The 287,564-nt window shown below is 35.9% G+C and overlaps 1 protein-coding gene, 3 long non-coding RNA genes and 1 pseudogene across 8 annotated transcripts; 2 read left to right on the top strand and 3 right to left on the bottom strand.

The window, feature by feature from the left end:
• Window positions 1–94,880: 94,880 nt before the first annotated feature.
• LOC116586748 lies at window positions 94,881–154,573 on the bottom strand. The gene is made up of 6 exons (XR_004284136.1): window positions 151,744–154,573; window positions 129,817–129,898; window positions 127,581–127,719; window positions 122,365–122,436; window positions 107,206–107,389; window positions 94,881–96,422 (listed from the first exon to the last, which is right to left on the bottom strand). It is a non-coding gene; the product is annotated as an uncharacterized LOC116586748 (long non-coding RNA).
• GABRG2 (gamma-aminobutyric acid type A receptor subunit gamma2) lies at window positions 97,054–202,781 on the top strand. 2 transcript variants are annotated; one of them, XM_032337107.1, is made up of 10 exons: window positions 97,054–97,533; window positions 126,926–127,077; window positions 128,487–128,554; window positions 130,643–130,863; window positions 133,925–134,007; window positions 136,941–137,078; window positions 185,573–185,725; window positions 198,100–198,305; window positions 200,355–200,378; window positions 201,716–202,781. In XM_032337107.1, the coding sequence occupies exons 1-10, from the start codon at window positions 97,427–97,429 to the stop codon at window positions 201,989–201,991; spliced, it is 1,428 nt and encodes a 475-aa protein (XP_032192998.1). In that variant the 5' UTR covers window positions 97,054–97,426; the 3' UTR covers window positions 201,992–202,781. The 2 variants fall into 2 exon arrangements, with proteins under 2 accessions (XP_032192998.1, XP_032192999.1); XM_032337108.1 differs by lacking the exon at window positions 200,355–200,378 and having other exon boundaries at window positions 97,059–97,533.
• LOC116586747 lies at window positions 188,073–201,861 on the bottom strand. The gene is made up of 2 exons (XR_004284135.1): window positions 201,776–201,861; window positions 188,073–189,574 (listed from the first exon to the last, which is right to left on the bottom strand). It is a non-coding gene; the product is annotated as an uncharacterized LOC116586747 (long non-coding RNA).
• On the bottom strand, window positions 201,895–230,846 carry LOC116586746. Of its 4 annotated transcripts, none has more exons than XR_004284131.1 (4): window positions 230,514–230,846; window positions 226,086–226,172; window positions 203,482–203,700; window positions 201,895–201,985 (listed from the first exon to the last, which is right to left on the bottom strand). It is a non-coding gene; the product is annotated as an uncharacterized LOC116586746 (long non-coding RNA). The 4 variants fall into 4 exon arrangements; XR_004284133.1 differs by having other exon boundaries at window positions 230,728–230,846; XR_004284132.1 differs by lacking the exon at window positions 226,086–226,172 and having other exon boundaries at window positions 230,514–230,843.
• Window positions 211,660–211,774, top strand: LOC116587384 (annotated as a pseudogene).
• Window positions 230,847–287,564: the final 56,718 nt, after the last annotated feature.

The raw sequence follows: 287,564 nt of genomic DNA, 5'->3' as shown, positions 1-287,564 counted from the left end.
CTGACTAATGATCTCTGTTTTTCAGAAAATCAAGACAGATTCATACATTAATTTGAAAATCATTAATTGAGCAGATATACTATGTTTGGTGCAAGAATTACTTCACAGAGCAAGGAAAGGTGTTCCTCCTTATTAATAGCAAACTTTAAAACTGTATTTGAAACAATGTTGATTACCTACATTTTCTAAAGTCACATTATTTTTCAATAAAACATATGTGGCCTAAAAAGAAGTCGTTTTCTGCATGGGGCTGTGAAATACTAAGGGATTATTTTTTTGTTTGTTTCCTTTGGTAATTTACCTGTATTTCTCTAACTGAAACATGGAACATGTTTTATTATGGAAAGTATGATTTCTTCATTAATAGTCCATCAAGGTATAATTACAGATATTATTTTCTTTGATTCTTCCCACAAGCAGTGTAGTTATAAAAGAAGAAATTTATGTAGGTCTGTTGATTTGCCTAAAACACTGTGTAAGTAATATTGCCTTCACAATAAAGCAGATACTTTCAGAATTCATCTTTTTAAAAAAAAAAATTACACTGAATTTCCTTGACTGATGGTCTATGTTTGTTTGAAAAATTAATAATCTTATAAAATATTACAAACAACACAAACACAAGTCATTTCAAATCAAAAAGAAAGGTCATCTGAAACAAGCTAGAGATGAATAGGGTGGCTCATAATGGACACTTTCGTATTCATCCCCATCGTAGCATAAAACAGGCACTGAAATCAGAGATCTCACTTTAAATATTGACATGGCCCGCTGATCAGTTCCTGCTGAGCCTTATTTATGCAGGAAACAGGAATAGTAATAATAACTAATGCGAACATTGCTAGAATGGCAAATAAAGACCTGAACAAATCTAATTTCCTAAGACAAAATGAAGCTTGATAGGTTTTCTAAAACAATAATTCAGAACTCTAGAAATCAACCAAAGCCACACAATAAAGGAATATTTATTCAACACAAAAACAAAATAGGGCTGAAACTTTTGGAAGAATATTTATATGCCATGTTTGAATCTGGAATTACACTCATGATCTCTTTATTTACATTTTTGCAATAATGCTACCAGTGGAGGACAGGCTGTGTTAACAAACACCTTCCCACCTGAAGAGGTCCTTAATTTAGGGCAAAGCAGGCAGAAGTTCCATACCCATGGATACTGTTAAAAACAGTAGCAATCTTACAAGCAAATGAATAAGAAGACTAATATTGAAGGTAACTACAAGTAACAATCCCAGGTAAAGCAATCAGAAGACCCAAAGAACCAAAAGTAGAAATTTAACAGGAAGATGAGGAAAAGAAGGCATCCAGAGTGGGCTGACTTCAAAGCAGTATAATCAGTGTGTCTGAAGAATCAAAAAGTATTAGGACAATGATACATTAAATAGTGAATACCAATAAAGAGATAGAAATCATTAAAAAAGTAAATCTAAAGGGAAAAAAATCTAGACTTAGAATAGCTGAAGAAAGGAGTGCCTAGTTGGCTCACTCAGTTAAACCCCTACTTTCAACTCAGGTCATGATCCTGGGGTCCTGGTGTCAAGCCCCATGTTGGACTCTCCGTGCTCCCCATGCTTGGTGGGGCATCTGCTTCTTCTTCTCCCTCTGACCCTGCTCCCTGCTCATGTCCTCCCTCTTGTCTCTCTCTCCCAAATGAGTAAAACCTTTAAAAAAAAAAAAAGTAGCAGAGACAATATAGTCACTAGAGGAGCTCAAAAGTAAATGTGGACTCTTATTTTATTATTTGCATATATCCACATTACCCACAGCCTATGTTTATGGGTTCATTAGTCTTATTTCGGAAGCTAAAGTAACAATACCCTGGGGTGAGCAAGGAGGGAAGACTGAAGATTTAAACAACAAAGCATAACTTTAATAGGGAAGGTATGTACATTTTACTATAAATGACAAGGAATTCAAAATTTTATTGAAAGAAATCTTAGAGATTTCATCTCATTCAGTATAAAACTGTTAACTGTAATAAATTGTACCCACAAATGGAAAAGTGAGTACAAATAAAGTGGAGAAATAAAATTCAATGAACCTGTTAAAACGGAGAGGTTTTTTCCGGACATAATAAAATTCGAATATTTTTGAAAATTAAATTGCTTTGTCCCTTTTAGAGAAAATTCAATTTCAGACATTACAAATGAGACTCTATTCTGCTCTCTACATTCTAGTACAGCGGTTTGTAGGACACTCAGTAACATTTGCTCCTGCTGTTTGCAGTTCTGTCCATTTGCTCATGACCTACAGTTTTCAACTGATGTAAGAGCAGGAAAATGTCTGTGGATATTATAATTATTATAAATGCATATGATCTTCAAAGAGGAAATACAATCTATGCTTAGAATCCTCTAGTTTTAGGGGCGCTTGGGTGGTTCAGTTGGTTAAGCCTCTGCTTTCGGCTCAGATCATGATCATGATACCAGGGTCCTAAAATTGAGCCCCGCATCGGGCTCTCTGCCCAGCGGGGAGCCTGCTTTCCCTCTCTCTCTCTCTGCCTCTCTGCCTACTTGTGATCTCTGTCTCTGTCAAATAAATAAATATAATCTTTTTAAAAAAATTCTCTAGATTTAGAGGGTGCCAAATGGACACTCAATAATGAAACACTGCCTAGATCTTCCCCACATTGAAGGTTATGCAAGAGATTGTTGAATAGAATTAGAATTTCCGGCATAACAATTAGCTCAGGGTGAGGGGTTCAATAGAGTCTCTTCAAAATACTGTTGAGCATTTCTCTTTAACAAGGTTATTCAGGTACTAAAAGGTTAAACGTTTAAATTTAGCTTTACAATAATATTGGTGATTCTCTGTTCTTCTGCACTGATTACCATTGGGAACTGATGAGTTGACATGTGGAAACTGAATCCACATATTTGGAGGTCAGCTGTCCACAGTAAGTTCTGCTTCTTCCCTCATGGCCACTATAAAAATAGAAGACATAGGAAGAATATAATAAAACTGCTTTTTAAATTCAAGCCTTAGGTAGTACCCAGTAGAGAAGTACTCTCAGGAACATTTTTCATTCAAAAGAAGTTTTCTTGAGTAAGGAATTATTCAAAGGTAAGAGTAAAGTGCTATGTGGCCCAAAGAAAAGGGATTTTTTTCTCTTCAACCAGTTTTGGCCAGTGCCCCAGGATAAAGTTAAATCTTGATGTTCCATCATATTTGTGTATTCTGTGGATCCTAAACAAAACTCCCATAGGAAAACAAGCCATTGTATGATATAACAAGAATGATAATCACTGGTTAATTGTTCCCAATGACGTATTGCTTTCTTATGTCAGGGATTACACTGTATTATTTCATATGTTCTTTCATTTAATTCTTATATCACTGTGATGCACTGGTGACAATTCTCATTTTACAGATGAGAAAACAAAGGCTTAGAAAGATTACAGAACCCACCAACTGTTTTGTAGCTATAAAATGCCAAACCAGGATTAGGAACAGGATCATATGCAAATAGTGGTCGAAATTATATTTAGCAATCATTGATATCTGGAAATTATTTTGATGGTTTAAAAACAATATGACGTCTCAATAAGCAGTATTTGCTAATGGATGGCATTAGGATATGACTAAATTCTCTTATTGACCCATTGAAAGCAGGTAGAGGGCTGCTAGTTAAAAGATCTTACTTCCTAAAGCCTGCCAGGCTATTATGGGATTATTTATTTGAACTACACTTCTTTATCAAGTCATATAGAGGTTTATGATTCTTTTATACATTCTGTCAAAATTAAGGGTTACAATGATAGCAATACCCTTAGCAAGAAAATAATTACTCAAACTGTACTTGTAAGGATATAAATACTATATTTATACATCATCAGTACAAACCACTATGCAATTTTCCTATTGAAAAGTCAGTTTTCCAGAGCAGAGGGCAGGATAGCCAAGAAAAAAATGATGATTTTTTTTTTTCTTTTAGAAAAGGGAATGATTTGGGTAAGCATTTGAAACAGCCTTGCAAATAGTTAAGTTTTATGTAACTAACACCAACCTTCCTCTCCCTTACAATAAAAACCCTAACTGGACATTTACACACAGAATAGTGAAATTGCTTATGATGCTGAGTGTGATGATGATTTACATACTTACCCCCAAACTCACCAAGTTGAATATATTAAATATGTACAGCTTTTTGTATATCAATCAAACCTCAATAAAGTAGCTTTTAAAAGCTAAATCTGGGGCACCTGGGTGGCTCAGTGGGTTAAAGCCTCTGCCTTCAGCTCGGGTCATGATCCCAGGGTCCAGGGATCGGGCCTCGCATCGGGCTCTCTGCTCAGTGGGGAGCCTGCTTCCCCCTCTTTCTCTCTGCCTGCCTCTCTGCTTACTTGTGATCTCTATCAAATAAATAAATAAAATCTTAAAAAAAAAAAAAAAACAATCTTTGAGGCAACTGCCTGGCACTGGTTGTGTCTGCCTTTGGCTCAGGTTATGATACCAGCGTCCTGGGATGGAACCCCACATCAGGCTTCTTACTCAGCAGAGTCTTCTTCTCCATCTCCCTCTCCCTCTGTTCCTTCCCCTGCACTCATGCTCTCTCTTGCTGTCTTTGCTCTCTCTCTTTCTCAAATAAATAACATTAAAAATTTTTTTTTTAATGAAATCATTAAGATAATAAGTACAATGAAGAACATAAACCAGTATAGATAACACCTATGGTTGATCTTTGTGGGAAGTCAACACATTCTGGGACATAAATGTCAAGGAAAAGCCAGAAATTGATAATATACCCCAACCAGACAGAAGGCTGTATGGCTGGGATAAGCTGGTAAAAACTCTAGCAAATAAATCAAATACACATACTGAAGTATTGTGGGTAGGAGTTGGAGGAGATGGTGGCCAGGTAGCAGGGATCTTAGATCTTAGCAGCTGTTGTAGACTATAAATAAGAGGCTGGAATTAATTTTAAGTTTTTGAGGAGCTGTTGCAGTTAATCAAATGCTAAGGGTGAGGCTTCTTTGTCTGAATTAAAAATTCAGGTCCTTTCAATGCTACCAATATCATATCTCATACCTGTTTTCATAAGAGAGCCGGGGAGTGTTGGGGAACATGTAGAGTTAATTTGAAAATAGATAAGAATTGCTTCAGGAAATAAAAAAAATCATGATCATATACCACATAGATTTTAGGGAAAGAAAAAAAAAGACAAAAAGGAAAGAAGAAAGAAAGAAAGAAAGAAAGAAAGAAAGAAAGAAAGAAAGAAAGAAAGAAAGAAAGAAAGAAAGAAAGAGAAAGAAAGAAAGAAAGAAAGAAAGAAAGAAAGAAAGAAAGAAAGAAAGAAAGAAAGAAAGAAAGAAAGAAAAGAAAGCATATATCTTCCAGAGGGAAGAACAGTTGGAAAAACCCAGCCGAGAGATTATTCGGTCTATACATTAGTTACAGATTTAAACAGTATGCCTTCTGCTTGGGTATCTACTGATATTTGAGTTTTATTCAACCTTTATTGATCAGGTAATAGATGGAAATAAGAAGAATAGTAGGTGTGGATTGGAATGTGTTGTAAACTTGGACATATAAAGAAAGACCGCCAGGAGTAAATGAGAAAGGACCAACTGAATAATGATTAGTAGTAGATGAGCAGCAGATGAGGATGAGGTTGAGATGGGAGAATTAGACATCAAATTATTTTTAAGAATTTAAAAAATTTTACATATACATTTTTTCCAGTTTTATTTAGATATGAAAATCTGCCAACAATAAAGCCGTATCCTCCAAGGCCACAGTAAACTAAAGGTGAGTGTCTGCTGCCCCTTCCAGACCAGGCATGGAACTTCCAGTTCTTCATAATCCCACCGCCCTCTTGTGCTCTCACCACCACCCAGCACACCTGCCTGGCTTCATTCACTGATATTACCATTCTCAACTTTGTTGGCATTTGGAGGCCCTTAGTCCATAACACTGTGCACATCTCAATGGAAACTGAGCCGTCAGACTCTCTGATGCAGTAACTTCTTCATAAATCTAGGTTTTAACTCTTTCTCTCTTTCCTATATTTGGGAAAATAATAACTATGTATGTATGTGAATGTTATGTAATGTGTGTATCTCTTTGCATCTCTCTCTCATACATATATAAACAGAAAAAGAAAAAGATAGAAACAGATACACACATACCCAAATATATATGCATAGTTATTATCTCCTCCCATATTTCCTCCTATTTGCAGAACCTAATAAAGAGAGGGTAAACAGCATAACAAAGATGGTGGCCACATGGTTTTTTGGTCTAGAATTATAACAAGCCCATAGGTGATCTTGATTCTAAATGAACCTTCTCAACAGCTAATGGCTTCTTGCAGTGCCAGTGACACCTGCATTTTTTAAAGTAAAGAAAGGGCAAATTCACTCTTTCGGCATCCCTGGCTTTCAGGTACCTGTTTCCTTTTGTTGTTGCCAAAGGTTATTGGGACAAAACAGAAATGACAGATTGTCTGGAGACTGTAAGCTGGTAGCAGCCCACGGCAGTCCAGACAGCACCAGGGAGCAAAACTTACACAGACTGCCAGGCCCTATGCTCTTTCATCGGGACTGCTAACGGGTGCAGGTGGCCTGGAGTTCAGGACACCCTCGTAGAACACAGGAGAAATACTGACTATTTCCTCCCCACCTGTTCCGTTTGGCTCTTCTTCATTTGATACAAATATCCTCAGGAGCAAAGAGGACCTGCTTTTAAGGAGAGGTCAAATATCCTCTTTTTTAATTCATAAGAATAAAAATAAATGCAAACCTAAAGGGGAAAAAAGCAAAACAAAACTATAACAGCAAATAAAGCTGTTTATCAGAAGCAGGAAAGGGCAGAAATAACCACAAGGTCAAAGATTTCTATAGCTATGACAGATAGCATGGATGATTTTAACCTTTCCCTGCACGTGTTTCGTCAATTCCCTGGACCAAAACGTAACCTCCCTGGGAATATTTGTCTTACAGGGTGTATCTTGACCACTCCAAAGTCCTCTCCAACCTCTGTGGTACAACTTTTGGTTTAGATAGATTTCTAAGTTTTATTTCCTCCCATTGAATGGCAGGTTTTCCCTTCCTTATTCTCCTTATCCTCTTCTCTTGCAGCCCACACTCCATGGGACTTGCCCAGTGTTCACAGCCTCAGGCTCTGTCTGTGCCTGGGTCCTTGGGCCAAGTGAGCCCCCGTGGAGGGTCAGCATTATGCCGAAGGCAAAGCTACCATACTATTGAACTACCTGCAACCTAAGCTCTGATCGACTCCAAACACTGTGCTCCCAACCTCAGCAGAATTTCACTAAAACCACAAGAAAAACAATGAAGGGACAAAATGCACTGTGAGTTCAGAGGCAAGTGTATCAGCTGGGGTTCAGAAAATTAGGGAAGCATGTGACTTCACCCACCCCAAATGGGTAGTGTCTGCATAAACAGACCAAAAGTAGGCCGCATCACGAGAGCTAGAACACAAGACAGAGGTGCCAATTCAAGAACATCTGAGTTGTGTTTGTGAGAATGATGAGAAAACAGGCTGTTTGAGATAGTTTATTTTTAAATAGGGAGCAATGGTGGAAGCTGGCATTGTAAGACCATGTTCTAAAATCACGTGTCTTGATGTTGGATTTATTTCCATTCCCTTACTAGAAGGGGTCTAGTAAAGTGCAGTGCTTATGAGTAGAGATTCTGTTTTACAAAGATCAAATTCAGATTTCCTCTGGTGCTGTCTGTGTGAACAAGGATAAATTCCATATCCTCTCTAGGTCTTGTTTTCCTGATTTCCTGATTTCCTGATTTCCTGAGTGAGAATAATATGATTTAACTGCCAAATTGACTAGAAAAATCAAGTGAAATAATGCAAGGCAAAACTAAGTACAATGCCTAGGACATAGAATTTTTCAGGAATTATAATATATTTTTATGTATTATATTAATAATTAAAATGTATTATATTATTTATTCAATAATCCAAGACTCTTTTTGGAGCATCTATTCGATTCCATTTGCTGCGTTGGACGCTAAGCATGGAATGATGAATGAAACTGATTTCCTGTTCTCATCTCATTATCTGTTTGAAGAAAAGTGGAGATTTAACCAAAAGCTTCAATACCATACCATGCACAACGTGATTACGGTAAGTACAGAAGCCTTGGGTCTGCTGCTATGGAGTGAGGAGCCACTGGGGCTGAGGGGTTGAGGAGCTTACTAGATTCATGCTTGAGAGGTCTGGTAAGGTTTCCAAGATTTAGAGGTGATGAGCTAACAAGATCCAGGAAGGTCTTCCAAGCTGAGGCAATGGTAGCAGGTGCAGAGGCCTCACAGAGTTCAGAGTGAGCCCCGCCAAACAGTTCACTGGGAGGCCACCCATCCAGGACAGATGGGGCTCCATAACTATAACAAACACAGCAATGTTCTTTATGACTTTTTTTTTTTTTTAAGAGAGAATGGGCACACACATTGGATAGGGAGGCTTGGGGAGGGGGTAGAGGGAGAGGGTTGCCCAGCAAAGAGCTCAACACATGGCTAGATCTCACAACCCTGAGATCGTGGCCTGAACAGAAATCAAGAGTTGGATGCTTAACTGTCTGAGCCACCCAGGCACCTCTACCCATTTCTGAGAGAACAGAAATTATTGACTCTGCACATGGAATTTAACAGCAATTAATTGGAAGATACAGATGTTAATGTTTTGTTATAATCTGATATTAATTAATTAAATAATTTTACTTGTCAGGTTAGTAGAATGGCAGCTCAAATTGCAGAAAATTTTATGTTTCTGGAGCACAGAGAGATGAACAAGGTAAAAAGAAAATCACCAAAGGGGCGCCTGGGTGGCTCAGTCGTTAAGTGTCTGCCTTTGGCTCGGGTCATGATCCCAGGGTCCTGGGATGGAGCTCTCTGCTCAGCAGAAAATCTGCCCCCCACCCTGCCTGCCTTTCTGTCCACTTGTGATCTCTGTCTGTCAAATAAATAAATAATCTTAAAAAAAAAGAAAGAAAGAAAATCACCAAAGTCCCAAAACAAAAGAAAAGGAAAACATTCTAGAAAGAAAGTTGCTGTAGCATACTGACTCCGGTAGGGATTTGGGAGTTACTGATGAAAATCTATAGTCATCGCCCTATGCACCACTGTCAGGAAAAGAGGAAAATGAGAAAGCAGAGCCAGGGCTCAAGAGAGTCAGAATTGAAATATAAATTAAATGTAATCGTGCCATGTATTACCACCTCTGCTCCCGTACAACTCAGAAACCCATTTCAGTATAAACACAGTGCCATGCTGTTCCATCTGTAAGAGGTTGACCTCAAAGGGGAAAAAATAATTTATTCTCACAACCAAAGCTTACTCTTGATTAAGAGAATGTGATTGTAAGGGCAGTTTCCGCAAACCCTTGCAATTCAAATGAACTCTGCAAATTTAAAAGAATCTCATTGATCAACCTGGCACTAAACCTCTCCTTTTCTTTCCTTCTTAGTCTCTTCTCTATTTTTTTTTTATTATTGAGCTATATGTTATCATATATATAATGAAAAGCTACCATGCCACTCTCTGCTTTCAGTCTACCAATTATTGAGGCTAACAAAATGATTAAAACCCAAGAAAAAGATAAGACAGATAAGGTACCAGAAGAAATAAATAAAAGAAGACAGAGTACCACTATCACCTTCAAAATGCTGGAGAAAAAACACCAACAAACTAGAATTTAGTGTGCATCCAAATTATCATTTTAAAGTGAGAGGAAAAAAATAAAGACATATTTAGAATTATAGAGAATGTGGGAGTTTAGCACCAAATCAACTTTACTAAAGTAGTTATTAATCAGTGTAATCCAGAATCCAGAAGGAAAGTAAGCAATTTAAATAATGAAAAATAGAAACTCCTAACTCTATATAGTTTAATTAAATTTACATTCATTAGCAAAACTAAGTTCAATTAACTCCTAATTGTTTAAAAATAATATTTTTTAAAATTTATTTTGTAGAAGAACAATAGCTTCTGGGTATAATGGAGTAACTAAGATCAAATATAGCTTCTCATTGCAAACAATTAGAAAACTGGATTCCTGTCTCACATTGAGGTCTTCCATCCATTTTGAGTCTATCTTTGTGTGTGGTGTAAGGAAATGGTCTAGTTTCGTTCTTCTGCAGTTGACTGTCCAATTTTTCCAACACCATTTGTTGAAGAGACTGTCTTTTTTCCATTGGACATTCTTTCCTGCTTTGTTGAAGATCAAAATCCTTGAGAAGAACACAGCAGCAACCTCTTCAACCTCAGCTGCAGCAACTTCTTCCTAGAAACATTGCCAAAGACAAGGGAAGCAAGGACAAAAATGAACTGTTGAGACTTCATCAAGATCAAAAGCATTTGCACAGCAAAAGAAACAGTCAACAAACCCAAAAGACAACTAACAGAATGGGAGAAGATATTTGCAAATGACAGATCAGATAAAAGTATCCACAATCTATAAATAACTTATCAAACTCATCACCCAAAGAACAAAGAATCCAATCAAGAAATGGGCAGAAGACATGAACAGACAATTCTGCAAAGAAGACATCCAAATGGTCAACAGACACATGAAAAAGTGGTCCACATCACTGGCATCAGGGAAATACAAATTAAAACCACAGTGAGTTATCACCTCACACCAGAATGGCTAAAATTAACAAGTCAGGAAATGACAAATGTTGGCAAGGATGCGGAGAAAGGGGAACCCTCCTACACTGTTGGTGGGAATGCAAGCTGGTGCAGCCATTCTGGAAAAACAGTATGGAGTTTCCTCAAGGAGTTAAAAATAGAGCTACCCTATGACCCAGCAATCGCACTACTGGGTATTTACCTTTTGGGTAAATAATAATACCCTTTGGGTAGTTATCCAAAGGAACACATGCACCCAAATGTTTATAGCAGCAATGTCCACAATAGGCAAACTATGGAAAGAACCTAGATGTCCATCAACAGATGAATGGATAAAGAAGAGGTGGTATATATACACAATGGAATACTATGCAGCCATCAAAAGAAATGAAATCTTACCATTTGCAACAATGTGGATGGAACTAGAGGTACCATGCTAAGTGAAATAAGCCCATCAGAAAAAAACAATTATCATATGATCTCTCTGATATGAGGAATTTGAGAGGCAGGGCAGTGGGGGGTCATGGGGGTTAAGGAGGGAAAAAATGAAACGAGATGAGATCAGGAGGGAGACAAACCAAAAGAAACTCTTAATCTCATGAAACAAACTGAGGGTTGCTGGGGGGTGGGGGGGTAGGGATAGGGTGGCTGGGTTATAGACATTGGGGAGGCAGGGTATGTGCTATGGTGAGGGCTGTGAACTGTATAAGCCTGATGATTGACAGACCTGTACCCCTGGAGCAAATAATACATTATATGTTAATTAAAAAAAGAAAGAAAGGGAAAAAAAAAGAAAACTGGAATAACACAAAAATCCACGGTATTCAGACATACAGACAGACAAGAAAGACTGTGATCACAGAGAAAAGGGAAACAACTGAGCTGAGCCCGGTGATCATCCCAGCTTTCAGTCTTGGTACAAATACTCTAATGTTTCAGCGGACTCAAATATTCTAATGTTTCAATATTCTAATGTTTCATGGACTCAAAATGATGCTCAACATCATTACTCACCAGGGAAATGCATATTAAAACCACAACAGGGGCAGCTGTGTGGCTCAGTCAGTTAAATGTGCCACTCAATTTCCACACAGGTCATGATCTCAGGGTTGAGAAATCCAGCCCGACGTGTCAGCTTACACACTCAGCAGAGAGTCTACTTAAGTATCTCTCCCCCTGCCACTCCCCCTACTCGTGTGTGCTATAGACAAACAAGCAAACAAACAAAATCTTTTAAAAAAGAATCAAACCACAACAAATACCAACCCCTATGCACCCACCAAGGCAGCTAAAATAAAATATTGAAGATTGTGACCTCGCCATGTGATCTAGCAATTGCTCTCCCAGGTATTTGCCCAAGAGAAAGGAAAACATGTCCATGTGCAGATCTGTACATGATATTTATAGAAACTTATTTGTAATAATCAAAAGAGAGAAACAACCCAAATGCCCACCAACAAGGGAGTGGATAGTTTGTAATATATTCATTCAATAGAACATTATTTACAAATAAGTGGAACCAAGAACGAACATACATAACATCATGAATAAAAGTCAAAAATATACTGAGTGAAGGAAGACGGACAGAAGAGACTGGGCCCTGCGTGATTTCATTTATGTGACATTCTAGAAAAGAAAAATCTAATTGAGAGAGACAGAAAACTGGTTAGTATTTGCCTGGGTCCAGGAAACTGAGAGATTGGTAGAAAGTGAGCTTCATTGAGATTAAACAGGCAAATTATTTCATAATTTGTTGAAACCACACACTTCCATTATTTTTAAGCTCCTATCTTAATATAGTTCACTAAAATGTGATAATGAAAAATCTCGGGAAACATTATACAGCTGATACATATATGAAAAGATGTTCAACTTTACTAGGATATAGGGAAATGCAATAATACACTATAATCAAATTTGCGAAAATTAAAATGTCTGAAAATACCAGCTGTGGACAAGGATGTGGGGAGTCATGAAATCTCACCCTGGAGATATGGGAGTGTCAACTGATATAATGTCTGATAGATTTGGGGTATGCTGACCCCATCATGCACAATGACACAGAAACCTGTAGTCAGATTGCCTGGGTTCAAATCCTTCTCATCTAATTATCATAAACTTTTGATTCCTTATTTGTAAAGTGAGGATAATGGGTAAAACTACTTCATAAAAAAATGCTAGCATCAGATCAATTAATATATGTAATACATGTAAAGTCTTAGAACAACGCCTGGTTTGATCTGGGAAGGTTACACAGGGAATTTTAATTCTTTCAACATTTATATTTGCTTTTTACTTTGAAAAACATTTGAAGCAAATTGGGTAATGTCACATTTTGTAAACCATGTGTTGAGTCACAGATGTTTATGTTGCTCTATGTGAATGGTTCAAGCTACTGGAGGTTTATGTTAAAATCATAATTCTTCATGTCCTTATAAAAAGTAAGAAAACAAAGGATAGGCATATAAATGTTACAATTTTTCTTCCAATTCATTTACTCATCATATCTGTAAGTCCCAGCAGCAATTATGTTTATAGTCCCACCTCTAAGCTAACAAGACTTATTATCAGCATAGGTTTCGAGTATATTTCACATTTACAGACTTACTTTTCATTCATGTATACATACACTTGTAGTTTTACCAGATATGGATACTAAAACTGAATTTACATTACTAAATACTAATATAAAATGTTTAGTTCTTTCATTGTATTTAATATAATTTATTTTACTAAGATTTTGCCTTCATTATTTTTTGAAAATTTTCTTATTATGCTTAATTCCTCTACACTCTAGTCAGGTTTAAATGTAGAGAGCCTGGATTCAAGCAGCCAGAAGTAAGTTGCTTTTTTTATGACTTTAACTGTTGATTTAATGCATTGCTCAGAGAACCATTAAGTTCTTATCCTAGTGCTCCAGATTCCATTATTGGTTACAATGCTTTTTTGAAAGAGCATTTTATAATTATATCATAAATTATTTCTGAACATTTTCCAGAAATCAGTGGATAAAAGTATGTAATTTCAACATTTTCTTTAGAGGAAAATTGAGTTATCAAACTGAATGATCTGGGAATTAATAAAATTAAATTAAAAATTGTTCTTTGCAAAAGAGAGAGAAAAAGTGAGAGACAGAGACACAGAGACAGAGAGAGACAGAGGGAGAGAGAAGGAGGGAAAGAGAAAGAATGCAATGAAACTAATAAAATATTAGTTTGTAACTAAAGCTTTTCCTCATAGAGACTGTCAAGAAGCTGAGATTAGAACATTTAGTTCCATCACTAAAATAAACAATGGATGCAGCGAGAAACAAGAACAAATATTTGATAGATTTTTTTTGCTAAATAGATATAAAATTTTAAGTTTGTTGATATTTCCTTAAATATAAAGAGATTAAATGCTTTTTAGCTACTAGGATTTCACTTTCTTTATTTTTTTAACACACAATTAATTACAATGGGGTTTTTTATCCCCCTAAGTGGTAGCATTAGAGGTGATATATATCATTTTTGAGATTTATGTTCTAATATAACATATTTTACTTTTGAAAAATTTACCTGGGAATCTCAAAAAAGCAGAAAGCTTGGGGTAAGAATTTAATTTGATTGTCATGCATGCTCAACATCTAGGAAAACTCCAGTCCCTGAAATTAGCCAGTTGTTAAAGAGAATAAAACAGTATATTATATCAACCCTAATGTGAAAGATACAAATTTAGCTTATTTTTCTGAGTAGCTACAACATGTAATCAATCACACCATACAGCACAGTGTGGTTAAGAATGTGAGTTTTGTAATCTGCATTTCTGAGTAGACATTTTCATGGCTGGGTGACCTAAGGTGAATTACTACATGTTTCTGTATTTCGATTTCCTCGTCTTCTAAAAGGAAGTTATTAAAAGTGGTTTTTAGTCTCATTGGTTTGGTATGAGAATTAATAAATCAATAAATCTACAATGTGGAGTGTAATGGACCAAATGTTTGCATCTTCCCAAAATTTATATGTCAAAGCCCTAACCCCCAATATGACGGTATTTTAGGTAAGGCCTTTCAGAGATAATTAGCTTTAGATGACATCATGAAAGCATGGCCATTGTTTCACTCGCTTGCTCGCTCTCTCTCTCCACCACATGAGGACACAGGGAAAAGGCTACCATCTACAAGCCAAGAATAGGGTCTTCATCCAGGACCCCCCCCACACCATGTTGATACCCTGACCCTAGACTTCCCAGCCTCCAGAACTGTGAGAAATAAATACCTGTGGGTTAAACCATCCTATCTATGTCACTTTGTTACACTTCCCCAGACAGACTGAGACATACAAGTACATAACAAGTAGTTAATACATAAATGTTAGTTTATATTATTTCATCTTTCGTTTATTGCTGAGTATGTAATTTGCACTCCAGTTTTTGATTTCCGCACATATACTTAAATGTGAAGAAGGAAGGAGACATAGGAAATTCAAAACTGAAAGTCAATCTCCATTTTCAGGATTTACAACACAACCCTGGTCCAACATTTCACAGCCACACAAGTCGTCAGTGAATATGACCAGGATGGAACTCACGGTTTCTTGCCCCAGAGTCAGCACCTTTTCCACAATACTTCTCTTACCGATCCTGAGGTACCTTTTAAAATGAATCATAGATCAGAACACCCTTCTAAGGGTGTACTTTAGAGTGATAAATATGAAATTAAAACTCAATTCCCACCTCCCGTTCACCTCTGGTAGCATATTGGAAACCTTTTCTCCAGAGAAATTTGATTGTTCCAATAGAAAGTCAAGTATCTAGAGACCCTAAGAATTTTTTCTTACGGAATTTCTGACACATGACCATTTATTTCTTTTGTTTGTTTGTTTGTTTGTTTTTATTTGTTTATTTTTGACATTTGAGAGACAGCTGTAGCTTCAGGCGGAAGCACAGGCCATTTGGACATTTCCTGTTTCTTATTTCTGCTGGGGTAAGTCTTTCGATTGCTCTAGCTGTCCATTAGTCTGCTAACTTTTCATCATCCCCATGCCTGTTCAGTTCAAGAAGGCATCATTCCTCACCTGCAGTATCCTGATAGCCTCCTTAACTGGGCTTGCAGCCCCCAGAATGGTCTACGTTTGGGGACTTTGTGTGCTGTAGCTACTGACTCCTTCAAAATATGAGTCTGCCTCTGCAATTGTGATATATTGACTGCCATTTCTACAACAGCCAGAAAGCTTTTCTAAGCCCATGTATCATTTGTCTCTGCTTGATTGTTTGCTTTTTGCTTTCTTTCTTTTCCTCATTTGAAAAAGTAAAACATGTCTATTACAGAAATACAGACAGCAGATTATGAAAAGAAAAGAAAGATTACATATACCTGCACCATTCAGACCAAGGTGAGTCACTTTGAACACTTTGGCATGCATTTTTCCAGTAAAGCCAGGTTTTGACTTTGCCTTTCTACCTACACTAATTTGGTCACAAGAACATTGTTTACTATGAAGTCGTTTTGATCTCATTGTCCATTTGTTTTTCATTTTGAAAATAGCAATGATGGGGCACCTGGGTGGTTCAGTGGGCTAAGGGTCTGCCTTCTGCTTAGGTCATGATCCCAGTGTCCTGGGATGGAGCCTTGCATCAGGCTCTCTGCTCAGCAGGGAGCTTTCTTCTCCCTCTTCCTCTGCCTTCTACCGTGCCTACTTGTGCGCTCAATCTCTCTCTCTCTCTTTGTCAAATAAATAAATAAATAAATAAATCTTAAAAAAAGAAAAGAAAAGAAAAGAAAACAGTATGGACATGTCAAGTACAGAATTCAACGTGGTCAGCAACATCAAAAAACTATTACTGTGATAATATCTATCCATCTTGAATCACAGTTCAGCACTGAAATAGTGAGATAATTTGCTCATAATTTTGTAAATTAGCTAAGAAATAAAATACAAATCATAAATCTTTTATTCAGTTCATAAGCCATATAACTACATAAGAACATCAATCTACAATAAAATAAAGAATAGGTGCCCTGCAGGCAGTTAAAATTTTACATAGATGAGAAAATTTCAATACCACTTAGAAGTTATACTAACTGACAGTAAAAACTTTGTAGAAACAATCAACAGGGACTAAAACTTACAGTTTCTAAAATTATTTGGTAAAAATTTTATTGCTTAAATTTGGTGTAAGAGTCCATTCTTACTGACAAAGCATGACTTCAACTTGACTTCTCTGTGGTTTGTTTTCTTATCAGACTATTGTCCTATCAGTTTCATTTTTGGAATATGGGATACAAAGAACTTAAAAGAAACAAAACCACAAGAACTACAGTTAGCAAGATTCAAAATAAATAAAAATTCATTAACTTAAGTAAATCTTCATTGTAAAATGTATCAGAAAATAACTGTTCCTTTGACAATTATGCTTAAATGGCCCTATTCATAATATTGATCATAGAATTACATTTGTTTAATTGCAAGAATATCAGAAAACATCTTTTGGTAAAAATCCACGACTGTTGGTGTAATTTGGTTAAAATATTCCCTAACGAACTGAGAATTAATAAGGTTCTGGGTTGGGTACCTGAGTGGCTCAGTCAGTTAAATGGCTGCCTTCAACTCAGGTTCATCTCAGGGTCCTGGGATTGAGCCCTATTTCAGGCTACCTGCTCAGCGGGGCATCTGCTTCTCCCTCTCCCTCTGTTGCTCCCCCTACTTGTGCTCTCTCACTCGCTCTGTCTTTCTCAAATAAATGAATAAAATCTTTAAAAAAAATAAAAAGGTTTCTGGGTCAACAGAATGGAAACAAAATGGTGGGATTACATTTCATACACCTCTTATCCCCCACACATGCTAGATGGAAAACATCACGCGATGCATTTTACTGATCTCTAATTTTCTATAACGAAGAATTTGAAATAGTTAAAAATCATTAAATATAATTACAAATCTAATTTATTTTGTATCCAAACTTACTTATTCTCAACTGAGGAATTTTTATTCAAAATACTGTCATATTTTTCATCTTAAAAAACAAGAACCCCTTGCAGCTTGAGAATGAAACAATGACTAATGCTGGTGAAACGCTCTGTGTCCTTGTGGGCTCACATTCTCATAATTTGTTATAAACAAAAGCTCTATCATACTCCTGAGACATTTCTTCTATTTATAACCATTCAAGTCTCTAGACAGACCTGAGCTTAAGCCTAGCTCTGCCAATTATTAATGGCAGGATCTTTTTTAAGTTACTTAGTCCTGATAGTTCAAAGTCCCCTCAGTGCAAAATTGGGGAAATAATCTTACCATATCTTTTGTGTTGTTGTGTTGGACCAACGGTCATTCATAAAACCACTTAGCATTGTTCTTGGTGCATGGTGCATATGTAATAAATATCGAGTGATTATTATGGCCATTGTCTTTAATAAAATTAAGATTAATTCCTAAAGCCACATGATGTGCTCGTTTTGCGGTGGCTTTCAACTAGAAGCTTAAGAACAAAGTGGTTGAAAGGTTAGGAATAAATACAAAACTTAAAGTAAAAGTCAAGCATCACAAAAGACACATAAAATTGCCATGCAAATATCAAATTTTTTGTGTAATAGTATAATAATATTTGTAGTGTATTTCATATTTTTTTCAAAATGTGTAGGTAAATAATTAACTGCATTTAAGGCAGTACAGAAAAGTGTCTTCCAAAAGACAATGGCAAAAATAAAATACAACCTTCAATATCGACATGGTCTCTATATCACTTTAAGACAGCTGATGGAGATTCTTTATGCATGTTACTATAACCTGTGTGCATGAAGAAGAGGTGACGTACTGCCAGCATTTGCAGGATATCCATTTCATATTTGAAGTGTTAGGTATATTTCTGTTCATTTATTTGTTTGTTTTTACACATTCTCCTTGGTAGCTAAATCTAATTACACTTAACCATGCCTGTGTTTACTCAGATTCACACTAAAGAATAACCTTAATCAAAAAAGGATCATTCACACTTTTGAGCCTTGATTAGGAACATTGAAAAATAACATTTTAAAGATTCCCAAATGCAGAATATGTAAACCATTCAGTAATTGTTATCACATAATCTAAAATAAACTATGCTCAGTGTCAAGTGAAAAAAAAAGGCACATGGGAGAATACTGTGTTTAATCAATATGGCAGGAAACATATTATTTTCTGCAGTAATTGCACTTCCCATGCAAAGACATAATATTAAAAAATATTCTATCAACAAATTATGTTAAACCCCATGTATTTTTTATAAAAATTTAATGAAGTAGAAATTGCTGTTTAACTTCCAATTGGCTTGTCTTTTGAATTGTTCAAAGGAAAAAATAGCAGAGAATAATTTAAGTATCATCAGTCTTCAGGGTTATCTTCCATTCAACCACTAAAATTGGGTACCTGTAAAAGATATCAATGATATGTACATATCTCATCAAACATATCTTTTAAGGTATAAATGTAATCAATGCTTATCTCTTACTTGGTGAAAGATCAAAGACATGGAAAAATAAACCAGAAGTAGAATACTTTTTCTTTTTTCCCAGCTGTCTTACAAATAGCTAATGGACATAGTACACTTAGGCCCAAATATATGTAATTTTGCAATATTTTTATTTTTTTATTCTTAACTTGAATTTCATGGAATAACAACACATATATTAGCCAAAATAAATGTTTACAGTACAACATTCTCAACCTCTTCATTTTGCAGGTGTATTGATTCTAAGAGTTTCAGTTTAAAAATCACTCAATGTTTTAAAATGTTATTTATATATATAATATATCTTTGCAGCATAGTTTCCTTTTTTGAAATTTTTTTTTATTAACATATAATGTATTATTAGCCCCAGAGGTACAGGTCTGTACATTGTCCGGTTTACACACTTCACAGCACTCACCAAGCAGCATAGTTTCTAATCACAAAATATTTTAAAACTCTGAAAGTTCACCAATATGGACTTGAGGAAATAAATTATGATATATTATTACAAGTGAAGAATATATCATCATTAAGAAAATAAAGTATATCTACATGATCTAAATGTGAGACAATCTCAGATATATATATATATATTTTAAAGATTTTATTTATTTATTTGAAAGAGAGAGAGAGTGAGAAAGCATGAGAGGGGAGGTCAGAGGGAGAAGCAGACTCCCCATGGAGCTGGGAGCCTGATGTGGGACTTGATCCCAGGAGTCCGGGATCATGACTCGAGCCAAAGGCAGTCACTCAACCGACGGAGCCACTCAGGAGCCCCCAGATATATTTTTAAATGATAATAAGTTGTGTAAAAACAGGTGGAGTTGAATACCAATGTGATTAATAAAGAAATGTACACACACACACTTATAGAGATACTGTAGATTAATTGATGGCAAAAATTTCTCTAGAAGAATTAATGGCAGTGGGGTGGGAAACAGTTTACTCTATACACTTTTATACATTTAAAATTTTTTATCTACACAAAAAGTAAATAGCCTCTTCTTTTTAGGAAAAGAATATCTAGCTAAAATATTGGTGCTTAAGTATTTTGAGCAACTATAATATCTGAAAAACAAGTTACTGGTGCAATCATGTTCAGAACTAAATTCCAAACTGATCATCCCAAATAACTTCTACCAAAGACGATAAAAGATATATAGCTTACATAACATATATTGTGTAATTGGAATTTACTAAGAGAGTAGAACTAAATGTTTTCACTAAAAAAAATGAAAAGTGTAAATATGTGAAATGATGGATGTATTAAATATAACTCAGTAGGGGAACCCCTCCCAAAGAGTGTGTGTGTGTGTGTGTGTGTGTGTGTGTGTGTATACACATATATAGATCAGATCATCACACTGTATTCTACAATCCTACAATATTATTTATCATTTATACCAAAATACAGAAAAACTACATTAAAAAATTTTTTTTACATTTTAAAAATATTTAAATGAAGGTATATAACATTACAGGTAGAAGTATTCCTATAATCTTGATAAAGAAGCTAGCTATTATGATGAAGTTAGGAAACTAGCAATGCTAGTTATAAAATAGTAAGATATTATTACTATGTTAGTGATAATCGATTATTCATATTGAAAGGCTACCATATGCAATAGATTCATTATATATGAGGCGGACAAGGATGCAGCCAAAAAGCTCTAATATGCTGACATGACCCAATTTATTCAAGGTCACTCAACCAATCTGTGTTAAAATCAGAAGTGAAATACAGCTCATAATGGAGCCCTCATTTCACTAGACAGCACTGTCTGATAGAAGCGGGTGGCATTCATCATGGTGACACATTACCTGTAGGCTGCACCAATGAAGTGAGACATCCATAATAAAAGAAAAGTAGTAAAAAAAATAGAGACAGAAAGTCCATTTATTCAAGTTAAAGAGTATTCCCCTTCTGCAGTAGTTCCAGATTAAGCAGTATACTCATTCTGTCCCATGGACCTATTATAATAAGTAGGAACAAGATAGAAAAGCAGTATTTGGGATTAAAAAAAAAAAAAGCATCTGGAGTGACATATGAGTTTCAGACTCCATCCCTTTCCCTTTAGTCCTCTGACTGAATTTGTGGTCAACACTAACCAAATGCAAACATACTTTATAAAGTCACTTTCTCAGCTCTCTATTGTTTGTTCTCCTTAGTTATTATGATTAAAATGCATTTTCAGAAACAGAAATGTATAAAAGGTATTCAAACCTGACTTATGGTCCTCTAAATATGGCTCAAACCATCCCTTACAACATTATTTATCTGCAAAAATCAAATGCAATTTTATTAAATGGATGTATATTTTGCAGCTCACAATTTTAAGTAAGTTTGAACAGTAATTGCATTTCCCAACAGTCTCCTGGGAAGAAATAAAATATGATTTTTTTCCCTGACCTCCAACTGCAGGAAAATTACTTCATTATTACTTTACTCTATAATAGACTGTCTCTATAATAATTTACTTTGATGTTACATAATCTGAAATATTTTTACAAATAAATGAAAAACTTTTCTTCCAAGATAACTTTCTACACACACACACACACACACACGCACTCCCCAAAATGAAAAAATTATATCAAGTAAGTATTTAAAAAAATTATATCAAGTAAGTATTTAAAGATGTAGACAAAATTCCTCTGAATTGTTTCTTTTTTCAGGTTAATTCTCTTCAACATTTGGTAGCTCATCTATAGATACACTGTCTTTACCAAACCATCTTGGAATATAATATCCAGTACCCAGAGCAAAGAATTGTCTTCTCCATCGTGCTGCCCTATTTATTTATTATTTACATTTATTATTGCAAAGGAGGTCACAACTCTCTTTTTTAGGTACTTTCTACTATTATCTAGTATTGAATTAAAATTCCTACATTTTTTGTACCCTTATTTCAATGAGCAACTAACTTGTTTTTGTGAATTTCCTTTTGGCAAGTAAGCATACATTTGTATTGTCACTTAATATTTTTCTTCTCAAAATTATTTCAACCTCTCAAGGACTTCTTTGTATTTGATACTGTAATTGATCATTTTTGTTTCTTTACAATATCTGTCACCTCACAATTAGATAGGCAAGCTATCAGTGTCCTCATCCAAGTCATTAATAAAATTTTGAATGTGCAAGAGCAAAAGAAAATGCCATAACATTCCAACTTGACATTGACATATATCATCATTTTTAGACTGTGATTCCACCCCTCTCCATTATTAGCCGTGATATATTTCTATACCTGGTCCAGTAACATCTCTTAGAACCCTGTCAAACGCCTCACTGAAATGCTGAAGCACTATGACTTCCAGTCTATGAACACTCGGTTCAGGGACAGGTACAACAAATAGAATATTCACTTAGGTCACAATAAATACCTTAACATGCATGGCTGTCTCACACACACACACACACACACACACTCTTACTTATTCTAAGCAATATTATTAAAAAATGATACCACATATAATAATCCTTTTTAAGAGACTCCTCACTCTTACTTTTCTGCATCATCTACTTATGTCCTTATTTCTACGCCTCATTTCCTTTCCACCAGAATTCTGGATCTCACACATTAGTTAAACTAAAAAAAAAAAAAAAAAAAAAAAAAAAAAAAAAAATAGATATCACAGTAATAGAAGTTGCCAGCTTTTTAGTTTTCTAAGTAAAGAGAATATAAATAAACTAACTCATTTATTATTGTTCTCAAAGAAATAATTTTTTTTAAATATGAGTTTATTTTTTAGAGAGAGTACACGAGTAAGAGGGGCAGAGGGAGAGGGAGAAAGTCTCAGGAAGACTCCATGCTGAGTGCAGAGCCTTATGCAGGGCTCGATGTCATGACCCTGAGATGATGACCTGACCCAAAACCAAGAGTCAGTTGCTTAACTGATGGCACCACCAACGTGCCCAAAAGAAATAATTTTTATCATTAGAATAAGAAGGACATAACTCAGAAATTTAAAAAACAATTTAATTACATTTACCTTTATGAAAACTGACCACATTTTCTTATTTACTTTTTTCACTGGCCAAGAAAATATTTCCACAGGCTATCTTCTAAAGGCCACTGATGTAGAGCTTGTTCTCAGTAGACTAAAAAAGGAAATACTCCATTTACTCAATATACATACAGAAAAAAGTGCTATGTGTCAGAAATTGTGATAGGTGTGCCAGGGGTGGAACATTTCTTTAAGATATGCTTAACTGAGGAGAAATGACAGGCCAACAGAAGGATAATCAATTCTGGTACAGACTGTTGGTAAGTGTTCTAAACAGGATCAGGATAGGGTGCTGAGAAAACATGGAGTGAGGGCTACCATGTTGATCTAGAATGAGCTAAAAGTCTTCCCAGAGAAAGTGAGGGTTAAGTCAAAGGCTAGGCAATTGACAATGATAATGACTACAATTAGCATGATATTAAAGAGCAGTAAGGAAAGAGGGAAAGAGGGAGGGAAGGCTGTTCAGATAATAGAAGCAAGTAATGAGGCCAGGCATTGAGAACAAAATTGAAATTCTACAGTCACTAAAAGTAGTTTAGCATAAACTGCAAAATCCAAGTAACTGACCCAACATGAGAGATATTATTAGATTATTAACGATAACAGTGCTTACTTTCTAATTAGTTTCTACATGATGCTTTATAGCCATTTATTTAAATTAATATCATTCTTCCTTTTTCTTATATTTAACAAGCACTTTTAAAGCACTTACATTTACCAGACTTTCTTCTCAGTAAGAGAAAGGAGAGAGAGACTAATTTAATCCTCACAATATCTATGTATATTATTTTCCCCATAATATTTATGGGAATACCAATCCATATAGACACTACATAACTTGCTCAAGTGATAGAGCTGGTAAGTAGCAGAATTTGGCGTCAACCCCAATCTAGCTCCCGAATCTATGCTCTCAAATACGACATTATGCATAAGAAATGTATAGTATCTCCATTTTATTTTTTTAAGATTTTATTTATTTATTTGACAGAGAGAGACAACAAGAGAAGAAACACAATGGGGGGAGTGGGAGAGGGAGAAGTCGACTTCCCACTGAGCAGGGAGCCCCATGCGGGGCTCAATTGGGGGCTGCATCCCAGTAACCTGGGATCGTGACCTGAGCCACCCAGGCGCCCCAACCAGGAGCTCTTTTTTGTGTTGTTGTCGTTGTTTAATTTTTATTTCATGTTATTTTATTTTATTTTCAGTGTTCCGAGATTCATTGTTTATGCGCCACACCCAGTGCTCCATGCAACACTGGCCCAAGATTACACTGTGTCTCTCTGTCAAATAAATAAATAAAATCTAAAAAAAAAAAAAAAAAACACTGGACCAAGATTACAAGGACAAGAATTCATGTCTACCCTACCTCCTGTTCTACAGCTGAAAGAGTGTGACTGTGAACATTCTGAAGCCAGACTGCCAGTGTTCCTATCTCAACTCTACTACTTATTAACTACTGCTTATTAACTGCATTACTCTGGAAAACTTCTCTTGCTTTCTTATGCATCAGTTTCTCCATCTATAAGGTATGCAATTGTAAAATACATGCCATATAAGGTCACAGATAAGAATTAAAGGACGACTACTTCTAAAATACTTCAGAAGAGAGCATAATTGATAACGCCCAATAGGAATCATCTGTTACTATATTGTTTTACATGGCTTCCTGGCAACAGCGGGCTCCGGGCTCCGAAAGCATTTGTCATGATCAAACAGGATTTCACAGATACGTGTTCAAAGAAAATACTTTCTGTTTGTTTTACAAAACCCCACCTAACCAGATCAAATGAGCGAACTAATCCTGTAACTTTCTAGGGCACAATTGGACCACTGATAGTTTTAATATTAAGTTAATCATTCGTTTTAAATGTTTTGTTTTCCTTGTTATGGAAAGTTTAGATTTAGGACGTACAGGCACTGGTTTTAGCTAATGGGAAAATTAAAGGGATTCATTGGCTTTGTTGCTGAGTGAGCCTTTTTGAGAACTGGCTTTCTGTTGAAAAAGAAGCCAGTAAGCCCATTTAGAATGGTATGACCTGTCAGCTGAATGTACCATTTGTTGACTTCAACAATGAGATGTCTACCATTGGCTTTTTTTCTTTATTTTAAGGCTCCTTAAAGAAGATAAGTACAACAGAATTTTGGCTGAAATTTAGTGGGGAAAAATAAGATGAATTCCTTACAATGAAAATGAAATTTTCAGGTATAATTAATTCTCTAACCCAACCTACAACCTCATAAACTTGTCTTTTGCACATTTTGCAATTCAGTAAAAGAAAATTCATGAGTGTCTACTGTATGTGAGGCCTTTTCAAAAATCTGCTGAATTAAGACTACTATATTGTGTCACACCATGTATCACACTGTGCTTCTGGTACAATTGTGTATCAGGCACCAACCATACACAGAACAACAAGAAATGGTTCCTGCCCTGAAGGGATAGTTATGTTTTGGTTATCTAATAATTCCAAAATTTAAATGACCACTAAACCTGATATTTACCATTGATATTTATTCTATCAACAACAGTCAAAATATTTACTGGTTGCTTTCCTGTTAGTACCTAATGAATATTTATCTTCCCCTAAAAGGAAAAGGGAGCATAGTAAGATACGTCCACTGACATTTTGTTTATGGAGATCTCTCTTTCAAATTAACAAGTAGATATTTTAAAACTTGGTATCAGGCATTTGGCCTATCTTATCCAGAATCAAGAATTATTACTCATAATTGATACAATTCTTAGTGGAAGAGAAAATTGATTACCTCCACTTTTGTATGAGTAAATGTTTTGTATTTACAAAACAAAACTTATTCTCAATTAGAACAATCAGGTAAGTCCTTTCCAAGGTGAAGTATAGCTAAATGTAAGAATTAGCATTGTACAATGTTCAGTAGAATATCCCAGATAAAGTCCTTGTTCTTAAACAATAGTGGTGCTTTTGATTTCTGCACTAACATTTTTTTCCTGTACATAAAAAAGAAAATAGTCATTAGCATATTCTGAATAAAATGCTTATTTGTCCATCCAGTATAAAGTAAATGTCCTCATTTTTTTATGTCTTTTTGCTCTCATTGACAGGAACTGCCATTAAAGAATATTTCATAGTTATTGGAACTAACCCTTCTTTTTATTTCCCCAAAGCAATTTGTTTAGAAAGTGTATCAAGAGGAATTTCTTTTTTAAAAGGAGAAACAAAAAAACATCTCAATGAATTAGGAAGATAAATAATCATTATCCATAAAGATGGAAGTCAAGATATGCCATTTTACTAATTGTACATAACATCCCTGATGCTAGTCTAGAAGAGAAATAGTTCATCAGCTTAAATTAAGACTGTGCTTGTCCCTCTACAGAGTTAGTGAGTGGAAACAGGCACAATGCATTTGACCTATAGTAAGTCAGGAGATCCTGAAATTTTATTATGAGCTCCATATCAAATTTAACAGGACAGTCATTTAGGTTTCAATCAAAAGTATGTGCTCTCTGAATACTGATTTTTTTTTAACTTGGAAAAGGAATATTTTATGCATGAATTGCTATGGTATGACTTAGTTGAGAAAATACCATGATTATCCTTTTTTTTTTTTTTTTTTTACTGTGATCATCTTAAGATAACATTTAATCAACTCCCTTTCTATTAAAAGCAATTGTGTTTCTATATCCAGAGAAATAACTGGACAGTTTTCTTCACTATTAGAACTGGAAGTTTTTTCTCTAATATTACAAAAGAAATGTTGGTATTGCTCTGAACCATTCCACTAACTACAAATAGGAAGAGTCATGAGTTTTTACTAGTTACTCACTTTGACCTTCAATCAGTCACCTCCATGAGGAGGAGCTCTAGCAATATTCGGCCCAGCTGGGTTTAACTTGACAAGCCCAGAGACTAGTCATTTTCTAGTGCTACAAAACACAGTGAACTTCAAAAATCAGAACACATGTATTTTCTGTGCTTTCCTTCTCCATGTAACAGCAAAGTGCTTTGTGGGTTTTTTGTTTTTGTTTTTGTTTGTTTGTTTGTTTTTTAATATATACATCTAGGGTCCACATGCTACTTTTGTTCTGTTGATACATGCAAAAAGCCTCTTCAAGAATATTGGCTCAATAACTGAGTCTATTTTTTTTAAGCACTTAGAGATGGTGCTGGAAGAATCAGAAGAAATATTAGGGACCTTAGAAGCCATTAAGTAAGCAGGGAAGAACTTACTCAAATTCTTAACCAAGTGTAATTTAATAATTAATTTCTTTTTTTTTCCCTAAGATTTTATTTATTTATATGACAGACAGAGATCACAAGTAGGCAGAGAGGCAGGCAGAGGGTGGGGATGTGTGTGGAAGCAGGCTCCCTGCTGAGCAGAGAGCCCAAAGCAGGGCTTGATCCCAGGACCCTGAGATAATGACCTGAGCCGAAGGCAGAGGCTCTAACCCACTGAGCCACCCAGGCTTCCCATAATTAATTTCTGATGTACATATTATATAATAATAACTACAGTATTTTTGAATCCTTACCATGTACTGAGACTGTTCTAAGAATTTGCTATAGCTTATTTAATTTTTTTTTAACATTTTATGTATCTATTTGACAGAGAGATAGCACAAGTCGGCAGAACAGCAGACAGAGGGAGAGGGAGAAGCAGACATCCTGATCAGCAGGGAGCCCGATGCGGGACTAGATCCCAGAACTCTGGGATCATGACCTGAGCCAAAGGCAGACAATAACCGACTGAGTCACCCAGGTGCCCCTTATCTAATTTATTTTTAAATAAATTGTGGTGTAACTAAAACAGAAAGTTTAGTAACTTGCACAGATGACACAGCTAAAAACAGGAGAAATTTGGCTTTCATCAAGTGGCATTATTTATTATTCAAAAATGTTCACAAAGGTTTTTTTTTTTTTGCCCACACCTTTCCTATCATGTCATTTTTTTCCCACTCTAATAATCAAATGAGGAAACATAAAAAGAAATTGGAAAAGTTAGCTTGTTGCTATTGCTTTCATTTTTGATGCTAAGAGGTATCTGATTTGTCATCCTTTTTTCCAATAAAATGTTTCATTCTTTAATATCCAAGGTTGATTATGAGCAAATCTTTAGGTTAAGTTTCAAAACTCCTAAGAGTGGGTTTTCCGGTTCATAGGATAATGGCAGCTAATTAAATTAAAATCTGTTTTTCAGGTACAGACAGATCCATAAGAAGAGATTCTAACCAAAAACAGAAAACAGAAACCCATTCATACTGTATAATCACAGCATATAGGGTAGCACTGCTCTCAATTTCCATGTAAGTGGGAAGACAAACTCCTAAGCTTGGCACAGCCTGCTGGGGAGCCGGTGCTGAGTGGGGCCCAGTGATGATGGAAGACAGGTGAAGGCATGGTGGGGTTCTTGTAGAGCATGGAATCATCCAGAATACCAGAGGCCGCTTAGGACAAGGAAGGTTTTGGAGAAAGGCATAGGCCTTTGGAATGCATAGGCCTGCGTGACCACTCGGCCATAGGAATGCCTAGGGGCGTTGCCTTCCCCAAAGCTTTCTTAGCCAGAATGGCAGCCCTGGGTCTAAGCAGTGTAGGCATTGTCCCTTAGGTTATGTTTAGCAGAACTTGTACAACACGCAGATTAGCATATTGTATCTTTCCTGGAAACAGATCCTACTAGCTTCAGTAAGACCCCTTGTCACACATCACGTGCTTGAGAAACAGTATTAAGGATTTGTGATTATCCGGAAGGACCAGTAAAAGCAGCAGCAAGGAAGAGCAAGGGTCTTCGACTCTGAGCATTGACCCTCTTGCCTTCCCCTCTTTCTTACAGGAGAGTTTGGAGTAATCTTTCATCCGTTGGTACAGGGATCGCTGGTCATTCCCGGCAAAGGTACTCCAGAACATGGTCTCCAGGGAAATCAACAGAAGGGGCCTCAAAATTGGCCAGAACAATAAATGACCATTTTAAAAGAGTACTGCTTCTGATATATCTTAGAAACTTCGGGTAAAGGGAATGAATAGAATAAAACAGGTGGCAGAACTTAACGTTCCTGCAGAACAAGGTGAATTACAAGCCTCAGCAAGGAGTTCAGCTGTTGTGAGTATGAAGTTCCTTTTAGGCCCCTAGAACATAGAACTCACACAGTTCTGCTAATCCCATAATGGGCATACCTGCTGTTACAATCTTTAAAATGGAAAGAAAAACTAAGAAGCAAATGCCTCATCTCCTCTTAGGGGATAGAAATACTTTTTTATTAGACATTTGCTCTAATTAAATTATACATTGGTAAGTGTTTTAATTAACTTATGGGGGAGTCTTAAGTCTACCGGGCTTTTTACCTTCTGCTCTTTACCGTGAGTCCCGCAACTCTGCCCTTTATTTCATCAGTGATCCATCAGTTTATGAACAAACACATGGAGGCTCTCAAAAAATATATGTTGTGTTAAAAATTGAGAGTTATAAAAAGCTCCTATAGAACAAAATTGAATCACAAAATCAAACAGCCTACCAAATATTCTCTTCTGAAAGAAACATCACCTATTAAAGATACTGTACTTCTGCTACACAGCAGATCAGGGCACTTCTAAAATAAGAAATCCAGTAAATTACCCTAACTTTGGCTTCCTATCTGCATGTGTTTGTTTGTTTTTCTCATCCAAGAAAATCTGTTGTTTTAAAATTGACAGGAAATATCAGGCAACATTTACACAAAGTTACAGTAAGAAGGAAACAACCTAATGGAAGGATTTAGTTGCAAGCAATTTACTTGAGATTTGATCCAAAGACAGATGACAAAAACAGGGGAAAATGAGGCTCTGAAAGCCTGTGCAGAGCATACATTAGAACTATCCCACTGAAGAATGTAGGAGCAGATTGATTGGTCGACCACCTCTGTCCTTCACTGGTTTAGGGTAACTCCTGGGGCAGTAACAATTCCAGCCTGTTCTGTGTCCAGAATGCATATGCCTATAGACAGTGAACATTCTCAAATGGAAAATTCAGGCTTATTGCCAGTTTTGATTGAGGAGATGAGTGCATTTAGAAAGAATATGGAAATTAGAACAAAGCTGTTCTGTAGACCTTCCCACAGCCCTTACATACGAGCTTCATGTTTTACAACTATATGCTATCAAGTCAACAACAAAATTCTCTTTCTCCGTATGTAAGAGTGTGTACGCTCATACACACAATTATTAACTTGTTTCCAAATATGATTTTTTTCAATTTTATTTCTTTATTTATTTGTTAAAGATCTTATTTATTTGACAGACAGAGATCACAAGTAGGCAGAGAAATAGGCAGAGAGAGGAGGAAGCAGGCTCCCTGCTGAGCAGAGACTTAATCCCAGGGTCCTGGGATCATGACCTGAGCGGAAGGCAGAGGCTTTAACCCACTGAGCCACCCAGGCATCCCAAACTTGTTTCCAAATATGATTAATGCTACTTCTTCTTTTTCCATGAATAATCTTGGTTTGACCATTGAACCAGTAGGCATAAGAGATGCCATGACACATCATCTTTGAAGATCCTAGACAACATCTTTGAAACCTTGTAAGCCTCTTCAATCATATATAAACATTGAGAATGTCTTTGATTCTTGTCTAACTTTTCACAAAATCAAGTAATTCTTTCCATTCTCACTACTATAGTTCTATAGGATGGATTACTAAACAGCCTTTGACTCTACTCCATAATGCTGACTTTATCTTCTCCAGGTGAAGCTCCATAGTTACTATTTGTTCTAAACTCCAAACCAGAGGCGCCTGGGTGGCTCAGTCCCTTAAGAGTCTACCTTCGGCTCAGGTCATGATCCCAGCATTCTGGGATCAAGCCCCACATCAGGCTCCTTGTTCAGTGGAGATCCTGCTTCTCCCTTTCCTTCTCCCTCTACCTGCTGTTCCCCCTGTTCGTGTGCTCATGCTCTCTCTCTCTCTCTCTCTCTCTCTGTGTGTGTGTGTGTCAAAAGAATAAATAAAATCTTTTTTTAATTAAATTAAATTAAATTGTAAAACTCCAAACCAACCAGATATCTTTCCTCTTTCTATAACACTCCAATTCCCACGGACGGGGTTTTATCCCCCCCTCTGGGCCATTATGCATGTTCTTCTCTTAGCCTGAAACATTTTCTCCAGTTTCTCCATGTGGAAAACTTTATCTTTCTGGGACGCCTGGGTGGCTCAGTTGATTAAGCCACTGCCTTCGGCTCAGGTCATGATCCCAGGCTCCTGGGATTGAGTCCTGCATCGGGCTCCTTGCTTGGCAGGGAACCAGCTTCTCTTGCTGCCTCTGCCTGCCTCTTTGCCTGCTTGTGTGTACTCCCTTGTTCTCTCTCTTTCTCTCTCTCTCTCTCTGGCAAATAAATAAAGTCTTAAAAAAAAAACTTTATCTTTCGACATCAGCCCATTTGTCTCTTCCTTTCCTGTCCTACTGCCAACCTCTGTCAAATGACCATCTATGTGCTTCTGTGGTGCCTGTATTTCCCCATCACTGTCATAGCCTTTTTATCTCTCTTCCCCCACTAGACCATAAGCCCCTTGATGGGAGAGGCTAGTCTTTCTTATTTACAGTTTTATTCCCTATGCTTTGTAGAAACTTTAAATTTTGTTTGGAGTCTACGAGGCCACCAGTGTGTAATGGTGTCCTAAATGAGTAAATGTCTATACATTTAAAGTTTGAGTGCTTATTGAATATCAGGTACTGGGAAACCCAAGTCTCAAATGTCCAGTGGATATTTGGTTAGAAGTGTATAATAAATGTAAGGGCAGATGAAAGAGTTACTGAACTGGAAAAATGGTGTATTAAAAGATTTGCTCCATATCACTGGAAATTTACTTGAAGCTAAAAAACACAGTAGATAAGTTAATATTAATTAAACTACTTTCTGGTACACTAGATTTTAATTACATTTTTTTCTTGTCTGTTAATTTGTCCTCGTCTATCATCTTTTGCTCACCCCAATTTTTTTGCTACCCAGTAACCATTACAGTCCTCAATAACTTACAATGTGTCTTGTGATACTAACTTTGAATTTAACAAGGCTGTGTTACTGAACATCTTTAATTAAATATTAATCCCTTTAATGGTTGGACATATATAGAAAATCAAACATCTGGGAGAAAAATATGGGCCTTTTAAATTTATTAAAATGAAGTGCACATGAAGAGATAACTTTACTCAAATCCCCAAACCTCCAACCCTACATGCATATATACCACCACAACCCACAGTTTTGGAAAAAGCAATCCTTTGTTGGTTTTGCTAGAAAGTTTTTGCTGAAAACCCTCAAAGGATATCTCAGTTGTAAGGATTACGTAAGTCACAGTAGCATGCCCTATACCCCTAACTGTTGTCAATTTACATTGTAAATATTTCAGCATTTTTTATCTAATATCTATACCTTGATTCTTTTTTTAAAAAAGATTTATTTATTTATTTTGGAGTTAGAGCGTGCCTGCGTAAATAGGGGGGAGGGGAAGAGAGAAAGGGAGAGAGAGAATCTCAAGCAGACTCCCTGCTGAGCATGGAGCCCAATGGGGCTCCATCTCATGACCTTGAGATCATGACCTGAGCCGAAATCAAGAGTCAGACACTCAACCGACTGAGCCACCCAGATGCTCCCTTTAATTCTTTATTTAACTTTTTATTTTGAAGTAAGTACAGATTCATGGAAAGTTGAGAAACAGCATAGGGAGGTCCTATGTGCCTATTACCCATTATCCCTAATACTACAATATTAAAACCAAGAATGTGACAGAACTACAATGTGTGTATATAGTTCTTTGTCATATTATCACATAATTTATGTAACCACCACCACACACAGTCAAGACACAGAAGTATTTCAGTGCCACAAAGATCTCCCTATTATTAACCTTTCCCAGTTATACCAACCCTTCCACTCCACTATTCTCAAACTATGGTCATGACTCTGTTTTCTTCTATATAATTTTGGAAATTTCAAGAATATTATATAAATGAGATCATAGAGTATTTGACCTGTTGAGATTGTCTTTTTTTCCCACTCAGCACCAGTGAAATAATTTGTTATTTTTTTCTTGCTGAGTTGTATTCCGAGTAATGGATGTACCACAGGTTGTTTAAATATTCACCTATTGAAGGCATTTGTGTTTTTACTATTTCCAGGTTTTTACTATTATATGAAAGTGCTAAGACAATCTTGCACAAGTTTTTGAGTAGACATCAGTTTTCATTTTTCTGGGATAAATGCCCAGGAATGCTATTGTGTTGGAGGGGTGATCCAGAGAATGTGACTTTCTTTTGACCTCGGCGCTGGACCCAGGCAATTCGAGGCTCCTCCTCCCGCTCTGTCCTGGGAGGGTACTTCCACACACCATCCCCACACCTGAAGCCATCTAAGACCTCTATATAAATGTTAAGATCCTGGCAGGCAAGTGTGGAGGTTTTTATGCGTTGTGGTTACCCAAGAAAAACCTCATATGTAAGTTTCCTTGCTTATTAAAACTACTATCTACCAATTCAGAGTGACCTCCCACTTTCTCTGGTCTCTCTCTATCCTCTGTGCAGTAATTTTAAATTTCAACCAGGAAATTGCCGAGGTTGCTGACCAACCACTGTAGAGTCAGCTAGGAAACCATAGAAATGGGGCTTGGGAAAAAGCTATCTGAGAGAGAAAGCTCAAGTTGGCTGCTGAGCTCTAGGTGGTAGAGGAGGCGGGGCTATGGATAGGAGAGGTGAGAATGGGGGTGACATCTATGTTAGTTGCATGCATACCTGCCGACTGGTAAGGACAGGTATGCCTCCCAAATGCCGTCTGGTTTAATTTGTTTCTTTTGAGGAACTGTGCACAGAGTTTGATACAGGAAAACCATAAAAGCATCTTTGAAGAGCTAGTATCTAAGTTTAGATCTGAAAGATGAGAAAGAGAGAGTCACTTGTGGACTTGAATATGACTGTGAGTTGGAGGAGTAGGTCAACTTGAACGTGATCTTATTTTAGGCTGAGAGAACAGCACTAAATTAGAGGATGGGGTCAAGGCAGGAATCTTGCAATTTTTGAGGCAAAGAGGAGGCCTACAATATTGTGTGAGTGTTATTGTGGCATAGGATGGTGCTGGAAAAGGAAACAAAGTCAGACTTTCCACAAGGAGCAGTGGAAAGTCCTGGACCATGTTGAAGTGAGGGTGATAAAATAGTTTACATTTTAAAAGACCCCTTCTTGCTGCTGTGCAGAGATAATAGACCACCTGAGACAAAGACTGAATATCAGAGAGATATTGCAAGAGATGGTCAAGGTGAGAAAGGATGTTCTGGTCATAAAGGATTACAGATTTAAATGGTAACCATCTGGAGGTCCTGGAGAGGCACTGGGTGGATGGATGAGGTAGAAGGAAGAATCAGTATTACAATATATACTTTTTCATGTTTTGATTTATCTTCTATGTTAGAATATCTATACATATATATTTTTATAACATACAGTCGAGTAGATAGCACATACGGTGTGGACAGGAGCGTCAGTTCCGGACTCAGTCCATCTGGTCTAAAATCCTATCTATAGTACTTATTGCTCATTGGAAATGAGATATGCTTCATTTCCTGCTTGGGGAAATGAGAGTGCTAAAACCACAATACTACCGTGTGGGTTGTAGGGAGGTTTAAATGCGAATACAACCAAAGCATCTGTAACAGAGTCTGGGATTTTGTATCCAGGGAACTGTGATATAACAGAGCGAAAGTGTTTTCTGAACATACGAGAAATCACCATCAATTGTACCTGCGCAAAGTCAGGAATGGGTTTATTAAAAAAAAAAAAAAAAAGTGATACTTTGAGGCTTGGAATATCAAAAAACCTGGGCCAGGTGAACAAAGCAGATAAGCGAGAAGTGCAATCTCTTTATTTAATTGGAGGGGGAAAAAAAACTAATCCTGCAAATAAACATTCATCTCCGTGAGAAATGTCTTGAGCATATAGGACACTCTTGTTCTTTTCCAGGGATACAAATCAAACTGAAGGTGAAGTTTCTTCTCCAAAAACATTTTGAATCCACTTACTAGATTTAGTGTTGATGCCTTTTGTGACGATTTTAGGTTGATAGTGATGCTGTGCTCTTGTCATAAATCAGTCTACGAGGCCACCGATATGTAATGCTTATCCTGCATTGTTGTGGGTCCAAACCATGAAGCTGGAAAGTGTCTGTCAAAGATCTCTGCAAGGCGCACCTTTTTGGCAGGAACTGAGGAGTGTGACCCCTTTCTGCCAGGACATTTGTGAGTCAGACGGCCACTTGTTTGATTCAGGCTCTTGGAATTTCTAGTATCTCCTGGATCTTTGAAATGCTCATGTTAATGCCAGTCCTTTTAAAATTTTTTTATTCTTTCTCTAAATGAGGACCTGATGTGGCCGGAGTTCACTTAATAATGGAAGACCTGGAAGGAAAATCTATAGTTCCTCACTGACCGCGGTTCAATACTGGGATCTTAGTACTATCTGGGGCAAAATAAACAACTGTTAATGCCCTTTGGTGATACCTTCACATGACCATAGATTACTTACAAGTGTGTTGTTTTATTTCCCTGTATATGGAGACCTTGAGAGATAATTAGTTATTAATGATTTCTGACAATACCATTTTGGCAAGAAAATATGGTCTGCTTTATTTTTACCCTTGAAATTCATTGAGACTTGTTTCGCTGCCCCCCCCCACCGTAGGGTCTATACTGGTGAATACGGTCTATGTATTTGAAAGGCATGTGTATCCTACAGTTGTTCAGTGTGTCTTAAATGTCAATTAGAAGTTGGTCGATGCTGTTTTTCAAAACTTCAGTGTTTCTTGTGGATATTTGATGGGTATATATTTTACCAGAAACTGAGAAATGCTATTAAAATCTCCATGATTCTCTATTTCTCTGTTTTCTCCTTTAGTTTTATCAATTTTTTATCCTTTTATAATTGCTTAATATCCCATTAAGCGCATGCATATTCAACATTGTCTTTCGCATGAATGGATCCTGTTTATCACTCTGAAATGCCATTTTTATCTCTGGTAATATTCTTTATCACAAAATCTACTTTATTTCATTAAAACTACATGATCAAGGTCACTCATGCCTTCCAATATTTCTTTTTAATGTTGCTATTTGTATTAATTAGATTAGCGGCTCAGAGATTAATTTGAGATCTTGTTCTATGAGTGGGTGAAAAAAATGAAAAAACCGTGGGGCTCATTTACCTCCACTTCAATTCATGAATTCATTTGTTCAACTCCGACAATAAAGAGCACATACTCTGGGCCAGGCACTCTCCTGGGTGCTGGGAACACAGCAGTGAAAAGAAAAACCACTATCCCTGCCTGTCCTCCCCACCCCCCAGTGAATATTAATTAGAGAAGCTCACCTTTTATCCATTAGAATTATGCTGCATTCTTAGCATATCATTCATCCCTAGAATTTAAGGAAAATATATTGTGTTAATAATAAAGTCATTGCAAACCTATTTATATTCAGAGTTTAAGCGACTAGATCTTGAGAACTGACAGCATAAAATTAAACATTTTTACTTTCCATTTTATGAAAATGAGTGGCTTTTGAAGCCCATGCTGCTGAATATCTAAGTGTACCTTTCTACAAGATTCAGAAGGAAATACTAGAAGAAAAGAATAATTATAATGAACTTAAAATATAATGAATGACTTTAGTAGTTATTTACACATGCTCGAGAAAGAATAAATTGTCTGGAAGATAGGCTTATAGAAAATGTCAAAGTGGAAGTCCAGGAAGAAATAAAAGAATGGAAACTACAAGAAAGTACATCTGTTTTGGGACATAGAGAAAATGTCTCATGTGCTTTTTTAATGTTGAAATAAACCTAGGTTCTGCAAACTTTCAAACTGGAAGTCCAGGAAGTGAAAGGAAAATGGATGGCACTAGATAATATTTGAAGACTTACCACATTCTGGTAAGTCTGGTAAAACTCGCATAGTTCAGAATTTCTAGATACTCCAAGTAAAATAAGCCCAAAGAAAACAACACTTGAGCGTATTTACGTTAAACTTCTTGCAGTCTGAAGACAGAGACCATCTTAAAGAAATAGAGGAGGGGGGAAAGGGGCATAAATTATTAGGAGCAGCTCACAGCAGGCTTTTGGAAGGGTAGAAGGCAGAAGAAAATCAAAGGTCCTCTTTAAAGCACTGAAAGCTGGAGAGTTGCTTAATTATTAAATCATGTGAAATAGAAATTAAGAAATTTTGCAAGTATGAAGTACTTACCATACTGGGAGCAGGGGGGCATGTGAATTCCACAGGCAAATACACCCATGCTAGATTTGTATGCACGTAATCCTGTCGTCTTAAGACACATACAGTAAACTTCATGAATGCTGCAGTGAACATTGAAGTGCTAAATCCCCTGGAGATCCTCACTGCAGTTTTGTTTTGGATGAATTCCCACAAGTGGGATTGCTGGATCATATCTTGGTTCTATTTTTTGTTGAGGAAATGCCATAATTCCATGCTGTTTTCCACACCATTTTAAATCTGCACCAATAGTGTACAAAAGTTCCAATTTATCCACAACCTAGCCACTAGTATGTCTTTTGCTTTGTGAGAATAGCCATCTCAATAGGTGTGAAGTGATAATTCATTATGGGTTTGAATTCCATTTCCCTGATTAGTGGCATCGAGTGTCATTTCCGACACCTTTGGTCATTTGTCATTCTTCTTTGAAGAAATGTCTATTCTAGTCTTCAGTCCATTTTTTAAAATTTGAATTATTGAGGTTTTTCTTGTCTGTTTTTGTTACTGTAAGGGTTTCTGTTGTATTTTAGAAATTAATCCCTTATCCAACATGTAGTTTACATGTGTTTTCTCCCATTCCATACAGAGTATTTTCACACTGATGTCATCTTTACAGTGTAGAAACTTTTTAGGTGGATGTAGTTCCATGTGTCTGTTTTTGTTTTGTTTGTTGTCATTTCCATGAAATCCTTGTGAAAATTTCCAATGTCATGGAACTTTCCCCTCTTGTCTTTTAGGAGTTCTACAGTTTCAGGTCTTAAACTGTCTTTCATCCATTTTGAGTTGACTTCGGTGCGTGGTGTAAGATTGGGTTCTGACTTCATTCTTCTGCGTGTGAATATGCAGTTTTTGCAGTTGCGTCAATGCCGTTTATTAAAGACCCCCTCCTTTCATCATGGTGGAGTTCTGGCACCCTTATTTAGGATCAGTTGACCATAGGTGTTGGTTTTTTCTGGCCTCTCTATTCTGTTCCATTGGCCCCTTGTGTTGCTTTTTATGCCAGTACCATACTGTAGTAATTATTACTGCTTTGTAATATATTTTAAGAATGAGGGGGGCGCCTGGGTGGCTCAGTGGGTTAAGCCTCTGCCTTCGGCTCCAGTCATGATCCCAGAGTCTTGGGATTGAGCCCCGCATCAGGCTCTCTGCTCAGCGGCGAGACTGCTTCCCCTCTCTCTCTGCCTGCCTCTCTGCCTACTTGTGATCTCTCTCTCTCTGTCAAATAAATAAACAAAATCTTAAAAAAAAAAAAAAGAGGGAATGTGATGCTTCAAGATTTGTTCTTTTTTAAAATAGTTTTGGTTTTTTAGCATCTTTTGTGGTTCCATATGAAAATTAGAATTGGGTTTTCAATTTCTGTAAACAGCTGCATTGAGGTATTAACCAGGATCGCATTGACATCAGCACTGTATAATGTTCACGGCAGCACAGTTCCCAATAGCTAAAACGTGAAAACAGCCTAAATGTCCAACAGGTGAATAAAGTGTAGTATATAAATGCAGTGGGATAGCACTCAACCTTTAAAAAGAAATCCCTAAAAAAACAAAAAAATAAATAAAAATAAAGATGAAATCCCTGACAAAGTATAAACATGAGTAAACTTGAAAGACCTTAAGCTAACTGAAATAAGCCAGTCACAGAAGGACAAATACTATATGATCTCACTTACACTCCAGGTGTCAAATAGTTAAAAGCAGAGTAGAATGGTGGTTGGCAGGGACTAAGGGAAATGGGAAGTAGAAAATAGGTTATCAATTGAAACTTTCAATTATGCAAGATGAAAAGTTAGAGATCTGTCCATTTTGTCTATTGTTAATACTTTGTCGTACACTTAAAAAGGTAAGAAGGTACATTTCATGTTAAGTGTTATTAGCACAATAGGGTCATTGTAACTAAAATAGTAAATAGAGCAATACAATCATAATCAAAAGTAACTCCTTTCTCTCCATATATAAAGCAAATAAATCAGTAAAAATAATGAAGAAAGCTGATTTATGGGAAATAGTGTTATACTAACCCAATGCTGAATAAATACTGTGTATTAGCGTATGTGGAACATTTACCAAAATATACCAATACTGGGCAATAAAGAATATATTCTCTACCATAGGGAAATTTTTCCTAGGAAATTAACAACTCCCACCCACCTCCATGCTTGGGGGAAATAAGAAATAACATTCTATATAATCCAAGTATTAAAAATGTCACACAGGAATTTAGAAAATATCCCAAACTAAATAAAAATGTAAATGCAACATAGTAAAATCCAAGGAATAAAATTTCCTGTTTAATGGAAATTTATAGATTTATCTCTGCAGAGTATATAAGCATACACATGTAGCTCCTCTTTCTAATTCTGCTCTAATACGTTACTTTAATCAAACTGTTGGGACATTTGGTAATCAGGAATTATAGTTTCACTTGTCACAGCTATCCATAATTTTTCTGTTAAGTTCATTGTATTTTAAATTATTTCCTTAAAAAATGTCTCATTTTAAGATATATAATTGAGATCTTATTTTTGCTTTTGTTTGTTAAAAATAACTTTACTATCAAGTTTGACTTTATAAGATTTAGGGCCCCTTTCATTCTTCAAGGCTACCAAGCAAGTATATGTCAGTAGAAAAGACAACCCATGTAAGATAAAGAAAAAAAAAAAAAAAAAAAGTACACTTAGATGTTAATAAGTGAAATACTCATTTTATTAATAAAAACACTGAAATGTAGAAATTGTACATCAGAAAAAAAACATTCAAAACATTCAGTGCATTTAGTGAGTATAAGCCCTTGGTTGGCAAGATAAAGACCTCTTTTCTTTTTTTCTTTCTTTCTTTTTTTTTTTTAACTGAGCACGTTATTTCTGTTCTGTTCTCTTAACAGAAGAAATCTTCACAAAATTTTAATATTTTTTTAAACCTTTGCTTCAATAAAGTCAAAAGTTCTTAGTAAATAAAAATGGCTTCCCTTAAAGCCTTGTTCAGAATCTCTTAAATTTGCTGTTTAGAATCCTGCTTTACATAAATTAAGATTTCATGAGCCTTGATTATGACACAGTGGTGTCATGGTAAAGTGAGGAAGTTCACCTTGACTCACCCAGTGGCATTATATTAGGGTTGTAAAATTGCCCCAAAGCTTTTACTACTACCCAAAATTTCCTAAGGAAATAAAAGCATTCATGAACAACCTACTTTTTCAAGACACACACACACACACACACACACACACACACACACTCACACCCCTTAAATTTGTTAATTTATGAAGAAATATTTGATAAGCAACTTCATCACCTAAGACAGGCTATCGAGCCAAATGTCCTTTTATTTTCGACATTTATGAAAAAGATCCAGAATATAAAAGTGGTAGAAAATAACTATGTGTTATAATATCACTCTTCCATGTTCAGGAAAAGCTTTGGTTCGATAATAAAACAAAGTTTATCCATGAAGATAAATGTAAAAATAAAAAGTTATCTCTCTCTGGCGTGCTGAACTAAATGAACTGTAATTCATTTGACTTTAGAGATAGGCCAATAAAAAATGCATTATTTCAAAAGTGGAGATGAAAACTTCATCTTGCCACCCTCCTCATCAAAATCAGAAAATTTCCTTTAATCATTGCTGGAGAAAAATGGCAGCAAGATTAACTAATGCAAATAAAAATGGTGAGAGAACTTGCATTTTATGTACTTACTAATTACCAGACAATAAGTTGGAAAACAAATGATTTTAACTGAAATATTTAGTCAAATGCTGCATCACCATGGATGTAGTCAAATGGCAAAAGCGACTGTCTTTAGTGAACGCCTTACTTCAGAACAGACGTTAGGTTTTGGAATCCACGTTGACTTCCAAAACTAACACTTAGATTCATCCATAAGGGGAATGTAATTTCTGAAAATCTGATTTTGTTGGTGGAAAATACTGATAAGGAGAAAGATAAATTGTATTCTAGCACTTTCTATAAATACTCATTATCCTATATAATCTATAGCTGGCATCCAAATAAAAATAGCTGTAATGACTATTAACATAGTTTTGAGGGAGAAGTATTTCTTCTGTGTATAATACTGTCTAAAATTTTAGTACTTGCCAGACAAAAAAATCAAGTCTTTGTACCTCCTTCAGCACTTATCAAAATAGAAAAGTAATAATATCACATTAAAATATTGAGGTATCCAGGCACCTGAGTGGCTCAGTCATTAAGCATCTGATTTTGTCTCAGGTCATGATCCCAGGGTCCTGGGATGGAGTCCTGCATCGGGCTCCTTGCCTGCCTCTCCCTCTCCCACTTTCCCTGCTTCTACTCTCGTACACTCTCTTGCTCTCGGTCAAATAAATAGATAAAATCTTTAAATAAATAAGTATATGAAATACTGAGATATCAACCCAAATTTTTGTCTCCAAAATCCAGTTAATTCCCTGAATAAGATACTACTTGAGTTGAAGTTTGAATATTTTAAAAACAAGCTTTATGGGTGTGATACATAAACAAGGAATCTTGGATCACTGAAAAAAATAAAATTAAAAAAATTAAAAATAAACCAGATTTATTGTGGTAGAAATTAAACATAGTAAAATTTGCCAGTGTAAGTGACTATTTCTGTGTGTGTGTATGTGTGTGTAAGAGAGAGAGCCTATGATATAATTATCATAATACGAAGAACCCCAACAGTTGTCTGCTTGTCCCTCTTTAGTGCATTCTCTTTCCCCACCTGACCCCCTGGAAAACGCTGATCTGATCTGCATTTGTTACTGAGGCCTCAATTTTTCTGTACTTTCATATAAATGGAGTCCTGTGATATGCAGTCTATCTGCTTTCCTTCACTTAGTATGATGTTCATGAAATTCATTTGTACAGTTGCGTATATCAGTAGTTCATTGCTTTTTATTTGTGAGTAGCATTTCATTGTTTGGTTCTATCAGAATTTCTGTTATCCACCAATGGAAAAATTTGCTCAAATGAAATTCTCAAAAGATCTTTTTCTTTCTAAATGTCAAAAGTAAGTTACATTTTTAAAAAAATGTACTCAAAACCTTCTAAAATCCCCATATTCCAAAATCTATGTTACTTGTAGTCAAATATACAAAGTCACTAAGGGCCCATTGTCAGCCACTTTCATAGGTAATTCACATTTTTTTTTCTAAATGAAGATTTTACTGCTGTCTGCCTTCCCTGCACCCCCACCACCACCCCCATCCCCACAAAAAGAAGCCTATCAGATTCTCAGAAAAGTTTTGGTATATTCCTGTATTCTGCCTGGAATTTCTTGCCCCAGTTTTGGTTTTTGTAAAGAAGCATTTAATGACAGACACTTCCTCAATCATCTTGAAAAGATGCTAAATTTCTATGTATTCAACTCTCTTAAATGTTAAAAATAAGAGTGTCTCTGCTTAGGAAAGAGACCATGCACTGTCATAGTTAAGAGCGCAGGTTCTGGAACTTATCTGGATTCAAGGCTCAGTCTTGCCACCTCAGAGCTGAATATTTGGTCAGTTAATTCAATTTCACTGTGCCTACGTGGGTCAACTAGACAAATAATAGTGTCCACTTCACAGAGTGATGACTATGTAACTCAATGCATGTTCTGTACTTAACACAACCATTTTTATATGCACTATTCACTACTAGCAGTGGTTAGATAATTGACTTGGTTCTAAAAATGTGTATACTTTGTGTAAATTGAGTTTAAGTGTCTAATATTAGAGAATTTAGATATTAAAATAAAAATCCATATGACAAATATTTTGATCTACTTATTTAAATTGCTTTTAATTCTATTAGGTTATATTTTAACTAAAAATGTATACCAGGAGGAATTAAAGAATTGTACCCTGCAGGATTCAGATGGAATCACTTTCTACTGGTTGAACTCTGATTTTTCTGACTTGCTTCTGGACAATTCCTAGGCCTGCTCTCAGACATCTTAGCCTGGATATCTGACCCACACCCCTCCCCATTAGTCCTTTGATCAACTAGGTTTTCTTAAATTCACAATGGAGATACAGAATCTTCAGCCTAGTCATCCCATCGAGAGACATTTTTGAAAGCACACAGAACTCTTTGTACTGCACATTCCTTGTAGAGAAGTAATGTTTTTCTTCATATTCATAAACATGTACCCAAATCGGAAATATAGATGGCACATAGTCCTAATCCTTTTATCCAAAGCTTACACTTACAGGGCTCCTTTTCTTTTGGCATTGCTTTAGGTCCTATAACGTTTTAAAATCAATGTTTCAAAAGCCTCCTTTAATCAGATTTTCTATGGCCTTTATCCTTACTAAAATGTTGACTATCTTAAATTGTACCAGAGCCTAGCTTTGTCACTCAGACCTTAGACTATGAAATAGGTTTAATTATAGTTAAAGAATCCATAATCTGTCTAAGCTTTGTTAAGAAATTCTTTGCTCTGTATTACAACAGGAAAGTCGATTTATGAGACTAAGCTAAACAGATTATAGATCCCTCTAATATTTTTCACTTTTGACTCTTTGATTTGGGCTCTGGAAATAATTTTCATTATGAAATACTTGTTAGAAAAGTACTTTATTAATACATATTACATTGTAATAAGAATTTAATACCAACTTTGGTCTTTGTATTGTGTGAGATAAAAATAGAAGCATAAATCTCCTATCTTTTTGATTGCTAAAGATATTACAGAGCATGACTAAAAATAACTCCATACAGTCAGGTTTGACCTTTTAAGATTCAAAAGGTTTTGGGCCATACTTAACTTTCTGTTTTAAGAAGTTACTGTTATTTAAAGAAATTAAGATTTAATTCTTCTATCTCAGAATAAACTTCCCTATGTTTCAATATATATTTCACTTTTTGTCTTTTTCCAGTTGAGTCCATTTTTTAATTTCTGTATAATATATATTCACTCTTCAAGGTCATGTAACTTCTATACAGTATAGTAGATAAATAAATGAAAATTCCCCTAAAAAAGAATATATGTTTAATAATGAAACAAAATGTTTATATATTTCTATAAAGCTAATCAGAGGCATAAATTAGATCTCCTATAAGAAATGACGTTTAATACATCAAGTGAACATAAACCTTCAGTTAGCTGGCTAGGTATATCAATTTTTCTGGTAATGTTGATGCTGCTTTTACCTTAATAAAGAACTAATAGAATGTCACTTCCTCCTTTCTAGATGAGCAATCTATCGGCCTCACAGATGTTTCTAATTCATCAGGAAAGTAATGAACTCTCACTCAGTGTAAGTCCTTGCCCTGTAAAGGACATAAGGACAATGTGATGTTCTAGAGAAATGAAGAGAAGTTACACTTGGAATAACTTAAACAAGACATTGTTTTGTGAAAAACTGTATCTTTTCCATTTTTGCCAAAACAGAATACAGAGCCAGAAAGATCTAGTTTTACTTAGGTTTTTTTTCCTAGCAAATCTATAGAAATAAAAATTGGGTTTTAGTGTATCTCTATCACTAGACTATGCAAACAGTGCTGGATAGATTTTTACCAAATGTGGAGAATATTTGAAATGATTTGACTTGAATGCCCATGTTCCTTACCCGATAAAATAAGTCTTTGGTGGTTGAATTCCTGTTCTCTTATAAAATATTCATGGACTTTATGCAGAGCACAGTGCTTGGAATTTACCTGGATTTGAGTCTCAGTATCACCACTATAAGCACTAGGAAAAGCTTTTAAGTATGATCAGCCCTAAGTTCCTCATTTGTAAAATGAGGACAATAAATTCTATACTTCTTAGGGTTGCTACATGTTTAAATGAGATCATGCACTTGCAGTAGCCAGTGGAATACCTTGCATATAGCAAGTGTTCAGTTTACATTAGGCAGCTATTGTCAATATTATTATTATTATTATTATTATTTAGTTATTATGCATGTTAGTGCTTCTTGACTATAAGAAAAAAATATAAAATTAGACTTTTGAATACTTGTGTAGATAGAATATATTTAAATCCCCCCCAATCCGGGGACAGCCTTCTCCTTGTATTAGTTCATCTGTAAATATATTCTAACAAATAGCAACCATCCACTGTTCCCCATCAATCAACAAATAAAAATACAACAATTACCTATTTAGTGTCATATATTATTATATAAAGGTCCACTGGGAGATATTTTATGGGTATGTCATGGATGCCATGGATGGTCTATGGTCTTGTCTTGCATTTTTGGCTGATTAGAGAAGACAAATTTATTGGAGTCATTTACAAATAATAGCCTTTAATTTTATAGTCCATTCTAAGTATCAAGGCATAAAGTGTTGACATTGTAGTGCATTTTAAAAAGTCTTCCAGGTGCAGGTAATAAAATATAACTCAAATTAGGTGAAATAAAAACATGAACTTACTACCTTGCATAAATGAAAGCTTCAGGGTAGATACTGGGCATTGGCTTGACACAGGACATCAAATAATTTCATCAGTCCTCAGTTTCTCTCTCTTTCTCTGTTATATTTTCTTCTTTGTCGACTTCATTTTCATAGTGGCCCTCACTGTAAACTGGTGAAGTTGGCGCCGGCATCTCATGACTCACAGAATCAAAATGTAGAAAGCCAAAGTTCAAGAATCTACCATGCAGTCTTTTCCCGCCTTTCCATTTTTCAGTCAGCTTTGCTTGACTTGTGTTAGGTACTTTCAAGCTCTCTCCACTAGGTGGCCTCTGACAGTCCAAAATTACATCCTCACTGTCTCAAGGCCAAGAAGGAGTGAAAGAGGTTATTTCAATCATCTCCACAAAATCCCATGACTGCGTCATCTACATCACTAGCTCTGGTTTAGCGACTTAGCCATTTCTAAACTAACCACTCTCTGTGTGTAAGGGAGGGTAGAGGAGAGAGTTGCAGAGCTTCAAATGGGTAAAGTCTGGGAGGTAAAATCCTTCCTAAAGTCAGAAGTGAATTCAATACCACCGGAACCAAATCAAATGGATTTTCTTATGGAAGGGTTTGTTCTCCAATGAGATAAGATAAGATGGATCTTATCCATCTCCAATGGATAAGATGTTATCAAAGAAGATTTTATGGATGCCTGGAACGTCCCAAAATAGATGCCTGTTAATATTGCTTAAGGCATGTTTGATACCAAATCACCAGTTCTTACTCTAGAAAACCCCAGCACCGCTTCTGAAATTCCTGTAAAATCTTCAGCAACAACTACTTAGTAAGCTCTAAGTTGCTTTTCTCTGTGTTTTCAAATACTTCAAACCACTTCATTTACACATCCATATTGTGAGGTAAATATCTTCCTATTGCAGATGAGGAAATTGAAGCGTATCTAGGATTTGTGCAAACCCACAGGGTGAGATAGGTAATGAACAAGTTTATGAAACTATATCTCTGCCTAATGGAATTATCTTATTAGTTTAAGAGTATTGGCCTGCATTCTCTTAAGTCAAGAGTCCTAACCTTCATTGCCTGTAGGAGAAAGGGAGATAGTATAAATTCCTAGAGCAAGCAGGGTAGAAATGAGTGATGTCACAAGGATGCATACCTTCTGCACAAGGGGCAGCTTCTATATTGAGATCGATAATAGCTACCATGCAAACCTTTAGACTGACTATGTTGGCTCTTCCAAAGTTTAAAGAGAGGCTAAATATTTGAATGCTGTGTGCAGTTTCCTTTACTTTAAATCTTAGCATTGTGTAGGCTACACAATATATTTCTCATGTTATCAATGGATGGCCTGCTATTTTAAATAGTTCAATGTCCTGACCCTCATTCAATGTCACTACTGCAGAATTAAGTGTTTATTCCACCTTCCTTTCTCAACCTGCTATTCCTAGAATGAATAAATGCATGGGAACATTGTGCTATTCCTCAGATAAATGAGCTGCATACTGTAATCTCACTCTACATCATTTCCTAGTGCACTCTTCCTCTTTTGTTGCATTATTATTAAACCTCCATAAATTGTGAAAGAAGGTGGGGGTGGAGGCATACCATACAGAAAAAAGCTGGAGGTAGGTAAGATAGCATCTGTCTAGCTAACTTGGGGATGAAAGGAGAGATAATTTAAGAAATACTTCAGAGATAGAATTTAAAGGGTTTTCTTTGGGCAGCAGAGAGAAAGGAAGAGTTAAGATTCTGCTGATCTTTATTAAAGAAGAAACTGAGATCAAGAGGGCTTGTTCAGACCCACGACTGATGGCAGAGATAGACCTAAAGCAACCCAGATGTGACTTCCAGCTGTCAGTTGCTTATCTCTTCCTAGGTTCCAGTAGGTTGCCCCACCACCCTCTGAGTCTTGCTCAGGCTCTGCATGTGTGAGACACAGGTGACAGCAGGTCACAGGCTCCTTGTTCTTGTACATGAATGACCATATGAAAATTTAAAAATGGAAAAAGAAAACAGGATGTTAGGCATAATAAGTAAAACAACAAAAACAAAATTCTCATTTACATCTCAGTAATCAAATTCCTTGTACTTCTGAACTTTAAAATATTGCCTTTAAGGAAAGATCTTATTCTTCTCTCTCTGCCTGTGACCACCTTTAAAAAAAAAGCATGCCTGTGATATTGTATCAAATAATGTATCATTTCTTTCATGTGAACAAAAAAGTTTCTGCGTTTTACTTTGTTCTAATTTCCCTACATTTGCTCCCATTTACCGGTTTCTCCAGCCATACTAGCCTTTTATTCCCCCTGTTCCTTGAACATTCCAAGGTCTTTTTCATTTGTTCTTCCTTCTTCCTGGAATGTTTTGCCCCAGATTCTCCCTTGCCTGCCTGTTTTTCTCTTTTTAGACCCTTTTCAAATGTCCGTTTACCACTCAAGTTACTTCCCTCAGTTAATTACTGTCTCATACCATTATCCTAAAACAATTACATATTTGTTTAGTGCTTTTTATTATTTCTTCCATTAGAGTGTGAGCTCTATTTGAATGGTCCTTATCTGTCAATGTCACCATTACATCCTTAGATGTAGAAGAGTAACTGACACATTGGAGGTGTCAGAGTCTTTGAGAGGCCACATCTCTTCCACATGGGTTCCAGAGCATACGAAGGAGACAGACAGAGAATGAACAAGAATGGCAAGGGAAGGTCAAAGGATTTTCTACATTACTCAAGAATTAGCAGGCAGTGCTTGCTATCTTAGGCAATTCCTATCTGGGACAGTCGGATGCAAAAGAATACACCCCTAGAACATCAAATGAGATTCCTGGTTTACAGTGAAAAAAGGAGCTAAACTGAACCTGGCCAGTTTATGTTTCTTAATCAATCTAATCCTACGGGGTCACCTTTCCCTCCCAGAGAATCAGTATGTGAAGACGCTGGGAGAAGCCAATAGGTACATTAACAGATTTCCTTTCACAAGGAAAGAAAGACCTACAGTGAGAGAAAAGCATGACGTCTAAATACTAATCAATAAATATTCTTGAAATGGATTTATGTTCTTTAGCTCTAATTATGGTGGCAAAAGTAGATGGTGCGGGTTAAAAGATTTTTTTATATTTATGTAAAGTTTATGTAAAGCAGGTGTCTTATTTTTAGCCTAGTATCCTGCTACAATATTGTACAATGGTATTTCCAACCTTGCAGCTTCTTGGTGACATACGAAGGCCACAGGAACTAATGATGAAGGGTAAACAAAAGACAAATAATGCCCTGAAATTTCAGCAGAGGAAATGCGACCAGTGTTAACATTCTGGTCACCCATCAGCTTGGGCCCTAAGAACCCATTTCCTCTGCTTCTGGGCTGCTCATTTTCAGTGAGTCTCCATTACTAAAAGAAGACAGACCATCGGCGGAAACTAATTTATCCTCATTCAATTAAACTGAGAAGCAATTACTTTTTTTCCCCTAAGAGAGTGTAATTAGTCCCCTTTGAAAATTTATTCCAGCTCCAGGAGAAAAACAGAACCTCTGAAAATGTATGTCGAAAGCAAAAATATGAAGAAAGTCTCCTCACCCTTCTTATCTATCTGCAGCTTGTTTTCCCTCTTTGGGCTTAATCTCTACTTGTTTGGTCTTTGGTGCCTCCCAAACATGCTTTTCTGCATGACCCCTCTTCCAGTGAATGACTTTGTCTCCTCGTTCAAAGAGGCACAGGGGTTAGGGTCTGAGAATGTGTAGAAGCAGCGTGGTACACCGGAAGGCCATGTAGGCTTGGAATTCTTGTTCTCTGCTGTGTGACAGTGGGTGACTTCGTTTCCTTCTCTGGGCTTTAGTTCCCTTATTTTTAATTTGAGGTATTTGGATTATTCACATGGGTATTAGCATAAAACACTTTTTAAAATTCTTTTCTGGCAAACTTTTAAAATCAATAAAATGTGAAGCTATTGTAGTTGAAGTCCAAAGGGGTGCAGTGGTGTAGGAAGAGTCAAAGCGAAGGACGTTCCCTCTTAGCAAACTCACAATCCCTCGTAGGCCCTTCAGAATATGTGGAAGGAGCCAATGAACTAAACTAGATCTCTGACGTTCTGTCTTTAATAATTCTGATTTCTCCTAGTCCATGAGCATGGTTTGTTGGTTCGAGATAGACCTCAAGTTGCATACAAGGATCTTCTTGACCCTTGGAAATTTATTGAATCTATGAAGATCTTTTCCTCTTTTGCAAAATAGGGGAAAAATGTTTTTTGAAGAAACGTTAGCATACTTTTTCTGGAACATTCTTATCGCTACAAAGTCTTAGCATTCTTTCTGAAAAAGTACATAGAAATCTCTCATCTCGCTAACTCACCATTCACCTTGTCATTGAACTTCAGAGTGTTACTGGTTTTTTTTCCTGCTGCAAATATTGCTGTGAGCACCCTTACATATATGTCTCCTTCCATACTTGTAAAAGAATATCTAGGTTATGAACCTAAAGTGGAATCAGATATTCAATATTTTCCATTATAGTAGGTAATATCTAAGTATTGTCCAAAGTTATTTTGCCAATTTATAATCCCAGTAATCTTGAACTTGATTACCCTTTTTGCCATAACTCTGTCAATATTTGAATTTATCATACTCTTAAATTTGGAAAATTTAGGAATTTTATATTTTTACTATTTTGGAGCTGATATAGAATAGCTCATTATTTCTGAGCTAAAACATATTAGGTACTTAACACCTGTTTATTATCCCGGACAGATGTTATCTTGCTAATAGACATGAAAAATAATGAAGTATTATATAATCAGTATTTTCCCTTGGCATGTTAAGCAATAAAAGTAAAGAACTTGTTATTATAGGTAAATTAGGTGTTAATGCTAGTAAGAGTGAAGTTTGTAAGCCAGGTCTAATATGAGATATAATTTTATCCTGAAAAGAGTGATTACTTTGAAGTTGGATGGTTTGAGTATGAATTTCCCTTCTCCCCTCCCTATTACTTATATTACCATGGAAATTTTACTTTATGTAAAATTACTTTACTTTTTGTACTATTTTACTTTATGTAAAATTAGTTTGTAATTTGTAGAGTAGACAATGCATAGGCAATTTTTCAAGACTATGAACAATAGGATTCACATATAAGATGGCCAGTTTAGTCCATAGTAGCTGTCAGACATTTTCGGTCAGGTGTGTACAGAATGCCAGTGAGGCAATCTACAGCACAAGCTTTATATATGTTTTCCAAAACTCTACAAGATAGATACTAATATAATTTCTTATTTGGCAGAAATGGGACTCAAACTCAGTTATTTTTTTTAACTTCTAGAATATACAAATTACAGCAGATACACACCTAAGAGAAATTATCCTCTTCAGTTTGCCACTTGTCCCACAGTAGTAAAGAAGGCCAGATCTATGACAGTTGCTTAATAATTTTCATGGAAAACTCAGGCTATGTCTGATTGCAGGATGAACTGAAGTCTGGAGTTAAACAAGGACATATAAAACTTCAGCATTTGCTTATCCATCATCTGGAAGAAAGACCTAGAAAGACTTGTGGGCTCGAGGAGAGGGCAAAATAATTAGAGATGATATGTTTAATTATTTTTAATTTTACAGATAAGATGTCAGCCATCTGGCATTTAGCAAGGGACAGAACTCATTCACTTGATTCTTGGGAAATGCTAGGGGCTTAAAAGAATATGTCAAAAGATGAAGGCAATTTAGGCATAAATAAAATACTTGATAACTAAGTTTGCTCCCCCTTGCTCCTACCAGCATCACACACCATGTAACTCGCTACCCAAAATGTTGCAGTCAGTTTCTAAATAGTCTTCCTCAGGACACTAGTTTTGTTTTGTTTGGTTTTGTTTTTACCCCCCAAAGAGTTTTGTTTTGTTTTATTTCTGTCTTTGTCTTTCACAAAGTTTTAAAGTGAAATAAGACAAAAACAAATTTTGCAAGGCAGCCAAACATGATTCTAGTGCCATGACTGATACCTCTTGACCTCCACGATTCTTCACGTTTTCTAAATCCTATTCACCGGCAGAGGCTGCAAGCCTTGATCAACTTTTCTCTGGACATGTAGCATGTCCATGATCATGGCCACCGCCTACCCCTCACTGTGACTTTGTAGAAACTGCCAGTACATTCACGGAGAAGACAGAAGGTATAAATACCTCTGAGAAATGAATTTCGTGAAGGGACAGAGCTCTTCACCCATATGTCTAGGTGTAAATAAAAACTGATTACTAAGAGGCAACTGAAGTCTTTAGGGTTAGAATAGGGATTTCCAGACTGGTGTCTGACATCAGAGGAAGAGGGAATATGCGTGATGGAGAAGAGAAGAAATAAGATGGAATAACATTCTAAAATCCCATCCCATTAAATGAAGTTAATTCCAGTTCCATTTGAATATTGGAATTCAGTAACATTAGTAAATCTTAGCCCTTTATGTGTTAACACTAATGAGCATATGGTCATGTCCATCTGCTTGATTTATTAATATCGGAAGCAGGTCAAACTTTACATGTCCAAAATACAGCTTGCCACCATTCACTTCAAACCTGTTCCCCCCATGGGCTTTCCATTTCAGTAAATGGTGGCATCATCCACCCAATGGCTCAAAGAAACTGATGCCCCACATCCAATTAATCACTAAATCTCTTTAATTCTCCTAAATATGTCCCTTTCTTTACAACCCCACTTTATCTGGCCAATAAGTCCTAATGATTTCTCCTATGGACTCTTAATAGATTCCAACTGGACTTCCTCCTTCTACTCTTATTATCCAAACCATCTACTAATCTTCGAAAAACACTAATCTCACTGTTCCAGTGTTATGCTGGTGAACAGTGTTATGCTGGTAAATATTTAACAACTAGCTCTCTGAGGAAAATAAAAAGCTCCAGGGGTGCCTGGGTGGCTCAGTCGGTTAAGCATCTGGCCTTCAGCTCAGATCATGATCCCAGGGTCCTTCAATCAAGCCCAATGTCAGTCTTTCCACTCAGAGAGGAGCCTGCTTTTCCCTCTCCCTCTGCCTGCTTGTGCATGTTCTTTCTGTCTCTTTCTGGGTCAAATGAATAAAAAAAAATTTTTTTTTTTAATCTTAAGAAAAAGAAAAGAAAAAAAAACTCCAATTTGTTATGTTTGCCAAATTGTTTGATGTAAATACTCCACTATAACAAATTTCAGGTTACCAATATGGTATCACTGAACACAGAGTCAGAAGAAAAAAAAAATTATTTAAAGATCACCTTGAGGGTTTTCTCTCCTATTTGCAGAGAATATTCTTCTCTTCCAATTAGCCTTACTTTTTAGATAAAAATAAAATTTATGCATCGCTAATAGATCACGTTCTAAAACAGTTAAGCAAAGCAAAAGTTTTTTGACTACAAGCCATGCTCTAGGGCTTGGTTTCCACAAACCTCCACACTATTAGCATTTGAGGCCATAAATAATTATTTGTTATAAAAAGGCTGTTGTGTGTATTCTAAGGTAGTTATCAGCATTGCTGCAGTTTACTCACTAGACGCTAATGGCACATCCTCCTCACCCCCACTTTTTCCTCCCTGCCAATGTGTGACAACCGAAATGTCTCCAGAATGGTCATATTTCTCCAGCAGGAAGGGACCAAGTTTTCCTTGGTTGAGAGCCAGTAATATGTGAAACAATTTTAGGTAATTCCTTACAGTCACACTTATGTGTACAAGCTGAAGGTTTCTACTATTGAACTACCATCTGATAGATATCTAGATATCTCTAGATATCTAGAGTTCTACACCTTGTTTTTTGTACTTTTTTTTTTTTTTTAAGTGGGGGCAAAGGGATGAGGTTGATTCTTTGTGTGCATCGTTTCTAACGTTTTGCACTATTGGCAAAAGGAAAGACGTTGTTGGCAAGGAGTAATTTGGACAGGGCTTGGCAGACTGCCCATCCTTTCTGCTGAACCTGTTGATGTTGGTTAACGGGTCTTAGATGGACTTTACCTTCTGTATGGGTGTTGGATGGCACTCACTTACATCTCTTGACATGGCACAGCCCCCCACTGGCTCCTGGGCAATATGTCATTGACTGTGTGCTCCTGGAAAGTCTATTGTTTTTGTCCAGGACCCCACAAAAAACTCTTAATTTTACTGAGTGTCATTCTTAGACTTGAGTGAAGACTGATTTCTCTGTCTTTATCTTTTTGCAAATAAATGTTTTACGATTTGAGTTTACTTTTTTTTTTTTTTTTAAGGTTTAAGCTTTTGAATTCTAAATTAGCAAGCTCTTATAAAACTAAAACCTTTTGCTTTCAAGGTTAATTCCTCTCCAAACTTTTGTGAGTACTTTTTTTTAAACTTTTCCCTATGCATTTGATTCATCACTCTGATCTATTTTTAATGTGAATAGCTACCTAAAAAGCAGGGTGTGGGGGTGTGCTGGGTAGGGGGATAAAAAGGAAAAGATGTCTCCAACAGTTATTATACCAAAATATTATCCCACTACAAATTAAATGGATTATTTCAACGTACTATGAAATGTGTAATATTCAAGTGTTACAGGTTGGTGAAGCCATGGCTATGTGGTTATGAAGCCATGACCCCTGTGATTTAGTCTCTAAGAATTTTTTGCTATTTTGCAGCATGATTTACAAACAAATATTAAAGGTGGAGTCTCTTATTTCTTCACATGTTCTGAAGGAGATGGCTTCATTAAAATGCCTAGAGCAAGTTTTCTAATACATCCTTTTCACCTCCAAGCAGAGTGATAGATACACACTCCCTTCTGAGGGGATCCCTAGTGTTTCTATCCTCTCATCTAGATTCTTCAAGACAAAAACCACTTAAACCTAAAAAGGGACAGTGTTTTCCTATACTTTGGGGGAGAAAAAAAGCAGCAGCTTTGCTGAAGTTGTAGTCGCTCTTAGGTACAGGCCAAAGGGAAAGGCTCAGAACACGTAAGTCCTTGCGATCAGTGCTAAATGTTGTGAGAGCACAGAGAATAGAAGATTTACATCTGTCTGTGCCTAAGAGGATAGGGGTAGGGGCTGGCTGGGGAGCAGGGGAAGGGCAGGAAAGCATTTATGGAGGAAGTGACATTAAATAGGGTCTTGAAAAATTAATAGTTTGCCAAAAGGGCGAAGATGCACCCCAAAGGTTCAATTTTTTCCTCCTTATCTCTTGTATTTTTTTTTTTTAAGATTTTATTTATTTGAGAGAGAGAGCACATGAGAGAGTACACGCAGTGGGAGGGGCAGAGGGAGAGAGAGAAGCGGGCTCCTCTGAATCAGACTACCATCCCACAACACCGGGATCAAGAACCTGAGCTGAAGGCAGACCCTTAACTAACTGAGCCACCCAGACACACCTCCCTTTATCTCTTCTAATACCTACTTTTCTCCCATGCATCTGTTGCTTCATATAATATATGGTTGTGCGTGGTATCTGTACATCATCTCTTCAATCACAGGATACAGTTCTTGAAGGTAAAACTATGTATTAAACTTATTATTCCTAGCCGCTATTTAGTGAATTATAGATATTTAGTAAAAGCTGTTATTTCGATTACTGATGAAAAGGTGATGCAGATTGTATCATCCCTCTGTCTCCCTTCCCCTCCACAAACCCAAACCTTCTGTGCTCAACACAGATTACACATGGCTACATGGAGAACTTCAAAATCTTCAGCCCACAGAAGGAAAGTATGGTAACTAACTCACAGGAGGCTTCTTTATTTAGGCGGAGCTTGGAATAGAAGTCTGGAGGAGGGAAATTCCACAAATGAACACAGATGTATTATTTGCAGGTTAGCTAACATATGGCCTGTTTAATTGCAGTTCTAAAACAACAGCAAGACTAAAATTGATGGTTCATTTTTAAAGTTTCAAGTTATAGAGCCTTTTAAACATCATCGTCAAATGTCAGTGTTTTAACCAAATTACCTAAGGCATTTTTCATAGTTTAAAAGATTGAATTGGAAATTCCAAAATGACTGAAAATTTAAGGGGAAATAAAGATTTTAAAAACAGGTTGACTTTTCATTCATATGTTAAAATCCAAATTTTTTTTCTTCCTTCACTTTGAGCAAAAGAGTAAGATTTGGAATAAAAGCACATTCTTAAGACATAATAATTAAATTCTTCTTTTCCATTTATCTTGAATAATAAAAAGCATAAAGGCTACAGTCAGATTAATGATAAGAAACTATTCTTCTGAATGACTATTTGGTATTTAATTTGTTTATGATGAACTGATATTATAGTACTGATCTTAGTTTATCTTTTTCTTCAAAAATCAACTTGGTTTGGTGCCTGGGTGGTTTAGTTGGTTAATTAACCTACTCTTGATTTCAGCTCAGGTTACAATCTCAAGGTCTTGAGATCAAGCCCAGAGTTTTAAGACAGAGTTAGGGCTCCACATTCAACTGGGAGTCTGCTCAAAGCGGAATCTCTCTCCCTCTCCTTCTGTCCCTCCCTGCACATGGGGTTTTTCTCTTTCTCTCTCAAGTAAATAAAACTTGGGGCACCTGGGTGGCTCAGTCATTAAGGGCTTCCTTTGTTTGGCTCAGATCATGATCCCAGGGTCCTGGGGTGGAGCCCTGCATTGGGCTCCCTGCTTTGGGGGAAGTCTGCTTCTCTTTCCCCCACTCCTCCTGATAGTGTTCCTTCTCTTGCTGCATATCTCTCTGTTAAATAAATAAATAAAATCTTTAAAAATAAGTAAATAGGACTTAAAAAATTAAAAATCATTTTGGGGAGAAAGATACAAACAAATATTGCAAAAGCACAAACCAAGTGGAAATTTTAAATTTTTATCTGTAAAATTAAAAGAATTCTCATGAATTTCTAATATCATTTGAGATTATATATGTTTTCTAAAGTTGTTTAAGTGACTAGAGATTGATAATATTTCTGATTTTAAATATAACCTGTTACTTGTTTTATTTTTACTTTTTATTTTGGTACATTTTAACCACATAAAAATGCATCAAAATGAATATATAATTAGATAATTCATGCTTAATTAAAAAGTTAACATGTACCAAACCACTATCAAGAAATATAATATTGAAAATATAATATTTTTTAGAAGTTCCCCAGTGCCCTCCCTTAGTCAAGTCATCCTTCTGTCCCTAGCAGTAATCATTATCCTGAAATCCATAAATGAATTTTATCAGAACTTTCCTGGTTTGCTACTTAAAATGCAGTATATTTTATGCTTTTTTTCAAATTGCTTTTCTGACTCTATTAACACCAGGATATTTCCTACTTTAATCTCTTAATTTGGTGGATTACATTAATTTCCTAAAGTTAAATGACCTGTTTCACTTTTGGTGATGTCCATAATTTCCTTAGTACTCATTTTCAGTTGTTGGTTTTGTTTGCTATTATTTTGTTAGGATATTGATGTGGTTTAAAGTGTTGGGGTCTAGAGCAGATGGCCAACAAAGAGTTCTTAAGATATCTTTAGTGCAAAAAGGTGGTTTTATTAAAGCAAGGGATAGGCTCTGTGGGCAGAAGGAGCTGCACTGGGGTTAAGAGGAAAGGCAGATTACATACTTTCAAGTTGGGAGGGGGTTAGGGAGAGCAAGCACAAACCTCCAAGGCATTTTGGAAACCAAGTTTCCAGGACCTTGAGGGGGCCAGCTATTGTTAGAAAAGGTCATTTATTACTGTTCACTAAAAACTCAGTCCTAAAACTATTCAGAGGTACATAGATGGGTCATATGCCTGGGTGATGATTGTCAACATACATCTTGGTAGGTAGACACAAAAGAAATTTCCAAAAGGATTTTTATATGTTAAAGTAGACTTAGAGGATCCTAGAGGGATCAGGATAATGTTAAGCTAAGTTTGCCTTTTGCTCTTAGCAAAGTATTAACATCTAGGCAGCTGAGTACCTAGAGGAATGTCACTCTGCCTGTTTCAAGGACTTGTCAATAGACTGTAGGCAGTAAGGAAATTTAGTTGTTCTTTTTTTTTGCTTTTGCTTTTGTTTCCCACATCAGATATTGCTACATTAATGAAGAACTCGGGATGTGTATATATGTATGTGTATGCACACATATAGTCACATATACATACATAAACACAGAGAAATCTATGTAAAAATCATTTTAAAATTATTTTCCTATAGAAAATAATTTTAAAAGTCCTATACCACCCTTCATCACCTTACTCTAAAAAATGTTTATTAAATATATTTGGGAATAAGCATGACCCACCCATATTGATACTCCATTTAATACTTCAAGATGTGTAATTTTTACACAAATTTACCATCATGATTAAGTAAACTGTAAAATATATTCTGCAGTCTATCATCCTTTATTCCAGAAAATATTAAGAGTATCATTTGGTGTAAAGTTAACAGATGTGTGAAATACACTGTTCAAAATTTGAACTTTGATTTTTGCAGCCATTTTATTCTCGAAAGGACATAATGGATTGTTATGTGCTGACATGCATACACACACCTACCAGATGGTACCTTGCTCCTAGCATTTTCTCAGGAGGCAGCAAAATTTACTTAGGCTGTCAATATGTTATCTCCAAAGGAGAGATTCTAATATTAGTAGTCCTCTATCAGTATGGTCTAAGTTAAGGTAGGGTGATTACACTCTGACATTGGTACCTCAAGTTCAATGGGCTGGAGGATGTCCTTAAGAGCTTGAAGAATTTATGTAACATTATTTCAGGTTTTTAATTTTGCCTGAAACTAAACAGAATTGCCTATGTTAATTTCTAAGGGTAATTGTCTCCATTTCTAGGTGTCCTTTCTTATTTCAGAATAAGAAACTGATCTGAAACAGATCAGGTCAAGAGTTTTCTAAATAGGGTGCATGGGAGGCTCAGACAATTGGTTAAGCATCTGCTTTCCACTCAGGTCATGATCACGGGGTCCTGGGATGGAGTCCCACATCAGGATCCCTGCGGGGTGGTAAGCGTGCTTCTCCCTTTCCCACTCCCCCTGCTTATGTTCCCTCTCTTGCTGTGTCTCTCTCTGTCCAATAAATAAAATCTTTTAAAAAATATTCTAATGGAGTAAAAGAAAGTAACTATAAAAAAAGTTTTCTTAAGAAACATCACTTCACCAATGGTGTTTGTTTGCTCTTCATAGCATCTTTTGGTTTCTATATATGTTCCAAGTTTTAAAAGAATAATACATGCTCATTGCAAAAAAAAAAAAAAAAAAAAAATCTCAAGAACCAGAAAAAAACCCACAAATTTTATTTTTCAGAAATCACTCCTAATTCACCATTCCCAGAGGATGATTTTTAGCATCTTGATGTTTTCACTTTCTGATGTAAGAGTATAAGAATTGTATATACAGTGTGTGTATCCATTATACTGTTGATAGACATTGAGCTATTGTTAAAAATACAGTTAACGCACAAGGCTACATTAGTTTCAGGTATACAACATAGTGATTCATCTTCTCCCTACTTTATGCTCTGCTCACCACAAGCATAGTACCATCTGTTACTATATAACAATATTACAATATTACTGACTGTATTCTTTATGTTGTGCCTTTTATTCTCCTATTCATTCCATAACAAAAAGGCTGGACCTCCTGTTTCCTTTCACCCATTTTGCCCATCTCCTCATCTTCCTCTCCACTGGATCATAACTTCTCTGAATTTATAAGTCTGATTCTACTTTTTTGTTGTTGATTCACTTGTTTCATTTGATACCACATGTAAGTGAAATCATATGGCATTTATCTTAGTCTGATTTATTTCACTTCCACTCTAGGTCCATCCATGTCACAAGTGGTATGATCTCATTCTTTTTTATGGCTCTATTAAATTCCACTGTGTTATATATATGGCATCTTCCTTATCCATTTGTTTAATCATCAAAGAAATCAAAGCCACAATAAGATCATCTTACACCTGTTAGAATGACTAAAATAAAAAAGATAAGAAATAGCTAGTGTTGGCAAGGATGTGGAAAGGAAGGAATGCTTATGTACTATTGGTGGGAATGTAAATTTCATAGTCACTGTGAAAACAGTATGGAGACTCATCAAAAACTTAAAACTAGAAATACTATATAATCCAATAATTCCACCACTGGGTATTTATCCAAAGAAAACAAACACACTAATTCTAATTCATAAAAGATGTGCACCCTTATGTTTATTGCAGCATTATTTGCAATAGCCAAGGCATAGAAACAAACTAAATGTTCATTTGGTAGATAAATGGGTAAGGAGAATGTGAGATAGTTATAAAATACACACACACACACACACACACACACACACACACACACTCTGGAATATTATGTAGCCATAAAAGGATAATCTTTTTTTTTTTAATTGTATTTATTTATTTGACAGAGACAGATCACAAGTAGGCAGAGAGGCAGACAGAGAGAGAGAGGGAAGCAGCCTGCTTGTTGAGCAGAGAGCCAGATGCAGGACTCAATCTCAGGACCCTGGGATCATGACCTGAGCCAAAGGCAGAGGCTTTAGCCCACTGAGCCACCAGGTGCTCCACCCAAGGTTAATCTTTTTAAAATTTAAACTGTTGTATAAAAGAGCCTACTAGAACATGTTGTATATGTCTTTTCCTGCATCTAAGAAATAATTTTGAATTTATACTCAGTAATGCTACTGCTGGTCATAGAGCATGTGTATATTTATCTTTCTTAGAAATTGACAAATGTTTTCCAACTAGCAATTCCAATTTACTAGCGTGGTAACAGGCAGCACATTGGTAACACTGGATATTGTCATTCTTTCTAATGTTAGTCATGTTTGTTAGGTACATGGGTATATTAAACTTGTATTTCTTTGATAAATTATATGGCTCACTTTTCATTTGATGATCAGTTAATAATCTCGAGAATTCCATTCAGGGCTTTGGCCAATTTTTTAAACAGGTTTTTTTTTGTTTTTAATTAGTAAATTCTGTTTTTGTCTCTATCTCTCCTGGCTACAAGTTGCTTGTTATTTTGATCTCTTTTTTTCTATTTTTTTTAATGTTCTGTTACTTTTTACTAAAAAGTAATATTTCATTATATGAAGGTACCAGATATCTATCCATTCACCTATTGCAAAGCAATTTTTTAGCTTCAAATTTTTGAAAACTGTGAAGGTAGTATGTAACATGCACAAACAGCTTTTGTGTAGATGGAAGTTTTCAAATCAGTGGGGTATGATGAGTGTGATTTGAAGCATGTGGTAAAACTATGGGGAGACTGCAAAACAAGCAAACCATCATCCAAAGTTGCTGTACCATTTTGCTCCCCTATCAGTGATGAATGAAATCCTAGAATTCTGAATCTTCACCAACAATTGGTTATTGCCAGGTTTTTTTTTTTTTTTTTAATTTTAGCTATTGTAATGTACATTGTGGTGACTCTTCATTTGAATTTGCATTTACCCAATGACAGATAATGTTGAACATCTTTTCATATATTAGTTTGCTATCTTTATATCCTCTTTGATGAACTGTCCAGATGTTTCTTGCATTTTGTTTTAAAATTTTATTTATTTGACAGAGTATGAGCACAAGCAGGGAGAGTAAGAGATGAAGAAGCAGACTCCCCACTGAGCAGGGAGCCAGATGTGGGGCTTGATGTGGGGCTCCATCCCAGGACTCTGGGATCATGACCTGAGCCAAAGGCATACAGTTAACTGACTGAGTCATCCAGGAGCCCCTATTTCTTCCCATTCAAAAATCTGGTTGTTTTCTTATTTTTGAGTTGCAAGACATCTTAGTATATTTTATGTACTTGTTCTTTAAAAGATAAATTTTGCAAATATTTTGTCACAGTGTGTGACTCCTCTTTTAATTTTATTAGTAATTTCTTTAATAGAACACAGAGTTTTAACTATAGTAAGGTCCAAATTTTTTTTTTAAGGAATTTTGCTCTCAGTTTTACATCTAAAGCTTTACCAATTCACCGAGTTCATATAGATTTTCTCCTTTGCTTTCTATCAGAAGTTTTTGTATTTTTACATTTAGTTAAATGATCATTTTGAGTTAAATATTATGCCAGTGGTAAGGTCTATGTGTGGGTTCCAATTTTTACATGTGAATATACAGTCGTTCTGGTATCATTTATTGAAAAGACTGTCCTTTCTCCATTGAAATGCCTTTGTGCCTTCGTCAAAGATTGACTATTACTTGCTTAGATCTCTTGTATCATAGGTTCTATATTCAATTCCACTGATCTAAGTAGTCATTGTTTTGCTAATACCACAATGTGTCGATTACAGTACCTTTTTAATAAGTCTTAAGATAGTATGAGTCCCTCCGTGTTCTCTTTTTTCCCAGTATCATGTGGATTATTCCACTTTGTTTGCTTTTACATGTAAAATGTAGAATTTCTAATTGCTGGGATTTTTATTGGAATTGTGTTTTACCTACAAAGTTGGGATGAATTGGCATTTTAATAATACCAATTCCAGTCCATAAATGGAATAATTTACCATGTATTTAGACCTTTCATTTCTTTTCTGTGTCTTGTGGTCTTCCACATATAGACCACATTTACCATTTGATTTATTACTCAACATTGCATTTTTTATTTTTCTGGTTGCAAATGGTATTGACTTTGTAATTTGAGAATTCCACTATGCATTGCTGGCATACAGAAGAGCAATTGATTTTTGTAGATTAACCATACATCCTGCAGCCTTACACATGCTTTTAATTTCCAGGAGGTTTTTGTTTGTTTGTTTTTTTTACATTTGGTTTTTGAAGATTATTTGAAACTTTCATGTCTTTTATGAAATGGAGTTTTATTTCTTCCTTTCCTACATGTATCTTCTTATATAATAGAAAAAGGCGACAACATGCAATAACAGATGGGTGATAGAAAAAGAGAGATGGAAACTCTAAAAGGAATCAAAAGGAAATGCTATAAATAAAAAAATGCGTAAGAGCAGTGAACAATGTCTTTGATGGGCCCACTGGTATTCAACATAGCCAAGAGAAAAAAATCAGTGTTCATGCCATTCCTTTATTAGCTCTTCACTGTCTCTTGTTATTCATTTTATTCTTCTAGTGTTTACACTATAGGTTAAAATGTGTGTCCTAGATTTATTACTATTGACTGAATTCATTCATGACCGCTTCTCAAAGAATAAAAGATACTTGAGACAGTTAATCTTCGTTTAATACCTCCTATCCTTTGTGTGAAATATGATTTTTCAGTATACCTTTCACAAAGCATTATTATTTTTCTTTTATTAAGTAGTTGCTATTCATATTCATTTGTATTTATTGTCATGTTTACCTTTCTAGTGTTTTTTCCCCTAAAATTCTATGCTTTCATTTGGAATCATTTTTTTTTCTTATTTATTTATTTATTTATTTGACAGAGATCACAAGTAGGCAGAGAGGCAGGCAGAGAGAGAGGGGAAGAAGCAGGCTCCCTGCTGAGCAGAGAGCCTGACATGGGGCTCGATCCCAGGACCCCGGGACCATGACCCGAGCCGAAGGCAGAGACTTTAACCCACTGAGCCACCCAGGCGCCCCAAGGAATCATTTTTCTTTAACCTGAAGAAGTCCCTTTGCTAATTTTTGTAACTAGCCCTGCTGGCAATAAATTACTCAAATATCGGGGTTTTTTCCCCTTAAAACCCTCCTTTCTCTCATTTTAATTACCAAAGAATATTTTATCAGCACCGATTTCTAGGTTGGCAGTGTTTTTATTTTAATCCTTTTGAAGATTCTCTTTGTACTTTCATAAATTTTGTTCAAAAGTTTGCCTTCAATTTTACTGCTTTCTTTTGTTTATGTATTTTTCATATGGTTATATTTAAGATACCTACTTTCTAACTATCATGTAATTAGGTGTCGTTTCTTTGTATTTATTCTGAATGGGATTTGCTGAATTTCCTGAATCTGTGGGTTTGGAAAATTATTGAACAATTAGAAAAATTACTGAAACTTTTTTTTTTAAAGATTTTGTTTATTTATTTGACACAGAGAGAGAGATCACAAGTAAGCAGAGAGGCCAGCAGAGAGAGGAGGAAGCAGACTCCCTGGTGAGCACAGAGCCCAATGCTGGGCTTGATCCCAGGACCCTGAGATCATGACCTGAGCCAAAGGCAGAGGCTTAACCCACTGAGCCACCCAGATGCCCTTGAAACATATTCCTTATTAGGAAAATTATTGAACAGTATTTCAACAAATATTATTTATGCTCAAGTAGTACTCTTGCCTGTAGTCAAGTAGTACTCTTAACTGAAAGATGGTATGCAATTTGTGCCTTACATGTTTCTTAGATACTGTCTTTAAAAATCTTTTTCTCTTTATACTCCACTTTGTATCTTTTCTATAAATTTGTCTTTTAATTCACAAATCCAATTTTCTCATCTCCAGTTTGCTCTTTAAAAATCACCTGAAGAATTCTTAATGTCAAATATTACGTCTTGCAGTCCTAGAATATCCATTTAATGTTTTTAAACGGATTCTGTATCTGTTAAAATTCTGTATTTTTTTCTCCATCTTCCATCCTTTTCTCATTTGTCTTTATCATATGATTATAGTTATCCTGATGATTTGTCTACAGTCTCTATCTCAATTTTCTCTGATTTTGCTATGACTGAATCTTTTTTCTTCCTGATTGTCAGTTTCTTCCATTGGGCACCATGGAAAGTAGGTAGTTGAAAAATATTAGCTTCTAAAGAGTATCTAATTAAAATCTGTCAGGCAATTAGATTACAGGTAGATCAACTTGATAGTATTAAACTTTGAGGCTTTGGGGGAATGACTTTTTCATTTTTTTCCCTTATAATTAGGGCACAATCCTCATTCCTACACTATGCTGTTGAAGGGTTCTCAGTAGCTGGGCTCAGACTTCAAGTTCTATCTTGCAGTATCACACAAGCTCTGATAGACTTGTCCAGCTCTCCAGCCTCTGAGGGGTTCTAACTTTTAGGCCTTCTCAAATCTTCATGTATGTATAGCTTAGGGGTTGGTAAGGAAACCAAGAAGTGGGGTTTATATAGGATTCTGAAGCTCTAGATCAAGGATTGACAATATTTTAATGGAAGAAAGGGGAGGTGTAGTTTGCTGACCCCTATCGTTGCAACATTCTCTTAGGACAAAAGTCATGGTAAAGGTGAAATTCAACAACCATGGATCCCTTTTCTCGATAATGGCACCTGCTATCCAGAATATACCAAACAGCAGATAACTGATTTTTTTTTTAAATATTCTAACCAACTTTTACAGTTTCTTTTTTTAAAATAGTGGAACAGCCTGCTGACAGGTACTCTATCTTTGTCAGAGCCAGTAGTCTCCTCTCATTCTTATTTTCATATGAAGTTCATAGTTCAGTTATAAGAAAAAATAAATATCACTTATGCTGCAGTGCTAAATTTCCCTGGTTGACCTCAAAGAAAGATATGAGGCATAAAGTTGAGAGAGGATAGGGGGTGGCAGTGAAGGCAAAAAGAAGAAATGGTAGGGGAATCTTTATATGCTGTTTTGCTTCAACCAAAGAAGTTATATTATCTTTCTGCTTCAAAAAGTAAAGGTTTAAGTGAATAGCAAATCTTTTTGCTTAGAACTTTTAAATTTGCTTTGAGTCATTTCTCATTTGATTAACAGAAATCTTAGATATTTTCGATCAGAGAAATATATAATTATACCAGAGCAATATATAAATAATCTGATGCTTGCTTGAAGTTTGAAATTCTCTGAACCATTTCCCATGTCCATTAGCATGTATAATTAAGAGGTATTCTATTGATAGAGGCTGTTCCATTCTCCTGATCGTTTTTGTAAGACAGTATATTTAAGAATACATTAAAAAAAAAAAGGCTTTTCTGATTGTGTTGCGGGGCTTAAGTAATAATGTTACTTGAGAAGCAAGTTACTGAAGAGCATTTTAAATTTAAAGCTCAAATATCTTAGGATAGAAGTTATTTTCTTTCAGGAAAGTGTTTTTCAAGCTCAAACAAAATAAGTAATATTTTTTTTTTCCTAAGTAGTTAGAAAGAATTGGGAGAAAAACCACACAAAAGTGAATCAGATGCAGTACTTACATGTCAAGGTCATGTATGCATTCAAATTCTGACAACTCAGTTCACAACCTTTTCTTCACTCTGAAGTGATGTTTGTGGATGTTAAATACAAATGACTTGTTTTATTTTTACCAGCATTGCATTTGTAAAACCACAAACCTATTGCAAGTAAATGTCTTTGATTTATCATTTACCTCCAGTGAGCTCAATCCAATATGAAAGAAAGAATATCAAACTGGCACAAAGAGACATTCCTTGCTGAAACTGCCTGAGGTACATTCATGCAGAAGAAAGCTTTGAAATATTTCCAAAATATAGGTGGTTAAATTGCCTCTAAAAAGAAAGTATTTAGTGTCCCTTAGTGTCATCTCCTTACATGTCATATAACTGATGTTCCCATTCTAGATATAAACTCTGACACATAGAATTAAAGATTAAAGGACACTGAGGAAAATTCTCTTTGACATATGTTGTAATTGATGACCTGTGGACATATGAACTCACTTTGTACAGGAGGAACTCTACAGATTCCTAATAAAAATTCCAAGAGCTACCACTTACTGAGTACTTAATACAATGTCAAACACTTTGCATAGGTTATCTGTTTTAAATCTTACAATATGTTATGAAGTTTTATCTCCATTGGGTAGCAAGAGAAACTGTGACCCAAGGTGGCTAGGGGATTTGTCACAATTCTAAGAGTTAGTCCAAAGCAATGAGCTAGTGTCAAGCACTGTTTACCCCGTGTCTATCTAGATTCAAGGCTCAGGATTTCAGTGCCTTGCCATTTTGCCTCTGAACTAATATGACTGTTATGCAAAATGCGTTCAATAGGTTTGTGGTTGGACAATTTTAAGTTCAGAGAGAGCAAGACCACTTCATCTACATCTAACTGGATGGAGTGTTTATTTTCATTATTTTGTTTACTCATTTGTTAACTCATTTAGCAAATGTTTATTGAATGCCTATTTCCTGGGCATTAGAAATTTACAAGACAGAAATTCCTTAGCTTATGGAAATCACCTTCTAGTAAGGAAGACTGACAATTAGCATCAGAAAAAAATAATAATCAAATAATTTATCATAGTGGTAAGTTCTTTGACAATCATGCAATATGATAGAAATGGAATGAAATTTAGCTAGCCTGGTCGGAGAGACCTTTGTAGTTGAAGTAACATTGTAGTTGATAAAATACATAACTCACGTGCAACATTTTCAAGCCTGAATTTCATAGTTGTCAAGTGTTAAGTTTGGTTAATTCGAATTCAGATTTGCTCTCCATTTCTGCAATACTGCTTCAGAGGAAGAATCACTGAGCTCCTCAAATAGAGATACACCCTTCTATTGCTAATAGCCTTTCCTTAATCACAGATACTGCTTTAGAGTAAGAATATTTTCTTGAAAGGGATAATTGGCTCCTGTGATAGTATAACTTCAAAGAAAAAGTGATTATTTTTTCCACTGATGTTCCTTACCATTTCAAAGAGCCTTTGTTGCCATTGTTAGTCCTGTTGAACATGATTCCAATTGAGGAAAGTGATCTGCCTAGTGGAAGAGGTGTGCTAACTCCTGAACTGACGGTGAGTTTCATTTTTCCCCTCTTATTTTAGGAAAAGCATTAATCAACCAGGCAAATAGATGGGAGAAATGTCTTCAGAATACCCAATAGTCATCTGGGCACTACGGTTTTAGTTGGTTTTCTTGAACTAAATAACTGTTCACAGTTTGTATGAACCAAACACTTCCCTAATATTTACCTTACAATATAACAAAAAAGAGTTCAGACTAAAATTAAACACAAATTAAACACATAAACAACAGAATTGCTCTTGCAATGGTAATACATTGTTCTATTTATTGCCTGCTCACTTCACTAAGGTAAACTTGGAGCTAAATTTTTATTTGTAATGTTCCCTGATAGCATCAAATAAATTTTTGCGTGTAGAGGCAGTTAGAAACTTGCCTTGCATGAGGAAAAATGTGTCACTGATGAGAAAGGCTTTAGGGATATTCTTAGTTCGGAGGACAAGATATCCAAGGCCTATTAAAACTCTAAAATAGCATTATAACTTGTAATTATGTATAATTTTACTATGGTCAAACTTTGATTAAAATAATATTTATATTCTTACTGCCAAAAAGGTAAAGCACATTTTTGTTTCCTATTAATTGAAGTGATATAATCTCTAAAGGTGACAATAGCACCACCAGCTCTCTTTGCTTCCTTTAATTATTTTGTGTTAGCTATGACAAGGTGTAACTGCAGATTTATTGCAAAGAATTTCACTTCACTAGTGCCTAGGCCTTATTGTGCATGCATGGCCAAACCTTGATTCTCTGTGGCTTATGTACATGGCTTTGAAATAGCTGTATTTCCAAAACAAAGCTCAAAAATCTGTAAAAGAGACAAGATATGACAGGTGCCATATACAATGAACAATTGCTAAAGGCAAGATTTGGTAGCGACATTTCTTTTATGTTAACTCCTTTATATCTTCTCTGAACAATCATTATGTCTTTCTGAATTTTTGTTCCACAGATGTTCAATCTTGTTTCTCAAGCATATTCTTTGTAAGATACATTAGGGGTGGTTTTGGGGGGAAAAAAAGTTTCCTGTTTTTCTCCACTTGCTATCTTTTTGTAATGATGTTAAGTAGTGATTCTTTCTTCTCTAAGAATCTTCTAAGAATCAAGAGTGACTTCATTTGCCTACCAATTAACTTCAGCTAATTTATTCAGTTATCTAAAATCCCCAGAATTATTCAACATCTCAGCATTAATATGAAAACTTAGCAGTCCGTTTCCTATTCCTCCCTTCCCACAAACATACATGAAGATGAGAGTGTTTCTAGAGGGGCATGGACAAACCAGATAGCTAGAGTTACTGTTATCTAATGATTTACTCAGGGTTGTCTGTCCACCTCTCTGACCTTTTAACCACTTTGTATATTAAAAGTAAAAAAAATTATGCATGAATTCACAAATGGTATTGAAATAAAAATACATGAATCTAACCCTGTAAATATAGTAGGAGTTGAAGTTAAATAATTGTTTCATTGTGGAAAACACCTCTTTATTTTTCTGTACTTCGTTATGGGAAATTATGAATCTTCTTATTAAATGAACTGAAATTGATACTTTATTAATTTGTAGCTCAAAATATCCCAATATTATAGCTCAAACATTATCAGTGGTAATGTAATAATGTAAATCATTGCACATTTTTGGGATAATTTTCAGCAAGTAACTATAAAATACTTTTTAAAAAGTACACTTTTTTTTTAAAAAAAGATTTTTATTTATTTATTTGACAGAGATCACAAGTAGGCAGAGAGGCAGGCAGAGAGAGAGAGGGGGAAGCAGTCTCTCTGCTCAGCAGAGAGCTTGATGCAGGGCTTAATCCTAGGCCTGGGATCAGGACCTGAGCCAAAGGCAGAGGCTTTAACCCACTGAGCCACCCAGGCACCCCAAAAGGACACCTCCTTTGACCTAACCACCAATACCAGGAATTTAACCTATGAAAATAATATGTATAAATAAATGAATAAAGTATATCACTGATATATCTATATATAGATATAGATTTGGGGATATACATAGGGATAATATATATATTAATTATATATATATAATAATTCATTCATAGATACATAGGTACATTCACTGTAAATTGCCCAGTTTTTTTGCTGCTTTTAAGTAAATAGATCATGGGGGCAATTTTTTAAATGCCTCCTTGCCACTCCCATCAATTGAGATTTTCTAACTGTATGAACTACTACTGGGGGGAAGGCATGATATTTTTTATATCTTAATTCTACATATATGACCCGAAAGGTTTACACTTGAAATTAATACCCACTCATAATGTACATTTTATGTTTTATTATAACTAGATGATACTTTAATTCCTTCAACAGGGAAAGATTATCTTCTTGTACTACATTTTATGGATTTCAGCAAGTCAATCCTCTATTTCTGTACATGAAGGAAATAGAGTTGCTAAGAAGGAAAATGATTTACATAAGACCTACAGGTCTTTTGTTACACAACTGAGAAATTATGACTTGAGGGTCAGCATATTTTCAAATATAGTACATGACTTCCCTTCACCACTGCCTGTCTATACAGAAGATTTAAAAACAACAGATATCGAATAAATATGGATATTTTAAAACATTGCTTAAAAATAGTTATAGAATATAAAACTTTTTAAATAAGCATATGTTTAGATTAGGACCTAACGAAATGTTTGTCACTTCCTAAATCCCTCGATATTTTTACTGGAAGGAAGGGAAAGAGGACATACTCTTGACATACATGAATTATGAGGTGTATCAGCCATACTTAAATTATCATTCAGTTAAAAACATATCTATGGCTGAAAAGACTTCAGTAAACTTTACAAGTATCCTCATTTTTTTTCTAAAGATTTTATTTATTTATTTGACAGACAGAGATCATAAGTATGCAGAGAGGCAGGCAGAGAGAGAGGAGGAAGCAGGCTCCCTGCTGAGCAGAGAGCCCGATGTGGGGTTCGATCCCAGGACCCTGAGATCATGACCTGAGATATGACCTGAGCCGAAGGCAGAGGCTTAACCCTGAGCCACTCAGGCACCCCACAAGTATCCTCATTTTAAGGATCGTTTCAAATATACTTGTATGCAGAGGTTTTTAAAACAAATATGAAGAAATATTGATTATGATTTTTCTCACACCTTAAGGATATCTGCTGGCTAAAACACTACATTTTCTTTCCTTTTTTTTTTTTTTTAAAGATTTTTTATTCATATATTTAAAGGAGAGAGTGAGAGACCGTGAGAAAGGGACCACATGCAGAGGGAGGGGCAGAGAGCGAAGCATGCTTCCTGCTGAGCAAGGAGCCTGATGCAGAGCTCAGTTCCAGGACCCTGGGATCATGACCTGAGCCTAAGGCAGATGCTTAAGCCACTGAGCCACCCAGGTGCCCCGAATCACTACATATACATTTCCCATTTTGTCTTTTAATTTTATTTAGTGATAAATAGTTGAACCCCTCTCTCATTATGTATGATATACTCATTAATTTCTTTAACAAAGGTTATACTCATCTCCTAGGAAGTTAGCTCCCTTGCATTCTCATTTATATATGAATCTTTTGTGAGGAGTATGTGCTGATTAATCTAAATGTTTTCTAAGTGAGAGGGTAAATACGATGTATTTAATCACTGATTAGAAACTGTAATCTTAATGCTTTAAAAAATCATAAATAGATAATATCAAATGTCCTTGACATTGCTGAGCTACTGGATATATTGCTGGTGGGAGCATCAGTTTATATAATGACTTTGAAAAATAATTTAGTATTACCTGATGATAAAACTAACTTTACTCATACCAAGTGCTCAATATTTTCATTCCTAAGTACCTGCACTATATATTCAATCAGTCCTTATTTATGTGCACCAGAAGAAATATTCAAGAATGCTTATAAAAGAATGAGTTTGTAATTGAGAAAAAAAGCAAATAATCCAATAACTATCAGCATTAGAAGAAGTAACTAATTTGTATTAATTTGTGATATAGTAATTCAATAGACTATTTTACAGTAAATATATATGTATATATACATACATACATAAATTTAGCTAGATAAAACAACATGGGTAAATCATAAGATGTAAATTGAGGGGGAAAAAGTGAAGGATGGTTTTGTAATTCCATTAAGATATATTTCAAAAGAAACAGAAAATTTTAGGTATATAAACATAAACAGCTAAAGGAAAACAAAGAAACAATAAAGAAATTCAATACAGTATCTATTCTGAGGATGTAGAGATGGTAAAGTGGGTGTATAGTGAACTTCAGGTTGATGCTAATGTTTTAATTAAAATGAGTATTGTGGGGCACGTGGGTGGCTCAGTGGTTAAGCTGCTGCCTTTGGCTTAGGTCGTGATCCCAGGATTCTGGGATCCCAGGATTCCCACATTGGGCTCTCTGCTTTGGCAGGGAGCCTGCTTCCCCCCTCCACCCTCTGCCTGCCTCTCTGCCTACTTGTGATCTCTGTCTGTCAGATGAATAAATAAAATATTTAAAATAAATAAATAAAATAAAATAAAATGAGTGTTGTGCCCATAGGAGATTGCCATATCTTTGTATTGCATACATGTTCTTTTGTTATCTACTGATTATTCAATTAAAAAATTATTAAATGAAGAATGACAGAAAATTGTGTAATATTTCTGTTTCAAATAGGTATTTTTTTTTCCCTTGAGTAAAAATTAAGACTCAGAACAAAATTTAAAGAGACCAAAGCCGACAATGTTACTTGGGATTCCTGGCATTACTCACTCTCAGTACCTGTTTGTTTCTCCTGCTGTGGTTGAGCTGTGGAATCAAACTTTGCCTATCCCTAGATCTTACTTCTGACATCGAGAATATTAAAAAACAAAAACAAAAAAATGATAAGAACTAGAATTGCTGATAAGAACTAGAACTGATATCATTTTGGCTCTCACAGAAGCCAGACTCTTAGCCAAATTTAAGTTTGTATATCTTTTGGAATAAATGTGCATATGTGTGTGCTTGTGTTTGTGTGTATGCACACACTCTGCACACATGCAAGGCACTTAAACCCAGCACAAAGCTTTCATCCATTCGAGACACCATTTTTCTATTCAAGAACTACAAAGTATTTTTGATGAATTGAATGGAAACTGATGTATCACTATTACCGCATGGTGGCTTGTCCATCACAATGGAAGTCAAAGCTGTTGGGCTCCAAAGGAGAGGTATGGAAAGTAGAGTAGTATAATCAGCTCACACAGATTTGTCCTTCCTGTATTACAGTTCGAATTCGACACCCCCATCTAGCCTGAGGCTGGAGATTGAAGCAATGTTCAGTTCTCTAACTACCGTAAAGCTGATTCCACCGAACACGAGTTCTGCATAATAGGGTTTCATGGGCAAATAGGTTTGGGAAATGCATTGTCAAACAAAGGCCATAGGTTTCTTTTCTGCAACTATTTTAGAGGATGTAAAACACTAAGCTGTGTGATTCTCCTAAGTGGGAGACCTCTTACACATTTTTCCTCAAATTTGATTCTGATGTCTTTTCCCCTTTGGAAGATCATTCCATGGGATTATTGACTTGTGTAATAGACTTTGAGAAATGCTGCCAAAGATGGTTCTATTCTCTACCCTTTCTTAAAAAGGTATAGTAATTAGAAAATTGAGGATATCCCAGTAGGACATGAGTTTCTATTATGGGCTAGCAGAATGGGCAGAAAAGCAAACTGAAGTGAAGTTATACTCCATAAAAGTATTAGAAAAATATTTTATAAAAGCTTAGATTTTATCTATTGATCTCTTAAGGTGCTACTGAAGATTTCCTTTGCCTTTAATATTTCCTCATCATCCTATTCTACCTACCCACCTCCCACAGTGATCTAAACCCTAAAATAGTAATCTGGACTCTAGGGTTAAAAATATAATAAATGAGAGCAGAGGTCTCTGGCTATATTCACCTTCTTTTTAATCAGGCCAAAGAATTTTCACTTTAAATATAGAAGTGTATCTCACTCAAGTTTCTCTGCAAATATCCTACAGCCCACATCCTACTTGGCTGTTTTTAGATTCTTAGTCCTCATAAGAGGATAAGACCAAGAGGTGAGAGAAGTCAGGTGAATGTTCTGAATGGAATGGAATAAAAAGTTAACACTCCATATGGAACTATGTTTTATTTAAGTGTGAAATTGAGAGAAAAATAACCTGTCATGCTGTTGTTAGTGCCTTTTGGGGTTTCAGAATTTGAAAAGTTGTTTCACACATACCAATTTATTCCACAGCTTTACCAAGGTTGTGCATATGTAGAATTATTATTTTTGGTTTTTTATGTTTCTATATAATAATTAGAAATCTGAAAGACATAGCAAATATAGATAACCTGGATAAAGAGGGTGAGAAGGTTGGATTCAATGAACCTTTAGAGCTGGTTCTAGATTTAAATTGTTGGATTCTATACTGTGACAATATTCTTTCTAGTCATAATTTTCTACCAGAACATCAAGGAGATAGGGCAACAGGGAGCACAACAAAGGTCATATCTCAGGAATAGTCTTGATACTTGATACTAGCCACATGTATCACCTTGATTAATTTCTAAATCAGCCATTCATTTGGGGTCAAATGTGGTACTATATGCTAATTGAGCTGCAATCCATTGCTTGTGCACTTCCCCAGGCTTGGGAAGAGGGATGTTCTAGGCCTCCGGTCTACAACAGAGAAATGTGGAATCCTGCCTATTGCTAGTACATAAGACAAAAGGGAATTCAGAGGCTGGATAGATTAAAGAAATAAAACAAATATACCACATGAAGTAAATAATCGAGTTCCTTGTTCCATAATTTCTGTTCCATGGATCAGATGTGATTTGTAGTTTTGTAGAACTGGAAAACTATCATTCAAAATGACCCCTCCGTATTTTATTAATTATTCATTCAAGCTTGTGCTTTGATGTCCCCAGAAAATGGAGTTTGGTGGTAATGTCCACTAATGGGTGAACTTCAATGACAATTATATTTGGTAAAGAGTCTTGGAAATTCCACATGGATTATTTATAAGCATGGGGTATTCAGATGTTGAGATGAAAATATCAGCAGAAGTATGGAAAAAATATAGAGAAATGATTTATCTTTGTTCCTTATCTTGGGCTGAAGCTGCTCTGTAGACTGAGAACCAGAAGCTAATTTTTGGTGATAAAGTATATTTCTGAAAAAGATTAGGTGACCTTGGGCACTACAAAGTGGTAAACTATAGACACTATAGGTAAACTTGGGCACTATAGAATGGTAAATCCATTATTTTCGTGTTTATGTTTCCTAAGCCTTGGAAACAGCTCTTAGAGACTACTCTGATAATTATTCCCATTATGTAGAACAGGAAACTGTATCTCAGACAGATTAAGTAAAGTAACCAAGATTAAACACCTGAAATGACAAACTTAGAATTCTAATTAAAATGTTTCTTATGCTGAGTGAAATAAGTCAAGCAGAGAGAGTCAATTATCATATGGTTTCACTTATTTGTGGAGCATAACAAATAGCATGGAGGACATGGGGACTTAGAGTGGAGAAGGGAGTTGGGGGAAATTGGAAGGGGAGGTGAACCATGAGAGACTATGGACTCTGAAAAACAATCTGAGGGTTTTGAAGGGACGGGGGGTGAGAGGTTGGGGTACCAGGTGGTGGGTATTATAGAGGGCACGGATTGCATGGAGCACGGGGTGTGGTGCAAAAATAATGAATACTGTTATGCTGGAAATAAAAAAAAAATGTTTCTGATTCTAGCACCTGATATCTTAAACATTAAGGCATGTTGTCCCTAAATAAATCAGGAGCATCTCTTAAGGTAGAGGGCTCTTCTTGAAGCCCTGAGATATTACTATTATTTACCCTCTGTGGATAGTCAGTTTGGTGCCATTCCCCCACTTATTTATCTTACCAGCAGGCGCAAATTTATCCGTATTGAGATGTGAAATTCAGGATTTGGGTACTCTTTTCTACCTGGAAGAATCAAGGCAAATCACAAACCCTTTAAGAACTCAGTTTCCCCTTATAATAGAGAGATTACAACAGATGAACTTAAAGATCCCCTTCAGGGGCGCCTGGGTGGCTCAGTGGGTTAAGCTGCTGCCTTCGGCTCAGGTCATGATCTCAGGGTCCTGGGATCGAGTCCCACATTGGGCTCTTTGCTCAGCAGGGAGCCTGCTTCCCTCCCTCTCTCTCTGCCTGCCTCTCTGCCTACTTGTGATCTCTCTCTCTCTCTCTCTGTCAAATAAATAAATAAATAAATCTTTAAAAAAAAAAAAAAAGAGCCCCTTCAGGTTGAACACTGTTCAAAATTCGATCACAATTTTCTCTTTATATCTAAGAATATGATTTTAAAACTTTGTCAATATATAACCCTTTCATAAAACAGGATCGTAGAATAATTAAATAATAAATATATATCTATTATTTTTATATACACACACATACATACATATATACATACATACATACATACTGTGACGGGGCACCTGGATATGTCAGTCAGAAGACCATGCAGCTCTTGATCTTGGGACCATGAGTTTGAGCCCCATGTTGGGTATAAAGATTATACAGATATGTAACATTAACACATTTTCCAACTAAATATTATAGATCTACTTTACCCATTTTAAATGTTGTATAGTACTCCATAGAACTCCATGCTATTCTATTATGTGCCAAATTTATTTAGTCATATACCTGTATAAGGACCTTTCTATTTCCAGGGTTTTGTTTGTTTCTTTCTTTCTTTTTGCTTTTACAAGTAAGGTTGCAATATATATACTTTATTTAAATGGGACATATTCCTAAGCTTTCTAGTATTGCTAACTGGGACAAAATGAAGTAAACATTTTGGTTTCTTTACAGTTATTTACATTATCCAACATGTTGCAATAATTTGTGTTATCACTGGTAGTGTTTGAGATCTTATCAGGCTACTTTAGGCTGCAATGAACAGAAAGGGTCAATTTAGTTTATTTGATAAGAAGATCCACTATCTTGCCAAACTCTAAGTTCAGAGGATGAAAGGGTAGTCTTCATCCCTCTTTCTTCTCCTTCTCCCCTATCCTTATATAACTCCCCAAGTTATGGTAAGAGGCTGCAGCTCTTCCAGGTGTCTGTTCTAGATCTGATACTATCCAGATGTAGAAATAGAGATCTTTAATTTTTTTTGAATGTATTTGACACATAATGTTAAAGTAATTTAAGGCATACAACATAGTGATTCAAAATCTCTCTAAGGTATGCTATGCCCCCACAAGTGTAGCTACCATCTGTCACTGTACAATACTGTTAGAGTGTCCCTGATTATACTACCTATGCTGTGCTTTTTATTTCCATGACTCATCCATTCCATAACTAGAAAGCTAGAAAACTAGTTTGCCCATGCCCCTATCCTGTTTCCTTCTGGCGACCATTGGTTTATTCTCTGTATTTATAGGTTTGATTCTGCTTTTTGTTTGTTTATTCGTTAGTCTTTTAGATTACACATGAGGGAAATCACATGGTGTTTGTCTTTCTCTGACTCATTTAGCTTAAATATCCTCTAAATCTATCCACGTTGTTGCAAATGGCAAGATCTTGTCCTTTGTTATGACTGTATAATATTCCTATGTGTGTGTATGTGTGTGTGTGTGCACACCACATCATTATACATTCATATATTAATGGACACTTATGTTGCTTCCATATCTTGGCTATTGCAAATAATGCTGCAATAAACATAGGGGTGCACATATCTATTCAAATTAATGTTTTCGGGGCACCTGGTGGCTCAGTGGGTTAAGCCTCTGCCTTCAGCTCAGGTCATGATCTCAGGGTTTTGGGATCAAGCCCCACATCAGGCTCTCTGCTCAGCAGGGAGCCTACTTCCTCCTCTCTCTCTACCTGCCTCTCTGCCTACTTGTGATCTCTCTCTGTCAAATAAATAAATAAAATCTTTTAAAAAACCAAATTAATGTTTTAATTATCTTTGAGCAAATATCCAGTAGTGGAATAATTGGGCCATATGGTATTTTTATTTTTAATTTTTTTAAGAGTTTTATTTATTTGACACAGAGAGATCACAAGTAGGCAGAGAGGCAGGCAGAGAGAGAGAGCGAGGGGGAAGCAGGCTCCCCGCTGAGCAGAGCGCCCAACGCGGAGCTCTATTCCAGGACCCTGGAATCATGACCTGAGCCAAAGGCAGAGGCTTTAACCCACTGAGCCACCCAGGCACCCCTATTTTTCATTTTTTGAGGCAACTTCATATTGTGTTTCACAGTGGCTGATACTAGTTTACATTCCTACCAGCAGCGTACAAGGATTCCTTTTTCTCCACATCACCTCAATAGTTGTTATTTCCTGTCTTTTTTATTTTAGCCATTTTGATAGGTGTAACCTGATAACTCATCATGGTTATGATTTGCATTTCCATGATAAGTTGGTATTGAGTTTTGGAAGTTCTTTATGTATTTTGGTATTAACCCTCTTATTGGATATATCATTTGCAAATATATCATTTGCAAATCAATTGCAAAATATTTTGTTTTGTTGTTGGTTCCTGAACTATGCAAAAGCTTGGAAATGGACTTCTTGATCTGTATTTTAAAGAGTGTACAAATCTGCTGAATTTTACTAGATTTTTCCTTCTGTCTCATTGGCCTGAGTTATGTGAGAAATCCGTGCTTAAACCAATCACCAGAAATGGACTGGCTCAATCACATTCAATCCTAGAATTGCAAGTGTGGCCTGCATATTCTGTAGTGTCTGAGTATACTGAAAATAATGAAAAGCTAAATAAATTTATTTAAATAAAATTTAAATAAATTTGTTTTTAGAAATAAAGAAGTAATTGGTTGTGGTTAAGCAACCAGCAAGTCTGTTATTTTCGGTCTTAGAAGGGCAGAGTTTGCTCTCATCTGACAGCCGTAAGGATTTCACATAGTTGTTTTAATATGAATTCTCTTGGCTACCGATATGATTGTCTCCCCCCGGCCCAGTGTATTTACTGGCTTTTTGTAATTTACCTTCTGTTCACGGACTATTATATCATGTTTGCATACTGTTGCAATGAAATACTTGTCAGCTATATAAGCTTGTGGCAGAAGAATGTATTAACACCTTTTGAATAAAATAATTTTTTAAAAAATTCTTAGTCTATAGTTGGACTTTGATTTATTTTATAGATCACTTTTATTATGAAGGTTTCCATTCTCCTGACTCCCACCTTTTTGGATTTTTGTCTTAAGAGACTATAGTCTGTAAAAATATTTTCTTGTGACTTTTCAAGTAAAATCTAACCTGTTTGTTTATTGATTTGGGTATAAATGTGTTATGATAAAAAGAAGGGAATGTTGATATAAAGCACTTATTTATTAGAATAAATGAAACATTATAAGGCAAAACTTGTTGAGGACTCAGTGAGCCCTTCCTTGAGCCCCATCTCAATACAAACATGTTCTCTCTGCTACTACTTCTCACTGCAACTTTTAAAATTTCTGAATAGCACTTCCCACAACTGGTTAGTTCATATTTATTAGTCTGTGGTTTTCTGTTTAACATCTATTTTCTCATATAAAATAAGCTCAAAGAAGGAAAAAACCACCCCTGTTTCATTCACTGCTACATCTTCAGGACACATAGAACATGTTGCTCAGCATGTAACGCTGAAGTACACAGTGTTGTATTAGATAAATTAGTTAACACAAAGTGAAGTAGGGAGGTGTCTCAGGAAGAAAGAGAATAAGAGAACATTTAGCTTTGAGTTGTCATATAAGCAGAAGAAAGGAGCTAGTACTGTGGAGACTCAATGTTTAAATTCTGGTTGCTACCAAATTTCAGAAGTTTGACAATATTGATGAAGAAACAAGGATTATAAAAACACTTGAGCCCTTTGATTTGATAATTCAATGCCAAGAAGTGATTCCAGAGACCTAAGCAGAGATTTAATAATAGGTTTACACACAAAATTTTTTTATAGGTATTGTTTGTAATGGCAGATATTAGGAAATAATGTTGATGCTCCCCAAAAGAAGACTCATTAAAAAAATAGAAGTTAAAACCTCATGAAATATTTTCTTATCATACAATTGCAATCTTAAAGAATATGTGACAACCAAAGCAAACAGCCATCATTAAAGGGGAATTTTAGGAATTTTTACTTTCTTCTTTATAATTTTATTGTTTCCAAATATCATTCCTATAACACAATTCCTTTTATAATCAGCAAAAATTGAATATTATAAAAAATTGAATATTATAAAAAATTGAATATTATTTTTAAAAATTAGATATTATTTTTAAAAAATTGAAGATTAAGATTTCTCAGAAGTAATGCTAGCATAGTCAGTTAATTTCTAAGATAGTAAATTATTCTTAATTGTTCAAAAAGCATTTTTTTCCCCCTCCCCTACAACCAGAAATTCAGTTTACTAGTATCTCCTCAATCTCTTACCAATGAGTGATACCATTTCTCACATTGTGACTGGGATTTAATATAGTTCCTTTTTCATTCTGTTTCTAATAGCTATATTTGATGAATGAGAAAGAGATGACAACCTCTGAAGACAAGAACACCAAGTATAACACTTCACTCACGTATATTATTTTCTCTAAGATATTCCCGATAGTTCTAGGACCCTGAAAACATTTATTATAAATTTGTCCCTGCTTCTCTCACTTTAAACAGCCAGGTTCCCTGGCTGTTTCAGTTGGTAGAGCATGCAACTTTTGATTTTGGGATTATGAGTTCAAGTACCACATTCAGTATAGAGATTACAAGACAGCAAGAGAGAGGGGGAGAGAGATACTAGGTAGACTTGAAAAGATTCTAATGTATCAATTCAAACAATAGAGGAAGGGCTTCAGATTATAAACTTCTCATCAGAACTGGATCTAACTTCATTTATTACACTTCACAAATGTTCTCTTTTCCTACTCGTCTTGTCCTATTCACTTCTATGTAGGAATTTAACTCAGCAATAACCTTTGCCACTTGTTAATGTCTTTGGGCAGGGGGCAATAAATAACCCAAGGCAGAATGGAGGTACTTACATAAATAGAGTTTAGGTTTGAAGGGGGCACAGTCCATATGTACTGAAACATATAATTTTCAAAAACAAAATAGAATTCAAAACTTGAAGGATTATAAGTGCACTAACCTTTCAGTTATCTGGACTGGAGATTGAGAATTTAATACCCTATTAAACTGTGTAGTGTCTGATAAGTACCCAAAAAGTTGACTGAAATCTTCTGCAAATAAGAATCTTTTTAAAGTATATTTATTTATTTTAAAATTTTTTACTTATTTTTTAGATAAGAGTGTGCATGAGTGAGTTGGGAGGTTTACACACAACAGAGGGAAAGGGAGAGAATCTCAAGCAGACTCCCCACTTAGTATGGAAGCTCATATGAGGCTCCATCTCAGGACTCTGAGATCATAACCTGAGCCGAAATCCAAGTCTGATGCTTAACTGACTGAGCCACCCAGGCACCCCTCTAAAGTGTATTTATAGAATTTCTGATGACATCTATAAAATACTAAAGTATATGGAGCATAAAATACACCTTGATGATTCAGTTTAACTTTACAATGGCCGTTCATTTAACGCATAGTAGATGAATTACATGAGAAATACAAGGATTTTTTTGACTTCAAGTTTTTCTTAAAGGGCCAACTTGGGCCATAATTGGAAGGGTGGAGGAGAGAAGGAAGAAGGGAGACATGCATGGGTGGCAGAGGATCTGAAAGAATTTCTTGTAATAGCATGGAATAGTGTATGGGGACACAGTCTCTGGTATCAAGAAGATCTAGTTCCCAAGCCAGTTTCTGCATGGGTGGTTCAGTGGTAGAATTCTCGCCTGCCCAAGCCAGTTTCTGACACTTAGCACTTCTGTTACTTTGTAAATATAATTTAATCTCTTTAAATTTTAGTTTTCTACTTATTAGTGAAAGTGACAAAACAGTACTCCCTATTTCAAGGACTTGTGAAGAAGGAAGGAGATCACACATATGAACCAGCTGAGTTGGTGCTTGGCACAAAACACTCATTAATTCCTCTTCTGAGGCAGCGAAATAGAGAGGGTCCATGTCCATGGTGGTACCTTGTGAACCTGTCCTCTGGTCATAGTTGATTTAACAAGGGCATATATCTTACACATGCCAGACCAGTTTTTCTCCCTCTGAGAAATGTGTCTTTTGTAATAGAGAAAAACACAGAAATATTAGAAGGCTATTGGCCTGCTTCTATTGCCCTTTCATTATATTGTATTAAGTAGTCACTTAGTATTTCCAGACTTCAAATTATTTTTAGTGAAATGAAGAAGTTGATTGAATTATCTGTCACTAAACTTCATTCAACAAGTAAACTGTGTGGTTGTATTTGAAAACAGTAGTATATACTTTATACTTCATTCTCCTTAATTGTGGGGATATGAGGGTCTCAGTTCTGCATATAAGGTAAAAATGAGAATAATTAAAATAACCTTGAAAATAGCAAAATAGTTCATGAAATTCATTTTACTCAACAACGTCACATCAGACTTAGTAAAATGTTCACATGCTTAGCAGCATGTAGGAAATGAAAATAAAGAAGCCCATAAAGAATTCATTCACTTCATCGTCCGCTTCCTTTTGCGTGTATAGTATGTTTAACAATAGAAGTCATGGAGAAAGAAATCACGGGGTCCTTACTTTCTCATTTTTTATCTTTCCTTTTCTGGCTCTCAGATTTGTACTCACTCTATCTTACTTGTATTTTCTACCCACTGTGATTACCATTTTCCGTGACTTCATAGGTCATGTATATGTTTATATTTTTCTCACAAACCTACATATAATAATAGGTGATTAATAAATGTTTATTGAAAAAAATCAAATTTAAGAATTTTAATGTTTTATGTTTACAGTGAGACTCTAATGTCTAATATAAAATTTTGCACACAGCAAATCATGTATGAAAATACATAGTTATATTGTAATATTAGCAGTAAGTGCTCACTATTATGGTATTACTCATTATATACTTAGTGTTATGCTAAGTACTTGATTGGGATTACCTTATTTTACTCCTAATGATCTGTGAAGTAGTTAGCAGTGTTAGCTACCTTTTACAATGAGAAAACTAAGGCCCAGAAAGGTTAAATAATAGGTATTAAAATATAATTAGTACAGAGCTATGAATTTTTAGCCTATATCCAATCAGTTAATTCTGGCAGCCAAAATATATTTCTTGAAAGTAGCTATCTGTCTACCATTCACTCATCTCTTTTTCTCAACTATGAATTATTTTTTAACTTTGTGAAAATCATATAATTACATACTTTTTAATCCTGCTTATTCAGTAAAATGTCCCCAGTATTTTCCATGTCACTAAATAGCTTAATATAGTCGTTATGAAACATATATATTTCTTTGTTTTTAACACTGACTTATATTTTGCCAAATATAAATTGTGCTGCCTTTATTTTCTTGTTACTTAACCTGTGCTTCAACACAAATTAAGCTTTTTTAAAAATTCAAGGGGCATGGTCATGGTCCCGGAGTCCCGGGATTGAGTCCCGCATCAGGCTCCCAGCTCCATGGGGAGTCTGCTTCTCCCTCTGACCTTCTCACCTCTCATGCTCTCTCTCACTGTCTCTCAAATAAATAAATAAAAATATTAAAAAAAAAATTCAAGGGGCATGGCATTTTACTCAATTATTCATAAAGTAACTAAAATGTGGCTCTCAATATAATTATGTATTCATTCATTAAATATGCTTAAGAGAAAACAAAGCAAAAATAAAAACAGCCCCTTTATGTAGGTACATATACACTGGAGTTTGAATTTTCCAGGAATTTTTTTATTCATTTAAAGACTGACATGCAAAGTCTGAAATAAAATGGTAAGTGATCAAGTGTTTCCTCCCCTCGCATCTGGAGATGACAAGGTTAATATGGTCTAAAGGAAAATGAAAAATGTTTGAAAGCATAGATTTTTATGTTCAGAAAGAACATTTTGCTTTTCATATTTCTTTGCTCATACTAAGAACTTAATGCTAGCCTAGTTTGAAATGAACAAATTTGTCTCAAATAGAAATAAAACTTACAATCATTGTTTACATTGCTGTAGACTTAAGGTATACAAAGTACTTTTAAAAAATAATGAAAATAAAATAGTTGATTACCAGTTGGGTAATTACCTGGGTAGAATCAAGATTCTAAGAAAGAAATAAGACTATCTGAATGGAAGAGTAGGAGGTTAAGAATGTTATCAACACGTGGTTCAGACCAAGTTGTATCATTAAATTATACTTATAAACAACTTATAAAACAACCTAACTGAACACCCCCACAACCTGCCTTTCAGCAGTAAGTGCTCCTTCCATCTGCCACCCCAGTGTCATAGATGATAACTGGCCTACTATATTGAAGAATTAAATGGCAAGACTCAGTGAAAAGTAAATTATCCTTTGAAGATTGGATAAAATAAACAGGAAAGAATTTTACATATTGCAGCATATTCAAGAAATACTGAAACACAAATATTTTGTGGTGACAATCTCCAACTCTGTCTTAAACTATAAAATTGTTTTCTTGTGGGTTGGGAGAGGAATTTTGAGGTTTTGCAGTTTGGAATGCCCTATCCTGACTGTTACTAACTAGGTAACTTTGGATCAGTCATTAAACCACTCTGGGCTTAATTTCTTTTTTTTTTTGTACAGGAGAAGCATTGGTTGGTATTATCTAAAATCAATTTCAGGCCCCACATTATATTTCATGACTTTTTTGCTGAGTAATTTGATAACAATTAATGCAAATATGGGAAGGTAATAAAAGTATTAAACTAATTTTATAAAGAGAAGGTTAATGAACTACAGCAATTTCAGCAAGTTGTAGCTGGTGTTCTATTCAGTATCAAATTCCGACAACCAGCCTTGTGTAATCTTAGAATGTCAATAAATACTCATCTTCTTAAAGCATTTTTCTAAAATGTACCTGACTGAAAGTGAACACCAAGCTGCCCTCCTAAAGAATCTGTATAGGGATTAAGGAAAAAAAAATCATGGCTTAGTCACCTTTATATTGCCAGTACCTTGTGCAGTGTCTGACACCTTACTTTATTTTATTTATTTATTTATCTATCTATCTATTTATTTATTTATTTTGAGAGGGAAAGAGAGAGGACAAGAGGGGCAGGAGGAGAGGAGGAAAGAGAATCTTGAGCAGGGTCCACATCCAGCATGGAACCAGATATGGGGGCTTGACCCCACAAACCTGAGATCATGACTGAGCTGAAATTAAGAGTCAAATGCTTAACCAACTGAGCCATCTAGACACCCCAGTGTCTGACAACTTAGGTGACAATTAAAAGTTCTTGTTGGGCGCCTGGGTGGCTCAGTGGGTTAAGCCGCTGCCTTCGGCTCAGGTCATGATCTCAGGGTCCTGGGATCGAGTCCTGCATCGGGTTCTCTGCACCGCGGGGAGCCTGCTTCCTCCTCTCTCTCTCTCTGCCTGCCTCTCTGCCTACTTGTGATCTCTCTGTGTCAAATGAATAAATAAAATCTTTAAAAAAAAAAAAAGTTCTTGCTAAAGGAATGAATGCATGAACTGATAAACTAACTTGAAAACATACTGGTTTACTTGGGTGTCTAGAGAATTAAGTTCGAAAGTATTTTCTATTAGAAAAAGGATTCAAGCAAGTTGGAATAAACTTTATAAATAAGCAAAGTAAGTAACTGCTTCACTAATATGAATTGAAGAGTTAATGTCAAAGGAATTCTCTCTTCTAATTATTGTCGTAATGCTGTAAAACCATCACCACCATCCATCTCCAAAATGCATTTCTTCTTATAAAACTGATGCTATACCCATTAAACAATAACTCCCCATTTCCTCCTCACTGCTTCCCCTAGCAGCCATCCCACTTCCTGCCTATATGATTTTGATGCCGTAAGTATCTCATGTAAGTGGAATCATGCATTTTTTTTTTTTTTTTTTTTTTGGTATTTTGTGACTGGCTTATTTCGCTTAGCACTATGTCCTTACGGTTCATCCATGTTATCACATATGTCAGAATTTCCTTCCTTTTTAAGGTTGAAAAATATTCCTATATATATATATAGGCACCACATTTTGCTTATCTATTTATCTATTGATGTACACTGGGATGCCTCCACTTTTTAGCTATTATGAATTCTTCTCTTCATTTTAGGCCATGGGGCTGGAGCTCAAGGGAACCAGTCAAAGAGAATGATAGAAGTTCCCTGGTAAATTAGGGGGACAGAGGGATCTGCATATGACTCAGAATTGTACCAGTCTAGAGACAAGAGGCTATGACTAGAGCGTTCTGGTAGCAGGAGAAGAGACTGCGTGCATTGGAAACATTCTGTACTTCCAGAGCTTGGCAACAAAATTGTGTTTTCTGTGAGTCAGATATGGCTCCCAGGAAAGAGGGCTGGCTGTGGGCTGTCTTGAAAGATTCCACATAAAGCGTTTCTGATCAGTACAGAGGCTGAGCTCTACCCGGCGATGTACAAACTGACGGAATCATCACTACTGCTCAGATGAGTTGTGTGTCCCGGAAAACTTTTGGCAGCTCATTGTGGGGTATCTCTTAGGAACCCTCAAAAGTGCCTCATAAGAGAGAGAGACAGTAACTGTGTATCTAAGGCCCTTGTTAAAAACAAAAACAAAAACAAAAAACAGGGGCACCTACCTGGGTGGTTCAGTGGGTTAAGCCTCTGCCTTCGGCTTGGGTCAAGATCTCAGGGTCCTGGATCTTATGGCATAAGATCCCGCATCCGGCTCTCTGCTCGTTGAGAATCCTGCTTCCCACTTTCTTGCTGCCTGCCTTTCTGCATACTTGTGATCTCTGTCTGTCAAATAAATAAACTCTTAAAAAAAATCCATTAAAAAACAAACAAACAAACAAACAAAACAGCCATAACGTATGTGCATGTTATTGTGTGTTTGCTGTGTTTTTGTGGGGGTTTCCCTGTTAGGGACAGAGCGAGGGAAGGTATACCAAGAAAAAGCAGAAATGTACATACAGTGAGTACATTAGTCTCCCCCCTGTCATTTTCAGATTTTTCATCCTGAAGTAAGTCTTTTCACTGTAGCAGCAATGTTCTACGTTGGAAAGTGTTTGGAGTTTTATGTTAAGTTGAATTGTACATGTTGATACCTGGCAAACACCTATTCATTTATTAGCTGACAGCATCAGGAAAAGCTGTGAGAGGTGCCTGGAATTTCATGTGGAAGATAAAAGAATGAGTGCATATAGAGACTTGAAATGAACTTTTGTGAGAAAGATCTTAGAAGAACCTATGTATTAGATAGACTGAGCTTGTTCTAAGGCAGTTGGACACTATGAAACAGGAGGAGAGGAAAAGGGCTTGCTATGTGTGCTAACAATGAGCATGGCAGAGAGTTAAGTGGCTGAAGTGTTATCTCCACAAGGGCACAAAATGGGTTTAAAGTAACTGTTTAAATGATGCCTAGACTGAGGCCTGGTAACTCTTAGGTACTAATAAATTTTGATGAATGTTGTTAAATACTAGGAAAATACATAATGATCATAAGAGATAATTATTGAACTTACAATATAAGCTATAGATTGTGTAAATTAATTATATATATTAATTTATGTAACCCATACAGCATTATTATTATCATCCCATACATTGGATTTAGACAAAAGTAAAAAAAAAAAAAAATCCTTATCAGTTGTGCCCCAGACATGTTGGTAAAATTTCTAATAAGACTTAAAACATGGATTAATTTTTCTTGCTGAAACCTCTCACGTTTTGACAAGGGCAGTAGAAATTTTCACATATTTTTCTGTAGCTTGAAGCCGTGTTTTCTTTTAAGAATTACTTTTGAGGTGCTGAAATTAGTTTCCTCAATAAAAGAGTCTGATCATTTTAAGCTGAACATTCTTACAGTTTACCAAACTGATCCATATTGAGTTTTTTCAAAGTTTTCACATTTGTTTTCTGCTGATGCAAACTGTGTCAAATATACTGAGATGTTTCAGTAATTATTGTACTTGTATTTCTGTTTTCTACCACAAATAAAATTTTTTAAAAAATGAAATCAACCATCTAAAAGCTGACTGACCTTTCAACTGAACACAAAGAAAAATAAAGGGAAATTAAATGCATCTGAAGAATGCCATAAATGATCACTGTAATCATTTGCTGTCGTTTTCATTTGTCCTTATTTTCCCCTGTGGTTTATAATCCTCTTATATGGGGTACTTGATTCTGGAGCTAGTAGGAGGTGAGTTCATACCACAGCTCCTGGCCTCTGTCCCACCAGTCCTATCCACTAACATTGTCACACTAAATGACACTCTTGTGACTCCAAAGGCTAAGAGAAAATCCCTGGGAGGCACATCATTAATGGTTAGAAACATTAGCCTGGAAGAAATCTGCTTTACTGTGTCATGATTGCCTGGAACATCTGAGAATCATTACAAGGTAATTGACAGCATTGATCAAATTCTTACGTCGTGTGCCATGCTAAGTCAATGTTGAGAATGCCTGCAATTTTCAGACCACAGTTTTGATAGTTTAAAAAAATTTTTTTTGAAAGAATGGCCAACATGGCCTTCATCCACTGTTATGGCAAATGTAAACTGTAAAGTTTCTGGACGATACTTGGTAAGATTCAACTTTTAGATTTTAGTAAATTCTCAGTGAGTACATACTATATGCCAAGCCCTCTTCTTAAGTGCTTAGAAAAGTACACTGAAAATTAAAGTAAATTCCATGTGGTTAGGGAAAAATGATGTTTTTATATGATGGCAAGAGCATTCCAAAGAGAGGAAGATAGAAGTGGAGATGACTTTTTTTTTTAAAAAAAGATTTTATTTATTTATTTGACAGAGAGAGATCACAAGTAGGCAGAGAGGCAGGCAGAGAGAGAGAGAGGAGGAAGCAGGCTCCCTGCTGAGCAGAGAGCCCGATGCGGGAGTGGGACTCGATCCCGGGACCTCGAGATCATGACCTGAGCCGAAGGCAGCAGCTTAACCCACTGAGCCACCCAGGTGGAGATGACTTTTGAGGCCCATACTTAAAAACTCACACATCTGTACATTCTATTGGACAAAGAAAATTCAAGGTCAGTACAGATTCAATTATGGGAAAATAGACTCCAGCTGTAAATCCGGCTCATCCAGTACCCTGAGCAATGAAATACTTTGAGTTTCCCATGAGACAGAAAGAGACCAAGATTGAGATAACAAAGCCAACGGTGCAATAGCAAAGACATCAACCCTGTTAACGTCATGCTGTAATGAAAGGAGCTAACCTATTTGGAGGAAATATGGACACTCCATCTACTCCATTACTTCTAAAATGCTGTTGGAATCTTAGGTTACTGAAAGTTAGGAAAGGATCCGTCTATATCACCTGTATCATCCCTCATTTTATTGATGAGAAAGTAAATCCTAAGGACATGAAGTAGTTTTCCTAAAGTCAGAGTTCATGACAGAACCTGACTCTGGACTCCGTTCTTTGTATTCTATCATGTTGCCCCTAAAGTTTTATTATAGCTCATAATTAGAGAAGACGATAACTTTTCTTAACCATCATCATGTTACTCAGAAACTGCATATTCATGCTTAAGAGTTCAGTTTTCTTAAGACATATTGTTTATCTTTAAAATCTGCTTTGCCATAGACTATATAACAACTCTACAGGTTACCTTGGGCAAATAATTTAACCTCCCTAAACTTTAATCTTCCCATGAGGAAAATTGCCAGGGAATTGTTCCTGCCTTATAGTTTTTCAAGGAGGATAAAATAATGCCTGTCACACAGCACTGTGCCTGAGGCAAATTATGCTTATTGATAAGGATGTTATTTATCAATAAAGTTTAATATTAAAGTGAAATTAACATACAGTGAAATGGTTAGATCTTAGTGTAAAATTGGAAAGTTTTATCAGGGTATAAGCCTTAACAACCTTCCTAATCAAGATAGAAAATATTTCCTTCATCCCAGAGATTTCTCCTGTACTGCAACCAGTTAATTCACATCTATTCTAGGGAAGATCCATTCTGATTTTAGTCACATGGATTTCTTTTGCTGCCCCTGAAGATCATATAACTGGATTTATTTATTTATTTATTTATTTATTTATTTTTGGCCTGGCTTCTCTTACTTGATATTTTTTGAAATTCAACTATGTTCTTGAATGCATGTATGTATGTGTATGTGTGTATATATTTATATGTGTGTATGTATGCTGCATGTGAGCAAGCTACTCTTAGGAACACTAACTAATGCATTTTTCCATTTTATAAGTATGGCATGGAATCTGATTATCCATTCTCCTATGGATGATATTTGGATTGTTCCAAATCTGATAAATCTTCTACAAACTTCTTGTACAGGGCTTTTTTTGGGGCAGGACACCTATTTTTATTTTTCTTTGACAGATACCTTGATGTGGAATCACTTTGTCATATGACAAGTGAATGTTTAACATTGTAAGAAACTGCCCAAATCTTTTGCAAATGGTTGTACCATTTTATATTCTTATCAGAAAATGTACGAATTATAGTTTCTCTCTACACTCAAAACATTTGTTATTGCCAGTTTTGTTAATATGAAGAGGTAGCATTGTGGTTTCAGTTCATATCGTCTTAGTGAATGTTGACAATGAGAAACTTTTCATGTACTTATTAGATATACATTTTTTTCCTTAAATGTCTATTCACGTATTTTGACCATTTTTATTAAGTTGTTGGCATTTTCACTAATTAGATAAAGGATTTCTTTATGTATGCTGGATATAGGTTCTTTGCTAGATATTTTCATTATTAATATTTTCTCCCTGTTTGTGACTTGCCTTTTCATTATTTTTTAGTAGACTCTTATGATAAACAAAAATTTTTATTTTTCTGAAGTCCCAATTTATCAATGTCATATTTTATGCTTAGTTTTTATAACTTCTCTAAGAAATTTTTGCTTACCCTAAATTCATGAAGGTAGTGCCTCTTTCTAAAAACTGTAATTTTTAGCCTTTGCATGTATGATGGAGTAAAAGACAAAGGTTATTATTATTTTTTTCAAAATTGCCTATTGAGAGGTGTCTGGCTGGCTGAGTCAGTAGAGCATGTGACTCTTAATTTTAGGGTCTGAGTTCAAGCCCCACATTGGGTATGGAGCCTACATAGACAATAATAATGATAAAATAAAAATTACCCATCTATTCCAACATCAGTTTTAAAATATTAAGCTGTCCACTATGAAATGCCTCACTTTTATTGAAAATTAAATGACTACATATATGTAGAACTCTATTTTTTTTCTAGCTTCTAAAGCCAGAAAAGTGTAGAAATTTTATTTTAATTTTTCTTCTTTTCTATATACTGACGGTTAAAAAGCTTTCCTCCAAGTTCTGCTTTAGCTCCACAAAACAAATTTTGAAATATTGTATTTTCTTTTGTTTTGAGGCAAAAAAAAAGGTTTTCTCTTTGATCTATGAATTATTTAGACCTATACTGTTCAATTTTCAAAATTTTTGGAATTTCTCTAACCATCATTGATTTAGAACTGAATTCTGTTGTAAGAGAATATACACTGTAAGCTCTCGAAATTTGAAATATATTGAGGGTTATTTTATGAAGAGTTGAAAAGTACGTACATCTGTTAATTTACTCTGCAATTACTGACTATAGTGTTCTGTAAATGAGAAGTCAGAAGACTTTTAATATTGCCAACTGTGTGGGATATATCTGTTTCTACTGTGAAAACTCACAGTAGCTTCATTTCATTTTAAGTTCTATTATCTGGTGTGTAAAATTTTACAATATTTATAATATTTATGTCCTCTTGATGAATCAGTCCTTTTGTCTTTGTAAGAAATAGTACTTTATCTCTTCTCATACTTTTTAAAAATTTATATCTATTTGCAGCCAGCATTTTGCTATTTGTATTCTCCTTGTCTCATTGTTTTCTCCCCATCTGTAATTTTCTGCCTTCTTTTTCATATATGAATTATTTTTTTAGTATTTGGTTTTAATTTTTCTAATGATTTTTAGCTATACCTTTCTATATTATTTGCAGTGGTGCTTTAAGGATTGCCATTTTCATTTTTTAATCATCAAAGTCTATTTATAGTTACTATTATGTCACTTTATGAAATAGAAGAAGTTTGGAAGAGTATAACTTAACTTCAGCTCTGGGATACTTTGTGCTTTTATACATATATGTGTTATAACTCCAAAATGAGCTGTTACAATATTTGCATTTAAAAGTCAGATCTCGGGGCGCCTGGGTGGCTCAGTGGTTTGGGCTGCTGCCTTCGGCTCGGGTCATGATCTCAGGGTCCTGGGATCGAGCCCCGCATCGGGCTCTCTGCTCCGCAGGAAGCCTGCTTCCCTCTTTCTCTCTCTCTCTCTCTCTGCCTGCCTCTCTGCCTACTTGTGATCTCTGTCTGTCAAATAAGTAAATAAAATCTTTAAAAATAAAATAAAATAAAATAAAAGTCAGATCTCTTTTAAAGGGAACACAATAAAATATGTGGTTTATTTTCCTCAAATATTAACCATGCTTGATGCTCTCCATTTGTATAGATCTGGGTTTCCATACAGTATCACTTGCCCTCAATCTGAACAATTTATTTCTATCTCATTTCTGCTGGTGACAAATTCTCTCAGCCTTTATTTGAAAATGTCTCTTTTTTCTTCAGTTTTGAAAGATCCATTTATTAGATTTAGAATTTGATGTATACATCTTCTTTCAGCACTTTAAAGATGTCACCCACTGTTTTCTGACCCTAATTGTTTTCATCAGTCAACCATCATCGCATTATTAGCCTCTAGCAATTAATGTGTTTCATTATTCTCTGAATATTTGTAAAGCTTTCATTTAATCTTCAGTTTTTAGATGTGTGACTGTAAAGTTTCCAGGAGTAGTTTTCATTATGTTAACCCTGCTTGGAGTCCTCTGAGCTTCCTGGATCTAATGTAATATTTTTCATCAATTTGGGGGAATTTTTTGGCCATTATTACTTTAAATATGTTTCTGGTTTATTCTTTCTTTCTTCTCCTCCTACACTACTTTATTAGGAGGCTTGATATTGTCACACAGCTTTTTAGTAGCTCTTTTAAGTTTTTTTCAACATTTTTCTGTGTTTTTTATGTTAGATCATTTTTACCGATTTATCTTTAAGTCTACTGGTTATTTCTTCTACTATTCTGCAATTGCCAATCTGCTATTAAAACTCATGCATAAACTTTTCCTTGCAGTCATTATAAATTTCAGTTCTAGAATTTGCCTTTTTTAAAAAGTTTGCATTTCTTTGCTGAGAGTCCCTAGTCTACACTCATTGACCACATAAAAATCATAACCATATCTTCCTTTAAGTCACTGAACTATTTAATACAGTTGACTGAATATCCCTTATTTGCTAATTGGATCTCAGGTTTTGTTGGTTTATATCAAATGCTATTTTTTTAGAAAAAGTGTCCTACTATCCTGTGCTTCATGTTTTTCATCTTTTTTTTTTAACCATGCATCAAAGAATTGTACCATGTATCAATACAACTTATATATTATTGACATTCTGATTTTTAATAATCCTCTAAAGAATGTTGATTTTTGTTTTATTAGGAGTTATTAGCAAATGGACTTTCATCTGGTGCAGGATTAGTTTATCCTGTTTTCCGGTTAACTTCAGTTTTGTCCTTAGGTTTAGAGCAAATCCTTAGTCCTAGAATAGAGAAGGGTTTTGGTCATCCTAGGGTTTCTAAGGAAAGTGTAGATATTTATTACCTCTAACTTGGTGGATTCAGACTCCAAACTGGGAATCTCCTGTAGTGAGTGGCCACTGAACTATGGTTCGGCTTTTTCAGCCTTTCAGTTTTTGCTTTTCTCCAGGCTTCTTTGTGTCTTTTCCCCCTTTTGCCCCAAAACAAACATCTAAGGGAAGTTTGCATACAGATTTGAAGTCTTACCTCCCTTTGTTGTTACTCTTTTGTGTGATTTCCGCTGTCAGTTTGAGAGGCTCTGGCAGGCCCACACCCTCTTTTTAAATCTCAGACCAGGGGGTGCCTGGGTGGCTCAGTTGGTTAAGTATCTTCCTTCCACTCAGCTCATGATCCCAGGGTCTTGGGATCAAGGCCCACATTGGGCTTCATGCTCAGCAGGGAGCCTACTTCTCCCTCTGCTGCTTCCCCTGCTTGTTCCCTCTCTCTGTCAAATAAATAAAATCTTTACACACACACACACACACACACACACTAAATCTCCAACCATAAAATAGCTGCCTTTGGATTCTAGCTATCTTGTCCCTGTAGGATTGAGGGTTTTCCTGGGATGTGGGACTTCCCATGCTAATACCAGGCAAGTTCATGGCAAATAGGGAAAAATTGGTCATCTGTTAACCACCCTCAGTGGAAAAGCCACATAATCTTAGATCTCCTCCAATTCAGTTTTGTCTTTCTGTGATCAAGTGTTCAACATTCTAGTATTTTACACAGTTGTTTATTTTATATTTTGTCTACCACTTAAAATTATTATATTCAGGATGGCTAGTCAATTTCCTCATTATCAGAACTAGAACCCAAGTAAAATGTTTTAATTCCTCAAGTGATGAGACATTTGGTATTGTTGGATCCCCCAAAAATGGGTCCGTGATTAAAGGAGCGAGATGATACAAAGCCACGGTCAAGCAAAGCTTTATTTCGCGCCAAGCATGGAGAATCAAACCAACCGACTGGGGCCATGCCTCTTACACAGAGTGCCGCCCCTCTCTGCCTCACAGACTAATGTTTATAGAGCAAAGGCCATGTGGTTGAGCCTGGCCACCCACGGGTGGCCAATGAGATTGCGACACACAGAGAAAGCTGCACAGTCATGCTAGGTCACACACAGGTGCCCAACTGAACTACAATTCATTCCATAGTAGACATTTGAACTAGCCTATCACCTTGGTGAGAACTGGCGCCCAAAAGGCGGGGCCCACACTCCTTGGTAGCTAGGGAGACAGTATGTGAGCTTTACCGATTGGATGTCTCCATTCGGGCTGTTATCTCTACCTGACCTGACACACCCTTGTAGTTGGGCTTAGTTACCTGGGACTGGTTTCCCAGACTTGCTTTTAAATAACTTCCTCTGGGGGCGGGCAGGGTCAATTTAAGTTTTACTGCATAAACAACAGAATGGCTGTTCAACTGAGGTGGGCTGCTCTGGCTAAATAAGCTCTTACAGTATCAACAGCCAAACTGGTCCAACATTTGACCTCATAATTCACTTTTGAGCATAGTAATACTATAATAATAGTAACAATAATAAAATGCCAAATTAAAAGTAAAAATAAAACTTTATTTAGAGAAAAACTGCGAAATGAATTTCTAGGATATTGAGAACAGCTTGTTTGGATGACAGAATGTAGGTGGTAGTTTTTTCCTTTCTATATTACAATAATTTTTAAATTTTAATATAAATATATACACATAAATACATATATTATTTACAATGGAAGTATAGCCATCATACTTAATACATAATAGTTATTTAAATATGCATTATAAACATACTTTCTTAAGTATGTAACTAAAAGGTAATTAAAAATTTTAAAAATTAGAAAAAAAATTAGTGGATAAGGTAACTTACAATTTAATATGTAATTTAATATGTATTGCAAAATCTTAAAAAATACATTAAAATGATTTTCTTCAGAGCACCCACAGGCCCACAGAGGCAAAACGAAGTCTAACCGGGAATAGTGCCAGTAAAATTGTACCCAAATACTATACAAAATAAATTTTCCTCCACGGATTCTCTTAATATACTGAGAGGTATTCCATTATTAAAACAGATTAGAATTTATGGAGATTATTGTGATACTGATAAGGGATTAGTATATGAATTACTACTTTGTGAACGTGAAAGCATTCATTCTTCCAGGTTAATATGCTTGTCACTAAACTTGGGGGAAAAAACTTAATGTTGCAAAACTGCAAGAAGACCGAATTTTCACATCAATTTTTTAGGTGGTATGAAACAGTATTTGAAACTAATGGCCTGCCTGTGTTTGGTATGCCCTCCTTTGTGTTTTAAAAATTAGGATACTTATCATACTTTTATTCCCAGTTCCTCTGGCATCTCCAAGTGGAAGGAGCCGTGGAAACCCATTCCAATGGGGTATAGTAACTCTTCAAGTGTGTATGTTTCCACCACTTGATTTATTCAGAAACAGCCCTTTCCTTTCATTTCTCTCCCTGGCTTGGTTTTGGTAGGCATTAGGCCCTAGTTTACAAAAACACAATAGAGTATCTTCACTAAAAACAAAGATATAGCTATTAACAACCCAGCATCTTTTCGTAAATAAATGTAAATATAAGGAGGGCCAAAGTTCCTCACTGCGCAGCAAGGAACAAGAGAATTACAAAGATAGGGATTTGCATTAGTTCTTCCTCTGTTTTAATCACAATAGAAAGAAGTCAATTGCTGCCTGTGAATAGTGTTTTGATTAGATTTTGTTCAAATGCCGTAAAGTAGGGCAGTTTTCTGAAGGTGTGCAGCATTCCAAGTATGTCTTTTAGGCATTTTTTGTTTCATTTTCAGAATGAGTCTCCTCAGCTTCTGTCATTGGCAGGAGCTACCAGTAATTCTGCTGTCCTTGAGCAGTCCTTAGGATTGTGGGTGGAGTGTGGACCTATTGGTTTCCTGTTAGATTCGTATGCCTCCTGGACTCCATACTAAAGTTCCCCAACTGGAAGACTTTCTTCCTGTAGAAAAGATACAGCTTTTGAAGTGTCGCCCTGCTATATACCAACAAGGGTCTGATTTGTCCTCTTCACCTGTATTTCTCCATGTACATCTTTGCTGTGGCCTGGACTTTACAGAAAACTTGAAACACTCTTTCACTTTCTTCTTTATGATGATGAGTAATGGGGTTTCCTCTGTGGCAGACGAACTAGGATGGCACAGAGGGATATCTCCCATGTATCAGTATCCATGGTAACATTGTAGGCAAGAGGGAAGCATGCTAACACGACTCATCTACACCACAAATTTTAAGGATTGTCACCAAGCAGAATGAAAAAAAAAAGTCAATCTCCACACAGCAAATAGGAATCTCCTTATATTGTTCGGCGTCCTCTTGACCTTACCCCTCTATCCAACTCTCTTCCCAAAGCAGCCCCTATTTTGTGCTCTGTATTCTTTACTCAAGCAGCTATGTCAGTGCTATTATATTTTTCAATCTTCAAGTAGTTTTTGTCTTTATATTTTCACTAGAGATGGGGAACAGAAAATGGAGGAGTGAATTCTGGGGAGCATGGAATTTTTCAACGTCTTTTAATTCTATTAATGTTTTCTCCCTTCATTCAAATGGAAGATTCACCAAATCTGGTTCCCTACAAGGTGTTACAAAGAGCCATTCCTCCCCCACCATCTGCCCCTCCTCCCCCTACAGTGTAACCATGATTTCTAAGACTGCATGATTTTAATAAGGATTCTTGGCAGATCTGATGAGACAAAACCTTCTGTCATTGGTGATACAATTTACTGGGTTGTTAAGGCATCTCTTGTCCCCATGTAAGTCAGTCCTTCCATGCTTGTGTGTGCAGTAAGGAGTTTAAAAGCGTTGGAAGACACCACGCATGTGTTAATTCGTGCTGCAGCAGCGAGCATCTCTTCCACTTTGACCTCAGAGTTAATCTGCGTGATAGTTAACCGCGCAGAGACTCTGATCTTTTTAAAAAATTCTTTTAAACACACACACACAGCCCTAACCCTGCCTTCCCACTCTAAAAGAAAAAGGAAAAAAAAAAAAAAAAGAAAAAGAAAAAAAAGAAAGAAAGAAAGAAAAAAGAAAAGAAATCAAAACAGAGCAAACAAATAAACAGACCCAAAATGATGGACCTGGGGAAGTATGTGAGTGTGAGGGGCATGTGTATGTGTAGAGTGTGCGCGCATCTCTCTCCCTTATTTGTCTCGGTGTGCGTCTCTCCCTTACCCTCCCCCTGCCTCAAATACATTATTCCCCCAGACTTGGAAGCCGCTCCCAGAGCTGACGCTTTGATGGTATCTGCAAGCGTTTGTGCCGATCTTATTTCTGCCCCCTGAATATTAATTCCCAAAGCTGATGGCAATACAGCTCCCCACTGTCGGGACCTACTAGAGGCAGGTGGGGGGAGCCACCATCAGATTATAAGCATAATAATAATACAAAGGGGAGGGATTCTTCTGCAACCAAGAGACTAGAGGCAGAAGAGGAAAAAAAAAAAAAAACCCGATGAGTTCGACAAATATATGGAGCACAGGAAGCTCAGACTACTCGACTCCTGTATTTTCACAGAAAATGACGGTGTGGATTCTGCTCCTGCTATCGCTCTACCCTGGGTAAGATGTGCTGTTTTCAGCGTTGTTTTGTTCCGGAGGGGTGGGGGAGGGGGTGGGGATGTGGAACTAGGAAGACCACCCCGATTTTAAACCCTGTTCTAGGATATGGGGTTATAATTTAGGGGAATGTGAAAATATAGGGTAGAAGATAGAGAGAGGAAAGAAGAAGGTCACTTTGGTTTATTTATTAATTAATTAGATTTTGTTTTGTTTTAGAGTAGAAAAGCTAACGTCATAAAGACTTTGTGTTTGGGGGGTAGCATTTTCATAATACTGCAATCTGATATTGAGGTGGGCTGTGCTGATACAAGCCGGCATTTGAGGCCATGTTGGAGGCGTTTTGGGTGGGGGTCTGGAGGAGAAAACTGCAAACGGGATCCTGGAGAATACCCGGGAGATGTGTGTGTGTGTGTGTGTGTGTGTGTGTGTGTGTGTGTGTGTATGGGGGGGAGGGGTTCTGTTCCTGTTCACCAAAGTATTGCTTGTTCCTGTACCTGAGCATTCTTTAAGACCAGTCAGCCAGATTTTCTATTCAGCCCCATTGACCTGGCAGCAGATTCCCCGATGGGCAAACATGGTTCAGCACCAGGGACAGCAGTCCCAGTTAGGGCCAAAAGGAAAGAGGCTTATCTAGCCCCATAGGATATCTAATGCTATATAGGACATCCCAGATGGAAGGCCAAAGGAGCCAAGGAGTACTAATGACCTCTGGGAGCCCTGTTCTGATTTCCCTACCGCCTCCTTGAAGATAGGAGGGGGCACGGGGTGGAGAATTTAGTTGATGAATGCATAGGGAGATATATGATTAGAAAACACTTGGTCTTGCTGCAGTGTTGAAAAAAATAAGCTGAACCAGGTGAATGTTAAGCCAAAATTGTCAAGTTAGGCACTGATGCCTTAAAGCCTTGCTGCACTAAATGGAAAAGATGGGAAGAGGAGAGATGAATTCCCCCAAACCCTGAGCCAGTGTGTGCTCTGAAGTGTTTTGCACCTTAATTTTCTTGAACTTTATTGCACCAAAAGTATCAGGGAATATTCCTCCACCTAAAAGCATTTTTTATCTACACACCTAACAGCCCCTGACGCTACACATATACATTCTCTCCGGATGTCCAGCCAGGACCAAAGGCAAGTTAGAGGTTGATTATTTACATTTCTTGCCTTTTTCCATACTGTCATTTTGAAGTAAACTCTATAAGAATTACTCTCATACTGCCCTCCCCCCAAATAAGAGAAAAGAATAGCTATAGAAGAAATCAAGCCCTTGCCCTAAGGTGTTCATGGGAGTTGACACTCTTATGTAGTAGTTGTAACAAAAGGAGATAAAAGGGAGAGGAGTTAAGCTATTATTTTATCAAAATATTTTGAGTTAACTTCTTTGGTCCTCCATTCTCTAGGGTAGGTAATGGGAGATGCAGATTTCTTATTAAGAAGAGACTCAGAGAAAATAAGGTGTGAAAGCTTTTTTTTTTTTTTTTGAGTTTTTAAACAGAGACAGGGTCTGCTTAATTCTTTCAGCACTTTTCATACCTTTTCCCTTTACTTTAAAATAGAATGTGTTTTCATTAAGAGTATGAGATGAGGTGGCTTTCTCAAAAGTGGAGACAGCCTTTTACTGGAAATGTTTCATGTGCAATACATTTGAGTGGAATCCTGAAAAAACATTTTTCTCTATTTAAAATTTGCACATATGTTTTTCTGTCTATGTTAGGTATAGCTCTTAATTTGTTTCAGAAGTTACAGAGTTGGTAGTTGTTTATGGATAGAAAATCATTCTTACATTCCTAGCATTTATGAAACCTGTGGATTGAAATTTAGACAAGACAGGGAAATAGGTCTTTCCTCCTATTCATGTCTATCTTAGTAAACAGTTTTTAACTAACTAGATGAATACATTATTATTTATCTCTGATGGTCTTGTTTTAATGAAAAATATGTAATTTTATTATTATTCATGATGGTATCATGTTTAAGATGTCTTTTCATCGCCACAGCTCTGACTTTTCTTTTCCAATTATTATATAAAAAGTAAAACTTAGTGGTACATTTTAATGTTTAATTCTTTGCATACTAGCTTAGATGATTTTATAAATAGCTCTGAAGAATGGGAACTATGTGTCATGTAAACTCTCCAATAGGATTTTCACATTTTGTCAGTAATGAGAGGGAATGGAGTCATTGCAGTTTAGTGCAGAGAATGTGATCAGAGTTTCAGTTTGCTGCAACCCCATTTAAAAAAAAAAAAGCCATTTGAGTGGCTGAATAGGGCTGGATGGAAATAGAAGCTTTGATGTCTAAAGCTGATTCTAAAGAAGGACAAAAATCATCTGCGAAAATGCGGGATACTGGGAGCCAAATTAAAAGAGACTTTTTGGGTAAATAGTGGAAGTAGAAGCACCTAGAAAGTTGAAGAGGAATTAAAAAAACCCAAACATTTTACTGACTTATTCATTTCCATAATTGCAAAGAATAAGTTTTTTTCTTTATTAAATTGATTAAATTTATTATATTGTGCTTATACAAAAGTAAAGGAAGGATATAAAGCATTGAGGTGAGGATGTTAATAGCTAGTATCTCTTCTTATGTGTAGAATATTAATTTCTGAACCTCAAGGTTATATAAACTGTCCTGAATTTTGTATATAGTGCTATCAAAAGAATTACCTAGAAAACTTGCTAAAATGGAGATTCCTGAACCATACATTGAAAAATTCTGAATCATTATGTCTGGGATGGAACTCAGGAATATTCATTTTCAACAAGTACCTTAGACCACATATTGAAGAAAAGTGGTATTTACTTTGCTGATTTCAAAAGTTTATTTACCACCATATTTAATATTTACAAGTGCTTTGATTATTGCTACTTTATTATTCAACTGAGCATAATGAGTCAATTTCACATATAGAATGTTTTATTTGAAAGTCATTGGGCATATTATACAAACCACAAAGCATAGGGAATACCTATAAAGAATTTTAACAAATGCAACTCATGTGTGAGGTAACTATTGGCTGAAAAAATAAAATATGCGTATGAAAGTGTGTAATTATATTCACAAACTACATACAGTCTATGTACAACTACTCATACATGTAGGTTTTAAAACAAATTTCACAATCTTATAAACTCTTTCAATGCAACTACATTCTGTCTTATAGTAAAAATACACTAACAAGAAGAAATGGAAATACAACAGAAAGATTTTTAGAATAAATTGGAACTAAGTGGTAGAATACATTGTTATTTCTATTGGAATAAAATAAGATTTTTATAACAATGAATTTATTTTCAAGGATAGGTTGAGTGGAGATGAATTTGATGGACTTTTTTATCCTTAATGTAACCCTAACTTTGAAGTACTAACAACTGAATTAAAAAAAAATTAAGTTGGGGCGCCTGGGTGGCTCAGTGGGTTAAGCCGCTGCCTTCGGCTCAGGTCATGATCTCAGGGTCCTGGGATCGAGTCCCGCATCGGGCTCTCTGCTCAGCAGGGAGCCTGCTTCCTTCTCTCTCTCTCTCTCTCCGCCTGCCTCTCAGTGTACTTGTAATTTCTCTCTGTCAAAAAAATAAATAAAATCTTTAAAAAAAAATTAAGTTAAAGATTCATAAATATTTTCTGTTCTTGCTGTTGCCTGAACTCCTAAAATGCTTTAGGAGACTTTTTTGTGAGTTGTTGAAGTTTTTTTATCCCATAACCACTTTTCTCATCATTTTTAACTTTAACAGGCTATGATCCTTCATGTAGAGGGGACATTGCGATTCTTCACTTTAACAGAATTAGTTAACAGAATTAGTCTCTACATACAACCTTACTTTGTCCTATCTTTCCAAATGCACCACTTGGCTTTATCTAGAAAAAATAATTTCTTCAGCATACTTAATTGCTTGGTTGTAAATACACCATTTCTAATAATCTACCCTGAGGCAAACATCTACCTGGGGAGGGGAAAAAAAAAGAAGTATTATCACCCAGTATTTCTCAGAATCCAGCTGCCCACCACCCTCCAGACAAACACATTTAGATTGTAGGCAGGAATTTAAGAATTGGCTTTTAATTTAAATAGTTACATAAATGTCTCTCTGATATCATAGGCTTCATTTAGAATAATCTTCTCATAATAATTGAATTATGGAATATTTAATGATTGAGGTCTTTGTTCTACATACTTGAAAATCTGCTTCCATATCAAGAATTTTTCAAGTAGAAATTAAGACTGACTTTACCTTTGTTTAAATATGATAGTAGGGCTATGGCTTCTTGTCACTGTCACAATTCCTAGTCATTCCAAGACAGGATTTTCACAGTTTAAATAGGCTTTGCTGGAATGACACATACTTGTGGTTGAAGGGGAACAGGTATATATTTTTGTCTCACTACATAGACTTTGGTTCTACAACCAAACTTGAGTTCATGGCAGGGTTTCAATTATTATAATGGATCTTTGCTTTAAAAAACATTCTTGTTTTCCCCATTATTAAGTTATTTGGTATTCATATGGTTTTCCTTATTAATGGGTGGAGTGTGTAATATAAATTTAGTGTTTACATTGCACTTTATAGAGTTATACAATGATTTTTATAATGATATAGAATTATTACCATATTTTGCACTGTTATAATATTATAGGGATTAATATGATTGGGAGTTAAATTTTATTTTTACTCTAAGCCATTAATGTGTAACTTAAATAAGGCTTTTTATTTTCTTTTAAAGGTTATTTATTCTCTAGAAAATGGGAGAAATGAATAGCAAATAACCCTCCCAGTAAAGTCAACTGGAGAGGTCTTTTATATCTCAAAACAATCCAAGTATTTTCTTACCTTTGGAAAGAAGAGGGCTGGTTATACTTGTGTAATTTGGATTATTGCCCTAGGAATTTGACTAGGGGAGTCTTAATCCTGTTCTACAACTAATATTCAAGAAGACTTGAACTAGTGCCTTATTTTCTCCATATCTCATTTCCTATGGCTATCGTACTATCTTCCTTATCAGACTCATGAGACTAGAGAGATAAGAATGTGCATACAAATATTCTCAGAAGAAAATGAAGCCCCGATTTCTAGTTGTAACTTCACATTCCTTTAACATTAAAGCATATGCACTTTGGTTGTTACTGAATGCCAAAGTTAATCAAGCGGTTGCTTATATGATTGAGGTGATTAAAAATATCAAGTGTAAATATTTATATATTGCAGATAGCAGTGCCTGGGTGGCTCAGTCAGGTAAGCCTCAGACTCTCGATTTTGGCTCAAGTCATTATTTCAGGATCAGGAGATTAAGCCCCACGTCGGGCTCCACACTCAGTGCAGAGTCTGCCTGTTCCTGTTCCTCTCTTCCAACTCTGAGCTGTCCCTGCTCCCGTGTGTGTGTGTGTGTGTGTGTGTGTGTGTGTGTGTGTGTATGCACGCACATGCGTGCGCCTCTTCTGAGTCTTTCTCTAAAATAAATAAATGAAATCTTTAAAAAAAATACATATTGAAGACAGAGCTATCCAAATATTGAAGTAGTAGTATTATTTCTACTTTAATATTTAGTATAGCTCCTTCAATTGCATCTTTAATTTTTTCTAAGGATTTTTGTAGATCTTTGTAGATTTCATATCTTTTATTAGATGATACTTAATATCTGCTCGAATTTCCCAATAACAAATTTATTGAACACACTAAGTACTGAGCATACATAGGTAGGTATTGTCTAGAAGTTATATTTCTCTTCAAAGCTCATCTGCTGTTGAATCTCTTTTCCCCATACCTGGAATATCTAAGGTAAATCCCATAAATTTTCTATTCATTTTAAAGTTTAGAATAATCTCATTTTGAAGCATTAAATTCTCCTCTAAATTCATTATTCAGTCTCTCATTGAGTTTTGTTTTGCTTTTTCTTCTATTCTCTGATCAAACTTAACCTAAGATTTCTTTAGTCTGATACGATTTCTTCACTTTTTTTGTGAGGCCTTTCCTTCTCTCTTAAATTCTTGACTTTTTTGTGAGATTGGAGTGGAGGGAGAGAAGATAATTAAAGGAGCAGAAACATCTTAAATTGTGTTCTCTGGGTGACAGATACCTAAATGCTGAGTTCTTTCATGGGGGTGTTGGATGGGTTCCCTGAAGGTAACCGTCTTTCTCCTTTCCACTTTTGGGGGCCTCAAGCATCGCACTATTCCGTGACATGAGTTATGCTATATGATGGCTGATGTCAGATGAGACCCCTTCAGCTCTACTCCAAAATACATCCACCCCGCTTCTCTGCCAGCATTATCTCTTTCTAGAAATAGACAGTTTTTAAAGATGATTCCAACATGACTGCTTGTTTTACCTCCATTTAGCTTAGGAGAGGGAGGGAAGGAAGGAAGAATGAATGGACTAAGGGATGGACTCAGCAAAACTGCCTGTCAGATTCTAGAAGTGAAGGTCTTTCTCACTCTGATTCCCTATTCGGGTTATTCAAACCTGCCTGTTAACCTTTAGACTTTTTCAGGAAATAATCAGGCTTGAGTAGTCATTTGGACCACTCAGATTACAGAGAATGCAGGGCATATTTACCTAAGAGTTCTCTATCCACTTGGTGTTCCTAGAGCAGTAAGAAGCTGGTGCTCAAGTTTTCTATTTGTGGTAGAAATAGCCTTTGCCCTTGTTAGTTTTCCATCATGGTAGACATCAATGAGTGTGTTCTTGACTTCCTTTTTTAATTGCCTTGAGCTAGAGGTGGTGCAAGTATCTCTGTGGGAGGAGGGGATAAGAAATTGCACAGCTCTTTCTACTCACAGGACAATTAACTTATCCAAGAATGCCTCTCTCGTTGAATCCTTAAACTTATATTATGTGGCTACAAGGTAGGGCGAAGGAAAATGAACCCAGACGGGTTTTTAGCCTTCTCTAGAAAGTTCTGCCTCCTTTTGGCAGCCTTTCACATTTGTACTAAATGAAAGTATGACACTCTTCACCAATTTTTTCCCTGTTCTGAGACATTGGTTAAGGTAACAGTAGGGAAAGTATATTTAATATACTTAATATACTGTTTCCTATGCAATGTATTTCTCCCAGATATCCACTGGCTAATTCACTTAACTTCTAGGATTTGCTCAAATATTACCTTTCCAGTGAGGCCTAAACTGATCATTCAGTGTAATATTGCAAACGACACTCAACCTTGTACCCACAATTCCTCTTATTCTCATCTATGTTTTTATCCTTCCTTATAGTTGGAGCCTTCAGTAATCAGGTAGATAATTTTATACTATGTTGCTTACTGGTTTATTATTTTTTATTTTCTGTTTCCCTCAGTAGAAGCCAGGATTTGTGAAAGCAGACACTGTTTTGTCTACTTATATAACCCAGGCTTTTAGAGAAGTGCTTTGCCTCTAAAAATGCTTAATTATTTTTTAATTAATGGAAATTGCATTTTGTTTTCCCTGAAATTTGTCTTCTTTTTAAAAAGGAAGAAAGAAAAACCTTTTTGTCTTCCTGACAGTATCTCGCTCTAAGTTCAGCATGTATAGCTGCCAACAAAAACGAAAGAGCAAGCAGGTCTTACAGTACAGTGTGGCCCTTAAAGAGTATAAGCTATGGAGCCACACTTGACAAGGATTTAAATTCCTATCCTTATCATTACTTGCTGGCCCTCAGTTATCTTCATTTAGCCTTAATCTCTTCATACATAAAAAAGGAAGATAATAATTTTTATTCATAAGTTTGAATAGTAATTGCTATGATCCGTGGTAAGGGCTTGACACATGGTAAACATCTTTTATATGTTGTCATTGTTTTTGGTATTAGTACAGGGTCATTATTTCCTGGGGTTTTCCTAGAAGCAGAGGCATCTTCTCCACATCTGTTAAAATCCAAATTTTAGGAGAGTGCAGGAGAGGGTTTCTTTCTTTCTTTTTTTTTAAAGATTTTATTTATTTATTTGACAGATCATAAGAAGGCAGAGAAGCAGGCAGAGAGAGGGGAAAGCAGGCTCCCCAATGAGCAGAGAGCCCTATGCCGGGCTCGATCCCAGGACCCTGAGATCATGACCTGAGCCGAAGGCAGAGGCCCAAACTACTGAGCCACCCAGGTGCCCCCATGAGAGGGTTTCTTAATAAAAATTCTTTAAGTCTTCAGTTCCCTACCTTGTCTTCAGTTCTACCTTAAGTTGTGTAAGATAAGAAAATAGGGAAGAGGTCCCTAAGCTTGTAAAATGCCTACACCAGTCATTAATTTTAGATCATTATTGTAAACTTAGTATTTCTAACAGATGTAGATTAGATTCTAGTATAATAAAAAAATAAATGCTGACACATGAAACTCCTTGAGGACAGATTCCTTAATGATATGCAAATAAGTATCTTTTTTCAGAGGGAGTGTGAAACCACTGTCTTTGAGTTTCTTAGCAAAATTACTCAACCAATTATTCAGAGCAAATCCATGTTGTTACTCTTGATTGCAACATCTATATTAGATTTGAAATGGAAGCAATGGGTTGAACCTGGAGAATAATAAGGAGATAACCCAAGCTGATATTTTACTATTCAAGGTCATGACTATCTTTTTCTTTGTGCCTAATAGGTCGGATCATAGAATTAAACTGAATATAATCTGTGACCTAGGTTACTAAATCAGTCACCTTAAGTACCTTTCTGATGTCAGTTTTGCTGTCTTATTAATTTACCACACAGCAGAGACATTTCTCCTATCACATATTTGCTTTTTTATTTTTAAAGATTTTATTTATTTGTCAGAGAGAGGGAGAGAGTGGGGGAGGGGCAGGCAGAGGGAGAAGCAGGCTCCTTGCTGAGGAGGAAGCCTAGTGTGGGAGTGGGTCAGGACCTGAGCTGAAGGCAGACGCTTAACCAACTGAGCCACCCAGACATTCCTCAAATATTTTCTTAAATGAAGACATAATTGAGATGCAATAAACTGTAAATTTAGATGTACAGTTAGAAGAAATTTTTTCAAATGTATTTTTACATTTGTAAATTTAGATGTACAGTTAGAAGAAATTTTTTCAAATGTATGCCCCAGTATAACCACCACTCCTATATACATACAAACAGACACATACAGTTTTCAATATATATTAGTTTCCATTACACCTGCAGGTTTTCTAATATTCTTTTCCAGTTAACTACCTCTCTATTCTCCCTTTCCTCCCTTCTCCTGATGGTCTTGCTTGTGATTTTTCTCACAACAGACCATTTTTTTTCTGTTCTAGAACTTATATTGATGAAATTAACACTTCATGTCCAGCTTTTTTCGCCAAACATGTTTTTGACACACAATGATGCTGCACATACCATGAGTTCCTTTTTATTTTTAGGAATCCCATAGTATGAATTATAACATGTATACCCCTTCTCCTCTTGATGTATACAATTTGAGATGGTTTGGATAAAGCTAGTATGAACATTACTGTACAAGTGTTTCTTTGGGAACTTTTCTTATTTTTCTTGGTGAAATTGCTAGAATGTAGAATTATTGTTTATATTATGATAAATTATCAGAACAATTTTCTAATGTGTGACAGTTCAAGTTGCTGCAAATCCTTACACCTTTAGGTATTATCTGCCTTGGCATTAGTCATCTATTTCTATATAAGCAGTTAACCAAAACATTAAAAAAAAACAAACAAACAAAACCCAAAACCAACTAACAAAAAAACCTCCCCCCAAAGCAAGCTACGTCTTACCTCACAAAGCTCTTGAGAATCAAGTATCCACGAGTGACTTCGCTGGATGATTCTGGTTCAGGACCTCTCATGAGGTTGTAGTCAAGTTGTTGAACAGGGTTCCAGTTCTTTGAAGGTGCTGGACTAGCCATTCTCAAGCTCAATCTATATTGGCAGGAATCTCCATTTTCTTCACTGGTGATCTCTCCATGGTGATGGAGAGGTGGAGTAAAAAGAAAGATTTAAAGTGAGGGGGAGAGAGAGAAGACTCAATATAGAAGCTGTAGGCTTCTGTAATAAAATCTTGTAATTATGTACCATCACTACTGCCATGTGGTATTAGTAACACAGAACAATCCTGATACATAGTGGGAAAGGCTTAGATGAATACCAGAAAGATAAACATCACTGGGAACACTGCAGAGACTGGTAACTGAGGTCTTTTGGATTTAAATCATTACAGTGGAAGAAAAATTGTGCCTCTTTGGTTTTTTGTTTGGTTGTGTTTTTTTCTGAAAGAGAGAGAACTCTTGCCTGTGAACAGGTGCAGGGGAGGGGCAGAGTGAGAGGGAGAGAATTTTTTTTTTTAAAATATTTTATTTATTTGACAGACAGAGATCACAAGTAGGCAGAGAGGCAGACAGAGAGAGAGGAAGGGAAGCAGGTTCCATGCTAAGCAGAGAGCCCGATGCAGGGCTTGATCCCAGGACCCTGGGACCATGACCTGAGTGGAAGACTGAGGCTTTAACCCACTGAGCTACCCAAACGCCCCGAGAGGGAGAGAATCTTAAGCAGCCTCCATGCCTAGTGCTGACATGGGGCTCAATTTCACAACCCTGAGATCATGACCTGAGCCGTAATCAGGAATAGGATGCTTAACAACTGAACCATCCAGGTCCCTCTCAGGTTTTTTTGTTTTGATCGATTTTATTATTAGATTTTTAGGAGTACTTTATGAATTTCATATAAAAACCCTTCACCTGGGGCGCCTGAGTGGCTCGGTGGGTTAAAGCTTCTGCCTTCAGCTCAGGTCATGGTCACAGGGTCCTGGGATCGAGCCCTGCATCGTGCCCTCTGCTCATTGGGGAGCCTGCTTCCTCCTCTCTCTCTGCCTGCCTTTATGCCTACTTGTGATCTCTGAGTGTCAAATAGATAAATAAAATCTTTAAAAAATTTTTTCTGACAAAAAACCAAACAAACCAAAAACAACAACAAAAAAACCCTTCATCAGATGTAATAAAAATATTTTTTTCAGTTTTTGGATTTATTATTTACTATTTAAAAAAAATTATTTATTTACTTGAGCGGAGAGGAGCAGAAGGAGAGGGAGAGAATCTCAAGCAGACTCCCCACCAAGCACAGAGCCTGATGTTGGGCTTGACATCATGACCGGGCTGAAATCAAGAGTCAGACACTCAACAGACTGAACCACTTAGGTGCCCCTATTATTTACTAATTTATTTAGGTGAGCAAGATGTTTAATTTTAAAGTACAATTTGTCATTGTTTCTATGGTTAGTGTTTTTTCTATCCTGGGAGATTTGCCTCCTCCAAATTTGCAAAAACATTTTCATTATTTTTTCTTTTTTTTTTTTTAATTTTTTAAATTTTTTTTTTAAGATTTTATTTATTTATTTGACAGAGAGAAATCACAAGTAGATGGAGAGGCAGGCAGAGAGAGAGGAAGGGAAGCAGGCTCCCTGCTGAGCAGAGAGCCCGATGCGGGACTCGATCCCAGGACCCTGAGATCATGACCTGAGCTGAAGGCAGCGGCTTAACCCACTGAGCCACCCAGGCGCCCATTCATTATTTTTTCTAGAGGCTTTATATTTACAGCTTTTTTTTTTTAGCTCTAATATCTGTCTCATTTAATATGTTAGAGAATGAGATTTATTCCTCCCTATATTTATCCAGTTGCTTCATTTCCATCTTTTGAGGAGATTTTCTTTTTCCTATTGATATTCCTTTGAATTTTGTCAGAATATTAACATATATGTCTAGGTCTATTTCAGAAATCTGTATTCCATTTCATTGATCTACTGGATTGTTTATTTGTCAGGACTATGTGAATTTAATCATTGTAGCCTTACAGTAAATCCTGAAACAAGGCAACAAATATGAAACACAAACCGTAGGTGTTCTTCTTTTTGCAAGACCCGATTTGTCTATTTTACATCTTTTATATCTTTACATATTTTTAGTAAATTTGTCAACTTCCACAAACACAAACAAAACAAAAATGTCCTGCTGTGTCTCTATTGAAATAGTATTGAGTATAGATCAAATTGGAAATTATTGACATTTTGACAATGTTTAGTCTTCTGATCCATGGACATGGCTTATCTTTCCCAATGTTTAGGTTTCCTTAACTTTTTCTTACTAATTTATTGTATATTTCAGTGTAAGCATTTTGTACATTTTTCTTAAGTTTATTAAGTATTTTGTGTCCTATTTCAAATTATATACTTTTAAATTATTTTCCAAATGTTTATTACAATTATATAGAAAAGCAATTTATTTTGTATATTAATTTTATATCCTGTGGTATTTGTTCTAGAACTTATTCTGGTAGATCCCTTATGATTTTTCATATACAATCTTGTTATCTGCAAATAAAAGTAGTTTTACTTCAGAATGACTTCTTGCAATATGTTTGTTCTTTGCCATATTAAAATTTGCAATAATTCCCCTTCTGCCATAAGATCCAATTGTTTGAGCTAGGTTGTAGGTAATATGCCATATATTTGTTATGTAAAATGGATACATTTTTAGAGTGAAAGAGGGTATAATTATTGATAACTGTGTCAGTATCACAGGTGCCAGTTGAAACTTCCCAGGCAAACTGGGCATGTGATTACCCAGTATGGTCCTTCATGATCTGATTGATCCCTGACAACCTCTCCAATGTTAGCTCCTGATTCTTCATTGGACCTAACGCAACTGTCACGCTATATTTTATTAGAATCCTTATGGTGGCTTCCTTGTCCTACCTCCTTTAGAGGTACTACTTTCAGAGTTCTTACCTCTCCTCCATTTTCTTTTGAAAATTTTCGAATTCTTTTGACATCCTTTAATAGAGAATTTTCAGAGAGATGTTTTAGGATTGAGAGATAATTTTATTATAAATCTATTCTATTTTTTCTTTTTTTAAAAAAGATTTTATTTACTTATTTGACAGACAGAGATCACAAGTAGGCAGAGAGGCAGGCAGAGAGAGAGGAGGAAGCAGGCTCCCTGCCTGGGCTCGATCCCAGGACCCTGGGATCATGACCTGAGCCCAAGGCAGAGGCCTTAACCCACTGAGCCACCCAGGCGTTCCTATAAACCTATTCTATTCCATGACTAAAAAGGAGCATATGGATAATATTTAACTAGGCTAATCATTATATGTGAAAGCATGAAAAAATTTTCAGTAATAAAATCCTACTGACAGGGAAAAGCAAATCAAAACTTCCCAGTCAAAGCCATATCACATCACCAAAATCTTTTATATAATAAAATAAGGAGCAAATAAAATCAACTTGGTGCCATAAAACCAGGGGGCTATGTTAGCCATCAGATACTCCTTGAAACATGTGATTTTTTTTTCAAGTACCCTTGTGGTCAGCAGGCCATTTGCAGTTTCCAAGGTCCATGATGGGGGCTCCTTTTTGTAGATCTGCTATCATTTCCATATGCAGGTCAATTTCTCTGATGAATGAGTATCAGAGTGAACTTTTTAGAGAATCACGTAAGGAGGGAGAGAATTTCTCAGTAATTTTATTCTGTTGGACTTCAGACCCCAAGTAATCTCATAAACAGATACTTAGTAGATGCTCAAGTATCAGTGAAGTTTATCAGAAAAATGCACATAAAGCACGAGTTTGGACATAGTGGTTATATACTCTGATTTAGGTGATCTGAATAGTGCCCTTCTTAATTCCTATTTATTTTGGGAATCCTGTTTAGTTTCTAGCCACTCTTTTCCTGGCACTATCCTGGATGCTGAAAAGGAATGAATGAGGCAAACCTAGTCATTGCTCTTATAGAAGTTACTTTCTAGAATAAAGATGTGCTTTGAAAAGCAAAACACTACACTACATATAATCATTCTTTTATAAATTTATTTATAGACAGTGTTCTACTTTATATTGATTTGTTTTACTTATTGCCTCTGATTTAAAGAAATTGTGTAACCAGATGTACATTTCACACTCAATCATTTTTTAAACTCATGGACCCATGTGATTCTTTGTTTTCTCCTTGAAATAGGCTAACGTGGGATGTCATTTGACTCTTGTTGAGCTTTAAAGTGCTATGTTGAGTGCGGAATGAAAATAAATGCACAGTGGACAACTTTGTGACTCCTTGTCTCCTGCCTTCCTGCCATAATTAAATATTTGTTGCACTCCTGATACTTGTTTAGCACCGTGGGGGTTGGCGATAAAACAGTGAGAGAAATTTACATCTTTTTAACCCTCTTACACCTTGCAGTCTAGGGACATACAGTAAACAGACTTTAAATAAAGGTAAAAATTGAAGAAAAAATTGAAAGTGTGATGTGATGGAGAGAAGAAAAGAATTATTTGAGATAGAATGGTCAGGAAAGGCCATTCTGACTAATGGATAAAAAGTTGAGGTTATATGAATATTTTTTAAAAATCAGCCATGAAAAGATTCAAGAGAAGACCATTCTCATCATAGGTAGCAGCAGGTGCAAGGGCCCTGAATAGAGTAGGAACTGGGTGTGATTTAGGAACTAAAAAAAGGCCCAGAAGGCAGGAGAGTGGACAAGGATCAAAAGTCAGAGCATAGCAAGGCGCTTGGGCGGCTCCAATGGCTAAACCTCTGCCTTCAGCTCAGATCATGATCCCGGGGGTCATAATCCCATGATAAGGTTCCCTGCTAGGTGGGGGGCCTGCTTCTTCTTCTCCCTTTGCTATTCCCTCCACTTGTGCTCTCTGCCTCTCTGTCAAATAAATAAAATCTTTTTTAAACTTTTATTTTATTTATGTATTTGACAGAGAGAGAGGGAACACAAGCATGGGGAGTGGGCGAGGGAGAAGCAGGCCTTCTGCTGAGCAAGGAGCCTGATGCGGGACTCAACACCAGGACCCCAAGATCACTACCAGAGCCAAAGGCAGACACTTAACAAGTGAGCCACCCAGGTACCCCTGAATAAATAAAATTAAAAAAAAAAATTAGGTTCTAGGATTTAGGAGGCAGAAAGCTGTTTTCTGTTACATCACCTTGTAGCCTTAGTGAAGAATTTGAATATTATTCCAGATAAGGGCTTTGTGTCAGGAGAAATGCCTCATTTAATAATACCATCAATTTTTTTTCTTAAGGAAGACATGTGCCTCTATGATTTGGGGAATGATGAGGGTTGCGATTTACCTACTAATTCTCAATTGCTTACGATTAACTAAATTTTTGCCTTTAAGCTTCCTTAGAGTTATATATAGTATTGTTCTAGATTTTGCTATAAAATCTTAGTGGGATCAAGAATCAGTCTGCTATTATGTCAATTATTTGAAGCTTAGTAATTATTTTATGGCATTGTTATGAAATTATTGCACTACATTTAACTAATATGTTTGAACAGATATGTTTTTACAGGGATGAGTACTTTATATCTAAGAACTGGCAAAGATAGTCTCTTACTTACAGATTAATGTGATTTAGGAGCAGTTATTTGGATGACTGAGTTTTAGATTTTAAGGGATTCTCAGAGAGCATTAACAAAAGTGTACTTATTTCCTATCCATAAAATATGTTGTTGAACTTAATCTCTGAACAACAAAGCCATGAAAGGTAATATTCCATCTAAAAGGCTGAAAGAGATCCAAACATCTCTGTTGCAGTTTAAAAGGAAACCACAGTACCATTTCAGTGATAAATATCTCCTGGGGAGAACGGAATTAATTAATTAATTGATTGAGTTTTAAAGATTTCATTAATCTGATACAGCACAAGTGCACAAGCAGGAGGGAGGGCCAGAGGGAGAGGGTGAAGCAGACTCTGCCCAGCAGAGAGCCAGACACAGTGCTTGGTCCCAGGACCTGGAGATCATGACCTGAGCCTAAGGCAGATGCTAGCCCCCAGGTGTCCCCTTCAGGAGATTTTTAAATATTTAGGCTCAATTACCTCATACTTTAATGTCAGGAAATTTTACAAAAATCTTCTATCAAAGAATGTTTCCAAAAGTTCAGTGGTTTAAGTTTACAGCATATTAACTTTTTATTCTTTCTGTAGAACAAAATTGGCATTTATTAGTAGGCAGTTGTATGAATTTTAACACACACATAAATTCTTGTTATTCAGTATTCCTAAGCAGGATACTGAATTACTCTATCATACCTCGTGCCACCCTTCCCCCTGTCCCCGAAAAAACCTTCCTCCTACTGCCCTCTGTAGTCATACCTTTCCCCCAGCAGGCAACAACTGCTCTGTTATTCATCAGTGTAGCTATTTTTCTTTTCAAGAATATTTAAGTAGAATCATCTAGTTTACTCATCTGGTTTACTCAGTATAGTGCCTTTGAGGTTCATCCAAGTTATTGAGGTGTTAGTAAGCACACAAAACAACATTCAAAGTTATTAACCCTAAATGTAAATGTGCATTATGATACCGGTATACATTTATCAGAATGGGTAAAATAAAAAATACTGGCAAGATTAAGTGTTAGTAAGGATGTGGAGCAACTAGATTTCTCCATTGCTAACAGGAATAAAAACGGGGAGGAAACTTGGCAATTTTGTAAAAAGTTAAACATACTCTCCTGCATACATACTACTTGGCAATCTCACTTGTGTTTGCATTGGAGAGTTAATTTTCTGGAGAAATATCTTTTAAAAACTGATTATCTAGTTTTTTTTTTTTTTTTTGGAATGCTTATACAAAATGATCATATAAAGTTTTTCCAGACAAATGGAAGTTTCTTCTATTTTGACTTGAGATTGTACTCTTGGTTGAATTAGGACCATTTCATTATTAGTGATACAATTGAAATGGTAATCAGTAATGTGATTTAACACCAGTGGTAATTAGGTACCTGAGGATACTGGAAAGGGTGGAAAGAATACTGATAGGGAACTTGTAGGAAGAACCATGGATTCTGTGGGAGTCTCTTCTTGCAATCTGTGCATTAGATTTGCAGTCTCTTGGAAAAAGTAATGATATATTACCTAGAAAAGGCAGTAAGGGACCTTGTTATTCCATTAAAGCATTCTCTACATGGTATGAATTCTTTGTCCTTTAAAGCTTTTAAACTTAACTGCATTGTACAGGATCTACAGTTATAAATATATAAATGATACAAAGTGGCCTTTTTGAGAGACTATGGACTCTATTAAAAATTTTGATTTGCCTCAAAATCAACATGATTTAAAATGCACTTAAACTGGGGTGACGTTAGGATGACTTCAAAGTCCACTGAGTTTTTTTTTTTTTTTTTACAATTTTATTTATTAATCTGACAACATGAGTATAAGCAGGGGGGTGGCAGGGAGAGGGAGAAGCAGGCTCCCTGCTGAGCAAGGAGACAGATGCAGGGCTCCATCCCAGGACCCTGGAATCATGACCTGAGCTGAAGGCAGATGCTTAATGCAGGTGCCCTCCACCTTTTTAACATTGTTCCAGGATTCTAAGTACAAAACTAATTTTGGACTCACTAAAACATATCCATAGAGCACTTATTTATGCTCATTTTCAATACAGAATTTTTTTTTTGTTAACATCTACCATATTTTCACAAGCAAAATGTACTGAGGATAGTGTTTAATTCATAAAGATGCCTGTGAATAGAAATGAATAAACATGAATTTCTGTCAAGTATTTAAAATTCTTAGTTATATACATTTACATTATATTGGGATAAAAGTGGACTATTCATAAAACAGTAGTAGGGAAACTGAGGAGGAAGAAATCTGAAAGATGAGATAGGACTTTATTAACTTTTTAAAAATTTTTTAAATTTTTTAATTAACATATAATGTATTATTAGCCCCAGGGGTACAGGTCTGTGAATCACCAGATTTACACACTTCACAGCACTCACCATAGTACATACCTTCCCCAATATCCATAACCCTACCACCCTCTCCCTAACCCCCTCCCCCAGCAACCCTCAGTTCGTTTTGTGAGATTAAGAGTCTCTTATGGTTTGTCTCCCTCCCAATCCCATCTTGTTTCATTTATTCTTTTCCTACCCCCCAGACCCCCACGTTGCATCTCAACTTCCTCATATCAGGGAGATCATATGATAGTTGTCTTTCTCTGATGGACTTACTTCACTAAGTATAGTACCCTCTAGTTCTATCCACATCATCACAAATGGCAAGCTTTCATTTCTTTTGATGGCTGCATAGTATTCCATTGTGTATGTATGTGTTTTTCTTATTCACATGTGTGGCCTCCTTGCAAATATGAGAACAATTTTGCATGTTTATATGTGTTATCTTTTATTTTGCTAAAGAGAGATATATATATATAGACACACACACATCTATATATACTCCACATTTTCTTTATCCATTCATCTGTTGATGGACATCTAGGTTCTTTCCATAGTTTGGCTATTGTGGACATTGCTGCTATAAACATTCGGGTGCACATGCCCCTTCAGATCACTACATTTGTATCTTTAGGGTAAAACCCAGTAGTGCAATTTCTGGGTCATACGGTAGCTCTATTTTCAACTTTTTTTAAAAAAATATTTTATTTATTTATTTGACAGAGAGAGAGAGAGAGATCGATCACAAGCAGGCAGATAGGGAAGCAGAGAGAGAGGGGGAAGCAGGCTCGCTGTCAAGCAGAGAACCCGATGTGGGGCTTGATCCCAGGACCCTGAGATTGTGACCCAAGCTGAAGGCTGAGGCTTAATCCTCTGAGCCACTGAGGTGCCCCTATTTTCAACTTTTTGAAGTGGTTGCACCAGCTTGCATTCCCACCAACAGAACGTGATTAACTTTTTAAAGTGATTAATAGTGATCTTGACAACATGTTTTAGGCAGGAAGAGCCAAGTAATGAAAATGTTAGGAGTAGTCTAGAACTAGCCATGACCACAGGGCAGATTTGAAATTTGTGTTGACTTGAACTTTAAGATTATAATGCAATTTTAGAAAATAAAGAAGAGGAAAAAAATTTCCTAGACTCATGGTCACTCAGAGGTATATATATATATATATATATATATATATATATATATACGTAAAATTCCACATAAAAGTCAAAATTCAATCAGCCACCTGAATAAATTAGCTCTATGTTTCTAAACATATGAATCTTAAAAGAAAACTGAAATATTTCATTTTTTGCTCTCGCAGAACAGACTCCAAAGATTTGAATTTTTAATATATTTTGAATATATTTGAATAAACATCTGAATATATACAGATATTATTACATGCAATAGAATCAGCCTTCTTTTTTGTACACTGCTTTTCAGTGTACTGAACTGAAAATGACCCTAAACCTAGGACAGTTTAACCTTTGGGAGTAAGTACACAAAGTTTTTCTTATTCACATGTGTGGCCTCCTTGCAAATATGAGAACAATTTTGCATGTCTATATGTGTGACCTTTTATTTTGCTAGAAGAGGGATGAAAAGTTGTGTCAGTTCTTCAAAATGGTTTAGGTTCTAGAGAAAACTGTCCTTCTCACTATGGAAATTGAGATTTCATAGTAAATGTAGAGGCACGTCGATGAAAATAAACTTAACATCAAGGTGGAGTTACTGCAGACGGAGATTAGTCATGGTCTACCATGTGGCAATGTTCTTATTATTGTCTTACATTTGTTAGTTTAGTTTTCTTGCTTCTAGCTGCTCAGGTGTTTGTTTCCTCAAGTAGATGAAAGGTGTTTTGATATCAGCATTGAACTTCCTACTTCCAACTGCAACTGTGCTTTGCACAAAAGAATCTCAAGTAATTAATTGAAGGACCAAGAAATATAAACCTATAAGGCATTATTTCCTAAATCTGGCCACCTTCATGGTTTTTGCCACATCAAAGTGACACCTGATCATTTATTTTACTTAAATTTTTCATAAAACCAGTATCTTTTTAAAGTAATTATTTAATTTACTACCTTTAATAATTAAAGTAATAAAATCTGGAAAATCAGGTTTACTTTTCATAATACGAGACAACTGCAAAATAAATATAATGAAACCAGTACAATGTTATCATATCTTAATACCAAATTTTCTGCTGGAAGTACTGAGCTTGATGGTCTCCTTAGAAAGTAGATTAGCAAGTTGGAGAATGTGATTAAAAACAAATTATAGGCAGCGCCTGGGTGGGCTAAGCCACTGCCTTCGGCTCAGGTCATGATCTCAGGGTCCTGGGATTGAGCCCCCCGCATTGGGCTCTCTGCTCAGCAGGGAGCCTGCTTCCTCCTCTCTCTCTGCCTGCCTCTCTGCCTGCTTGTCATCTCTCTCTGTCAAATAAATAAATAAAATCTTTTAAAAAATTAAAAAATAAAAAAAAATAAAAAAACAAATTATAAATAAACCGAGATGTTGTCCTTAATATAATTGAATGTGTTAAAATTAAAAAGGGAAACATTTTCAAATTATGTGCTTCAATGTCTTACTGCTCTTCTTACGTAACACTTAAATTTGTCTTGGTTACCAGGGACAGGTGTCCTAAGTTCCAGGAACCACTGATATGGGATAATTTTATTTTTTTTTAATTTTATTTATTTATTTGACAGACCGAGATCACAAGTAGGCAGAGAGGCAGGCAGAGAAAGAGGAAGGGAAGCAGGCTCCCTGCTGAGCAGAGAGCCCAAAGCAGGGCTCCATCCCAGGATCCTGGGATCATGACCTGAGCCCAAGGCAGAGGCTTTAACCCACTGAGCCACCCGGGTGCCCTATGGGATAATTTTAATAGGACATAAATTTTGAGGGTGATGCTATTTTGAACGTCCAGTGCACAATGAAACACTACTAAGTGACATTTGACTTTCTTGAGAGTGATCACCAAAGTGATACTTATTTTAGCAAAAAGTCTGAGAGCTCTATTACACTCTTGCACTAGCTCTTAATTCTGGCTGCATCTTAGAATTCCTTGAACACCAATGTCTTGGTCCCATCCTAGATCAATTACTTCAGTATCTTAAGAGGCAGGCCTTCAGCACTGGTTTTTTTTTTTTTTTTTTTTAAAGCTCTCTAGGTAATTACAACATGCAGTCCCGGTAAGAACGACTGGTCTATACAATGCATTGAGCATTCAGTATATGCTTGACATTGTGCATTCCTAGTAAATGATTAGTTATTAGATAGAGGAAGAAATACAAAATATTTCCTTCTTAGAGTATTTCTTGACAGTATAAAATTACAAACTTCTCTGACATTAGCTTACAGTTTACATATTTCTGTGGTTAAAGTTGGTCTTGGATTCCCATAGTCAGAACTTAGCAACTCTGTGTGAACTCTATGTATGTTTCTAGAATGGGGAAGAGCAACCCTCCAAATTGTATTGGTTTAGTATATCATCACTGTGTTGTCACGGTCCAATAATAACACAAGTGCAGTGGCTAAGTTCTGCTACCTCATAGAAAAAAAAAAATGTTGCATGGGACCAACATAGTTATGGCTCCACTTCCTTTTAAAAATTCTACCTCAATATATAGTGTGTAAGATGAGTTGTCTCAGTTTCCCAAGATCACTGAGGTTTTGTAGCCGTAGCTTCTACCCTGTGGCAAAGTGTATACAAACAAGGAACCAAATGTTACTTTTATCACTTAGTAAAAAAATCACATAAAAGAACTTTATATATAAAGCAATACATTAAGAATTTGTCAGCTTAATGATCATAGTTATCATTATAAATATCTATTTATACCGTAAGAATTCTTGTATCTATTGACATTCTTACAACAATTTAGCGTGAACACTTTTATTTCTATTCTATCCAACAGTTACAGACAGTTGCTTTCTGGGGATAACCTTGGCCTTGCTTTATTTTTAACTCTCAAAAATATCTTCAATGTATGTAACCTGAGTTTTTACGCACAAGGAATTATAGCATAAGTGATGGCAGTCATGTGACGGCGTGTTATATAGGCAGCTCATTTTAATATTAGCTATAAGTTTTACACATGTGCACCTTTAAAGAGTGAATTTTTCCATGTAAATTTCCACAAACACTACATTTTAAAAAATAACCCGTACTCTCATTGATTAACCCAGTATTTCGGAAAGTATTCACTGTGTGTCTTGGTATGTGCCAGACACTTGGCAAATTTTCAGAAAATGATACTATTGGAGACAGAAATATTTCTTGTTCTTAGGAACCTAATGTTCTACTGGTAACACTCACACCTAAACCTAATTTTTTATAGTGCTGTGTTGTTGTTGTTGTTGTGAAGTAAAACATAGAAAAGTACAAAAGACCTAAATATGGCTCAATGATTCATCACAAAATCCTTATAACCTCAAACCACAACTGCAAATAAAACATGGCTAGCACACTAGTAAACCTCCTCCCTTCCTTCCTCATTTTCTTTTTTCTCTTCCCCCCAAAAAACCATTGTCCTGACTTTCAGCTCTATAGTTTAATTTTGCCTTTTATTAAATTTTATATAAGCAGAAACATAGCATGTATGTGTGTGGGTGGGTGTATGCGTAGCATCTTCTGCTCAATTTTTTTTTCAGATTCATGTTGCTGAATTTAGCAGTAGCTCACCAGTTTGTATTCTGTGATATTTAGATTTGTGAATATACCACCTTTTATTAATCTATTGTACTGGGTTATGTTCACATCTGTTTGGGTTATGTTTTGTTTTATGTTCACATCTATTACTAATAATACTAATAAAGCAACTAAACATTCTTATACATGTGTTAGAGTAGAAATGCACATGTGTTTCTTTTTGAAATCTAAAGATGGACTTTTTGGGATATGAAATAGAAGGTGATGATCATTACCAGATAATACCAAAATGTTTTCCTTCCAGCAGTGAATGAGTCCTAGATGCTCCTCATTCTCCCACTTTTGTTTAAGAAAGATTAAAACAGGTGGATAATCCAAGGAAAATGGACTTCGGGGATTATCCTAGACCTCACACTGATGGATTTTTTCAGTGTAAACCGTTTGACCCCAGTGAATATTGTGGTTGCCTTTTCCACATCTCCCCTCCTTGCTTTATTAATTATCCCAGTTTTCACTGGGTATCTGTGAAGTCCAGATGCTTTTGGTGGAGCTGTTCCATCTTGGATACTGATGGTAGGATAGATAATCAGATGAAAATAGTTAACATAATCTTATCCTCTAGCCATAGATTTCAGTTTCATTTGTATGAATTAGAATGTATTGGCTAGTGATGAACAAAATTAGACTCTCTGAGGACTTTTCTTTATGAGGAAACTTCTGGAAGAGTATTTCTGTTCATAGATGTAAATAAGGAGGCATAGAGGTGTGAGGAGTTGTTAGCATCTCTTGACTGCATAGTCAAGCCATGTTTGGGTGGAAGTTGACACTGTGAAGGATAGAAGGGTGAGCTGGAAAGAATCTGAGTTTTCACATACATAGTTGTGAAGCCATCTAGAGCACTGTGAAGCTGATCCTACATTAAGCTTTGTGATTATATATGTCAGTGCCTCCCAGTTTGGTTTGAATGTTCTGATACTTGCAATGAAACTTAGGTAATAAAACCACACAGACAGTTATTTGATATGGGTCATTGGTGGTTGCTAATAAAAGAAACAGTTTGCATTTACACATTGGATTTATGTGTCTCATAACTGACTTGATCAAATAAACATATTTACCAATAACCGTGAACCTAATATTAAAAAATTGACCTGGTAAGAGCTCAGGAAGTCATCATAAGTAGGAGAATTCATAATCAGAATTGATGCTTGGGGATTTATTTCCTTGCTGTATCTCTTCTCTTTTTGAATATTCATACTCATGTGTACATACACAAGCAGAGAGCACCTTTCCCAACAGGTTCTGCATCGGTTACTTACATGTCCTTACTGGGAGGTAGAGAATCCCAGAGGCCACCAAAGACCCTGTGTGAAAGAGAAATTGGTGCTCCAGTGTTTTTGTTCACAGAATACCACAGTATCCTTCAAGAGCTCCCAGTCCTGGGTGATACAGAGTGGCGTCCCCTCCTCCCATGGTTGGATTATGTGTTCCCTGTGTCTTTGGAGACATATACTCACTTTTCAAACCTGTTTTGACACTTTCTACCAAATCTGCTTTTTGCAGTGGCTAGAGTACATCCTTTAAAATGAACTGGTTGATATGTATGCCTTGCCCCTGCAGTGTACATTGCTCTCCAAGGTGAGAAAGACTATGAGACAGTTTCACATGCGTGAAGTTAAACTGTGAGCTCTGCTTTTATTCCCCAGTATGGGGAGATCAAATTATTGGTATCTGTAACAGAAAGCTTACGATATTTAAATGTTACTAACTTTGTGCTGAAGGTGCCATACTTTTATTGAGCTCAGACATAAACTAATTTATTGCCCTAAAGGAAAATTAGCTTGAGCAATATTTATTTTGGATGATACTATTTTTTGATGAATGTACAGTAGCAGATTCTTTGGACCCAATTTCTTTTTCAAAACCTTGCAGCATGATGGTTAAGCATTTTGGTTTTAGCCAACTGAAGTGACTGTTGGTTAGTATCATTGTTTTTCTCCACTGGCAAAATGCAGATAATTATAGGAATATCAGTGTTTTAAGGATTGGGAGAATGTATGTGAAGTCCTTAAAGCTATTCCTAGGACATAGTGAATATTAAAAAGTAGCTATCATTGGTATTATTATTTACCTTAGGAAAACTGGTTAGCAAGAACACTTATTCTTTCCACATCTTAATTAAGCATGCACTGGTGGAATTTATAGTCTAGGAATGGAGACATATGATAAACAAATCAATACATGGACATGGTAACAAATGCTATGAAGCAATCAAGGGACTGGCTAGAGCCATTATGAAAGGTGGGGTGGGTGACAAAGTTAGATAAAACAATAAGGGGTGACCTCTATGTGAAGGTGATATTTGTGTTCAAACGTAAGAAGGAATAAGACATGCCAAATATTGGTGTGGAAGATGAAGAGAAGAAAAGATTGTAGTCAGTAAGGACAAGCCATGCAATTAGACTGGAGTTTGGCCAAGTTTCTGGAACTTAGCAAACTTAGGTAACATGAGCACATAAGGGACAACACGTTCTTCTCTTACTGATGCTTTTGAAGTATGAGGATCCTCACTGGAATCTATGGTCTGATGAAAATGTGGGGTAGAAGGGTAGCTCTGTGAAAGTAGTAAAAGGAAGGAATAGAGATTTAGGTCATATAAGCGGTGGAGATTCAAAGTAGAGGTAATACTAACACAGCAGAAAATCTAATGCATAGGAATTTTTGATAGAAAAGATCCACAAGGTTTCATTTTACTGACCTATATATCTTGATGTATTTTGACATATACAATGCCCTGCATTTAACTCATTGCTCCTATAAAATAAAAATAAACTTGTACCAACAAAATATTACTAAAACTATGAAAGAATGAAACACTAATTATTTAAAAACAGTTTAAAGATGAATAATTTTTTCTTCTTACCTATGTCAGAGAAAGAAAAAATATATATATAAATATATATTCTGTCTTTATGATGCCAAGTACTAATGGATTTTTAAAATACCTGAATGAAAAGACAAATGTTTTTATATCTCACCCAAATGTTTGCTGTTATACTATTCTGAGATGGTAAGGTGGCTAGCTTTCCCCCCCCAACAAAACTTTAATCTTTATCACATTTGTGGAAATCTGAGGTACATGGAATAAAACTTAAAATTCTATAAACTGCATGATTAGTCTTTAGTGTCAAACATACAAAATATGTACCAAAATTCAAATATTTAGACTTTTTTATATAATTGAGAACAACATCTCCCAGAGCAACTATCAAATATTTTTTTTGTTTTTCTGAGCCATATTTTTCTAAATAAAATCAGCTTTTGTTTCTGATTTTGAACATGAGCTTATTACATGTTGTAATCATGCATAAATTCAAATCATGCTTGCAAGTGGAAATATGAAAATAAAAATCTAATTTACAACATGGAAAAATCTAATTTACAGCATGGAGACACAGGATTTAAAGCGGGAACCTGGGGATATGTATTTTCAAAAACCTACTCCTTCCTCCCCACCCTCCCCGCACTCACCTCCACCTTCTCTGCAACATACACACAGACAACACTGGTTTAAACACTTTGTGACTGAGATTCTCAAAAGTTAATATGCATCTGAATCACTTGAAGATTTGTTAAAGATTTTGATTCAGATGTCTCAGGGGGCCCAAAGTTCTGCATTTCTAGCAATATCCTAGCATTGCTCATGCTGCAGGTCCAAGGATCCCAGGCAGATGTCTTTCTAGCATTTCTAAAAAAGCTTTCAAAGATGAAAACTTTACAACCTTTTCTGGTACTGTCTTTGACAAATTTTCACTCAGACTATGAAAACATGGTTTTCATTATGGTAAGGTATTTTAAGACCAATTTCAGTTTTAGTTCTCTTTTTATAAGATTACTTTGTTAAACGAAAGGGCACAAGAAATAACTTCTTGTAAAGGCTGTTAAATTCAGATAGGTGGCTATAGCTAGAAATTCAACTTTATGTTTGCACTTGGTGCACTCAACTGTCCGTTTTCTTGCATCATTATCAATCTGTTTCTGCCCAGGCCTTCTTGTGGGGTTGACAATGCCACAGAATGCTTTGTCTAATGATCAGACTTCATTATTCCTAAACAGTTTACCTACGAATGAGGAGGTCTTGACTCTAAGGAATTCTAGAGAAAACAGCCAACGTTAAATGAGAGAGGCTTTTTTTTTTTCTTTTTAAGACAAATTTGGAAACAATCCCAGATTATGCATCAGCCCCATTAATTTAGAACTCAGCTGGGAAAACTCCGGAGAATAAAAACTTCATTTATTTATAATGTAGGGGTTCATTATTTTTCTTTCTGGAAAACATCTGTTTTTAGTTTTTCTCAGCACGTATTAGATAAAAGCCTGAAAGCAGAATCTGTAGATTCAGGTTTTGGTTGCATGGTTGGAGCTGTTATAAATCTAGCAGTGGCCACTTTATAACAATAATTATAAAGGACCTATTTTCAGGGCGATGTGTCAGGCATTGTGTGAAGCACTTAGTAACCATTATCTTAACCATACACAAAAGTAAGATTAAAAAAAGTAACCATACACACACACACACAAAAAAAAAATATAACCACACACAAAAATTAAAAAAAAAAAAACTAGCATTAACTCTATTTTAAAAATGAAAACTTTGTGAAGTTTGGCAAGGCTAAATAACTTGCCCCAGGTCATAAAATAGTAAATAATAGAAACCATTTAGAAAGCAAACCTAGTATTTTTTTAACTCCAAATTATATACTCTTAATTTCTCAACTTTTTTTTTTTTTTTTTTTTTTTTTTTTTTTTACCTCTCTCAGGCTAAGTAGGCAACCCCAATTACGACAAAATCTGCCACGGATACTTTTATATGAAATAATCCATTTGTTTATTGTTTTGGCCTCTAATAGATGCTGATTCTTAAAGATTTATTGATGCAGTTCTGGAAAGTAGTATTACTTCTATGCAAGTATCTCTTCTATTTTCACTTACTGTATTTTTCCTTCTACTCTGCCAGATGATGGTAACAACAGTAAAACAGAACCACCATGCTGGGATGATTTACTTGGTAGTATGAGGAGTTGCTATAAGTGTGAACCAAATGATTTAATATCTATTCCCTTCCCTTGAAGAAACTTAATAGGGTGCATTTGTCTGAGGGAGAGAGAGAAAGACAGATACAGAAAGGGACACAGAGGAGGGGAGGGAAAGATTTTTTTTAAGACACTTTTGCATGAACAAATTAAATGGTGGTAAAATTCTGTAATGATGGTATCCAGTGGGCCAACCACATTCTTTTCTCAGTTATTGGAGGGATTTGAAAATCTATTGGTCAGAGAGCTTCTTTCCCCCCCCCCCGCTTCTTCTTAAACTAGTGAGATTTAGGTCGTAGAATGAAAATTCTATTAGGCAGTTTTCAGCAACACTCTAGAGAAACGATGAATTGAGGCCCAAGAAGGATTTTCCTAGAACTGGCCTCTGCCAACACCAGCGCCTTTTTCTTGGAGAGTTTCTTGAAGTTTTGTCCGGCCCATCATACTGTGTATGGGTGGTATATGAAATTTAAATGCTGTTCAAAGTCATTCTGCTAATTGAAGTGCCAGACGTTAGACTGGCTCTGTGAGGTTTGATGCAGATGTGTGGCTCAGTTTTGATAATGGTTCTTCTGTATAAAGCTTTAAAGGAATAAAAGAGGAGATTACTTGCTTACTAAATTGATCCATGCCAGTGATTACTCTTAAAACTTCAGCTCTTGTGCTCATTCTCAAGCCAGATTAACCACGCAATCGGCTTTCTTCTACCATATGGAGTCATCTACTTACCTATATATGCACACATATACGTACATATACTTTATATATATAAACTGAATGAGTGTGATTGAAGAAAGATAAATATGGTTTGTGCGTGTGTGTGTGTGTGTGTGTGTATTTAGGGTAATATGGCAGTGGTTTGATTTCTGATAAGATCCATTCTGTAGCATGTATTTATGTAAATAAACTGAAATGGGGATGGGAAACTTCATATTTTAAGTTTGTTTTTTTTTTTAAATTTTACCATAAGCCACAGAAGTAACCAGTATTCACTGAATGCTGATAAAAATGGCAGCTGTTGCAAGGTTTGTATTGCCCCTAGATCTGGAAAATATAATCTTATAATTCTCTTGAGTGGGGGTGGGGTGGGAAGAGGGGAGTTGGAATTTGGAGCAAGGGGAAGAGGCAAGATACAGGAATTTCAGTATCTTTCCAAAGTCAGCCTTAACTTCTGGCCATAATTGTGGGAGTTTTCAGACAGGTTTGGGCATGGAAAACTGAGTCACAGGATATTATGCAGTTTTTCAATCATTCAAAGTAGGCAATTTCAATTGCACAATGATAGTATATTAAATATTAGCATGAGTTTCTGGGTTAGGAACTTTTGCTATAACAAAGAGTGGTTTAGAATCTCCAGCTACATTTTTTTTCATAGTACCAGGTTCTTAACAATCAAAGATAAATGAACCGCCCTTGCTTTCAGTGCAAGTGAGGGGAAAAAAATACACATACACACACCCTGGGGGAAGAAAAAGCAAGACTAAGTTCTCCTTAGTAGTTCAATTGAGAGGGGAGAGGCTTGTCTGGCGGTTTGTGGGAGTGAATCTAATTATCAGTCTCTTGCTTTCATTAATAGGTTGAAGCAAGTTAAGTTCTTAAGGGAGGAAGAAGTAGACATTATGTCTGAATTCTGAGACTACATTATGATCATTTACACATCACTTTCACAAAAATGTTTTTTTCTTAATAAGTCCTTCATGAGATTGGCTAGGTGGACAGAAAGAACATCAACAATGGAAAAGGCAAAAATCACTTGTAAAACATAGTATACTGACAGATGGGAAGACAGAGCATTCTGGAAAACTGTAGAGTACACTTTAATAAATTTAAATCTACATCTGTGCGGTGTAATTAGCTAGATGGAGCCTCAGTGAAAAATTTCACTATCATCCATTGTAATACATTCCTGTAATCCTATTTCATTTCTCCTTTCTTCCCGGTGGTCTGTGAGTAAAAAATCCTTTTGGATGTAGTCTCTTTGCTTCCTGACCAACATTTTTGTTTTCTTAGCCTCACTAGCCAAAAATCTGATGACGACTATGAAGATTATGCTTCTAACAAAACATGGGTCTTGACTCCAAAAGTTCCTGAAGGTGATGTCACTGTCATTTTAAATAATCTCCTGGAAGGATATGACAATAAACTTCGGCCTGATATAGGAGGTATGTTCAAGTAATTTGTGATATGGTAGAGATAGAAACAAACATTGATAACATTGATAAACAAACATTGATAAATGCAAAATGAGGAAAGAGGATCCATAATCTTCAAGTGAGGTGTGAGAGCTGGAAATTCAAATTCTCCTAGATATCTGAGACAAAGGCTGTGGAAGGAATGTGACAACTTCTTTATGAAGTAACATCAAAAACAAAGAAGTAAATAATGGTAAAGAAAGGATATATTAGTTACCTACTCGGTGTCACAAAACATCACAAATCTCAGTGGCATATAATAATATGCATTTATTTAACACTTTGCCAGGAGCAGTTCATCTAAATTAAGCCAGTTTTGGGATGCTCATTTAAGAAACCTGTATCTTCATTCTACTCCTGGGACCAGGAGACTAGCTAGGAGTATCCTTCTCATGAAAATAACAAAGAGCAAGAAAGAAAGTGGAGGCTCGTACATAAGAGTTAATGCTTAGGATTAGAACTACCATCCTCACTTGTGCATGTTAGCCAACACAAGTCAGATGGTCCAGCCTGAAGTTTAGAGGCAGTGAAGCAACCTCACTTGGGTAAAGGCAGAGGTATAGATGCCCAGACTAGTGAAGACAGTCCAACACAGAAAATTACGGCATGGCACTTTAAGGGAGAGTGAATTAAGATGAGAAAAACATACTTGTTGAATTGACGCACAGAATGGTGATAGGAATTCTTGTTCATTAAATCTTAAATGAAAATGGAGAACGTCCATTTGGTCATGGATGGCATACTACATGATTTTTAATATCAGTCCTCTTTGACAAATAAGTATGTATTGGGTTTCCATATGGTTTCCTCATATTATTTGATGGGTCACACAATTGAATAAGTCATTGAAGAAGATTGATTTTGTGTGGGCTGAGGTGTATGCAGATAAAGTGGTCATGGCAGGAATCAACAGAGGGGAATGTTTCAAAAACAATTCATAATATTTGTTGCTCTTCATGTTTGTAATGAATATTTTTTCTGGATCACTAAGTAGTTTTGTTTTGTTTTTTTCTACATGGGTCAATTCAGGTTACCATGCCCAAATAGATTCTAGGGCTTAAAGATCTATCTGAGATATCTGAGAGAAAGTGGAAGAGAATCTGAGCAGTGTTTTCTTATTTGGTCACTTTAATGCAATTGTAAAGAATAATCAGTTTCAAACCCTAATATGCTTAGTTACTGCATTTATGTGCTTAAAAGGAGATTTTTTGGGAAAAACAAATCGTTATTTATAGGTAGTGAATTAGTTACTGACACCGAGTTAGTTGTGAGTAAATCACTTCTAATGTAGCAAAATAAATTTACTTCTTGAGTAACACAGACTAAAACATTAAGATGTTGTGCTTCTCCATATGCACATATCTGTCATTCTTTTTCAGTGAAACCAACATTAATTCATACAGACATGTACGTGAACAGCATCGGTCCAGTGAATGCTATCAATATGGTAAGTTTCTAATAGTCTATTGTATTCACATATTAGAAGATGTGGCATCATAAAAATAGCAAAGAATATGTCAATAAAAAAATTCATAAGGGAGAAATAATCTTTCAGTTTCTTTTTTCTCTATTGTAATATGAAGATAATTATTTTTTATAATTTGTTATGAGAATTAAATGTGATCATATGTATACTACTTTTTGAAAAATGCTATACTTTTAAAATTCAACAATCATTGCTTACTTGGTCAGTATAGCTTATTAGAAAATAAAATACAATACTCCACTAATTTTTAGATTTGATGGTGTGACGAGGGCATAGTTTTCTTCAAACTGGAATTATTTATCAGGGGAATAGTGGATTAGACATAACAAATGTAGCTTTGTTCTTGTATGGCTCTTTCTATCTAAATCTGAAATAAGAAACTAGATTGGAGTCTAGAATAGAGTAGAACATACTATAACATAACCACATTAACAAACATAACATAGTCATAGTATAATTTTGAAATAGGGTTTGTGAAGCCAGCAGTAAGACGCTCTGTTGAGTCTGGGAGATGAGAAACTTTTTCTTCTTGCACAATGTAGATCAGAATCAGCAGTTACTTAGTAACTTTATCAACTGGCACATCACTAGCTGACTGACAAAGAATTTCATAAAATAGCTTCCCTTCTTACTGTTTATAGACTATAAATATGGAACTAAGTGGTGAACAAAGTGATAAGTCTTGCCCTAGTGAAAATGTAGTTAGTTATAATAAGATAAAACAGCAGGAGATATCAAGAAATAACACAAAACAATGTATATGAGGAAGAGGAAGAAGATTCAGGTCTGATCCTGTGAAAGGTTGTGTATTCTGGATGTGTAATATGTGTAATACGGATGAATTCCCATTGCCCAGATCTCATATTCTAAGTACACAGAGTTTATTCTTCCATTTTCTCATTTATAGACATCATTAAAATCAAGTTACAAAAAATGTTAAATAATACCTAAATATAACAAATCAGAACTTGATTTGTTCTAACTCCATATCTAATGGTCTGAATCACATCACCCTTACTTCTCTTTAATTAAAGTCAGTCACTCGCCATTGTAGTGATATATATTTGAGGGTTATCATTACAAAGTCATTTCTCATCACAGCACTTTGTGAATGTGCTTTGTGATGCAGTTAGTACAGTATTAAAGATTATTTTTTAATGGGTTCATTTCCTCTTATTTGGAGAAAAGGAAAACTATAATAGTAACAAATTTTGAAAACTTACCTTACAGTTGGTGTTTGCTATCTGCCAGACACAGCACACACTATTTGATGTGCATTCTCCTTCTTATCCATCTTCATACTACCTAACAAGACAGGTCCTTTTTAAAAATTTTTTTTAAAATTCTATTGTTAGAGAGAGAACTCAAGCAGGGGGAACAGCAGGCAGAGGGAGAAGCAGGCTTCCTGCTGAGCAAGGAGTCCGATGAGGGGCTTGATCGCAGGACCCTGGGATCATGACCTGAGCCAAAGACCAGACCCTTAACTTACTGAGCCATCCAGGCATCCCAACAAGATAGGTTCTTCAAGATCACATTTTAGCAGTGAATTCTGAACCTGGGTGATTGTTTCCCTAGAGATATGTGTGGCAATGTCTGGAGACATATTTAGCTGTCACAATGTGCCAGGGCTTGGGGCTGGTGGTGGTGGTGTTGGTGCTACTGGCATCTAGTGGGTAGAAGCTAAGAATGCTACTAAGCATTCTAAAGTACACAACACAGCCCCCACAACAGAGAATGAGCTGGCCCAAAGTAACAGGAGAAACTGCTCTAGAGACACTGAATGCAAATGGTGCTATCACAACTATGGCCTTTTGCTAGAATCATCTAAACGGGTCTATTTTTTCATAAAAATATCAATTTGTGTAGAAAAGGTAGGTGTGTCTCCTTAGCAAAGTTTTCGCTTTCTTTTGGATTGTTCAAAACTAAAGTAGCTTTGCTTTGTGTTGGCAGTGAGAATACAAATGATAAATAGAAACAAATGCTCTGTAATACAATAATACAATTGTGTTAAAAATGTTCTATTTCCCCCCCTTTTTTAAATAAAAACAGGAATACACAATTGACATATTTTTTGCTCAAACATGGTATGACAGACGTCTGAAATTTAACAGCACCATTAAAGTCCTCCGATTGAATAGCAACATGGTAGGGAAAATCTGGATTCCAGACACTTTCTTCAGAAACTCCAAAAAGGCTGATGCACACTGGATAACCACCCCTAATAGGATGCTGAGAATTTGGAACGATGGTCGAGTGCTCTACACCTTAAGGTATGCTTTTGAAAAAGGCAAGTTCTGTTCTCTGGGAATAAACCAAAGATCAACTACATGCCCTTAAAACAAGAGTAATGAAAGCAATTTCAAACCTACATCAGGGTGGGCATGTGTGATCAAAATAGTATGTGATCATACAAAATTAGTTTTTCTTTCTCTTAACAATGAGCTTTTTCAAAGCCATAGATAGAACTTTATTTTCTGTGACTGATGTGAGAACTCTCTTTTCTCACAGGGACATGAAATTTCACTTGCCTTTATAAGGTTACCTGATTTTTGCACCAGCCTTGGTTTTTGCATGTGTCTCCTGCTACTTTAAAATAAGGAAATGAAAACACAGTCAGTTATCCTTGGGACCACTGGTTGTTAAGCTTGGAAATGTCTCTGTTTCCAAGGAAACCATTGCTAAAGGAGAAATTTCAGTGTGGAGGTCTCCTGTACCTCCTTTTCTTTTAGCTGCACAACAGCAAGTACAATGATTTCTATCTCCCAGCACCCATTCTGCACTACATTGATAGGCCATTTGACTTAATTTACTGGCTATTTTGGGAATAGACATTTTTAGGGATAATTTGAAGGAAGTTATCTTTTATTTTATGGGCTTAAATGATTGGTAACAGTTGGGAGATTTTCTACTTACTGTATGCCATTATCTTAGCACTTAATAATACTTACATGCATTTAAAATATTTTGATGTTGAGGTTTCTCATGGGTGAGAGTATATTATTAAACAACATAGTAAATATGTACAAAGTCTTAAGAACCAGACAAATCTGGCTTTGGTTCTTAGACCTGTATCTTACTATCTACATGAATTAGGGCAACTTTCAAGAATTTGTATGTAGAGGACTTAGGGGCAGCTATCTGGTTGCAGGGATCTTGGTGCTAGATGTATCTCAGAGTTTTATTAGTAAGTTTGATGTTTTTACTCGGTTACATCTTTATTTAAAGAAATTAGGTAGGCATTGATGGAGATTATTGGAAAGGAGGCACCCACCAACCCCATGGTTCATGCCCCCACCCAAGAGAGTCTGAGCAAACTCTTTTCATTTCTTTAATATCTATAAAAAATAAAATCAAATAGAGATAGTGATTCTTACAGTATTATTATAAGGACCAAATGGGTCGGTATATAAACTACTTTACATGCAGCCTGATATATAGTACACGTAACAGATATTGAAATTATTTATATATATTTTCAGTAAAAATTATGGATAATATGATTCTTCTAGATCTTAGTATCCTGGAACTTCTAGCTTCAAAATGATTTCTTTTAAAAACTCTTGTGGTATATACTTTATCCCTTATATAACATTTGGCATGCAAAATAAAATACTTTAAAATTGCTCCAAAACCTTTATCAGAGTTATGCCAGTAACTAGGAAAAATGGCCATAATTACAAAAGAAATTCATGGCCTATAGTTTGTATTCATCATGGGTTTCATTAACTGTGAGAGATAAGGTAATGACTGAAATTAGAATCCAGTGGAAATCAAAGTTTGATAAATCAGAGCCAGTCTTGCTTTTGAAATATTAAGTCACTCACACTATCCCAAGTTCCTTGATTGTTCTCATAACTACACTCATGTTTTCATTTCTATTAATTTGTAGAATCTCTACATAATATTTAATTAGAGAAACCACCTCAAAAATGCCACTCATGAGACTTAAAGTTTAAATGAGTTGCAAACCTATACAGAGTGAAGATTTTATTCTTCTTGCTAATCTATAATAAGTTACGAATAGTTGTGTGTACAGAGATAATATTGTGTATCTGTCTTTGTATCTGCAATCTCTTTAAATTACTTTCAATTTAATAGTTCGAGTTTAATTTGAAAAAATAAAATATTTAATTATAATTTCACTTATGAATAGAACTAACCTTTTCTTTGGAAGAGCGTGTAATTATTGAGTGACACTGATTAAAACCTTTGGCTTTGGAGACAAATAATCTTGAGTTCAAACTCAACTGTGCTGTTAGCTTTGTGACTTTGGATAAGTTCAAGTACAATAAAGTCATAATAACACTTGATTAAATTAGATAACCATTTACCATACCGTACCACATAGATGATTAAAGACTCAATATTATCACTCATATTTAAGATCAGTGATTGTCTTATTATACCATAGGAAAATGACATCTCTCCCATTAAAAATTATGCTGAATTGTAAAATCTTCTAAAATAAATGTTTATAAGATAGTTTTTTTATCTCAAGATTAATACCTATAAGGTATATAGCTAACAAATAAGAAATCTTAAAAAAATCATTGGCCCATCACCATTATAATTTTAGAATATATTTATACTTCTCCAAAGATGGTCAAAACATCTGGAACTCCATTAAATTTCTCCCTCCTAGAGTCCCAGCCAATACTGAGATCTAGAAAATCTGTATCTTTAATAAGCAAACTAATTGAGATTCACTGGCAAACATTTTTCTAATATGCCTGTGTATGTGTATTTAACATTTCTTCTTTGCCATTAAATATTCTTTTACTCCATAACATCCTATTTATGGCTTCATAGGGTTCCATTATAAGAATGCATAATACTCTATTGTGGAAATAGAAGTATTTTAAGTCACATATAGTAATTTAAATCTAACAGCTAACAAATACTTACAAACAGAAGGTTCTGCTTTAATTAGCAGATAAGGTCTGAGAATTTATCAGCATTCATTTACATGCAAACAGTAGATGAACTCAAGTTCTTAAAACTGTTCTATTAAGTTAAATATACTCACCAAATGATCTCATGTGTGCAATTGATTTGCCAAAAAAATTACATGATCATAAATTTTGAAAAAAATGCAATTGCCATCCATGAGATCCTATTGCTTGGTCTGTGAAAATGGTCTACATTAAGCCTTAAGTAATTTCCTTCTGGACTTTGTGGGTTTCTTCAGGGAGAATCATCTTGTGTTATCAGTAAGAATAGGAGATGTTTTCTCCAGGAACAAAAATGAATAGTCATTAAAATTTTACTAATGTATATTCTTAAAACTATGTCTAAAGGATTTCTATTTTGGTTTCGTATCTTTCTATTTAGGTTGACAATTGATGCAGAATGCCAACTGCAGTTACACAATTTTCCAATGGATGAACATTCCTGCCCCTTGGAGTTCTCCAGCTGTAAGTAATCTGATTCTGTATTCTGTATCCTCTCTCACCAACAGTTTTCTAATTGCAGTGCCAACTAATTGGTAGACTCAGGGAATGCAGAATCAAGCAACTTTGTTGACTTTGAAGATTTTGACAGTTACTTTCATCATAATACCAGTTTATCTATATTAGAGTGATTCCTGCAAAAAGGATCTATTTTATCAGAAATTACAAGTAGGTTTCTCTAGTGCATAAATGTTTAAAAATTCACAGTGGCTGCCTGAAGACATTTTTCAAGAAGGGTTGTAAAACCAGGCCTGGCCACAATGGAAAGGTATAAAGTGGATTTTACATCTTTATTCCCTGCCCCTATTCACCTCCCCCCACCGCACAGTACCCCCATGGATGTAGGAAAAGAGAGTAGCAAAATGTTTGCTACTTATTTTCTCCTTTACACATCAGGAGGTACATAGAATCACCAGTGTCCTTTGCTTATTTCAATTTCGGTATACCTGTTAAAGATAGCAAAATTGAAACTTACCTTCCCCATCTGGAGTTCAAGCAATATCTAGAACAAATTATTTACCAGTGAGTAAAAGACCAATTTTTGGTGTCTTATTTGTCTAGTTCAAATCCCACTCAATTGCTGTGGACTTGAACAAATTACTAAATCTTGCAGTGAGTCCACATTCTCAGATAGAGATGACAAGACCTGCCTCACCACAATATGGCTTTGTTGATGTAATATATGTAAAATGCTTGGTGTGCTACCTTACACACAATAAGATTTAGTAAAAAGCTCTATTATTTTTATTAATTATTGTTATTACCAGATAATAGACTATATACCATGATGATCCGTGATGATTTTGAAGCAAATTAAGCTTTAGTAACTTTTGTAGATATTTCCTTCCTGAACCAAAGCCAAGCTTTAGTTTCCCCCAGGTGTGTGCCTCACTGTTTGTTCAGCACTCATGTTAGGTTGCTCACCCTGCATACTAGGCAGAATGAAAAACTGATTATGAGTTTTAAGTTTATATTTCTATAAATAGAATTTCTCAAGCAAGGCATAACAGAGACTCTTAAGAGCCAAGTAAGTCATAATAACTATACTTAAAAAAACAATGATGAGAGAAACAATCATCTGTTCATCATTACATCAATTCCAGAATGAACTAGAGGAAAAATATCAATGTATATCATTTCTGTTTACAAAAGTTCCCATTATAAATCTTATTTCATATGTTTTACTTTATCCAAGAATAGAATATTTTTAAGTAAAATCTTTCCTAAGCTTTCTTTTAATTTCCAGCTGGGACTACTCCATTTCTGAGTCTGCTAAAATTTTTTTTTTTTTTAAAGATTTTATTTATTTATTTGACAGACAGAGATCACAAGTAGGCAGAGAGGCAGGCAGAGAGAGAGAGGAGGAAGCAGGCTCCCCGCTGAGCAGAGAACCCGATGCGGGGCTCGATCCCAGGACCCTGAGATCATGACCTGAGCCGAAGGCAGCAGCTTAATCCACTGAGCCACCCAGGCGCCCCTGAGTCTGCTAAAATTTAAGAACTGGTGATTTCTCTGTTGTTAGGTCACTGATGGACAAACGCCTTCTAAAACCAAACACAACTTAGTTTACTTATTGCTCTCAAAAAAGTTAAATCACCAAACATGTTCTCCATAGGAAGTTCCCTAGTATCATCATTCTTTTTCTCAGTTTTCAGCACATTCTGCCCCCCTACTCCTGCTCCATGCCAATCTGGAGATTATGATTTCTTTTTTTCTTTCACCTTTGTTAATAAACATCTAACACAACTACTTGGACCAAAAGAAAAGAAAAGGAAGACACATAGGGATTTTATTCCAAGTAGTCAATCAGCCTCCATGATTAAGACTTAGGTTTATATAGCATTATTAGTAGATACATAGTTGAGATGGTGTTTAGTTTTGTCTGTCTATCTATCTATCATCGAACTATTTTTACTTGAGCTTATTTTTTTTAAAGATTTTATTTTTAAACAATCTCTACCCACAATGTGGGGCTTGAATTTACAATCTCAAGATCAAGAGTCATATGCTCTACTGACTGAGCCAGCTTTGTACCCATATTTGAGTTTATTCTACAATTAACTTAATAATATTTATTCACAAATATACATTGACCATCAGTTCATGAAATAAGGACTACCATGATCCTCATAAGGAAACAAATAATTTAGGGGGAAAAATGAAGACTTTTTTAGAGTATTATGGCCAGCAAATGGTACTGATAATCACTACATTGTCAGTATAATACCTCTTTCATGAAGGCTTTCTGTTCTCTTGGCTGAACATGATTGACTTCTTTAGACTCTACATAGTGCTCATGGGTATCTTCCTCTGGGCATTTCTACTTACTATACTAGTCTTAATTGTAGTAAGTAAAATTTCTGCATATATTAAAATGAAGTCCTAACAAACTGAGAAAGGGAGAATAACATAAGTAGTTGAGGTGATTTTTCCCAGGCACCTTCCACTCCAAGTGCATGCCTTGGAGAGGCATTTGAATCTGCTTCTCTCTAATTATTTTCTATTTCTGCATGACTCTCAATACCTTGCCCTGTTAACTCCCCTTCATCATGAAGTAATATCTTGCATATGTACTGTTGCTTTTAGACTGGTTACTTTTTATGTCTTGCCCTAGACAATGTAGAGTATGCATTTAGCATACATAAAACCATGTCTAGTATAACTTCTATGCAAATTAAGTGACTTTCAAGGATAATTTTGACCTCATTGTTTTTAAACTTCTGTTGGGAGAAGATGTCATTGTATTTATTTCTTCTGTTGTGATGCTCTTTAGTTCAAGATCTTCTAATAACTCGGTCTCTCTCATACCTACTTCAGTCTCTTGTTCATGGAAGTTGGTTGCTACATATGTTCATTTATAAATAATTTTAAATGTGTGCTTTCCCATCTCATGGCAGATGGCTATCCACGTGAAGAAATTGTCTACCAATGGAAGCGTAGTTCTGTTGAAGTGGGTGACACAAGATCTTGGAGGCTTTATCAATTTTCATTTGTTGGACTGAGAAATACCACTGAAGTAGTGAAGACAACTTCTGGTAAGATGCGCTTGAATTTTAAGTGACCCCTTCCAGAGTTAAAATTCTGGGATATATATAATTCAGAAGGCTTTTGAATACCTGTCTACAAATGATATGCATAAAATTAAGTGAAGTGTTTTAATTTACCAGAGAAAATTATAATTGGTATTTTAGCATAATAGATAAATATAAATGGATTCTACCAATTTGAAGCAAAATGGATTAAAATTGGATTAGGACATTATTTGTGTAATTTCCTTAAGCAAAAATGAGTGGCAATTATTTTAAAAACAGAAAATATTTATGAGATGTAGGTGTAATGTTTCTTTTAGGAAATAGGTTTCATGGTATATTGAAATAGCAGCATTTAAAGTAATCACACAGGGAAAATGAGCTTTCTACAAATACAGAAATGTGATCATAATGGATATGGACTGATTCACCATTCAGTAATTTAATATTTTGAATTGCCTACATCATGGATATGGTACAGGCCTTGTTTCAAATACCAATTCTATCAGTTACCACCTATACATATTGAGAAAATTACTGTATTTCTCAGGGATCAACACTCCCAGATAACTAATGTGGACAAAAAGACCTGTATCTCAGGCATACTATGTGTATGAAGGCGAAAAAAAAAAAAAAAGAAAATGCTTAGAATGATACCTGGCACTTCGTGAGCATTCAATAAATAGTAGCTTTTATTAGTATTAATTATAATTCTTAGATGCATGGGACCTAATGTGGTAAGGACTTCAGATTTCTTAAAAGAAGCTAAAAAATTTTTTTTTTTTTTTAGTTTTTATTTATTGGGGGGGGGGTAAAGTCAGAGAGAGAAGCAGACCTCCTGCTGAGCAGGGAGCCTGATGTGGTACTCCATCCTAGGACTCCAGGTGATGACCTAAGCTGAAGGCAGTGGCCTAACCAACTGAGCCACCCAGGCACCCAAGAAGCTAAAAATCTTTATTTTTATATCAAATATCATGATTTTTAATAGTAGTAATTGAATTGATTAAAAAAACAACAACAACCCCATGTGGTGTAATTTAAACATATTTCCAAACCTGATCTGTGTCATGGGTGGCCAGTATAAACCCTCTGCAAAACCCTCCATACAGATTATTCAGCTACTGCTTTTAAAATTACGTGAATCTAATTATGTCCCTGTTTCAAACATAAACATTACTATCAAGACATGTATTTTGATGATGTATTTCTGTGAGTTGAGCTGTTTTCTGTTGACTTATTTGCACATACCTGATTTTTTTCCCTGAAATTCATAGGACGTATTTTTATATTGACTGATTTAGAATAAGGCCTTGGTCTACTGTACATAGAGAAGCAAATTAAGGATCCACACAAAAATAGAAATTTAAGATTATCTTTTCATAACCATCATCCTTCAAATCAGACCTATCTGATCCTAACACTGAGGGTTTCTCAGCTATCTTAATTTGCAAAATGAATGTAAAAGAAGGTCAAAGAAATGCTCGAGTATATTTTTGAAAAGTGGCCTTCTGTTCCCTTATTCACTGCAAATCCTGAACATCAAGTACTAGAACAGTCTTTTATTTGGTCCCCAAAAAAGATGCAGGATTGCCTTAGAACTGGTTTTCCATCTGTGAAAGGAAGAACATGTGTAAAAATAATCTCTAAGTCTGTATGCTTCCAGAAAGAGAAATTGGGCATTAAATTGTGTGGTATATTCATATTTTTGTAATTATTCCAGCACCCTAAAACAGAACCCCAAAATTGATGACTAGCTGGTCTTTTTAGTCATTTGAGCCCTGAGGGGCAATAAAATCAAATGGCAGTGAGGGATGGGTTGGCTTTATATTACAGGACTTAAAGTCATTCCCTCCCCAATAACTCATACTGAGAATGATCTAGAATATTTACTGTCTATTAAGCGGTATTTCCAGAAGAAAATGATTTACTTACTTAAAGCATGGCAAGAAAAATTGCCAAGGTGTCGTGAAGCTATTAATCTTCCGAGGAAATCAAAGCAAAACTTCACTGATAACAGATTTGATATTGAGTAGCATCTTTTAATTGATTGCATCAATTCTTTGTGAATTTTAATATGGTGGTTAGCCTCTCTGTTCGTCTTCTTGGCACTCCCTGCTCTTGCTGGTTTTTTTTTGTTGTTGTTGTTGTTGTTTTTAAATTTTTGTGTGTGTGCAGTACCATTTTAATTGTATCTGTGAAAAGAAAGGACTGAATGGAAACTTAACACCAATGCTAAGTAAGAGGCAGCCTGATTCTTGGGATAGTTGGTTTTGTAATAACTGGGAGGAGTTTCTCCATGACCTTTTGTTTAATTTCTGATGGCATTCTTAGCTTCAAAGCAGAGCTCCATAACTAGTTATTATCTACTAGGAAGTTACTAAAACAGCTTTCTTGGGAAATTATCAGAAGATCAAATTTATACTCCTTTTAAATCTTAGTCTTATTACAATGGGATTTTTCTCCTAGACTTACAGTAAATGTGTAACCTTTTAAAAAGCCTTGGTCAAAACTGAGTGAGACTACTGCCTAAAATCTGACCTGGATTACTGCAGGGATTTCTAACTTTCATTCATTTAAGCCTACCTCTTAGGACTTTTGTTATATCCAAGTGGTGACTCTACTGGCTACTTCCTTATCTTAGGACCATAATTAGAAAAGCATCTGACACAATAGAAGTTGATATAAAAATATAATGAAAAGCAAACAAATGTTCTTAAATTTTAAATGCATATATTTGTGCTCTGCAGATGGAATATATTGAAAAAGAGTGAAAGAAAGGTATTAAGAGAAATGGGAAAGGCAGATGCCGCCAAAGCAAAACAGCTCACTAATGTAAACAGAAGAGTAGAATGATAATTTCACAGGGAAGAATCTTCTCACCATGTAAATCAGTGCTGTTTGACAATCTTTGCATCCAACCCCTGAACCACCTTGTTTACCACTAGTCATATCTGTATCATATTTGAGAAAAATATTGCCTTGAGGGTACATTGATAAGACTTGAAGAATACCTTTAGTTCATAGTCAACATCCAAACAAATTCTGGATCCATGATTTCTCCTCCAAACCATCGTGTCTTTATAATTGGTCAGTATCTGGGAATAGCACCATCATTGTCCCGGTGAGCCAGGCACGAACACTCAGAGTCATGTCTCTACCTCCCACCTCTAATGAATCACAAAGGCGCTCATGCCTCTGAAGCATCTTGCGTAACTGTCCTCTTTTCACTTGCCGTCGCCTCTGTCCTAGTTGAGGATTTTGTCTGTTCTCATCTGGACTGTGCTGGTAGCCTGTTAAGGTTATATGCCTGCTGTCAGTCTCTCTCTTCCACAGTCTGATTTTACACATTAATCATAAAGGCTAGCGCTTACTGATCACTAACTACACACACTGTAGCAAACCTTTTATCTAAACAACCGACTTGAATTCTTGTAGCCCTGGTCCTGTTTACTACACATCAATACCCAATGTGTCATTGTGGATGAGGAAACAGACTTCTGGAGGCTCATTTACTGCAGGGATCAGTTACCAAAGCTGGGCTGTAGGTTCACGTGCCTTGTTCCTAGGCTTGTGCTCTTAATTATTATACTATTTTGTTCCCACTGTGGCCCCGTGGGTCTTCTGAACACACAGGTTTCACCATGTTTCAAGAATTTATTAGGTCAGTTACCAAATTGTTCCTAAAATGCAAACACCTGACCTCAGGAACTTTCCAGCTTTGTTTTCCATAATTTCCCACCTGGTGACAGAACTACTCCACCTGTTTTCCTGAATGTAACAAGCCAATCCTAGTCTTTCTCTTTTGAATGGCTTCTCAACTCATCCCTACCTTCTTTATGATTTTAAGGCTTAAAAGCCTTAAAAAGTAAAAGGTCATTACTTACCTTACTTACCACTGAAATAATTTGGAGCAATTTTTCAATTATGTGTACTCTTGGAGTCAGGCTGCTCGAGTTTGAATTTTGGCTTGTATTTATTTGGTATATCTAAGTTCAATGTCACCAGTATTGCAGGGTTGCTCTGAGGACTAAGTAAAATACTCCATTAAAAATACTTAAGATTTTACCTGTCACATAGAAAGGACTCTGTAATTGGAAAGCATTTTTATTAATAATAATAATTATCATCATCACCATTTTATTAATTCTCCCTCTAGAGCATTTTCACCCACCTTATAAAAACATAATTTCTGCCTTGTGTTGCTTAGGCATTTTTTTTTTTATTTCTGCCCCCTCATTACAATAAATCACAAATTTCATAACAGAAGCCTTGTTTTAATCATATTTGTATCCATGACCTTAGAATGGTGGCTTGCTTGAAGTTGTTGATTAGTAGCAATTATAGAATTGATTGCTTGTGATAATTATATTGCTAGAACTGTAAAATTTCTCTCAATTTAATAAGCAATGCAGAATTCTATTACATATATTCCCATTACTCATAGTTTACCCTCAAGTAGAAGATTGTTCTTTCTCATCATGTTGCCATTGCCAGTTCACCAAATTATCTACATGATTTTTAGTACAGGAACTTTGTTGCTTCATGTTCTCATCCTGAAATATGGGCTAGAAAAGTGGCAAGTAAATTTTGTAGGGGGGGCTTATGATCCAATGCCATCATCCTGCATCGAAAAGAATAGATCACATTCTTCTTCTGTCAGGATACTTGTAAAGCTTCCATATTTTCTTTTGGAGTGTAAATATCAGTGTTTAATTAAATATCCCCATAAGTTTTTGGAAAACCCGTGAACATTAAAAATTATTTACTTTTTTTGATTTTAACTTATCTTTTAGGCTAGGATTCCATATGCTAGTTATATTTTTCTGATTTTTATTATAAGAAATACACAAATATTAAAATAAAAAGTCCACATGCCACTGAATTTGCCTTAATTTCCAATAGTACTGGGCAAACTGCTGTTTTAGAAATACTAGGTCTGTGGGATCAAGTCCATGCTCATTGCTTCATTTCTAAAGTATTTGTAATCTACCTTGTATCTTTAAACCTTGTCAATCATTCTCTCACTGTACTCCTTACCCCCTTGAGGTTTTCTGGGTACATTGTACCAATTCATGGTTTTGTATCCTATATTCCTTATTTGATATCAAGCTCAACTCCAACTTTCTCTATGTATATCTGTGTATAGGTACTGGTCAAATAACTCTCCAAATAGAAAAAAGAAATAGCTCCTACCTTCTAGGCTGTGTTTTAATTTAGATGTCTTTGGGAAACCAGGGAGACACTTAAAAACCTTCCTCATCATGGAGGTGAACTCTTTTAAGGGCAAGAAAAAAGAAAATAATAATTTTTTTAAAACATACAAGCTAACAGTAATTTTTTTTTTTCACGAAGAGGGTGAAACAAAAAATACTAAGGAAACTAGGTGTGAGGAGAGAAATAAGCAACTGGGCACTCATCCCACAGTCTCCTGTGACTTTGGAGTCACAGTAAGTAAGTAAGTTGTGAGCTCATTTTCATCAATAAATTTCCAAACTACTTAAAGCAATGCAGTGTCTTTAAATAAATCAGTGGATGACTTTACAGTAATTGATTTTTATTTTATTTTTAAAATTCAATTCAGAAAAAAAATTAAGTTTGGTTTCAAGAGAAGAAAATGTAGGAACAACATAAGAGTGCTTGGCCAGGAGTAGTCATGGGGAAGTCATTTGCCTTCTCTGGAATGAAAGTTCCTTGTTTATAAAATGAATGCATTTGAGTAGCTGCTTCTTTGAAGTCCTTGTTCTTAGACCTGTCCAGAACCTCTGATGTAACCACAGTTACACTATGGATGCCCTAATGTAGGAGTGGCATTCTTGGTAATGTTTTCCTTCATCAGGTTTTCAGTATGTTTCCAAAGCAAGTCAAATGCAAAAACGAACTCCTTTAGATTTTTAATTTTAAGGGGAATGATAGTCCCACCCATATATTTGGTTTTAGTGATACATGATGTTATATGTAATGTTAACCCAAGATTTTATGTGTTTTTCTTTCAGTTGTGGTACTAGAATATTTATATATTACATTTAAAAATTCCACATCAGGAGTGCCTGGGTGGCTCAGTGGGTTAAAGCCTCTGCCTTCGGCTCAGGTCATGATCCCAGGGTCCTGGGGTGGAGCCCTGCATTAGGCTCTCTGCTCAGCAGGGAGCCTGCTTCCCTTCCTCTCTCTCTCTGCCTGCTCTCTGCCTGCTTGTGATCTCTGTCTGTCAAATAAATAAATAAAATCTTTAAAAATAAAATAAAATAAAATAAAAATCCCACATCAGAATTTTAAATTCCAAAGTTGCTCTGACATTACTTAGTGGGGAGATAGGGCTAGAGACACAGAGTGATTGCATAGAGAAGTCATATGAAATGTAAGGAAAATTGTTTGGCTTTAAGGTGACACGCTTTGTTTCTGCTTATATTCCATTGGCAAAAATGTTGTATGCTCCCATGGAGATAAAATGAGACTGGGAAATGTAGCTCAGTTGTGTGCTAGGAAGGGACAGTGGGTTTTATGACTTTCTAGGGTCTGTGCAACATGCATGATCTCATTTTATTTCTCACAACAAGTCTATGAGAAATACATTATTTTGCTATTTGACAGATGAAGCAACTTAAGTTTAGAGGGGCTAAGTAATTTATTCAAGGATAGTCAATAAAGTAGAGTTGTTTATCCAAATACCAAATTTATACCCTATTGCTTCTCATAAACATATTAGGTAAAGAAATGAATTAATTACAAGTAAAAGTTCATTCTTAAGCTTCATAATAAATAATATTGCACAATGCAATGAAGTAATATCACTTAATATAACCCTATACATGCATCAACAAAATGTTAACATGTAGGAATAGCAATTATATGTAGTAATAACAAGTGAATAACAATTTAACAATGATATCCCTTTCCTTTTTCAAAAACATACTTACTGCCTATGAGATAATACTATTTCTTGCTAAGTGGACCTATCGGTCACCCTCCAAATATGGCCTTAATTAAGAAACTGTCAGATCCAGTGCATTTGCATAAATTAGTTCCTCACAGAAAACTCTCATCAGAAAGAAAACCAAATAAAGGTTAGCGTGACTACTATTTACAGTAATTTTGGAGATTAATACCTTATTTTGACAGTCTATCAAAACCAACCAGGTCAAGATGTTAATTTTTATCCAAGTCTTTGGTATTTCCTAATTCAATTGAAAATCCTATTTTGCTGTATTTAAAAGACACGTTCATCTGTGTGACTGATATGACTAATGGAGTCTTCCTGTAGAGCTGCTGCCCCAAATAAATGTAAAACATCAAATAATTTTTAAAAAATAAAAAAATGTGAGATAATAGAGACTGAGTCAACAGACATCATGCTCTAAACACAAACTCATTGGCAGTTCCTTTCACTTTGATGCAATTGAATAATTTCTTCACCTTGTTTTTGCATTTTCAGAAAATAATGCTATTCAGTGTGGCAGATATGCAAATTTAAGCTTGTCAGAAACTGAAAAGGGAAACAAACAGCAATGAGGAAAATGATTTCTTTTAATTATTTAACTTTCCTTCCCCCCCCACCCCCCCGCACCACCAAATGAAGTTATTATGAAGGTCACAGCACATTGCTGTGCATTACAGCCCAGAAAAGAATTTGCTGGGTATATGAGCTGGAGCTGACCAGAATTTGTTTACCATTCTCACCTGTATCTCATATAATCTAACTCATTTAGAAAAAAATCAAGAACAGCTAGTGTTACTAGTCCATTCCAAAAGGGCAGAAAAGCCCAAGGAAAAGAGAATTGACAAATAGGTTAAATATGACTTCATTAGTTTTTGTTTACTTTTATATATGGATATCTTTGCTGTTTAAGAAATTGACAGTGCTCCTCATTAGCATATGAGTCACATCATAAATGTTCAATTTTTCATATTTGTCTTCCAATTTGTCTACCCCCAAATTAACTTCTCCTTGTTATGTGTTATCTCTCAGAATGACAAAAAGAAATACTAAAAAGAATAGTATTTCTTAAAATTAAATTACAGTTGTTCTCCCATCCCCATCACAAACCTAATTGTATTGCCCGTAAATGCTTCTCTCTCAGCTCTGTAAGAACACTGAAGTACAGTAAGTGACATTGCTTTAGCTGAGACAACTGAGTTTATTGGAATAGTTCCCAAACATGACTTCTCGTATGCTTATACTCACATGACTTACAGCACCATGCACCTCGCTTTTGAGCACTAAGTGGTGAAAAGCTATGTAATGTAAAAGCCAGTGTGTAATTCATGAGCTGTGTAATAGCTCCTTGTTAAAGAGACAATGCAATCATGGATATGAATTAAAACCACCTAAGGATTACATTTACATTTTCTCAGCTGGTAATTTCTTGTTACCAGTATCAGTGCCTGAGAGTGAAAATAGATGGAGAGAAAAATAAAATTTTAGGGCTAAATCTTGAAGATCAAGCTCAATTGTAATTTTACTTATAGGGAAATTACTCTGAAGAGGTGAAGTCAGTGTTGTAACTTGGTAGCCAGTAGAGCATGGGTCATTAGACATGGATGAGTTTAATTCTATTTATTTTAGTCAGTACTGAACAATTGAAAATTTCCATATGCAAATCTTAAGTATCTTTACATCTTGAACATCTGGGTCTTCATTCGTATTTGAAAATGATTGGGTAAATCTGAATTATGGGGGGGCGCCTGGGTGCCTCAGTGAGTTAAACCTCTGCCTTTGGCTCAGGTCATGATCTCAGGGTCCTGAGATTGAGCCCCGAATCAGGGTCTCTGTCTGCCTCTCTGTGATCTTTCTCTGCCAAATAAATAAATAAAATCTTAATAATAAAAAAAAATCTGAATTATGATATTTCTGAATAGGTGAGGCACATAATCTCCGGTTTACCGAAGTCGCTACCACTTCCTGATTTTTTTTGGGGGGGGGGGCACTCTATGTCTTTCTTTGTGAATTACTGTTTCCTTATTTTGCAAAACTAAGTACACCTATATCTTTGCAGAAAATTGGGGAAAATAAAAGATAATCCCTGAATGAGAGCACATATGTATGTGTGGAAATGAATGTATTTATTTTTTTACTTTTTTATAAGCAAAAAGCAATGAATGTGAATATTACTCAACAAGGTTTGTTTGAAAAACAAACAATTGAGGTTTTGTTTGAAAACAGATAATGAGTTGCAGGGAAGTGCCAGAACGAGGCCAACCTATGCTTCACTTGCATTTTTACGTTCTACAACTGGGTTTATTTGCCATAAATATCTAGCATATGCAAGGCCAATTGATTTTAAGTTTATTCAGTTTATCTCTATGATCCACTTTCATGGGAGATGGATTTTCAAAAAACTTAAAATTGTGAAGTTATATCTGCAGACATCTGTGCAGCTAGCCTTGTTGGTATTTGTCTTTTCCTGCTCACATCTAAGCATGCGAAAGCTTGGTTGCAATTTTCTTGTACTTTACTTATTAGTCTTACGTAGCCAGTAGACACTTTCCCTGGTGTACTTCTCTGAAGATTGATACAATTCTTGCTCTGCAATAAAGCTCCGCTCTTTATTTTCTTTGATGAGGTGAGACAGCTGGTGATAGAGCAAAAACCGATTCCTACGTAAGAGTTCCCTTTGTGGTTATGCTACCATATCGTTGAACGACCTTGGACAAGTCATATTTGGACTTGACCCTTGATTGCTTTGTCTCAAAAAAGAAAAAAAAAAACTAGATTGAATTTGAAGCTCCTTTCACCTCTAAAATGCTGTGCTATGTTTCCTGATACCTGGCAAATTGGTTATAAAGGAAACTTCTGGTGGGAATTTAGGTTTCCTATGTCCCCACAAGTTCCCAACAGAAACTTCCTCACATTACCTTATCCTATAAAATTTAGAAATTAACAGATCTATTTTATCTGTCATGTATAGAGAACTTCGGTGGCAACTGTGGGGGCAAGAGGCCCAGAGTGTTGCCATAGAGATGGTTGGTTAGTTAATTAAGGTCTGAGAAAATGAATCTGGCATGGGAAAAATAGGCCCATGGTGGGTGTGAGGAACGAGGGTGGATGCTAACCCCGTTTATACTAAATGAGAAATTAGGAGAGGGCAAAGATAGGACAGTGGCTTTGACATGGCTTTCAGAGAGGAGAAAGGATACACACTCTATATCCCCAAATAGAAAGAACATTTTAATCAAGAGTGCCTAGTATGACCTCAGTTTATTATTTTATTTTTAATAGATTAATTATATAAATTTAGCTGATGGATAGTACTGAGAATTGGCAGTCCATTAAAATAGTACTGATCTAACACCTCTACAATAATAATATGACATACTAGCATTTGAAAACTCCTTATATATGAATCGTCTCATTGACTTTTCACAATATTTCTATAATGGGATACTCATTTTCCAGGTAAGATGATCATGTACAACCAGTCTTGTAGAAAAGTATTTAGAGAGGGTAAAGGTCTTGTCCAAGATCATGGAGTAAGTCACTTAACAGACACTCATGTGTCCAGACACACTCATTTTCTAGTGTAGCGGTGACTCAAATGCCAGGGCTGTTTTTGAATTTGTGTTTGCAGAAAGACTTGCTCCTGGCCATATTTCTTTATCTCGTATGAAATTTGTTTTCTCTTTAGGGTAGTGGCCTCTGTCTACCTTGCCGTCTAGCTATCTGTCCAGCTATCCTCTGTCTGCCTAAAGATAGTTGCATACAACTATGGCAGAATCAGGCTATATTGGTCAGTTTAAGCTGGGCTGTGCTATGGTGGTAAAGAGCTCTTAAATATCAGTGACTTAAAACTCAATAAAATTTGTATTGCATTCCATGGCATGGTATTCTCATGGCTGAAAGAGGCATAACTCATTTGGCTCACATTCCATTTGCCAAAGCAAACCACATAGAGAAGCCTGTTGCCCATGGGGTGGGATGCATGCTTCTCTTACACGAAGGGCCACTGGGAAAGGCCTTTGTAGGGATGGACTTGGTAGGAAGAGATACAAGTATTTGGAACTTCAAAATCATAATCAAAGCTTACCATTAATATAATCCTTTATGGTGTACATGGCCCATCTACTTGGCCAAATAAGTAAGTGTAGCTTGAGATAACAGGTCAGGAAAAACCACCACTAGTAAGAGAAAGGAACGACTTACTCTCAAAGAAAACAGAAACCAGTCATTAAAATGTCTCTGACTCTGAGAATTATTCTCTTTAAAAGCAACTGTTTCGGGTCAAGCTTGCTTGCTTTGTCAATGACCTATAGCCATGATTTCCTATTTATGTGAAAGTGGCTTCAGAAGGAGCAGATGAAAAGACACAATATTAACATGAAAATGATTGTAGGGTGATAGCAACTGTCACATTTTATAAAGGTGGGCAAGATTTTCCCTGATATACTTCTGGGACAGCTTTATTAATTACACTGAAAAACAATTTGTAAATATTGGTCCCATACTAAATTGAATTTTACAGATATTAGGCAGTGTAACTTATAAGAAACAATAAACCAACATCATCCTCTTGTCACTAGGAGGAAGTAATTGAACATGATTTAATAAAGCAAGCCACAAAATAATGAAAAGGTCAGGCTATCTTGATTGCTGTTACTTATTCATGAGAAAAAAAAAATGTCTCTAATAGTCTTGTGTAAGAAAAGAGTATAGTTTCCAGTAAAGTTTAAACCCTTTCTTTTAATCTTAACAAATAAGCTATAATTTTAACCCTTTCCTCAATGAAACATTCTTAAAATTAATTCCATCTCTCTGTTTTATAAGTGAAGTACATGAAGTATATGGTTACCAATAATTTCAAATATTTTTGCATGGCTAGTTATTAGTAGAATTAGAACTAATCAACAGACATCTGTGTCCCCAATCTACTGTTCCCTCCTGGCCACTTGCCTGTATAAGACTAAGCTAATATAAAAAGGAATTTTCATTCTATTGGCTGAAGCTGAGTAAGTTAGGAGTAGGAGATACTTTGGTCCTAAAAATCTGCCCCTTTTAATCTGTACACAGGTAAGTGGTGTTGATAACGATGAGCTGTTGGTGACGGTGGTGGTGGTGAGGATGAGGATGATGACGAGATGCTGAAGTCAGGTTTTCTTGGACATTTTATGTATACCAGCCACAATGTTAATTATTTTACAAGATTATTTCTATAAACCTGCAACAACTTTAAAAGGTAGATAGTATTTTTATTTCCATGATCATGTAGCTGGTAAGGGACAGAACCAGGAGTTGAACGTGTGCTCCGAGACTAAGCCGTAGCATTTTTGTTGGGTCTTATTTGTAGGCTACGGTGATTTTCTTTTCATCAAGGTAAAAGGCTATTCACATGAACAGATATGTGTGTGTGTGTGTGTGTGTGTGTGTGTAGTACACAATAAAGCGCAGATGTTTTCAAGAGACTTCATGCCACTAGAAGACCATAACAATCTAATACATTGTGTCGTTCAAGTCAATGGCACAATTTAGAGTGTTGGTAATGGAATATATCAAGTATAGTCAGTTTTCTTTTAAAAGATAAGAATGAGTAAATAACAGAAGCATCTTGAACAAGGCTAACTAAAATATTTTCTATTACTAGAAGAATTATCTATGTATGACTCAAAATTTTGGATAAAATTACATGTGTAGTATATTAGTAAGACATGACTTCTGGTAAAATCTGAAAGAAAGAATACTTGGCTAGGGGTGAGACAAGCTGGCCTTAAGTCTTAGCAGATCTTATAAAAAGGTGTGTACATCTGGGCAAGTCATTTAACCTCTCAGACCTCATTCTACCCGTAAAATGGAAGAATTTTACAATTACCCTACCAGAGTTACTATGAATATCTGAGAATACTTAGGAAATTGTGAATAACTATGGAAATAGATAGCAGTGTGATCATAAGTAATTGTATTTTCCTTTCTTTCTCATTCCTTTCCCTAACCCTTGAAATTAAAACACACACACACATGCACACACACAGACACAGTAGATTTCGGGCATATTTAATGACTCTGAGAAAAGAAAAGTGATTTATAATTGATTGAAAGTTCATAGAAGATAGTAACTGATTCTGCTTGCTTTGTAACCTTACATTTAGACGAAAAAGGGAGAAGAAACCTGAAATTTGTTCAAAAAGGGCAGATGTGTGTGGGAACATTCTTTTAATAGCTGGCCCATAAAGTGACTTTGGAAGAATTTGAGGAAAGGGTATTAAGTTGACTTGTTGATTGACCATGACCAGCTCAGGGTCTCTAACACACACACACACAATTGCTAGATGTGTCAGAGCAATTAATTACTTTTCTATTCTATACTACTAACAATACTCAATGCAACAGTTATGTAATAAAGACAAAAACTTGCAAGTCAAAGAGACTTCAGACTTGCCTAGTTGAGGGCCTTTATTTCCCAGATTAAAAAATGATAATAAAGCCCAAGGAAGTGAAATGACAAGTGTAAGCTCTCCTAACTAGTTTTGCAGGAAATGAAGCATCTAATAATGAGTTTCCAGATTGCATTGCAACAGCCCTCTCTCAAGCCTCTCTGTAAAGTTCTTTAACTCAAAGTTTAGACAGGTCCTTTCCTTTTTCTCAGATCCTGAAGTAAAATAAAATGAAGAAAAATAAAAATGAAGAGGGAGAGAATACTGAGTTGACCAGATGAGCGATTTCTACTTCTATGTTGGCTAGAAGATGTTGCAGTCAGTGCTGAGGAGCAAGTCCCATGTGGCTTAGCATTGCTGAGAGTGGTTATACCTGTACCTTATTAGTTGGAATATCATGGAGTGGGGACAGAAAAAATGAGAATAAGAACCTTAAAACCCAGGTTCCATTTGCAGGCTTGCCTCTTAACTTGCTTCATGCCTGTGATCAAATCCTTTTATCCCTTTGTGCTCCAGTTGCTGTCAGGAAGGAGTGCATGGCTTTATCAGGAGTCCTTCCTCAGAGAGGTGTGGGGAGAATCAAATGAGATAATGGATGTGGAAATGCTTTGTAACTTGTGGGAGTGCAGCACAGATCCAAAGCATCATTGTCATTATTTTAACAATTACCCCTAAGGCTCCCTTTAGATCTGAAGTTCCAAAGTCATGGCTTGAAAGCAAGGCTTAAAGGTATATAAAATCTCAGCGCCAGTAAAGAAACTGAAACATTAAAAAAAAAAAAAAAAAAAAGAATCATTGATCTCAGCACCACATGGAGCAAGCCTGGGAGTGTGACTCAAGTTCTCCCTCACTCCTGCCTGGGTCCCTGTGATCAGATTTTGTCATCAGGACTTAATGAGGATGATAAGCTGATCAAAAAATAAGGGTATTGTTGAAGCAACACAAAAGGCAAAATTCTGAATTTTTTTTTTTTTTTTTTTTTGGCTACTCTTGGGGGGAACCTGCTATTAAAAGATCAAGGCTAAATGTAGAAATGAAAGGATAATGAAAGTTATACTCACTGAAAGACCCAGGAAAATGGAATTTGTCTGTTGCCTAGGATTAATGTATTTTCACCTGAAGTCAGTAAGAGACCTGCAGCGTTTGACCATCTTGGAGTTGCTGGGAGTTTGCAAGAGGGCTGAGAGGATTAAGTTCAGTGTTTTCACTTTGCTGGGGATTCAAAGTTAAACTTCTAGATAGGGAATGTAGGACCGGAAACATTTAGAAGTTAAAATGCATGTAGAAATTTAGAAACATATTTCAAAAGAATTACCTTTTCATTTCAAAACGTTCCATGCAGTCTCTTGACTCTTAAGTGCGGATGCAAGAAAAATGGTGAAGTCCGCAGTAGTGCTCGTCTCCATTCTGTGTGGGACTCAGAAAAACAGAAACTTATTTCTTCTTAACAGCTAGTATCCTCACTGAACATTTCTCTTGGGATAATTGCTGTTTATTTTAAGACATCACAGCTATCCAGTTTGATAATTAATAACATGATTTATTTATTGAAAACATACTATGTACAACAAATTGCCCATGGCAATTTTTGTGAGATTTCTCTTTTAATCTCCATAAAAACCTCCAAGTAGCTGTGATTACTACCATGCTTTCAGAGAGAGGAAACCTGTAACTCAAGGAAGTTAAGTAACTAGTCCAAGCCCTCAGCCAGTAAGAGAAATAGGGGATTTGAAATCAGATTGAAAAGGCCACATATCCCAGGTTCTTAAACATTCTGCTCTGTAGAATTCCTTTGAAGGTTACTTTTTGAGAATGGTAGGGGATAGAAAAAGGAAAACTAATTTCGTAGTTAAAACTTACTTTGGAAATCAGTGTAAATTGAGACCAGCATGCCTCTTGGGCACTTGCCAAAAAAATGCTAGTAGAATTTGCCAAAGGCAACTTCAACAGTGATGCTTTAGTTTCTCAGTAGCATAGCTCATCCTGTCATAATGGATGAAAAGAAAAAGGTTAAAGGTCACCAGACAGCCCCCACCCCCCCATATGTTAGCTTCCTTTTTTCTTAAATGCTCTTTACTAGTGGGTTTCACCAATACTAGGAAGAGTCAGAAACTCAATGTAGATGAGGGATTCATGGAAATTAGTGGGGAAACCCACTCAAGACATATTGCCTAGAAAGGTGGTTTCTTTACTGTTTTGTTTTGTTTTGAATTGGCCCAGAATGTTCAAACCTGTATAGAAACTGTACCTCAATTTTTTGGGAAAATTTTTTTAAAATCTAAAAAGACATTTTGGGGGGGGGGCTATTGAAATAATTGATTTCTAATACCAGTGTTATTTAACTCTCAATTACCAAATGCAGTGGATACATTAATAAAGCCATTTTATGAATGGAAAAATTGAGGCTCAGAAAGGATAAGTAACTTAAAGAGGTCACCCAGGTAGTAAGTGGAAGAGCTGGCATTCAGACTCAGTTGAGACCATACATTCTGGCCATGTACATCTGTGTGATGCTGCTAACCTCTACCAAGAGGTCGCTCCTTGTTAGCTCTGTCTGGTTAGTGCCTCTCTTTGAGGTCAGCTAAGTTCCGTGTATTGGTTATTTAATCAGGACCTCCTATGTTCCCAGCACCATTAATAGGGTTCAAGATGATAAATTAGGCATGGTCCTTGCCCTTGGGGAGCCCATAGTCCAACGGACTGACAAGGAGCTGGATCTAACTGGATTTTAAGTATTTTTACGTGAAATTCTATGTGACAAGACTAATGAAATATCTCACACAACAATCCATACTTTTTAATACATCAGAACACATTAATGCATACATGCTTCAATAGCATGTCATCCTTAGATTTTTTTTTATCCCCCCTGAATAAAGAAACCATTACCCTAAAAATATTTCAAATTCTTAAAATACCTTAGTATATGTTTGGAATATAATTTGAAAGTACCAGTAGTCATTATCTCGTTTAAGAGCTATTGTAGTTCTTAATTGTGACTGCTCCGGGGGTTTAATTTAGCGAGTTACTTATCTCCACCCACCACTCTTTCTGGCGGTGGGGATGCTTGCCCCCATGCCTACGACGCTCAGTGCCTCCCAGACAGAGGCTGGTGGGAGAGGTGTCTGCAGAAGCTAGCTGTCAGCCTTGCGCTATTGAGAACTGGAATTTTCTTGGGGAGCCATTGCTAACACATCAGCCAGTCTGGTATTTCCATAGTTATGCTGGTTTAAGGCTGAGTGAAATGCCGTTTGGTTTTATTTGCTTTTCCTTGTCTTTTATGTTCAGTTTTTGACCCATGTGAGTACCAGTCATGAACTTTGCAACCAGAAAAATCTGATCTGTCTGCAGCTCCAGATATGATAGTCATTTAATGTTGTATCTAACCTTTCAATCCACATTCAGTCCCTCAGGATTCCTTTTTGTGGCTGAGGTGAATATAATAGATCTTAGCAAGACTATATCAGGCTCTCTTTAAGACCCATAGCCCTAACATTGCAATTTCATGTCTAAACATGATACCATCTCTACTAGAATTCTCTGTACGGTCGTGATATATATTAGGAAGTTGCAGTTAGCACTTCAGATTGTAGCTTTCATGTGAATAATGCATCTTTCTGGTGCATTACTAGTGCATTCAGTTGGGTGAATTCTGGACGAGAAGTCAGATAACCTGCGCTCTGGCACTGTCTCTGCAGGCTACATGGACTTGGGCAAGTTTCTAGCCTATCTGAGCCACAGCTTCCATTCCTGTAAAGAAGGATTAAGATATGCTCTTTAGTCAAGCATGCAGAATCTCTCTAATAATTAAATGAGATTAAAGTATATTAAAATGACTTTGTAATTCAAAGCGCTGTGTACTTGTATAGGGTCATGTGTACAGTGTGTTGCAAATTCACTTAGTTACTTTGTTCGTTATTCATTTGGTATTTCCTGAGCACATATGTAAACAGAACATTTTACTGAGGGATACTAGGTTCAAAATTACATGAGGCATTGATCTCATTGTCAAGAAGCTTAAAATCTAGTTAGTTATTCTAATAATTCTAAAACTATAGAGGAGCTTTTTACTCTCATTGAAGTCACTTCAAACTAGTCTTCAGAGCTACTTTTTCTTTTTTAAATTAAATTAAATTTAATTTATTTTTCAGTGTTCCAAAATTCATTGTTTATGCACCACACCCAGTCAGAGCTACTTTTTCTTTTTTTCTTTTTTTAAAAGATTTTATTTATTTATTTGACAGAGAGAAATTACAAGTACACTGAGAGGCAGGCAGAGAGAGAGAGAGAAGGAAGCAGGCTCCCTGCTGAGCAGAGAGCCCAATGCGGGACTCGATCCCAGGACCCTGAGATCATGACCTGAGCCGAAGGCAGCGGCTTAACCCACTGAGCCACCCAGGCGCCCCAGAGCTACTTTTTCTATTCCCTCTTGTCCTTGGCAACTTGAATGCTTGAAGCTCACGGATTGCTCTATGACATGTCCCTGTAATTCTTCTGAATTTAATATTTACCCAGAGTTTTTGTTCTGCCTCAATATGTTTATGAATGTCAAACTACTATTTTCATGATATATTAGACATTATATGAAATCATATATTTAGGGATGGGCTAATTGTGAAAGATTATAAAAATAAGAGATACTAAAACAAATTTTACACTTCAAATTTTTAAAGTAGAGGAATTTAAATTTATGACCTATACATTTAGAGTTGATTTTTATGTGAAAAGTGACACATTGATAAACAATTGGCAGAATCTTGTTGAAAGAAAAAAGAGGCTTGGGTCTAATTTTTTTAAATGGTGGGTAAAGTGTACTTTTTGGAGATTTTTAGGTTAAAATGCATTTGAAGACAGCCTACCATAAGCTTTTTATATTTGATGAGAGGGCTTCTTCTTTATAAGCGTGAATACAGGGGTGCCTGGATGGCTCAGCTTCTGCCTTCATCTTAGGTCATGATCCTGATGTCGAGGGATCTGCCCCTCCCCCTGCTCTCTGTCTTCCTTTCACTCTGCACTCGGTCTCTCAAATAAATAAATCTTAAAAAAAAAAAAAAAAAGAGTGAATACAGATAAAATGTCAAGAAAGTCCGACTTCATTGTCATCTTCTTAACAACTAGCCCTGGGCCTGACATAGACTAGATTCTTCATAAATGTTGTACAACTGAAGGAAGACAGCTAGAAGAATGAATCATGGAGACAGAGCATTTGAACTGAATCTTGAAAACAGGAAGAAATTAGGTTTGACAAAGATGTGGACAGAACAGAAAGACTAAAAATGTATCTTCTTGAGAGTAAAGGATTGTGGTTTAATGTAATTTAAGATTTATAGGCACATTTTAGAAAATGATTCAGAATTCTGGGCTTGTACTCAGAATTATTGGTCTTCAACAGAGACTGAGAGTATGACGTCAGGAAAATTAATTCTTATTTTTGCTGAAAGATCTTGGTTTGGCATTTGAATGTCTGTGCTTGAAAATGTGGAAGAGCTAGAAATCAAAGGGGCATGTAGAAACATGCATGCTTGCATGGATAAATTAATGTTCTCGCTAACTTTACAGTATCTTAGTGTTACCAAAGGCAAAAGTCAGATTTTTAAAAGTTTTAAAATTATGTAAAGAAGCATAATAGAATTTGTGGAGTTGAATGGGTTGAGTTTAATATGCATCTTTCCTTATTCCACTAGATTAGTTGTTGAAGTATTCTGACTTTATAAGGAATATAAAGACACAATCACGCTGATGTGTATGCTTATTTTAAAGTCTGACAAAGTATGTACTTACATATTTTGAAGTAATTTTGAATTATTCAGAGTTAAGAGAAAGTTGAACTGGTTAATATTAAAGGGGAAGTTGAATATTTAAGTGTAATTCACAGACCCTATATCCTAATAACTACAAGTTAGATCTCTGCTACAGTGTGCCTCTAAGAATCAAGACAAACCAAACTAAACTAACTGGACAACTCTTCTATAAAATGGAGCTAATATTGTCTACATCGCATTATTATCATAAGATGCAAAGGGCTATACTACAGGAAATGGACCTTGCCCCATAACTGACCAAGAAAATGATGAGGAGTATCCGTTTTTTTCCACTCTCCTTCCACAGCAATCCTAGTCCTTTCTTGAAATACTGAGCCCCTTTCTCTATGGCCAAACCACTACAATCTTCGAACCCAACATCTAGTGATAGTTTGTGCATGATGTTTTCCCTGATTATTGCTGCACATACTGCTATATTCAATAATTTTATCGTACTTACCACCATGCAACCAAGAACTTTGTGTTTAATTATTACACACATTTCCAGGCTCTCCAAAAGGATTGTAAATCCATGGAAAACACAGATATATTAAATGACCTCTCCTTGTGGCACAATTTTCAGGAGATATTTGGGGAATGTCTAAAGCCTGGTTGGATACTGGTTGTATTCAAGAAAGAGCAATCCATATTTCCAAGTTATGTAATGACACCCCTGTTTCCTTTGTCTCAACATAGTCTAAGTAAAATTTACTTTTATAGTCAAAATACATGTCATGCAGGATTATTTAAGTCATGAATATCAAATACAGTTACTCAAAAAAAAAAAAATGTTTGCCAAAGATCTGGGTTATTTTCATGTCTTCTATCTTCCTTCCATGGCATTGGCTTTATCCTCCGACTTAACTAGTGCCACGATGGAGATCTGACTCTTCACTTTGTAGTAGTAAATGGCTGCATTGAGACCAGACTTCATATCTTTCCACCATGTCAAAGACAGAATCTCTCCTTGGAATTCCTGATATTTTTCTTCTACTGAATTCAAATTTGGTCAGACTAACATCGCTGAACCAATTGCTCTAGCCATGAGGATAGGATCATCACACTAGTCCCCACCTAAGGATCCAGAATGGGATGAGTACCACCCAAATTCAGAGCCTGAAAAAGAAGAGCAAATTCCCAAAGGGAAAGTAAGGTACTTTGGTCAAAGAAGAAAGGAGGGAGGAGATCGTTAGTAAAAGATTAGTAAACATCCATTACAATGATGTTCTTTTTCTTAAACCTAGAGAATATTAAAATAAAATCCCAGTCATAAGAAAAATGGGTGAAAAGAAAAATCAGTTTAAAAATGTGTTAACATTAAATTTATTAATTCTCATTTAATGTTAAACCTAGAGGTTAAGAACAATCTTTGGTATCAGATTTTAAGCAGAATGTATTTGCTTGTATTCCTTCAAAAATGCATTGTTGGTGAAATGGTCCAAGGTGGGAAAGAGTGGTATTGTCAAGTAGCAAAATTATTACATAGCATTATCAGTGTTTACTTTGGTCCTTGTCTAAAGAAGGAATGACAACTGAAGCCAATAATACAGATACAAAGCAATAAAGCTGAATAAGAGCAGGTTCTGAGTGCTATATCAATCCAGAGAGGTTAGATTATACTACAATAAAAATCACATGACCATGTCTAGCTTCAAAGCAGGTGAATGAGTGGTTTTCTACCCTGGTTCAGAAGGAAAGGAAAATGGGAATACTTGTAAACTACATAAAAACTATGCACACACATAACAGACACTGAGTAAATCATTTTAGGAATTAATGAAAAAGGATTTCAAAGTTGTATTTATATAGCCACTGAAGCACATTTATCTTTTTTAATTTAGTTGTGAATGAGAGAATTTTTGAGAAAAGCAATATAGGCTGTCATGAAGAATACTATCATTAGAGTGTCAGCCGTGTTCTTCTCCTAGCTCTGCTGCTCACTAGCCTGTCTTTGAGCTGATCATATTAACCCTCTGGGCCTCAGTTTCCTCACCATTACAATAAGACCACTAAGATGTTTTTCATAGGAAAATAGTGAAAACAACAACAAAATCATATGTAATACACTAGATATAATGGCAGGCAAATATTAAGTATTCAATGAAGTCTAACTTTTAAAGTTCACAGGGTCTTATTCACAGTATTTGATCTCAAGTTCTGGTATTAATTTGATAGTTGAAGTTTTCATTTCATTATCGTGAAAGTAATACAACTTGATCTCAACTCATTTGGCTTGAAAGAATTGACGAGAAAAGACATGGAGCTTGATATAGACCAAGTCCCATTTAGCATGAATATTTGTACATTTTCCTGCAGAAACATAAACATGTTTGATCCTGGCTGCTGCCCCAGTCCCTTCTGAATTGTTGCACAACCCACGTCATCTGCATAGTGTTGGTTTTGTACAATCTTTTCAGAAAATGGCTTCAGAAATACATTTCTCCCCAAGAGGTATGGAGGATTTTATGTCTTTACTTTAAATCTCTCCAGTTGATCCAGATGATTGTGTTTCTCAAATGTCAGTCATTAAAATGACTTACAAAGACAACTGGCTCTTTCCCCTTTTACAGCAAAGAACGGGCTCTGAAATAAAACAAAGTAGAATTGTCTTGTTAACTTGTCCTTCGCCCCTCTGATCTTGTTAGAGCATGATTTCTCACACTACATGATTGGTATCCCAGCATTGCTCCTCACTCAAAAAGAAATAGAAATAGAAATACAAATACTCACTCAAAATACAAACTTCCAGACTCCCTCCCCACATTTGTGGAACTAGAATCTCCAGAGGTGTGGACCTAGAATCAGCATTGTAAACAGAATCCCAAGGTGATTCTTGGGCATAGTAAAGTTTGAGAAGTGCTGCCTCAGATGTGAAGGATGAGTTGCCCTTTTTCTTTCCTATTGCATAAGTAATTCAGTCCAACCCTAACACATTTCTTCCCATATTACATTGATTGTGTAATGCATTCTGTATTTCTACCTCCCATTTGCTATCATTTGAAGTCCCTTCTATTATATTTGATGGGCCCTTTAGTTCCCTGGCATACTTAGCTGTACCTTTATTTATTATTTTATTTAGCCTATTGTTGCCACCAGGGCTTTCTAAGTAGACTTCTTGGAACAGCTCCTAGAAAAGGAGAGTACATTGACCTTCTTCAGAAAATTAAGCCAAAGAGAGAAAGGATGCTGGGGAAACTCTTGTTCCTTTTTTAGAAATGGCAGGAATGTAACAAAAGGTATGGCTTCTTTCTCACTACAACATCTGACCAAAGTTATTAAGAGCTGTGTGATGATGTGGGAATCCCAATGGTCAAATAATACTATAAAGCTTCAAGTATTTTAAAGACCAATATCTAAGGAGACATTAATTTAACTTAGAATTATAACTTCAAACTGGCCTTGCTTCTTCAGACAAGCATGGGGAAAATATGGGCTCAATAGTTGGATAAATGGAGGTTTAAGTCTAAAACCTACAGTTGGTGATGTAGTGAATCACTCATGTTGGCTATTTTAAATGCCCATTTCTTCATCTATAAAATGGAAAAAAAAAATTACCTCAAAGTTTATTTGGGCAAAATGAGTAATAGGGCAAACTGTAGTGTTCGGCATTTTGTATTTCATTTAATAGAAAACTCTCTTCAACCCATTCTAGGATTGGATTATTTTCTTAGGAAAATAGCTGTAGATAGGAAACAAGGATACACTCGTAAGCATTGTCATACACAGCTCAAGGGGAAATTTCTACCCCAAGAGTGAAATTCTTGAACAATTTATGAGTAACCTCTGTGGGTGTCAGTGACAGCACAAAATGTGGAGTGGAGATGAATGTGGGTCAAAGAAGAAGGAAACTGTTTATCCAATTGGTTATTTGTAAACTGTTGAAATCAGCAACATGAATGATAAAATACAAATGTCTAAGCTAAGAAGTATAAGACAGAATTCCTTAAAAAGAAATTCAATTTCAAAAGTTGCTCATTTGTTATAACATTTTTTCATAACTGTCTTACATACATATTTTGAATTCTTCGACTTGAAGCCCAGTCTGTTCAGTAGCCGTGGGGAAGTTGAGGCCTAATGAATAGTGGCAGAGGTAGAATTAAAACAACATGACTTTATTGTTGTATGTGGTGTTCTATTCACTACAGGGACTCTATCACTTGATGGAACTTACATCATAAATGTAAAGACTTCTAAAATATTTTATGAGCTTAGTCTTTGCTTCCCCATCTGCAACTCATGATCATATATTTTAAGCTTCATTTCCGTTAGTGGTGTTAAAGGCCCCACAAATGAAACTGAGAAAAATACTGAAAGTTCATTTTGGGTTTTGTGAAATTCCATGAAATGACATGCCATTTTATGATCTCTTAGGATATAAATTAGATAAACCAAATAACAGTCAGAAAGATCTTCCTAGACAATATCTACAGGCTAAAACTTCGCATACTGTGGCTTTTTCAAGGGCAACAATATTTTGCTTTTTTATGAACATTTTTTATTGAGATATAGTTGACATAAAATATTAGTTTTAGGTGTCCAACAGTGATTTGACAATTATATACATTACAAAGTGCTCACCAAGAGAAATGTAGTTACCATATGTCACCATGCAAAATTATTATAATATTACTATATACCCTATGCTGTACTTTTCATCCCCTTGGCTTATTTATTGTATAACAAGAAGTTTGTACTTCTGAATTCCCTTCACCTATTTTACCCATCCTCCTACAACTATCAGTTTGTTCTCGGTATTTATGAGTCTATTTCTGTTTTTGTTGTTATTGTTGTTGTTCATTTGTTTTGTTTTTTAGATTGCATATGTAAGTAATGTTGAATATCTGTTCATGTTCTCTTGTCTATCTGTATATCTTCTTTGGAAAAATGCCTATGTTGCCTGCCCATTTTTAATAGGATTATTTGTAGGGGCTTTTTGTGTTGATTTTTAAAAATATATGATTTTTAAAGATATATATATTTTGGATATTAACTCCTAATGGGATATATCATCTGGAAATAGCTTCTCCCATTCAGTAGGTTGCCTTTTTGTTTTGTTGTTGGCTTCCTTTGCTGTGTAAAGGCTCTTTAGTTTGATTTAGTTCCAATAGTTTAGTTTAGCTTTTATTTCCCTTGTTTAGGGAGATAGATCCAGAAAAATATTGTTAAGGTAAATATCCAAGACATTATTGTCTATTTTTTCTCTTAGGAGTTTTATGGTGTTAGGTCTTATATTTAAGTTTTCTAATCCATTTTGAGTTTATTTTTGTGTAAGGTATAAAAAAGTAGTCCAGTTTCAATCTTGGAGGTATTGACACATCTACTTCAGTGTTACTTAAGAACGTTAGTTCATGACCAAGTCACGTTTTGTTCTAAGAATGCAAGGTTGGCTTAAAAGTATAAAATCAATCAATATATGCTAAACTTATCACGGTCCTAAAATAAAAAGGGAAAGACATGATCATATCTCTGTGGATGCAAAATATTCATTTGGAAGACTTAACATTATTAATAAAAACTATTAGTAAACTAAGAATAAAAAGGAATTTCCCCTATACAATAAAGAGTATTTGAAATAAAAAAACCTACAACAAACATGTAGTGGTCAAATAGTGAAAGACTCCCCACTGGAATGAAAACTTAGTAAAATCACTAATTCAAATGCCAATAGAAAATCATTTTTAGCTCTTGATGTTAGAAATAATAATTACAAGCTTAAATGGAAGCTGAGGTTTTCCAGATCCCTTCTTTCTTGTCTGTCCAGAGTCCATATTTTACTGTCCTACCCATATAAAAGTGCTGAATTGCAACAAATGCAAATGACTGCAGTTTTCTTTTCTTTTGAATTTTGAGAGGGGTCCTGGATGCCTCCTTTGTTACCTAATGTTTTCAAACAATGTGCTTTCATTTCCTCTCAAAAAATTTTATCCATTTCCTTTTTAAAAAGTAGTTTTATATTTTTGTCTCAACAGAAGGTTTAGGGTGATATAAGTTTCTTCCTTACAGTTTGAAATGGACATCTGATTATTTTTTTCTTACTCTTCCCATTACTAACATACCTTAAATGTTTATTTTTGAGTTTTTTATTCAATTGCAGTTAAGTCAAGTAAAAATCAGCTTTGAATAATAATTTGTCCTCAATCTTTAGTGCTTTTAAGACCTATATTAGTATTTTTCATACATTTCTTTTATAATTTTTGTTGCATTAAGTTAGGAACATTGTCTTTCTTGGTCTGTGTTTTATACCCCCACATAGAATCTGAATACGTTTTCAGTAAGTCTTTCTGAAAAAGTGAACTTATTTGATTGATTCATTTTATATCTTAATTTCTCTAAAATCAAGACCTCTTCTAAAATCAATGTTATTTTTAAATAATACCTGTAAGACAAGTAGATTTTGGTATAATCAAGAAAGTATTAATATTAAAGCCCTTTAGAACATATTAAACTTCATAATCATTACATATTTTAAAACAAAGTGCTTAGTCCTTTTAGTCTAAAGATAACAGATTTCATATTTGGATATTCTGCAAGGACTGAGCAATCATTGTTATGGCATTACTCATTTGATCATTACAGCAGCTAAGGGTAACTGAGTTTTTATTACTCTGCAGATTGCCATCTGAGAAATAGTAATTAACTAATTTATATTATTAACTCATTAATTATATATATAAATATTTATGTTAACTATAAATTAATTTATAATAATTAAATAATTTATTATTATTAATAATAAATAACTGCGACTTGGAGAAGTTAAAAAACTTGCCAGGGTCACTTAGTATGTGGCAAAGCCAATACTCAAAAACAGATGGGTCAGGCTCCAAAGAATATATTCCTAATTATTGTGTTAATACTTCCATTTGTGTATGAGACATTTAAAATAATTCCCACTATAGGGGTAACATCTTTAAACTATAAGTCATCACAAAACCTGGGAGAAAAGTCAATCTCTTCTGTTCACATGAGCAAAACATGGCAGTAAGCAACAAGTTAAGATTAGGATGGTTAACTAGAGTTAAAGCAGGTCTGGTATAGGCAGAGAGAGATGCATGATCAATCAGAGTAGGATCCCTGGAAGATACAGCCCTTGAGCTGGGTCTTGATGTGAAATTTTGATAGGCTGAAGAGAGAGGAGAGGCATTTAAGCAAGGCTGATAGCATAAATAAAGGCTCAGATGTAGGAAGCACCAAATTTATTCAAATGATTGTGAATGTTGAGTATTTAAGGATCCCAATTAGTAACATCACATTTTTGTCTCACCTGTTCTAAAATAATTAAAAAATTAAAAGAGTAAATTAAGACTGACCAAAGCATCCTCTTCACTACTGGCAAAGCTGTTCTTCAAAATCTCGGTCATACCTGTGTGAGAGTGAGCTTTACAGTACTAAATCCCAGAACTAGAATTACACATTCAGAAGAATTAAGATTACCATGTGTGGAATAATAGCGTGAAACATGTATTTCCTTTAAGCACTTGCTCCTAAGAAGAACAGAAAGGAACTGGGCAGTCTCATCATTCATCTAAGCAAGTTCATCTTCTCTAGGGTGGACTGAAAGGAAGTAGAGTGGCCAATAGAGTTATTCTAATTAAGTTCCTTCACAGGTCAGGAAACACTGGGAGTGGAGAGGAAGCATACCACCAACTTGGCCAGACTTGAAAATCTATATCTAAAAATCACAAGAATTGACTCCCTTTTTAAAATTTTCTACCTGGCACACAATGCTAGAATTCCAGGCCTTCATTCCTAGTTTCCTATAAATATTTCCAATAGCAATGAAATTGAACTGAAATACTCCTGTACAAAGTAGCTCAAGGGAGATATCATAAGTCACGCAGAAAAGGCATGTTTAAAATGTAAGAACTATGTTGGAATAAATAAGGTACACTGTTCTCAGTTCCTTTTGGAATGGAGGGTCACGTTCTTTTTGGAATGGAGGGACATGTTTTCTCCTAAGCATATGAAAAACTGAATGGAAGACAGGGTTTCTCAGATTGGATCATGGTATCTTTTTAACTGTACCTCATATGTGTTCAATAGTTGAAATAATTAAATCTGAAAAAAATAAGACCTTGGTATAAATATGCTATATCCTAAGACTTTTACTTTCTGGTAAAGAAACAACTAGAGGGATCTATTGATTATATGTATTTTTTTTTTAATTCCTAGAATTTATATATTTTTTGTTTCCATTTGAATCTTTGCCCAACTCTGGTGCTAGAATGCTTTTTAATAATCTGGATATCCAGTATTATCTCTTTGTCTTCTCATGTATCCTTTCTATCATTAATTTATGATTTTATGAACAAATGTAAATTTTATTATTTAGGTAAAATAATAGGCATCTGGGTTCTAGTAATCACCATTTCACACCAAAATTGTGGGTGATATAGGCATTGAAGTGCAAAAGTACATAGCAACTACACTTTAAAATCTGATATATAAGGTTTATTGGGGTCCTATACACCATTCTGGAGTTAGGATTCTCAGGTTTCTAGATACTACTACCTAATAACTACAGACTTACTAAGGCAAGAAAATGCTTGGACTGTCTCACACATCAAGATCAGTTAAACTGGAAATAGGCATAAAGAACAGGAATTTGAGTTTCACCAAGGGGGTGGTTTTGACAACTGAATATGATGAATGGCAACAAAGCTGAGAGAGTATGAGTGGCCAAAGAATTTATAGAAAGGAAGGGAGAGAGAGGATTTGAGGGGGCAGGGGAAAATAAAATTGCTTGTAGGAATAATGGATTGAAGGTCCCTGTCGAGTCAAAAGATTTTGGAGACCAGAGTACCAGAGGAAGTTCGCTAGAAACAACCGATGTTAGTCACATAGTAAGATTCATAAAATAGAAATTATGAAAGGGTTGAAGTTAATTTTAAAGAAGTAAGGTTGCATATACCACACAAGTGGGTGAATAAAGTAATGATGAAGTCAATGTCAGCAATGTCAGCAGACTAGAGGAATTCAAGGAACCCGCAGAACCGAGTTTTGTGAAGATCATGCAATGATTCTTGAAAATTCTGAGAATTTATTATATAAGGGATGTCAGAGAGTATGAGAGTGAACCAAGAGTTAACATTTTTAATTAGCAGAAAATGATCTGACCACATGGATTCAACATGCAACATTCTAGGCAGCTACTGCTGGGGTTGTTGAGAGTATGCCTGGGGAGGAGGGTATGTTGAGGGTATCTGTGGCTCCATCTTCACCCTCATAGATGAGAAAAACCATTCTGCAGATCAGATGTTTACACAGTCTGTGATCCAGGCCCCTTCTCAGTTGCTCCCTGATGACTGGAAAAGCCTAGGGAAATTATTGTCTTAGACTAGTATGTGGATTCACTGTTGACCTCTGTTATGGGTAGATGAGATTATACCAAGTGTGAAACTTTACCTGACACCTTTAGAGTTGAAACTTTTGAGGAAGACAAATGTTATCATGAGGTTTCCTTATTCACTCTGATAATCATGGTAGAATGCCTAGGGAATGCTTTGCATTGCTCCCAGGTTGCATCCCAAATTCCTTAGCACTATATGCATGAACCCCAATGTCTACTTGTCCAAATGTTCCTTCTCTATCTTTTCCTTCACTTAGTCCTGACACTCTATGGTATACCCACAGAACTGTTTGTAATTTCCCAAATATTTCAGGCTCTTACACGCCTCAGGGAATTTGTACCTGCTGTTTCTTCTACATACCATTTACTTTCATTCTTCACCTGATAACTCTTTCTGTCCTTCATGATTCAGTTGAGATGAAGCAACCTCTGAGAATGTTTGCATCTCTCTTCTTTTATTCTCTTTCACGGCACTTGTAAGAGTGCTAGGAATTGCCTATTTACCTCTCTTTGTACATGGGTGGCACTTCGTGAGCTGAGAATTTCTCATTTACCCTTCTGTCTTCAGTTCCACTGGGAGTGGCTTATAGCAGATGATCAATAAACATTGGTTACTATAAATCTATTTAGTTTTTTATAGTAATCAATCTTCCTTTTTTAAAACTTACAATTCTAAAATTTCAGAGGAAATTCCCAGATATCATTACCTCTGCAAACCTGCTGTCATTAGAATTCAGCAGTTGCACTACTAATGGATGATAAGAGAGAAAAAAAAATTAAGTACAGACACATAAATAATAGAGATTAAGAGATCATGATTGGCTGAAGCTCCTTAATTGGTATTAAGGATTAATTTTTAACAGTTATCAAATCTCCAACAGTGACAAAGTGTGTATTTTTTTTTTTTTTTTTTAATAATATTTAATTTATTATTTATTTATTTTTTTTTATTTCCAGCATAACAGTATTCATTATTTTTGCACCACACCCCGTGCTCCATGCAATCCGTGCCCTCTATAATACCCACCACCTGGTACCCCAACCTCCCACCCCCCGTCCCTTCAAAACCCTCAGATTGTTTTTCAGAGTCCATAGTCTCTCATGGTTCACCTCCCCTTCCAATTTCCCCCAACTCCACTCTAAGTCCCCATGTCCTCCATGCTATTTGTTATGCTCCACAAATAAGTGAAACCATATGATAATTGACTCTCTCTGCTTGACTTATTTCACTCAGCATAATCTCTTCCAGTCCCGTCCATGTTGCTACAAAAGTTGGGTATTCATCCTTTCTGATGGAGGCATAATACTCTATCCCCAGGGGTACAGGTCTGTGAATCACCAGGTTTACACACTTCATAGCACTCACCAAAGCACATACCCTCCCCAATGTCCATAATCCCACCCCCTTCTCCCAAACCCCCTCCCCCCAGCAACCCTCAGTTTGTTTTGTGAGATTAAAAGTCACTTATGGTTTGTCTCCCTCCCAAGCAGAGAAAGACAACTATCATATGATCTCCTTGATATGAGGAAGTGGTGATGCAACATGGGGGCTTAAGTGGGTAGGAGAAGAATAAAGGAAACAAGATGGGATTGGGAGTGTGTATTTTTTTTAAAGATTTTATTTATTCATTCGACAGACAGAAATCACAAGTAGTCAGAGAGGCAGGCAGAGAGAGAGAGAGGAGGAAGCAGGCTCCCCGCTGAGCAGAGATCCCTATGTGGGGCTCGATCCCAGGACCCTGGGATCATGACCTGAGCTGAAGGCAGAGGTTTTAACCCGCTGAGCCACCCAGGTGCCCCCAAAGTGTGTATTTTAACTAGAAATCATTTTTTGGGGGGATGAAAATCTTCACTATTGCCTGCACTTTAGATATTTGGAGGTAAATGGATTTTCCTCCAAAATTAAAACTATGCTCAAAGAAATTAAGATTATTCTAGGTTGGTATTAGGGTATTTTAGTCTATCTTCTCTATCTTACCATCTGTATGATCTGTTGTAGGGTTTACAACTTAATCTAAAATTTTTGTAAGAGTATAGGATTGATGAATAAGTACCCTTATTCATCATGTACTCCAATTCCAATCCATTGGAATGAGCAATACTGAAGTTTGGCCTTAATGGTGGATTAGACCACCCGTCTTCTCAGTGTAGTTGTAGTATATGAGGCTCGACTCATAAATGCCACAACACCAGAAATCACAATATTGAGAATCTTGTCCACTGAATTAAAGCAGTAACTACAGGATTTCCCTATATAATGCAATGCTGTTAGGAAAGATAATCATTAGATACCTGGTCTATCATGTTGTCTTCCTTTCCACCAGATCAGTCAGAAGGGAGGAAATGTGACACAGCAGACAATTGAGGGTAGATGTAGAAATATGTTCCAAGGAGTTAAGTAGCTTGCCTTAAATTGACTACCTAGTAAGAACTAAAGTTAAGGTGTAGGTCCACATTGAATCTCAAGCTCACACCATGTTCACTGCATAAACTTGTTTAGAGCAAAGTGTGTTGTTGCTCAGGACAAGCAGGTAAGGCAGGGCCTCGATATGAAGTTGGGCAGGGGGCAGGAAGGAGATCTTTGGTCACATAGGCCAGAGAGCATCAGGAGGAAAAAAAATAGAGAAATGGAAAACATGAGGTGTAATTTCAGCCTTTACCATGCTTTTGCTTAGCTCCTCATAATTAACGAGAAAAAGGGGGAGGGAATTGTGTTTTCCTAGTACTGCTGGTCCTGCTTCTGAAAGCTCTTCCTTTCCTGGGGATTAGAGAACATGGCTACATGCCAAGCCAATGATCTCTCCTGCTTAGTTATCCCAAGTTTTCTTCCCTGGCAGAGATACAGTGAGTCAGTGTATTGATTTCACCTCAGATTTTCATCTCGGTCATTCAACCTACGTTCAAGAAGTGGCATTATTTTACTCCTGGAGGCAGAGAGACACTGTCAGTCTCTCCCCGGAGGACAGTCGACTAAGTGCAGAGAGACTGTTTGCTGGCATCCCTTCCCTTGTCTGCGTTTGTTTTACATAACAGCATGCCACAACTCTTCAAGGAACAATGCTAGACACTGCCCAGGTTTCCCTTCTTGTGACATGTAGGGAGGAAACATCAGTACTTGCAAAATGCTGTTGCTTCAAGCTTAGCTCCCAGCTGGCAGATAATCAATTTTCTCCAATGCACAGTGACTTTCTCTCCTCCCCTCTCCCTCTTAGACCATGTTACACATGGTAAAGTGTGCTGATAGCTTCCAGTTCTCTGGGAGGAAGACTGAAAAGTAAGGGCTTCATTTTCTTCATTTCTAAGAGCTGGATTAGATGACCCTTGAGATTTCTTCTAAATCTAAAGTCTAAACTATATGCATTCTCTTTTTCTATTAATACACCTTTCACTTACTTTAACATGATAGTTGTTTAAATGAATTAGTTTAGAACCAGGAGCAAAGGGAATCTGTTTATAGTCTATTCTTTATCACTATCTTTTCTCAATAAGAATAATGGTCAAACTACATAGAGGAGTGATGAGGGAATGTGGGAAGGTTTATGTCACCACAGTTAAGGTCCTAAAGATGAGCTATAGAAGACACCTTTAGAACTGTAGTAATCTGTTATTTTCTTTCAGAAATATTAATTTGGTAACTTTGTGTTAACAGCTAAGAATAAGTAAAGGAATAGCCCTAAATGCCTAAAAGACCTTTAAAGTGTAGTCATAGACAAATTTTCACTTTGTCTCTGTATTGCCCAATAATTAAAATCCTTTGGTATGTCTTTCCTACTAGAAATGTTCTAGGCTCATTGGATAGTGAAGTCAATATGCAATCAGGATTTTCAGGCAGTCATTGAGATCCTGTCATCCACATATCCACGTCCAGCCAACTGGGGTCTCTTTCAGTGTAGGTCTTTGGTAGCTCATTTTGGCCAAAGTCATTTTAGGATTGCTATTCTGTACCAGAATTTTTAGGGTGCTCATAAAATCTTGAACAGCTTTTAAGTTCAAGGACTGGCTCATATATGCTCCTGGGAAATCAAGGCTCTTAGGCTCTTCAGACATATCCCATACCAGGCTCTACTTCATTTTTAATTTCAGTTTTGAAAGTTAAATTTCAGCATTTCCTTTACAAGTATCCATGTTCTTTGAAAACAGATCTTCCCCTATCGTTCATTTCAAGCAATGTTTTCTTCAGCTTTTGCAGAGATGGGTCATACGGCTAATCTTTGAGCACTGTGTGTGCTTATAGGGCACTGAACTCTTCACACCCATTGTGGATTTCTCACATAGGTTCTTTTGATCTTCAAAACAATCAAATCAACCTTGATTGAGTGACTGTTAGGGCATGATGCTTCCTATTTTCAGTCTGCTCTACTTCCTTGTGCTTGATTATTCTACGCCCATAATGAGCCCAAGTGACACCAAATTTAGCTTTTCTCGTCCCCTCATTGGCGCAGACTGTGTGAACAGGGGCTGCCTCACGGAATTCCTAACTGGGCTCATCGCATTGTATTGCATTTTTATGATCTTACATGAGGAGAATCTATACTAGAAGTAAAACATACCCACTAAAACTTTTTGGCTTCATTAAATGGTAGAATCCATGTTCATGAAAAAAAAAAATGGCTGCGGATATTTGCTTTCCTCACCTTACATTCAGTCAGGATAGCTTTCAGATCATTCTTTATTCAAGTAGATTAAAGTCGATCAATCTGTAGTGAAGTAGCTATAGAAATAAATGTATATGTCTACCAAGTACAGTTTAATGCTTTATTTTGTTAAAATGCCTTGGTAGAATGTATTTGATATAATTTAGTATGTTTGAAAAGTTTAACCAGTTTTTCTCATTTGTATTATTTTGCCAATTTTTATCTGGTTTTTGAGGGCCTAAACTTATCTTATACATACAGAGTTTTAAAAAAAACAAAAAACAAACAAACAAACAAACAAAAAACCAAAATACTTCTAACTTGTGTGGCATTTAAAAAATTTTTTTTAAATTTTTTTAAATTTTTTATTTTTTTGCTTCTAACTTGTCTGGCATTTTTCTCTTAAGAAGAATTGGGGAAATAATTGCCATTGATGTTGATGTATAATACAGATGTGTTAGTCCAGCAGGCTAGTTCCTGTTCCCTATTAACTGTATGACTACAATAGGAGTGTATCTTAAATAATTAAGTTTATTTGAGATATACATATTAGTATACTCTTAATTATCAATAAAAGTAAAATCCTTTAACTTAAAAAAAAAAAAAAGATGAGCTAGGGTAGGGTTGGTGAATTTGACATTGGGGTAGATTGCACATGGTTCACCAAAGACACAAGTTTTAAAACATGATGGAGTTTCTTCCCTAGCATTGTGAAGAATAGATATACTAAATATTTAGCTTAAAGCAGCTATTTTCAGTTCTTTAATATCATTGAAAATTTATAACCTTGAAAACCAGGTTTTTCCTGGTTTTTATATATACATTTTTCCAACTACTCTTTCATGCCACCAAATCCAATATGTTATCAAAGAACTGATTGGGCCACAGGGGCTATAGATTCATGTTAACAACTTCTGCAAAGTGCATGTCTTTTAGAAATGGCTTGGGGAAAAAAAAAAAGTGAGGATTTTTTTTTTTTTTTTTTCCCTCCCGGCCAAGAAGGCTGGAGAGGGGAAGCAAGGCACTTCAATTTGCCATTATTTAAACACCAGATTCCAAGTGGCTTTAATTTTAATGATGTTAACATCAAATTCTCCTTGAGAGATCTCTTGTGATCAGCTGCGAAGAGGCTGTTGCCTCAATGCTGAGAGAACAATAATGCTTAGCAAATAACAGCTCTCTACAGTTAGTGTAATTTTTCCCTTCTTATTTGCTAATCTAAACGCAGTTATTCTGCAGAAAGAATTGGTTAACTCAAGTTTATTTAGGAACTCAAGCAGGGGAAAGGAGACAGAACATCTAATTAAATCTTTAATGCATAAAATCATACTTCAATTTTATAACTCACAGTTTAGTTATTCAAATGACAGTATTAATGAAAACAAAAAAGCTCTCAGGGGTAAATTGAGAGACCTAGCTTCTGGTGAAGGTTCTGTGGTGTGACCTTTGGCAAGCTCCAGTATTCCTCAGAGCTTTACTCTCTCATCAGGAAAATGAAGAAACTGGCCTGATCTCTGAATTCTCTTTCAGCTATGACACCCTAGGATCAAATCCAAATTCAGCAGTGAAAGTACTGAAAATTCCCTATATAATGAGGCCAAAGACACTTTCAGTTTTGGTGAGCAGAGCATTAAGCCATTGTTCTTGATGCTGATTAGACATGGAATACCATCTGTGAAAATAAAGCAAGTGCCAATTCAAAAAAAAAAAAAAAAAGAAAGAAAGAAAGAAAAGGATTTGGACGGCCTTTAATAATCTCCTATATCAATCATGCAATAGCAGAGCCAGATATGAGGCAGATACCTACATACTTTGGTTCATATGATCCTTCTCCCAGAAAACTTATTCCAAGAAGTCTGTTTAGCTCAAAAGCACAAGTCCTTATCTTCCCTGTGGGCAGAGAATGCTGAGCGTCAGCCTCCGATCTAGACTGTCCTTTATAACATGAAAGAGACACAAGACTCCATGTGGCAGACAGATTGATGCTAGAACTCATTCTCTGATATAGAAATCCAAAAGCCTTGAGGTGTGAATCCTGAATATAATGAGCAAATGGATGTGGTTGCATGCTTTTCTCAAATCTTTATATTATTTTCCTTTACTACTCAAGTCACAGCAAGGGCTTTTTGATGGGTAAAAAGTGGTGTTTGTGTCTAATAGTTGAGTAGAGGCAGGACACATGTCACCTCACAAGCCCTGAGGTATTCTTGAGTGGGCAGTATCACATATTGAGTATAAGGCCTGCTGACCCCCAGGAGGGGGCATTCTTAACATGTTTTGTTGTTTGTTTGTTTTTTAAGATTTTATTTATTTATTTGAGAGAGACAGTGAGAGAGAACATGAGAAGGGAGAAGGTCAGAGAGAGAAGGGAGCAGGGAGCCCAATGGGGGACTCGATCCCAGAACTCTAGGATCATGACCTGAACCGAAGGCAGTCGCCCAACCAACTGAACCATCCAGTCACCCGGGAGGGGGCATTCTTACATCCCCCCGATGCTGTGGTCTTCTCGTGTTTTTATTTCTGTAATGGAGTCTTGTCAGGGGAAGGAAAAGGATAGATTGTTATGCTTTCTTGTCTGACTGCAAGGCCATTCCAGTATAATAAAAGAGGTTCTGTCAGTTGTACAGCTGTAGAATTCTTAGTCTTAAAACCAAAGGAGAAAAGAATGGTACTAAGCTCTGACTTCCTGACAGGTGGAGAAAAATGGATGTTTATTGTAGATACAAATCAAAATGAACAAGCTCTGATATAAAGTAGATTCTCAAGGTCACAAGAGCCTCTGAGTTATGTGGAAACATTAGGAAAAGGAAAAAATAATGGTAATAATTTTTAGTGACATTTATTAAGCATCTACTATGTCTCAGTCCCTGTTCTAAACACTCAACAGGAATCCTTCCACTTCACCAGAATTCTAGTAAGGAGGGATGACTATTATCCCTATTTTTCTATGTGCTAAAACTGAGACTAGACAAGTTAAGCAAGCTGCTTAAGATCATAGAGCAAATTAATATCAAACTAAGAAATCCCCCTTTTTTGTCATGTATCTCCTTTCTTCATTTTTCATAAATTTTAGAGCTGTTGGCAAAATTTGGATATGTTTCAAATATGCAGATTTAAATAATATCACTAATAATAAATTTAATATTAAAGTCATATTTAACATTTTATGTAGGGTCCCCACAAAATCCACTATCTAAGTGAGGTAGTTTTATTTTATAAAAAAGACAAAAAGAACCAGAAAAGAAGTAGGATTTACCCAAGATTACACAAGATCTAAACAGGCAGGAATTAGAGCACAGGTCTGCTGACTTTGAGTCCAGTGCTTTCCCTACCAAAAGATATAGCCTCCTTTTTCAGAGACGTTGAGCTTTTTAGAACCAACTCTATGTAGTTTGATATAATTTGCAGAGTTTAAAAAAATATATTAGTAACAGGGACGCCTGGGTGGCTCTGTTGGTTGGATGACTGCCTTCAGCTCAGGTCATGATCCCGGGACTGGGATCGAGTCCCGCATCGGGCTCCCAGCTCCATCGGAAGTCTGCTTCTCTCTCTGACCTTCTCCTTGCTCATGCTCTCTCTCACTGTCTCTCTCTCAAATAAATAAAAAATCTTTAAAAAAAAATATTAGTAACAATTTTTAACAGACACGTTAAAAATTATCTTGAATATCACAAAGTGCAAAACTTCCTGGGTGAGAGAATTCCAGCAGGGGAAGAAAGCTTTAAAATGGAGTAGTTGGGCATGGAGCAAAGAGCAAGTGAGGTCAAGGTTTTAAGTTTATAATTTTGCAGAGTATCCCCAGGAGTGATTTGACGTCGTGGGGAACATTTTGTGATTTGACCTTTTCCAACCATTGCCTGCAGTTGCCTGAATTTGGATGTTCTTTTTCCAGCTGCTTTCAAAGCTGTTTTAGAAAGCTTGGTATTCTGATAACATGAGGTTTCTCAACTTCTGTAGAGTCTTTTCTTTAAGAAAATGTCAGTGCCTGGGTTAGATTAATCAGGTCTGGCTTCAAACACAAAATTATGCCTGGCCCGTCAAATGAATAAAATAAGAAATTATAGTGTTTCAACTGACATGGTTATTTCTCTAGGAAAGTTTTCTGGGTTTGAATTAAAATCACTAATAACATTTTTCTCTTTGCATCCTGATTTTGAAACCATCTGTAAGATACATTTCATAAATCTAACAGCTAGAATTCAAATACCATCTTTATTGCTGGTAGCAGTGATTTGGAAGATTGGTACTATTTCTCATCAAAATCTAATTTTTGCTATTACCCAACTCAGAGGAGAAGTTGGTGTACAAGACCATCTAGTTGCTTGAAATAGCAGGCTGGCAACAATCAAGTACCTAAAGTAGGGACTGGATGAGACAAACTTCTAGATTAATCTCTAAAAATCAGTCCATGGCTTGATGTGGGAGATGTTACCAAGTGGAGAACAGATGTAAGAAATTATTAGATCTATCCAGTAAGTAAACACATAAGTGGGCAAGCATCTCAATTTTGCCTATCAGATAACAGAATGAAGTGGGAGAAAGCTAGAGTGCAATCTCTTTTTTCAGGTACTTTATAAAAGGGTGGAAATTTCTATATAATAGGTGAGGAAAAATAGAGGGAACCATGGCTGCCCATGGCCAAAGACTCTATTTTTCATGGACACAACTATGGACATGCCTTTTCATGCTGGGAAGTCTTGTTTCTTTCTACAAGTCTCAAATAGGATTTCTATTCTTTTCCTCTGGGAAGGGCAATCTCATCATGTGTATGTCAGAATGGCAAAATGTAACATATTGACCCATTTTCTGCGGCTCTGGGATTACAACTGTGACAAATCAGTTATAATCTGTAATTACAAAGAGCAAATATAAGTAAATAAATAAATACTTCCTTATCTAGCACTTACCTATGGTTGATTGGAAGTAAAAAACTACTGTTTTTCTTGGGATTTCTCAAATACACAGCCATACCTCTATTAAGCCAGTTTAGTTTTCTTATCAAAGGTGACAGATTTAACTATACTATGGTATGTGCTTTTTATTGGTCTCCCTCTCCTGAGCTGTTGAAAATACTTCAGCAACTAAGAGTCAAGAGAGCGAAGAGTGGAATATGAATTCACATTTTAAAATTTACCCTGAAATGGGACTTCTGAAAGAGATAAATGGGAAGATCTGGTGGTGTTGTAGTAATACTCTACACGAGGAGTAACCATACATAAAAGGATATTTTGTCACCTTTGACTACCAAGCCATGTTAATATGTAACAGCCCATGCTTCAGGGTCATGTTGAACAGAAGAGATGATTTTTGTGACCCACATCTGTGAACTATGCTAAAATGATGGTATTAATGATGTTCATGGATATACTGATGTTCATGTAAATTCATGATGTTCATGAATGTTTGACTGTTGTTCCTGATAGTTGCAGGTAGCCTTTTAACAAAGGATAAAAACATTTCACTGGAGAGGAAGCTTACTTACCAATACTGTAGAATACCAATACCAATCTTCTTTGATGGGTCTTTAAGAGGATAAAATTAGTTGATAGGGATAAATTCTAGGACCTTTCTATCCAATTCTCTTTTGGATGTGGAGCACTATTTCTTCTATGCTTATATGGGCCAGAATAGGGTTAATAAAATTACAAAGAACCCTGCTATTTTGTAATAATATATTACATGTATACATTCTCTCTAAAAAATTAAAAACACTTTTTCTACCATTAGCAAATGTGGTTTTCACAGCAACCTTAGTAATAGGTGTGTTTATCCCTATTTTTCTGGAAGAACTTAAACAACCTACCCTACTTGCTGGACCTTGTTTGTGTCATTACTAGTACTTGAATTCTGGAACTGCAGTCTGTGTACTTTCTGCTACTACAACCTATTCTGCACTGATAGAAAACATGTTTGGTATCTAGTCAGATGTTTGTAGGAGTTAGATTTAATTATGCTGAGAAATTGCATTTCTTTTAGATGGATCAAAGTGGCAAATGCATTCATTCGTATCTTCAGCTTTAGATTTCTGAGACAGAGTTGTTTTGCTTATGTAAATCTCAAGGTGAATTTATTTGGACACTGTTGGAATTTGGTAATGGACCCAAAATAATGAATTGTATTACAAAAGGTCACAATAATCTATAAAACTTGTTTCTAAAGCAAGGGAAAAAGAGAAGTGATTTACACTAGTAAATCTAGTAAAGAGAATTTTCTAGTATAGAAATGCAGAAAATTAAAATATTAGCAAACAGTTAGGTTCACTGTGTAAACCTAGAGGAAACCACTAATCTCTGGAAGCTTTACAAATACTAAGCTTCCTTCTATCTAAAGCTATTCTCCAAAAGGACAACTTTAGTAGAGTTGAGTTTCCATCTTCCTAAAAGTAATATGCTTATCACATAAGGTTCAAGAGCAAATGAAAAGAATTTTTCTCTTTATGGTTGGGGCCCCCAGTTATCCAAACCAGCTTTCTATGCTAACTATATTCGGTAATTGCTCATCTTTCTGCTTTCCTTACGCCCACTTCGCGCCCACCTTTATTTCCATGATCCTAACCACTGGCTTAAAATGAACAGGCTATTTACTACAAAAGGAGTACTGCTTTGGGAGGCAAGAGTCATGGGTCTGCCACTAGATAGCTCTGTGTCCTTCGATAAAATACCAATCATCTTTGATGGTCTTTAAGAGGATAAAATTGGTTGGTATGGATAAATTCTAGGACCCTTCTAATGGATTCTCCTTTGGATGTGGAGTACTATTTCTTCCATGTTTATATACGCCAGAATGGTGTTAATAATATTACAAAGATTATGCTACTTTTTAATAATATATGACATTAATGGGCCTTTTATTATGGGCCAGGAATTATACTACACACTTCACATATATTAATTCTTGTTAGTTTAGTTTCACAATAACCCTGTGAGGTGGGTTTTTTATTATTCCTATTTACAGATAGGGAAGTTGAGACTCAGAGAATTAAACACTTTCCCCAAATCACATAACCAATTAGTGATAGAAGTAAGACTTTGAACCTAGCCAGTCTGACATCACAGTCCTTATAGTGGACATTTTTCTTTTAAGATTTTATTTATTTATTTGTCAGAGCGAGCACACACAAGCAAGGGGAGTGACTGGCAGAGCAGTCAGAGAGAGAAGTAGGCTCCCTGTAGAGCAAGGAGCCTGGGGGACCCCATCCCAAGACCCTGGATCATGACCAGAGCAGAAGGCAGATGCTTAACCACCCAGGCATTCCTGTAGTGGACATTTTTGATGACCCCACCTTCCCGTCTTCTCTGAGCTGGAGTACCCATCCTCCAGGTGCTATAAGAAGTGGCTGCTGATAGCCCACCACTGTCCCCTTCTCTACAGAATTGCCTTTGACCGGGGCGCCTGGGTGGCTCAGTGGGTTAAGCCGCTGCCTTCAGCTCAGGTCATGATCTCAGGGTCCTGGGATCGAGTCCCGCATCGGGCTCTCTGCTCAGCAGGAAGCCTGCTTCCCTCTCTCTCTCTCTGCCTGCCTCTCTGACTACTTGTGATTTCTCTCTGTCAAATAAATAAATAAAATCTTAAAAAAAAAAAAAAAAAAAGAATTGCCTTTGACCAAAATAGAACCATCTCAACTAAGAGATTAAGATCACTCCACCACAGCCTACAGAGTGCAACTGACTGCTGCTCTTGCCTCAAGGTGGCACTTACTCTGTGGTATGATTTGTTCCAGCTCCTAGAAGTTCCCCTGCTTTTGCTTAGCTTTTTTTCCACTGCTGGTTCTTGCTTCCTTCCCTCACTCCCTTTCTTCTGACAGTTAAACCCCAATAAGTCACTCACCCTTGCAGGAATTCTTAACTCCACCTTTACTTCTAGGAAACCTAACTAACTGCAGCTCCTGGTCTTCACCTCAATTCTGTGCTCTCTTTGCTCAGTGGAGAAGTCAGAGGAAATCTTTAAAAGATAGATTTGGCCTAGAAAAAATTATAAATTACACTTTTAACTTTCCCTTGTAATTTTTCCAGTTGCTATTTTTTTCAGCCTATGAGCTTAAAGAAATAACAGATGAAATAAAAATGGTGGTTTTGAAACAAAATCACACCTACCTATTAGATATAAGATGAAAGACTGATTGATCTCTTTCAGCAGCCAAGCCCCTTTGTTCTATCCTCTCATTAATTGGATCTGGCTGAGAAACTCAAATTACCAATCGATTCTTTAATAAGCATAATGTGATCACTCTGATATAGTTGATTTCCCTCCCCTCCCCCCTTTTTTTCTTGGCAAGCAGTTAAGATTGCTAACAGCTCACTGTGACCTTATATTCACATCTCTGGGGATTAAGTTCAGCAAGGTATCCAATAAAAATATTTCCAGAAGCAATAATTTCTAAAGCGAAGTTTTAATATTTCATAAGCTCATGTTGGTCTCTGCCTTGGTCTTAAATGCTTTTAGTATAGGGTTCTCCCAGGGTTTTCATCATTGCTTTCTAAGCTAAAAAATTTATTCATTTAACAAATAATTGCAGGACTCCTGCATACCAGGCACTGTCCTAGATGCTGAGGTAAATTAGTTAACTAAGTATAGCTACTTCTCTCATGGAACTCATGAACTAATTGTAGATTGTAATCTCATATTCCCACCAGTCATATTCTTTTAAACTGTGATCAGCTCTCTAATTGTCATACCATACTATGAGGTTTTACTGAAGACATTAGATCTACTCAAGGACTTCTTTGATGATGGAATAAATTGACATCTGAAAAAAGAATGGAGTTAAAAGTAAAGATGGGGGTATTAGATTTTCAGCCAAGGGAATCAGCATGTGAAACGATCCTAATGCAAGAAGCAGCAGGGACTTTTAAAGAACCAGAAGAATACCAGTTGGAATGTGAGGAAATACTATTTAAGATGAGGCTAGAGATGTAATTAGGAGACTATACAAAGCCTTAAAGGAAAAGTTAAAGGGTTTTAGTGTATCCCTATATAATGGACACTTATTAAAGGGTTTGGAGGAGTGTATAAGTGTGTGACACGAACATAGGAACAGAGGATATTCCTGAAATTAGAGATAACATGGCAAATGAAGACAAAAGAATGAGCAGTACCCCTTACGAGAATAGAGAGTAAATCAGGTTGGAAGGGCATTAAAGGCGGGGAGATCGTAAACAGTGTGAGATAGAGCGGGGATGGAGCAAGGTAAAATGGACCAGAAAAAACATGGTAAGCAGTATGGATTTTATACTGAGAAATTTGAAGGGAATTGCACGAGCAAAAGTGCACTTCAGGAAGATTGGTCTAAACTAGCACCGTCCAACTGAGCTTTCTGTGGTGAAGTAACCTTTCTGTAATCTGTACTATCACAATATGGTACTCACTAGTCATATGTAGATACTGAGCACTTGAAGTGCCCTTGATGAACTGGAGGGATAGAATTTTAAATTTTACTTAATTTTGTATTTTACTTAAGGTAACTACCATCTTAGCGCAAATCTAGTAATAGTACAGAGTATGTATGTGTGATAGTGTGGTGGTGCTGGGGACATCTGGAAGTTGGAATGAGGAAAAGGAGATGAGCTAGAAATCTGGGAGAGAGAGGAGGTCAGGAAGAATAAAGACAGAAAAACCATACAAGTGTGAAGTGACAATATTTACTTTACTTTGTCTACATGAAAGGAATAATGAGAAAGGTCTAGGTTAAATTCAGATTATAGACCACCTCCCATGCCAGACTAAGGGGCTTGGACTTTCTGTGAAGAGGAACATGGATCTCTTTTAGATTTGCAAAGATTTGAATTATTTAAGCAGAATTTTCAGAAACGTGCTTGTCAGAAACTTCATTTAATTATGGTATATAACATAAATTAGCATCTATATTTTTTGTTAGAGCCCTTGTGCCATTGATTAGTGATGCAATAGCCTTGTGTTTTTCTTAGTCTGAGGACACCTTGATGGCAAGAATTAGAGTTTGGCTGTTATCCCTTCTGACGTCCCAGGACCTAGTTGCTGGAACAATGTTGAATGTAATTCTAGAAAAGTTAATAGGAGCCTCAGACACTGTTGGGAATGGGGGCAGGTGACGGGTGCAGAAACACCTGGGAGTGGCATGTATAGAAGTTAGCAACTGATTAGACTTGAAAGTCATTACTTACCCATAATTCTCTAGACTCCATAAACTCAGGAACTGTGATTCTGCCCAAGGACTAGATACTCTATGCATTCTTTTGGGAACACAGCAAATTTGGAGAAAAGTGTGGTGCCAATTAAAAGGTAGTATTTACAAAGTATTTGGGGGGCAGTGTTTATTCCAGATATCTTGAAGTTAAATACATCTTTAAAAAGATATTTCCAAGGGCAGCTGGGGGGCTCCATTGGTTAAGTGTCTGCCTTCAGCTCAGGTCATGATCCCAGGACCCTGGGATCAAGTCCCGTGTTGGGCTCCCTACTCAGTGGTGAGCCTGCTCCCCACTCTCCTTCTCCGGCTCCCCCTGTGCACGTCCTTGCCCTCAAATGAATAAAATCTTAAAAAAAAAAGGAGAGATTTCCAGATTATCTTTCAAAAAGTCAGTGTATGTCCCTAACAAGAGTTTATAGCTCTTCATTCACATCTTGTCTGTACTTATTATTTATAACCTTTTTTATATATTTTGAGATATTTGTATTTTCCTTTTTAAATTATCTAAAGCAGTCTCTTTCTTTTAACATTTTAAAAAGCTGCATGTTTATTTATTTATTTATTTAGTAAACTCTTTTCCCAATATGGGGCTTGAATTCATAACCCCAAGATCAAGAGTTGCATGCTCTACCAAGGAGTTCTAAGTTTTACATGCTAAATGTGTAAATAATTTTCCTTTATGCTTTTTATGTTTCCCCAAATGAAGATGTAGCCAATCAACTCTTCTACTTTCCTGTGGTGCAAAGCAACCTCATAGAAGTATACCACAGATTCAAGTATTTCTAGAATGTGTTGACAGAGTTAGATCTAATGAATTGTCTCAACACATGTCTCTGTCTGAATTGTAGTCAGAAAATTATCTTGTTCCCTCTTAATCTATTTAATCTAGAATCAGTTGTGAGATTCCATAGGTCTTAATCCCCATACTCCCTAAACTAGAGGGCTATACGCAGAACAGTGATTCAGAATATTTGTTGACTTAAACAAAGAGACTAGACAAATGGAAAGAAGGGCACAACACTAACACTATATGAGCATGAGGAGAGCATAAACAATATTTTGACTTCAAGTCAACCTAGTAGAATAATATATACTCTAGTTTATAGTTAAGTAGAATGAGAATCATGAGTGAGGAACAAAGTGAAATGTTTTCTTTTTTTTTTTTCCCCCACCAACCTGACAAGTATTGATGATAAGGGATAATATAAGCATACATCCATTCAGCCCTAATCTCTGTATATAATAGTTCTCATTCTAGGTAACCAGAAAATTCTTCTTGTCATTATGTCAAGTGTTCACAGGGTAGAAGACTTTTCTACCATTGGAAATTTTTAGGAAATAGTTTCACACCACAGTTAAAAAAAGTTGGAATTCATTGGTCATTAATATTGGCAGTTTGTTTCTTCTTAAAACCATACATGAGAAGCTTAAAAAAGATAAAGAAAAATGGACATTAGTGGGTGTTATTCAAATTATATGTCTTCTCTTTTCAATCATAGCCTGTGACTATGACATTCTAAATTAAAACACAGAAAAGGACCCAACTAATTTATTAAGTGCTATGACTTTAAATATCATATGTTAGACTAAATCAATAGAAGGAATATATTTGAAGTGGCTGGAATAACCACTTTTGACTTGGTTGGCATTTAAACCTTTTGGGCTTAGGAATCACTGATGTGGTACTTTCAGGGGATTTGATTTTATAGGTTCGTTGGCCCAGAGTTTTTTAAAAATACAAAAAGGGATGTGGCCTTAGAGATAAGACAGGCATCAGGCTGTCACAGTGAAGCTGCTTTGCTTTTAAATGGCCTTCCCAAGTTTGAATTCATAATCTAGTGGTAGAAAAGCTTTGGATTTGCTGGCAAAGATGAAAGATGCTTGGAAGCTATTGCCTTAAAATAGAAATTGATGGGTAAATAGACTATGGAAGTTTAGAATCTGACCTGAAGGGAAGTGGAGTATTGAATTGAGATAATTATCGTGTTAACTTGAGAGAAAATTCAAGTCCACCTTTAAAAGAGTCAGATCATTAATGCCAAAGTGCAGATTCTCGTTCACTTATGCGATAAGAAGTAAAAAGAAGTTACAAAAGTTATCTAGATAGAAAATATTATAATTTGTAAAGTCTCAAACACATGTTAAAAATATGTAGAAAACTCTCAAGGACTCTGAAAATCGGGAGAAAAAGCACACTGAATATTACTATTTAAAAAGAAACCTCATTTTTCCCTATCTAGATTTTGAGACCTTGAATTTGTCTGTAGTATTCTGATCAAAGGAACAGGAAAGAAACAGACAGACATTAATAGGGATCATCTCAAATTAAATGTCTTTATTCTATAATTATAGCCTGTGCCTATTCTAAACAAGAAGAAAAGCAGAGACCAAACTAATTTATGAACTGCCATGCTTTTAAGTAGCTTAAGTCTAACTAAATCAACACAGAGAATCATAATATCAGAGAACCAATCAAAATCTACTTAATCCCAGCAAGCAATTCCCACTTTTAAATTTTCAGGGGTTGTTGCTCAATAATGGGTACTTACTGTCACATTAAATTGTTCTCATGCATAGCCATATGGTTATTCTTTGATTCCTTTATCACTTTCCTATCAGGGATTATTTACATAAACTCTTCTTTTAACCCAGTGTTCTAGAACACATCTTCTTGATTTTTTGTGTGTTTTTTTCCCCATGTTTAAATTTATAAATGCATTCTTTCTTCTGATCATTTATTTAACAAATGTTACTGAATACCTATTGGGAGTCAAAGAGGATGTTAAGTACTGGTTGTGGAATGGAATGCTAAAATAGGCACTGTTTGTGAACTCATAAATCCTAATGGGAGAGAGTTTATGAAAATAACCACACAAATGAGAAATTAAGAATCGTAGTTAAGTGCCATGAAGGAAAACCGTATGATTCAATGAAAACATTAGAAAAATGTCTCAGGATAGGAATTTGGTTATAAACGGAGTAAAAGAGGCATTTATTTAGGCACCAGTATATTTCTCTGTGGCTTGTATGGAGAAAGGTCCTGAGAACAGGAGGAAATTGTTAAGAACTTTAGGGTCATTGCAGGTAAGAGAGGCACAGTGTAGAAACACTGTCCGCACCCTCCAGAAACATTTGAAAGAAGAAGATATTATCAATATACTACAAATGTTTCCTCCCATCTGATAGTCACATTACTTATAAAAGGATCAGAATTCAGTTTAGTTTGGGTTTTTTTTTTTTTTAACCCAAAGGGGTAGAAGATAGCTTTTAACATATCCCTTGTGTGAACTCTCAATTTAAATGTGTGAACACGAGAACTGAATATATGCTTATTTTCAAAAGTTTTGCAGTTTTTTATTGAAGTATAATTGACATATTGAAGCATAAACCTATTGGTTTTAGATATATGTCAGGTAATTTGATATTTTTACACATTATAAAATGATCCCCACAATGTCTAGTTACCATCTGTTACCATACAAAATTATTATGATATTATTGACTACATCCCTATGGCTTATTTATAAATACAAGTTTGTACCTCTTAATCACCTTTACGTATTTCACCTACCCCCAGCCCTTTCCCCCTCTGGTAATCAGTAGTTTGTTTCCTGTATCTATGAGTCTGTTTCCATTTTGTTTTTTAGTTTGCACATGTAACTGAAGACAGTATTTGTCTTTCTCTGTTTTACTTAGCATTATACCCTCTGTGTTCATCCGTGCGGTCACAAGTGGAAGGATTTCATTCTTTGTTTTATAGCAGAGTAATATTTATTTTTTTAAAGATTTTGTTTATTTATTTGACAGACAGAGATCACAAGTAGGCAGAGGGGCAGGCAGAGAGAGAGAGAGTGGGAAGCAGGCTCCCCGATGAGCAGAGAGCCTGTTGCGGGGCTTGATCCCAGGACCCCGGGATCATGACCTGAGCTGAAGGCAGAGGCTTTACCCCACTGAGCCACCCAGATGCCCCAGAGTAATATTTCATTGTATGTATATTACATCTTTATCTATGGGTGGACACCTAGGTTGCTTCCGTATCTTAGCTATTGTAAATAATCCTGTAATGAACACAGGGATGCGTATATCTCTTCAAACTGATCTTTTTGTTTTCTTCAGGTAAACATCTACAAGTAGAATTGCTGGATTGTATGGTATTTCTACTAATAATTTCTTTGAGGAATCTCTATAGTGTTTCCCATAGTGGTTATGCCAATTTACTTTCTCAGCAACAGAGCATGTGGGGGATTATCTTTTTTCTATATTCTTGTCAACACTTGTTATTTTTTGTGTTTTTGATAAGAGAAAATGTGACAGGTATAAGGTGATATATTACTGTGGTTTTAATTTGCATTTCCCTGATGATTAATGATGTTGACCATCTTTTCTTGTGCCTGTTGGCCATATGCATGTCTTCTTTGGAAAATGTCTTTTCAGTTCCTCTGTTCTTTTTTTTTTTTTTAAGATTTTATTTATTTATTCAGTGAGAGAGAGTGAGACAGCACAAGCAGGGGGAGAGGCAGGCAGAGAGAAACCAGACTGCCCACTGAGAAGTGAGCCCAACAGAGGTCTAGATCCCAGGACCCTGGGATTGTGACTTGAGCTGAACACAGATGATTAACCTACAGAGCCACCCCGGCGGCCCCCCTCTGTTCATTTTTAATGGATTTTTAAATATTAAGTTATGCAAGTTCTTTATATATATTTTGGATATTAACCCTTTATCAAATACATCATTTGCAAATATCTTCTCCTATTTCAGTAGGTTGCCTTTTCATTTTGTTAATGGTTTCCATCACTATGCAAAAGCTTTTCAGTTTGATATAAATGCCATTTGTTTATTTTAGCTTTTGTTCCCCTTGCCTGACACAGGTCCAAAAATATATTACTAAGACTGATGTTGAAGAGCTTACTGCCTGTATTTTCTTCTAGGAGTTTCCTGGTTTCAGGTCTTTCGTTCAAGTCTTTAATAGATTTTGAATTTATTTTTGTATATAGTTTAGTCATCCAGTTTCATTCTTTTGCATATGCCTTTCAAACTTTTCCAACACCATTTATTGGAGACTGTCTCTTCCTCATTGTATATTCTTGCCTCCTTTGTCATTGACCATATAAGCATGCGTTTATATCTGGGCTCCCTATTCTAAATGCTTTCCAGGTTTGATAAGGGTATGTATGGTGTTATCTTTGTTCTGTTCCAGGAGATTATGTGGTCATGTCTGTCTACTTTGACCTGAGCAGAAGGATGGGATACTTCACGATCCAGACCTACATCCCCTGCACACTCATTGTTGTCCTATCCTGGGTATCTTTCTGGATCAATAAGGATGCTGTTCCAGCCAGAACTTCTTTAGGTAAGGCACATTTCTTTTCATTTAAGTATTCCAAGATAAGTATCCAGTATCAGGAATCTTCATTCCCCTAAGTTGATTTGTTTTTAATTCAGTCAGCAATTATGTAGAAATGTCATTATTTCATTTTAAAGAAAACTAGCATATTAAAAAAAAAGTGTTTAAAAGTTTTCCAGTTCTAGTTTTCCTTAATTACCTCAATTTGCTTTCTTTAGTAAATTCTCTTGATAAATTTAAGTTTGACTAAGGAGGAAAAAAAAAAACTTCTAATTTCAGTAGATTTTGTGTTTTGGTCTTTGGGTAGTTATATGCAGAGCAACTCACACAAGCTCATGAGAGCTATTGTTGTTTATACTTTCCAAATATATTGAGAGATGTCACATCGATAGATTGGAGTCTGCCAAGGTGAAAGTATTAACATCATGGAAATAGGCAAACACTAAAAACCAAGACTGCCTTTTCTTTCCCTAGAGTCAACTGTTACACATTTACCAGCACATGACTAGCTGTTGATTAATTCCAACATCTGTAATTATTCATGACATTTGAAGACATACCTACACAGCAATTGGCTCTAACCATTGAAAATATTTTTGGAAAAATACCCGTGATGCTCTGGAAACACCAGCCCTCTCCATCACAAACATACATACTTTTAAGATTATTTGCATCTTTCTTTATGTATATAGAGACACTTATCTTAGATTTTCACAACTTTTTCCTCATGTGAGGAAGAAGATCCCCAGAAAGTATTAAAAATTTATAGACTCAGAGGGACATGGGAGTCTAGGTCCATGAATGTTGAATACTTAAAAACAAAGCTGTTGAAAGATGAATTATATAATCACAGTCCTCTTTTATCAGCTATGTGAAAACTAGAACCACATCTCTTGCTCACTCTTTGGCTAGTGAGTAAATATAATTGTAGTAGTGAAGAGCTCAGTTTTTGAAAACCAATAAATCTGGATTTCATCCTCCATGTATAGTATGGCCTTGGAAATGCTCTTTAATTTATGTAAATCATATTTTCCTCAAATGTGAAACATATCATTTTCTGTAAAATGCTTTATGAGTTAAGTATAGAAAATACTTAAGAAAAAAGGTATTCCATGCAACATTTACAAAACATAGTAACGCATTAGAAATGTTAGCAACTGCAGTTGACCCTTGAAATATGTGGCTTAGGGGCTCTAACTCCACCTGAGCAGTCAAAAATCCACATATAACTTTGAACTCCCCCAAACTAATAGCCACTGTTGACCAGAAACCTTCCTAGTAACATATATATTGTATGTCACATATATTATGTGCTGTATTCTTACAATAAAGTAAGGTAGAGAAAAGAAAATGTTATTAAAAAACTCATAAGGAAGAGAAAATACATTTATTGTACTGTGCTTTATTTATTGAAAAAAATTGCATACAAGTGGACCCATGTAATTCAAACCCATGTAGTTCAAGGGTCAACTATATATCATTTTCTGACAAAATGCTTTGAACCAGATTATTAAAACTGAGGGCAAAGAGATTGCTGGGAATAAGGCATCATTTGCATGTTTGTCCTCTTCCAAACCTAATTTAGTCTCCCATCTGTTTCAAAATAATTTTGTTTGGATTTTTCCATTATTTGTGGTACATTGTTATAAGTCCTATTCAACAATTAGAATATCTAGTTTAATGCTACCAGCTGAAACAAACCCAAAGTATGTCGAGCCTATTACTTTAGGACAATTGTCACTGTGAGTAGAATGTATTGCATTATAAGCTTATATGTCTGTCTCTCACATCATAATGTAGATTTTTTTTTATTCCCAGTATAGTGCCTGGCACATAGCTGGTACCTCATTTTTATTCAAGTAATATATGCTCTTATGAATGGGTGGAACAAATGCACTAATACATTCCAATCTACCCATACCAAAAATATTTTAAGGAAAAGATTTCAAATCAGTCTCTTCTCTTGAAGTCCAGAATTCTGCTGGTCAAAACCCCTCTTAAGGCTACTTTGGTAATTCATTTCAACCAGTCATTAAGCGAGGGCACTGCAAGAGACCGCTGTAGGAGAGAGGATCAAGGTGAGTGAGCTAGCGAATGAGGAATGAGGGAGAGGCCCCTGAACAAGTAACAGGTAGGTGCTCCTGTTTGTTGATCTTTTACTATACGTCACACATGTTTAATATATCTACTCTTCACAACTACATATAGAAGTTGTAGTGATTATAAAAAATATTACCACATTCTTTTTGTAGGGCTAAGGAAGCAGAGGTGGTACAAGGTTAAATGACATTCTCAAGGTCACACTCCCAACCGGTAGTCCATTTACACCTTGGTTAATGAGGCCTAGATTTGCTGTGTGTGTGAGCCCTTGTTGAAGGCCAGTTGTGGGGAAAGGTAGGCAGCTGAGATTGCTTCTCTGTGTTAACTATGCTGTCTCCCTTCTCTAGATCAGTGTGTCTTAAATTCAACTGCACATTTATATAGCTGCCTCAGTCCAATCCCAGAAGATGTTTATTTAAATTTTGAGAGCTTGGCTTGCATATCAGGTTTAAAAAAGAAAAAAAAGAAATCCCCAGATGATTCTAACGTGTGATCACATTACCTTTTCCAGTGTTTACAATCGAGAGTTAAACCAGATGACCCTACACACCTGTGGACCTAAAGTTTCTTGTCACAGAATAAAGCCAAGTTTTGGATGAGTGAGATAAATATACCTATATGGCTCAGACTCTGCTTTCTGAGCTCAGACCACAAGAGCATGGGAAGAAGTCATTGTGGGGCTTCTAACTCTTGAATGTAGTTTGGTACACAGGTGGTAGCTGGTAAGCCTTAATCATGGTTCAGTGTTGATGTATGAAACAATAAAAACACCAGTCGGTATTTTTCACCTGAGTAATCAGAGTAAAAGCTAGCATGCCTGCAAGCTTACTTGATGCTAAGACTGGAGGAATTGATAAAAGCTATGCATATTTTTCACTTACCCAGGTAAGTCTAATTCTTTCCTTAGCAAAACTGGACTTAAAAAACACCCCCAGCTATCATGTTGTTGGTGGGTGGATCAGTTATAACTATCACTCGTCTGCCACCCACTTTTCACTCCCTGTGGCTCCAACCAGAAACCTGAAAATACCATGAAGTGGTTTTTCATGAGTCTTCTTTTACACGACTGTGATGAACTTCCATCGTCCCAACTTGCTAGATAAATGTTTAAGTTACATGTTAGATTGTCTTAAGTAAACTTGTCTATGGTATCTACTGTAAATGATGACATTTTCACTCCTCCATAGATCAAGGGTGGCTTGAGGCTTGAATGTGGAGTGAAGGCCAAGGAGCCAGTTTAGTTTTTAAATTCTCCCCCCAAAATATTATCAAGTATAATTACAAATAGTTAATAACTTCTCCAGGAATTATTGCATGGACAACTTGAGTGAAGTTTTTTTAGTTCGAGAAACAGACTCTTCTTCTCTAAATATCTTACATTTATTGATATTTTACTAGGAAATGACACTTAATGAAAATTACATAATTTAATCTTCATAAGAACATGCTGAGGTATGCCCCTCCCCATGCCACTCCCAGTTTGTAGATGAGAAACTAGACCATTGCTAAGATTCTACAATGACAATATGGAAGACCCACACTCCGTTATTATCCTGAATCAGGAAAATACACTAGCTTCCAAGTGGCTGGTGGGTGCTTCATGCAGCATATTAGGTACATATTCATAGAGAGGGAATATAACAGTGTGGGTCAGAATGTAGTGTTTAAGTCAGACTTTGTAGGCTTGTACCTCATCTTTTTCACCTTCTATCTTGGACAGATTCCTTATTCTTTCTGTGTTCAAGTTTTTTTCACCTGCAAAAAAAGGATAACAGTGATAACCCTCATTGTGAGGACTTTGTGGGATAACATATAAAGTACTTGAGGCAGTACCTGGTCAAAAACAGAGATCCATAAATGTTAGCTATTGTTACATACAGTTAAAACTCTCCCACAAGTCACCAATATGGATTCCTATTTTCAGATGCAGGATGAGTCTCTTTGAGCTATCATATATACACTATTCATTGATTGCTTCATTTCTGCATTTGAAAGGGTATTTGTGGAGTCCCAGCACTATACTTATCTATGAAGTCACAAAGGATACTAAGATAGAGGTCTTTCCTGTTGTCACAGTTTACAGATTAGAGAGATGAGCTCTTCCCTAATAATAATATAGGAAGGAGGCTCTGATTATAATTTACAGCTGCAGTTTCCTTGATCCTCCCTTTCCTCAATGAAAGGCTACTTTTTTCTGTGAAGTCATTTCAACCAACACCAATCTTTCCTCTCTTGGGAGTTTCATAACAGAAAAAACACTGAGGATACTTGATAATAAACTAAGATACAACGACCCAAAAAGCCAGATGGTTCTTGGAGCTTATTTAATCTGTAATTGGAAGTTTGTACCCTTCACCTATTTTGCTTCTACCCTTAACTGTTTCCCCTCAGGCAAACACTAGTTAGTTCTCATGAGTCTGTTTCTATTTTTATTGTTTGCTCATTTGCACATTTTATTTTTTAGATTCATTTGTCTTTGATCTGTTTTACTTAGCAGAATGCCCTCTAGGGCCATCCATGTTGTCACAAAAGGCAAGATTTTTATCTTTTTTTCTTATGGTTAAGAAATAGTCCATTGTGTGTAGGTGTGTGTGTGTGTGTGTGTTTGTACACCATATTTATCCATTCATCTATCAGTGGACATATGGGTTCCTTCCATAACTTGGCTCTGAATGTTACTTCAGTAACCATAGGGGTTCATATCACTTTTGAATTAGTGTTCTCATTTTCTTCAGGTAAATACTCAGAAGTGAAATGATCATATAGTATTTGTATTTTTTTTAATATTTTATTTATCTATTTGACACAGAGAGAGAGAGGTATCACAAGCAGGCAGAGAAGCAGGCAGAGAGAGGGGTGAAACAGGTTCCCTGCTGAGCAGAGAGCCCAATGTGGGGCTCCATCCCAGGACCCTGAGATTGTGACCTGAGCTGAAGGCAGAGACTTAACCTACTGAGCCACCCAGGCGCCACCAGTATTTGTATTTTTTTAAAGATTTTTTTATTGATTTATTTGACAGACAGAGATCACAAGTAGGCAGAGAGGCAGGCAGAAAGAGAGAGGGGGAAACAGGCTCTCTGCTGAGCAGAGAGCCCCATGCAGTGCTCGATGCAGGGCTCAATCCCAGGACCCCGAGATCATGACCTGAGCCAAAGGCAGAGGCTTAACAAACTGAGCCAACCAGGCTCCCCTGTATTTTTTGTTTTTTGAAGAACCTCCATACTGTTTTCCAGAGTGCCTACATCCATTTACATTTTTAACAACAGTGTACCAGAGCTCCCTTATCTCCACATCCTTGCCACAACTGTAATTTCTCATCTTTTTGATACTAGCCATTCTGATAGGTGTGAGGTAATATCTTACTATTGTTTTGATTTGCATTTCCCTAATTATGAGTGATGCTGAGCATCTTTCCATGAGTCTCTTGGCTACTTTTGTGAGTCTTCTTTGGAAAAATGTCTATTCAGGTGTTCTGCCTATTTTTAGTTGAGTTATTTATTTTGGTGTTGAGTTGTAGGAGTTCTTTATCTATTTTGGATAGTAACCCCTATCAGATAAGTCATTTGCAAATATCCCATTCAGTAGGTTGTCTTTTTTGTTGTTAGTAGTGGTCTCCTTTGCTATACAAAGCTCTTTAGTTTGATATAGTACCAATTACTTATTTTTGCTTATGTTTTCCTTGTCTGGAAAGACATATTCAGAAAAAATATTGCAAAGGCCAAGGTCCATGAGTTTACTAGCTATATTTACTTTTAGGAGTTTTATAGTTTCAGGTCTTAACTTTAGGTCTCTAATCCACTTTGAGTTTATTTTTGTATATGATGTAAGAAAGTGATCCGGTTGGGGGCGCCTGGGTGGCTCAGTGGGTTAAGCCGCTGCCTTCGGCTCAGGTCATGATCCCAGGGTCCTGGGATCGAGTCCCACGTCGGGCCCTCTGCTGGGCGGGGAGCCTGCTTCTTCCCCTCTCTCTTTCAGCCTGCCTCTCTGCCTACTTGTGATCTCTGTATGTCAAATAAATAAATAAATAAATCTTTAAAAAAAAAAAAAGAAAGTGATCCGGTTGCATTCTTCCACATGTAGTTGTCTAGTTTTTCCAACATCCATTTATTGAAGAGACTGTCTTTTTCCCATTGCATATTCTTGCCTCTTTTCTTATAGATTAATTTACCATAAAAGCATGGATTTATTTTGGGTTTTTTAAATTCTGATCCATTGATTTATGTATCTATTTTAATGCCAGTACCATACCGTTTTGGTTACTATAGCTTTCTGGTAAAGTTTCAAATCTGGGACTGTGATACCTCCAGCTTTGTCCTAAGATTGCTTTGGCAATTAAGGGTGTTTTATGGATCCATACAAATTTTATGATTGCAATAAATGCTATTGGTATTTTGATAGAGACTGTACCGAATTTATAGATTGTTTTGGATAATATGGATATTTTAACAATATTCTTCCAAATCGTGTTCATGGAATATATTTCAATTTATTTGTGTTGTCTTCCATTTCTTGTTGTTTTCAGAGTATAGTTCTTTTACTTCCTTGGTTAAATTTTGTGCTAAGTATTTTGTTCTTTTTGATGAAATTGGAGATAGGATTGTTTTCTTAATCTCTTTTTCTGCTATTTCATTGTTAATGCATAGAAACACAACAAATTTCTGTATATTAATTTTGTACCCTACAATTTCACTGAATTCATTTATTCATTCCAATAGTTTTTTGGTGGAGTCTTAGGTTTTTTATATATTAATATCAAATCATCTGCAAATAGCATTTTTACCTATTGCTTACCAGTTTGGATGTCATTTATTTCTTGTGTAATTGCTGCAGCTAGGACCTTTGATACTATGTTGAACAAAGATGGTAAGAGTGGACATCCTTGTCTTGTTCTTGATCTGAGAGGAAAAGCTTTTAGCTTTTCACCACTGAGTATGATGTTGGCTGTGGGTTTTTCAAAAATGGCCTTTATTTTGTTAAGGTACGTTCCTTCCATACCTACTTTGTTGAGACCTTATATCATGAACGGATTTTGAATTCGGTCTAATGCCTTCCGGCATCTATAGAGATGTTCATATGAATTTTATCTTTCATTTTGTTAATGTATCACACTGATTGATTTACACATATTGAACCATCCTTGCATCCCTGGAATAAAGCTCACTTAATAGTGTTGAATGATCCTTTTAATTGTTGAACTCAGTTTGCTAATATTTTGTTGAGAATTTTTACATCTATATTCATCAGAGATAGTGGTCTACAATTCTCTGTGTCCCTCTCTTTGTAGTATCTTTTTCTGGCTTTGGTATGAGGGTAATGCTGACCTCATAAAATGAATTTGGAAGTATTCCTTTCTCTTCCATTTTCTGAATAGTTTGAGAAAGATAGGTATTAACTCTTCTTTCAGTGTTTGGTAGAATTCATCTATGAAATTCATCTGGTCTTGGACTTTTGTTTGTTGTTAGATTTTTGAATACCACTTCAATTTTATTACTAGTAATTGGTCTGCTCAGTTTTTAATTTCTTCCTGATTCAGTCTTTGATCATACATATTTCTAGGAATTTATCCATTTCTTCTAGGTTGTCCAATTTGTTGGCATATAATTTTTTATATTGTTACATAATTTTTATATTGTTATTTTTTATATTTGTCTTGTCACTTACAACTTTTTTCATTTCTGATTTTGAATCCTTTTTTCTATTTTTCCAGATTTTATTTATTTATTTGAGAGAGAGAGACCACAAGTAGGCAGAGCAGAAGGCAGAGGGAGAAGGAGAAGCAGGCTCTCTCTTTGCTGAGTAAGGATCCCAAAGCAGGTCCCTGGGATCATGACCTGAGCCAAAGGCAGCCGCTTAACCAACTGAGCCACCCAGGCACCCCCCTACACACACACTTTATTTTTTTCCTGATTAGTCTTACCAAAGATTTATAAATTTTATTTTAAAAGAATAAGCTTTTAGTTTAATCTTTTCTTTTTTAGTCTATTTCATTGATTTCCAATCTGATCTTTATTATTCCTTCCTTCTACTAACCTTAGGCTTTGTTCTTTTTTAGTTCCTTGAAGTGTAAGGTTAGATTTAAGATTATTAGGTTTGAGATTTTTGTTTGTTTGTTTCTTAAGGTGGACCTATATTGTTATAAACTTCCTGTATCCCAAAGATTCTGAACCATAGTATTTCTAGTTTCTTTTGTCTCCACATTTTTTATTAAAAAAGATTTTATTTATTAGAGAGAGAGAGAAAATGAGGTGGGAGGAGGGAGAAGCAGACTCCCCACTGAGCGGGGAGCCCAATAAATTAGTCCCAGGACCCTGAGATCATGATGTAAGCTGAAGACAGACACTTAAATGACAGAGCCATCCAGGCACCCCACCAGGTATTTTTTATTTGCTCCTTGATTTTTTCCTTGACCCATTTGTTCTTAGTAGTATGCCTTCTAGACTTCATATCTGTTTCTTCCAGTTTTTTTTTTTTCCTTGTAATTGATTCCTAGTTTCATACTGTTGTGGTTTGAAATGATGATTTCTGTCTTGTTAAATTTATTGAGACTTCTTTTGTGGCCTAACATGTGCTCTATCCTAGAGAATGTTCCATATGCACTTGAAAAAGGATGTGTATTCTTTTAGTTTTAAATGGAATTTTCTGTATATATCTTTAACTCCATCTGGTCTAATACGTCATTTAAAGCCACTGTTTCTCTACTGATTTTCTGTTTGGATATTTTATTCATTGATGTAAATGGGCTGATAAAATCCCCTACTATTATTGTATTACTGAAAATTTCTCCCTTTTTGTTTGTTAATATTTGCTTTATTTGTTTAGGTGCTCCTGTGTTGGGTGTAGAGATATTTACAAATGTTATGTCTTCTTGTTGCAGTGGTCTTTTTATCATTGTATAATGCCCTTCTTTGTCTCTTGTTACAGTTTTTGTTTTAAAGTCTATTTCGTCTGATAAAGATATTTCTACCACAGCTTTTTTTCTTACTTTCATTTGCATGGAATATATTTTTTCCATCCCTTTACTTTCAGTCTGTATGTGTCTTTAGATCTCAAGTATTCTCTTGTAGGATAGCATATAGATGTGTCTCATTTTTTTATTCTATTCACTTTGTCTTTTAATTGAAGCATTTATTCCATTTATAAAGTAATTATCAGTAGATACGTACTTATTGCCATTTTTAAAAATTGTTCTCTGGTTGTTTTATAGCTCTTCTTCCTACATTCTTTTGCTCTCTTTGCTTATAGTTTGAGGACTCTCTTTAATGTCATGCTTCAATTACTCTCACTTTATTTTGGGGAAGGTAATGTAATGGAAGATTTTGGTTTGCGGTTACCATGTTGTTCATATAGAACATTCTAAGTATGTAGCAGTCTAGATTAAGTTGGTGGTTGCTTAAGTTCAAACACAGTCTAAAAGCACTACATTTTTACTCTCCTTTCCATGTTTATGTATATGATGTCATATTTTAATCTTTTTTATTTTATGTATTCCTTGACTAATTTCTGTGGATATAATCAACTATACTATTTTTGCATTTTGTGCTTCATACTAACTAAATAAGTGATTAATTTGTTAACATTAATGTATGTTTGCTTTTACCATTATTTTTTTCCTGCCATAATTTTCTCATTTCTAGTTATGACCTTTTATTTTACACTTAAAGAAGTCCCTTTCACATTTCACATTTCTTGTAAGGCCAGTTTAATGGTGATGAACTCCTGTGACTTTTGTTTGTCTGGGAAAGTTTTTCTCTTTCAATTCTGAATGATAGCCTTGCCAGGTGAAGTATTTTTGCTTGTAGGTTTTTTCCTTTCAGCAGCCAATCCCTTCTGGCCTGCAAACTCTCTGCTACAAAAGAAAAAAAAAAAAAAAATCAGCTGATAGCCTTAGAGGCTTTTCCCTTTTATGTAATTGTTGGCCCCACTCCTGCTGCTTTTAAGATTATTTATTTATTTTTAAATATTTCCATTTTAATTATGTGTCTTAGTGTAGCCCTCCTTGGGTTTAACTTGTTAGGGGCTTCCTGACCTGGAAGTCTGTTTCCTTTCTCAGATTCGGGACATTTTTAACTATCATTTCTTCAGGTAAGTTTCTGCCCTCTTCTTTCTCTCTTCTCTTTCTGGAGAAGAAAATATGAATGTGAGTATGCTTGATGTGGTCTCAGAGATCCCTTAACTTATTCTCATTTTTTAAATCTCTTTTTCTTTTTGCTGTTCAGCATACGCGTTCTCCATTACCCTGTCTTCCAGTTCAGTTATCCGTTCTGCATCCTCTAATCTTCTGTTGATTTCCTCTAGTGTAGTTTTAATTTCAGTTTTTGTATTTTGGTTCGGACTAGTTCTTTATATTTTCTGTTTCTTTGTTCTGAGTTAATTCACTTACCTCTCAAGTTCTGTGAGTATCTTTCTGACCAGCACTTTCAACTCTTCGTCAGTTTGCTTATCTCCATTTTGTTAGTTCTTTTTCTGTGGTTTTGTCTTGTTTGTTTGTGGGAACATACTCTTATGTCTCCTTATTTTGTCTCTGTGTTTTTATTTATCAAGTGGATCAACTACATCTCCTGATCTTGAAAGTAGTGGGCTTAAGTTGAAGGCTTCCTGTGGTGCCCTATAGCACAATCTACTCCTGGTCACCAGAACCAGGTGCTCTAGGAATGTCCCCCGTGTAGGCTGTGTACACCCTCCTGTTGTGGCTGTGACTGCTGTGGGCACAGTGGTGGGTGGGGTCCGCCCCTAGTGCAGTTAGCTGAGAGGCTTGATTATAGCACCTCTAGGTATGCTGATGTGTGTGGGGTTAGCTCCCCAGTCCCTGTGGCAGGGTTTGCTTTGGAGGGACACTGATTCCAGCAAAGGCCACCTGCCAGGTATTGTGGGAGCAGTAGTCTCTTTGAGTGGTTGCTGTTCCCAACAGAGGTAACCTGGCCAGTTATGGCAAGACAGGAGTCCTTCAGAGGGGGCTGGGTAGGCCAGAGTATGTAAGATGGATTTGTTGAAGAGTGATAGGTGAGGCAAGTACTGCTAGCAAGTGGAGAGTTTCAGAACTGGCTTTTTCAAGCATATAGCCATCTAGGCTGAAATAGGGTAAGAAAAAGGGTGCCCTTCAGCACTTCTGTTCCTTGAGAAAGCTTTTGCAGATTCTTGCCCCTCATGTTCAAAAATCAGTCAACAAATCTCCTTGTATAACCCAGGCACTTACCAAACTGGTTCTTCTGTGCAGGCATACACAGTAAGTAATATAGCATGCTGGCTCTTCAATTAAAAGTGGAGACTTGGTTTCCTATGACCTTCTGGCTCTCCTGGAGTTAGGTCCTGCTAATTTTTAAAGCCAGACATTATGGGAGCTCATCTCAGTGCAGGCACCCAGGAATGGGGGTGCCCACCCCCTTGTGCCTTCATGCTTGTCCTATCCCTCCCACTTCTGGGTAGTCACAGCAGTACTTTGGTTCCTAACCATGCCTCTTCCCTCCTACCCTTCTTGATGTGGCTTTCTTTTTATGATGTTACTTGTTACAGAAGATATGTTCTGCCAATCTTCAGGTCATTTTCAAAGTGAGTTGCAATATATGTAGTTGTTACACCTCGGTATAGCTGTGGGAGTGGTGAGCTCAGGATCCTTCTATAACACCATCTTCTCTCTTTCTATAATAATCTTCAAAAAGTTCATTAATCAGAACATGTCACTTAGCTCATCTCCTCTATTTAATACCCTTAACGGATTCTCCTTTTACTTTAAAGTGTAAACTCCTTTGCATGCTCTGCATGATATAACTTCTGTTATCTCAGCATCACCTTGATACCCTGGTCTATCCCCAGATGCTAGGTGTTCCAGTTTTTTTAAAGAAGATAATGTGTCCCTTCCTCAGTGTCTTCTGTTATATACTCTGGAATTAGTCAGAAGTTGGTGTCTTCTAACTTTTAAACTTCTCCTTAAATATCACCTTCTCAAAGATGTCTTCCCTCAGTATTCTAGTTAGGTTTCACTGTCCCTGCTGTTCTCCATCACATAAACCATAATTTGTGATTATACTTTTCGTTGCTCACTTGATTTATAGTGTTCTCTATCACTAAAATATAAGGTACATAAGGTCAGAGATAGTTGATAGTAACTGATAGTTGGTAAGCAGGCAATAAATATTTGTGGACAGAGTGAATGGATTACAGTTATGTCTTCTTCATTACTGAGGTTGCTTATCAGAAGTCACAGAATAAAGTTTGTCTCAGTAGTGATTCAGTTACCCAACTTGATGAGGTCACACGATCTGTTTTACTGTACCTTTTTTCAGGTATCACCACTGTCCTGACAATGACCACCCTCAGCACTATTGCCCGGAAGTCACTCCCCAAGGTCTCCTATGTTACAGCAATGGATCTCTTTGTGTCTGTTTGCTTCATCTTCGTCTTCTCTGCTTTGGTGGAATACGGCACCCTGCATTATTTTGTCAGCAACCGGAAACCAAGCAAGGATAAAGACAAAAAGAAGAAAAACCCTGTATGTATCATTTCCCATTGGGATCACTGAAATTTTTATGTAAAAGGACTCCTGGTTTTGTTTTTGTTTGGTCTTAGCCTGTCTGCAGGCTAAAGCTCAGCACTTTGGGCTCCAAAATGAAAACAATGTATGAGTTTGGCCAGGCCATAAGAATTAATTTTGGTCATTTTTTACTTGGAAGAGGCCTGATTCACTAAGGCAGACTCTTACTCTCTTTACTTCATAGGGGTTACAAACACTGTTGAGACATGCATTTATTTTCCAGTTGCTGTTATTTTAGGTTTCATTGATTGTCCTCTTTCTGCTCCTTACTGTAACATTCTTAAAACATTGATGTTTTAAATTAACATTTTCATTCAAGGCTTTCCATTAGGAAGCCACAATGTTCTTGAAGTTTCAAAAGATCACCAAACTTTTGCAAGTAATTGTGTGTGTGTGTGTGTGTGTGTGTGTGTGTGTGTGTGTGTGTGTTTTACCACCAGAGGACTAAGACTGGTTTCATACTCAAAATGTATTATTTTGTTTTTAAATGAAATGGATCATCTATTGTTTGGGCAAGTTACTTAGCTTCCTTATGTCTTTATGTTCTCCTATATAAGACTAGTATTATAAAAAATACATACCTTAAAGGACTGCTGTGGTAATGAAGGTAAAAAGCATTACCTGGTACCTTACAAATGAAAGTCCTTACCATTAATAGTGATGATGATGGTTGATGTTCATAATTTATACAGTTACCAACTTGGATTGATTTCCGTGATTTAGGAAAAGGTAAGATGACTTCATCTTGCCACCAAACTTCAAGTAGAGATGCTAAGACACAAATATACAGGCCTCATGCAATTATCCTTTAAAATGGATGTTGAAGAGAACAAGTAGCTACCCACTTACACACATGAGTGTAGTGGCTCTCTGGCTTCTAGGAAACTCCATAGAAGTTAATATCCATTCCTTTCTAACTGAGGGGCAAAGGAAGTCACCCTAGCTTCCTGAATTTATAGACCTTCCCGGTCTGTCATAAAGGCCATGAGGTCCTTGATAGTGGCTAGCTCTCTGACTCACCAATTTTGGCAAGGACTATATTTTAATGAGGAAATACAGATGATTCTAGGTTGTATCCTGATGGATCTCCAAGAACCCTGGTGAAATTCTACAAATGGCATACATTTATCTGAATGTTAGAATCTGTAACAGGTAAAGAAAAAAAGCATTAATTTTGATGATTAATACAAAAAGAAATGCTTATCCCTAATTTCCCAAATATTCATTATGCTTTATGCAGTCCTTTCCTTCCCTGTCTTGTTTGCCTCTCTATCTTTGCATTTTTTCTATCCTTATTTTATTTTCCTTATTGTGTTTTTAAAAAATTATTATTTCTCCCCATCCTCACTTTCCCTCACATTTTTCCCCCAAAAGAGGGTTCTGTGACACTCAGCATTATTACATGCCAGTATTAACAAGAATGTGAGGGTGAGCTCATAAACAAGAGTCCTTTGAAAAAAGCCCTTATGCCCTAATAGCTATATCATTGCCGAGGGGATTAAAGAAACTGAAAAAAATCAAATTACCTGAAAATTTTTTGGATTTTCCTCTTGTAAGCCAATTAGATGATTTACCACAACTAGAAGGAGCCTAAGCTATAAATGAAAAGCTTAAATTTCATTTTTCCATTAAATATACCCATTGGTTCATTGTGTTAACACTTACCTAGTAAGGCTTCCTTGATGTTAATTAGAAAATAAAATCAAAGTACTTTCATACAGGGAAGTCAGGCAATGGAAAGAAGCTTCCTCACAAATGGACAACACTGGCTTTTGCATTTAGAGAATTGTGGGTTAATTTATTGAAATCTCCAAATTCCATTTTCCAACTTTAGGCACGTACTTTGTTCCAAGCCCAGAATTGTCCTTCTGTGTTTATAATTTCAGTTCATTTTACTATGTTTTTAAACTGTGTTTTTAATTTATCTTATTTTGTCTTTTTCTTTTCTTTTTTTCTTCTTTTAATTAAAAAAAAATGCAATTCTCTTTTCTGTCTACAAACCCAAAGCTTCTTCGGATGTTTTCCTTCAAGGTATAATGTTTTTGGAATGAAAATTCACTGCATGCAACTGCTGAATTTAATTATTAACGCTTACATGGTGTTTCGATTTTTTTTGTTGTTGTTTTTTAGTGAGTAGATATTTAAGCATTCTGTGAGAGGTAAGATGAAGAAAGTTCTATAGATTTCTAGAGTTGAGTCATCAACCCTACACTAATTCTCAGATGTTCGGTCTTACAAAGCTATAAGCTCTAGGACACGTCGTTAGGAATAAAGTCTTCTTTAAATATCAAAGTCAAAACTTATCCTCCCTTCTCAGATAAAATTCACTGACTGCACCTACCATATATACCATAAATGCTCTTAAAATGTAATTTGGTAAATCCTAATGCAAAACAGGATTGTTTTTTGATAAGTAGCTTTAATAATCTCCATTGTTCTGAATTCTGAACCTATCAATTCTATAAAAGTAATATTCTCTTTGAAATGCTTTAAGTTAAAATACCCATCCCTCCCTCCTACGGTAATCCAGGGGCCTTTTGGCTCTATCACGCAATAATGCATTGATATTTCTTTTTCCAGTTGAATTGGGATAACTTACTCAGAGACACTAGGGTTCATATTTATAATATCCTAAAATTAACTCTTCCAAATTAAATTAATCATTGATATTTATAGTACTTTCACAATTACTGTGGCAACAAAGATTAAATTATCATTCAATTAATTGGTATTTGTTTCTTCTCACATAGTAAAAAGGTGGTAGCATTTTTTTCTGAATAAACATTGCTGACATTCTGAAGCTTCTAGCTGCTGAATGATAGACAAAACATAAGCCATGCTATTTGTGGTATAAACTCAGAAAACTCCTATATTTATATATATTTTAACATTTTCTTTTAATCGCATTTAGTGCATTTGCTCAGTGTAATGGGGTTTACTATTTGCCTATAGGTAAGCATGACACAAAATTTGAGTTCAAAATTGATGCATTTTATTTCTCTGTTCTACTCACATGCAACACCATTAAATGCCTTCATGTAACCAACCTCACATCTAATATTTACTAGACTAAAATTCCATGTAGTTGTTTGATTTAAATCTTTAAACTTTGAGTTCTTTTGGTGTTCAATCTTCTTGCTATAGCTATTAGCTTATGGTATTATTTTCAGCTGCACCGCTTAAGCTCAAAATTTGAAATCTGCAAATGTGCTATCCTTCTAAGTTCAATTTTACCATTGTAGATCACGATTTCATAGCAATTCTTGAGTACTCATTTTCAGATTCATCATTCACCTTGGTGACATTATGGAGACCTAATCTAGGATTTATCAAGTATAACTAACTCTTATTCCCGACCCTTGTCTCAGGCACCTACCATTGATATCCGTCCAAGATCAGCAACCATTCAAATGAACAATGCCACTCACCTTCAAGAGAGAGATGAAGAATATGGGTATGAGTGTCTGGATGGCAAGGACTGTGCCAGTTTCTTCTGCTGTTTTGAAGATTGCCGAACAGGAGCTTGGAGACACGGGAGGATACATATTCGTATCGCCAAAATGGACTCATATGCACGGATCTTCTTCCCCACTGCCTTCTGCTTATTCAATCTGGTTTATTGGGTTTCCTACCTTTATCTGTGAAAGAGGTATGGGTTTTATTGATGTGGGTCTTATTCACTAAATCTCATGGAGAGAAGATGTCCTTTCTAAGTCCACTTAAAGAATCCCCTGTGTGGTTTATGATAATTTGAATTTGTTTCTTTGTTCTAACCTGCTAAACTGTGTTGATGTCATATTGTTTGCGCCCAACTCTCCTGTGGTAAGTGTAATTTGAACTTTAATGTTTGCTGTGTTTCAAACCTGCAAGGCAAAGTGAAATTAGAGCAAGAACACTGAAACCCAACAAGATATTTTCAGCTACAATGATTGAAATCGTGGAAGCCATGACTACTTGCAGTGGTGGTGTCCTTAATCAATTCAAGATACAATTAAACGCAAAAGGTCCAAAACTGTACCCTATGTTCATTTGGGGGCAGGTTGTAGTAAATTTGGTCCCAGTAGGATATCTCCCTCATTTGAGAAAAATCACAAGTCACTTTAAATATGAGTCTAGACTAGAAATCTATTACACCTCTATCTCAAGATAGGAAGAAAATTTCCTCCACCTCACATGTACAATGATGTAAATATTTCAGTAACGTAGACTGCTTCAAGTTTAATGCATGCATCTCTTTAGAGCCAAAATAAATGGAATGAAGTTAACATCATAAAGCATTGTCTTTTATTCTGTGTCTTTGGGCTATAAAAGAATCATGAATGTAATTACAAGGGTTCGGGTTTGGAATTGGAGGGAGGAATTTTCTCTATCTTCTCCCTCATGCATGAAGATGCGAAGAGCTTATTTTTTTCCATGTAGGACATATTAAAACACTTTAAGTAAAATATAGACTGAATAATTGACATTTGCCACCTCTAACTATGCCCAATTTCATAGAGTATAAAGTAATTGTATGTGCTTGCAGCTATTTTTTCTTCCTTTTAGGATGACTGATAGATTATAACGGAATTTATTCTCCATCTCAAGATCTGCTTCTAGTGATTGTGAGTGCCTTGTGGGCAGAACCTTGTCATTTCCTCTTTGGATCCTCAGCACCTTATATAGTGCCTGGCACGTAGTTGGTGCTCAACAGATATGGTTTGAAGCGAACTGGCTTCATATGCTTCTGTGAATCTCTTTAAGCCAGCGAGAACCAGTGATTCATCTTTTCACATAGGCATTGTCAAATGTTATCTGGTCTTGTGAAAATTAACAGAAGGATCCAAAGATCTCGGCCTAAAATAAATTTATGATAATTAACAAAAATAACCAAAGTCCATACTTCTTTTAAAACAACACTGAAGTTCTATGTTTATGCACAGAAATGGGCCTACTAAGACATTATTTAGGGTTTATATATATTTTTCCAGGTTTGGAGACGAGTTAGCTTTGACCCATCCACAATTCCACTTGGAGACATGATAGGCAAGAGCAGGATTCCTACCTGACTGGTGTTCAGAATGTTTGTATTCTACGCTCTGTTAAAAGAGTACTGAAGATTAATTTTTAAAAATTGAAAGAATAAGCGACTTACATGGAGGTTGATCCTATGACTGTGGCCTCATTCAACTATGTGATAATCACATGAAGTGGTTGTCCCAGATTTCCAACACGATGAGTTGAGCTCCACCTCCATGTACTCATCCTGAATCTTGATTTTTTCTAAAACAGCACCCTTCGTCGGTTCTTTCTTATGGCAATCATTTCCCTAAGTTAGAACTCAATCACAGCCAGTATTAACTAGATAGGTAATCTAAAAAGAGTAGAAAAGAAAGAGTGGCTTTGTTATAAAACTATGTAAGGTCCTCATTGAGTCATCTGGATGAATCTTGAAACACATTTAGCTGCCAATTTTACAAACCTTTGATATATCAGTGCTCTAGTATATAACCTCAAACACATGTAAATAGGATTAATTTTTTCATGTTTTGAATTGTTAACACTTAATGTTGACTCTGGGAGAGTTGTTGGCAAATTTTCAATGGTAAGAAACACATTATTGTCAACTTGAAATGTATTCTGTAATGGGGACACTCAAAAAAAGCTAGCTTTCCAATGTGTGCATAGTACTGGCAATATGAATATATATTGTATGTAATCTAATTCTTGATTATTAGCTGCTCCCCATCTATGTATTTGAAAAACCTTTTCACAAAGGGAATTACCTAATATGTGGACTTTTACAATAAAAATGCTGCATTCTATTTGATGGTGGCATGTCAGTGGTCTGGCTGGACTTGTTTGTTGTAAAGATTGTGACGACTCTTGTAGCATTCCTCAGTGCTGCCCTCTCTTTATGTGAGCTTTATTTGTAAGCAGTATGATTGTATTATGCAGTCCTCACTTCGAAGAAATTAAGAAATATATTTGGGGTATGGAATGGAAATGGAAGGAAGAAATGTCACCAAGTAAGTAAAGCTCAAACCCCAAAATTTGTGGTGTGGTTAAGAACACGGACACTATTGTCAGAAATAATGGGGACTCCAACTCTACCATTTACCTGTTGTTTGACTATTGTCAATTCATCCTTTACAAGCCTCCATTTTACCAGCTAAAAGGTATAATTATGCCACCCCATGTAGTGGCACTCAGCAAGTGGTCAGAAATGTCTTCTTCACTTCTAGTGATATTCTGCTGCCATGATCCTCCCACCTCCAACAGATCAGCTTTCCTTCAAAAAAATCCAGCAATACTCATATATGTCTTAATGTGATTCCACAGCATGAGGTTTCATTTTAAGGAGTATTTGTATTGCAAATATTCCATTAAACGATAGGTTGAAGATCTGAGACCCTCTTGTTGAGGAAATCTTACATATTAGTTACTTTTAAGGCCAAAAAGAACCTTTCTCGGTACCACCTAAACTTAAAAACATAGGGAGACATGCTCCAGAGACGGTATCCTATTTTATTGAAGTCCTTTGAAATTCTCAAAAGAAAGTACCGTAATCCTTTACAAGCACAGCTGCCCTAACCTTCCTCTGCCTGTCATTCTCTTGGCTCTTCATGGCTGCCTGCATCCAATTTAAACATCTCTTTCTCACCTTCTAGACGTGTTAAAAAAAAATAGCTTTCACTTAGGTTTTGACTTCTGTCTAACCCATTGCCCTTATCTTTAGCTGAGTGCATATTCATTGTATGGCCTTGGTCCCCCTTTTTAAGTCTCAATATTATTCTGACTAGTAGCAACAATTTTTGTCTGTGATGAAGGTCAAATTAAATTAACCAAATGATGCGGTCTCTGGGGATTATGTCAAAAATTGCTATCTCTATGCTTTGTCACTATGAATTTTTGTCAAATGTGTAGGAGAAAGGGAGAATGACCTAGACCAAAAGCTCTGCTGTATTTTTTAGTGCTGGTTAAATTGCCCAAAGGTCACAAAGCAAGTTGATGGCACACCTGGGAGAGGCATCTGACCGTTGCTTTTTCTTTTGGGTCTTACAGTGTTCCAGGGTTTGGAAGTAAAATTCTGGAATACTTTTTCTGATAATGTTTTAGGATCTGCCAAACTTGAAGATGCTTTCTTTCTTTGATCTTGTCCTCACTTTTTTATCGCAAGGAGACAGAAATTTGGATACCCAGCAAAAGAGATTATAAATTTTGCATTTCTTTTATTCTCTACCTAAAGTAATGATCAATCCATAGTCAGTGTTACCTACTGCTTTTAGAATTCTGTTTGAAAAAAGAGATCTCCAGTTGAAAAATTCCAGACCCAGAGTTGGCCTTTGCCCCTTGGGGTTTGAGATAATAGACAACAAAAGGGTTTCCCATGACTAGTCTCTACACGCTCATTATTTCTACTATACCAAGAAAGTGGTAGGATTTATTATTACTTGTTCTGACCAAATCATAGACCAAATATAAATTCACTTGTAATTTTCTAATGCCATATTTGGGATATAAATAAAGGTTTTCCCTCATTTGTATAACAAAATGTCAAAGAAGAGGTTCTTGTTCCGGTTTACCTAGGTTCAAATCCAGGCCCTGTCAAGACCTATTATACCTGAGAATGGGAATAATAATGGTTTATAACTCACAGTTTTATTATAAGGAGTAACTGTGTTAATACCAAAGAAGGAGTGGGTATTAATAATTTTCCTTAGCACATATATGAAAGGTCAGAAAAGAAAAGTCACAGGGTCATAATTTACCTTGCTTAAGAATAACAATTATCAGGACACTTGGGTGCTCAGTCAGTTAAGCATCTGCCTTTGGCTCAGGTCATAACCCCAGGGTCCTGGCATTGAGTCCTGCATTGGGCTCCCTGCTCAGCAGGGGAGCCGCCTTCTTCCTCTGCCCAGTGCTATCCCCACTTGTGCTCTCTCTGTCTGACAAATAAATAAATAATATTTTTAAAAAAGAATAATAATTATCATTTATGAAGTGAATTACTATATATTCCCACTTCCTGGGAATAAATAATAAACAATAAATATATTTTTAAAGATCTCATCTATTTATTTATTTGACAGAGAGAGAGGGAGAGCACAAACGGTGGGGGGGCAGGCAGAGGGGGAGAGAGAAGCAGACTTTCTGCTGAGCAGAGCCCAACATGGGGCTTGAACCCAGGACCCTGGGATCATGACTTGAGCCTAAGGCAGATGTTTAAGTGACTGCCACCCAGGCGTCACTTTATCTTTATAGTATCAGTAAAGATATCAGTATATCTTTACTGATATACCATGCTTGTTTCATGTACATAAAGAAAATTACAGAGGCAGTATTGGTGAGTAACTATTTCCAATTGGAACAGTATCATTTAAATTGCCATAGATGATACATATAAAGATATGCATGTAGATATCTTTTAAAAACTAAAAAATAATTTTTGTTTAAAAATATGGAAATGCAAGAAAAATATGGAAATGCTTAATTGGGCTGCTAAATAAACTAAGTGACATTATCAATAGCTATATAGTTACATTTTAATATAGTATGTATTTCCAACATAACTAAGGTAATAAATTATTTTGTAGCTAAATTTATAAGATCCTTAATGAAATGAACAGGAGGACTCCCATTCATAATTGAGGGCCCTTGCCATAAAAAAGAAAAAAAAATGTCATTGGGCCAGGGATAGAAAATTCAAGTCACATCTGGGGATTCTTTTCTTTCTTTCTTTTTTTTTTTTAAAGATTTATTTATTTATTTGAGAGAGAGAGAGAGAGAGAGAGAGATAACTTGATAGGGAGGGGCAGTGGGAGAGGGAGAAGGAATCTTAAGTAGACTCTGTACTGAGAGCAGAGCCCTAAGCAGGACTCAATCTCATAAGCCTGGAATCACTACCTAAGCCAAAACCAAGAGTCTAATGGTTAACTGACTGTGCCACCCAGGTCTCTCACATCTGAGGGTTTCCCTGACTATTCCAATTTTGTTCCCTCCTAACTCATCTTAATTCTATTACTCTGCTAATGTTATTGATACTATCTAACGTTCAGACTCTCTTAAACTGTGTCATTTCTCCACACAGTTGTCTTGATTCATTTGTCTATTTCCTCCTTGAGTCTTTTCCAAAATAGTGCCATAATACTAGAATGCCTTTCTCTGTTCATACAATGAACAGTTGCTAATTAAAAATTCTATCTAGTCCATGAAGCCTTTCCAATCCTACTAAAGTGTGATAGGCTATTTTATTTCTTGTAGTACTTAATGGGATTGTTGAGTAGCCTAATCGTAATGTTCAGCTCAGCTAACTACTTACGTTTATTCAATCCTCTTAGTAAACAAATTTTATATGAAAAATTCTGTGACAAGAATCTAATACAAATAATTCAGCACCATTTGCATCTCAACTCAGGCTGTTTATCTTCTATCTCCCTGCCATATAAATTTGCCTTTTAGTTTTTTCTGTTACTTTTATTTTTTTTTATGGGTCCTCATCAAAAAAGTTTTGATTAAGCATCTATAAAATCAATTTGATATAAAGTTTTCAGTAAACACATATCAAGAGCCTCGCCAAAGGGATTGTGAGTATAGGAAGAAATAAATTTTAAGGCATTCTCTGCTTCAAAATGCCCATAGTATGATAGGGGAATCAGATAAGAATAAAAGTAACTATAATGGAACTGTACTACATAGTTACAGGCAGAAGAAATTGTTATTCGAATTGGGTGAAAACTAAAAAAGATTTTCTCGTAATACAAAGCATTCCACCATATGTGAGGAGGACCCATTACTGCTTTAAAACTTTCTGAACACTAATGAAAATTTTTTAGAAATTCTGAAAAATATGAAAAACTGCAAAAAAAATACCCTTTATTTACTAGCAAGAGTTAACCATTAAAAGCATCTTTATCTTTTTCTTTATATAGTGAGATAGATAGATAATAGAGGTATAAACATGATACGGATATAGGTCATAGATACAGATCTGTTTCATATATAGCCTGATATTTTCACACAGTCATACATTTATGTATGTACATATGTAACAAACATTTTCTGGCATTCTGTTATATCATACAGCTATACCATAATTTATTTAGCCAGTTCCTATTTTAAAAATTTACATTATCTCTTATTTTTATTGTTACAAATAATGATACAATTAATATCTCTATTTACCTCAGGCACCATGTATATCTCCCACTATTTAAATAGAATAACTCTCTAGAAGTGGTTTACTACATAAAATAAATGCATTTAATAGAGTCTTGGCACAAATAGATGATACACTCAAAGGGAATAAATGAAGAAAAATTAATGAAGGGGTTATTCACAAAGATGCAGGCAATATTAAGGTTCATCAATGAAAGGAGTGTGTAGTACCATGGAAAAATGATTTTTATCTGCTTTAGTTTCCTATTGCCACTGTACCAAATAACCACAAATTCAGTTATTTAGAACAACACAAATTCATGACCATACCTCAAAGTCAGTAGTCTCACTGGCTAAACTAAAGATTTTCTCTGGGCTAAGTTTCTTTTGAAGACTTTAAGGGAGAATCTGTTCTCTGCTTTTTCCAGGTTCTAGAAGCTTCCTTCATTCCTTGGCCAGTGGCCCCTTCCCACCTTCAAAGTCAGCGATTAAATCACTCCAACCTCTGCTTCCTGCATCATTCCTCTAGTTCTGACCTCCTGCCCTCCCACTTATGAGGATATTGTGACTACACCGGGCCCACCTATATAATCCAGGATATCCTCTCGTCTCCAGACTCTAAACCTAATCACATCATCAAAGTTCTTTGATGTACTTCAAAGTCCTTTGAAGTAAGGCATCATATTCACAAGTTCCAGGGATTAGAACATAAACATCTTTGGGGTGTCATTATTCTGCCCCTTCAGTCCTGAAAGTGCAAGAGGAAGGAGTATTGGAACATAGAAAATGCCATAGAATAGAAGCATCCAACAGGAGCTGTGATTTTAGATAGATGATACAGCCACTGCCGAACAGTAACCAGGCAGGGAGGGAGGGTGGGAACAAACACCCAGAATTCTCTCCTCTCCTACCTAAAGCATCCCACTGGTCAAACTAAATGGAAACAAGAAGGCAAGGAAACCCAGACAGTGTGGCTTAGAGAGATTAGCCTCTCTCTGGCTAATATATATTGGGATATACCTCACGATAAGGAAGGCTAGAGAACGGGTCTAGAGAAAAAGAAGTTATCCAGCAAATCTCCAAAAATTAATGCATGTAGTGCATGACAAAGCCTCTTTGTTTGCATCACAGTCATCAAAACTCTGATTATAAAGGTTAAATTTAGGTCTTTTCAATTGATACCTAATCCATGAAAGAGAAGTTGACTCTAAAGGGAATCACATTGGAGTACTAAAAACTGATGTGTTTTACATTGTGTATTCTGTTCACCATGAACAACTTTCCAGTTGACTTTATAACAGTTAAGGAAGTGGCTTTCAGGAAACTGCTTTTGGGGAGTTAATGTGGGCTAATAGCCATGGCCCTCTGGTGAGCCCGATGGCAAATATCCAAGTCAGTAAGTGATTTATAGGGGAAAGCGGCCTAAAGCTATTTTAACAAAATGTGGACCTTCTGAGGCAATATTTCTCAACTGCTATTGCTCACTTTAAAAAGAGACATGGCTTCTGAGTTAGGGATACCCCAAGGGTACAATTCTATATTGGATTGAAGCTAAAATTAGCAAACCCAGAGTCCTATTTCTGTAAATAAAATGACTATAGGGACAAGTGAGACTTTATTGGATACAATTTAACTTCAAGTGACTACAAATAAAACCACATGGAAAATGGATCAATTTATAGACTCTCTGAACCCAGTGTCCAACAGGGTACAAGACTACGATACGACTTCCTTAGTGAACAGTGCTCTGACTCTCTTGAAAATGAGAAGGAACTGAGCCCTTGTGAAGGCTAGATTTGAACCTTGCTGTATAGCAATGCCATTAAATTTCATACTTAAATTTAGTTCTTTTCCTCTTTTAAGCCTCAATTGACTCTGTCTCTACTCTTTCAATCTTTTACTTTTTTCCCCCCAAACACTTGATGCCTTTGTAAAGTAATGCAGACATGCTTCAATTCAATACATACGTTGAGTACTTGCCATCCGCCAAGCACTGCACTGTGCTTTGGAGATACCATGGTGAAAACTATTGGCAAGGCTTTGTCTTTACAGAGTTTATACTGCATTGCCAAACAAACAAACAAAACCGCTTTATATTTGAAATTCAGTAAGTGTTGAGAATTATTAATGTAAAAGGAAAGAGCTAATCAAAAAATCCCCATATATATATGGGGAGGAGGACTTAAGCTAGTTTCTTTCATTAATTTTAATATACAGTTGACGACTGAAAATTCAGGGGTTTAGGTACTGACTCTCTGTGCAGATAAAAATAAACATATAACTTTGGACCCCCTCAGAATTTAACTACCAACAACCTACTAACGTTGAATAAGTCTTACAGATAATGTAAGCATTAATACATTTTGCATACATATTTTATATTGTATTTTTACTGTAAAGCTAGAAAAATGTTATTTTAAAAATCATAAGACAATATTTACAGAACTGTATCAAAAAAATCTGTGTATAAGTGGATGTGAACAGGACCAACTTGTGTTACAAACATTTCAACTGTATTTATATCTTTTCTGTCTATATCTATTTGTATTTATAACATATAGACAGGAAGTAAGACTAGAAAGTGGTAGATCATTGGGTTTCCCCAGGATAATACATTTTTCATTTAAAAATCCCCACTAGAATATAATTATTCAGGACACTTGTTAACAACATTGTGAAAATCTACTCAAGAGAGACTGTTGCAGTGGGGGCTGTGCAGTGGGGGAAAAGATTGGGTTCAACCATAAATACAAGGACAAGTGGGAATTTATGGCCATGGAGTACAGGAGGCGCAGTGGATGGAAAATTACAAAAAGAACACATCAAGGCTTAGAGAAATTTTTTGCTAGACTGACTCAACAGGATTCTTTTGAAACTGGGCACTGCAAAGATGAATACACAAGTCCAAAACTTCAGCCTATTTGAGATAAAGGTCTCAGAGAAGCTGGACTAAAGTTTGGTTAAGGAGAGAGTCTTTATTAGTACCTAGTAGAGTAGTAAATTAGTTTTTCTTTCAAAATTGTCATTTCTGTCATTTATATGAAGTTACCTAGCCAACATGCATTTCTTTTGAACATGTGTTGGTTTTTAAGCACAGTGACATTACCTAGCAACTAAACAGTAGAGAATCTTAAAGTGCTCTGAAAGATGTTTTATATTAAATTATTGACTTCTCGTGCTCACTTTGGCAGCACATATACTAAAACTGGAGTGATACAGAGAAGATTAGCAGATTAGCATGGTCCCTATGCAAGAATTACACACAAATTTGTTAAACGTTCCATATTTTTATGATTTCTCTCGTAGGTGGGATTTAAGAAACCAAATAGATAATCATTGGAGGAAGAAAGGGAGAGGCAAACCAAGAAGCAGAATGTTAACTACAGAGAACAAATTGATGGTTGTTAGGGTCCATGATCAAAGGAGCGAGACAGATACAAAGCGAAGGTCAAGCAAAGCTTTATTCAGTGCCAAGCATCGAGAATCAATGGTCAGGGCCGCCTGTTACAGAGAAAGCACCCCTCCCAGCCTTACAGACTAACTTTTATAGGGCAAAGGCCATGTGGTTGAGCCTGGCCACACACAGGTGGCCACTGAGAATGTAACACACAGAGAAAGTTGCATAGTCATGCTAGGTCACACACGGGTGGCCAATTGAATTACAATTTACCCTATAGTAGATATTTGACCTAGCCTATCACCTTGGTCAGAATTGGTGCCCAAAAGGCACCCAAAAGGTGGGGCCCACACTCCTTGCAAGCTAGGGAGACAGTATGCACGCTCCACAGATTGGATGTCTCTACCTGGCCTACTCATCCCTGCATTCAGGCTCTATTATCTCCACCTGACCTGACCCACCCTTGTATTTGGGCTCTGTTATCAGGGACTGGTCCACCATATTTTACTGGTTTCCTGGACTTGCCTTTAAGTAAGTCCCCTGGGGAAGGGGGGGGTGTACAGGGTCAGTTTAAGTTTTACTGCATAAACAACAAAATGGCTGTCCAACCGAGATGGAGCCACCCTGGCTAAATAGGCTCTTACAATGGTTACTGGAGAGGAAGTGAGCATGGCATGGATTAATTGGATGATGGGTATTAAGTAGAGAATTTGTTGTGATGAACACCAGGTATTGTATGTAAGTGTTGACTCATTAAATTGTACACTTGAAACTAATATTACACTGTATGTGAGCTAACTAGAATTTAAATGAAAACTAGAAAAAAAAATGAATAAACACAAAAATATATTATTCACCTCCCTAGTTTGGCAGCAGGGAATTAGCACTATTTATTAAAGCAAAAACAAATTGCTTCTACTGCCATGAAAGTTATGGCTTTCAGGCTTGCAATGAGTTATGCTAAAAAATTATTTTACATTACAAACCAATGCACATGGTCCACATATAAAATAATGCCAAAAAGGTATTAAATTGGAAATTTACTCTGCAAGTGAAAATCATTAATTCAGAAATAAAGATCTGGTAGCAAAATCCTTACCCTTCCCAAATTTACAAAATGTATACATGATATGACCTTCCTTGTAAAGCTATAAACATCTTAAAAGTGGGGGCTACAGTTTTTACCTCCCAATTTTTATTAAAGTGTAAAGAAGTCCTCACCCATAATAGGTAGTTGAGAGATAAAGAAGAATTTTCTAAATAAAACCTGTAAAATGAATGCCACTCACTATGATTTGTGAAATTTTTATTTAAAATACCCATATGTGTATATATGTGTATATTTCTATTTTTTAAAGAGATTAGTCAGAGCACTATTTTTTTTAAATATTTGTTTATTAATTAGAGAGAGAGAGCATGCACACACAGAAGCATGGGAAGTGGGAGAGGGAGAAGCAGACTTCCTGCTGAGCAGAAGCCCTGCATGGGGCTCAAACCCAGGACCCTGAGTTCATGACCCAAGCCAAAAGCAGACGCTTAACTGACTGAGCCACCCAAGCACCCCTCAGATCACTGTTTTTTAATAGCTTATGTCTTGAAACCACTCAAATGCCTATCAACTACAGAATGAGTAAAAAAAGCTGTAGAATATACACAACAGCATATTTTACACTACATAATTTATGACAACCAGATCAATTACAAATAACAACATGAATGAATCCACATGTATAATCATGTATAATATAGAGCAAAATGCTAAACTCAAAAGAGAATATTTTGAGTTTCACTTATATAAAATTCAAAAAGAATTCAAACTAATCTATGGTAATAAAGGAAAATTCTTATGGGGATGGGAAAGGAGACGATTCTTCTGGGAACAGATAATACCATTTTCTGCTCTGTATTCTGGGTACATGGATAGGTCATTTTGTGAAAATTACTTGATCAATGTCCTTTTCAGTTTATGTAGTTATTTTAGAAAAGACTCAAAATTACTTAAAGGGATATAATTACATATATACATTTTCTATATTCGTTTATATCTATAGATATTAATATACCATCAAAATAAAATGTAACTGTTGGATTTTAAGCCAGAGGAACAATATTAAGACTCTTCAAAGAAAATCAAATCAGTTTTATTCTAACTCTGTTTTTGCAGCTAACCAGCATTGTGACCTCAAGGAAAAGAGGAAAAGACTCAAAATATTCTCAGGAGAAATTTGGACCACATTAATTCCAGGTTTACTTTCTGTAACTTATATAAGATGTGAGTAGAATTTCACATAACATCCCAAGTATAAACACTGCCTTTAAAAAAAAAAAATGAAGGGAATGGATAAACTTTCTGGAGTATCAGTAGACCAATTGTTATGTTTATTTAAGTTTATATTCGTTACTTTACTAAATGCATTTTTTAAGTGATGAGAAGTTCTAACTATGTAATTGCAAGTAGAAAAACTTACATGTTAATAGTTGGAAAATATTCTGTAAGATGTATGAACAGAATAATCCAATTGTTGTGGAAAATATACTTATATGTATATCTGTACTCATACAGTAGCCTTCATATCTTAATTTAAGAGAATCGGGTATGTCTGTGTGGCTTGGTTAAGCTCTTGACTCATGATTTTGGCTCTGGGCATGATCTCAGGGTCCTGAGATTGAGTCTTGCCTCAACGCTCCATTGGGCTTCACACTGGGCATGGAGTCTGCTTCCTTCTCCCTTTGTCACTCCCCCCTAGCTCATGTGTATATGCATGAGGCATGTGCATTCTGTCTTAACAAAAAAATAAATAAATAAATAAAAGGAGAGAATCATGAACCCTTACCAAATGAAATTCTTTTTGTTTTAATTTTTTAAAAATTGGGGTAAGTATACATAACCTTTGCCACTTTACTTTATTACTTTAAGTAATCTTTACCCCAAATGTGGGATTTGAACTCATGACCCTGAGATCAGGAGTCATCCTGACTGATCCAGCCAAGCACCACCAAATGAGGAAATTCTAAATGCTACTTTCCCTCATGCATGCTATATACATTTGCTGACAGAGAACTAGGTACACAATAATTAACTGCCTTTGTGACATGTGACCTGAAATTGTTTTCTCTATTCACTGTTCTAATAGCTATGGGTCCATGTCCTCTGACCAGAGTCACTCGACCCTCTAGCTGTGCCTAGATCTCAGATGCTTTGAAAGCCAGCTCCCAAAGTGTTATCCAATAAGAATCAAGTGCTTTGCCACACATTTAAGAAGAAGTTATGAAGTCACTACATTTAAAGGAAATCACAACCAGCAATTTCTCTGGGATCCTAACTCTTGGCCTCCAAAATAAATTTTTAGTGTGTACTGTAATGTATTTTAAGTCAGAAAATCCTCAAGATAACTTCCAAATTTGGTAGATAGAATATATAATTATGAAATGATGGATGGATAGGTAGATGATAGATTAAAAAAAATGCCAATAAAATCACCTTCTGAGTTTTCTAAAATCCTTAGCTGTGCACATGAGTTAATAATCAGGAAAGGGATATGTTATTAAACTAGAAAATTGCTATCATAAAAATAAGAATTTTTAGATTACATTATATGTGGTCAGGGTAAGAAAGAGCTTTCTTAGAGAACAAGAAATTCTACCTAAAAAATCCCTACCAGTAATGCACAGGACAGTGGTACATAGACAATAAACCAGAACAAAAAACAAATAAACAAAAAATATTTTTAAAACGCTAAATGTTCTAAAGAACAGAAATAGAGTGCACCCACTTTCCACTGTTGTTTAAACACATTCCCACAGTCCTTTCCTCAAAGCCTTTCCTTTTCAGATGGCATTTCAGAAAGCTATTTGAAGACTCAGCTTCTTCCACACCCACCCCTCCCTTTCAATTCCATTTTTTTTTTTTTTTAATACAGAAAATGCTCACAGGAAGCACCAGAATAATAGCTCTGGGTACTGGCATTCTCTTTATACTTCTGTCATTATTGGAGCTCAGGTGGCAACAGTCAATCTATGTTCCAACATCCCACAGTGTGTTTTAAATATTTCTGAAGTGGCAGGGCCCCAAAATTGGGTCATGGTGGCCCTTGTTCAGTTAGTCACAGTCAGTCCGCTATGAGGCTGATGAAAGAACATTGCCAACATTCCACTTCCCTAATGTGAACTGGTTAAGGATGATTAAATAGTGTGCTTTGCTCTCCACAGTACCCACACAGATAACGTGATGTGTTTGAAGAAGATACTGTGGAAGGTACATATTGATTTTTTAAATATTCTAGAATCTCACAGCTTACGAGGACCTTAAGGATCATCTGCTTCACTCACTTAATTATTCATTCATTCAAAACATTAATCATTTGCTAAGAGCTAGAATTAATGCTCTATACTGAGGACAGAACAATAAACAAATCACAGAAATTTGCTTCCTTGTTAAATTTATATATATAAATACATACACACACACAACACGTAACTTATTTATATATAAACCTATTTAATAAATATTTTTGAGTACCTACTATGTGCCAGACACTGGGAGGCATTAAGTCTAGAACAGTAAACAAGGCTGAAGCAATTGCTATGGAGACTCATATTCATCACCCATATCCAGTGTATAATCGTTCTACTTTCAATTGCCAGCTCCTAAACTTCTTTGATTGAGGGCTCTTGGATCAGTGGAATTAATTTTGTTGTCTACACAGCAAGCTAGAAGTGTCAGGGAGTTAATATTCTCTCCTCTACTCACCTGCCATTCCCTTAGATGCCTTCAACAAGTATCTGGTAGGAGCTGGTGGTCAGGGTGATTAACCACTCTGGGTTGTCTAGGATTGAGGGGTAGTCAGTATTACCACTTCACGTTCAGGGCAACTATGAAAGTATGTAAATACACAAACTCTCTCCTAGGTTGGGATAACTCTGAGATACAGATTTTACAATGGCTCCCAGAGGACCTCAGCATATTAAGCTCCACTAACCTACAATGTAATGCACTTGAGCTTTTCATTGGCTACCTTCCCTTCCCTCTCTCACTTCTTCACTTGGCCTCCAGTGTGTCCAGAGATCACCTCCAAAATTTGTACTTGATTCCTTCCCTCAGACTCTGCTTCTGGGGAAAACTAAACTAAACTACTGTCCTGATGCCACCATTGAAGGGATGTACAGTTCGGTGACAGAGTCAGGTAAGAAAATGACTAATGATAAGGTAGTGTGATGAATTCTATAAGGAAACAACCATACACTCCGGGAGAATGTAGTAGGATCTTGGTAGGAGAGAGAAGGCTTTCAAGAGGAAGCTCCATCAAAGTTGAATTGTGAAGGGCACACTGAATGGGAGAAGAAGGATATAGTTTTTAGGTGGGAGAAAAAAATCTGCTAAAACTTTAGAATTGAAATGAAGCACAGCCTACTTGGGTTGGCGTTGAGAATAAAGTGAGTAGTTTGCTTGGAAGGAGCCATAGATGTAAGGAGATGTTAGTTCTCTAATGACCTTGCATTGCCCTGGAAAGGAGTTTATCCTGAGGGCAGTGGAATGGCAGTGACAGGCTTCAAGTAGGCAAGGAAGAGACATGATCAGATTTGACTTCAGAAAATCATTCAGACTGGCTTGTGAAAAATAGATTGGAGGGGTCATGACCTGAAGCAGGGACACCAGTTAGGAAGCTACTTGCCTGATTGAGGAAAGCGGTAATTGTGTTTTAAACAGTGAGGAGAGGTAGATAGAAATTCCTACATTTTTAAGATATTAAGAAAACAGAAGTTATAAAATTTGTTATTTATTAGAGATGCTCTATAAGCCAAAAAGTCCAGTTTCTTGCTTGTATGAATTGATGGAGAAGTGGAAAATCATTGTGATAGTAAGCCAAATGGAAGATTTCAGGTTAGGACCTTCCGGATTTGAGATTTTGTGGAGAATCTCTTGCATATTTAACCTTATGGTATAAAAAATGATTAGCAGTGTGGGATTAGGAATTAAACACCCCTGGATTCTAGGATTCTAGTTGTACATGTTGAATAATTTACTAAATAACTCTAAGCCTCAGTTTGCTCATCTTTAAATAGGGACATTATTTTAAACCTACTTTATAAGGCTGTGATAATTCATGAGATAGGTTTAATGGAGACCCTGATTTGCAGTTATTTCTCAATTATTATGATTACTATATTTAGTGGCAGTATTGCCATCCAGGTTGTGATTTGCAATAGATACTCAGATATTTAGACTGGAGTCAAAGAGTGAAATTCAGACTGGAAATATTGTCTACATTATTAGAAAACTGTACATGAAGATCAGGGACTGGACAGGATTACTGAGGGATGACATTCAGAATAAAAAAAGAAAAAAAAAGGTGGATATAGGGGCGCCTGGGTGGCTCAGTGGGTTAAAGCCTCTGCCTTTGGCTCAGGTCATAATCCCAGAGACCTGGGATCCAGCCCCGCATCAGGCTCTCTGCTCAGCGGGGAGCCTGCTTCCCCCTCTCTCTGTCTCTGCCTGCCTCTCTGCCCACTTGTGGTCTGTATGTCAAATAAATAAATAAATTCTTAAAAAAAAAAAAAGTGGATATAAATATGAGGAAAACAAAAGGAAAATCCAATAAAAAAGGCTCAGAAGGACTCAGCAAGAAGTGTGCGGTGTCACAGCACCCACCTCCTCTGAAATAGAGTGCAATGCAAGGAGAGGGTAATGAACAGATCAAGTTCCACACAAAGTTTACCTAAACCTGGGACTGGGAAGTTTCCATTGAATTTAGTAGCAAAGAAGTCAATGGTGATTTTATCTACAACAGTCTCAGCTGAGTAGAGGTGGCAGAAGTCAGATTGTAGTTGTCTAAAGCACAAATAGAAGGTAAAGAATGGAGACAGCAACTGCAGACAACTCCTTTAAGACACTTGGTTGTGAATGGAGGGAGAGAGATAAGAAAAAGCTCCAGGGGGCCAAAGAGGCGAAGAGAAGTTTTCATCTTTTAAAGATGGGAGAGAATATTACATGTTTAAATACTGTTGGAAAGGAGTCATAAAAAACAAGTCAAAGACAAGGAAAACAAACTGTATCACTAATGATCCAGACTTTTTTGTTTGTTTGTTTGTTTGTTTGTTTGACAGAGAGAGAGATCTAAGTAGGCAGAGAGGCAGGTGGAGAGAGAAAGGGGGAGAGAGAGGGGGAAGCAGGCTCCCTGCCGAGCAGAGAGCCTGATGCAGGCCTTGATCCCAGGACCCTGAGATCGTGACCTGAGCTGAAGGCAGAGGCTTAACCCACTGAGCCACCCAGGCACCCCATGATCCAGACTCTTAATGAGACTAACTACAATGGCATCCATAGGTGAAGGAAAAACATCTTTAATATCATGACGAAAGGAGCAAAAGATAGGTGCAGATGTGGTGAGATGTGAAGGCGGTCCATCATGAAGACTGCAATGTTCCTGATAGAACAAAAGGTCTATAGACCAAATGTTCCTGATAGACCAAAAGGGTAAATCCTGATGGAGATGGTTATAGCAAAAGGTCACAGAATACCTCGAAATTATACAGATTACCAGATACTAGTCCAAATCTGTAGAATCAGAATCTTTGAATATCAGGCCCAAGATTATAATCTTCTAAGTAATTAGTATGAAAAAGAAGAAGATCCAATTTATGAAGCATTTGAGAAGCAATGACCTAGTTGGCATTAAAGAATAGGTGTTAACACACACATACACGCACATGCACAAACCTAATGCCTTTATAAAGGCATTAATCCCATTCATAATGACTCCATCTTCATGATCTAGCCACCTTCCAAATGTCCCACTTATAATTACCATCACATTTGGGATTAGGTTTCAACATACGAACTTTGGAGGGGCCCAAACACCAGGGATAGCAGTCAGTCATCGACCTCTCAGCTAGAACTCCACCAAGGGTGAAATTTTAACAGAGAAAGCCCCATTTCTTGCTCTACAAGTAGCTCTGAGATGTCTAAGTTGTTCTCAGTCTCCTATGAGGGCTCTGTTTGTCACTGGATAGTAATTACATGGTGTCAGTTTGCAAACAGGGAAGTTCTACACCAGAGGTCATGGGTGCAGACGTTAATGGACAACCTAGAATATTAATGAAGAGATTTCAGGGATTCTATAAATCCTCTGAACTGATGTGTATTTTTTTTCCAACTCAGACAAATCAAAGAAGAATCTGCTTGCCGTGTATATAATCAGAAAGAAGTGCTGGGTGGCTGTGTTCATCCTATTCCTACTCTTGGTTTTCCTATCTACTAACATTTGTCTCCAAAGTGGCTACATCAGTTGGGGCTCCCACCAGAAAAATATGAGAGAAAAATGGTTTTCTTATTCCTGCTGATACATATTTCTTTAAGCCTTTTAATACTTTTTCTAATCTTCTAGGTGTGAAATTGTGCTGCTATGCTTTAAACTGCATTTTTCTTTACGTTCATGAGGTTCAGTATTTCTCCTTACCTGTGTGATCATTCACATTTCTTTTGTAAACTGACTGTTCATATCCTCTGTATATTTTTCACCCTTTTCCTCTTTCATTCTTTCCGTTTTCTTTTTCAGTCTTACTCATTTGTTAAGTGTTTATTTTGCGGTGATCATATGTAGCCTCTGTTGTCGATGCACAGATGTTGTATTTACCTTCTTTCAGTTTGCCCACTGTTTTTTAAACTTCATGACTACGAAAGCATACAGAAGTTTTTAATTCGTAATTGTTGTTTATGTACTTTTACTTCAAAAAGTTTTCCTAAACAGTAGTTAAAAACCACATTTGTAGGGCGCCTGGGTGGCTCAGTTGGTTAAGCGACTGCCTTCAGCTCAGGTCATGATCCTGAAGTACCAGGATCGAGTCCCACATCGGGCTCCCAGCTCTATGGGGAGTCTGCTTCTCCCTCTGACCTTCTCCCATCTCATGCTCTCTCTCACTCTTTCTCTCTCTCTCAAATAAATAAATAAAATCTAAAAAAAAAAAAACCCCACATTTGTATATCTTACTATAATATTTTATACTTTTCTTTTTACTTTAAAGTGATTATTCTGATTGGAATTTAACTTCCTGTGATTTAAAGGAGGACCCAAGTTATTTCATATGCTTAAAATTAACCCAACGAAAATGATTCCCTAATCAGTTATTTGTCACATTAAAGTGCCTGCTACTTCTGTCATAAAGTGATCTATCATCTACCCATCTATCTACCTATCTGATCTTTCCAGAAATCTCTATTCTGATCCATTTATTGTAGTACTGCAACATAGTATAATTTTGTAAAGGACCTGTAAAATTTTATATAATAAATAATGTATGTACTGCTGCATTTTTTAAGATTGGATATATATATATATATATATATATTATATACATGATATATATATATATAAGATTGGAGATATATATATATATGAGGTATCTCATATATATATATGAGATAACCTAATTTTAACAGATATATATATGTATATGTATATGTAACAGATATATATATATGATAACCTAAGTGAAAGCAACCTTAAATAAACTGATTATTATAAGCCTGGTATATCCATGTAATAGATTACCATGGAACATCTGAAATAATGAAACAGATCTAAGCTCATTGATATATTAAATTTTTTTTAAAAATCCATAAAATATTGCTAAGTGAGAAAAGCACATTGCAAAATTATATAGACATGCAGATTTATTCACCAAGTTGCATTTGGTGTTTATATTCCTTATGTAAAAAAAGCATACATATAAGAGCCATATATATACGGATACATAATACATTTAAATTTTAAAACATGGAAGTGTTTACACAAATTCTTGAGAATGCTGATCTCAGCACTACATGTCATCTTTGAAGTATGAGAAAGAAAGAGAGGAAGGGCAAATGAGAGAGGAAAAAAGGAAAGAGGGAGGAAGGACGGGAGGGCTGATAGATGGGTGTGAGGGAGGAGGTTCAGTGAGAAGAGGAATGCTCACTTTGTTCTTTCTTCTAGTACATGTGCCTTTAGTAGTATACAACAAGCATGATTTATTTGTACCATAAGGAAGACAGGAACCCTCTATATAATCAGATGGGTATTTTTCATAATCACACACATGGCCGTAACTATTATCAAGTAAAAACCAAGAAAGATGAGTTCTCCTCTCATGCTAATAGAATACATGCTGATGCATTGACTGCATTAATTTTGGATAACTAAACTGAAAGGCAATGGAGATGTTATTTAAGCTGGTGTGATCAGAATGTCCTCTTTGATGAGGTGACATCTGAGTAAAAACCTTTACTGAGTGGGAGTGAGGGTCTTGCAGTAAATCCATGGGGAGAGTATTAAGGGGAGAGGGAGCAGAAAGAGCAAGGTCTATGACTTTGGCTACTCCAGGTGCAGTATGGCTGAGGACAGTAGGCAAAACAGGGAGGGAACCATTAGTTATATGAGGAAAGGACTTGAACCCATTAGGATTTTGGACCTTAATCTTTTGTTGACACATTTGGACAAGTATGATGGGATAGGAAAAAAAGATGATAAAAATATTTAAGACACTGGTAGGAAATTCAACAGGCATAAAATGGGAGACTAAAATATGAGAACAAGTAACTCATAGAGGCAGGTGATATGGAGCCACCAACTTTGACTGGTAGCCTATAAAAGACCAGCCACTCAAAAGAACCAGCTGTTTGTTTATACTCTCATTTACCTCACTCCTGTGGTTATAAGGATTTCAATATTCTGTCCAGCCTTCTTTTCTTTCCCTAAGCTTTCTTGAGTTACCTGCTGATTATTCTAGGACTACCTACTAAATCTAGTATTTTTCTATCCTCCAACATAAGAGATTCCACTGTTGATAAAAACTGCCCAACCATTGGTAACTACAACATCCATTTTGTGAATAAGGAAATTGGGAGACTCAGAAGGGGAAAATTAGTATGTCTAAGATCATTCAGGGATGTATACATTTTCCACAGAGTATCCCAAGCAGCTAGGAAAAATAGTCCATCCTGTAACAGGACTTTAAGCAGGGGTCTTAGTTCCTATTTAGACCAATGACTTCTCTCTTATTCCTGGGTCATTTGTTAATTCTAAAGTCCTAGATTAAAATGATAGATAACTCTGGTCCCCACTCCTCTCTTGCTGTGTAGTATTGTTTACTCTTTATTTATGTCACCTATAGATTTTTTATTTCTTTTAATTCTGACTTTGCCTCCAAAATAATTTATGTTATTCAGAATTTCAAGATGTTTGTAGCTATGATCAGGTCAGAATTAGAAGTCAGTGGGTTTGTATAATTGAAAACTAGTATGTTCTCATATACATGGGACATAAAAATCTAGGTTCATTTGTAATGTTACAATGTTAAAATCAAATTATAAGTAATCATACAAGGACAACACAGGCTTTTTGTTTGTTTTTTTGTTTTAAACTAGTGCTACAAAGACCAGTTATTTTATTGTTAGTGTAACACTGTTATGATATCCTTTCTTCTCAATTTATCTTTATAATAGAGAATCTCACCAAAATTATTGAGAATATCTGAATTTTCTCCTAGCATATTATCTATTTATTTTTTGCTGGCTATAGTTTTGCTGGCTTTAAACTAATAGTCCCCAGTTTTTTGTATCAAACTTTTGGCCCATGTTTCTGGTTGAAGATACAATTTTAAGTTATTGTACTTTAATTTTAATTTGACATTAAGATCACAAGAGACAGAACCTTTAGTAATGTTTCTATGTAATTTCATGTTGAAAACTATTTTAAAGTCATACCCCTTCTTTCCCTTTCCCCTTCAATTGATGTACATTAATATGACAGATATTTTTGTATTTACTTTTCAAACTATAATTCATCTATCCATCACTATCTTAATCCATACTCATTTTCAGAGGTAAAATTTCTAAACAGGGAAATGCACAAATCATGAGTGTGCCATTATATCACAAATGCATACACTTGTGTAATGCAAACCAATTTCAAGAGATACAACATTATCACCCCTAGAGAGTTCCCTCGTGTCCCTGCCCAGGGAATTCTATCCATCATCTCCCCAGAGACAATCACTTTGGTGACTTTTTTCACAATAGTTGAGTTCCACCACTACTAGAATATTATATAAAAGGAAATATACAATGTATATTATTTTGTGTAAGGCTTTTGTCACTTGGATAATGTTTCTAAGATTCATCCATGTTATAGTATATATTAGTTATTCCTTTATATTTCTGAATAGTACCTTCTTATAAAAATATACCTAAGTTTATTAATCTACTTTTTGATGAAAAGTTAACTTTTTTTCTAGTTTAAGTCTTCTACAAATAAAGTATATGTGAACACTGTCTTTCAAATCACTTGTGGGCATATGCTTTCATACATCTTGGGTATATTTCTAGTAGTAGAATTGCTAGGTTGTAGGGTAGATATATGTTTAATTTTATTTAAAAAAATCAGAAATTTTCCTAGTATAAGACTTAACAGTCCCATAAAAAAAATGTATGAGGATTCCAGTTGTTCTGTATCCATAAAACATTTGTTGTTATTTAATATTAGCCATTCTAGTGAATGCATCTCCTTGTGGTTCTTTTGTTTATTTTTCCAAAACTGAATGGAATTGGAACTTCCAGGAATATATGGCAAGATTACTTTGGGATTTTTGCATACAACCTGCAAGAAACCACCTACTTCAAAAGACTACACCAGTTTAGAAGTAGAGCACTGAGAGTTAACTTCCTTGAAGAAAACAGTTTTCATTTCAGTCCAAGTAATAAGTAATGTGACACCAGATGGCTTAATCAAATTGATGGATTAGATGTAATTTCATTGAGAAAAGCAATTTCAAAGATGAAGAGTTCAAGAAAGCAAGGCATATTTTCATTTGCCAGATTGCAATGTTCTTGGTTTTTAATTTAACCATATATCCAATAATTTTGTATATCTATGTTACAATTAAAACAAAGTATATTAACTAAATTGGAGAAATAAATATAAAAAGACTGCTACTTTTATAATATTTTTCCTGCTTATCTGATTGTTTTCCTGGCCTTTTAAAACTATAAAGCATGAAATAAACAGTTGACCCTTAAACAAGGGTTTGAACTGTGTATGTCTACTGTATGTGGATTTATTTTTATAAATAGAGTACAGTAAATGTAATTTTCTTAACAATATTTTCTTTTCTCTAGCTTACTTTACTGTAAGAATATAATATATAATTATATAATATATAAAATATGTGTTAACTGTTTATGTTATTGGTAAGATTTTTGAGCAATAGCAGGCTATTAGTAGTTAGGTTTTGGGTTATTAAAAAGTTATATGTGGGTATTCATCCTTTCTGATGGAGGATTTTTTTTTTCTTTTTTGAGAGAGAAAGCACAACTGGAGTTGTGGGGGTAGAGGCAGAGGAAGAGAGAAAATCCCAAACATGCTCCACGCTCAGTGTGGACCCCGACATGTGACTTGATCTCACAAATCTGAGATCAAGACCTGAGGTGAAATCCAGAGTCAGAAAGTCAACAGACTGAGCCACCCAGGATCCCTCATACATGGATTTTTCATTGCATGGTGTGTTGAAGGGGGCAGTTGAGTCCGTGTTCCTAACCTCTGTGTTGTTCCAGGGTGAACTATATTGCCTGGCATTATGAACTTACAGTAACAGGTGAGCCACTGGGTAAAATTTGTAAGGATTACCAAATAGCTTCTTGTAAAATCACAAGCCCACTTTTTAAAATTGTTAAGTTTCTTCACTTACTTCAACTATGTTGTCTCACTAGTACATGTCTTACACTATTAGTACATAAATTCTATAGAGATAACTGTTAAAAGAGATTGTATAATTTAGCAGTTTATGATACTTTTCCCAAGGGTGTTAGGAAGGTTGTATACATTACCCTGATAAAACCAGATAAAGACACCACAAAAAAGAAAAAAAGAAAAAAAAGAGGGAGAGAACTACAGGTCATTATCTTTGATGAACACAGATGTGGGAATACTCAACAAAATTCTAGCAAACATAATCCAGCAATACATTAAAAAAAACATCATTTACCACGATCAAGTGGGATTTATTCCTGGGATGTAAACATTGTTCAATATTTACCAATCAATGTGGTACATCATATCAATACAAGAAAAGATAAAAATCATATGATCATTTCAGTAGATAAGAAAAGCACTTGACAAAGTTCAAAATCCATTTATGAATAAACCCTCAACAAAGTAGGTTTAGAGGGAACATACCTCAACAATAACGGCTGTCTGTGAAAAACTCAGTGAACATCATACTCAATGGTGAAGAACTGGTGAAGAATAGCTTTCCCTTAAGCTCTGGAATAAGACAAAGATGTCCACTCTCACCACTTTTGTTCAACATAGGACCAGAAATCCCAGCCAAAACAATTAGACAACAAAAATAAATAAAAGTTATCCAAATTGATAGTGAAGAAGTAAAACTTTCAGCAGTTGCAGAAGACATGACTCTCTATACAGAAAACCCTAAAAACTCCATCAAAGAACCACGAGAACTGATAAATGAATTCAGTAAAGTCACAATACAAAATCAATGTGTAGAAATCTGTTGGATTTTCTTACACTACTAATAAAGCATCAGAAAGAGTAATGAAGACAATAATCCCATTTATAAGTGTACCAAAACTAATAAACTTAGGAATAAACTTAACCAAAGTGGAAAACTAGGAATAAACTTAACCAAAGTGGAAAATACCTGTACCCTGAAAACTATACAACACTGGTGAAAGAAATTGAAAATGGTGTGAAGAAATGGAAAGACATTCCATGCTCATGGATTGTAGAACAAATATTGTTAAAATGCCTATACTACCCAAAGCCTCTATACATTTAATGAAATCCCTATTGAAACACTAGCAGTATTTTTCACAGAATTAGAACAAAAAATCCTAAAATTAATACAAAACCACTAAAGATTCCGAATTGCCAAAGCAGTTTTGAAAGAGAAAACAAAGCTGGAGGTATCACAATTCTAGACTTCAAGTTATATTACAAAGTTGTAGTAATTAGAACAGTGTGGTAGTGACATAAAAATAGACACACAGATCAATGGAATAGAATAGAAAACCCAGAAAGAGCCCACAAATATATGGATCAATTAATTTCCAAAGCAGGAAAAAAATGTCTAATAGGAAAAAGACAGTCTCTTCAACAAATGGTATTGGGAAAACTAGTCATCTAATGCAAAAGAATGAAACTTGGCACTTTCTTACACCATACATAAAAATAAATTCAAAATGGATCAAAGGCCTAAATGTGAGACAGAACACCATCAAAATCCTGGAAGAGAACACAGGCAATTATCTCTGTCATCAGCCATAGCAACATTTTTCTACATATGTCTCCTGGGGCAAGGGAAATAAAAGAAAAATAAACTACCAAGATTACAACAAACTAAAATCTGTACAAGCAAAGGAAACAATCAACAAAACTAAAAGACAACCTCTTGAATGGAAGAAGATATTTGTAATCCAGTAAAGGACTATCATCCAAAGTATATAAAGAACTTATATAAATCAACACCCAAAACCCAAATAATCCAGTTAAAAAATGGACAGAAGACATGAACAGCATTTCTCCAAAGAAGACATCTAGATGGCCAACAAACACATGAAAAGATGTTCAACATCACTCAACATCAGGAAAATGCAAATCAAAACTGCAATGAGATATCACTTCACATCTGTCAAAATGGCTAAAATCAAAAACATAGGAAACAAGTGAGTTTTGTTTTTTGTTTTTTTAGTATTTTATTTATTTGACAGAGCGAGAGACAGAAAGAGAAGGAACACAAGCAGAGGGTGTGGGAGAAGGAGAAGCAGGCTTCTCACCAATCAGTAAACCAGATGTAAAGCTCGATCCTAGGACCCTGGCATCCACAACTTGAGCCAAAGGCAGATGCTTAATGACTGAGCCACCAAGGCAACCCCTGGAAACAAGTGTTGATGAGGATGTGGAGAAAAAGCAATCCTCTTACACTGTTCGTGGGAGTGCAAACTGATGCAACCACTGTGAAAACAATATGGAGGTTCCTCAAAAAGTTAAAAGTAGAACTACTGTAAGTCCAGTATTTGCACTACTATGTATTTACCAAAAAAATACAAAAACACTAATTTGAAGGGATACACACACTCCTATGCTTACAACAATATTCTTTATAATATTTAAGGGATGGAAGCAGCCCCAAAGGTCCCTCAATTGATGAATAGATAAAGAAGATGTGGTATATTTATATATGCAATGGAATATTATTCAGCCATAAAAAAGAATGGTATCTTGCCATTTGCAACAACATGGATGGAGCTAGAGAGTATTATGCTAAGAGAAATAAGTCACTCAGAAAAAGGCAGATACGATATGATTTCATTCATATGTGGAATTTAAGAAATAAAACAATCGTGCAAAGGAAAAAAAGAGAAAGAGAGAGAGAAAGGCCAAGAAACAAACTCTTCAGTGAGAACAAGCTGATGGTACCAGAAGGGAGGCAGATGGGAGGGTGGGTGAAACGGTGATAGGGATAAAGGGAAAGCACTTGTGATGAGCACTAATGGTTGTATAAGTGCTGAATGACTATATCATACACCTGCAAGTAATATAACACTGTAGGTTAACTATACTGAAAACAAAACTAAAATATAAAATAAAATAAGTAAAACAATGCAATAAAAAGGAGGTATGAGGATTTAATTTTTTAACTATGTAAAATCTGGTTGTTATGTTTCCTTCATACCATTCTAGTGCTTTTCTTAACAAGAGAGTTTTTTGTGAAGACTCTTAATTAAATCAGTGGAAAATACACACATAATTTCTATTTAATGAAAGGCCAAAATCAACCACTAGAGTTTCAGGCTTCACAAATGATGGATATGGAGACGTAATTTGGAAATTTATTCATTATTTTTACTTTGCTTCTATTCTGTGGCATTAAAGTAGAACTAGCAATAGTCGACGACTGTTCTACTGTTAATCTTTTCAGTTAATGTTTTTATAAATATTCGATTTCCTTTATTATTTCTTTGTAATTTACTTTTAGGAGACTATTATCTGAAAGCCCAAAGATCTTGCATGTGTCCATGCCACTTTGCAGTAAGAAATGGGACTTTTTATACAATGTGTTAATCTCTTCTGAATTCCTATTCCCCTTCTTAATAACTATAAAAAATATTATTGTCCCATTTTAGAAATAAAACCTACAAGATGTCCTGATTATCTCACAGAGATAGGATGGACCCCCCACCTCCACCCCAGACTTTGTTTTGGATCTTGAGACTGATAATGTTACACATGCGGCGTGAAAATCTTTACTACACACAATGGGTCTTTCTTAGAACAAGAGTAGATTTCCAACTGGTCCAAAAATGAGATTAAGGAGAGACTGGCTTAATGCTGGCTAGTGAGTGAGGCTGCGGGATGTGGGTTAAGAGGCAGAGGCCAAGTATTGTATGATTCTAACTCTCTCTGGCCCCAAAGGAGGGAGTACCCAAGCTTTATCCCCACATTTCCCAGATGTGGTGCAGAAAGAGAACTGGCTTAAAAGCCCTCAGCAGGGGCACCTGAGTGGCTCAGTGGATTAAAGCCTCTGCCTTTGGCTCAGGTCATGATGCCAGGGTCCTGGAATCGAGCCCCCACATCAGGCTCTCTGCTCAGCGGGGAGCCTGCTTCCTCCTCTCTCTTTGCCTGCCTCTCTGACTACTTGTGATCTCTGTCAAATAAATAAAATTAAAAAAAAAAAAAGCCCTCAGCAGTCATGCATCAAAAATGGAGTTAGACTCTTTCTTAAACAAAATATTCCCTGTGTTTGGCAGAACACAATGTACATAAGGAGTGCCATGATATTACACTGAATGGACGAGTGGGCACTAATTCTCAGGTTGAAAAGTCTAAAAGTAATAATTTAAAATGCCAGAGAAAAATAGAATTTGAACATATGCTATCGCAGGCTATGGATATTGGATATTCCCGATCCCCTTCCCATCTCTTCCTGAGACCTTATTTCCAGAACACCCATATTCCAAATGAATGTGAAGCCTATGTAGTAGGACATAATTCTAAGTCAAGAAGCTAATTTTTTAATAGCTTTTTGTTTTCACTTTGCCATGATGCAGACAACTGGCAAGGTCTTAATGGAACTTCAGCTTCCATGGGCACATTTTTATATGACAGAATATGTGTTATGTTATTATCATTATTGTTCCCAGCCCTCATATAGAACCCTGACTACTGTCCATGTCTTCATTTACAGTCACACTTTTCTTACACAGAAGGGATTGTGGCCATCAGCTCAACTCTCAAACACACTCAGGCACACAAAGAGGAAAAAGAATATCATTTATGGATCATTATAACAATAATCTAAGAGAACTCAGTTGTGAAGAGAAATTCACATATTTATCTCGTCTAACTCCCTCATTTGACAAATTGGAGAAATGGGATAGAATCTCATTCTAGCCAGCAAATTACAGAAAGCAGAAAAGCAGGAGAAATATTGCAAGTCCACTGTTTATATAAACTTGGAGAATGTCAGTATTAGCCAAATATAATGATTTTTTTTTCCTAGAAGGAAAGGTTAGATCCACTGAGAGTATTTCAGTAACATGAAGAGTTAATTATTAATCTCTCATATATTAAAAGTTATCTTACCTCATAGGGTTGATGTACGTTAGAATTTAAAAATATAATTTCCATGTTGTACTTTGCAGTGTCTGGATCTTAGGAGATACTCTTTTGCTGCTGCCAATACTCCCAATACTAATAACTACCATTACTAACTCTAACATTATTAAGCATACCTTGTTTTAAACTTAAAATAAAAATTACTTTGGTACAATATTACTAACTAAACTACAGGTCTTACCAGAATTCCATCAATGTGTTCAATAATGTCCTTTTCTGAAACTGCTTTGATCTGGAACTGACACAGGTCACTTCTCAGACCCAGAACTCATTATACAATTCTAACCAATTGCAAGGAGGACTAGGTCATGAGGAGAGGACATGAATATTTTGTGAGAACAAATAACTTCTGCTTATCATTTTCTTTAGACAATTATGTGCCCAAATAAAATTCACCTCTCCAAAGATTCCAGGCATGCCTTTAGCCAGAGGACTCTGATTCTAACAACCTGTGCAAACTGGGTGTTGCCACACCTGCGAAATCACTTATTTTCACTCTCCTTATCTACTGAGAGTCTCAACAGATGTGACTTTTTGAAAAGGCTTATAGTCAAAGTCCATTTATATCATTTTCCCCCTCTTCAGTTCTCTAGCTCACTCTGAGGCACAAGTTTGTGCTCTCACATATCCTAAAAATAATATGGAGTTACCTAATTGTCTTACCAAAAATTCATAGATGGCCTTTTCCCTGAACTGATCTCTTTACGATGACTTTGAATGAGATGCTTGCCTGCCATGAGACTCCTCTTCTCTTCTGCAAAAAGATATAATGCCTTAGAGGGCTGATATAGGGTTGTATGAAATAATGTATACACAGCAAAAAGAATGCTTAGGCATAACTTCATACACATTCAAGAAATGAGAAATGCTAATAGTATTACTGTGACAGTTTTTCATGCAGTACCAATTAAGCAGATTATTCAGTAATGTCCTTCTCTGACCTTTAATCTTTTTTTTTGACCTTTAATCTTTTTAAGGTTAGCATGTTAGATGTGGCTAGAAGGTTCAGTTTTCATGTCATTATTAATATTAATAATTAAAATTAAAAATTCATTTTAAGGTGTTTTGCAATCCCATAAAACTAACTGCATGATGATCTTCTTTTCCTTTGAGAGAAGGAAAAAAAATTAAAAAAGGGAAAAAATAAAAAAGTTCAGGATTCAATTCCCTGTGAATATGCTATTTTAATACTACTTTCCACTGGCTTTGTGTTGTTCTCCTAACAAATAAATTGTGTTTGTTTCTATAATATGACTTCTCACACTGTCTATAGAGAACTGGAAAACTGTTATGTTTTTAATATAGGCTTTTTTGCTCCCCAGAAATTGGGCTAAAAGAAGGTGAGAATCTATCAGAGTTGCCAAAAGAGAAATGTTTGGTGATAAATCATCTATCTGAGCATGTACAATGGATATACAAGATATCTGAAACTGTCAAATTGAATGTGAGTATGATTAGAATAAAGTTGCTCTATGTCAGGGCCTTGCTTAAATAAATGTGACAAGTTCTGACAGAATTTCTGCCTAGTGTGGATGAGTGACTGAGCAAGTAGCACTGAGTTGGTTTCTGAAATAGTCTTTTCATCAGGAAAATATTAAAAAGTCAAAGTTTCTCTATACTGTCTGAAGACAACAATTTGGAAATGAAAAGCATACTTTTCCAGAAAGCCACACTTTTTGCAAACTCCAATGGTGTCGTCCACTTGTCATTCTCTTTCATTTCCAGCGGACCTGGTCCTTCATCAGCTCTAGATAAAATGAAACTGTGGTTTTCACAACTACAAGGGAAGGCCAGGCTTGAAGGAAAACTGTAGTCTGGTCTTCAGTATCTGGTGATTCTCTCCACCCATCCATTTCCCAAGAGGGCAGTTTTGCCTTCCTAAGATGGCCATGTATCTTCTTACAGAAGAGAAAGTTGCACTGCCATTATAGTGGCTCTTTATCCCAAATCTATTGAGAACCAACCATGTAACTTGAGTAAGCCTTTTGCTGTCTCTTTGAGGCATTTTACACCATACAAAATAGAATAATGTCAACAATTATTAGATCCATGCTCCATTTTAGGCACCATGATAGACATGGAAAATATTTAAGATACCCTCTCTGTCCCTAACAACATCACAGTCCATTACTTACTGAGCAACTGGAGCCTATTTAAGCAAAAATTTTAAATGTCAAGGATTATGTCAATATAAGGATTCACTGGAATATTTTACCTGCATATATACATACATATATGTAACACAGACACACACATTAAGAATGAGAAGACACAGAGATACTGGTTATAAATCACCTTATAATTATTCTCATTTTTGGTATGATTATATATGAAAATTGATTTTGTACTTATCATGTTTTTCAGGAGCAACACACATTGCTTTTGTAATAAAATAAGCATGTAATCATTATTTCATTTGCATTCAGAAAAAAGTCATTCTTTTACAACTTCTCTTATTATCTGATGCTCATATTCCCTAGTTAATAGAAATATTACCCCTTTCCTCTCTTAAGACTATTTTCCTACAAAGCAAGGGTAAAAAAAAATGGAGGAAGGATGTGGCAGAGATTTTATTTCAAAATAGTTTTGGAATTTCTAAGAATTCAGTGAGTAGGTAAGGGAAATTCAGACCAGATGGCTGATGTGAATGAATGATAGACGCTGTCTTATTCGTTCCGAAGATCCTTAAGTCTACACGCATGCCCACCACATAATATGTGCTCAGAAAAATCTTTGCTGCAGCAATGTAACTATGAACTCCCAGACCCACATTTTGGCTTTGACTAGTCAGCAGAATGTTTTTTGAAGTCTTAGTTATCAAGAGAATAGGAAACCACAGACTGGGAGAAAATAGTTGCAAAAGATAAATCTGAAAGGACTGTATCCAAATTACACAAAGAATGCTTAACTTTCATCAACAAGAAACAACCCAATTTAAAAATTGGCCAAAGGCTTTGACAGATACCTCACCAAAGATTTACAGATGACAAGCATATGAAAAATGCTTCACATCATAGGTCATCATGGAAATGTGAATTAACAATGAGATACTACTAATGCCCATTAGAATGTCCAAAATCCAAAACATTGACAACACCAAATTCTGAGCAAGAAGTGGAGCAATGGGAACTTTCATTTATCATTGATAGGAATGCAAAATAGTATAGTTACTTTGGAAGACAGTACAGTGGTTTCTTAAAGAACTAAATGTATTCTTATCATACAATTTAGTGATCATACTCCTTGGGATTTACACCAAGCAGATGAAAGCTTATGTCCACACAAAACCTGCACCTAGATGTTTATAGCAGCTTTATCTATAATTGCCAAAACTTGGAAGTAACTAAGATTTTCTTCAGTAGATGAATGGGTAAATAAACCCTAGTACACCCATACAATGGAATACTATTCAATGCTAAAAAAAAATGAGCTTCAAGTCACGAAAAGACATTGAAGGGATTTAAATGCATATTATCAAGTGAAAGAGGCCAATCTGAAAAGACTACACATTGAATGATTCCAATTATATGACATTCTGGAAAAGACCGTAAAAAGATCAGTAGTTACAAGGGTTGAGGAGGTAAGAAGGGAGGGATGAAAAGGAAGATCACAAAGGCCTTTTAGGGCAGTAAAACTACGTGGTATGATTATATAATGACAGATACATGTCATTATGTATTTGTATAAATTCAAAGAATGTACAACAGTGAACTCCAATAGAAAGTATGGACTTTGTGCAATTATGCCACATCAAAGCAGGTTCACCAACTGTGATAAATTCAGTTCTCTGGTGGGGGGTGTTGATAATGCAGGCAACTATGCATGTTTGAAGGTAGAGGGTATATGTGAGATCTCTCAGTTTTGCTATGAACCTAAAATTGATCTAAAAATAGTCCTAAGCTAGTTTTGAAGGTTCAAAACTTTACAATCAAAATCAGTACAAACACTTTATTAAAAAAGCCCCTGAACTGGATAAGAACAAGATTCCATCTCTATTTTCTTTATGAAATATCTCTCCAGTCATCTGGATCCACTGAAAGCAAAAGACAAACAATCTTTTGGTTGTGACAGATAAATTATATTAGCTATCTGTGGCTGTGTAACAAATTTCCCCAGACCTTAGTAGCTTAAAACAACACACTTTTAAAATCTCACAGCTCAACAGGCTGTTGGCAGGCCTCAGTTCCTCATTGGCTGTTTGCCAGAGACTTTGGTTCCATGTCATGTGGGTTCCTCTACAAGGTTGGTTACAACATGACAGTTTGCTTCCCCAGAGAAAGTGACCCAAGAAAGAAGTTCTAAAGCCTTTGTGGATAACCTCAGAGTCACACACCAGTAACTATTCTATTCATGAGAAGCAAAATACTGAGTCAAGATCAATTCAAGGACAAGTATCAAACAATTAATGGACATATTTTTTTTAAAACCATTACAGATGGACTTAATCCTGGGGAAGGAGTCAGGATCCTAAGTTTGGTTTTGGAAGTAACTAACTTACCCATTCTCTTGCCAGGGCCAGGATCAGTTATATTCTAACTCAATTAATGTTGCTGAAATATATGTCCCAGCACCCAACAGATAAGTCTGCCTTTTGGGAAGGGCCTGGTGAGTACTGACATGGATTCAAGAATCCAAAGAGACCAGTTTTCATTTTCTTAGATGGTTTCACTAGCACTCATACAATCCAAAAATATGATGAGATTGTTTTTCAGTCCTTTATTTGTTCATTCTTGCCTTTGGTCTCAAAGGCAGAAGGAAAACTAGACTTATTACATAAGAATGCCTTTTTAAATATACATATTTCTCTCTATATCAGTATGTGAAAACATTCGTAGTAAAAACTCCTGCTTTAATAAGATCTTACAAAAATTACACATGGATTGATCAGGTAAATACTGTGCTTTCTGGGAGATAAAAGTCTAGCTAAGACTCATACTATTAGTATTCCCATTTTATGATGGCATAGCACTTCATAGTTTGTAGATACCTTAGCATGTATGATTTTATTTCAGCTTCATGAAATATCTGTGGGAGATAAAATAGGTATTAATCTTTTCTCTCTCTCTCTCTATATATAATATACATATGTATGTATGTATATATTAATCCTTCTAGTATACATGTCCATTACATAATGAGAGACAGACAGACAGACAGACAGACTACACCAGAAACCAGGCTTCGGAGGCTACACAGCTGAGTCTCAAAGTTAATACAAAGCTCCTTTGTGAAATAAGAGGAAAGAGGAAAACCCTGTGAAGAATATTAGGCTTGAAGTCACATCAGTGTGGAAAGTTTTTAGCTTTAAAACCAGCATTTCTTCCTGTAATTTCTCCTCTATTTGCTGGGAAACTAATCCTACTTGACTACAGTCAAAAGCATTGCAAAATAAAAAAGAATAAATAAAAAAGTCTATGAATTTATCCCAGTGATTCTTAAACTCTTAAAAGCATCAGAATTACATGAAGGGTTCCCTGAAACTATATGTGGTGGAGGGGTACCCTGTACCAGCTTGTTTGACTGAATAGCTATGGGGTGAAGACCAATAATTTGCATTTCTAACAAGTTCCCAGGATATGCTGATGTTTCTGACTGAAGGGATTTGACTTTAAGAATCTCCAGTCTGTTCTATTAATTTCTACTCTCACCCTCCTTGAGTCCTCTTCTGGCCTACCCTGCCATTGAGCTTCGGTGAATTGTCCTCTGGTATCTTCAGTGCCAGCCCTACTTAGAGTGACCTTTATTTTTTATCATCTCAACTGGACACTCTTGAGAGGGAAGGAGACACAAGTAATAAATATGTTGAGATTATCTGGGTAAATAGGAACACTTATCCACACCCTAAAATTTATTTATAAAAATGAATCATGCTGTGTTTCCTGAGAAAGTTATGAAATCTCTTTAGACCCTATCTTCCAAATGTATGGTTGGGATAATAACACCAACCTCTTGGTATGTTGTGAAAACTTAAGAAAATGCACACTAGTTTCTTGTACATTGTGGTAGTTTCTCTGAGCTTTTCAAGATGAAAGAATGGATTTAATGGATTTCAAGATGAAAGACTGGATGAAAGAATGGATTTGAGCTGCTGGCTGAAGACAGCTGGCAAAGCTTCCAGGCCTTAGGAAAATGCCTCAGTTGAAGCAGGCTGCTCATCCACGGTCATGCCTCCCTAGGGTAGTCTGCATCAGTGATGGATCAACATGGGTATATAGACCCAATCCTTTTTCCCAGTTTAAAGGCAACTCCTAAAGGCCATCTCAGGGCTAAACAGGCCTCCTATTTTGGTGGAGGCATATGCTGAAACTGCATCATATCTCAAATTTTTTCTCCACCTCAATTTGCCTTCTTCCTTTGCATAAGTACTAATTCAAATTGATGTTTGGCCTCCTAAACTCCATCTCAAAGTTGTTTTCTAGAACTCAAACTGTAGCATACATAGTAAGCATTCAGTAAGTAGGAGTTATTAGTATTACTACTAGTAGTGTTACAACAACCACAACTACTACTTTCCCCATTAACTGTCCATGCAGTTAATTAATTAGATATTATCTTAATTATTATTAGATTATTAGATATTATACTACCATTCCATCTACAACAACTCCCAAAATTACTACTCTAAATTCTATAGCTAAAAAGCCATTATTCGTAGTGTTTATATACTAACCTTACACTTTATAGGTAGTGAGAAATGTTTCATATTAAAGTATAATTAGAGCATGCCCTCACTAGGAGGCTGTGCCCACACAGTGACACCACAAGACTGATACAGTGGTTAACAGTTGAGCAGTTCTTTAACCTGTATTTAATTGATACTCACTGTTACTCCTGGAAGTGACTACTACTAGTTTCCACATTCTGCTTTTAGAATGACATATATATTCAGCGTGGAATACAGTGTATGTATGTGTGCAGGTTTGTGTATGTGTGCACACACATATAAACACTATGTCATATGTTGAACAACTTTCAGCACCTCCAGTTATAAAAGCAAAAATGTCTCCAGATAGTCCAAAATGTTCCATGGAGGTAGGGGTAAATTTGCTCCAAATCAGGAATCATTGATTGAGACGGTAAAGGGAAAAATGAGCATTTCCAATGGTGCAAACACACCACCAATAATCCAAATAATTTCTTTCTATCCCAAGCAGTAGAGTAAGGCCAGAAATCTGGTGATCTAGCCCCCATTTAATCATTAACAACTATGTATCAAATTAATGCCCAGGGTATTTCCTGGCACCACGCTATGTCTGCAAAACATGGTTCCTAACTTCAAGGAGCATCCAGTCAAATGGGAAGTATGGACACTGATGTTATAATCAGACAAATCAAGATATAATTACAAACTAGGGGGAAACTTAGGAAAGAAAATGAAGGCTTCCGTGAGAGGGGAGGAGATGGGGGTCTGTCCTAGAGTTGTAATCAAAGAAGGACTCCCTACAATAGCAGTGTTGTAACCAATATCCGAAGACCCAATATTTAGCCAGACACTTCACTCTCCATCTGTTTAATGTCTATACATTTTTCTAGATTGTTCTGTCCACAGGCATTTTAATCCTTCCTTCTTCAATTCTTTCTTTAGCCATTTCAGAGTGAGCCTTTCTCAGTTTGTTTTATTTCATTTTTATAATTTTTTTAAACATATGCCCTGGCTTCTTTAGAATCATTAAAATGCCATGCTTTCCTCTATTGTTACTGAATACGTGCTAATACTATTTCTAAAAAGAAGTCAAAGCAATCATATAGTATTGACTCTGCCTATGAAAACTATATTCCTCCCCTTCCCTCTGAATATAATTCTATCCAGGGCTTTTCTTTATAAAATTTCTTAATTTTTCCTCCTTCTTACTATACATATAGCTATATGTATAATAGAAAACAGGCATGGAATAGAGGTAGGTACTCCTGTCTCCCTCTATAGATGGGAGAAAAAAAAATTTCTTACAGCTTTGTAACTAGACCTAAAATGTACCACATTAGTACTTTAGTTTAGTCCTAAGGGCCCTAATGAGGCACAAATTTGACAGATGGGGTGACACATTGGAACTGTTAACATTCATTACCAAGAAAATTGCCATGAATTATGTCAACTCACCAGCGAGCAAAGAATAGTACCCTGAGATAATAGGACAGAGGAGAGAGTCACCTCAGTGGGGGTGGTAGGAGTATCAGAGACAGGCCCTGGCCATCAGGAAAGGCAGATGGGGTCAAGGAGTATACCTGCAAATTTCTCATCTGGGAGGGATAGGGCAGAGGAGAGTCATACAAATGGAGGAGAAAGGCACAGAAAATAAAGGTATTGGTACAGACCCCAAAGTTGAGATGGTCACATTTAAGAGTAACTGACCACATTTTTGTGTAGCTGTGAAGCTATTTAATTTTTGTTTTACTATTTTATATATATATATGTATATGTATATATATAAATATAAATTATTTACTATAAATAACAAGCTATTTAATTTTTGCTTTACTTCTTTCCTAGACATACTGTATTCATTTAAAAATAGACGCTTATTGGGCAGTACCCTTTTTATTACTACTTTCATTGTGAGTCATCTCAGGACAGGGATGTCAGGGCATAAATTTGCTGCTGCTTACTAACTCAGTGCTGCCAACACCCAGTTAATGAACTAGTGATTGCAACTCAAATGAGGTACACCAGTCAAGGGAGTTGGGTAAATGGCATGTCTAAAAACTGAGAGCACCGTGGCCTTAGCGGCAACAACTTTTCACCATAGGTTCCAATTGACATAATTGTTAGTCACTGATGCTTTTATCTCAAAGGCTCCTTAGAGTGTGTACAGTTTGGTAGATAGATCCTAAGTCCTGTGGTAGCCCATACCTTCTCTCAAAAGCGACTTTCTATTCAGTGTTCTTATGCAACTGACTAATATCCCCATAGGAAGTACCAACTAATTCCAATACCAAATAGGCCTATTAAATGTGCGGATGCTTCTTTCAGTTTGTTGCAATATTTAAGCTTAATCTCAAACTTTAACTGGTTTGGGAATTTTCCTCTGAGCACTAGCCTGTATGGTTCCAAGAACTCCACTTAAGTGACTGGTTCCTCTAACTTGTCAGTATTAATCTTCCAGACCTAGTTACTCCAATTTGAAACATTTTAGCTAAGGCAGCCTAGACTCTGTCTTTAACCCTTCCAACAATGTCGTAGTATGATGGTACCTAGACACTTCTGGTAGGATCTTAATCTTTTCTACACTTGTGCCTTTTGGAGACAAGTCATGGGGGAGTAGATGGCTGTGAGGGAGCCCAGTAAAATTATGTCGTAACAGAAGCCATGAAAAGGCAAATTGATTTTGATCATCTGGATGCACTGGGTGCTTAAGAAGGCATCAGGAATGCCCACAACTGTGTATCGATAGCTTCAGTCTGTACAAAGGACTCATTGTTCTATGTGGCACTTCAACTGCAAGAGGGATTACGGCCACATTGAGTTTACTACAGTAACCCAAAGAGAAGCAAGTACTAGTCTTCGCTGGTCACGCAAGGCTATTATAAGTTGACAATGTTTCTTTTTTTTTTTTTTTTTTTTTTAACAATGTTTCTTTAAGCAGCTCTTCCTCACCTAGCACCTTGATCAACACCATGATTTCCTCCCACTCATGCCCCTCTGGTTATCCTATACTGTTTCATAGCAACCAGATGACTAGACAGGGGAAGACTTATGGGCCCCCAGTTATGAAATCTTCTACTACCCCTGCTCTCATTTTGTTATTTCCCCATTAAGAACACTTCTTATAATCAAGAACAGACTGCACATCCTTAATATGTCTAAATGCCACAATATATTCAATATTATCAGTTATTAATTGTGTACTGCCACAAAAGGATCCACCCACAAAGTTAATGAGCTTACTGTCCAATCAGAGTTTTCTCAAATTAAGTATTATTATTATTTTTAATCAAATCATAGGTGCTTCCCAGCACCACAGGACTAAATAAAAAGGTTTGGCAACCTTTGTTGCCATAAAATCCCCAACACATCTTAACCAGTGAATAAGGCCTCTAGTCCTCTTTTGGTAACCTTAGTCTCTAACCCAGTCCTGTTTGCTTTTAAAAAGGATAAAATCTAGGTAGAGAGGTGACATCAAAAACAACAGGTCAATGCTGGTCTGAATAGCACGTATCTCAGTCAAAGGGGTTCAAGATCTTCCTGGCTCACCTCCTGTTTGCCCACAGGAAATGGCAAAGCTAGCTCGGATTTTCTTTTGCAACTTCCCAGATCTTCAAGTTGTGTGTCCTTCTCATGACTTGAAATTGAGAGATAATATAATCTATTAGGTGACTATCTCATTATCTAGAGGTTCATGGTCTCTATTCTTAGTCCAGGCTGAAGCTATAGTGGTTCTAAGGGAGGTTCTATCTTCTCTTACAAGTTTCCATGGGTACTTATCACAGAATGAAAACACATCCTAGGCAGGCCACTGTTTCATATATATGTGAAAACTCATTCTAATAAGTCCTGATTTGTCTTTGCAGGTTCCTCGTCTGTGTCCATGTCACTGAGTAAGGCAGTTGTGTCCAGGGTGATATGGAACATAGGGCTGATCATTAACTAAGAGAATTCTATTTCTTCTTATCCAGCAAACTTAGTTGTAGCTCCCACTTCTGCAAACCAGAAAGAGTCACATTTCTGCAGTCTCATGAAGCTTTTGATCTGTAGTTTCTCTCCTTTAGTACTAAAATCACAGACAATAACTCTCTGAAAAACTAATTGCTTTAACAAACTCCAGGAAGTATCTCATCTTTAGGCAACTACTAGTTGGAGGAAAGTGCCCCTGATTTGCCAGTGGTGCAGAAGAGTGAGCAACAACCGCCATACTCTCTCATTAGCATCAGCCTTCTACCTACTTTATTTCTAACTCTAAACACCAAGGCAACTCATCAGTCATCTCAGGGATGATTATTCAGAACAGGTTGTCTCCATTGTTACTGAACACTTCAGCAACGAAATCCACTTCTACCCAACACAGTACCGTACCTGACCAATGAACGCAAAGGACTCCAGTTGTCATTCTTCCAAAAGAGCATTGTGACTTTACTAGCCAAGGCCGGGAACAAATTTTTCAAGAATGCTGACAAATTGAACTAGTAAAGAAAATATAAGTCTAGATTCACAATTTATTACTTGTAAATAAGTAAAATCAAGCAAAAACAAGATCAGCAATGATGTGAGCTCCCCATGTCACAGGATGACACTGAAGCAAAAGGGACCAGATGACATGCAAATGAGTTATGAGACACCTTGTTTCTGAGGAGCCAATTACATACTTCAATTAAGCAATTTCATAATCTGTAGCTATAACCTAAGAGGGGACAAGGCAGAAAGCTCCCTACCCTATCCTATCAGTATTAGAGAGATGAGAAACTGCCCCATGAAAACATCTCTCAAGATAAGGAATTAAGTGACAAATTGCCTTGCAGCAGCTCCTCACAAAACTGTTTATCTTTACTGATGTTGGAAGCTCAGAGGGCATTCTGATAAGGCTTATGTCAGTTGTGGTTGAGTCTTGTCTATGTGGCTTATATTATACAAGGTCATGAGAGCACCAGCATAAGACAGTTCTCCTCTACCTAACACTAAGTAAGTTGGTCCAGGTTCTAGGAAACCCATTATGAAACCATGCCTGACTCAGTTTTTCTTTGTAAGGGCTCATAGCTTCATGCCCAGAGTGTGTCTAGTGAGATGAAAGGCAAAGTATGATCGTAAGAGAATGTTTCAATCTCCAGTTTCTAATCAGAACAGTATATTTCATAGGTGATTTCTCAAAGTATCCCAATTATGTAGCATGTTAGATATTAATGTGTATTACCCAAACATAGAAAGGCAAAAGAGTAATTTATTGGAAAAAGTTGTCTTATGTTCTCATTATTCTTATCAGAAAGAAATTAGTTTCAGCTATTTTAATTACAATGTGTTCTGAGAAGAGTTTTAAAAAGGTATCTGCTCCAACCATTTTGCCATCTGGAAAAAGTTCCCTGTCCTACTGTTATTCAAGAAGAAAAATTATGAACCAAGTTATCATCATGTTCTTTATTTTGTATATATTTTCACAAAGAAACTTTACTGACAGGCATATTTTTCCCTCTAGAAATGTAATTTATTTGAAGAGAATATCTGGTGTCTTCACAGAATTCAACAATGAACTAATGACAATCTAGTTTTTGAGACAGCTCGTGCCTGAGGTAGTATAATGACTTTATTAACTAATTCTTCTTCATGAGTTTCTAAGCTGTAGCCCAGGATTATGCTGAATTGTGGCCAAGAATTAGTTATGAATAATCCAGCAAATAGAACACTTACATCAGTATTTACCACTCTCTGATTTTCTAATAGATGAAGAGTTTCTCAAGTAGTATACCACAGATGCTACCCAAAATGATAGTGTTAACATGGAATCATATGATAAATATTGATATACATTTATTTCAAGGTCATCTTTATGGTGTTGAAATTCTTTTCAAAACAGGTTAAAATACTAAGTTTAAACAATTTATCAACCTATGCAGATAAAAAAAATTCCATGTGTGTTAAGATGTAATTGGTGTCTGAAGACACCGAGATACAAAGACAAACCAACCTGGTGTGGCAGATTGCACATTTGGCCACCACTATTCCCCTTTCCCTGTACTCACACTCTTGCTTGTGATTTTGGACTTCTTCCCACTTGTCTAACTCTTGCATTTTTCTTGTGGGATTTCTTTGTCCAACAGAAAAAGACATAAGGGCAGGGTACATACACTGAGACTAAGGCTCATGAGAACTTGTGGGTTTTCATTCATTCCGCATGCTTACCATCAACATGAGAAAAAACATGTATTAGGTAGTGTGATGGTCTAAGAGGATAAGAGTCACATAGAAGAAAACCAGCTCAGCTGAAATAGTCTAGATCTCTCTAAACACAGACAAGATACAGATGCATGAAAAATAATAAATATATTTTGAACCACTGAGTTTGGAGATGGTTTGGAAATCAGCAATAGCTTAACTAATCATGTAGAAAAGAGTAAAAACAAAAACAAAAACAAAAACCTGTGTTTCTCCTAGCCATTTTATAATAGCTTCTGTAATAACTTCCCAAACACAGTTTCATATATACTATTCCAATGATTCTTCTCAATAATGCCATGTAGGCAGCAGATCCAATACCACAGTCATTCTACAGATGAGGAAATTCAAGTTTTGCCAAATTCATTGCATTTCTTTTGATTACTTTTATGACACCATTATAGAAGAAAAAAATGGTTTTAACCTAAATTAGGACCCTGAATTAATTAATTATCATTAGGAATATATCATTGGGAAGTAAACATTAAGTATGATATTTTCCCTTGTCAAATGATTTTTTTTTCCAGAAATCCCATTCAGAGAGATGAGTCCATCTTGGTCTGGAAAGTAATAGAAATTATTTATTTATTACCCTAGTTATAAACATTTAAATTCCTCCCACTAAAAAATTTCATATAATAATATACTGTTGTAAATAGCTAAAAAGAACCTGTATGAATATAGAGTAATTTCCAAGAAACTGTGTTAAATTAAAATAAAATTTCAGGACAATATGTATGGACTGGTAACATTTATATGAAAAGTACTATATATTTACGAGGTTTACTTATATAAATGAATATAATGCATGAGTATAAATATAAATTTTAAAAATGGCTAAAAGTTTTTCACCAAATGATTGACAACTAGTTTCCTCAAGGTGAAGAGAGGTGCTTAATATTGTAAATAATGGGGGCAGTAAAATGTAGCCCTGGAAACAAATTAAAATTCTTATAAGGAGAATCTATTTATCTTTTACTTGTGAAACAAAATATTAACACAAAATGGAAAACTATTTGGAGGATCACTGAAATATCTGAAGTCAAATGAATGGTTCTACATTTGGATCTAAACTGCTTCTATAATATTGCAGATTCACTGGGTTAAAATAGTTGAAAATCATGTGCCAAAAGGGGGAACAGAAAATCTGAAAAATTTCCTGTATTAATGGTCATTAAGAGACAAGAAGTCTCCATTATTTAGACAAACACACCCTCTGCTTCCTCAGATACAGAGATACAAATTTATTGTCTTTTCTGATTGGATATTTTAATTCTCTCTCACATAATGACTTCAACACTAGGGTAAATATACAAAATTAATGTTAATTTTTAAAAAACACTCTAGTGATATTTTGTATATCACTTGTGTCAAAGAAAGCCTATAGTAATATCTCACTTTTTCACAAAGATTATTTATTTATTTGAGAGAGAGAGAGAGACTACAAGAGAGAGCACACTGGTGGGGAGGAGTGGAGGAAGAAGGAGAAGCAGACTCCCCACTGAGCAGAGAGCCCGATGTGGGGCTCAATCCCAGAACTCTGGGATCATGACCTGAGCCAAAGGCAGAGGTTTACCTACTGAAACACCCAGGCACCCCTCTAACATCTCACTTCTAATTCACAAAATATGAGTTTTTGTAAGCAGATCAACTCGGCTCCATCACTGTCTTCTCCTTGCCATGCACATTCCATTGATGAATCATGAATGAAGGCAGCAAAGGGAGAAGTGGGGAGATTTAATACAATTGCTAGATGAATATCCCAAGCAATTTTGAAAAGATACTATAACCATTTTTCTTCTTCTCTGTTCTAGTTTTTAGTCTTCTTTTTTTTTTCCCCTTTCTTTTCTTAGAGAGATCACAAGTAGGCAGGCAGGCAGATAGAAAGAGGCTGATGTGGGGCTTGATCCCAGGGATCATGACCTGAGCCAAAGAGGCTTAACCCACTGAGCCACCCAGGCACCCAGTTTTCTTTCTTTCTTTTTTTTTTTTTGGTCTCCAATTCCCCACTTCCACTGTATTTGTCTCTAAACATATCTAATGAATAATTTAATAAATAAGGAAGGTGACATTGGGAGCAAGAAATAGCCAAAACTAACTCTTGAAGTCAGAGAATAAAAAAAGCAAGGACAACAGAAACCATTGAGATAGGTAGGTGGCTCAGTGGAAAGTACCATTCTCCTTTGCTTCTCTGTTATTCTGAATAACTTATTCCTGTTGTTATCTACTTGCTTGATTTGTTGAATAGACTATGCTCCTTTCCTAACTTTAGGCTCCTCCCCCTATAGTCCCAAGTTTTTTTCCTAATATATCTATTTTTTTTTTGAACCACACTCTTACTTAAACTATTTCTCATAAAAGATCCTATTTGTTCCTTATTCAGTGAAGCTGTTATCTCCATTTGATAGCTGAAGATACCACTTAAAGGGCTCACTCATGGTCACAGGCAGGCTTACGACATGTCCTCCCCTCAGTTGCCAAAATGACTTTTTAAAATACATACCTGATCTTATAGGTTTTCTTTTTTTATTTTTTTAGTTTGAAAAAGAAAGTTTATCCAAACAGGAACTTAAATCATGATGCTTAGTTCATGTAGTTCATGTGCATGATTAGTTAAACGGACATTTTGATCCATCTTGAATTTGTTCAAACAAGCCGAGGGTTATAGCTATCATTTGAAGATACTACACGTCATTTAATCATGAAAATTCTCTTATTCGAAGGTTTTTTTTTTTGATGTGTAGTTGACGTACAATATTATATTAATCTTAGGTGTGCAAAATAGTGGTTCAGTAGGTATACACATTACTTGATGTTCACCTGTACCCCTGAGGCTAATAATACATTATATGTTTATAAAAATTTTTAAAAAAAGATTAAGATACAGAACAGAATAAATAAATAAATAAATAAATAAATAAATAAGTCATTGCAATGGAAAGTACAGCAGAGTGAATATTACCAATAATATTGTAATAACTGTGTGGTGACAGATAATAACTACACTGATCTTATAGGTTTTCTATTTGAAGTCTTCCAGTAGTTTTCAGTACTTGTAACATCAAAAAACTTATAATAACAACAACAATAAGAACACAGAAAGCACTGTGCATCCTGTTGGGATCTCATCCTGCAAACTTTAACCTCATTACCAGCAGTCCCCTACCACTCATTACATAATTTACCTACTATGTCTTCGGTTGCTCAAAACTGCAAATTACATTCCTGCCTCAGAGCCTTTGCCCTTGCCTTTTTGTCTGCATGGAATGCCCTCCTTAAATCTCCAGAGAACTTACTGATCTTATCATTCAGGTCTCAAACTAAGTATTATTTCTTCTAGGGTTTCTTTCTGGATCACCACATTTGGTTACCAGAAATATATGGATTGAGAACAGTGAATTGTTCAGCTCCACACTGGCAATCAGAATATGGATTTTCCAAGAAAGGCAGAGAATTCTAAGCTATTGAAATGAGTCTGCTGCAAAGGTTAGTCAAAAAATTCATCTCAAATTGGGCAAGTTTTTAGCCAGGTGTCAAAATAAATAGTGAGCATATAATCGGGTAGAGGAAGAAGACTGAACAAAATGTGAAGTTAGGTGTAAATAAGCTTTGTGGGAATAAAGGATGTTGAAAGATGTGAGAATAAGTTGAGAAATAGAGGGCATTTGAAGAAGAACTCTGAATCTTTAATGCTGGGCATACGATATGAGATGATCTGATATGTTAAGCAACCAGATTTTTTGGTTTGTTTTTGTTTTTTTAATTAAAGATTTTATTTATTATTTGACGGACAGAGATCACAAGTAGGCAGAGAAGCTGGCATAGAGAGAGGAGGAAGCAGGCTCCCTGCTGAGCAGAGAGCCTGATGTAGGGCTCAATCCCAGGACCCTAGGATCATGACCTGAGCCAAAGGCAAAGGCTTTAACTCACTGAGCCACCCAGGCACCCCAAGCAACCAGGTTTTTTTTTTTTTTTTTTTTTTTTTTTTATTTATTTCCAGCATAACAGTATTCATTATTTTTGCACCACACCCCGTGCTCCATGCAATCCGTGCCCTCTATAATACCGACCACCTGGTACCCCAACCTCCCACCCCCCGTCCCTTCAAAACCCTCAGATTGTTTTTCAGAGTCCATAGTCTCTCATGGTTCACCTCCCCTTCCAATTTCCCCCAACTCCCTTCTCCACTCTAAGTCCCCATGTCCTCCATGCTATTTGTTATGCTCCACAAATAAGTGAAACCATATGATAATTGACTCTCTCTGCTTGACTTATTTCACTCAGCATAATCTCTTCCAGTCCCGTCCATGTTGCTACAAAAGTTGGGTATTCATCCTTTCTGATGGAGGCATAATACTCTATCCCCAGGGGTACAGGTCTGTGAATCACCAGGTTTACACACTTCACAGCAACATGGGGGCTTAAGTGGGGAGGAGAAGAATAAAGGAAACAAGATGGGATTGGGAGGGAGACAAACCATAAGTGACTTTTAATCTCACAAAACAAACTGAGGGTTGCTGGGGGGAGGGGGTTTGGGAGAAGGGGGTGGGATTAAGCAACCAGGTTTTTGAAGACACTGTGTCACTGAATGCTTCTGAGAAGAGTAATGAGTTAGCAAAAACCATTTTGAAGAACATTTGCCTTCTCTTTGTGAAATGTAGCAGTTATACTAATTATGGAACACGTGCAACAGAAATAATAAATATGTATTTATTAAAACAATGAACCTAGAGTTCAGTAATGTTTAATTTGGCTATTCTAAAATGCCACATACTGTGCTTAAGTCCTTTTGTGAGCATCCTAAATAATATAATTTTCAAATCAGTTTCTATTTTTGTGTTTCTTTTTCATTTTAAGAATTAGTATAACATTATGAAATATTGTGGGAAATTAATTAAGATTTCAATGAAAACTTTCCTTTTGAGAAAAATCTGAACTTTTTAAATTAATTTTGATTCTTCAACTGCCTGGCTAGCTCAGTCGGTAGAGCATGAGACTCTTAAATTAATTTTGATTCTTCTTTATATATAACTTTGGAAAGAGAATTCAGTATATAATCAGAAGATCTATTTTTACATCTCAGTTTTCCCATTTACTAATCCATCTCATTGAATAAAATACATTATTATTTTTTTAAATCCACAAGCAAATAGGAGCAAATATGTGATAACTCATCATGTTTCTCAAAATCATTTTTTCCATATTATGGGGTATCCCTCAGATGTTTAATATATAGAACAAGTGAAGCATACCAAAGGAAATTACACTGTCTGAGGTTTATATAACAAAAGTTAAGGAGTGTCTATACCACACTGACACCTCATTAAATCTTGAGATAAAGTTGGGATTAAGAAAATTGTAGACGAATAAAAATATTTTCTTTAGTCCAGCTATATGCCATCCACTCTATGCTATTAACATACTATTTATTTCTGACTACTTAAAGCTATTTTTTAAAGTCATGGAATGAGCTTCACATAAATTAGCTGTTGATAATATTGTTAAAATATTTTAACAAGGAGGCTATTAGACTGGGATAATTCTAATGCCTTGGTAACTAACCTATGTAAACAAACCAAACCCTAAGCCAGAATCAATGCACTTAAATCTGAGAAAATAAAACTCAAGAACGAATAATCACAAACAGCATACAGGCTTACAAATCAGGCACTGTTCAAGCTTAACCAATCAACTAATTTATTTGCCTTGCTGCAGTGTTGCCTCTACCAAAACCTTATTCCTAACTCCTGTCAGTGGAGCAAGCACATCTAGCCATCTTTATTTTTGGTGCTGCTTAATTCAAATCAGTGCAGGTTCAAATAAGGTCTTGAAAAATTTAATATGCTTCAGCTTATCTTTTAACAATGGTAACAGAGACTAGAATTGTACTTCTAGAAAGTCAGATATTTTCTTTTCATTCTAGGTTAATTGTTCTATTATAAACGCCATATTTGACAAGAATAAGACATACTCCAATCCTTTGCTTCCTGGGTTTTGAACTTATATTTTTTTCTTAACCCACTTAATTATATTCTCAGAAATCATCCCATTCTCCTTTTGTCTGTAATATATTTTCTGGGGACTCAAATGGTACAAAGTAGTATTTCTTTCTCCACTATCATGGTGATCAAATGATAAATCATAGAGCTAGGTTCACCAAATTCTGAAAGCGATTTCACAGTTTATAGGAGAGTGATAAATGAAAATTTTATAAAAGGTTAGTCAATACCTCAGTTCAGCTGTAACATTGGTCATTATGGATACTTGCCAGATATAATCATGCTCGTGACTCTGGTTTTTTTTTTTTTTTTTTTTTTTACGTTTCTCAGCAAGGGAAAAGTGTTGTGAGTTTTGCCTGACACACGTCTATAGGTACTAGCTAGTTTTTCTCTTTATAGGGACAGGTTGGTTCAGCTTAAAACCCCAGAGGATTTCTATAATATTTAAATATGTGAGGTAGAAAGATAATAATTCCTCTTTTATCCCGCATGACATATACCGGTAGTTATTTTGCAAAGGTTATTGTTTCTCAGAAATGTTTTAAATAGATGACAGTCCAGGGCTCTTTCTGGAAGAAAGCAACATCACTGGGAAATAACTCAAGTTGGGTTCTAAAACACAAAGTGACTTTACATGCCTTAAAACCTGTCAGTTCATGTTTCATTACTACAGGACGGGGGTGGAGAATATTGTGGATCAGTGGTTCTCCAAGTGTAGTGGAGAAAGCAGCATCAGAATCACCTAGTATCTTAGAACTGCAACTTATCTGAGGGCTCTTTGCTCTGTGGGGAGCCTGCTTCCTCCTCTCTCTCTACCTGCCTCTCTGCCTGATTGTGATCTCTGTCTGTCAAATAAATTAAAAAAAATCTTTAAAAAACAACAAAAAAAGAAATGCAACTTATCCGGCTCCACCTCAGATTTATGAGTCAGAAACTCTGTGGGTGGCCAGTCTGGGTTTTAACAGGACCACTGTTCCGTCTAGCACCATGATACTCAAGTATTGCCAGAAAACTAACAACATCAGAATCCCATGGTAACTTGTTAGATCAATAGAATTTGGGTCCCCTCCCAATCCTACTGATTCAGAATCTACATTTTAATATGATTGCCAAGTTACCTACTTGTATATATGTGTTGGAAAAGCATTACTTTACAAATTTGACAATTGTGTGGGGTGCATATTTCACTATTTCTGCATTGGTTACAAGGTAAGTTCACTCTTTTACACTGTTACTAGAGGACAGCCAAAAAAAAAAAAAAAAAAAGATCTTTCTCAAGACAATTCTGTCTTAAGCAGTATTTATCCATCCATTCATTCATTTGACAAGTATTTCTTGAGCACATACCATGTACTCGGCATGTTAATAAATACCGGTTTTAGGAACAGCGCACAAGAGAAAATGAGCTTACAATATCAAAGTAATCAGTACCGATATAGGAATTGAAGCCCATTTGCTATCCTTGTTGTAAATGAAATTAAGAAATCCTGAGAAATAAATTATCAACTAAATAATCATTATTATAGTTTTATTGATTAATGCTCATTGATGCTTATTTGTACTTTCACATCTATGGCACAAAATATTCTAAATATCAATCTTGCATGCTCTAGACTACAATTATAATTTTAGTACCTAATTTGCATCACGTAATATCTGAGGTAGAAAGAAAATGCAAGCTAGGGCACCTGGGTGGCTGTTAAGTGACTACCTTTGGCTCAGGTCATGATCTTGGAGTCCTGGGATCTAGCCCTGCATTGGGCTCTCTGCTCAGCAGGGAGCCTGCTTCTTCCTCTCCCACTCCCCTGCTTGTGTTCTCTCTCTCACTGTCTCTTTATCTCTCTCTCTCTCTGTCAAATAAATAAATAAAATCTTAAAAAAAAATGCAAGCTAGTACTGTATACATATGGAGAGGCTCCAAGAGAAGCAGCACCAAAAATCATTGACTAACTCCTTACTTAGGGGTAGGGAATGAGTTTTATGGTTCATGTTTCTGTGACTCTTTAACAAAAAATCTAATTATGAAATTTTAACTTAAAGCCAATCTAAATTAAGTATTTGGCACTATATGTGTGTTGTAGCAAGAGTCTCTATGATAAAAATTATTCACAGCAAAAATTCTATAAATTCATTTTATGTATATACCTATAATTATATTATTTTTATATTTAAGTTATAGTTAAGTTTAGTTGTATAGATTTAATATTTAAATAATTTATTTACCTTATAGTGAGGGAAAAATCACTATGAAAGAATGATGGGACATCTCAGTAAAAGGATTTGAATGTAACTTCTTATGGGGTTTGGGATTGTGCTGGTTGAGTCTATGACAAAATTAAGGTTAAATTGGTTTTAATTTATTCCTAGGTGTTTTATTCTTTTTGATGCAACTGTAAATTGGATTTAAATTCTTTTTCTTTCTGATAGTTGTCAGTATACAGAAACAAAACAGATTTTGTATGTTGATTTTGTACTCTTTAAAGTTTTGCAACTTTATTGAACTCAGTTATTAGTTCTAACAGGTTTTTGGCGGAGTCTTTAGGATTTTCTATACATAAACTCGTGTCATCCACAAATGCAGATTTTTAATAATATGAATTTTTTAAAAAAAATTCTTGTTAACAAATATTTTACCATAAGATGTATTAGGAAAATGCATAACTAGTATTTACATGACAGTGAATAAAGCTTCTTTTTAGAAATAAATGTATGCACAGTGAATTTAGTTAAGAAAAGTATTCAGTAGTTTGATAATACTGAATAAAAATATTGTATAATATTTGAGAACTTAAATCCTGAGGCCAGATTCTAGTATAAATTCTGGCTCTGCCATTTAATTTCTTTGGGTCTTAACTTGTAAGAAGTGGGGATGCTAATATTTACCTACAGGACTACTGGACCATTAAATTTATTAATACAGATAATGCTCAGAATATTGATAGAAATGGTGTAGCCACAGTATATTAATGTTAACTATTTGCAGTGTTAATGATACCTACATAAAGTATGAAGGTTGTACACAAACAAATGAAGTCTGAGAGAAACTGAAGCCAAGCACCTTGCTGCTGTAGGAGAGAGTTGCCCCAAGAAACCTAAAGAGTAAGCATTACAGCATAAAAAATATGATGATGCACTTTGGTGGTTGAGGTTTTTAGACTAATCTGCCATTTAGGAATGATTTACCATGGACTAGTACTTAATTTTTCTAAACATGGATTGCCTTATCACATGTTTAGATACAATAGAACATTCCTCATATATTTGTTTGAAAATAAAAGGAGACCCTGCAGGTAAAGAGATTAATAGACTATACAACGTGGTTAACAGTAAGGGTTCAATAAATGTTAAGAAGTTATAGGTAGGGCGCCTGGGTTAAGCCTCTGCCTTTGGCTCAGGTCATGATCTCAGGGTCCTGGGATCAAGCCCTGCACTGGGCTCTCTGCTCGGCAGGGAGCCTGCTTCCTCCTCTCTTTCTCTGCCTGCCTCTCTGCCTACTTGTGATCTCTGTCAAATAAATAAATAAAATCTTAAAAAAAAAAAAAGGAGGAGGGGGAGGAGAAATAGCACCATCCTCCTCAGAACAGAATCCAACACAATTAAACACCACATAAGGCATTTATTGGGGGCTTAGCTTACTCCATGCTGAACACTGTGTAAGGCTTTGAGGAGCAAATAATGAGAAATCATTCTCTATCTTTTAAAGCTCACAGTGTGGTGATTTCAAGTAAATCTTAAATTACTTCTCCTGAAAAAAATAATTTTGGAAAACCCTATAAGTCAGGCATTGTCATATTTTCAAGAAGAAGGAGAGCATCTTCCAACCTAATAATTACTGACCTTAGCATATTTTCAAAAGATGAATTTAATAGCAACAGAACCTATTTAAATTAAAATCAGTATATATTTGGCACTTAAAAAAGGCAATTCCTGGTAAATAAAATCAGCATATATATTCACTGATGTCATTGTCAAGTTCTATCAACCACACTGTTAGCCCAATTTTCTTGTCCACAGTTTCTTTGCCACATCTCCCCGACTGCATCATCTTAATCCTGGGTCTACTGTGAGAGGAAGTCCCACTCAGTGGGCATGGGGCATGCCTCCAAATGTATTTATCCTCAATTGTTCTTATTTGTGCTAATTTTTTCATAAGATACCCAAATGCTATTCCAGCCCAGCAATAATTTTCAATTCCTTAACTCATGCTGGGCAACCAACCAAGATTCCTTAAGTTATTCCTTAGCCAGCTGTACTCAAAATTGTCTCAGATGACATTGATATTTAGGCAGTGTGGTTCGTTTTTTCCAGAGGTGATTGTGATATTCTGTCTTTTAACCTATTCAACTGCTTCCAGCAGAAAGTTTAAACAACCTCTTCTGCATATTTCCCAGCGAAATAATATCATCTTGGGGCCCAGCACAGACTCCTGCTGACTGCCACTTATCTCTCACCCTATAGCCACTCTAAATTCCCTGTGTAACACCTGACTCGATGGCTTCTTGCACACTGGGTTATGGAAGGAAGAGATGTTTCTGCTAAGATGAGTGAAGAAACATGAAAATTAATGTCCTTTTTCTTCCTTTCAACCTCAATCTCCTGTGCTATAATCAGCTGGAAGAGTATGGGTAACATTGATTATTGTAATTAGTCCTATTTTTATACCTCTAATCAAGTTCGATTCTTATCAAAGAATCTAACATCCTGGAGATAGTAAGATAATGAGAAGAAATTAGCTGTTTTCATCATTACTCTTGTTTTTTAAAACCTCTGAAATCTGGCGTCGTATTCCACCAAACCTACTAAATAGCAACAAATCTACCCTTTGGGTAACAACTACTTTTACCTATTGTTTGGATAGGTATCAGGAACTCTCCATCTGCATATGGGCCCTTTCTGGCCCTCTAGGGGTGGTTTAGAATATGGAAAAAAAGACACAGGCTTTGAGCTCAGATGGAAAGGAATTCAAACCATGATACTATGGCTCCCAATCAGTATTCTTTGAAAAGAATTACTAGCTTTCTTAATTCTAGTTTTCTAATTAGTGAAACTGAAGTAATAATGACTGCTTTATAAAGTTCTAAGAATAAAAATAAAACAAATACACGTATAATGCAAGACCTATAGGTGTAATTAACATGTTTCACTATTAATGATATTTCTTTGCTTTTTTATTCATTAAAAGAGCAATTACTAAAACACTTATTTGTCAGATGGCATTTTTCATTTTAAGGGTAGTACTATGCATTCTTATCTCTGTACCACATGATATTTACTAAAATGTTTTTTCTTTACTAAATGTTTGTAAATGTGAATCTCACATTATTATAATATCTATTATGTTAGAGAACACTATAAAAATTGCAAGCTTTTTCTATGGATTCTTTTCAGCTGGAGATATTTAGAGGGTATAAAATTATCATAATTGATACTGTAGCAGACTCAAGAGGTGTCTGAATATTCATCCAGCACAATATCAATGTCTCACTCTGTTTCTACATAACCTGGCAAATTAATACTTGCTAGGAATCTGCTGTTGCAAATTTTCATCTATAAACTTCATTCACTTATTCCACTTATATGTTTTTATTCATATATTTAGGCAGGTTTTAAATAATTCCTTAGGTACATAAGGACTTATGAGATAATTTCAAGATCCAAAGTATTATAAACCATTTCTTAAAATCATCTAAATGCAAAATATTATTGTTCTTAGAACACATAATCTTTTGCTTTCCCCGAAGTGAACTAAATAATAGGGATTTTACAAGTACATGTCAGAATGAACTGTTGAGCTACTGAAAGAAGAAATTCCATTAAGGATTAAATATTTTTTAAAATATTGTGTGGAGATTTGAAATAAAATAAGTCTAGGAGTCCTGATATACTTTTGGGAATAACAGCAATAAAATTCTGATCTCATTTTAAAATCATTTAAACTTTATACTTTCCCTGTTGCTTTAGCAGTTCAATAAACTATATTCATAATATTAGCCTTGACCCTCAACACATAGACATTGACTATTATTTGATTACTATACAAGTCATGAGGAGTCTGAGAGATTACTTCATAGAGAACTGGGCTGTTTTATAATCCCCATTGTGTCTTCTCAAATCTGGGGAAATAATTTGGGTTGTAGGCACAATGCTAGGTGAACCTATTCCTACCTTATCATATTGATATTCATGGTGCTTTCCCACAATAGTGAGTGCCAACTCTGTGTGAGGCACTGGGGTGCCATCCACTATATCTATAATGGATATATCTATATAATAGATATCTATAATGGATGATCAAACAAGATAAAGTTCTTATTTTCAAGAATATCATTTTAAATATGTGGATATAGATAGCAATTAGATAGGCAATTTCTTTTTTTCTTTTTAAGAGCTTTTAATTATTTGAGAGAGAGCACAGGGAGGAACAGAGGGACTGGGACAAGCAGGTTCCATGCTAAGCCCCACACTGGGCTCCATTCCAGGACCCAGAGATCAAGACTTGACCTGAAGCCAAGAGTTGGATGCTTAACTAACTGAGCCACCCGGGATGCTCCTAAATAGACAATTTAAACATTTTGTAGTATACTCTGTGTTGGGGTTAATGTAAGGTATTAAAGAAACACAGAAAAGTGGTACAGCTCTCAATACCATGCTACCTGGCATGGTTTGTCAAAGGTGGAAAAATTATAACTGACCATGAAGAAGGAAGAGAAAGAAGAGTGAGGATGGGTGTAGGGCCTATGTATTGTGTAAGAAGACATGAAGTAAGCTTTTCAATTCTTTTTCATTTCAAAGGGAGCTGCTTTCACAAAACCTATAAAAACCAAAATAAGGAGAACATGAAGATACTATCTAATTGGAAAAACAATCCAGGAAGGCTAGCAGATACTTGCTGTACTGGTTGTGACATGAAATAGAAGTAACCTTTTACAATTAGTTTCTGAATTAGTCAAACAAAGCTATTCAATTGTCAGAAGGTACTTAGTGTTACTAATTTTTGAGATCTGGTCATGTATATTTTAGTCTGGGTGCCAGCAAGAAACAGATGGCGCATTCAAATTAGGATAACTCAAGGGAGTTTAATAAAAGAACTATTTACAAAGATGTGGCCAGGTCAACACCAGGACTGTTTGCACCCCTGAAGGGGTGAGTGGACAGAGCAATTATAGAAATTCTTAAAGAGAGTCATGTGGAGATGGCCACCTGGAGAGGAGACGTGACCTTTACTTAAACGATGCAGCCAGGCCAAGGAGAAACCACAGACTTGGGAAAATAAATACCCTGAACACCATTTCTCTCTTTTGCTAGTTGTCAACCCAATGGAAGAGAGCAAGGGGTCCATAATGGTCAGCCTTTGGGAAGCAGAGAGGAGGCTAATAGGAAAAGATAATCTAGAGGGCCAGAGAAAGCTATTCAGTGGTAATTCATGAATCAAAAAGAGAACCAAATCACAAGCATCCACTTAGTTATTTTTCAACCTTTAAAATAGCACTGTCTATGAAAATCTTTCCAAAAACATTTATGAATGTCTGCAGTTAAAGGATTTTCTCTTCTTCCCTCCTCCTGCCATGTGTGTGTATATGCACAGCGAAGGGTGTTCTATTATACCTTTCTCATTCTCCTGAATCTATATTATAGATATTTAAACCTACTCATCACCACCAGGGATATCATTGGATGGACAGTCAATTTTACTCTCCTCTTCTGTAGAATTATCACGTTAGAGCAAAAAATACCATAGACCTCACCAAACAATAAAATTAACCATCAGGAAACATTTTATAGCCCTATAAAACTGATCTAGCACAGCTAGTATTATCGCTAGATATTATATGTTCAAGGACTAAAGCCAGATAGTTTTAAATGGAGACTTTCAATGGTTGAAGAATAATAGATGCCAAGAAAAATACTAGGACTGGAGCCAGGAAAAATTTTCTATTGGCTAACTCTGAGATCCTACATTTGGTCTTCATCCACTGGTTCCTCGTCCAATTTCAAGGTACATAATGCCAGTCTCACATCTGATGGTCAGTGATAGATTTCAATAAAAAGTCAGACACTCTCTCATTGGTTCTAGAAAATATTAACACTATGAACTGACTTTAAAGGGATATGATACTGGATGAGAAGGTGGTTAATATTTCCCATTCCCACACTGATGATTTAGTTTCCATTCAGACTATAAGCTGATTTCAGTGTATTGTTCCTGGCATATAATAAATACAAAATAAATGCTACTGTTATTACATAGCAGGTTTTTGTCTCTTTTTAACACCTAATTTTTTGTTTTATATTTTTATATCTTTACCCTGGGTTATATTTTTTATCGTAATCAAGTAATTACAGCTTAACCTTTAGTGTAAACCAGAGATGTTATTTCTATTTATTGAGGAGCCATGACCTCATTCAGGAAATTCAAATAGGGTCAGCTCTACCTCACTAAAACATTTCTTACATTTTATCTTATTTAGTTTTAATACAAAGTTCTAGAAAATACTCAATGAACGAGTCATTGAAAGCACTGAGGATAGGAAACATTGGGAAAATTTTGACATGGAGATGTTTACTATCATGTGTTTTTTTGTAACTGTACTTTCCAGCTCTTTGTAGGAATATTGTAACTATAAATTTGAAGCAAAACCTTGGTTTTATAGTTTATTTCCTCTGCCTAATAGTTTCATCTGAATCATTAACTTCCGGATTGTGAATTTCCTCAGAAGTATTAATGGAAGTCTATTGCCTGTGTTAACAGCCTGGTCTGTTTGCAAGACCTGAGGTGCAAAGGTCCCTTAGGTGTTTACATGACTACTCCATGATATTATTCTAAATAACCATACCTTAGGGAAATGTATTTCTGGATGATGGAATTGGTTGCTGGTGTGTGTATGTGTGTTTCATAGATTTCCTGTTGAGATGGGAGAGGGTGGGGAATAGGTTCTAGTGCAAGACCAAATCCCATGGATGGATGCTCAGCTCTATAAAGAATGGTGAGGATTAACCATTTGAATACACGGAAAATACTTAGAAAAGTACCTAGCACATAGCAAGTAAAAATATTATAATAATAATTATAGTACTCATCAATAGCATCCTCATATTATAGTACAACATATTGTAGTACAACATACTGTACTTTATTTGTACAACATATTTGTACAACATATTGTACCATATTGTAGTACAACAATATAAAAAAGGTAGTAAGAATATTGGGGGAGATACTTATGGGAAAATACCCTATAAAATTTTTCATTTGTATTGTGTTTTTCCCTTGGACCTTAGCAAACTATTGTTAGCACTGGGTTTTCACCCACTGTCAGTTTCTACTTTTGATTGCCCTGACCTTGAAGTAGTAGAATTTGGTCACATTCTTGTAAAGCTGAGACATAAAGGAGACTGCAAGAGTCATGATTTTCCTATATCAGAGCCGTCTTTCTTTGGATGTCAGCTTTAAACCCCCCATGACAGTGCCTACGGAGTTGAAAAAGGTTTATTAAGGAGATGACCTAAAAGACTCATGTTACATTTTAACCACTTACTAAAAATATGGTTTAGATATGTTTGTTCACTTTGTAATTTTTTTCTTTGCCCTCAGCCACAATGGTCTCACTCTCCTTGTCAACCCTCCTCATACAGCCAATAAACCTCCTCCGCAAGCATGTCTTCTCTGGCCCCTGATGACCTATCCTGCTCAGCAAAGTTAAATCTCTGTAGTTAACCATTCACCCTCTTAAAAGGGCAGTTTAGTGACCATCCATCATTACTTGAGCAAACCCCTTCAGGGACTTTCCTCTCATACAGCTTGACAAACTATTGTCCCCTTAAAAATTATTTGTTTATGGGAAAACAAGAGAAGGGAGTTCCATTACTAAGAGTCTCCATTTCAGATTTCATAAAAACGTGACAATTTATTAAAGGGAAAAACATTGTTTAAAAAAAACTCCAGAAGTATTTTAAAATACTTTGAAATTCTTTATTTTAAAAATACTTGAAAACTCTTTAAAATCCCAAAATATATTCTTATCTCTATCGATTTTCTTTAACCATACATTTAAATGAGGCTGTAGTAGTGCATTTAGTTCATGGGTTAGCTTGACAGAATGGGAAAGAAAGCCTAGTCTCCTAGATTACACCTTCTTAACACAACTGTTTTAATACAAAAGCAGTCTCACCATTTGCTTTTCTGTTTCTTTTTATATAAAGTCCATCATGAAAACAGAAGAGTTACTTTTTTCTAGTTCTAGTTCCTTTTTTTTCCCCCAAGACCTACCGTTCTAAAGAAAATACCATTACTCTTTTCTCATTTAGCTTTTAATCTGCAAATGCACTTAACTGTCAAGAACCCAATTTACCCAGCAATAAAATACATGAATTTGTATCTTTGTTCATTGAGGGAGAGTTCGAGAACCAGAAGGTTTTGTGCACTAGAGGCAATACATAAATATAAATATAGTGCAATTTCAAAGAACAATAATGTGAGAAAAAAATTTAAAAAAAAGATCATTTAGATGAAGTAGTTTGCCAAAGATCACATACTTATAAGTGGTAGAAATTAAGTTCAAATCCAGGGTACGAATATAGTTCTCTTGAGTTAATGGGAGGTCAGTTAATTGTTAAATTATGATACCTGCAACTAAGAGATAAGAGAATGTAAAAGTCCATGTGGGATAAACTAGGAGACAGCTTTATGGAGGAAAAGGTACTTGAACCTTCAAAAATGGCTACTGTTTGGTCAAATGGAGGAAGAACAGGGTCACTCCAAGAGTGTCATGATGACCAGATTCTGGGTGAACAATAAAGACACCCATCTGGTTAAAGCAGCTGAGCAATTCGATTAGTGATCTCACATTGAAGAGTATCAGCATCATTTGTCAATGAGTTCAGCATTGCTCAACCGTCATTAAATTTAGCAGATGCCAAGAAACATTACTAGAAAGAAGTAATCTTCTGGTTTATTAAAAGACTCAAGAAGAAGCAGCTCAGGATTCCCTTTAAAACTAGAAAGATTAATTATGTGAAACAAAATGTAATTTTTCTCCATCCACATTTTGTTTAGGGTACTCTGTTCAGGAAGTTTTGGTTTTCATAGAGTTAAATGAAACCCAGCTTTAAAGTACTTATTTTGGATTTGGGTCAAGCATAGCCTGGTAATAAACTGAAGGTATATATACCTTTACCAATGGGACCCTTCTCCCCGCCACTCCCTCTCCTTCTCTTTCTTTCTAAAAAGCAATTCTTTTAAAACACAGAAGCCTTGCAGTAATTGCTTTCTCAGGATTCCAAAATTAGTATACCTCTCCCTATTTATTTAGCTCTTCAAAAATAACCCCAAATTTCTTTACATGACCAAGGAAGATTGAAATCTCACACTCTGTAGGCTGGTATGGTGTTGCCATGCATGCAAAACATTTGGAAAAGTTGCTAGGCTGTTTTGTAACCTCTTACAAATGTCCCAGTTAAGGAGTACAGTGAAAAAGCTTTCTCACAGCAATCTTTTACTTTAAATACATCTAAAAGCCCCTTTTCACAGAGCTGCCAAAGCATGGTCAAGATGGCATTTTTAATGCCTCCTATCCTTCTAAAGAGCTCTACTTATGACAAGACCCCTAAAGGTTTCAGGGAGGCTGAAGAAATTGTATTTTCAAAATGCGTAACTTAAAAATCTATTTTACAAAAATGTTGATGATTTATTCTTAACATTGGAAATGAAATGGAGGAAATGGAGAGAGGTTTCACTTGATAATGACATGGACCTAGTATTCCAAAAGAAAGGTCCCATTTTAATTGTATATTAGCAGTTAAGTGGGTCACCACTCAATCCTTCAGTCCTCTGGGCCTGTAAGACTAGGTGAACATATAATCAAGCATAAATATCCAAATGGGAAATAGAGTTTTACTTTATGCGGCACCTGGGTGACTCGGCTGGTTGAGCATGGGCTCTTGATTTTGGGTCAGGTCATGATCTCAAGCTCCTGAGACTGAGCCCTGCCTCAGGCTCTGCCCTGGATGTGGAGCCTGCCTAAGATTCTCCCTCTCCCTCTGCTGCCCCACCTCCCTCTCTAAAAAAATAAAATAAAAATAACGAATTTTACTTTATTAATCTAGAACAGCCCTCTCTGATTTGATAAATGAAGGGCTTCTGAATGTTGGAGAAGTTGGCTTAAGCCCAAAGTTGAAATGAACCTTTCTCCTTCATTCCCTTGAATTTCAAACAGTTGTATTCAGAGAAGATTCAGTTTTACAACATTGCACTTCAGATAATTAGCTTCATTGGGCATTATGAGTTGCTTGTACTGTCATTACCTAATTTTGAATTTTTTTCGTTAATTTTTTAAGTTACTTATTTTTAAAAAGATTTATTTATTTTGGAGGCAGTGGAGAGGAGCAGAGAGAAAGGGAAACCTATGCAGTCTCCATGCAGAGAGCAGAGCTTGCAGCAGGGCTCCACATCATGACCCTTAGATCACGAGCTGAGCCAAAACCAAGAGTCTGATGCTTAACCAACAGCACTACTAAGGTATCCCTTAAATTAATTTTTTAGAAAGCTGTGTATGCATATGCGTATTTCCATCATAAAGGATATATAACAGATAGAGTTCTCCTCAAAAAACTTTTGTTTATCCTAAAGACTTCTGCAAATAAACACACATATTTCTGCAAATAAACACATGTTTTCTTTATGCCCATATTTGCATATGACAACTTAAACCCCCTACAGACATCCTGAGCTACAATTGTTTTTCTTCAAAACTGTCAGCATGATTTCATTCTTTCCGGTGTTTCATACTAGAGCCTCAAAGATTAAGAGAGTGATTTTTCCCCTATCCATATATCCTTGATATCTAAAGGTTATAGTTTATCTTTGAGTTAAGCAAAATTGAAATAACTTACGTAGTTCTGAATTGCTTTAACTTCGTGAATTTTTTTGACCTGCATATTCAAACCTTGCTTTCAGGGACATTTTAAATATATTCTATTATTTCACTGAATATTTCTTCTCTGTCCTTTCTTTGCAACACTGTAGACCTTTTTCCAAAATCAAGTAATCCTCATACATGGAAACTGAAACTCCTAAATTTATCCATGTCTTTAAACTATTATAATACTTTATCCTTATCTTGTGAGACCTCAGTGAATATCCCAATTTTGTCTTCTTGGAGCACCTGGGTGGCTCAGTCAGTTAAGCATCTACATTCAGCTCAGGTCATGACCCAATGTCCTGGGAGAGGCCCACATCAGGCTCCCTGCTCAGCAGGGAGTCTGCTTCTTCTTCTCTGTGCTCTCTCTCTCAAATAAATAAATCTAAAAAATTTAAATTTTGTCTTCTATATTTGCTTGATTTTTTCCTATCTTCATTTGTAATTTAGTCATTGTATTTCTCATCAAATGTATTTTTCTCATTTTAGGTTTCCCCCACTTCACACATGCTTCCTTTACTATCCTAGATTAGACATATTTTATAATCTCCTCTTATTTTTAACAAAATCTTTTTCAGATACAAAGTCTTCCTCTGATTCTTCAGGACGGAAGGATTTATTTTATTTATTGTTTGTTAGTTTGTTTGCTTGTGGACTGTAATATATAATTTGCACAGGCCTCCTACTTTTTTCTGTATTGGAATCTGACAAAAAGTTCCAGGCAGTAACCTTGATTTTACTATGAACAGTAACTATTGGAGTCCATCTAGAACAGGTTTCCTGCTTTTTGCAGCATCTGTTTTGAGACAAAGCACTGCCATTTTACTCATTCATTTATTCAATAAATATTGCATTCTTACTAGGACCTAGACATGAACAATGGAAATATAACTGAGAACCAGGTAAGCTGTATTTTGTTTCTTGTTTTTTGTTCTTTTTTTTGCCTACCTACCCCAATAAAAGAAAGAGAAGAAATCCCAAGGATCAAAACACCTCACAGGAATAATAATGCCATTATTATTAACACTGAAAATTTTCTCCCTGACAGGCTGTGATATTCTTTAAAAAGGATGGAACAAGAGGAGCCACCCTCTCTACCCACAGAAGGGGACATAGTTTTACTTCCTGACATCATTTTCTTTGTTACGGTTGCCTTTTATCATTCTTTTCTACAGCCTGATGTTTGTCAGGATCTTCCCTGAAATCAATACATATTAAGGAAAAGAAGTGCAGAGTGGACAGGGAAGACTTATCTACATTGCAAATTTGGCACTGTGTCTTCAGGGGCCAAGAAAAAGACAGTCTCCCCGTCTTTTGGAAACTACGAACGCAACAAGCCACCTCATTAGTTCACTGTGCATCTAAGAAGTCATCTTATCATTTATTGACTAAATTAAAAAACCAGCAACAGAATACTTAGTGTCTTAGTGATGTCTGGAAAGAATAGTTAAGGTAATAGTACATAACCTTGCCTCTCGTGAAATGAAAACAAAACAAAACAAAACTGGGGTTTTGAAGAACTTAAACCAACTTTAAACCAACTACTGCTACAAATGATATGCACTGCTGCTAAAATTGCAGATTCAAGCGTTAACAGTTACTTTCCAAACACTTATTATATGCCTGGCTCTGTGCTAAATGTTTTCACATTACTGACATTCATAACCGTCCTTAAAATTCAGTAAGGTAACACCTAATATAGGTTAGAAAACTAAGATCCAGAAACAGTAGGAGATTTGCCCAACATCACAGAGTAGCAAGCCTAGGATTGGAGGGCACTTCTCCTAATGCAAACCCTTACAAGCTCCACTCAAAAGAAAGAACAAGAACAATCACACATATATAACCTTGAGTTATGTCTCATGTACATTGAACAGAACACATTCATGAACTGACTTGATATTCCAAACAATCATCGTTATCTTTTGCACTCTTTATATTCAGCAATAACTTGTATTTACAGGAAGTTTTCCCAAATATACTGGCTTATTTAAACATCAAAACTACTCACTAAAAATCAGGGCAGAAACAATCACATGGCACAGAGAAAGAAGCTGAAGTTTAGAAAATTGAAGTTGCTGACACTAAATTTGCTCAAATAGCTAGGGTCAGGACTCTCTCTTGAATCTATCACTCTCTATTTTGTCAACTGTCCCAAACTTGTCCCCTATTAGCAGCTAATGTCCGGTAAGATTCCACTGTTACCAGGCTCGAAAACTTTTGTGAGATAGCCTAGAACGTGTCTAAATATAAAATTGAGTAATATCAGGCATGGGGAAAAGGAATCTGTGAATTTCTCTGGAAGAACCAGTAACAGTTATAAGAACAAAATTGTTGTGGTCTGGGTGGTCTGAGAAGGGAAAAGTCAGCTTGTCATCTCAGAGTAAGTAGAATAACTTCTGGGGCTCTACATTTGTCTCAAAGTTTTCTGATGCATGCAATACCAATGCTGAGTCTGAAAATTTGGTAACAATGGCTGGAACTAAGCATCATAAAACACAGGGTCTTGGGATTGGACGGCTTCAAATTTATTCCAAGTCTGTAATATCCCTAAGATTTGATAGTCCAACTTCTGTTTGAATCTCTCTGATGAGTGGGTTTATTACAGTGCTGGATAGCACTTATTTTTGTAAGTTCATCTGTTCTTAAATTATATCCATGGTTCTCAGCTACCTCTCAGGAGTCTTGTTGAATAAGTATAATCAAGTTTTATTCAATAAGAACCTTTTCAAGATAGTTATATCATCTTGGGTCTTTTCTTCTTCAAGTTAAACACCTGTTATTCTATCAACTTTATCTCATGATACAAGCTCCTGATTACTCTAAGTGCTTTGCTTTTTTGCTTCTTAATTTATTAACACTCTACTTAATGTTCTACCTGTGTGTTCTCATCAGGATAGGAAACATGAGACCATCCCTCAACAAACTCATAAGCAGAAGAATTTGCAGGTGAGGTAGGGAAGCTGAAGGGACTCCATTTCAGAAAGGCTCAGTCTCTGCTGCTTTTCTGCTATGCCCCATTTACTGATGTTCCACAGTCTGCCTCTGAATAAGCCCAAGACGCCATGTTCCCCTTTCAAGGGGGAAATCAAGAAAAAATTGTTACTCTCTGAGTTTTGTCCTAAGCCCCAAACACCTGGTAACACCTAGGAAGAGCCAGATCCAAAACATGATCCAGGATATTAGCTGCCAACAAACGTTGGCTGACATTGGCATCAATAACTCTTATCCTCCATGATTTCTAAAATAACACCTATTGTTTACCTGACACTTGCTATTGATTAGATCCTACCCTGGATTCCTAAAGGAACACATATCCTAGACCCCTTTCCAATATAAACCTCCAACCTCAACAATGACAAGACTCATTCTGCTTTCCTTTCCAGTCTCCCAGACACTCCGATCCTCAGACCCAGCCTGCCTGCATAGCAGGTTACTGTTAACCCTGCCAGCTTTAAAGTACAGGACTCATTTACCTAATAGACTTATTTATTTTTGCTCCAAGTGAAGTCCATAAAAATTTAGTTAGCCATTTTCTGTTTAGCATTTCACCCAGAGAATAGAAATACTTTGTATGTCATTCCTTGTTTTCTCTTTTACCCACTTCTTGCTCACATTTTTATCTTGTCTCTGAAAGGACTTCTGACACATTTAATCATTCTGAGGTAATAAATAATTGGGGAAAATCAACCTCCAGCCCCAATGCAAACCTATAGGTTTGTTTTTCATACCTGGATTTAGTCTCATTTTCTCTTTACTTCTTCTTTTAATGTTATCATCATTGATTCAACCTCTTGTACTCAGGAATGGAATTCATTCTTATGTTCAGGAAAGGAATAAATCATTCAGCCAAGATATACTATTGATTGTTCTACTGAGTGCAAGGCACTGTACTTGGCATTAGAAATCAATGGATATACCTAATCAGAGACATTAGTTCACGCTCTGAAATTTTCATTAATATATCAAACAAAAATAGCTGGTGTTTATTTTATATTACATATATGTCAACACTACCGTAAGCATTTTCATGCCTTATGTAAGTTTACCCTCATAAAACTTCATGAATATCATTATCTTAATTTTACAGATGAAGAATCTGATATTTGAAGTAGTAAGAAACTGGCCTATATCTCACAGCTAGTAAGTTCAAGGTGTATAAACAAAATCTAAGATTATCCAATGTCAGAGTCCTCTATCTCCCAACCAGCATATAGGAAATAAATCACATTATTTGGGATTTCATTTTGGCAGTCACCAGTACTTCTCCCTCTTAGTCGGTTCAGATTTAAATTTACTTCAATTATTTGAGTCTATTTAAGGCAAACACGCCTTACTTTAGAGAAATGTAGTTTATTCTGCCCAGAGGTTGCTGTCTAGTTCATTGCTCATTTAACCAGCCTAAGACAGAGATATTTGTCAGTGTTCCAGACAGTCAGTCACCTCTGATTTGAAATTGTTTAGAACAGATTTTGAATTTCATTGAACAAATAATGCACCACTTCATAAAGCATTAATGATCATCATAGGCACTCACAAGCACAATTGAGTGGAATACAACAGCAGTTTAAAAGACTCCATAAAAAGCAGAAACAAAAGCCATGATGTTCCATTTCTAAAGCTCATATGCTGGAGAAATTGATTTGGTAATTGTTGCCTTACGTGCTTAAGTGTAAGGGTACTGTGCACGAAACAATGCAATGCATTGTATACTTTTTTTTTTTTAGACTGGAAAGTCTAAATGCAAGGTAATTGTAGAAATTGTTCAAGTGGTTCAAGAAGGAAGTGGTTCAAGAAGCACCAAAGAAACTGCTATAGTCTGGGAAGGAAGCTGTAGGGGCTCAGCTCTAGGGAGTCACTTGAAAAGAAACTATGGAAGATAAATTAAGTTCTTTTGGAAGAATGAGGAAAAGCTTCACTATCTAGTACTAGAAAATAACTCCTGAGTTGAGCCTTAGGAGAAGCCATGCATTTATCAAATTAGCCCTTTAGATAGGCAGGAGTTTCAGAGGTGATACCTTTGCTATTTATCTAAACCCTCCCCCTCCCCCCACCCCAGGGATGTTGTTTTGTTTTGTTTTTGTAGAGTACTAGTATTTAAAGATAGCATTTTCAAAAGAGGGTATAATCATGTAGATATAAAAGGAGCATAGGTGAAAACGTGTATTTAACTAATTACCAAGAGAGACCAGTAAGATGTCACTTTAGGTTCTCTAAAGAAAATCTAAAGGGAAGCTGACCATCAGTCCATTGGGAATACTGAAATAAATGTGCTTGAGAGATGCAGAACTGGCCCAACAGGTCAATATCCCCAGGGCAACAATCATCTGAATCTCCACTGGACATTATTCACACTGTTATGAACAAGAGTCTTTGCATAATTATTCATTTTCTGTAACTTCAAGACATGTAAAATAGCTCAATGAAAAACAAAGAGGAGTACTAGACAGCCCAGTCAATAAGTAATCTTTTAGTCCATTTCAAAGTCTTTCATAATTCTTCCCTATATTAGAATCTATTTTTAAATGAAGCTCATAGTTTTATGGAAATGACCTGATGTGCATACGAGATTTAAAAAAAAAAAAAGAATATAAATTTGGCTTCTTTAGAAAAATTCCAACATTTTAGCAAGAGAAGGTTAACGGATTGGGTATTTCCTCAGAGACTTTAGCAGAAAAGATGCATCTAAACACAGACTCATGTGTTAAACGCATAATTTTTTAAAACATATTTATTGAATTCAGTTTGCAAATAAAGCACTTTAAGGCAGAAACAGAGTTAGGATGGGTAAAGTAAGTTCATTTAATATTATTTTTCAGCCTGCCAGAGCAGATGTTAGGCAAAGCAGAAAGACATATTGGATTTCGTCTTTAATATTTCCAAGGGTCGCCTGTTGTGGTAATTCCCCCAAACTAGAATTTGGGTTATTTCCATACTGTTTGCTATTCCAGAAAGGCAAGATCCACCCTCGCTTTAAATCCGTGGTACTCCCTGAGCCAAGGATTCATCTGAAATGCTTGTCTCTTGCCAAAGAGGCTGCCTAATAGCATGCAAATTATTAAAGCAAAAAAAAAAAAAATCTTAGTAAGAAAGAATCCTCAGGAAGCTTGCCAACAGCATTAGGTAGCTGATGGACTATGATGTATCTTCTGCCCTCCATCAAAAAGTTAAGGACATCTAACCTTGAACCCCTTCTTTAACCTATTTGGGCAGTATTCCAGAGTCCTAAAAGGACTGTCCTTTTACTGTGGGTCATGTTTTTACCATTGGTATATCAAATTAGCATATTTATATGCATTTAAGTAACCAAACAAATTCCTGTTAGGAAACATGCTAGGAGACATACAATATGAGAGTATATATTCATTCAACTTTTAACAATGCACACCATTTCTCTAAATATACATAAAAGCATGTGTTACAGATGCAATAAAGTATTCATTCAACAAATAATTACCAAACATCACTTGGTTGGTGCAGACATGGTCTCTGTTCTCAGGGCCTCTACCATCAACTGAAAAAGAGCTATATTTGTTAACTCGGTTTGGAATTACTCATGTTTTAAAATATGGGTTTTAGTGTTATTTAGGTATGGTAAAGCCAGCAATCAGAAGATGACTGCCATTGAAAAGCAATCTCTGAAACACAGAGACCCCATGAGAATGAGGATGTCACACCATGGGTAGCACATAAAAGTAAGCACTGGGATCTGTCAGGAGACATATGAAGTGGGGAGAGAAATATGGGCAAAGGCCTTTGCAGTGGTTTCTATGAGAAGGAAAGGTGAGGCAGAGTATGCATGCTTAGGAATGGCTACTTTGAATAATTTCAGTGGTCTCCAGGGCATAGAGGCTGTCTTTAGTTGTCTGGTCCCTGGCTCTGGCATGATTAGGGCAGGGGGATAGACACAGTGTGAGAGTCTCGTAAAGGAGATGGTTAAAGGTGCGGGCTCTGGATTGGTTGTTATGCATTTGAAACAGGTGATCTTTAAGTTCTTTACTCTCTCTGGGAATTGGGTAACCCTGGGAGAGGCTCTCCCTCCAAGGTCAACAAGGCGCCTGATGTCAAAGCCTCAGAATACAAAAAAAAAAAAAAAAAAACCAAAGATATGATTAATACACTCATACCTAATTTGCTTTTTTCCTTTATGCTCAATACCAAAACTCATTAACCCCTACAGGTAGAGAACTGGCAATAATTCAAATGATGATGAAGGTAAAAAAGAGGAGTGATACTATCCCTCCTGAACTTAAATACCATGACTCTTGAAATTTCAAAAAAAGTTCAGAAAGCTTTGTAATCCTTTCCAGCTTCTTATACATAAGACGGAGAAATTGAGCAAGCTGTGATTCCAGAGGACACTTATAAGAGCAGCAACTACACAGGGTTTGCTTATCATGAGCCAGGCGGTACACTTAGTGCTTTGCATGCAGTTATTCCGTTTGATCCTTCCAACAGCTCTAACAGATATGGGAAAGTGAGGGCTGAAGAGTTTAAGGAATTTTCCCAAGTTTACACGGCAAATAAGTAGGGTTTATGCTGAGATCTGATGGTCTCGAATTGAGGCTGTTAATTATTATGCACACATAGATGTACTTCTTTATACATGCATAAATGTGTATGTATTCACACACATTTTGAACAAAGATGAAGGGTTTTTTTTGAAGATTTTGTTTGTTTATTTGACAGAGAGAGCGAGAGTGCATAGGCAGGGGGAGCAGCATGCAGAGGGAGAGGGAGAAGCAGGCTTTCTCTGGTGCAAGGAGCTCCATGTGGAGCATGATCCCAGAACCCTGGGATCATGAACTGGGCCAAAGGCAGATGCCTAACCAACTGAGCCACCCAGGCACCCAATGATGAAAGACTCTTAAACACATCAGAAATTATATGCAGAAAACTCTAATTTTCTAGAATGGTTTAGGAATGGAGTGTGGGAATTAGACTGTAAGAGTATTGAAGATAAAATGATAAATGTCTTTTTTTCAATAATATTAATTGAAAATCTTCATAAACCATATAGTCTTACCATAATGAATTTCTTCAAAGAAATCTAGTACTTTGATGATTGAATATCTGGGAGAGCCTCATCATTATGAAGGTGAGTTTGAACTGGATTATTCTGAAGAAGAGGTATGAAATGAAATGAACTGGCTTTCTACCTATTGTGAAAATTGTGTTTGTTGTTACTGCCATTTTCTCACCTCTTTTTTTTTTTTTAAGATTTTTATTTATTTATTTGAGAGAGAGAGAGGGAGAGAGAGAGAGAACAGAAAGGGAGAGGGAGAAGCAGACTCCCTGCTGAGCGGGGAGCCTGACATGGGCTTGATCCGAGGACCCCGGGATCATGACCTGAGCTGAAGGTAGACACTTAACTGACTCAAGTGCCCCCATTTTCTCACCTCTTAATCCTAAAAATGTATTGACTGGAAAAAAATTATGTATAAAATATATATATGTACATATATATATAACTTATATAATTTACATAATATATAACAATGTATATAGTAAATTTCTATATATAGAGAAAATAAAAATATATATATAGAGAGAGCACCTTGATAGAGTAGGCTTACTAGTTTTTGAATATCAGCTATTTATTAACTAGAAACTGAAAGAGAGAAAAGGAGATAAGATGAAAGAAAACTGGGAGAAAAGTAGTTTAACACATAATTATTCCAAGATCACATACTGTAATGGATGGAGCATGGGCTCTGGGCTCAGTCTGATTTGAGTTTGAGTTCAGGCTATAACTTTCTAGCTCTGTGAACTTGTTTCTACTCTGTGAAATTGTGGAAATGCCTGTCTCATGGGGGTCATATAAAATAATAAATGTAAAGTAGTATAGTGTTTAATTCCTATTAATTAAACATTCAATCAACTTTATTTTTATTATTATTGCCGTTGAAGGGTTAGGTGGTCTCCCAGAATTAAACATCAAATTTGCCCTTTATCTCTCTTCTTGCCCCATTCTCAATTGCATTTCTGAATCTCCGGTGGAATGAGCACCCTTAGGAAAGGATTTCCTCACATAAATTTCTCGGCACTACAGGAGCCTGTCTCAGCCCATTAATTTCAAGGAGGAAAGTGAGTCCTAGCTGAAGAGAGGCTGAGTGTGAGTGTAAAGCACAACCTTCAGCCTCAGGCTCAACAGGCACATGGTTCTGAGACAGAAGGGTGCTGAGGCAGAAGGCAGCAAGCATGGCTTAATTAGCTGTGGTAGAAAATGAGATGCTAATTGGTCTGCTCCTGCTAGCCTAAGGGACTTGCATTCTCCACTTCTTATCAGATGGTCCCTTGGCTCTAATTTCTTTGGAGGAAGAATATTGCTGCTGATAACTTTCTCACACCAACAGGAAGGCTACTGCTTAGAATCCTGGAGTTTGGTGCTGAGTTGGCTCAGTTTTCAACTGTGAAGTAAGCAAAATCCTTTGTATGAATGTCAACTATTCAACTTCTTTCTGTCCTTCTCTTGGATACCCCCACCCTTTCCAATATATTCTTATCCCTCCATACTGATCCTTCCCTAGAAACCTCTTAAACGTCTAATTACATATCATTGTCTATTGATAAATACAGGGATAAGCCCAAATTTCTCATGGTCTGACATTTTCCTATGCGATTCAAATTATAATAGCAAAATCTAGCACAAGATGTGATGATTTCTAGGGTTATGACTTTTCCAATCACTTGGCTATATTAGGCCATATTAAGAAAAACACACTGTAAACCTTGAATACCCACCATTTTCTCCCCACAAGCATCCCCTTTTTGAAGACCTGCCTGTCCACTGCCTGGAAAGAGTAACCTTATGCTGTAATTTCCCATATTCTCAGGCCATTCCTGATAGAAACAGAAGAGTTTAGTGTATATTTAAAAATATATCATTGTCCATTTTCCATTCCCATTTCCATGCATTTCACACTTTCCTTGGTGAGTCCAAAGCATCCAGTTACCTCAGAATAGGGTCAAGGTGATGGTAAGGAATTAAACTGTTATAGAAATATTCATGGTAAAAAAAAAAAAAAAGGAGAAATAGCTAATATTTTTCTTCTGACATTTAGACAAAAGGACAGATGGAATTCCAAGCCTATCGTTTCTTAGAGATCATGTTTCTGATCACATACCATAGTCATCCTAAAAAAACATGGTGATCTCTATATGCAACCTAAGATAAAAAAGGCTTTACTGGTGATGACCACTACAGAGTGATGGCTTTTGAGTAACACATGTAGGACCTCTTTACAATTGGGGGTCAAATGAAATAATTAAAAATGTACAACTTGAGGACATGCTAACATTCTTAAGATCCAGAATATTTATATTATTTGTCATATTATTTATTCGAAGAGTTGGGGAAAGGGAAGTGTTACAAATTGTTGAGGAATATCCTGAATAATTATTCTGGCCAGTGTTTAATCTGAATCAGGCTGAATATATGTGAGTATACATATATTCACTTCACAATTTCCCTGAGGCCAACTTCTTGTAATTCCATCCCTTAAATTCCCCTCTGACCTTAGCTTTATTTTGCCTCTGCCCTTTCCAATCAAATGATGCTTCAATAAGTGCCTGTCTTTCTGTAGCCCCAGTTTTTTTTTTTTTTTTTTCCTTTTCAAAAGTCAAGTCTTTTATTTTGCAAGGAAGACAAACAGATAAAGGGTGCTTCAATCACTTTGTCATGCCTACACAAACTGGGTGGCCTCAGGACTCCAGAGTCAGTTTGTTTCACCTCCAAAACTACCTTCCTCCGAGGTTCCAAGGATTTCCATTTCAAAGGTGGGGAGGTGACCTGTTCAAAGCCATACACCAGCAGGCGGCAAAGTCCCTTGGGACTCTTAGTTTAGCATTTTCATATCTCATCTTACTGCCTTCCATTCTTATTGAATTGTAATGAGCCCTATTCTATTTTAATGAGTATGTTAATGTGTTAGTGTTGGTCTCAGCCTGACCTTGTATATGTTTGTCTTTGCCGCTCAGTTTCTATTTAAACTGCAAGCTCTTGGGAAGAGGAAAAGATGCCAATTTAACCACCCCAATGCCTCGTGCTCCTGGAGGCTTAGCAAACACTATTTGGTGATGATAATGATGACAGACTAGGCATAATAAAATTCCCCTTTCTCTCTAGGGAACAGTGTACTTGTTTCATTTTGCATTTTTGTTGCTCAAGAGATAGGTACTTCAGGAGTCTTCTAAAGGTCAGAAAATGGAAGCAGCATTTTCCATCAACAACTTTTCTCACAAGAATTCTGAATTTTCCCCAAATTTGCAAAGGGAAACAGAAGTGTGAAGCCCAGAGATAGCGTGGAGTTGAGCTGTCATTTTATATTTGTTTTCCAGGACACTGCTGAGCATAGCAAATATAAATGGCAAATGCCACATTTCATTTTCAGGAGAGCAGGTGGCACTTGAAGCAAGGGAATTGAAAGGATGTAGGATATGCGGGGAAAAAAAAAAAAAACACCAACAGAGGAATGGAAGCTGAAGAGGTAGTTGAATACTGTTCCTAACACATGGTATGTAGTCACTACAGAAAATGCAGACTTTGTCTAACTTGGAGAAAAGTTAAGAGAAGCCAAGTTGGGGCGCCTGGGTGGCTCAGTGGGTTAAGCCGCTGCCTTCAGTTCAGGTCATGATCTCAGGGTCCTGGGATCAAGCCCCACATTGGGCTTTCTGCTCAGCCGGTAGCCTGCTTCCCTTCCTCTCTCTCTCTGCCCACCTCTCTGCCTACTTGTGATCTCTCACTGTCAAATAAATAAATAAAATATTTAAAAAAAAAAAAAAGAGAGAGAGAAGCCAAGTTCCCATAGGCCATTGAATAAACTTAGAAGTAGCAGAGTATAGTGGCTAGGTTCTTGAGCTCAACTACACTGACTGGTGTTCCAGCACCAACAATTCCTAGGTAATACCTATTATTTAGGGTTGTTGTCAGTATTAAATGAAATCATGCCTACACAACCCTTCATATCATGCCTTTTCCATAGTAGGCACTAAATAAATGGTCATTATTACTGTATTTCTTACATTTAAGAGGTTTCATTCTTATGAGCAGAATGATGGGGTCATCCTCAACAGAGTGATTACAAAATTTGGGGTGGCTCAAACACTGACCTTGCAGCCATCCTTTAATTAGGTGGGACAGTTAGACACTAAGTCTAAAGTCTCCAAAGTCCTCCCTGCTGGTAGCTGTATGTCTAAAAATGTTTGTTTCTGTGAGTTGAGACATTAGGATGTTATAGATGTGCAATATACGAATAAGACACAATCATCAATTGAAACATAACTATTAATCTATTTATCATATTAACCACTGATAGCCTGGTGAGTCCAAGAAGACTGGAGAAGACAAAATATGAATGTGTGAGGCAGACAGTGACTAGCTGTTCTTACATCTATTTCTTTTTTCTCCTGGGCACACAGACATACTTTATGCCCCAAACTACCTTCCACTTAGGTATGAACACAGGATTAAGTTCTACTCAGTGTTGTGTGATCAGAAGTCATGAGTGGTCCTTCCAGGCCCCAACCACTAAAAATTTCCCATGTGCTTTCCCTCCTACACTTGACTTGTTTAAAGAGTGCAGGGATACTGGAAGCTACAGACCACTGATACCATTTTGAAATATTTACAAAAATAAGAAGGAAATTCTCACACCCATACATATACATTTGCATATATATGTATGCACACACACATAGACCTTTTACACATGCTTGTATGCATATAAAATCTAGAGTGTGCAACATCATAGGAGATAAGCAAGGGAAGGATTAGAGCAAATAAGCCATAAAAAGTATTTGGTTCCATTTTCTAAGTAAAAACTTGCAAAGCTAGAGGGAGCATAATCCATAAGACTCATATCATTTTTGACACTATTTACAGGTTTGAGGGTCCCAAAGATGACCCTCAGCTTCAAAACTTAGCTACAATGGCTCACAGGACTCATTGAAGTTGTTATGATCTGTTACAGTGTGTCACAGTGAAAGGATACAGATTAAAATTAGCAAGAGAGGAGGCCCAGAGCTCAAGAGTCCAAAAACGCTCCAAATGAACTTCCAGTCCTATGCCCATGGAGTCATGGACAGTATTACTTTCCAAGTATTTGACGTGTGACAATATGTGTATCATATTGCCATTCAGGGATGGTCACCCACGCTTTGAGCCCAGAATTTTTTTCTTTTTAATTTTATTTATTTATTTGACAGAGAGATCACAAGCAGACAGGCAGGCAGAGAGAGAGAGGGAAGCAAGCCCCCTGCTGAACAGAGAGCCCGATTCGGGACTCAATCCCAGGACCCTGGGATCATGACCTGAACTGAAGGGAGAGCCCTAACCCACTGAGCCACCCAGGTGACCGAGCCCAGAATTTTTATTGGGGCCCCATCATGTAAGTAGGATTGACCACCCTTGTGGCTGATCTCAGTTTCCAGCCCCTTTGGAGGTTGAGCCGATACAACATGACCTTTAGCCTCCACCCTCGATCACACCTTTAAAGTCTCTGGTGTGACCCAGGCCTCCAGGAAAACAAAAATCTATCAAGCATGATACTTCCCAGAAACCTAGGGCAAAGTCCAGATTTCTCCTTGGGTAAGATTAAATTGTTTACTGGACAAATCCTTTCTGCTATTCCAAGACATTTAGGAGGGCAAATAAGTATAGATCCTTTGCATAAAAAAGACTGTGTATTTTTTAGTCAATCAGAGACCCTCACATAAACCTCAGTAGATTTTGCACTTGCATGGCCAAGGGACTAAATGAGGTACGAAATTCAGGCCTCACACTCCTGCCCCACCTGTAATTCATGAGCCTGCAAAAACAAAGAGGAGATACCTTTTTGTAACTCGTGAAGTGAAGAGGCAGAAAAATGCCTTTTCCTAATCCCATGAAGGCACTGTATATGTGAGAGGCAGTCTTACATATAGAGTCCAGATAGTGTAGAAACAGTCCATAGAAGCCTAACTCATGAATTTCAATAAACCCCTTCTCTCTCTGATGTCATTCTCTTTACTCCCTTCAGTTTCCCTTGGACTCTTGCCCCAGGTCTTGGCCTGGAAAGGCAGAAGTACATCTTTATCCCCCATAGGATGAAGTAAAAGTCTTGTAGAGTTTTCAGGGTAACTACATACAAGAAAAATGAAGCATTTTCTATCTTCTTTGACTTCATCTCAAAGTATAATTTCAATGTGTTTATATACTCACAAATTATTTTTGCCTTTATTTAGTCTCATGTAAGTCCAATTGAGTGAATATGGGTTAGAAATTCAATCTTGCCACAGCAGAATATCTCTTAAATTCTTAAAAGGAATTAAGGAAATGTTTTTTTAAAGGAACTTACTATCATTTCACATTTATGTAATACTTTGCAGTTCCAAAAGATAATCCTAGGACAAAAGTAAAGCATATATGGTTATTTCCATTTTACAGTTAAGAAAATGGTGGTTTATAAATGTTAGGTGACCTGTTCAAGATCACACAGAAAACAAGGAAAAGATCTGTTTCTTTCTGAGAATCGGGAAAGTAAGAATGCTATGGCTACTTTTACCATGATCTCAGACTTCTTTTGTAAAGATGAGTCTGAATCTTTACGAAATACCTACTATTTAGCAGGTGATGCTAGAGTAGGGGTATGTGTGTGTGTGTGTGTGTGTGTGTACATGTATGTGTAAATGGATATATGTATATAACACAAACACTCGCAAAAGTATTTATCTATTTATTTCCAACTAGGAAATGGTCCTCTTTCAAAACACCTTCAAAAATGAAACAAGATGGGATTGGGAGGGAATCAAACCATAAGAGACTCTTAATCTCACAAAACAAACTGAGGGTTGCTGGTGGGGGTGGATATAGAGAGGGTGGTTGGGTTATGGACACTGGGGAGGGTATGTGATATAGTGAGTGCTGTGAAATGGGTAAGCCTGATGATTCACAGACCTGTACCCCTAGGCAAATGATACATTATATGTTAATAAAAATAATTAATTAAAAAAAAAACGTTGAAAGTTGCCAGAGCCAGAATTAATATTATAACTACTCAAATTAAAACTCCTATTAAAATCTTTTTTTATTTTATTTACCCTAGTCTGCATGGATTGTTCTCTGGAATTTTATTCTCCATAAGTATGTTTTCAGCTAGGTACATAGTTCTGGCTTACAGAGGGCTTGAGCCCTCTGGCCACAATTATAGCTTTTAGAATGGCTGCCGGTCCCACAGTGGACCAGTCAGAGTTCTTGAAACTTTTGCCACAGCTGTCAGTGAAGACAGTATCTTTTTCAGATAAAGAACTGTCTGAATAACTGAGGTTTGTGGCTATTTGTAGTCCTATTATCCTATTAACGACAAGTGAAAAGATGTACCTGAGAAGAAAGAAAGACAGGCAGAAGAGTTAAGAGATAAAGAGAGAACCCTGTTGACACTATTGTGGTCACTAGTTGAACTCACTAATCCGAGTTTGTCAAAAGAACTTGCCTTTGACCTGTCTGTTCAATGGGGCCACATTTCCTTTTTGGTTAAACTGCTTTAAAGTAGATTAGTGTAACTTAAAATAGAAAGACTCCTGAGTAATGAAGCAAAACATTAAAAATGATCAAAAGTATAGGAATAGAAGCTAAAAACCGCCACTCCTGAAATAACCACAGAATTGACTAGAAGTCAATGGCAGTATTCCTCTCTCAACTGATCACTCAACATTTTTTTTTTTCCCCTAAGTGGAGCCCAATGTGGGGCTTGAAATCATGACCCAGAGATCAAGACCTGAACTGAGATCTAGAGTCCCATGCTTAACTGACTGAGCTACCTAGGTACCCCATGACCACTTGACTTTATTATGTTCTTGTCATTGGCTATGCTACCATGGGTTGTTCATATTTCTTTACCTGATCCCCTGTCTCAGGATATTGTAGCTGTAATCAGAGGCCCTATGTGTATAAGAATGATTGAATTAGCTTAGACAGGAACACACCCATCCACTGAAAGTATAATGATTAATGAGCTCATTTCTTTCATAATTAAAAAGTGATTCAATAGGGTGGCCTATGTGGTTATAGGGAGACAAACTAAAAGGTCATTTGTGTGTCTCCCTATAACCCTATAGATTATAGGGTTATAGGCCACCCTCTAGGTTATATAACCTATATAACTACATAGTTATATAGGATATATAAGTTATAAGTTATAGGCTACCCTATTGAATCATTTTCAACTCAGCCAGTCCCACAGGACAGACACTTAACCTCCCTTCAATTTTAGGGAGATATTAAGTAGTTTGTTTTTAATTTGTTACATGGCAGATTTTAACAGATGGAGAAACTGTTCTCTCAACTAAAATAAAATTTGCTCTGAGAGACCATGGAATAAGAATGTTATAGTTACTTTAACTACTACCCTATAATTAAAAAAAAACCTAATACATGCAAAATATTTACTATGTACAGCCACCAGGTAGTGATAGGTGTGCGTATGAAATGTAATAACACTGCTGTCTGGCCCTATGTGATCTAGAAGCAGGAGAATTTTTATCTATATTACCTACCTAAGACCAGAAATCTGAAAAAACAGACCCTTCAGCATACTAAATTCATATCCAAAAATAGAAACAATTAAAAAAAAATATTGCTTAACCTTTCTATCACAGCTTCTCCAAGTGAATATGAAATTATAAACACAGAGACTATGTCTTTTACATGAACTGCTTAGATTTTTTGAAAAACTTTATGTACTCTACCACAATGTCTAAAGATATTAGATATTGATTTTCAAATTGCTAAATACATAAATTTCATACAAATGAAGACTAAGCATATACAAAATTTTCTCTGAGTCACTAAGGGGAGAATCAACAGAAAAGAAAAGATAATGTGGAAAGGATTTGAGAAAGTGGCATATACGTTTAGTGGGGAAAGCATTGCTCAGAAATGATTGCTCTAATGGAAAATAATTGATACCCTATAAAACAGTAAACCATGATTTTAGGATAATCATCTCTATTGGACATGAAAAAAATCATTATGTGATACCAGTTTCTTCAAGTTAATGGCTAACTTAAGAGGGTTGTAAAACATCCAAGCTCCATTCATTAGCCAAAGCTATATTTTCTGAGCATCAGATATTGTCCAGATAAGTTTACTGGAAAATTATCTAGTACCATATTGAAGTCACATAAGCAACATTTTGTTTTATTTTCAAATTTTGATTGTTTTTCCCATAAAGAGGTAACTCAGCAAATGGGTAATCCAAATTAATTGATCTTACCTAACTACCAATGGAGTTTGTGAAATAATTGAAGGGACTCATTGATTTTTTATTATTCCATGGTAATAAACAATAAAATTGTAAATTTTCACTTATTCTTAAGAAAAATATATCTCAGATATTTGTACATTCGCCACTGGATACCAAACAAACAAGTTAGAAGCTCAGACACATGTATCAAGGAAAAGATACAAATTAAAGTGCTTATAGTATATAAATAGAGGGAAGGGAGAGTTTAGTTCAGAAAATTAAACAGATAAATAAAGTCAGTGTTTCTAAAGGAACAAATCACCAGAAGATACATCAGTAATAATTATATATATAGTAATTTTACTGTGAAGAATTTTTAAGATCTTCAGGGTTGTTTCCCCTTAAATGGAAAATTTCTTTTTAAGATTTCTTTTTCCTCATTTTTCCATACAGTGAAATGTCACACACCTCTAGAATTTAAAATGAAAGGAAAGCAGCAGCAAGGAAGAAGGTAAAGAAATAAAAAACCTTGAACAGAATCATCCATCTCAGTATTTAATTTGGATCATCCTCACCATCATCTTACATTTACCCCCCCAAAGGACTTTTTTCCCCCATTCAAATGATAATTAATATTTGATTAAAATGCAAATTACAGATAAAATTTTATATTTCATTAAATGAGAGGGTTTTCCTTTCTTTGAACATTCTGCCTCCTCTAAATCCTTTTCTGCTTCTTTTCTTGGAAACAGTCATTGACACTATTTCTACCACAGTTAACGAGTCACCACAAATTCTACCATAGTTAACAAGTCACCTGACAGTCAATCATAACCAACAGTTTTAGGATTTCAGAGACAGCGAGGATATTAAGTTGTTCCTAGAAAGGTAAAGATTATGCAAGACCCAGTTTATCTTCCCTGGTTGAAATCAGTAACACAAGCAGTTGCATAAGAAGTTGATAACTAAATTCAGAGGCTAGAAAAGCTAAGTTTAGGAAGACATAAGAAAAATGAAACCAGCCTAGATCTATGTAACTATGAACACTGAGTTGCATAAATTTGGAGCATGCAGGATTGGGTGAGTTTGAGCTTGGGTTGATGGTTATTTTGAGGTTCAGTGGAAGATCTTCAGGACATGGATTCTCATCCTTGTGACTCTGGGCAAGCAACTTCATTCTACTATCCTCAATGGGGAAAAACAAAATCCATGAGCACTTGGTATTATATAACTTGAAATTTACATAATGCTAAAAGTACAAATGAGTAGCTGTTTGAGGGTTTTGTTGAAAATTCTTAGGAGAGAAACTTTTTGTAACCATGGTTAATGAAGGCAAATTTAGTACTCAAGGTTTTCTTTTATAATCATGATACGTGCTTATCAGTAAGAATATGAGGGAATTAAAGTTTAGAATGTCAATGATTATGAGACTCAGAAAATAAATCAAAGACAACTGAACGGATTAAGTGTCTAAAGTAGGAAGATGTTCCTTGAGAAAGGGGCAGGCTTCCAAATCATCTACTTGAGGAAAAGGACTGGATGTGGGAACAGTAGCATCCCTAAACATAAATCTTCCTAATCATAAAGCCTTAGGTGGTTGACAACTTAGCAAGTCCAACTCCTGAAGAAGGAGACTGAATAATCGATCCCACTACCTATTGCTAAATGCATCCTGGAGCCTAGAGAAATTGATTCCTAATAAACTGAGATTAAACTCCTATTCCTAGTGGCAAAATGAAAATTTACAATTTAAATTATAGCTAACCAAGAAGAAAGACTATAGCAGCAGATAACAAAACCAACAATCTGGGCTACATGAAGGCAATTAATAACTGATCTTTAATATTAGCAGTTAAGAATGTAATGATTTAGAAGTCTTAAATACTACTATTTTATAAAGATGAAGTTCAAAGGAGAAAGGGCCCAAGTCTTAAAAACTACTATTTTATAAAGATGTAGTTCAAAGGAGAATCAGCCACATTCAATAACATATTTAGGGACTGGCATTATGTCTTTTTCTTAGCGGTATATTATGCTCAACTCACCACTTAGAGACAAAGCAAAAAATACAAAGCCAACTGAGCACTATTTTTAGCATACCCACCGAATGCTTGCTGACCCACCAGGCCTAGGTGAAACATCACCTCCCCTGTGAATTCTTTCCTAACTCAGACAGAGTTAGTCATTCCTCGCTTTGGTTTTGTTGTTTAATTATATCTTTATTTATATTCATGCATCAAAAATTGTTACACATCTACAATGTGTCAGACATTTAATAAGTGTAAGAAATAAATAGCAATGAACATGTGAGTTATTGGGGCACTTGGGTGGCTCAGTCAGTTAAATGGCTGCCTTCAGCTCCCTCCCTGATCCCAGGGTCCTGGGATCAAGCCCCTTATGGGTCTCTCTGCTCAGTGGGGAGTCTGCTCTCCCTCTTCATCTTCCCTTCTCGCCATTCATACTCTCATGCATGCACACTCTCTCTCAAAAAAATAAATAAAATCTTAAAAAAAAGAACATGTGGATTATTAAACTGATCCATTATATTTTCAGTTTTTGTTTTTATGTCTGTCTCTCTAGGCAACTAAAGGGCAGAGATTGCTGTGCAATATACTTATAGATAACCAATAGCTATCAGGGTTTGGGATGCAATACATTATCACAATAATCTCTTATTATAATTTTTATACCACTTCACACCTAGTTCAATTCTTATGTTTTTGAATGACCCATTCTTATTACCCCCTAGCTCAACCCAACAACATATACTTTGTTATTTGTATCCTTCTGTTGATTATCTATATCTTTTTGGGAATTGGTTATATGTGTGTATGTGTGCATGTGTGTGTGTGTTAGTCTGCATCTTTATTATATGTAACTTTGTATATTCATTTGATAAAGGTTTATTGAGCATTGACTTTGTTGTGGGTCTAGTGTTAGGATGCCCACACATACCTAATATTGTTCCTTCCCTAACTCAACTCTTGGTGCATAAACTAATAAAGGTATTTTGTATTTCCTCCTCTCCCCCATACTCATAGAGCTTACACTTGGAACATATATAAGCATATGGTAGGACTGCAAGTAAGAGCTAATGTTTATAAAGTGCTTTATATATGTTAGACAAAAAGCTACAGTCTTTGGAGATACAAGATCATTTAATTTAAAAAAAATTTATAAGGTTATTATTAGGATCCCATTTTGTATATGAATAAATGATGGGAAGGAGGTGTTAAGGAGACTTAAGTCAGAGATAAGTGGTAGATCTGTGACTCACGTGGGTATTGTATTATTGTGTTCTAATACACAGTGTCAGATTGCTTGACTGATTGTGAAAATGTAAAGTGATGCCTTACTTCTAAGGCTATTATATAAATTACCTCAATATCTACTCATAAGCAAAATGCCCTCATGGGTAGGAACAAAAAATATGGCTATAAGTATTCCTTGGTGTTCTGTTTGCTCCACTTTGTTAGTTCTCTCAAACCCACATCTAACCTTTGGCTATCCTGGGTTGCAGATTCCTGGACCTCAACTTCTGTCAGCTGTCTACCTTGATTTGGCAACTTTTGATTTCCGGACATTTGCTTTATCTTTGGACCATTTTCTAACCCTGTTTTCAGCCACAGTCTGCCTGGGGAGCTAAATTTTGAGGCTGACACCAGGACTCCTTCCTTTACCCTTACAGAGTTAAAGAAAAATACACTCAAAAGGAAAACATAAGGGAACTCAACACTTCCACCAATTTAATGATTACATAATTTCATGAATGGTTCACATAAATCTTAAAAGAAACTCTGAGACAAAAACAACGTTGTCCAAATAATAACTAGGTTATAATTTGTCTACTTCTTTTTATCTTATTTTCTTCTGAAGAATTGCAGAAGATAAAAATCTTGATAAAAATCACCTGCCACTCTCAGGTAGCAATCTCTCTCTTTTTTTCTAAGAAATAAAGACTCTACTGAAGTCTTAATGATTCCCTAGGTTATATTAAGTAGTGTTTTATTACAGTGAACCTTATCTTACCATAAATATTTCAGTAATTTTAGCAGAAAAAAAAGAACAAAGCAACAAATTTCTGTAAGCAATCATCTTTGCTTTAATTTTTGTTATATCTTATCTCACCTCCTTCTCTACCTTATTTAAAGCCTCCTTCATCACTCAAAATTACAGTCTATGACATTTTTATGGTCAATATTTTAATGGCATAACACATTAAACAAATTAAAGCTTCAATTTGCACCTTAAAAATCCACACTACCTTAAAAAATATATATATTATGTCCATCTTGAAAAGGGAGAACAAAGTTGGAAGACACAATTCCTGATTTCAAACTTACCGCAAAGCTATAGTATCAAAATAGTGTGGCATCAAGATAATGATAAGATAAGCCATATACTGAAAGAAATATTTGCAAAAGACACACATGATAAAGGACTGCTGTCAAAAATAGACAACAAATGCTTCAATTTCAACAATAAAAAAAACACAATTAAAAAGTGGACAAGGATCATAATAGTCACATCAACAAAGAAGATATACATAAGGCAAAGTACATGAAAAGACTCTACATGGCATTCACACAAAAACCGCACACAGATGTTTATAGCAGCTTTTATCATAATTCCCAATACCTGGAAGCAATCAAAATGTCCTTCAGTAGGTGAATAGATAAATAGTGATCTATCCTGAGAATGAGATAATCAGGGTTATAAAATAGTGAGTTATTAAGCCATGAAAAGGCAGGGAGGAAAGTTACGTACATATTATTAAGAAGCCAATGAAAAGACTGTGTACTATATGATCCCAACTCTATGACACACTAGTTAAGATAAAACCATACAGAGAGTAAAAGTGATCAGTGGTTACCAGGGGTGAGGGGGGAGGGAGAGACAAACAGGCCAAGGACAAGTATTTTTAGGGCAGTGAAACTACTGAGTGTGATACTATAATGATGGATACATGTCCTTTTACATTTGTCCAGACCCATAGAATGCACAACACCAAGAGTGAAGTCTACTGAAAACTATGGATTTTGGGTAACAATAATGTGTCAGTGTAGGTTCATCAATTGTAGCAACTGTGGGAGGGTGCTGCCAATGTGGGGAGGCTCTGCTTGACTGGGAGCAAGGGATGTAAGGGAAAACTCTGTACCTCTGATTTAATTTTATTCTGAACCTAAAACTTCTCCAAAAAATAAAGTCTTTAGAAAAAATATTACATTCCTTGTGATTTCAACTTAATCTCTATTTTCAGAATCTTCAAGGTAGTGGTTTACACCATTAATTTAAGAAATCATACCTCTTAATTTGTCCCTCTCTTGGAGAATTGTGAACAGTTCATAATGGAATATAATTAATGAAGTGCCAACTGGTAAAGGACATAAAACTAGGCACAAAGCAGAAAATTTAAAGCAACAAAACTGTTGCCCATTGAGAGATTTCAGTCATAAAAAGAGTACAGTAAAATAATGAATATAAACTCTGGACTGCTGAAATCAATATGTAGAGATTATTTTAAAAAAGCAATAAGGAATAGCAATCAGATCCTGAAAGTATAATAGTTAGATTAGAATGCAATAGAAAAAGGAAAAATAAGTGTAAAAATGAAACAAAAACTCTAGGATGATCAAGGACAATCTGGGTCTTACTCACAAATCCAGCAAGAAAAAGACTGGTCCTGTGACATCAAGTAAAGAAAATGAATAAAATATACTGACTCTGACACCACTCAGAGTCATTCTGAGTTCCCCGTGCTTTGAAAAAGAATTTGCATCCTTGAGACTCAATGCATTTGTACCTTCCATTCATGGTTAGAAGGAATACAGTTCTGACCTTTATCCCTAACTTCCTTAGTACGTTTGATTTGGATTGATAAATTTGTCAATAGATTTATAATTTCTTTTTAACAAATTGGGACTAAAACTCAGTCATCAAACACTATCAAATATTTGAGTCAGAGGAAAGGAAAAAAGATAGAATCTTGTTTATCTTAGTTTAGTTTCCAGTAAATATACCTCCTACATACCAACTGTGAAAACATTTTTATTAAAAGCAAATCTTATAGATAGCAACCATTAATGAAATTAGAAGTCAATTGTTAAATTGTACATCACTGATATTAGAAAAGAAAATACTTAAATCACTAAATATTCTGCTTGCTATCACTTAATATTCTGACATACATGAGGTGATTTATTTCCTCCTGCATGTTATTTGTATAATTTGGTCAAGTTGTCAACTAGAGAACACTGGTGCCCAGGGTAGGGCTTAATGGTTTGAATTTGAATACAATTCATATTCAAATAAGTGAATCTTAACTTGTAGTGTATGATTATAATTTATTACCTTTCTTCTACTTAACACCATTTAATGGAATAGTAAACGAAAATATCAGTACCTATTCAAAAAAAGCACAGCTGAGAACAAGATTTAAGGAAATGAAAAAACTGTAGAAAACTTAGATACTGCAAGATTTTAACATAAAAATTAAAACTACAAAAAGCCTCTCAGGGCCTTATGTTCTTTGTTATTATTAACCTATTAGACTTCAATTTTTCTCTCAGATCTAATTCTCAACTTTTTCTTTATTTCAAGGGCACACATTGGTTCCTTCTCTAGTACTGTTACTGTTTAAACTAACTTAAGTGACAAATATCCTATTTTTATCAACTTGACAATTCCTATCAAAATTTAATGTGTATCCCATTTCACATATTAATTTCACTATTACAAACATTCTATAAATATGTCTAACTAATAAAAAAATAAATGTAAAAGGTTGCTTAATGAGGCATTGTTTAAAATAAGAGAGACATAGTATATTAAAATGATATGTTCACGCTGTGATTAACTTGTGATTAAAGGATATAATTGCAATGTGAAAGTAAGATAGATGTATACATGCTGATATGAAAAAATCTCTAAGACGTATTAATTCAAAAAGGTTAAAAACATGTTTCTATAAGTATGAACCTGTTTTTGTAAAACAAATGTAATTTTTCAACTTGTAGACTGTTAATTACCTAGAAAATCACGAGTGGCATATCTTGCATTTTGTCCATCACATACATTATTTTTATTTTTTAAGTTAAAAGAAGTATGTTGGCAACAAAACCATAATACCAAAATCAACAGAGGTATCAGAGACTAATTTTCTTTTTGAAATTTGTTGCTTATTTCAATTACTTTCAGGAAAAAAAAAAAAGACATGTTTACATGGAAACTGTACAGGACAATAAAATAGACTTGCACCAGTTATCCTAAACCTAACATTACAATTTGCATAGCAAAATAGAGTAATCCAGTGCCAATTTGTGAATATTTACTCAGTCATAGCCTATAACTCAGCAATATACTGAGAAGTGGCCTTGGCATGGTTACTCACAGTTCTTACCAGGAAAACAAACTCTCACTCCTCATCCAGGTGATGAAAATCCTTTGAAACCAATCAGATTGTAATAACTATAATTTTGTGGGAACTGTCCTGAAAAACAGAACTCAATCAAGAAGAAAGACATTTCGCAATTTAGATACAAATAAAATTAAAACTATATACAAGTCAAGAACAAAATTTTCCAAATCTCAGAGTAAATGGCTTGCTCAAGCGAGGTAATTTAGAACACACAGAAAATTAAAATCTATTTGTGATTTTATTTCAACCCCACAATTTAGAATGATAATTATAGAATGTTATATATAAGAAAATGGAAGACTGCATCTCTGTATTGATAGACCAAGGTTTTCCAATGTTGGCACTAGTGACATTTGAGTTCTGATACTCCGTTGTTACGTGAGGCTTTCTGGTGCACAGTAGGTTTTTGGCAGCATTCTTAGCCTGTTTCCACTGGTTGTCAGTGACACTTCTCTCCATTTTCCCATCTCTAGTTGTGGTATACCAAAAATGTCTCCAAAAAAAAATTGGCCAAATGTTCCCCTGGAGGGAAAATTCTTCCTGATTGAGAATCACTGATGCAGACTATATTAACTAACATGGAGGATTTAATTTTTTTTTTTTTTTGCCA

This window comes from Mustela erminea, chromosome 3, assembly GCF_009829155.1.
Source record: "Mustela erminea isolate mMusErm1 chromosome 3, mMusErm1.Pri, whole genome shotgun sequence".
Lineage (NCBI taxonomy): Eukaryota > Metazoa > Chordata > Mammalia > Carnivora > Mustelidae > Mustela > Mustela erminea.
The sequence above is the reverse complement of the archived record's forward strand: the minus strand, read 5'-3'. Positions and strand labels throughout refer to the sequence as shown.

Excerpts from the sequence above, each read along its gene's own strand:
- GABRG2 (XM_032337107.1), top strand. The coding sequence starts at position 97,427 with ATGAGTTCGACAAATATATGGAGCACAGGAAGCTCAGACTACTCGACT. Across the intron at positions 97,534-126,925 it reads CTGCTATCGCTCTACCCTGG|CCTCACTAGCCAAAAATCTG; the intron begins GTAAGATGTGCT and ends TTGTTTTCTTAG. Across the intron at positions 128,555-130,642 it reads CAGTGAATGCTATCAATATG|GAATACACAATTGACATATT; the intron begins GTAAGTTTCTAA and ends AAATAAAAACAG.